This window comes from Danio rerio, chromosome 10, assembly GCF_052040795.2.
Source record: "Danio rerio strain M-AB ecotype USA chromosome 10, GRCz13ab, whole genome shotgun sequence".
Classification (NCBI taxonomy): Eukaryota; Metazoa; Chordata; class Actinopteri; order Cypriniformes; family Danionidae; genus Danio; species Danio rerio.
In genome coordinates this window covers 29,797,119-30,085,476 of record NC_141030.1, presented here as the reverse complement: position 1 = coordinate 30,085,476, position 288,358 = coordinate 29,797,119, and the positions used below count along the sequence as shown (strand labels likewise).

Below are 288,358 nucleotides of genomic sequence, written 5' to 3'. Positions count from 1 at the left end.
TAGTTGAAACTGCAGTAATTTGTCATTCATAACCACGCAAATACAAAAAATTAAATAAATAAAGTAATACCCATGGCTTCTAACAATATATTGAGATCTTTCAAATTACTTGAACTTACTTTTTAAAGTAACAGCATTGTATTATTAATAACAGCAACATATTAATAATAATAGCATTAATAAAAACAGTGTATTTAATTTGTACATAAAGGTGGGCTATTTTCAACTTTCACCTTAGATAACCAACAGTGTTTATATGTAAATCTTGTGTGGTTTTGAGTGCACACATGAATATAACACTCCTCAGATGTATTTAAATAACATACTTTTCAACTCATACGAGTTCAACCTGCATAATTTTAGCCCCGATTTTGACTGCCGACAATTGCCTAAAATCACAGGCAAGTCTGTTCTTGTTTACGTGAGTAACGATCAGAGTGAACTATCAGAGAGGTGATCTGAGTGAATTACAGATGACTGAGTCACCAACACCCGTGAGATAATTGGCATGCTAAATATCTGGACAATTCAAATCATGCCACGTGAATGTGTTCTGATTGAAAATAGCCTTGGGGATTACTTACAGCCAGTGAGAGATCAGCATCCAGTAGTATAGGTATCTGCAGGCCAGCGGGAGGTTGGGGGAGATGTTAAGGATTTCTTTTCAGTCTATTTGGAGGAAAATCCAGTGGAAATTTGTCAGGAACACCATGTCTGTTTGACGTGTCAGCTGAGCAATACCACAGCCGGGTCGAAAAAGAAAAAAAGCTTAGGAGAATTGCTAATTTCCTTCAATGCCAGGTGAGCAAAATTTGTACATTTTCTACTCCACTGAAGTCTTCTTTCTCATTAGGAATATTTTATTGAATAAAATATATATTACTCTACTAGTCACTTCTCGTGTGTGTTTGGTTGTAAGAGACGTAGTTTGTGGACTGAGAAAACTGTTGTCTGTTATACAGTATAAACAAAGCAGCGACAAAACGCTAGCCCAGATAGATATGCTGTGTGAAAACATCTGTGACATGACTACTTTGAAAATCGTGCAGTGTGAACTAGGCATTAAGTGCATCTTTACCAATGAATCAATATTAGATAAAAATATATGTCACATTGTACAGTTTATTAGGACAGAATTGCAATGGCTACATTGAGAGCTGTAGCACCACAATATGATTTTTCTTCAAAAACAGATTGTGGAGATATTTTAATTGTCCATGATCAAACATCTTTGTATCCTACACTCCTAATCTCACAGTTGTTCTTCTGTTTTATTTTTAGTGAATAAAACTGATTTGAGAAAATAACATTTTTCATAGGCTTTCTGAAAATTGTAAGCTTAATAATCTTTTGTTAAATTAAGTAAGTTTGATGATCTCAATTAACTGGATATGCTATCACTATCAACCATTAAAATGGAGCCTAGAAAAAAGTGGCGCAATAATTGTTTGTCATTTCAACTTTGACGCGACTAACTAATGTCAATAGTGATGTGTCTTTTAATTGTTAAAGCTATTTGGTTGTTTTCATTGCTTTCTACATTTGCAAAGCAGATGACTGAAAATATAAACTGTGAATTTCCTTAATATTTCAGACAAAGAATATTGCTTAATGCTCTACTGGAGAAAAAAAACTCAGCTTCACACTGAATAGCCTGAAGTCAAATTAACATGAAATATTCATTTCTGGCTGAACTATCTCCTTTACTCCAGAAAGTGCTGACCCGGGATTTGGCTTTGATTTAAGGTTAAGTGTTTCACCTCTCAGGTTGAGAGATAGCAGCCAAGCTCTTGCCTCTTGATCGAATTACAATCATGGTTTCAAGGTCAGAAGTTAAAGGTCAGAAAGTGAACACAGGAATGCAAACCTATGCCAAAACAACCTGATTACCTTCCGCAAGTTCTTTTTTTTTCTTCCAAAAAACTTTTTTCAGTTAGCATGACATGCTCAGGTCAGAAGATGCAATTCGTAAAGCACTCACCGCTGCAAACACATCTTTTAACATGGCTGATCCTAATAAGTACCATTCTTTCAGCACAACGCCGTCCAATTAGCCAAAGTGCGATGTGAAGGAAAGCCAAACAGTTTTGGCTGGGCTCACGTCTCCTTTCTTGTTACACATAACAAGGAACGACAGAAGGAACTCCAGCCTGGCCTGAAATGAATCTGTGTTTTTTTATTGTTGCTTGTTTATGGACGGAGTTCATGTGCAGATGTCTAAGATTTGAGTAGGGGATTGAGATTGCCGTCTCATTACTTTTAAAGGGATAGTTCACCACAAAATAAAAATTCTGTAAATCATTTACTCATGCTTCATTTGTCAAAAATCACAAAGGAGATATTTAGAAAAATGCTTTTTACTGCATCCCAATTCACATGCTATACATCCTAGTATTCGAAAATCAAATTAGTGTCTTAAATTGTAGTATGTTTAAATGAGTATTCCAAAGGTACCCAGATAGGCTATTACACTGCAAAAAAAAAAAGCTTTCCTTGGAGTTTTTATAGACCATTTCAATGTGGCGATGTCATTGGCAGATTATTTGACTTTTTTTTTTTTAGAAAAAACACACTTAATATCTAAAAATTTTTAAAACGAGAAGTGTTTTCTAGACAAGCAGAAAATATAGTTTTGTATTTTGAAATATTAGATCAAAATTTATGTTTTTTCTGTAAAATAAGTCAAATAATCTGCCAATGTGGTATACAAATTAATGTTGTTTTTGCTTTGAAATACATTTATTTACCTTGTTTTAAAGAAAAAACTCACTTAATTTTTACATTATTTCTGAAAACAAGAAAAAAATGGTTTGTCCTCAATGTTTTTTAATTTGGTGAATTTTTATTTATTTATTTTTTTTGGACATTTGAACTAGTAACAAGCAGAAACTCTGAGTAAGAAAAGCAGTTTATGCAGTGTATTTTTTTGCCCACAATACATTCCGCATTGGACGTGAATTTCACTATAACCACAAACACAAATGGAAGTGTTAACAATCTATAAACATGGCGGACATGCGAGACCAATTGTTAATTGGAGTGGCTTTGGTAAAAATGGTTTGACTGAATGTTAATTAATATCTAACAAAAGTAAAAGTAGTTTCCGCGTTTTCCACATTATTTATCCAATATGCAAGAACAATGTTAACTTTTATTAAGATGTGTTTGGTCATTAACTTCTGAACGCATAATTAGCCCTATAAACATTTCTGGAGATCCCAAATTATGTAGCTAGAGGAACGTATCGCTGCTTTTCATCTTTAAAATGAACACTACAGGGCGGTATGACGCCATTTCTTTTTCGTATTTATCAGATGACCGCTTACTTTTGTGTGGACGGCTTTTTTGCTGTTACCAATTTGTCCAATTTGTTGCAGAAAGCAGGTAAGGCAAAAACAAAAGGCAAAAAATAAAATAAACAAGTAAATAACATGATAAGAATGTGGTAAAATCTGAAACGTGATAAAAAATCTGGCTTTTTTTCTGGATTGCTTTTCAAAATACTGTGGCTTGGGTTTTAAGAAGTGGGTGGGCGCTGGTCAATTGGTGGTTTTTAAAACACTATCGGTTGGGTTTAGGGAGGAGGGTGTGTGTGTGTGTGGGGGGGGGGGGGTCAGTCAGTCAATTGGTCAGTTGGTTGTCAGTGAGTCAACAGTGACCTCTGGTGTATTTGCGAAAACAAAAACTGCAAAAAAATAAAAAAACATAACTCCTGGCACATATTTTGCTCTTTTTAGAAATATTGCCTGGGTTGTGAAGGACATAGTATAAGTAGGCAGATTGGGATGCAGTAATGACTTTTTCAATATCATTTTTTTTTTTACTATGGAAGTCGATGGGTTCCAGCAACCGTTTCAAAATATCTTTTGTGTTCAGCAGAGAAAGAAACTCATAAAGGTTTAAAACCATCTGAGGGAAAGTGAATCGTGAGGTAATATTCATTTTTAGGTGAACTTTCCCTTTAAGCGCTCTTGTTTTAATCTCCGAATGGCATCATTATCATCCCACAGAGCAGGTTTTGCTTTTTGAGTGGAGACTCGTGAATGTTGGCCGTGTTTTACACAGAACAGCGCCGGGCTCAGCTGTCATAACTTTGTGACTAATGTAAACTGGAATGCCGCAGCTGAGCCATAAGAGCGGAGAAAAAAACAAAAAAAAACAGAACAAAGTGGAAATTAAACAAACAGATGTAGAGAGAGACGGAGAGCATGTGAACATCGGGCATTTCAGACCCTGAAAATGAATGGAGACGCTTATGGACCACATGAAATGATTTAATTGAATTAATGTGGACTGTCATAAAAGGGTTCCTTGGTGTCTGTGGTGCTGCTCTGAATGCCTTTCAGCCTTTTAGCGTTAAAAATGTCTTCCTGCCGGGTTTAGCATCGTATGCTGTGGGACTGTTAGCGAGAGCGATTGCGCTGTCTTTGATAACTTTAGGGTTTGTATACCGTAAATGCTGAGTTTAAGAATATGACGTATTATGCTGGAGCGCTTGATTGTGATTGGTCGTGTTTTGTGGGTCCATTTGTTTTGTGTAATGACTGCTAAAGTGTTATAAGTGACTATTTCACAGATTTCCTGCAGAGCTGTGATGTTAAAGAGCATTCTATGGTCACTGCTAAATGATTTTGACATCTGTCTGATTAAAGGTGGAAAAAGAGAACAAAGGAAATAATATTATAAGCATAATTTTAATAATATAAGTACTGTATTAATTTATGAACAGATTGTGATATACTAATTTCTATTATATATATAATAATTTATAAAAATATATATATATTTTTTATACATGTCTTGCTTACTAATGTTTACAATTTGGATCATGAAATATTTTAGTGTTATTGATGTCACATTTTATTATATATATATATATATATATATATATATATATATATATATATATATATATATATATATATATTTTTTTTTTCATTTAATTTGTAATTTAATATGTTTTAGTTGAGTACATTTTATCGTGTAACTTTATTTAAAATATAGACTTATTTGTATGTGTTTTATTTTAGATTGTATTTACAACACCCAGTAATAAAAAATATATAAGTAATGCTTATATAACTTATCATTTTTAAACTTTTTATTATATATTTTAGTTTTTGCACATTATTACACTTTATTATACATTTTTATTTAGCTTTTTACCTTCTTTTCTTATGTCTTAGCTGGAAACAGCTAGTATACTAATTTCTCAATCCTCAACGCAGTGTGAGTTCGACCCCATCACCATCCTGATTGTCTTTTTGGCTTCACACCTTGAGACTTGCCTTGACTGCTGACAGCTCCACAACTCCATCGAGTGAGTCTGCGGCCTAGGAGGAAAATTAAAACACATTTGATTGATGAAACCTCTTTGTTCCTGGAAAGAGCTCCTCTCGGACACAAACACACAGACTCATTCTCAAGCCTCAACAGCTCTTTCTCTCTGCTTTTACAGCCTGTGTGAAGGCACTTCATCAGCAGAAACCTGAAGAGCTGTGCTGAGCTCACGTCATTGATTTAGCACTTCTCAAACACACTTTTGAGGTAACATGAGGATGGCGTTTGTTGTTTTTTTGGGGGGTTGTTTGCGTTGGTGTTTTGGCCTGAGGTGTTTGCTCGGAAAGTTATTTGAGGGCACATTTAACATCAGGCAAACAAAGAAACCACAAATTGTCAAATGCTGAGAATGGTTATGAATGCTACGCTATGGAAAAGATGGTTATATTTTCCATCTATGGGTTTATTGACCACATTATAGGCTGATGTCATCCATTCAATCACTGGTTTTCAAAGATCTGCTTTCAGATGCCGCCACATCCACCCTTTAACCCCCACAATCCCGCATGAAGAAAGCCAGATGTGTCTGCAATGCTGGACTTGTGCTGTTACCTGAAGCTAGAGCAGAGGATATGATTCCACAGGCCATGATCGCAGTTTTGGTGAAAATATTAGCAAACATTAGAATTGGATGCACTGATAATAAGCCACTGTTAATAAATGGTATTGGTATTGATTAATGGCAGATTTTTTTATTAACTCTATGAAGGAATATAATGTTGAACATATTGCTAGTCTGTAAGGGCTTTTTTTTTAAATGCCACATTTTTAAATCAGTGTTTATAGACAAGATGCAGCGCATATACAACAGTATATATACAGTTCTGTCTCGTTCTCAAAACTGTTGGCTGACTGCCATGAGATATTCTGCAATATCAGCACTTGTACAGCCTTTTCTCCCTTGTGTATTACTCCGCCGACATAGAGGGACGGCAGATCAATAAACTTACTACAGTTTGACAAATATTGCAGCTGTTGGGCAATATAATGTACTTTTGAGGCTTTTTTAGGCAAGAATATAGTTTAGATTACAACTATGCAGTTCAGAGATTCGGTCCCAATTAGCATGTCATTGAGCAAAGCAAAGATGGTTGATGTTCTGCAACAAGATGGCGACAGAGACCGCATAAGCTCTTAAAGTAGGGAAAAACTCAGCAAAAAAATGTCAAATTACAGCAAATCAAATCATTATAATAATGGCAAGTGACACCTTGATCTCTCTCTTTTGTATGTTGTAGTGCTGTATTTATACCATTGTAATCTAGTAGTGTTTGCTTTGGCTTTTTCAGGGTTAATTATTGTGAACTCCCAATTGCAACAGAAAATATACTGGGAAATCTCAGCCGTATAACCTTAAAATGTGAGCAAAAGAACCTGTTTTGTTATCACTTTAGACATTACGCTAGAGAATCATTCAAATACTAGCTCTAAAGTGAAGTAGCAACCATTTCTGCTGTTCTGACTGTCAGCTGCAGGTGTGTATGAACGGTAAAAGAAAGTAGTTCCTCATACAAAAGAATTTGTGAGACTCTGTTTGATTTTATTTTTTATATACACGATTATGCCGTCAAACTTTTGTATGAACGCAATATCACACTAGTAGCATTGCGATATGGCTGTATATTATCAATGATAGGACACTGCTACTCGTGATATTGCTCATGTATACACTTAGTATATATTTTATTTTAGGTTTTTATTAAATGTCACATTTGCACAGAAACAGCTAGTATTACAAACATCTCAATACATTTCTGTTATGTCAACAAATTTGTGTATTACTTGGGAGAAACAGCATATCCAGCAACACACCAGTGATATATAACTGCTTATGACACAGTACTTTTGTTAATTCGATTTTATATACACCTAAAACTACGAAGTACATGTTTACATACAGTGTAACTGTGCTAATTTGATACTTTTTGTTAAATTCATTTGTAGTTTTTTTTTTCTTGGTCACTACCTGACTTACCATACTGCATCCTAACCCCCCTCACCCTGCTCTTCACTTCTCCAAGCAGTGCAGGTTTGGTTTTTCATTTTTTTCCCCACCCATGTGAAGGTTATTTCCCCCTTGTTCAATGTCAACACCATCACACGAAGCGGAGGCCTGGACATGAGATCAGCAGAGGGTAAACACACTCGAAACGCAGACTCTCTAGACGCCACCAAGAGCTAAACAAACAGACCGCACTCTTCAACACAGCATCCCAGCAGGCCCTGCGTCCACCAGTGAACGTCTTCATTCATGCGCACGTATTAATCATCACGCGTGAATGTTTACGTGCAGAAAGTCATTAAACACAACTTCATCTCTTTATCGCAGCACCTATCTTGATGCTGACATTATGCTTGGATAAGCAAGTATGTAAACTGTTTGGAAAAGTACTCTGATGGTTTAAGCTCATAGATTTTCTTGTCTCTTGGGAAATTTGGTGCCGGTTTGCCGGTTTATCTGTCCACTATCAGTGCAGTCAGGCTTCGGGCAGCACATAAAGCTGCTGACGGCGGCTCTGCATGGTGGAAACCGTCACCTCAGGTAGAGTTTCAGTCAAACACTTTAATAATTAATGGCGAGTCTTGAGCCAATATGTTCGGGAGATCATAGATTTTGTGTCTTGAGAGTGTAAAGAAATTGCTGTAATGGGCTTTTGCTTTGTGATTCGGTTGGAAGATCCTCATGATGTAATGCAGGTCTGGTTGTGTTGTGTTGTCTCCGAAGAGCTGAGCTTGTTATTGTAATGCTATTGGGCTTCGGTACATCACTTGGACTGGAGCAAAAGCAGGTCAGTTGAATTTCTGAAACTGGCAGGACACATGTGTTATGACAGCAACAAGCAAAACATAGCCATACTTCTGCTGATCTCTCCAGTGTGTTGATCAGTCTCACATAACCAGTCAAGAACATGTATAGGTTGTATTTTACTTTAGGTTGCACAGTATGAAAAATATGTGTAAATTATATGAAATTTCATTTGCTTTAAATAATTTGACTCAAAATCAGTGTGGGATAATTACTTTAAAAAAGTCATAGATTACAATTTTCCAGTTGTAATCAGAAATTCGTAATTTGATTACATTACTAATTAATGTAAAAAGTAATCAGATTACTAATTAGTTTACTTTGAAGTTACTTTTAAAACATATCAAATATACCTATAAAGATACAACCTAAACTGCAGCTCTATCAGTAATTTAATATTCACTAAAAAATATTACAATGGGTTGATCACAGCAGCTTATGACATATTCAAAAGACCTAAAGAGTTCGCCCAAAAATTTAAATTCTCTCATCATTCACTTGTTTCAAAACAGTTTGTCTTTTTTTACACAAAAGAAGACATTTAGAAGAAAACCGGATACCTGTCTTAGGTAATTAGTCTACCTAAATGTGTATATTTCAAACTGGAAGTGCCTGGAAAACTCAAGCACGCACAATATGCGCTCCCAGTATATGCATGTGCACAAAAGATGCGATATGTGAACGTCCCCATAAGCAGCTATGCTTCTCTTCACATTCAGAGTACCTTCACTCCTGATCCTGCTCAAAAATCCAGTTTAGCTTGAGTTGGCTGAGTTGGGCCGCTGTGTTTTTGGGCGCCGATGTCCTCCTTGGTGACGAGTATTGTCATAGAATGCTTTCTGTTCTAGTGCTGAACAAGTTGCCTCGTCAAGTTAAAAGCAGTTGAAAGTTTTTAGACTGCATTTCATGACAAAATTTTTGTTTTTACGCTCAATGAAATCAAAGTAATGTCTGTATTTCACCTTGAAGAAGCAACCACTCTTGACAGCAGCTATTTCAGCTTGTGTTCTCCAGCAATTTAAAAGCGCATGCTTATTAACTGACGTTGTAGCAGAAAACGTGATATAAAAGAAGCATTTTTTTTCTTTCAAAAACTATATTTGTAACGTAAGTAATGCAATTACATTGACTTTAGTAACTGTAATCAAATTACACAAATTTAAAATGTAATTCGTTACATTACTGCGTTCCTCAAACATGTCATTGGAGTACAGTAACACATTACAACAAATTACAACAAATATTTTCCTCCTCCGACTGCATTAACCTATCATACCTGCATTCTGGAGGTGTCTGAACTCATATGCTGCTCATTAGCAGTGGATTTGCTCTCTGGCCGAGGGTGTAGGGGTCAAGTGTGCAGAACTGCTGCTTTCGTTCTGCTCGTCCACCTCTGATCAGCCCAATAGTGCTGACCCTCGGCTAATGTGATGGATTGCACTGTTAAACGATCCTCCTTTGTAATGGCATTCTGGAGCTCGGTCCTTCACCCTGAGAGACGCACTTAAAGGGGGCATACTATGCCCCTTATCATAAGATGCCAAATAAATCACTGATGTCCCCAGAATGTGCCTGTGAAGTTTCAGCTCACAATACCACACAGATCATTTGTTAGAGCTTGTCAAATTTACCCTTATTTGGGCCTGAGCAAAAACACAGTTTTTTGTGCGTGTCCTTTTAAATCCAAATGAGCTACACTGTTAAGGACTTTGTAAATTATACAGTAATTAACTGTATGATGGAGTGTATTTTACTGTAGGGCAGGTATGCAGTATGTTACTGTATTTTAAAAAGGCATTGTGAAAAATATACATACAATACTGTAAATGGATATACAGCAAGATAAATGGTGTTGTAAATGAGAAATACCACATTAGTAGCAGTGCGATGTTGTTCATGCATGTAGGCATTGGGGGGCGGCTTAGTGTCCCACCAGTGACAATATACAGCCATATCGCACTGCTACGAGTGTGATATTGCGTTTATACAACAGTTTACGACATAATCATGTATATAAAAAAGAAAATCAAACATGGAGAGTCTTTTGGATGAGGAACTACATTCTTCTGCCATTCATACACATCTGCAGCTGACGATCAGAACAGCAGAAACCATTGCTAATTCAACAACATCACTTTAGAGCTAGTATTTGAATGAATCTCTAGCGTAATGTCTAAATTGATGACAAAACAGGTTCTTTTAGTCACATTTTAAGATTATAAGGCTGAACGGCATGAAATGCCACCAGTCTACAAAGATTTCCAAGTATTTCTGTTGCAATTGGGAGATCAAAATGATTAACCTCGAAAAAGCCAAAGCAAATCAAATACTAGCAGATAACTATGTAATAAATACAGCACTATGAAATACAAAAGAGAGAGATCGATTTAAATTGTTTCTTAAATGTTTTATAATGATTTAATCTGCTGTTGTTTGATATACGAAAATAACACGCAGAATTTTTTTCCCCTAACGACTTATTATGCTGTCTCTGTCACCATCTTGTGGCACAACCGTCTTTACTTTGCTTAGTATGACAGGCTTATGGTCGTCAATCTCTGAATTGTAAATATTTAAAATAAGCACTATTCTTATGAATAAATTGCATAGTTGTGATCTAAACAACCACATTCTCACCTAAAAAGCCTCAAAAGTACATTATGGTGTTCAACAGCTGCAATTTTTGTCAAACTGTAGTGAATCTATTGGTCTGCTGTCACTGTGTGGGCTGTTATTGCAGAATATCCCACGGCTATCAGCCAATCAAATTCAAGAACCAGAGAGAACTGTTGTATAAATGTAAATATGGTATTTTTGTTGTAATTGATTTACAGTAAGTTACAGGCAAACTGCTGCAAGTAAGTTTCTGTAGAGTTTACAGGAAACTGTTAACAGTGTACTGCTTTCCAGACGAAGGTGGTGACTTTAAAAGCTATTCTGAGAGAAACACCCAAACAAGAAAATCTCATGGAGCCAAAATATCAGATATGGTCAAAAGTGGATTAAAGTCTTACATGTTCAAATTGAGAGTCATGAAACCAGAATGTTTTGGTTGGTGGAGACATGAATGTAGTTGTTTGTAATCTCATTGACTAGCATGTTTCTGCTCTGTTCAGTTCAATTCTATTATTGCATTAGCACAATACAGTCAAGGGTAACATTATTTTAGCCACATTATCAACCGCACAGCATGTTAACGGGTACATTCTAAAAATAAATTTTGGTAAAATTCTCAAAATATTAAGTATCATACGTATTTTGGATATAAGTGTGAAATATTTATATTGACCCATTCTTCAGAAACAGCATTGATCTTACCCTCAGTTTAAGCAGTCTGGCATAAAATGTATTTTCTGCACTTTACCGCCATTCCTACACACGTTTTCTTCAAACATGAAATTCAACCACGTTGTCCTCAATGCTATGATGTCTGCGGAGACTTTTTTGTTTGATTGTGATGTACATTTATAATGTTTTTTCCTCCGAAAGCATTGTACATCTAGAGCTGCTAAAGCGAGTAAACATAAACATTGGTGCTGTGGATGGAAATGTGCAGATTAAGTACAAGATCCTCTTCCTACATCACCACAGGAGTGAAAATCTGAGTGGCGTGTTTTTTTTCCACATGCCAACAGAGAAAGGCTTACCAATACTCTCCATTATCACATTTTCTGGGTTGGTCGATGATAAAGATGGAAAAAAGTCTGATTTTCCTGAAATGTCCCCTTTAAACATCAGCAGGCTTTCTGACACCGCAGGTAGAGGAATGCTGCATGCATATCAGTTTTGCTTTTACTACAATTTCGCATGGCCCCCAGTGATGAATTGTGTCGGATTGTTTTTCCCCATTGCTCTTACGTCGGTTGATGATCCAGCACATTTCAGCCCCTGCAGCGTGAAGAGAGAAATGAGTTGTTGAGGTGCTGTAAAGGGAACCCTAAGGTCACATTGAAAATTGTACTAGTACTGGAAGATCAGGCCGTAACTTTCCTCTGACCTGAAACACTCATTCTGGAAGCCATTACCTACAATCACCTCAGTTTCAAAGGCTTTTTTTTGGGTCTCCTGTCTGCCATTTAGTGCTAACAGATGCAGCACTGAAATTATCGCCTTCGGATCATCTCTGCTGAGTGATTTGAATCAAGCACACAAACTTGACTGGTAAGAAACAATGAGGCTGGTTAAGGAAATTAGGCAGCAAGAAACAATAGCCCTTTTCCTGTTTTTGAAAGTCAAAAACAAACATGTTTAGATTTCAAATGACGTGATGGTAATGATGTGAAAACTGTTAAACAACTTTTTTTTTATTAATGAAAAGCAGTGTTATAATAATTAGAATGATTGGTACTGGACCTATGAATTATTAGAAAATATAATATAATATAATATAATATAATATAATATAATATAATATAATATAATATAATATCATATCATATCATATCATATCATATAATATAATAGACTCACTGGCCACTTTATTAGGTACACCTTACTAGTACTAGTTTGGACCCTCTTTTGCTTTTTAAAACTGCCCTAATCTTCCTTGGCTTAGATTCAACAAGGTACTGAAAATATTCCTCACAGATTTTTGAGATGGCATCATGCAGTTGCTGCACATCCATGATGGGAATCTCCCGTACCACCACTTTCCAAAGATGCTCTATTGGATTGACATCTGGTGACTGCGGAGGCCATTTGAGTACAGTGAACTCATTTTCATGTTCAAGAAACCAATCTGAGAGGATTTTCTCTTTATGACATGGCACGTTATCTTGCTGGAAGTAGCTATCAGAAGATGGGTACACTGTTTTCAGAAAATAATGGACATGGTCAGCAACAATACTCAGGTAGGCTGTGGCGTTGACACGATGCCCAATTGGTAATAATAGGCCCAAAGTATGCCAAGAAAATATCCCCCATACCATTACGCAACCACCACCAGCCTGAACCATTGAAACAAGGCAGGATGCTTTCATGTTGTTGACGCAAATTCTGACTCTTACCATCCAAATGTCTCATCAGACCAGGCAACCATTTTCCAATCTTCTTGTCCAATTTTGGTGATTCTGTGCGAATTGTAGCTTCAGTTTTCTGTTCTTAGCTGAAAGGAGTGGCACCTGGTGTGGTCTTCTGCTGCTGTAGCCTATCTGCCTCAAGGTTGGACATGTTGTGTGTTCAGGGATGCTCCTCTACATACCTTGGTTGTAAAGAGTGGTTATTCGAGTTACTGTTGACTTTCTATCAACTCAAACCAGTCTGGCCATTCTCATCTGATCTCTGTCATCAACAAGGCATTTGTGCTCACTAAACGTTCATTCACTGGATATTTTCTCTGTTTCAGACTATTCTCCATAAACCCTAGAAATGGTTGTGCATGAAAATCCCAGTAGATCAGCAGTTTCTGAAATACTCAGACCAGCCCATCTGGCAACAACAACCATACCATGTTCAAAGTCACTAAAATCACCTTTCTACCCCATTGTGATGCTCGGGTTTGAACTGCAACAGATCGTGTTGACCATGTTTACATGCCTAAATGCATTGAGTTGCTGCCATGTGGATGGCTGATTAGAAATTTGCATTAATGAGTAGTTGTACAGGTGTAACTAATAAAGTGGCCAGTGAGTGTATAATATAAAAGTCTGAGGCTCAGATATTTGTTCTACATGCAAGTGCTACATGTTGCATTAATTACAGACATATTTAACATTTCATGACACGTGGCAGATTGTTACTCCACAATACATTGAGAAAGATCGAGGAAAATAAAGTTTTGATAGATTGTGATTTTTTTTTGTAGGTAGTAATTATAACTTTTTCTGTTGCACTTCAAACGGCCAGCGAAGGAAACAGTCAGCATTCGTTGTTTATTTTTGGTCTTGTGTCTGTTGTTTGATGTTCAGAGACAGTTCCTGTCATTCAAAGCGATGCGGTTTCATTGCCAGCCTCCTCACATGGATGTAGTCAAAGCAAGTTACTGAATTCATTACTGTCAATCATAGCCAACACTGACACATAAGCATGTCCTCAAAATCATATTCTCACCCTATCAAAGAATCAAAATAACACCAGTTTTTAAATCCTCATTAGATACCACTTATTGTTTTATGATTTTCTGGTGTTTAGTAATCTTCTCTGACTCATTCATGTCTGTCCTAGTAGTTTATCCCATCAAAGAGACGCCCATTCATAGTAGTAAGAGTACTTGGCAGACGCTCATGGAAGAAACCATAATATGCCAAACCCAGAGGAGAATGCTGTGGCGTATAAAACACCCCTTCACCCACACAAAACACTGCAGTTACAAAGATTACATGTTGCTTTTATGCTAGTCTGAGGGAGCAGATAATTGCATAAAATAATTGTTTTAATGATGATTCACGTTTGCTCTGTGAATCTATTTATGAGTGAGATTATATGTAAAAAGTGTTAAGATGAGTTTAATATAGTCTTAAAAGATATATTGGCTATATTTGTTCTTTTACTGTTTACTATTTCAAGTATAGAAGAGCTATTGTTAGCATTTATGCTAACAGTTACTCAAACAAATCTTCAGTCAGAAAACAACAATTAAAACCCTCTGTTAGCATATGTTTTTGGCAAATAAAGCTGATATTTTAATATAAAACACACCTTTATTACTACATTTATTATATTCATTATGAGTACGAGTATACAAGGTATGAGAAAACATGTCTGGATGCATGATTTTTCTGTTTGCTATTTTTTCAGTGTGGCAACAAACATTGCAGGGCACTCAGGTATTGTTAAATATAGTCTCAAAAAGTGCATTATTGTTTACTTCATGAGCATGGAAATGCCATAGTCTATGTTGTTTGTTAGCATGCTAACATTTACTCAAATCTTCTTTAGGAAAACATTTAGCCTTGGTTAGCATCTGTTTTCAGGCAAAAAAAGCTTCAACCCAATAATCTCAAACATATTTAGCCATGGTATGTGATTATTTTTATTGCACCAAACTATGAAATGCTAATACTCTTGTAATACCTAGTTATGAGGAAAACTGACGTCTGGACACATTGTTTCTTCTCTTTTATGACACATATTTTTTGTATTGCAGCAAACGTTGACAGTTTTCTAATCAGGTAACATGTTTTTGCAACACATGAGCTCAGTGTTTCCGCATTCGTTAAATGGATATTTGTTGGTAGCCAAACCTAATGTCAGCTATTGACCTTATTCTAAAATGCGGAAGTGCGCCTGTTTTCGCGATTGTCTTAGAACTTCCGATTCAGTCGCCTTTGGGAGAAATGACTAGGAATAATAAACGGCAGAAAATGGCCAAACTACTTGCTCTACAAACAAATGTTTGCATGACTACACAGACCAAGTAGCATAATATAATAAGAAAATATTAAATTGCAACATCAAGCAGCGTAACGAGCAGTTGTTAACGTCAAAAAATGAATAGAAGTGAATGTGACCGGAAGTCGCGAGACAAAAAGATTCAAATGGCAGCGCCCGCTCGTCAGCTGAGAATAAGGTGAATATTAGCTACAGTATTACAACAATGATTTGGCCATCTGCGCTGTTTGCTCTCACAGAACAGCAGTTGTTCTTCACTGCCAGAGGAAAATATAAAAAAATACCAAAGCCATTTGCACTAAGATACGGTGTAACCTCCCGGTTATTAAAAATAGATTTTGGAGAAGATATGAAAGTAAAGTTAATGTCTTCCCAGGATGGTTAGAGCTCAGAAGAACCTTAAAGAAAAGAAAACAGCCTCAGTGCTGCAAATGAAGCCAGTATCGCATTAGCAAAGCTTCCGTTCTCTCTCCACCAACAATAGACGCCTTTTCCTGGTTTATTACAGAATTTCCTCCAAGGTAGCAGGCTTCACAAGTATTAAAGAAAGGAAAAATTGACAGACCACAGGTTTTGGTGAATTACTGGTACCGTACAGTATGTGTGTTGAAGAAAAATGTATATTTTTAATTTGGTTAACAGTAGCATTATTTATGTTTATCATAGTTTGACTGCAAATAAACCAATACATGATTATTGTTGTTAAACCATAAGATCAACTAGTTTTTGTCGAATTTCAGTTTTGTTTATTTTGTTTATTTGTATTAATAGGGCAAGAAAAGTCATCAGAATAAGCCAACATCTCTGGTTGTTTTCAGGGTAATGTCTGATTCTGCTTTATGTTGACCTGGAAGGAGGCATGTGTGTTTATTCATTTTGTCGGTGAGACAGGAAGCAAGAGGTGGTAGAAGAGGTAGATATACTTCTCTGAGACGGAAACTGGAGACTGCAGTCTGGCTGTCCAGCATTCCTCCAGGACTCTCACAATCACACTCCTCAGGTCCTGGTAAAACACGAGAGAGTGATAAGTGAAACTCAGACACACATGAGTAATGACTCACAATCAGCAACTGGGTGGATAAACTGGCATTGATCTACTTGACAGACTTTGCTGCCCTCAAAATGATCACTTATGCCAATCGCTTAACTATTCTGTATAGTTGGTTAAAAGTAGCATCAAACTCATTCCCTATTACTTAAAATGAACTTAAAAATTAAACTACTCAGAAATCATAAGATATGACCACATAATGATGAACGATGCATTACGATGAACATAATAAACTAGCACACATGACATAAACGTTGTCTCAAAATCACATTGTTTGTAGTTTGCATGGACATGATAATGGTATAATATATATTCAAAAACTTTGAAACTCAAACATACTCTAAATTATGATTTATAAAATGCTAATTACAAAGAATCATTAAATAATGCATTGAATTAAACGTGATTTTTGTAGTAGAAAAACAGTTTTTAAATATTTTGATGTAAAACATACAAATTATTCAGTAATTGTAGTAATTAGTAAAGTGGAAATAAATGAATAGATAATTCAATGTCAGAGGGCTATACAGATTTCTAGAGCAAACTTACATTTGTTTGCTTTTTACACCATTTAACTCCGCATTCTCTGTCTTCAGTAATGAATGGAAAAGACCTTGTAAATGTGAGCTTGATGAATGTCACATGTTGCCACCAAATGAACCCAGTGCCCTCTCATTTGGGTAATGATATCTGATAAATATTAAAAACGTAATTAGCTATCCTGCAAGGTTGTTAGATTCCAATTTGTTGGAGTGACGTTTGTAGGGTAGAATTTTTTGGTCTTTTGCAAAACTTGGACGATGGGTTTGTTTATTGTTCCATGAGAGAATGATGAATAACTGAAGTCTGTGATTTCTGTCTGGATAAGGAGAGGTCGAAGAGTTTGCTTGGCCAAGGCTTTACTTGAGCTTATACAAACTCACGGTGTTGATCTGTTTATACTTTGACTGTTCGTCTACAACACAAAGGTCACATAGTTGATGACAAACTGGACCTGGCAAGAATATTGTGCTTCAATATGAAAGAAATAATCTTAGAATGCTTTGTGAAAAAATGTTTTGCAAAACACTAAAAACTGCCATAATTTTGAGAATAAAAGTCATTACTAAAAGTTCATCTATGAGGAAAATTACAACTTTTGTAAGCTGTTTGGACAGGACTGTGTGTATGTATAGTTTGTCCACTGTCATACTGGAGTGGTAGAAACACAACAAGTCTCTTTTTTTTAAATTTCCTGACATTAAAATAGGATCCAAATCCCAATGATTTTGAGGCCCACCACAACGTGACATTAGAGTGCGGTTTTCCCCGCCCACAGTATTGATTGACAGGCGCCATATTTGTATAATAACATGTATACACACATCCAAAGAACTTTTTTTTTTTTGCAAATAAACTGACATTAAAATATCTGTTCCAACTCACTGTGATAAAAAAAGTTTTATAAGTTTAAAACATTTTTTAAAACAGAGCATGTTTGTAATAAAAAGAGCAAAATCGCTGTGTAATTCTTAACCACTATAATCACCACGGCCGCATGATGTCAGTAAATGCTAATATGTGTTTGTGTGTACTGCAAACAACATTTGTGTGAGACTCATCATTTCAGAAAGGCTAAAATAAATAATAATAAATTCCACTGTAAATACATAAAATAAACTTACATGGTATTTTTGACTAATGAGCTGCATTTTAGCATCGTCTGTGTCTGTCTCTGTCACTGACTGTTGTTCCTCTGATGTAGAAGTAGACGCATGTGTAAACAGTGGGCGGAGAGAAGCTCATTAGGATTTAACACAATACAGCTACAATAAATAGCCTCTAGAATCTAGCCTCTAGAATCTTCTTATTTTAGTGTTTGAGTACACTCAAACACTAAAATAAGAAGAGGCTATATTAAATTATAAGATGGGTATTTTAAGCTGAAAATTTACAGACACTTATTTTACATCTTGTAAAGGGGGTAAATTAAAAGGTGGTGCCATTTTAATGAAAATCTTGCTGTTTTCATATGCATATATTCAAATATGATGTGCTAAGTCACATCCAGACAGTTTTCATGTTATTTTTAGTACACTTAAAAATTAATGTTTTAAATATTGTTTCTTTTTAAAACTTTAAAATAGTAAAGTGAACAATGTTTTTTAATAAGTGATTTTTAAATTAATTTGAATATACAGTACAAAAATGCAAATTAACTGTATGAACTAGAGCAAAGTTTGAAGACAAAGTCAGTTCATTTTTAATCACTTAAATTTTAAAAATACTTTTGTATACAATTGTCCTACTAGTTAGCTTTAGCAACACAGCTAACAAAACACAACAAAGTAGTTGGCCATAAAAATGTTTCATCACTTTTTGCGAATACATTTCTTGTGATTTTTTTTTGTGAAAATAGTTACTTCACAAAGTTTATGCACAATCACTGTTCTATGAATATTATCATAACATTTAATATTAAAATCCATTCGATGTTCCAACAGGATATTTACTGTAGTGACAAAGCCACTGTAATGTTGTCACTTGCCAGTATAAATCATAAAAACATTCAACATTATTTGACAGTTTCACTGTTTTAGATCACAGATACTGTTTATTTCAATATGTGAGGAATGGCTAGCGCTTTTACGTGTGTCTTCGTGCATAAGTTTAGCAAGAAACGATGGCTGAGGTATTTGCTAACCTCATGCACACAGAGGCCATTGTGCACTCTGGATTTGGTGGCTAACCCAATCTGACGGCCCGGTTTAGAATAGGCCTGCAGGGAACTGAGTGTTTAAGGCAGAAATTTACAAGGCGGTGTTGTTTCTTCATCCCGCGTAAGTCCGTCTCTCAGGAGGGAGATGTAGAATCCACACCATTCAGTCTCTATAAACGTCAGTCTCCTCAATCTCACATCTACTGCGGTGAATGTAAAAGTGTGAAGTTCACGGACGATGGCAGCTATTTCCTCAACATTGTTTTATTTGACTGCAGTGATGGGAGAACCGGCTGAAGGTGTCATTCAGATGTATAATATTGTCGAGATGGATAATTTTAGGCATTTGATACTGAATTCAGCGACTTGACTAGTGGAATGTGCTCAAATTTGTTGTCTTATATAGGATGGTGTCTACGTTACTATTTATATAACTGGCAGTCAGATTGAATACAGCTACACCAGTTTTAGTTATAGAATACCAAATGGAAAGAAACTTCAGTAACACTTTGAATCACTAGAGTCCTCATGATATATTATTATCATAACACTTTTGTCTTGATACAATATTGTTGAAATTTTAAATGTATTTCGCCATATTTTGCGAAATATTCAATTTTATCCAACTTTATGTCTCCGAAGAAAAACTTTGACAACATCTTTTTTTAAACTACATTATCTTTTTATCTGTTTTACTTAAATAAATGTAAATAAATGGGATTAAGAAGACAAACTGACCAACACTTGGTAATAAAAACCTGTCTTAAAATGTTGCCACCATCTTTATTTTAATAACTCACTGCATTCTGATCCGGTTCACTAAAAGATAAAAACATATCAATAGCATCAACTATAGTGGACTGTAAAGAAATTCATTTTAATATTCAACCAAATAGTTAAATAAAAAATTGACAATATTTTAATAAGGACATTCATGTATCAATTTATTCATTCATTCTTTTATTCATTCATTCATTTTCATCTGCTTTTCCGGGACCGGATTGTGGGGGCAGCGGTCTCAGGAGGGAACCCCAGAATTCCCTCTTCCCAGACACTTCCTCTGGGGGGCTCCCGAGGTGTTCCCAGGCCTCCTTCCCATGAGACATGCCTGGAACACCTCCTTAGGTAGGCGTCTAGGAGGGATTCTAAACATATGCCTGAGCCATCTCTGCTGACTTCTCTCGATGTGGAGGAGCAGCGGCTCTACTCCAAGCTCCTCCCGGGTGACTGAGCTCCTCACCCTGTCTATAAGGGTGTGCCCTGCCACTCTGCGAAGAAATCTCATTTCATCTACTTGTATCCGAAATCTTGTCCTTTCGATCATGACCCAAAACTCAAGACCATAGGTGAGAGTAGAAAAATTATGATGAGTAAATTGAGAGTTTTCCTTTTTTTCTCAGCTCCTTCTTTACCACAACAGACCGGAACACGGACCACATTACTGCTGCCGCTGCACTGATTCACCTGTCAGTCTTATGTTCCTTCATTCCCTCAATCATGAACAAAACCCCAAGATACTTGAACTTACGAGAACCAAACTTCAACCATTCCACAATGCACCAGTCCCTTACGACTCCCCCTGCAGGTGGTAGGCCTGCAGGAGGATGGCCACCAGGCACTTGCATACAAGCCCTAACCCCAGGCCTGGATCCAGGGTGATACCCAGTCTGCGCTGCTTTTGCGGTTATAAGGGGTTTTTTGAACCACACTTAGTCTGACCTATCACCTAAGACCTTTCTGCCTTGGGAGACCCTACCAGGGGCATTAGCCCCTGATAACATTCCTCTTAGGATCACTCAGGCACTCAAACCCCCCCACTACGATCAGGTGGTGATTCATAGAGTATCGATTTATCCTTGTGGAAAACATTGCCACTGCCCCTAACTAATATGCATTAAGTAATGCTTACTTAATGCACAGATAATAATGAATGTCTATCTAATTAAGAAACAAACCATTTAAGAAGAACAATTTATATTATTCATAAAGTAATCAATAAGTTGTTATTAGTTAAATGAGTCCAATTCCACTGCTAACTGTTTGCAAATCCATCAATCAGATAGTTAATTCAAACATTCCAAATGATAATAAAATTTCAGTGGCATCCACCTGTTTTTAGCGCACCAACAGACTATAGAGACTACAGAGTATTCTCTCAAACAGCTCAAGCGAGAACAACAGCACGTCTCATCACGAGTTCTCTCGCTCACACACTTTTCCTCTGGCTTTTATCTCACAGCAGTGCTGAGCTGAGCTGAACATGACCCCACAATGGACTGCCTGCTAAGCTTGATTATAGGATCCCTGTCTCTTATCTGGAGACTCTGTAGCAAAAAGAGAGATGGCAAGAGGCAGAGAGGGAATATAAAAAAGTGAGTTGCAGGAACGTCCTTGTAGGGGTCGGCAAAGTTTTGAAGAGACTGGATTCTCCATTACAGCACATCAAGGTTTCATCCTGAATCAGAAATGATTTGTTCATTCTCTTTGATATTTACAGTATTTTATTGGGAAAAAGCACACAAGAGATTTGCAGTGTTTTCTCTGACTGAATAAAGCGTGTTCTGCAACTATAAATATATAATTACAATGTACAGGATGACATGTAAAATTATAATTATAACAGAATATTGTTACAACCGTGGTTGTCTTGTCTCATCTGTGTCTCTGCTTTGCCTAGAAAACATCTGCTTGGCCACTTCCACCTAATTTCTTGCTTCTGTTTGGCCTACAGTATTTTAAAAGCCGTGACAGAACTTTCTTGGCAGCCATCTTGTTTTAGTCACTAGCTTTGTGTTCTAGTGGCTTGTTTGACATTTTTAGCCTGTTGACATAGATTTTTATTTTTTTGGATTGTCCCTTAAATGTGATTGTTTGTTCTGTAAATAGTTTGTAAAATTGTTGAAATAGTAAGGAGTTTGACACCATTTTATTTGTATTCGTGCTGGTAAGTTAGGTTCAAAATTAAATAATTTTTGTTCATTATTTTGGCCATGTCAGCTCCTGAGTTTAAACCCCAATAAATATTTGATTTCGTGTTTGCTTTGTCTTGTCTTTCATGTTCATGAAATTGGGGGCTTTTCCTGGATAACAACATAAAAATATATAGTTTTGTCATTGAATGCTGCTAGATAATAGAGGCATGCATAATAAAAAGTGCTGGTGATATATATGTATATGTGTGTGTATATATATATATATATATATATATATATATATATATATATATATATATATATATATATATATATATATATATATATATATATATATATATATATATATATATATATATATATATATATATTGTGGTAAATTTTACCGTTACGGCCATTGAAGGTAGAAATACTCAGAACTGTTTTGTGTTTTGTAATTTTTATACATTAATTTTAAAAAATTCTAAATGAAATATACATACATTTAGGAAACGACTATAGATCACTCAAAAAATATTTTTGCTGGTTGTTTAAACTTATTTAAAAAAATTAAATAAACACAAATCTTAAACTGACTTAATTGTTTTATTTTCAATACACTTAAATTTGCACACATAATTAACTTAATTGATTTGTGTTAGGACAACATGAAGGAACTGTGTGGAATCCAACATGATTTACTGTGTTGTATGGGTTTAATTTTCACAAATTTATTCATTGCAAAATTCAAAAATGATCAAAATTACTGCCTGCGTTTTTGTGTTAAGTAATTTAAGAGAATTAACAAAAAAATTCACAGATTCTTAATTACATTTCAGTACAAATGTCCCCAACGTTTTCAAAATTGGGCTTGTGCGTAAGCCAACATAGGCTCATTCTGAAAATGTAGCCCCCTATAAGTTTTCTGGAGATCGCAAATTAGGTAGCCAGAGCTATAGTATGGCTGCAATTTATCTTTAAAATAAATGCTACAAGGTGGTATGGTGCTGTTTTTTTTTCGAGTTTACCAGCTGACCGTTTACCTCCGTATGGACGGATTTTCTGCTGTTATCAGTTTTTTTAGGTAGCTCGACACGTTTGTCGGCGGACAGGGTTTGAGTCACTGATGAATGGTTGCAGAAAGCAGGTAGGACAAAAACAAAAGCTTAAAAAATAAACAAGCAAATAACAGGGTGAAAATGTGGTAAAATCTGAAAATATTATATATCACTGGTTGGGTTTAGAGAAGGCGGTGGGCGGGTCAATCGATGCTTTTTAAAACACTATTGGTTGAGTTTTGGAAAGGGGGGGTGGGGGTTATCGGTTGGTTGGTAAGTCAGTCAGTTAGTCGACAGCGGCCTCTGGATTTACATTAGAACAGCAGGTGCGAATGGCACTCAAGAGAGAAATTCAGATCTGAAAAATCATACACAGCGGCCTCTGGCAGATTTGCAAAAATTGCAAAAAAAATGCAGTTCCTGGGACATATTTTGCTCAATCCAGAAATGTATTTAGGGGTACGCAGTCAGACTGAACCTGGGTGGGTGTAAGCAGGATTATGAATGAAATTATCCAAGTGGATTTCATGGCCGTGAGGTAAATATCCAGGCACACTGACCAACACACACGGACACTCCCATGGGGTCATCCTATGCTGGAAATACGTGCACCTCGGGAGTTGACAAAGGGTCAGACGGAACACTAAATTCCGGCAGTTTTCCTGGGACAGGAAGAGAGGTTCACAGAAATTATGGAGCAGAGACTCTTGGAAGGAAGCGTCTATTTGAACCATGTCGCTTTTAAGCAAAATATTAAGGAGATTTGGAGCTGTTCCCATTCACAGTAGCTTTGTTTTCACAGACGGAAAGAGTCATAACAAGCGGTTTTTGAACAATACCAGCAGACCCATTTCTTATCACTCTGTTATTTTTGTGCTTCGGAGTGTTTAGCCTGTGAGTGCAGATGCTGCTGGGCTTAGAGACAAATAATGCCAAGAGTTTAATTTGTTTTGCAGATAGATTAAAAGACATTAAACAAATGCAATATGTATGTCACTGGATATGAGCAATCGGTAATAAATAAATGAATCACTGCGATAACACAGCAGAGTGAGTTCATTTTTAAGAAAGTCTAGCAAATTGATGTTGCTACAAAAATAATAAAATTAGAGATTTCTATTCCTGTCCAGACTGCCCTTACAAAACTCAAGCATGATATTTAAAGATACAGCTGATCTGTGCAGAGCCCACCCTGATATCTAAATCCACTTTAGGGGGGCTTTGATCAGCTAATCACCTTCATTCTCGTCATGTTTGGCCGCACGTATCATGTGATGATGAGAGCTTTGCACCCTGACTAGAAGTCTTTTAATTTGTTGGCAGTTCAGAGACACGGCAATTCAAAAATAATCTCACCCCCCTCCATTTGTATTGGCACACAAAACTCTCTAACTTTTCCAAAACATTTTTCTTAACATCTTTGCATGGGAATGTGTGTGAGAGAGAGTCAATCCGTGCGCATCTCCTGCCTCACATCATCTCCTCTGTGTATGTCAGTGATGGATCTATAGTATCGAGTTCTGTTAAACCGGCTGTCTGGAACGCAGCAGGTGTGAGAAACCAACATCCACCCAGTGTGAGCACCGTCCTGGGATGTGACTGCGGAGTGGGGTCCGTGTTTTGTCTAGGGTTCGATGTGAAGGCTGGCTCTGTTTGCAGTGTTGTAACAGATGTGCTTTGTTGTAATGGGACTCATAAAGCAACAGTTTTGGGAACGAATTAATTCTGAGATGCAGATATTTTGGACAAAAGCATGTGATGACAGACTTTAGCGTGACGAGGTTTTAATTTCTTGAGCAAAGGACAGAAATAATTGTTGATGGTCCTTTTAATTTTTTTTCTACACAGCAGTAGTGTAGTGTACATGGTGGTCCCTGCAAAAGCTCCTTTACCCCCATCACCAGTATGTGATTTCTGGCATGAGGAAACCGGAATTTGATTTCCACCAAGGGGAAACAACTTTTTTTTCCTTGAAGCACCCCCCACAAATGCAATTTCCATAAAGGGAACCCTACAATGGAAAGGGATCTATAGTAAAGGGAAACTGGTATGTGATTTCCACCCCCTACATTTCAAATAAATGGGTAAAGAGAAGTTTGAAATATGTTTGTAGCAGTGTATTCTCCACTACTAGGTCCACTACTGGGCAGTGTGAGTTAGTACAGTACAGTTAGGTGCATTTATTTTCATTTCCACTGCCAAAAGTATCAAAATAGCAAATCATTTCATGACACTTTTTAGACACCTTTTCATAGAGAGTACCAACACAACAGTAGAGTACAAAAAAGGTGTAGCTAGACTCTCCACTGAACGCTGGTATGGCACTGGTATAAAGAATGTGGGCCAAACATGGCCCGGGTTGCCAGAGGTGGCACCATCTTTAAGGCGGCACATAAGATTTGGGCCAGATGTAAAATAGAGTATTTGGCCCAGATGTTAAAAACTGATATGTGGACCATGTAAATTTGGCCTGTCTTGACCCACATTTAAAATACATTACAATAATTTTTGAGCGAAGGAAATAAATTGTAATTAGGTCGCTTCGAGAAAAAGCACGCCCCTAGTGTGCCTAAAGTGCAATGATTTATGGATTTAACAATTTGATTGCAATTATGACACACCAACCTATCTGGCCCAGTTTAGGCCCAGTTATGAGTTATCTTGGCTGTGACTTGACCCAGGTATGCTCCATGTTTAGCCCTTGTCTGGATCCAGACTTGGTCCAGTCATGTACCGTAATTCACTGCAGCTTGTGGGCCAAGCAAAACCTGATTGTGTGGGCCAGAGCTGGGCCAGAGAAATTTTGCTATGTGGGAATGACACCGTACAGCAATGCTTGAAAAGCTCAAACATAGCTTGTCATCATCTTGTGACAAACAGCCACGTGCCATGAAGCAAGAACAGGATTTGCCCGTTCATTCTATATATATATATATATATATATATATATATATATATATATATATATATATATATATATATATATATATATATATATATATATATTTATTTATTATTTTTTTTTACAAGATTGTTCACGTTGCATCTGAATGTGTGGAAAGAGTGAGTACGTCCTCTCTCTATTTTTTTCGTGCGCTGGCCACATGTCTACATTTTAAACAATGAATTTGAGTGTGCAAAACATGTCAACGGGCCTGCACAGCTTTCTTCTTCAATTGAGAATGACAGATCTCTACTTTCTGTCATACTCCGTGCCTACCAACTAAAGGCCGATTACACCGAACAAGCTTTTTGCGTTGAGAGGCGCATCTTACGAATTTTGAATTGTCTTTTGAATTATGAATAATCTTTTGAATTATTTACTAACAGCCGCGGTTATTTTGCACGCAACTTATGCACCCTACGCGCCTTGCATTTTAACTGCCTGCTGCACCTCGCATTTAAAAAAAGTAAACTCTGAGCGTCTTTTTCATTCTCCAATCAAATCAAAGCATAGGCGGGGTTTCCGTTGAGACAACAGCAGTGTTTTTGTTGTCAAGACGAGTACAGAGGCTTTTAAAGATGGAGGGGAGACTAGTGGTCGCTGTGTCAAGTTATTCAGAGCTGTATGACTTTAGAAATCTTTAATATCACAAAATTATTAAATATTACAATTATAACAACAGAAACAGCAACATTTTAGCACAATACACAGCTGATTCAGTCCTTGCCGAGTGACGTAAAAAGCACACCGCACTTCTTTTTTCCTTGTCAACAAAAGCAAAGAGCTTAGAATGACCAAGAGGCGACACTCAATAGAACGTTCCATTGCAACAGCAGCGCCCAGCAACAGCTCCGGATTCTGCCATTTTGGAGTGAAAGTGATCGGCCATCCATTGGATCTCATTACTGTCATGATGGCAAGCAGCTGCTTTGTTTTTTATTCATTTATTTAAAAAGTGCATTAAAGCTGAGATACAACCTGAAAGACGACAATACAACACTTACTATCACAATCATCAGCACTTTTAATAGTTTATTTATCAGACATATAATATGCTGTTGTTCTATTGGAGTTTTCATTCCAAAATGGCTGCAACGCCCTCTAGTGGCTGTTATCCAAATTACACTAGTGTGTTGCCTCTTGGCCATTTTAAGTTCTTTGACAAAAGTCAGTGATCGGGCCCTAAGGGTTCTATTGGCAGTGGAAATGTACGCCTGGTGAAGGTGAGCCCAACTGAACAGTAACTGTACTGAACTGCTCAGTGGAATCCAAGGTAAATATTAAAATTATTGAAGAGTATTTTTAAATTTGTTGTTTTTTTGTAATCATATTTTTTCTATAATATAATTGCTGTACATTTATATAATATAATTGTTTTATTTTATTTAATTTCCTTTAATAGTTTTGTTAGTGTTTACTAGTCTACTGTTATTTCTGCAAACAACCACCGGTCAATTTTTACACCTCAGAATGAGTGGTTATGTTTTTGTTTTTGCTAATTATCATTTTATTTCAATTTGTTTTTCAGTAAATGTTGTTAGTTTTAGTTTTTAATATGAAATTTTTACAATTGTATTTCAGTTACCGTTTTTAGACCAATAGTCTTGGTTTTCATTTACTAAAATTTCCTTGGTGAAAACAAGCCATTAATTCAACATTCTGACCTCATCTTGAACATCTGACCTTAACAGACTGAAAAGAAGAAATGAACCAGAGATGATGACCATGTCAAAGAAGGTGGAGCCCTTAAGCCATTGTTGTTGCCAATTAAAACTAGTTTAGCTGAAGAGAGCTTCTACATAAAGTTAACTTTGGCAAGCTTTGTTAAACACCAGAAGCTAACCCCAAATGAGCTTCATTTTTGTCTGATTTCATTTAAAATTACATCACAGGGTCACACCAGTTCGTTCTTGGATTTTGCTTGAAGTATATTTCAAGTCCTTAACCCTGACTAGAGCAGAGATGCATAGACAGCTACACATACTTCAGAACTGAAACAATTGGACTTCTATGGCCGGTTATTCATGCCTGTCATACCACAAATATGGCAGTTAAATGGCAAGAGGGAATTTAAAGTCTATGAGAGATTTAATATTTGGGGATTGTGGGTGTGATGTACTGAGAGGATATCTTTTGAGTTCATTAAAAATATAAGAAAACAGACAGTGTGAGAGCCTCAAAGACATCTGCTGTAATTGAGGTCATGATGATGTCATGCTCCTCATCTCTTTTATGAGACGCTGACTTTATGGTCGCTGTTGAGTTGGAGGATTTAAGAGCTCTTCTCTTTTCTCCTGTGAAACCTCCATGTTCCTCCTTTGGTAAATATAATGAAAATTTTTTTAAAATTTGAGACAATAATTATAATTATTATGTATAGTAAACTGTAAAACAAACAAACATTGATTAAGGGCTAACTTATTCATTAAAATGAAATAAATTTCTATAAAAACAAATTAATATTAGCACAGTCAATCACACGTTAATCACTTTGAGTTTGAGTTTACTTGTTGAGTTTTCTGTTTATTTTGGTTATATATATAAATGCATTATGGGACCTTTACCTCTTCTCTTTCAGCTTTTGATGTTCAAAACTCAACTATACAATTTAACAATGTAACTTTTATTGACATTTTAGTAGTTTGAAACAATATAGGCCTATTATATAAGAAGTAAAATGGCCATACTGTAGTAAAATACTAGTAATAACTCTGTAAAATAACAGTAAATTTGGGTTTTTGTACTGTAATTTACAACAATAACAGTAAATTTTGGTTTTTGTACTGTAATTTACAACACCAAGACAGACAATAATGTACAGTATTTAGTATAATATACTTATTTCAAACAATATTATACATATTTCCAATTATTACAAATATACATTACATTTTTTTTTTTAATTTTCAACATCAAAAGTTGTTAAGGAAAGATCTAGGTCCCATAATGCAATTCAAAGGCATAAATAAATAAAATACATTAATCACAAAATACTGAAATCTGCTAACTTGTGGGTATTTTTTACAGTTTAAGTGGAAAAATCTTCACTACCGGTTAAAAGTTTGGGGTCAGTAGAGTTTTTAAATGTTTTAAAATAAGCTTATTCTGCTCACCAAAGCTGCATTTGTTTCATAAAATTGTGAAATATGTACTATAATATAACTGTTCAAAATTAGTTTATTATTTAATTTAATAATTTATCCCAGGGATTTTAAAGATGAATTTTCAGCTTCAATACTCCAGTCTTTAAAGTCACATGATCCTTCAGAAATCACTCTAATATATATTATTATTGTTATTTATTAACTATTTATTAAATAATAATTATTTAACAATTCAACATTTTTTACATTTAATAAATGCCGCCTTTATAAACAGAATTTTTTTTTTTCAAATTCTTAAATAAAATTATTAATAAAAATAAATAAACTGACCCCCAACTTTTGACCGGTAGTGTATATTAACCATAATGATTAAAACATAAAACATCAGTAATGTACAGAAACGCATTGATCTATTTCTGGTTGTTTTAGCATTGTCTGTAAACCTTTATGTTTGGTAATAGGAGTCAGTTGAGGTGGTGTCTTGTGGTTTTGTCCTCTGGGAACACTTTCAATTAGACTGCTGTCAAACACTGGCCAGATAAAAGCCAACTCTCAAGTCCTGACTTCTAATCCCAATTTACAAACCGCTTGTGCTATAGACCACCTTGTAAAACAAAAACAAGACACAGAAGATTTTGTACTTCTTGGCTTTGTGGCTGTTCATTAAGACAACGACATGGTTTGTTTGAGCTCGGGTCAACCATGGCTCATTATTATATGTATATATTATTATGGTGTAATGTATTGACTGTGTATTTAAAAATGACACTTCCTTTGTTTTCATACTCCTGCTTGTGTATGCGCTAGTGACATTTCTCTTTAAACCAATATCGTTTAGCTGTGCTTCTAGCTCCGCCTTTTGGTACCTTTTTGTCGTGCTAGGCACCCTTTGCAAAAAGTGGTACGTTACGGTTCACTTTTTGGTCCCTTTTGACAGTGGAAATGGCCATAAAAGCGTACCGAACCGTACTGTACCACTCAGTGGAAATGGGACAAAAGTGGACGGAACATACAACAGTTAGGTTTTTCCCCAGAAAACGTGAGAATTGTGTTGATTCAACTCATTTTAAAGAAGTAGTTTGAACAAGGAGCAAAAGTCTTTTTTTCACAATTTTCTTGGCGTTAAACACTCTTCCTAACCCACCAGTTGGATAAGTTCGCTTTAAGGTTGAATGATCCTGTGAAGACAAGATTTTGATTTAACATTCCCTGCACCCGAACACACGTACAAACTCTCGGCTCGGCTCTCTACGTCCCAGCTGGAGCCTCAAGACCTTCGACCCATGTGCTATCTTGCGCTCCGCCGCCGTGTTTTTCTTGGCTATTCCCAGAGCATTTGGTAGCCAAAAGTGAAGAAAATAGAGTGCGAGTGGGACAAAGCTGGTGTGCGCTGTCTGGAGGATGTTGTTTTATGTGTGTGTGGGATGCTGCGTCTGTGTCTGCGAGCGTTTTGTAGGTTTTGTTGTGAATGCACATGGGTGCGCAGGAAGTGCTGTACCAGTCTGATAATTGATGACCTGTTTTTGACTTTACTATCTGCTGAGCATGTGTGGTGTAAAGCGTGGTGCTTTGCTTTGATGGAGTTTGAGGCATCCAGGCGGCAGGCGCTCGCTGACAGCTTTATTTGGGTTTGTGTGCCCCTGCTAAGCCCCTCGGAAGTCTTTTCACAACAACAGCAGGCACCCCTGAGGTAACAGGTGCTTCACAAGTATGGATTCTTCTAAAAGTGGCGCATGTGTGAGGACTGATTGGTGAGCACGTGTGTATGTGTGTCTGAGGGGGGTGGGAGGTCTAAATGCTCAGATCTAATTATATTTTGTTACCGGAGAGATAATGAGTTCAATTACTCTATAGAATCGACTGAGTGAAGAGAGAGATTTTAGTGCTCAAAGGATGTTTGTTTGAGGCTCAAGGGATTTCACTTGGTTTTCTGTATTGGAGGTTTCTCCTAAAAATAGATGAATCAATAGCTGACGGTACAGTTAAGAGTCCAGTGATGTTAAATTGTGTATAGATTTAGGAATGCACTTAAAATTGATGTTTATTTATTATTTTTTATTTACATTTTTTAGATCCGTATACAGTCAAAATGATTAGCTCTTCTGTGAAATTTGTATTATTATTATTTTTTTAATTCCTTGTGGTATTTAATGAAGAGAAGACCTATTTAAGCATAATAGCTGTAAAAACTCATTTATAATAACTTACTTATTTTGTCTTTGCCATATTGACGGTTGACATGTAAACATTTTTTTTAGTTATGTTGAATCTTGTAAAATAGGGCTGGGTAATTTTTCCAAAGAAATTATCACAATATCATGTTTTATATCATTCACTATCGATAATTATTGAATATTTTTTTAACAATACATTTAGAAATATTGGTATTTTGTTTATTTAACCACTTAATTTAAATTTACCAACATTACTAAGCAAAAGCAAATAGTTTTAATAGTCAGAAACAAAACTATTAAACAAAATATCTGATCTCTTTATAATAAAATAAACATAAGTGTTATAGAGACTCTTAAATTTGATAATGTTACAAAGTGTGTGCAATGGTAAAGCGTAAATAGTGAACAATCAAAGCAAGCTTTAATGTGTCAATAATAACGATACAGTAAACCTCAAACTCTGTCAACAACACAAATTATGATAATCAAATCTGAGCTTTGAAGTAAAGGAACCAGCCATCATTATTCAAATACATATTGCAACATTACAAATTGTGAAGTTGGATGACTATATTACCCCCTCTGCTAAAAAATCTTTCAGATGGGATCTTCCCAGATGGCTGGGATGCTATACCCTGCTATATGGCACTCATTTTTACATGTATTGTTATTCTGACCTGAAGTGACAAACGCGTGCACGTGGACACCTTGACCATTTCAAATGGACTCTGCGCACGTGCTCCCCTGACCATTTTTTCAGAGGATGACTAATAGACAAATCATTGCTGCAGCTCCAATGTAAGTTTATAGAGTAAAGTAAAAATGTTGCTGTGTTTGGGTCGCTCCCATATGTGCGTCGTACAAGATACGCGCCTCAATTGGAAATTACTGGCAGTGGGTAGCGCTGTCACCTCAAAGCAAGAAGGTCACTGGTTCCAGCCTAGGCTGGGTCAGTTGGCATTTCTGTGTGGGGTTTACATGATCTCTCTGTTTTTGTGTGGGTTTCCTCCGGGTGCTCTAGTTTCCTGCACAAACATGCGCTATAGGTGAATTGTGTAAGCTAAATTGTCCTTAGTGTGAGTGTGTGTGTATGGGTGTTTCCAAGTGCTGGGTTACAGCTGGAAAGGCATCCACTGCGTAAAATATATGCTGGATAAGTTGGTGGTTCATTCTGCTGTGGCGACCCCTGATGAATAAAGAGACTAAGCTGAAAATGAATGAATGAATGAATGTTGTTTTGGCCAAAGCATCTATTATATATTAATATATAATATTATATATTAATATATAATAGATAATATTATATATTAGATAGATAATAATTATAATATTTATATATATATATATATATATATATATATATATATATATATATATATATATATATATATATATATATATATATATATATATATATATATATATATATATATATATATATATATATGTTTATATATATATAGTTCTGAATATTGGTCTCTTTAGAAAATAAATAAACATAGTGAAAATACTCGAGAGAATTTTTTTTTGGATCCATCAATTGTTCTCCATTTAATTATTTTTCAGTGTCTGAGAAACAACTGAAATTTTAAAGTGATCAGATTAGTTGTTTTTCTGTCATCTAGCTAAACGTGACCTGCTTGGAATGCGGTTTGAATAAACTGTGAGTAGATTTCTCTCTCTCCGTACCATCTCTAATTCCATAACTCCTCTTAGGTACAAGATAGTCCAAATAAATAACATCCAGTTCCACCATCAGCGCAATACATTCACACAGAGCTTCAGTAATGTAAAACATGTCTGATTGTTTGACATTGCTTCAAAAAATCTTCCATCTCTTCATCCGTCTCTTATTTTTTCCTCCATTAATTCACATCTTCCAGTTAACGTTCCCCCTGGTTTTGACTGTTGATTCATATTCACTCAGCTCCTTTGGGATTTTAACCATTTAAGGCAAGGCACTGCAGGTGAATAGGGTAAAAACAACATATTTACCCTGTTGGTTGATTACATTATAAATTGCACACATATTTTTATTTTTTTTTTGCATTACATGTTTTCTACAAATATGCAAATTAGTCTTTTTTTAAACATGCACTAATTTGCAAGAATTTCTAGCACAAATTTTTGAACATTACATAAGTCAGGTTCCATTTTTCTTTTTCTTTCTTTGATGATTTTCTTTCTTTCTATGTAAAAAGGATGCTGACAAGGAAGTGCTGATCTAAATGCAGGGTTTATTCAAGAATTGGTCAGGCAGGCAACAATCAATAGGAGTAAACAGATGAATACAGGCAATCCAGAGTTGTGGTCATTAAACAGGTGAATGGTCAGTACAGGCAGCAAGCAACGTAAACAAACAAAACAAAGCAGGGGTCAAAACACGGCAAAGCAATACAATAGAAATGCGACGTAATGTCACAGTACAGTTAAACAAGACCCAACACTGAAGTCTGTGTGTGCTGTTCATTAAGTCCATTTAATCAGTTCATGAGCAGCACCCAGCCGTGTGTGTGTAATCAACCGAATGTGGAACAGATGCTTGTGAGCGGTGCATGACTGGATATGTAGTTCTTTTTAAGTGGCAGATTTGTAGTTTTTCTGCACAGGCTAGATTGCTGGTGACTGAGACTTTTTTTGACATGATATTGGATCCTGATTCTTGGTCTCCTGGCCTTTTTAATTACTTAATATTTCTGATTATTGAATTATAATATGGTAATTTTCCCATTTGTTTGTATAATAAAAATGTATATAATCAGGCAAATTATGTCATCATATCCCTTGTAAAATAAACATAGACGTATAAATACTGTAGAATTAGAATCTAAATAAATACTTAATAAATACTTAGGAAAGTATACTTTAAAGGATTAATAAAATACATAATATAATAATAATAATAATATTAATGTTAATAATAATATTATTATTATTATTAATAATAATAATAATAATTAATACATAAATAAATTATTATTAATAACATTAGTATTGTTGTTGTTGTTGTTGTTGTTGTTGTTGTTGTTGTTGTTGTTGTTGTTGTTGTTGTTGTTGTTATTATTATTATTATTATTATTATTATTATTAAAAAGCTCCAGAAACAGTAATGAATTAAACGTATGTCTTATGTCACAAAAGAACTACTGTAGTGTCTCTTTGAGATGTTAGCTTTACTTTAGTCTAAAGATACACTTTATGAAAAGCTAACAAGCATAAAATCACACAACTGACAGGTGCATCAAAAAAAAAAGTCGTAAATCTGCACTGTACTATTGTGTTTAATGATCAATATGCTTGGTTGAGTCCGTGATAAACAAACAAAGCTTGTATTTCTACACTCACAAAGGTCTAAATCGGTCAATGTGGTGTAAATCAGGTTAAACAAACTACACTGCGCCCCTACAGAAACTAAATCGAGTTATTGTTCGAATGAGAGCAATAAGTCACCTTAACCTCAGATTTTGGCGACTTACACAGTTGTCGGCTATCAATTGACCGGCATTTATTTTGATTTCTGTGGCCGTAAAAGTGTGTGTGAGTCACCTTTTCACAGTCACACTGGCCTAATTCAATATGGCTTCCATTAGACAGATTGGGGAGGTTGTGCTCAAGTGTTTTTCAAGGCCTGAACACTGAACAGGACACTCAGGGGAGGTGCTTCACTCTCCCTTCCCCCATTTTGGCCTTCCAATCACCCTTGTTCCTTTTTCTCCCCCTTCGCTCTTAGGTTTTCTTTTTTTTTTTCTGCATTTTTTCCAAATTTGCATCATGTAAGTGAATTTTGAGCTGCAATTGTGCCTTTTTGACCTTTTTGTCTTGACCTTGTTTTCCTTCTGTGTTAGTTCACCTGCTTCACTATACAGCTAACTTGAATGTCAATGGAAGTACTGATTTATGTGTTGGTGTTCAGTTGTGTACAGTGGTTGAATTATTAAAAAAAAGTTCAAGGTGGATGGTATGGAGGAAGGGGGATTGGATGGCGTCTTGTAGCTTCACACACAATGATAACAAAATAGGTCTAAATACATTTTTAATTTGGGAAAATGCTTTTTTAAAACAACCAAAAACTATTAACAATCTTAAGCATGTCATTTTTAAGACAGTCCTGAAAATAAAAGGGGCAATTATATAATTAACAATGTAAGTCTTTGACTGCCAGGAACTGTTTGATTGACTAAATACAAATTACCCTTTTATGTACAACACTTTGTTTATCTTATTTGGCCCAACTAAATGAGCTTTTTATATATGTAAGCTAAAATAATATCAGGAAGAATATCTTACAATCAGATTAAATCAACAAAATTCTTCTTAACACAACAAAGATGACAAAGAAAAAAACAAAGTTAACATTTAAATAAATTTACTGTTTGTTTATAAATTGACTGTTTAGGAAGGTGTAGGAGGTGGCTTGAATGCAATGAAATTAGTAATACAGATTTCACGAGACTTGAAACTAAAACCGCCAGTAGGTGGAGTCAAGTCTCCATCTTTGACACTGAATGATTCATTTAATTGAGTTGTTGGAGAAGGTGATTCATTCACAAATGTCTTTCTGAATGGACGACTATTTCATTGTCTCATATCAAAGCTCAAGCTTCATTCATAAACAAAACATGGTATGGAGATGTAAAGCGGCTGAGCTGTTTGGAAGCATTTACGAGAAAACAGAGCAACATTTGGATGACAGTGATTCTAAAAATGCACCACATCATTTGCGTTCTGATTTTAGGGTTAATAATAATGGTTTATTTTAGAAACAGTGAACCTAGAATCTGCTGTAACTTAGATACTAACGGCAAAACTTTGGTCTTTAAAGTAAATGTTAGCAAACATTGTTTTAACTGCGTGTAGCATGTTTTTAACTGTGTGTTTACGGTGAATATAGAACAGCATAAGTTACACTCGCGAGTCACGTCAAGCCGCCTAATCTGTTCTGAAATGCAGTTATGCACGGCAGGTACAGCAAACAAATATATAATAAAAACAACTAGGTATCATACCTTCTGTTCTTTTCTTTGTAAGTAATGGAAATGGTTGCGTCTGAACTTCTCTCGTAGACATTTTTAAAGTTGTGCGAAATGACTCGATGAACTGTATTGCGCTTGGTGCCTTATTACAATACTGAGCTCTGATTGGTCAATCGTTGTGGTTTATAAGTAATAAATTACCATAAATAGTGAATTTTAATATTTAATTTGCATGATAAGATAACATTACGCACACTGTTGTTAATCTAAAGTTTTACAAAGTGGATGCTTTTTGTCATTTTTGTCCATAAGGGAGATGCCAACCCCTCTGCACCGTATTATATCGTATTATATTATATTATATTATATTATATTATATTATATTATATTATATTATATTATATTATATTTTATTATATTATATTATATTATATTATATTATATTATATTATATTATATTATATTATATTATATTATATTATATTATATTGATGGCATTTTATATATATTACAATATTAAAACATGTAAAAAATATTTATTGGTACATATATATCAATAAATTATATCATTATATACTTTGTTTTTTATTGCTCATTTTAAAAAAATAATGAAATGTATTTTATTCTGAACTATACTGAAGATAATACAAACACAAAAATACAAAATATAAATTTTTTTTATCTTACATAGTATGTACATAGCAGTGACATTTTTTATTACATTTTTTATTTTTTATTTTTATACTCTTATCTGAATTATTTTTCATCATTAAAGTGGTCTGTGCAATAGGTCTCAAAGTTTTAAGCCCACATCAAAGGGCATTTCACAAAACCAGAGCTTTAGATGTGAAATTGGGCTGCGTTTCATACTGACGCCTATTAAAGTAATTTCTGTCACAGTGAAAGAGCAGAGAAACAGCCTGCAATGCCTGAAAACCTCAAACACACACACACACACACACACACACACTTGCAGTTCAACAAGCAGGCCTTGAACTGACCTCGCAGGTTACAGGAGGTGGAAACTTAAACTTGTGTCGTTTCAGTAGAAAACCAAGAGGAATTTCAGGAATGATGCCGGTTTGTGTCTCCAAAGCTGGTCGGTAGGCATTTGTCTTTTCTGTGGTGATACTGTGGAAACAAGGTCAAGGGATGTGGTTTGAAATGATTTCCATCTTTCATGGGCCTCCGTCACGGCCTGCTGATAAGAGCTGAGTCATTAGCTACACAAGATAAAAAAAAAAAAACGACCTGCTCGACTCTGTTTCTGTGCTCGAGTAACTGATTTCAGGCCTCTGGTGGTTTTTGTTTTTGGTGCTGATAGGACTTTGATTTGACTTTCATTAGTCTTTTTGTATCATCGATTCATTCATTCATTCATTCATTTTTCTTCGGCTTAGTCTCTTTTTTAGTGGTTGCCACAGCGGAATGAACCGCCAACTATTCTGGCATATGTTTTATGCAGCAGATGCCCTTCCAGCCGCAACCCAATACTGGGAAATACACATACGCACTCTTTCACTCATACACTCATACACTACAGCCAATTTAGCTTACCCAATTCACCTCTACCGCATGTTTTTGGACTGTGGGGGAAACCTAAGCGAACGCGGAGAGAACATGCAAACTCCACACAGAAACAGAAACTGACCAAGCTAAGACTGAAGATTTAGAATGAAAGTTACTTGTAAAAAAAATTCTATATTAAAAAAAATACTAATTAGCAAATTAAAAAAAAAGTTAAATGTACTGTCTCTTTAAAATCCTTTTGGTACATTTCCTTATTTTTAATTTATCTACCTAATTTATTTCTTTATTTTTTAAGATTAAATCAAAATGACAAAATGACATACTGAGACAGAGTAAAAACATTTAATTCAATAAAAAGTTCCATTATATTCAAGATAAGTACAGAAAAAAAATCTGAGTATATTATGTACTTTCCAATTTTTCTTCACAGAAAACATGTGATCAAGTTCCATGCTCAGATGCTTAGGCGTTTGTGATTGCCATTGTGTTCCCGTAATCCTCTGTAATGAATGTTGCCTGATCCCTTTCTGCTTTTATCCTTCAGTTTTCTCTTCTAATGCTTGAAAGAACCTCATGACTCCTCCAACATTCAACTGCTGAACTCACATGACACCGAAAGCACTTTGTTTCTCCCCAAACTTTAAAAGCGCGTCTGTGTTTGCCAGCTTTCCTCAGTTTAATGAGGTCACACCGAGTCTCAGACCCTCTGACTAAAGCCAGTGACATCATGCCTCAGGATATCCCTCTTCCTAATTCAATTTATTTGCATCTATGAAAAGAGATGCTGCAAGGCTTTTATTTAAGGATAACAGGTGGTCTGTCATTGTCTGGCAATGTGGCATGTGTCGCAGGCCAAACCAACAGCTCATTTTAGATCCAGTGAAAGGACTGCGCTTGCAGCTTAGCGGTCAGGGGTTAGGGGTCAACATGGTGCTTTATAAAGAACCAGATGACTTTTTGCTGACCTTTGACTTTGAGCCTTTACAGCGCCATGAGCAGAGGCTCTCTCCACAGGCTCAACAGGTGGAGTTATAGTTAAAGGTTAAAAAATAAAATTTTTAATCAACAACAATGTTTACATGAAGAACCTGTAACGTCTGTCAAAAAATTACAGGTTTCCTCAAATGGTTTGAGTTGCCTAAACCTATTGGGTTTTACAGTACTCAGTTGGTTTGAGTTCTCTTCATTTATTTTTACTGTGATCAAATTCCTTTGTTTACTCAAATGGATTAAGTTCACAGTACTCATTAGGATCAGTTTTTGAACTTAAATGGTTTGTTGCAACTGGTTTCCTCAAATGGTTTGAGTTACCTTAACTTTTTGGGTTTTACAGTGTAGTATACCTAGATAGAGCTGATTAGCTGCTTTAGGTGTGTTTATTTGGGGTTGGAACTAAAATGTGCAGGACACCGGCTGTCCAGGAACAAGTTTAGACACCCCTGTTCTATGGGAACCAAAAAAGTTCTCCTGTGCCATCACTGATTTTATGACTCTTTGGTTTTGCTTTTATTTTTAAGAGTGTAAACCGTAAAAAGACCAGTTAAAAGAACAAAAACAACTACACCAACTTAGTTAAGATGACATATTATATTAAATCTGCAAAATAATACTTTGAAAACCTTAAATGAAGGCTTATTCTCAAACATAGAGAATGGTTAATGTTGACCGGATTAATAAACACAAATCCAGCCAATGTTATTATATTTTAAGTTGAAGTGACTTTTGGGCTAACTAAATATTAAAAATTCAAGTATGAGAATTTAAAATTGAGAAAGTGAACAATATATGATTAAAAACATCCATTCACATGTTTTATTTTTTCACGGTAACAAAAATATATGTAATGTTGGCTTTATAAAGCAGGATATGCCAGCTGGTCAAATTAGCGATAAATTCATTCATTCATTCATTTTGGAATAAGCCACCAACTTATCCAGCATATGTTTAATGCAGTGCATGCCCTTCCAGCTGCAACCCGTCACTGGAAAACACCCATACACACTCATTCACACACATACACTACAGACAATTTAGCCTACCCAATTCACCTATAGCACATTTCTTTGGACTGTGGGGGAAACCGGGAGGAAACACACGCAAACATGGGAAGAATGTGCAAACTCCACACAGAAATGCTAACTGACCCAGCTGGGACTTGAACTAGCGACCTTCTTGCTGTGAGATGACTGTCTAACCACTGAGCCAACGTGTCACCCGATTCTCTTTCTTACAATTGATAATTATGATATTTTTTACAGTGTACTTTTATTTTCCTGAATATTCTGTGTTGTTTATCATTACATTAATTAAGTAAAACATATCATAGACTTTGACTTGTTTTAAAAGAGAACATAGTGTTATTTCCCCTCCATATGCACCAGACACTTTCTTATACACACTCTATGGTCCTGGAAAAAAATATTGTGCTACCCAACATTCCATGTTTGAGTACGTATGTAAGAGTAACTATGTCTGAACAACCGTTTGTCAGCCATGAGTGAAATCTGTGACAGGAAATGAAGGACGTTGCTCTAATCAATACCAAATGTGAGCGTCAACATACTAAGTGGTTTTATGCTTCATGGAGACTTGTATATAATTTGTACATTTACAGACGAGTGTGCCTTTCATCACAAAAACTGCGATTTATCCTGTGGCAGACTTATTGTTTATAACTATGACAAATTGTGCTGTTATTGTTTGGGTGTCTGGAAACACAAGGTGACCGAAGTGTTGTTTGTTTTCCCGGGAAAACGGGGTCATTCAGATTTGAAACAACACAAGGGTGGAAACATTTTATGTGAACCATCTCTTTAAGAAGAATCTAATACCAATTAATGAATATCTGCACTTGCTTTCTACAGCCCTGCAAAATAAAGGCCAAAAAAAGCCTTACAGATGCTGCAAGAAACATCAGCATCCACATAAAGATTTTCATTCTCCTCTTGGGGTTGGGAATGATTTACCTGAGGCCTGCATACCTTAATAACTCAATAAGCTTAAAGACTCCTGGTGCTCTGTGCATTTAAGTTAAAGTGATACCGTATGGAGCGCAGGGCTGCGTTTTTTGGTGGAGAGTCCCGTTTGTCTACTCATGTTTATGGGGCTTTGACAGATCATGCTTATCCACTGAACTCCCTCAAACCAGCTTTAGCTCCGCCTCTTCTAGATCCTAAAAGAGCTGTTGTGAGGCGTATGACTGAGCTGCTGCTGTCATTGTGGCGACTGCATTGAAAGCCATTCATATTAGGGTCAGTTTATGTTTCTCTAATGTTGTTTGGGTTTTTGGGCGGCTGCGTAATCAAGACCACGCCATCCGAGAAGACGCGGCGAGAGGGGAAGTTGGGATAACGGTGCCATTCAGGCGTGCTTCTCTTATGTTTTTTCCCCTCATTCCCTCTTCCTTAGGCCTGAGATCAGTTATCCTAAAAGTGTTGAGATTGTGAGGTTTGCATTATTGGAGGTCAGGAGTTTGAAGTAGTGTGGATGGAGGAGGTTCGTTTCTGGCCTGCGCTTTGTCAGGATCACTGAGGTAATATCAATAAATCAGTGCACTTGTACTCGTAATGGGAGCAGGAAATGACTTAAACTACCGTGTGGTTCAAGTGTAAGTGATGTTTTCATTACACTACAGTACATTTATAACATGTTCCTGCTGTAGATTAACATCCTTATGATTATCAAGACCTTATATTGACCAGACAAGACACTGATTGGACACTGATCAAATGAGACTGATTGGTTGATGAGAATGTTGTTGCTGGAAGCACAAAAATCATACCAACCTAGTTTTCAATTAGGTACAATCTGTTGATACTGATAGGTTAAAAAATGTGCTATAAAAATGTTTGATGCACAAATTGTTTAGGACAGTTTTGACCACAGTTAGAAGAAAATGAAGTAAAATGAAGAATTTGGAGTGGCCTAGTCAAAGTCCTGACCTAAATCCAATTGAGATGCTGTGGCATGACCTTTAAATGGCAGTTCATGCTTCAAAACCCTTTCAATGTGGCTGAATTATAACAAGTCTGCAAAGTGCAGTGAACCAAAACTAATAATAATAGACTCATCGCAAGTTATCGAAAACGCTGGATGGCCCAACCAGTTATTAGGTTTAGGGGCAAACACCTTTTCACACAGGGCTATGTATTTTTGGATTTTGATTTGCCTTAATAATAAAAACTTAAATTTACAAAACTGCATGATGTGTGTATTTGTGTTATATTTGAATAATATTTAAATTTTTTGATGATCTGAAACTTTACAGTGTGACAAAAATGCAAAACAAAAAAGAAATCAGTAAGGGGCTAACACTTTTTCACACCACTGTGTCACAGCGATATTGATATCCTCTGATATCCTATGGTCATCTCTTTTGAATAAGTGATAATGACATTCTGGTTTTTATTATCAGTGTGCATTTGTAGATGAGTGTGAGTTTTGACTCCAGCCAGATCTGATGACAAACCCTGGCCAGATCTGGCCGAGCTCAAGGTCTCGAGGCTCTTGCCTTTCTCACATTCATTAGAGGCCTAGCAGGGATGCTAATCAGCCTACATTTAACATGATTGGTCCCCAGACGCTATCAGAGCAATCACACCAATCCACTTTACAATGCCTCAAATAATAAGGTAGATGTGCTCGGGTGCATTTGAGGATACTTGTTGGCAATTTATACATTAGAAAAGTGAAGACAAAACTAAAATGTCTGAAATGTGGAAATAGGCAGAATTTGAGATATTGTAAGGTTGTGTTCGCACTTGGAGTTTGGTTCTCTTGTTTTTTGCTTGGTCTAGACCAAAAAGAAAAGATACAGTTACTACAAAACAAACAAAAATAAATATAAAAATAATTTTATGACATTTTTTTGCACCAGAACATACTAAACACCCAAAGAGTGTTGTGTTATGAGCTAAACAAGCTTGTTTTCTGTGTATATGAAGCTTTTTTGCATTTGATATGTAAAAGAGTTAAAACAAAAGCAATAACTGCTTTGTCATACAAATGAAAATCCACAACAAAGCAAAGTGTCCATGATGCCTGTTTAAAACTAAAGGAAAAGACGATGAAATTAGGTGCATTTCTATCAAGTTCTTAGAGCGCTGACTGTAATAACAACAGTAAACAAGGCCAGCAATTATTAAAATTGGGTGTAAAGGCGGATTTATACTTCTGCATTGAGTGATCAGCGTGAGCCATGGCACCTGCCTTGCGTGCAGTTATGCATTTAGACTTCTGCATGCTGTTTGTGTTGCTCTGCAATAACACTTGCGAAATGAGAGCTGGCAGTAGGTTTTTATGTTCCTCTGTGTCGAGTTTCTTTGCTTTTGTTTTTTTTTTGAACACTACCTTAATGTACAAGTAGCTAAAACTCACTTATCCTGAGGCGGGAGCCAGCAGCTGCACAACAACATTAATTATAAGGTAAACACAAAACAAAAGTTTCCATTTGGAGCTGTTTCACGGGACTCGAAACTTGTAAACACTCGCTCATACGGGTTCGTGTAGCTCCCGGTCACACTGGTCACAGCTGCCAAGCCAACCAATAACAGAGCTTGCGATATGCGTTGTTGCGATGTGTAGTTAAATTTTTTTGAGAGATGCGGGTCAACGTTAGCGTTAGCCATGGCGAGGGCTAAGCAACAGGACCCTACTAATGTGCTTGACGCAGAAGTATAAATCAGCCTTAATGTTTACTAGATCATTTCCAATCTTCCATTATTCACATTAACCATTTTTTTTTACAAAACCACAACAATGGAGTACAACAACTTTTTTTTTCAAATTAAGCCATTTTTATTTAAAATTTGGCATTTCCATTCCTCATTTCTCATGCAATGCTTCAAAAAGAGCATCAACACCGAGTGATGGAATCCCAGCTCATAATAAGAAAATAACCGAGTATTCTTGAGCATTCCCATTTTTATGGTCACATCATGTGAAATCACATCCTGTTTTTAGTTTGTTTAGATGTCTTTGATCCATTTTTTGTTCATATTTTGGTCAGCTGTGCTAGAGTAAATTTGAAAGTGGACTGAGACCAACTATTTCAGTGGTCTTGGTTCACTTGTTTGGTGCTAGCTGGGGTTGGGATGGCAGAGTTTACACTTATTCAAATAAACTACATTAACAAAGCAATCACACCATAGTTATCACACTATAATCAAATCAAACCTGCCAAGTATGAAAACACCCTAATATACCATGTGATGTCCCACATCGTCCCTTAAACAGAGCATGTGAATGTTTCCAAACCTCACTTGCCAAAGTAAAGAATGAATTATGGATACCATGTTTGTGCTTCTCTCTTTTGTGTACATATTTCTGCCATGAAATACAAATTGGAAGCAACCAACAAGCATTGCGTACACTTCAAAAGCATACAAAAATCTGGAAAGAAGACCCAGGCCAGATCCCGCAAATCTTGTAAAGGGAAAATAAGACTCTTGTGGCATCTTGCAAAAGCTGTTGGGAGGAAAAACATCCACACTTTATTCATTTACTCATTGTAAAACCACTAAAATACAGCCTTCTCCATTCTCTGTAGTGATGCATAGCTCAGAGCCTCGCAGCAAGATGGTCTTGACCATAAATTTGCTTAGGTGCAGCGTGTTGCACAAACAGCTCTGAGTGGAGTTAGTGGTGCGGTTTGAAGTTGAGGAAGAGAAGCGCTGTCATCTGTTGTCTGTTCAGAGAATGTTTCTGACTGTCTTCACTTTATCACTGTCCTGATACCGGCAAATAACTGGAAAATTACCAGAATGACTTTTAGTATTGTGAACATCTTCTATGAAAACAGATGTAGAAACACTTTCACATGTCAAGATGTACGTAATATGTGTGTGTGTGATAGCGCTCAACGGCTGCTTCTAGTTCACACGCGTCAAGCAACTGAATCAGAGCTTGAAGGTAAAACAAACAGCTGTTTATCTTAAGCATTTTATCTATTTTTTTTACACAGTTGGGATTCAGAAGGAACATAGAAACGGTATCTGGCTAACATCTAGTTGCTAAATGTTTTTTTTTAAGGTTTTTATTTTCATAAACAGCACAGGTGTGAATGCGTCTGATTGTTCTCATTGGGTGAAGTACACGTCTCACGTCAGCGCATTCTAAGCGTGAACGCGCTGTTTCCGTCAATTTTACTTCTGCGTTCACACAGTGCAGCATTCCGACAAATTACCAGTAATGTTACAGCTTCTCTTTCCAGAACATTGCCAGAATGAAATTACTTTTATTTTCAAAAAGGGCCCGTTTACACATGAATCCTTTCAGGAAAATTGCGGGTAATTTTCCAGAGAGGTCTGTATGTGTGAAAATTCTGTGATTGACAGCTGTTTGCGTTGCTTCTCTGTAATCTACAGCTCTGTGTTGCTGCTCCATCTGAAAGTATGTGAAAATATCACATTTATTAACATGTCTACTTTAAGCTCAAAAACATAGGTTTGGTGCCTAAAATAAATAAATCTTTGAGATGATTCCACAGTCCTGCGATTATTAGCTTTGTTGAATCAATAAAAGCATTTTAATCCTCTGTTTAATGTACTAGGTTTGTGGCATATTGCGCCATCTGGCCTTCGTCGGAGATTTACTACTGATCATAATGCTGTGTTTCCCTGACAAGATCTGCATGACAATCACAGCTTTTGCTACAATTTTGATTTAATTTCACAATTTTGATTTAATTTCAGTTAATTGAATTAATTATTCTATGTTTTAAGCAGAGATGCCTTTAGTCATCTGTGAAATGAGCTACTACTGCAGATATTTTGTGTTACAACAACCAAATTGTGAAGTCTTAATATAGGTATATTTTGTTCATTTTTTTATTTATATAGCATATTGTATAGTACTTTCGATGAGCTCAAATGAACAATGCGTGTGTTTCTCAAAACAGAACAAATGCACTGTTACAAAACTGTCAAAACAACACAATCATTACAGTACATTTAATGTATTGCTCGTGGAATGTAAACATTTTTAATGTAATTCATTATAATACCTTCACTTTAGCCTTGAAGGAGTCACATTGTGTCATTAACATTATAAGAAAGTATCGATCTCTGCTAATCAATAAACAGTCCATGTGCTTTGCTGACAGCTAATTAGCAGTAAAGCATTTATGAACAGTACAGTCTGCTGATTCATACCTGGGTTTACAATAGAGCTCATATGTCATATGGATTTACAATAGAGCTCATTGGCATATGAGTGCCAGGCCAAGCTTCCTCTTTGAACTGCTGTTTGCCACAGTGTGGGCAGTTCTGGTTCTGTCTGGATGTCATAACACCATATGTGAGTTAAAGATTCCCGATAATTAATAGGACTGCTGTGGTTAGTCTGGTTTTGCATTCTCTCTGTGTTGGTTAATGATATATTGAATAGGAAGAGCTGTTTTTATTTATGAGTTGTATTGATCTTTAAGGATTCGTGATGCATTATTCATTGTAGTATTTAATCCATACAGTAAAATTCAGTGAGGTTCAATGATATTTTGTATGGACAAAGTGAGTTGAAGCATTCTTAATGCAATCTTATTGAGTGGCCTGGTATTGTATGGCTAAAAGCTCCCAGTTTAGTTTAATTTTGCTTGGTTTGGTTTTTAGTTTAGTTTAGTTTTAGTTTAGTTTTAGTTTAGTTTTAGTTTGGGTTTAGTTTGGGTTTAGTTTAGTTTGGGTTTAGTTTGGGTTTAATATATATATATTAACATTACTTTGATTAAGCTTGAACTTAAGACTTAGCCTGGGAGTTAGCCTGCACCAGACCAGGCTAGTTTCCCAGCATAAGTTGCCAGGGTAACTAAGTTTGAACTTTTGTAAATTTGATTTATAAAACTGAATCTGCCATTAATAAGCCTGGCTTTTTTCTGTAAGCTTGGTTTATGGAACAGTCCCCAAGATCGTGTTGATGATGTTCTGCAATTCTTTTGTTAGTTTGTTCTGTCTTTAGTCATATTCCTACAATTAGTTTTCTCTATTTACTTCTTATTTTTAATTCCTTTATTATGTGTTTATTTTGCACTGTGGAACTTCTGTCACAGAAATAAATTAATTGTATGTGTAAACATACCTGGCAATGACATTAAAGCTCTTTCTGTTTCTGATTAGTTCATCCAAATGCACCCATTAATGAATAAGACTGTGATAAGTTGTGCTGATTTTACATCTCTCTGTAGTGATTAATGATATGCTGAATACAAAGAGTTGTTTTGACTTAGGTGTTGTATTCATTTTGAGTTTCTGTTATTTATTATTCAGTTTTCTGTAATTTATTTATTTTCATTTAAATGCTTCCTTTTATCAAAACTATGTTTGGTATTTCAGATCTATGTGCGGCTCTATATGATATATTGAATAGGAAGAGTTTTTATTTATAAGCTGCATTGATCTTCCATGATCTTTAATCCATTATTCATGCTGCCAGAAGAACTAGCTATTGAACATATTTACATTCCCAAACCATTTCATTTCAGCAGAGTACTGATAATCCCTTGAAACAAGGAAAAACTTGTTAGAGGTTTAGTTTTGTAAATATATTTAAATATTAACGACATAGTACTGATCTGTGTCTGAAGTGTAAGTTCTCAAAAGTAGTCCATTAAAAAACTCTATTAGAGAAGCTACTTTAAAGATATTCAACTTACTGTAGATATAAGTTTTTGGCTTCTTACTCTTTTTTTCAATATTTTATTATTATTTTTATTTTATCTTTACGTAATTTTTTTGTTTTTTTGTCCAAATAATAAAAGAGGTAAATGTTATTTTGGAGTCTATTCTTACTGAATTGACAACACTTGAACCATTCTTTCAAAACATGCAAATTTGTTTTATTTATCTAAACACAATATGTCCCCTAATAAGTCACTACATTCTCAGTCTGGCCTATTAATCCAGATCTAAGCATACAGCTCTTGATATACAGGTATTAAATGTAAATGGTGACATTACATTATATAATGTATGAGAACACTTATGTGCTATGATTTCATCTTGAATCAAATGTACTTCCATTCAGAGCCTCTTTAAAACAGATCTGCAGAAAGGTCACTGTAAAGAAAAGGACAGCCAGAGCTCAACTCTCAATTAATCACATCCAGAGCACTGCTGCTTATCATGATACAATCCTGAGACACTATAGTAGCAGATTCCCTCAGTTTCTGACCCCTGCCGTTCAAGGTGAAATAAAAACAGCATATTTCAATTGCAAGATTTTGGGGGTTTTTATTAAAAATGAGGGTTTTTTTTGCAGTATGTTCTAAAGATAACATCCAAAATAAAGTGTTTTATGTCACACTTTAACAATTTATGTCTGAAGACTTCAATTAAAACATATTTTCAATGGGAGTTTTCATAAAATCATTTTTTTTCCTCATGCACGAAGCCAAAAATCTTCACTTTAGCAGGTCTTACATAGACAAAATATTGCCTGTAATAAGCTAATAGACTAAATTCAATTTCATAAGACTTTTCAACCTCACATGCCAATTAATCAACGAATGCTTCATTTGCATGTTTAAACATTGATTGTAAAAAAAAAACATAATACAAAAAAAGCAATTCTTAACATAATCAACTGTGGAAGTTCAGTGATTTGTATTAGTTGTTTTTATACCCTACAATATTTGCCATAAAAGATTCCCAGATTCCCATCAAATAATTTAAGAACCACCAGGTGATCTTGAATTGCTGATATCAGGGTTGTGTGCATTATCCAGAAACTCTGTAAATTTGGTGAGTCTCATAAAAATAACACAAATTGGACAAGCAGCGACCTGTAATACATCTCTTGTCTTATCTGAGGGTGTTTATAAGTGCCTGTGTTTGGGGCGATGGGTTCATGTTCGCTTTTGAGACTGATGTCCTGCCTTCAGTGTTTGAAAAAGGAAAAAATATCTCATGTTAAAAACCCAGATAAATTAGAGCTTGACATTGGATGCAAGCAAGAGATAAACTCAGAGATTGTTAATTTAGACCACATGTTAGGGACTGCAAGTAATGTAATAACAAACCGTTTATTGCACTTGTAAAAACGCAGTGACCTCAGGCAGTTTTGTGTTGTTTGCGGTGTAGAATTTACACACGTAGACATTTGTCAGCTTGAAAGAACTCAAATAATGGAATTTAGGAAGGTTATATGCGTTCATCATGCAATACAGTGTAATGCAAGCACTTTTAGATAGTATTATATTTACAAATATTTATAAACATGTTTTTTCATAGTCCATTAACTTTTTAAAAAGTCACTGTTGCTAATGGTTTTCCTAAGTTAAGGTTTTTTGTGTTTTTTTTTGTGTTTTATATTTTTTTGTTTAATTTCTGTTTTATATGATTAAGGTTGACTCATTAAATACATTTTCAATGCATTTTTTTCTGAATGTAGGTCACCTTTCATATCACAATCTGTGTTTTTATCTATAATTGCAGCTAATACAAGATCCCAATCAAGTGAAGCAAGAAGCAACAAAAACTTTTTAATTGCAAATGGTGTGGAAGCATTTGAAATGTCTTTTAGATGTTGTTGCACAGCTCGTTGAATGAAGCTCAAATGTACCATCATGCATTTACATTGTAAAACTTTCTGTTTAACAAATCATTCACTTACTCGATTTGTTCAAAATCACTGAATCATTCAGCAACAAAACACTGCTATGTTGCTCTGGGATCCTGTGATGTTTTCCTTGCAAAAAGGACAATTTAAAATTAACCAGGTTATTTTTTTTTTTTTTTTTTTTGATAGTAAGATTGTACTAATCATGTTTTTTGGCACATTGACCTACATTTGTATAAGCACAGTTTTGCTAAAACTACCATGGTAAAAATATAGTAGATATGCAAAACCATAGGTAATTTGTGGTTACCGTTAGGCCTGGATTGGCTAATCAGGAGGTTTGGGAGGATTCCCAGTGGGCAGGTCTGTTTTTTGGCCGCGAGGGCTGGTGTCCCTAGCTGCTAGCTCTCTCAGCAGTCGCACCTTTTTTATTTATGTATTTATTTGACCATAGCCTCACTTTTTTATTCATTATTATACTCCAACCATAGTTTTATTTTATCATGATATTTGTAGTGAAACTGGGTTATCCAAATAGAAGTCAATGTGGCAAAAAAAAAACAAGGATACTACAATTTTACTATCAACAAGATCGACCAACAAAATAGACAAGAAACAGTATTCAATTAACTAAGACTGTAAACATTGGCAATGTTATGTCTAAAAAGTTGTTTAATAATAAGCAGTCATTTGATGTCAGAATTGCAGTCATATGTTAATATTCACAAAAAAATGTATGTTTTTTTTCTAGGATGTCATGTTTCTAAAACTCAATTATTGCTTAAAAAATGTGAAATATCCAGCCTGATCTCACAAAGAAATAAGAAATGTAAATATTTAAAGTTTTGTCAGTTTAGTGGCTAATTCGTACAAAGTTCAGTCATATGAAAATGTACTATTTTGAAAAGGAGGCATGGCCCCACCCCTAAACCCAACTGTCTTTGGGGGATTAAGCAAATCATAGTAATTTATTTGGGTTAGCCACTAATTCAAAAAGAATTGCTCTGAGATAGCGTTGAAATGTCCCACTAAATGAAGTTTTATAAACTAATTTCGTGAGGAGCATGTGATACGATTGATCGCGGCTGGCATCACATTAACAATCGTTGCTTGCCCTCTTAGATATCATTGCTAGATCAATCAGATGATTTCTAGTCTCCAATAAATAAGCCCATTTATCCTACCTTCCTTATCTTTGTTTCTGAAGAACCCCTCATCCACCCAGTCTCCCTTTTTCCTCCTTTACCAGGGGAAGCTCTCGAGACCTACCTGATCTTGAACCCCCTGTCATGCTACATGACCATATGGGAGCCCTGGGCTCAATTATCTCCGAGCTCAGGGTTTTCTCCCGGGCCAGCTTGCCAAATCTACAAATTTATATCAAGCAAAAGTGTGAACTCTTGAAATGCACACAAATTCTGCTGTACATGTTTTGCAACACTGTACAATATTTTTCCACAACCAGGATATAATTTTTCCTCTGTAGATCGTCAGTGATTTAGATCAGCAATGAAAGAAGATATTGCGCATTTGGTTGCTGTGATAAATTCAAGATAAATGTAACTAATATGAAGCTGCTTTTTTATTACTCGAGTGGTTTTAATGGAAAACGTCTACCACACGCTCAAACCTTCAATTACAGTGTTGCTTCTGTGATCAGAGTTCATCTGGTTAGTTATGGCAGAGTTCTGCCTCTCGAGACGCAGCAATGAATTACAGCTTATGGTGTTAAAGTCCTATTTTCCTGGAGCGTTTGTCCCATGAGCGGCCTGGATCGGGAATGGATGAGTCTCTACGGCAGACAGAATTATTGCAATGCTTTCGCACACAAGTCTCTAATTTAACTGTATAGTTCTGTAATAGCAGAAAGACTGAGTGCCGTTTGAAAGCTGTGGCTGAATGTGTCTGGGCAGTATTGATCTGCTGAGGACAGATAGTGATTTGTTTCTTGTGACGTCGAGAAACCCTTGGTGAGCGTGGTTTCATTTATTGATGAATAAGGGATGAAGTGATGCAGAAGGGAATTGTGCCTCTCTTCAGGACTGTCAGATTGATCGATGCCAGAGTTTAGGATGGATTTTTGCATGTGCGCAGAAATTCTATACAGCTTTACTTTAAATTGGCATTGATGAGTGTGCAGAAAATCTTGGCGGCACACTTTCAGTCCACAGACTCTAACCTTTTTCTTTTTCTTTTTTTTTTCGGAACTATCTCTGATTATGTCCTTTTCATTAAATGATAACTTCTTAAAGTATAAGTAAGTGTATGGCATTACACCTCTCGGAGAGATTAAGAATGGTAATGAATGTGTGTATTGCAGTGTTGATGTGTTGGTTTTGTGTGCTGTTGAAGATGTAACACTAAAGAACTCTGACGGTACTTTGTAGGTCAATCGGCTGTTAGCATTACACTGGTTCCCTCGATAAAATCCTTTTCCTATAGGCTTTTTGATTATTGCAAGATAATCTTCACAAAATAATATAACATTCATGACTTTTAAATCCTAAATACAGGCACTAAAAACTAACTTTAGGATATAAACTAACTAAACCGAGGTCTTTTGCATTCTTCATCACCACAACTGTGCGCCTGATACAGTAGTTTTAGAAGCATGATCCATAAAAAGGATTTAACTGTAGATGATTATTAATCGATGCTATATTATACATACACTGTAAAATTATCCAGTGTTTGCAGTATTTCATAAAACATTAAAATTACAGTAATACTACTTTCAATAGTGTTACATTTACTGTAAAATGTACCTGCAAAAGAGTGTGGAGTTTTTTACGGTCAATACTATATTTAGATGCACAGTAACTGATTATTTCCCAGAATTAATTGAAATATCTACAGTAACATACTGTAAGCCATGTGCACAGTATGAAAGTGTTTAGAATACAATTTGTATACTGTTAAAACAACAATATATACAGTTACATACTGTACACAGCTTATAGTAAGAAACGGTAGAGAAATGCAGTATAATATTGTGAAAACAACAGAAATCTTTTAAAGTGTATACATATATTTATTACATTTATTTCATTTATTTTTATTTCATTCATTTCTGAAATACTACGCCATCTTGTGACTGAATAATGCACAGATTAGTGAATGTTTCATTCAGCTCCGGTCACCGGTTTTTGTTTCTGGCAGCTTTGCACACACTTAAAGAATAAAAAACAAAGTTTCTACGTAGACCAATGTTTTGTGTCTAATTTAATTCTAAAGTACATCTAGGATGGTTGTTTTTGCAGAGAATTGTGTCACCCTGCTGATAAACCTGACAGCCTTTATTCTGCATTAATAGCCTACTTGATGTACTTTATATAACTGCAAGAAGAACGAGTTTCTGATCAGGGTGATGATGTTTAATTATCTCCATTGTCTCCAACAATGCCTACAGTCACACTTAGCAACTTGTTAGCAGTCATTTTTTTCAAAAAAACGAACATGTAATTGGAATGGAATGTAACATGGAATGTAATTGCAGTGTTTTAAGCTGTAGAATAAGTATCTTGATTTAGAGTCTGCCGTAGACCTTGATTAAGCGACTTAACAGACAATGGAAACATAAGTGCTAAAATGCTAGCTCTTTTTGTTTGTTTTGTTTGTTTTTCGTACAAATTGTTTTCATAGTTCACTCCACTATACACAGATTGTGCTGAGATGGATGAGGGTCTCTGAAAAATGCCCTGCAGATTGCGAACACAAACAATCCTAAATAATTTAAATGTTGAAGAGCAAAGCTCATTGGCTGCTGAGGTGACAGCAACCAATCACTTGCACCTTATAGTTGATGACAGTTGAATATTGATTAGGTTTATCAGCCTGCACACACATAGGATTTCATGAGAGAACTTTGTATTTACTATTTTCTGTGCAATGTACAAATGAATGCATCATTTTAATTAATGAAATAAATAAAAGTTTGTACATAAGGGCAACATGCTTACATTAAACCTGCAAAATTGTATCCAGATTTTGTTGAACAATCAGATGTGCTTCTTTCTTCCATTCCCCTGTCAGTATCAGCTCTGTCCCAGCAGAAGAGACTCTTACAGCACCCAGAGGACCCAGTCTCTCCTCAGGCCCCTTAATGCGTTTCTCACCTGCACCATTTAATGGAGAAGATTTCCTTTACAAACACACACACATTTTCAGCTGAACCCTCTGGAGCAACATGGCTCATTACCCTTAAACACCTGATCAAATCATCCAACTATCATTACAACTTAAGCACAGACTCTATTGATGTCTTTAATGTGCTATTAATGATGCTCTCTTATGATGCATTTACACGTTTAGAGTCTTTTTTTCTCTTGTTATTGCTGGCATGCACACTACTCTAGAGTTTTTTTTTTTTTTTTTTTTTTTTTTAGAAATGCTTAGTTATATTTATTGTTTAAGTTTTAAATCTCCAGGGTTACGTTTTAGTGAATATGAACCCAAAACAGTATGATTTGAAGTATCATTTGCATGTCTTTCCTTGATTCATCAAGCCTTGGTCATACCACTATTCCACTGAGTTTTGTTTTATTCTTTTGATAAAGGCTCATGTTCAAAGAAACCAAGATGGCAGAAAGCAAACATTTTCAATGTTTTATTATTATTTTGAATATACACAAAGACAAGTAAACCCTTACAGTTTCGAATAAAATCTATCTGTATGACCAAACGTCTTTTAAGATTAAAATAGCAAAATCTGTGATCATGCCTGCACACAATATATAATAGCATTGCTTGCATTGTAGCCTGTAGTCAAACTAGGGCTAGGGAAATATTTAGTTTTTCCACGATATAAATTACGAAATCAATATAATTTCACCAGATTAATAAATAGCTCTATTTGGAAAGATTTCATTCATTTAGATACATTAGGACGATCAAGTCCTCTTCTATGCAGTTTGCATAAATCATAATAAATTATAAGCAGGGGTTTAGCAACCAGCACTTTTAGAGACAGCACATTCAGAAACGGGTGACTAATAATTATATGAATGTAAACTTTTGGATCTCATTCAGCTCCCCCATCCCCCCTTCTTTTTTAAAATGTCCACTACATCCCCTGATTACAAGCATATATAAATATTACAGAGCAAAGATAAAAGTTTAATAAACAGTGCTTTATAGTTTACTGGCTCGTCAAACCGTATTTAGGTACAGAAAGTGATAAATAGTACATAAAAAAAATCTGGTCATCATTTTAAACATTTTTCAAAAAGTGTTTATCTTTTAATTTTTAATAAATCTAATCCTGCAATGTAACTATTGTGGATACATTGTAATCAATAATGATACTCAAAGGATATATTGTGGAGCCCTAAGTCAAACAAACCTACAGACATACAAATACACTACTAGGAACACAATTTTGTTTGTTTTGTATAAGAAACGTTTGTTTAGTTTTAATAAGATTTTGGCTAAATGTTTATACGTGTAGTATACATACTAGACATACATTTTTATTTATAAAAAATTATGTTTTAGTCATTATAATTTATGTTGGTTTATTAAGTGTATACTGTATATAAGCAATATCATACAAGTATCTGTGCGGAATGGCTATATATCAGCAGTGGTGGGACGTGTGCGTTGGTGCCTTAGTGTCCCACCAGTGACAATATACAGCTAAATCGCACTGCTACGAGTGCAATATTGTGTTTATACAACAGTTCGACGGCATAATCGTGTATATAAAAAAAGAAAATCAAACATTATTTGTATGAGGAACTACTTTCTAAGCCAAAGCAAACACTTGCAGATTACTATGGTATAAATGCAGCACTACAAAATACAAAAGAAAGAGATCAACTTAATGTCACTTACCTGTTTTATAATGATATGTATCGCTGTAGTTTGAAATTTATGCTTGAGTTTTCTTATTAAGGACTTCTTGTGGTGGTACGTCAATCATCAAATTCTTTACTCTGCTGATGGTCGCCAATGTGCTGAATCTCTGAAATTATGAATATTTAAAATAGACACGATCCTTATAAATTAACTTCATAGATGCAACCTAAACAACTACATACTCACCTAAAAAAAACTTAAAAGTCCATTATGTTGTCATACAGCTTCGAAATTTGTCCAACTGTAGTAGGCTTATTCCTCTGCTTGTCATGTGGGTGGAGTAACACATAAAGGTGAAGAGGCAGTACAAGTGCTGCTATTGCAGAATATCGCACTGCTATCGGCCAATCAGATTTGAGAACCTGTCAGAACTGTTGTATAAACATATTTACATATACATTATACATACGTATACATAGAAGGAAACACAACACTTGCTCTCAATGTGATTTAATAGTAGACACATGTTGTTTATAAGGAATTCTAATATACAGTTGAAGTCAAAATTATTAGCATTCCTGAATTATTAGCGCCCCTGTATATTTTTTTCCCCAATTTCTGTTTAATGGAGGGAAGATTGTTTCAGCACATTTCTAAGCATAATAGTTTTAAAAACCTATTTCTAAAAACTGATTTATCTAAGCCATGATGACAGTAAATAATATTTTACTTGATATTTTTCAAGACACTTCTATACAACTTAAAGTGACATTTAAAGGCTTAACTAGGTTATTAAGGTGAACTAGGCAGGTTAGGGTAATTAACAAAGTTATTTTATAACGATGGTTTGTTCTGTAGACTATGGGAAAAAAATTAGCTTAAAGGAGCTAATAATTTTGTCCCAAAAATAGTTTTTAAAAAATTCAAAACTGCTTTTATTCTAGCCGAAATAAAACAAATAAGACTTTTTCTAAAAGAAAAAATATTATCAGACATACTGTGAAAATTTCCTTGCTCTGTCAAACATCATTTGGGAAATAATTAAAAAAGAAAAAAAAATCAAAAGGGGGCTAATAATTCTGATTTCAACTGTATATAGTGTTTTATTTTATAACAAAACAATTCAATAATTTAGTTGGAGGTCTTTTCCAAAAAATAGTCTCAGTATGAATGAGGATCTTTTTTGTTTTGTTTTAATAAGCCATTTTAAAATGAAATCGCACCAGTGTAAACATAGCTCTGTCAGAGTAAGGTCTGGCTATCATGGTGTCCCAGAACGAATCATTATCGTGGATGCTTTATCCCACCCACTTTACCCAAATATCCCAAGACCAACACGGGGCTTTGATTTGTCTGAGGGATAATGTTTCCGCAGACACAATCCCAATAGGAAACAGCGCTGATAATGCTAAAGACAGATGGATAAGAGCTGACCACTGAACAGGATTTTTGCTGAATTCTGGCTCCATCACCGTCATGCCGTAACACATATTCACCTGCTGGCCCGTTACTGCACACATGGGCCGTTCATACCACAGGAAGTCTTTCCAAACACCACAGGAAGTGCTCTTGAACGCTGCATAAAGTGCATGTGGGACTGCATTGTGAAATGGACTGCATTCTCTGGGCAGGTGTTGTGATTTGCGATAATTGTACCTCAACATGGAGTTTTCTTATATCCGATTTTAAAGATAAGTGACTTGCTTTTCCATGCCAGTGTTAGGCTGAGATGCAATTGTAAAAATTACTGTAAAGCATCCAGATGTTTTACTTGTAGTCCACTTCTAAGTTTTTGTCAGTGGTCATTGCTTTTATTATAATTCTCCATTTTATTAATCTGTTTATTCCCAAATGAATATTTACAGGCATTGGCATTGCAAGGAAGGGCTTAAACCCCTTGATAGCTTTTACAATAAAACAAAAGCTATTGTTATATCTAAATTAAATGTACTAAAATGTATTTTTTATGGATGTAAAAATAAGATCTGCTCATTATAGTAAAATAATCTAAGGTTTATGTGGATTTATTTAAATATAATCATTTAATAAACCTTTAATAAATTAATAATTAATTTATTTGGCTATACATATTTATATTGTAGCTATTGTGTCCTGTGTACTATTGTATTGTATTATTTGTTATGAGCTATGTAAAAGACAATATTTGTTTTGTTGAATCAATGTGTTTGATTAGATGTTTGAGCCTAAATGATTACAGTTATCAACTTGAACTGAAAAATTATTTGTTATAAATGTTTTTAATTTACATTTTATGTCAAATAAACTTATTAAAACCAACAATTCAATTTCAACTGTTAAAACTATCAAGTAATATTTATTTTTGTAATTTAATTTTTTCTAATATGAAAATATTTAATTACATTATCAAATTTAATTATTAAAACAAACAATGCATTTTTAATTGTTAAACCTATCAAGGGACTTTATTCTGTAGTTTAATTTAAGTGTACATTTTGAATATTTAATTTTATAGTGTATATTTATTAAAACCATAAAATAATTATTTGTGTTCTGAAAATTAAATTGTATTATTAAAATCATATAAAATAGTTATATATATTCTGAACATATTACATTATATGTTGTATATTAATTAAAATCATATAAAATAATTTTATATTATTATTATTATTATAATATAGTTATTTTGTTATACATTTATTTATTACTATATCATTTTTTATTATATATATATATATATATATATATATATATATATATATATATATATATATATATATATATATATATATATGTATGTGTATGTGTATATATATAAAAATATATATATGTGTGTGTGTGTGTGTGTGTGTGTGTCTATATATATATATATATATATATATATATATATATATATATATATATATATATATATATATATATTTGTTTTTTATGTGTGATTTAACAGCCATTGACCAGACAAGGACAGTCATCTTGCAGGTTTTACACTTCCTGTTTTTGCAAAATATTATTACTGGAATGAATATGGGAAAAAATACATATCAGGATCCATAAAGAGGAGTTGCTTGACCTTGTCATTTTGGCCAGACTTCACATCCCCTATCTCAGACAACTTTTTTTTTTTTTTAACAATCCTCATAAATGGCATGAAACAACATTATGAAACGTCTTCCAGAGCAGACCCCGCATTAAATATTTGCAGGCTGTTGAGAGTCAAAGTTCACTTCCCCTTAATGTTTTGCAAGAAGCCCTTTGTTGTGTTATAGGCTCTGGGCTCTGCAGGTCTTTCTGGTCTTGATGAATGGGACGGCTTGTAGACCACCAGCATCATTGTATTTATAGAGAGCGTCATGGTGGGATAGGGTCAGAGTTGAGGGGTCGTGACTGGACCTTTCCGGTAGCAGGAGCCCCGATGAGTGCAAGCACGAGATGTATTTTTTTGTATGATTTTGACCATGTCAGGACTGTAATGTGAATCAGCTGTACATCTGCACTTGTGCAGCCGTGACAGTAAGAAGATTATCTGTGCTAAAAAAAAAAAATATATATATATATATATATGATTGTGTTTTCTTTTAACTATTCGCTGTTGGCTGATTTACTAGCATCAGAAAAAAACAATTATAAACCATAATTCTTCATTTCATGACTTTCAGGAATGCTCGATTCTGACTGGTCATTTGCTGAATATTCTGAGGTCAAATATTTTGTGGTATGACTGTTGTAATTGTCTGTTTTACCAGGCAAGCACATTTCATGTCTCTTGTACCCAGTGTTACTCTCTAATTAATTAAATTACTCAAATTAAATTACACTACTCAAATTACTTTTTTCCTACTTTGTGTGAAAAGTAAATGTATAACTCAATAAGTAATTTACTTATTGATTTGGCTTAATGCTACTTAAATTCCATATAAATCTATTGAATCCATAGAAATTAAACTCGTAATTATTTATATTTAAATTTAAGTCAAACGGGACATTTTTGTTCTAATTTTTTTATAATCAAACAATTTAAAACAATTTAAACATTATATGGGTCAAAATTAGAAACGATTAAAAAAATTTGCAACACCATATTTTACACATACCATATATTGACAAAATTCTTACTTCATTGTTTCTTAAAGGTGCAGTACTGTATTTAAGTTTGACTCCCAGTGGTTGAACTAGTTATTGAATTCCTGGATCAAAACAAACACAAGTGCAGGTTGCCAGATTGAGGACCAACCAGGCTGATTTAAATCGTGTTCTAAATAAAAGCAACGATACACGATAGAAGGAATATTTTCCATATTAAAATGAGTTATTGTACTATTGTACTACACTTCGAATTGATAGAAATAGAAACAGCTTCTATTTCTCACAGGTGAGCAACAGAAAACTGACAATGATCACCTCACGTACACCTCATGTGCTTTATTCAGTGTTAAATGCTAACATTGTGAGTTTGAATGCCATTTGCAATATTTATATTATTTGCTAATCAGTAACCCCATGTGGAACTCTGATTCTGCGTCTCATTTTGGACTCTACTGTCCACCGGAGGTTGCATTTTGGTCACGGGTGCATGCTTTGAGAGCCTTTCTGAATGAACAAATGGATGAAATATGTGGTTTCCCTCCAAGGCAATCCGGAGTGCTGAAATATAATTGGCTAAAGTGGCATTGGGTGGGTTAAAAGAACCCAAACAAAGACAGCGTTCCAGCACAGAAAGCACATTTTCAAAGCAGAATATCTGACTTTAGTATTGTTTTTCAAATAAAAATGAATGTTCACTTGGCATGTTTCTTAAATATCTGCAAACATATTATGGTATTTTTTAGAAGAGTCAAAAATTACATAGAGCACCTTAAGCATTATCATTCTTTAGTTATCATGTTAAATCAGGTTATTATGCAAAATATCTAAAAATATATAACTAAATAACTATGCAGATACTCTGAATATATATATATATATATATATATATATATATATATATATATATATATATATATATATATATATATATATATATATATATATATACAATATTAGTGAGAAATTAGTTCATGAAATATAAGGTATATATATATATATATATATATATATATATATATATATATATATATATATATATATATATATATATATATATATACCTTATATTTCATGAACTAATTTCTCACTAATATTGCATTTACATTGATAAATGTTACATTTACTTGAAAAATAGAATTATTCTGCAAAATATATTTGATATTTGATAATAAAATTACAACTCTTAAATTGATTTATACAAAACTATTAAATTATTTACAGTATTTAAAGCAAGTAAATTATAAGTAACTGTAATTTTTCTAAAAAGAAAAAGTAAACTCTTAATTAATAAAATTTTTTAATCAGAAATCTAATTTATTTAACTTTGTAACTAATTACTTCCAACACTGCTGGTATAATGTGTAGTTTCTTGATCAACATAATGAAATAATGTCCCCTCTAATCGTTATTGGATTTTGTTATTTATTTATTTAAAAAGTAGCTGTGTAATAAGGTGGATTATGCACAGTCAGATTGTTATTATCGTAAAACAAACACATTTAGGGTGATACGAGAGTCCGGATTCTCTCTGTCTGGGTTTATATTATGATAATGACTGACTAGCTGTATATTATCTTTTACTTAAGGATTATATATGAACTGTTTGAGTAGGTTTTAGGAGGACAATGTACATTGAGAAAGATTTGTTATGACGTGTTCTGTTGGTATGAAATTGACCATAGCTTGTTCCAAAATTAATCAGGCCTTGTCAAGTTTGTCTTTCTTACTAGTGGACGAACTTGGGTTATATGTAGCTACTTGTTTTAAAGCTTGATCATTCTTAAAAATCCAGTTCTGACTGGCCTTATTTCATGATTTGTTAATGAATATGAAGTTCAAAAGAACAGCATTTAGTTCAAATTAAAATCTTTTCTATATAGAGGAGATTTATGTTAACATTTTTACAGTCAATAAATAAATTAATACTTACAAGGCACATTTTTTCCCGCTATTAATTCTGTAACTGCAAGATATAAACTCAGAATAGCCAAAAAAAAAAAAAAAAACTCATAACTTAGAGGTTAAACTGAAAATTGTGATAAAGTTGTAAGAACTTATAATTGCAAGAAGTCAACCAATTTCAAGAATCAAATTATGAGATAAAACTTGTAAGAACTTACAAAATTCCCACAAACAAAGGTCTGGGAAGTAAAAACACATTCTGTCATTTGCATATAAACACAATTCTCTTCTCTCTTTTCACCCTTTAAGTTCATCATATCTCTAAGTTGCTGTAAAAAAATATCAATGCGAGAAAGAGAAGGCATGATGCCCAGACAAACAAAGGCTTTTATGATTTGTGGAAGCATAGAGGGACCAGATCCAAGACATTTTCCCTTTTCTAGCCTTCAGCAACTGCTGTAACAGTCTCTGAAATCTCCTGAGTAAACCCTGAATTCTCTCGATAACATTTATCCCTCACAAATCCATGTTTTTTTGTACCATATTGCTGCAAATGGCACATATTTCATCAATCTGCCATCACATTAGGGAAAGACACCACAGCTGAATAATGTAGAATATAAATACATGTAATTAATTAACTAGTTAACTCACCATACGATCCTTGTTTACTGATTGTTGACGGATTACATGAAGAGTTGCAAACTTTAATAAAAAAATGTTCTAAAATGTCATTATGTATGAGCATTAACCTCTGTTTAAACCTTTAAAATATAGAAGAGTAGATGTTTGATGTATGCAAGTGCTGCTGAAGTTGGAATATATGGTTCAATGTATGAGAGAAAAATGATTTAAACTCAAATTAAAACTGCATTTAAAATCTACAGACAGACATTGATAAAGTGCCTTATAAGATGGACTTTTAAATTCCTGGCCTTTGATAGCTGTTGAGCTTTTACATATCTCCGTTTTAAACGCTTGATGCTTTCACAGATTCTTAAAGGGGTTTTAATTGTATTTTATGTCCTGTTTGTGTTTTATTGTTCTGTACAGTGGTTTGGTCCACTTTGGGTGGACCACTATTTACTCTTTAAAGGTTTTGTTGAATATTAGAGAAAAGAACAATCATCAACAATAACAAATATAAAAAAGATACAATTAAAATATAAAAATAGTATAGAACTACATAGAAAGTGAGTAATGTGTATTTATATAGTGCATTTATCATGTATGGTCATACACCCAAAATGCTTCACAATCATGAGGGGGTCACTTGGATGATACGACAGCAGCCACAAGACAACGGTGCCAATGCGCTCACCACACACCAGCTATTGGTGGAGTTGACGAGAAGTGCCATGGCATTTTTAATGACCATGGAGAGTCTGGACCTCATTTTAACGTCTCATCCAAAAGATGGCGGTCATTGACAGTATAGTGTCCTCTTCACTTTACTAGGGCATTAGGACTCACAGGCCGCAGTTTGAGTGCCCCTTGCTGGCCTCCCTAACACCACTTCCAACAGCAACCTAGCTTTCCCACATGGTCTCCCATAGGTACTGACCTGGCTCAGCCCTGCTTAGCTTCAGTGAGTAACCGGTCTTGGGCTGCAGAGTGATATAGCTATGGCATCAGTTAGGAAAGGATAGAGACTAGTAAATATAAAAAAATAAAATAAGTGAGCAATATTTAGTATTGTTTCACAATTCAGACTTATTTGCAAGCCAGGCATCTTAAAAGTAGAGAAATATAAATTTACATGGTAAAGATAAATATTAGATTAATTCCAAGTGGTCTGAGAAACCCTTTAGGTAGTTTTAAAGTGCTGGTTGGTTGGTTGGTTCACACTTAAATGTGTATTTTGGATGTTGTCTTTTTATTAGTCTGAATAAATGCTACATATAAAAATTGAGAAGTGCATGAAAAATAGTTTTCCTCTGCATCTTCTCATCTTAATGTCACCATAAATTGGGCAGATTTTACACCTGAAACGGTCATAAGATCTTACCTTTACCTCTAGAAGTGAAAATCCAAGATCTTCAACTTCTCACCTCCACCTCATTACTCTGTGCAGTCTCCATCTCTCATCAAGAGCATCCGTCTTTCCACGGATGTTTCACCCAGGCGTTCAAGGGCAGAGAATGCGAATGGTAGAAAAGGGAGACACTTTTCACCCGTTTCTCTTGTTTTATCAATCCGCTGTGAGAGATTGATGATACAGGTGCGGCTGAGAATAGTCCGGCTGCCAGTAAATCCATGTTCATTCAGCTGGAGAACAGAGAGAGAGAGAAAAAAAAGCAAAGAAATTGCGGATTTATGTCTAGATTTTTAATGTAACTAAAGCAAATCAGAATGCAATTGATTCATTATTTTAAAAAAATCTCTGATTGTGATTTTGAGGGTTAATGAAATCAGTCAACTGTAATTCTGTGTTTGTGTTTTTCAGGTAAAGGCGGATGATGCAGATGGAGGGTCATTCGGGACCATCACATACTCCATTGGATCGGGGTCTGTGAGTGCTCCGCTCAGCCAGTTCTCCATCAATAAGGAGAGTGGACAGATCTGCACCAGCACGGCTCTGGATCGGGATGAAGGAGCAGACAGTTTCCACTTCACCGTCACTGCGACCGATGGGGTGAGTAAATGAGTTTGGGTGTCTGGGTTCACTGCAAGTTAAAACGTTAGTTCATTCAAAACTTCTGTTATTAATGGTTAATGTCTTTAATCCCCTGAGTCCTTCATTCGTCTTCAGAACACAAATTAACATAAATTCTAGAGCTGCCTCATTTCCCATTGAAGGCAATGGTCCCCACTTTTTCAAAGTCTAGAAAAGTACAAAAAATATGTCCAAACAGGTGTCTTCAGTGGTTCGATTGCAATATTATGAAGCTACTTTGTGCATACATAAAACAAAAATAGAGTATAGGCTGAGTTCATGAGAAGAGAAAAATAAATGTACATGGTAAATGTTAAAATTAGAACAACTCTGGATGGTCTAATGCTATTTCACACTAGCAGCGGCGTTGTAGCTGCCTGTCTATCTGGATGGCAATTGAAACTATTAGTAAACATTCCCACCTTGAGGTTGCTTAGGGGTCCCACTTCATATTAAGTGTCGCTTTTACCTGTGATTGTGAACTTACATGGTAAATCCTCAGAATCGGTCTACTCAATATAAAGTGTAAAATGGTCACAAAATGTACTACATTACATTACATACTTACACATCTCGTTACCATGTATGTAATGTAATGTAGTATGTTTTGTGACCATTTTACACTTTATATTGAGTAGACCGATTCTGAGGATTTACCATGTAAGTACACTGGTATCACAAGGTGAAGCCTTCTATTGCAGTGTTAGTGCTGCCATTCTTATTCTAATACAATGTTCAGAAGTACATGGTATGCAAACAGGTGTGGAAGTGGGAAAACACATGCAAGTTCATATTGTTGTAACACAATGCACTTATGTAATTCTTGTTACAGATGTGTACTTTCTCAGTGTTGTTACCAATGTCCTGTTACACATTTGACTTTACACATACTATTGAGTGGGTTGTTACCTGTGTGTACATACATTGTAGTTACATACTACTTACACATCTAGTTACCATGTGAATTCACAGGTACTGTATAAGCGATACTTAATATAAAGTGAGATCAGATGGGACACTAAACATAAATTGAATCAGTACAAAAAAAATACAAAGATAGTCAACAAAAAAGTGTGTTCTCTGTCATTTTGACTATTTGATTGATTGGTTGATTGATGGATTAATTGATTGATTAGTTCATTCATTGAGTAATTGACAGGTAAAAGTGTATTACAGTGCATAAAACTGAAAAAAAAAAAAACTTTTACATCTAAAAATTGAGAAGTACATGACAAAACAGTATTTTTCTCTGTAGTTTAGTGTTCTCTGTTTTTACTTTGTCATCATAAATTAACGGATTTTACACCAGTATGTCATACATTACTATACAATCTTAACATTACAACAAGAAGTGAATATTCAAGATTACTTGCTCTGTTTAAAACAAAGTACAGGCGCATATGAGTTATACCTCAGTGGCACGACCGGGCACCACACTCTCCTAAACACATGCCCTATATGTCTGTACACACTGTATGCTGATAAATTGATTAACTATGATCTCAGAGGTTTGGAACAAGATGAGGGTGAGTTATTAATTACATCATATTCATTTTTTGGATGAACTAACTACTGTATTTAAATGTCATTAAAAGTGTTGGTGGCTTAATGTTGGTCATCAAGGGGAGAATAAAAGCAAAAAATTGAGGTTAATTTAAATCACTTATACTGAAAGTTAACTGGGCCAATTTTTAAGCAATTTAATAAACAGAGAGCTTATAATTTTCAGAAAAGGCTAGCATTAATCTTTCTGTTTCATTAAAATTTTGGTGTTATGTTGCCATCTCATCAAAACTTCAAAATTGGGAATCACTTTACACAAAAGATCATAACACTTCTCACTAATTAATTAATTAGAATGATATTGAATATAGAATGGTATTATTGTTAGTGTACGGTCATATGGAAAAATACTGGTCTTTAATACATTTGTAATAGGATTTACCTACATTTACTTTATTTTCCAGTTAATGCAATATAAGGGAAAAGTGAAAACCTTTTAAAACACAATGTAGAAGCACAAAGTTGAATTAAAGAAAAATATTATTTCTGTTGTATACATACTGCACCACCCATTGTAATCAGTTTTTCCTCAAACAGTTGCCAGTTACAACAATCATGAGTCCTCTAAATGAAAAGGCAATAAAGCAGCAGTGTCCCATGGGGAGACTGCTGCACATACTGTATACACACACTCGCACTGTTTCCCTTTATAAGCTGCTAGCGCTGCCTGCTTCGTTTCCTATTTCAATTATTAATGCAACCATAAAATGTGATGAGTGAACCAACCGATTTCAATGCACACTACAACATAATATACAGAAACAATTATATCCCACTGTGAAGTACTATATTTTTCAGCATAATTACACACAGAAATCATCAAGATTGATTGGTCGGTGTCCGCAGTCCTGCTGTCATTCATGTCAGTAATGATGATCATGATAACAATATGCTGTGATATTTTCCCTCAGGGTGGCCTCTCATCCTCTGCCAGTGTGCTGGTGTCACTGGAAGACATTAATGACAACAGGCCTTCGTTCTACCCGCTGAACTATGCGGTCAGCTTGAGCACCCAGAGCTCACCCGGGACATCTGTTATCAGAGTAACAGCCCACGACCCTGATGCCGGAGCTAACGGGAGAGTAACGTACCACACCGTGTCTGGTGGAGGATCCAGTTTCTTCACCCTCAACAAGGACACAGGTATGGCAATGAATTGTTTGTATTTTAATATTTATCTATCATAATATTGTATTTTAAAGTGACGCTGACAACAGGGGTGAGGATCCAAACGCAGGTTTATTGAGAATGGTCAGGCAAGCAACAGTCTACACAGGGACAAACAGATGTATGCAGGCAAATCCAGAGTCGTAGTCAAATACATAGGCGAAAGTCAGTATAGGTAGGAAGCAGAAAACAAACAAACAAACAAACAAGGCAAGGGTCAAAAACATTCACAAAACTGTTCAACAAGACTCAGCAACATTGTGTGTGTTTGTGCTGTTTTTATAGTTCTTTTAATCAGTCTTTGAGCAGCATCAGCTGTGTGAGTCCAATCAATAGAGACTTGGAGCAGATGTGTGTGTGTGTTGCATGACAGGACTTGTAGTTCATATGAGACAGGATTATAGTCCATGTTATTGTGAATGTTCTCCAGCGATCTATGACGGTTAGATCACTGGTCATCATGACAAATATATTATTACCATCTTACCATTTTTAAGGGGACCCACAGTGCATCCCAATCATATAGAAACAACAAAAGACAACAAAACAAAACAAAACATAAATTATTCTAACATTCATGAAACAACACTCAAACTCAAACAATAAATAAAAATGCACCACGACAGCGTCTGATTACAAACGTGAGATAAAACTAAATATACCGATCAGTGAATCAAAGCACAACATAATCAATAATAGCATCTTCAAGAATAATGTACAATCCAAAGTAAAATATGATAATAAAATTTGCTTAAACATCTTAAGTGATGTAACAGATCGAATATCAGCAGGTAAATTGTTACAGTCTACTGGACCTTTAAACATGAAACTAATTTTCTTTTTTTTTTGACACAAGTAACAAATAAAAATATATCCGAGCAGAATGCCTAACTTGATAAGGTAAGGGAAAATATTGTTATAAATAAAAAGGATATTTAAAGTTTGAATATAAATTGAAGCCAGTGCAAGGATGAAGACAGAAATTGTCAGGGTTGGCAAGGAGGACCCAAACGCAGAATAGGCAGGAGAACACAAGGTTTATTTACAGGAGGTAAACAAGGCAACACAGAAGGACAATCCACACAATAGTGAAGGTTGGTGGTAGGAGAAAAGGCTGGTGAGGGGAGGAGACTTAGGACTTCAAGATGATACAGAGGGGAGTGTCTTATGGGGGGTGAAACAGGCTGGTCGGGAAAAAGTAAATTTCTAACTTCAGGCTAGGCAGTCAATAGGTTGCTTGCCGCACCTCCGGTTTGGGACATGGGTGGCAAACAGATGGAACATCAAATTAAGGGGATCCACAACCAGCGAAGACTCAGGAGGCAAGCGACACAACAGGACTAGACAGCTGGGGAGACAAGAAAATTAAAAAGATAAACGAGCAAAAAACAAACTAGAACAAAAATAAGAAATATTTAGGAGGGCGAAAAATAGAGCCAGAGAAATAAAATGAAACAAATAAGGAACTAAATAAAAATACTAAAAATTAAAACAAAAGGCCAAAAAAAAAAAAGAAAAGCTATAGCTGGAGATAAAACAGAAAGCAAAACACAACAACCAGAACTAAAAAATAAACTAACAAAAAAAAAGTAGGGCCAGACTGGGATGGAGGATTACAAAAATGGCAAAATGAAAACTGGAAATTAGTCTTGAACTACAAACAGAATGAAAAATGAAAATGACAGCAACCTTGCTGAAAGAAAATAAATAAATAAACAGAATCAAAAGGATAAATTAATTCGAGATAAAGATCAAAAAGACTAGTACTAGACTAAGGCTAGACAAAAGAAACAAAACTGGACTATATAAATATTTCTAGCAAGCACTAAACACGATTGACGAACCGGCAAGGGCAAGTGGAAAATGAACTCATTATAAAGGGAGTAGAGAGCACGAGGAAAAGGTGAACATAATTAGACAAACAAGGACTAAACAAGGGGGTGAGGCATAGGAAAACAAGGAGGCGGGACAAGGGGAGCACATGGCCAGCATAACAAAAGAGACAACCATGTGCTTATACACAAAACAAACAAAGAGACATTAAACACAGAGAGGAGTGACTGGGCTGTAAGGCCTGGATCCTGACAGAAATAAACAGATATAGCACATTGCCATTTTATTTATCAAAAGACAGTTTAATAAGACAATGTTTCTACCCACAAGGTCAATATGGACCAAAATCTCTGAGGAATATTTCCAGTACCTTGTTAAATCTTATTGCACAACGGATTAAGGCAGTTCTGAATGCAAAAGGGGGTCCAACCCTGTACTAGTAAGGTGTACCTAATAAAGTGGCCGGTGAGTGTATTTAGTATGTATAAATCTAATAACTTTTAAAAATTTATTTAAAAAAAGTGCCACCGATCTTCAGGACTAATCAAGGTCTCTATGTCTCTGTTTCTTAGACCCATCCAATTTCTTACATTTAATATTCATATAGTCATAATTCGCCTTTTATTCCATTCTCACAATGTTTTTTCTTTCCTGGTAGGTGTTATCTCTCTGTCCCGCTCTCTGCACGGAAAGGCCAACTCCGTCATCCCCATGGTGATCTCAGCACGGGATGGAGGAGGCCTCACAGCACCTGTCAATGCCAGGGTGAACATCAGTGTTGTTGGCGGCTCAGTGGCGCCCCCGGTGTTTGAACAGGCCCAGTACTTCTTCACCGTCTCTGAAGACGTGCTGCGGGGCACAGAGGTTGGCGTAGTGAGAGCCAGCAGCAGGAATGGTGAGTTTCAGCTTTTTCCATGTGTACTCTTCTTGGAGTTACCATCATTGTCTAAAAAGGCAGTAAATAAAGTAGCCCATGTGCTGCTCTCTCTGAACCATGAATCGGTGTCTGTGAGACGGTGGAGGTGCTGAAAAAGCCTGATAGGGAATATTTTCACTCTCGCTGAGCCAGTTGTGCAAACAGAGCAGCAGCTGTGGTGTGAAGCTCATTAAACAGTCACATCCATCACAGATTCCTCTCTACCTCATGGTGCTGGAAATGATTATTTGTGGATATTTATATTTTCTCTGATAGTGCAGGGTATTTTGTTGGAATTTTAGTGTTAAAAACAATGGGGAATTCTATAGGATGTACCTGTGTATTAATTGTTTTCATGTTATGGCTGTTAACTGATAAAAGAATTGGTTTAATTGGTTCAATTGGTTTCAATTTTAATTTCAAATGGTTTTGTCAAAATTGTTTAAGAACAAGATAACTAACTTAAGGTGATTTAGGCATAATATTAATCGATTATAATGTACATTTGGAAAAGTGGAAGCTTGTTAAATAAATTCATTATTCATTCAATTTCTTTTGGGCTTAGTCCCTTTATTAAACTGGGGTCGCCACAGCGGAATGAACCTCTAACTTATCCAGTATATGTTTTATGCAGTGGATGCCCTTCTAGCTGCAACCTATATCTGGGAAACATCCATACACACTCATACACTACGGAAAATTTAGCCTACCCAATTCACCTGTACCGCATGTCTTTGGACTGTGGAGGAAACTGGAGCACACGGAGGAAACCCATGCAAACAAGGGAGAACATGCAAACTCAAAAATCATGCAAAACAAAAATCTTTTCCATTTGGGACATTTGAAAAATTCCTTTGTGTTTCCCCCTTTATAAGTCTAAAATTTAATTAATAATGTTCATAAAGTCTTAAATTTCACATGGTGAAACTTGGAGAAACCCTGATATTATATAATATACACATGTACATATACACAATTTTCTAATATAACTGACTGTATTAGATTAATTCTAACAAAAACAGACTGTTGACATGTTTCAGCACATTGCTGGCAAGCCTTTAAGATTATTTATCACAGTGCCAACATGTTTTATGAAGTTGCAGCCATGTATCACATTGCTAGCATGAACTTTTTCAATAGTATCTGAATGCAGCCTTTATGACGCAAGCTGAGATTGCATCACTCAGCGATGCAATGTCAGACAAAATGCACTCAATGGAGTGAGTGACATCACTGTGACTGGTAGGGTTAGGGGTGGGGTTAGTTGAGCGCATTAAAAAGCATTGGATGCAGCTCAGATTGCTCTGCACCAGGTCTGCATCCAGACCCCTCTCAACTTTTTAGGTATATATAATGTTTAATATATCATTAGAATTACTGAACATTGTTGCTAAAATGTGTTTAAAACATTTCTAACAAGAAATAGCATGTTGCTAATATATTTCTAAAATGTTCATAACTTGCCTGCTGTTAATTAAGCTGGCATGTTTACCATATTGTTTGCTTAAATGAGTAAATACATGTTTTTGTAAGACTTTACAATAAGGTTCATTAGTTAATGCATTTACTAACATGAACTAATCATGAACAACACATGTACAGCATTTATTAATCATAATTGAAAATTTACTAATGCATTATTAACATCCAAGTCCATGCTTGTTAACATTAGTTAATGCACCATGAGTTAACATGAACTAACTATGAACTACTGTATTTTCATTAACTAACGTTAACTAACATGAACAAAAACAGTAGTAAATGTATTGTTCATTGTTTGTTCATCTTAGTAAATGCATTAATAAACATTAATTAATGAACCTTATTGTAAAGTGTAACCCATGTTTTAATAGTATGATAAATAGCATGTTTAAATACTTTGCTAGCAGGAATTAGCATGCTGCTAGTGTTTTTTCTCGCATGTTGCTGGAATATTTCAAGCTTGTAAGCAGTCTGCTTTTTGTCGTAGTTTGAAAGTAGTTTTAAATTTCAAATAAAGTGTTTGAATGTTGAATTATAAAAAGCATGATTGACGACTTTCTTTCTATAGGTCTCAGTCCTTGTGAAAAGTTTACAAAGTCATTTTAGATTTAAATCATATGTTAAAACCCTTCTTGCTTATCTTATGCCATTTCTCTCTCTTACCCTCTCTCGCTTCAGGAGTCTCTAAGGATGTCACCTACACTATCTCTGCTGGGGATCCAGATGGATACTTCATGGTAGATCCAGAAACTGGAGCGCTAAGGACGAGCCTTCCTCTGGACCACGAGTCACGACCCTTTTTTGACTTGGAAATTCAAGCACGCAGCGGATCACCTCCAGCTTTTGGAGACACCCGTGTTCGGGTCACCATTGCAGATGTGAACGATAATGCCCCCATATTTTTCCCGTCATCCTCTGAATCTCTGCTCTTGCCAGAAGCCACAAAAATGGGCACTATTGTGTACCGTGTACAGGCTGAAGATCGGGACTCGGGTCCTAATGGGCAACTAAGCTTCGACTTGATTTCCTCCGGAGGACAGCGCACGTTTGGTGTGGAGCGTAGCAGTGGTGAAGTCCGGTTAATTGGGAGTTTGTCGTACGATAGCGTACCTCGCTATGACCTCCAAGTTATTGCCAAAGACAGTGGTGCTCCTCAACTTAGTGCCACGTTCAGTCTAGTAGTCCACATCCAGGCGGAGAACAATCAGGGACCTGTGTTTGACACAATAACCTACCGTGTGGAGCTGAAGGAGAACACACCACTAAACACCAACTTCTTACAGGTCCGGGCACTCAATAGAGATCCCAATGGAAATGGAGGATCGTCCACACCGACTTCCACATTGGCGTACCGGCTCCGGCCTGATGGGGATGCAGTGGGTTTCGGGATTGCCCCAGACAGTGGTTGGCTGTTTGTTAAAAGTGCTTTGGATAGAGAAGTCAAGGATATCTACCTGCTGACTGTACTTGCTACTTCTGGAAGCGGGCAGATGGGGAGGACCGGTAGTGCTACAATTAGAGTTTCAGTGACGGATGAGAATGATAACGCTCCTCGCTTTTCTCAGGAGAGGGTCTTCTTGGCGGTGAGAGAGAACTTGCCTGCTGGGACTGGTTTTGGAAGGGTGTCTGCTACTGATCGCGATGCTGGTCTCAACAGTCGCCTTACGTACAGATTACTTCATACTGACCGATACTTCCAAATCAATTCCCAAACAGGTGAGCTTGAACAAAGTTCAAATACTGAATGTTTTGTGAATTCAGAACATTGAGTTTGAGAATTCTGCTATAAAACACTTAGCCATAGATAAGACGTTTGAATGGAGGCTTTGAAAACTTTTGACAGCAGAAATGATTTCTGTAAAGGAAGCTATGTAATTTCATGGATGAAGACCTGTTTATTCTGCTATTTGTGAGAGAAAATGCGAAAACTATTTAAATTCTTTTTTTATTTCACTGTTAAAAGTGGGGTAAATATAAAAAGTTTTTTTTTGTCCCTGCTAACTTTAAGCCTAACCCATGCAACGGAACCTTTATGTGTCTAGTATGTTAAGCAAAATGCTAGCATGAATTAACATGTTGCAATGTGTTAACCATATGCTATCTTGCAACATTGTTAGCATTTAAATAAGACATTTATAAGTTTGTGAAACTTATAAAAATTGTGATTTCATTATAGTAAGAATGTAGCAGCCATTTTTATTTTTTGCTGTATTACCATTTGAATAAATAGTTTTGTTACAAATCCCATGGTAAAATCATGGTAAGTGTGGCAATACCATGGTTATTTTTTGGTTTAACTATGGAACTTTGGTTCTCTCATCATTTATTGTTCCTCATGTGGTTTTAAACCTTGAATTTCTATAAGTTTCTTTCTTCTGTTGAACACAACAAAGAAGATATTTTGAAGAATGCTGGTTGCTGGCACTCATTAACTTCTATAATAGGAAAAAAACTATGAAAGTCAATGGGTTCCAGCAACAATAATTTTTAAAAATGTGTTCAACAGAAGAAAGAATATCAAACAGGTCTTGAACAGGTGAAGAGTCAGTAAATGGTGGCAGAATTTTCATTTTTGGGTGAACTATCCTTTAGAAAAGTAGTGTGGTGTAGATTAGAATTTTGATTTAAAATCCTAAAAGTTTTCAGGTTTGATTCATTCATATATCATTTTGTATCCGTTAGTAATTAGTAAGTAGGTTTTGTTAAGTTTAGTTAAATTTAACAGCAGCAGCACTCAACAGCAAATGCATATCTAGACTTAGTGTCTCATTTTTGTGTGTAGGTGAAATCAGCACCAGAGCAGCTCTGGACCGCGAGCACCAGTCCAGTTATCAGCTAATGGTAGTGGTTCAGGACGGCGGTACCCCTCCACGCAGTGCCACCGGGACAGCTCACATCACAGTGCTAGATGAGAACGACAATGCACCAGCCTTCAGCCACACGCAACCTGGCAGGGAGATCCTCATTCAGGCAAGAACCAGACTGGCACAGGCCTCATTCAAAGCCCTAAATCAGTGTGTCATAACATAGGTGCTGGTGTTTATTAAAGCACAGTTTACACATCATAAAAACGTCATTACCTCCGTACATAATATCTTTCAAAAATTGTTTATGTGACCTTGGAAATGTTCCCACTCTTGAAGTTGTTTGCATGGAGTGTAAGCAGCCAGACGGTGCTGTTTAAAACCTGCTTGATGTCTTCCAGGTTCAGGAGGGTCTTCCTGCTGGCTCTTTATTAGGAACTCTTCATGCCAAAGACCCAGATGAAGGAGAGAATGGCACTATTTTCTACTCTTTATCAGGTAAGGAAGAGTCTAGAAGTGTTGGGCGGTATTATTGCCAGAGGATGTTATTATAAAATGGTAAATCTGTATCATGTAAATTGTTATCTTTAGAGCCTCATGTGCTTTTCTGTGGGGATACTTATACTACCATATTTGTCTATATTTATGCTTTGATTTGCCCTTGGTTTTTAAGGCTCCAGAGCGGAACGTTTCTCCTTGAACCCAAACACTGGCGAGCTGCGCTCATCTTCTCCCCTGAGGAGAGCTGAGAAAGCGGAGTATAGTTTCACCATCACGGCCTCAGACCGTGGAGCTCCTTCTCAGAGCTCTTCTGCTGTCTTACTTATACAGGTGAGACCGTTCAGGCATATTGTGATCCCTCGATATTGCTGTTTGAAGTATATGAGGATGTCTTTTTATACTATTAACTCAAAACGAAAATGGAGAAAGTCCAAATCAAGGCTAATCGTTCAGGGTTTACCATATATTTTTAGCATTGTGCAGCTATTATAATACAAGTATTTTTAATGTTCTTAGTTTTGTTTTAGTTTAATTAATAACAATACAAAAATATATTTTTGCCTTTATAAGGTAATCTGTAATCTGTTTTATGTTGTTTTATTTACACTAAAGATTTTTTTATATAATTTATTAATTTTTTTTCTTTTTTAAATACAAAAACAATACAAATGAAATCTACCGGTAGACAGTAAACATAGCAACCCCAATGATGAATCAGAAAAAAAAATTACAGTGAATTAATAACAAACAAATGGGGGTATTTACCAATGAATTTACCATTCATTTAGACATTGGTCCGGCTTAACCTCCTTTTGAAAAACATTTGAAGAAAAATCTAATATATATTTCCTGAATATACTAAAGGATTTTGAAAAAAAAATAACAAAAATAAAATAAAAAATTTAATTACATTTAATTTATGTGCTAATATTGGAATTAATTTTTCATCTTTCTATTTTGTTTAATTCTATTTCATGTACTAATATAGAATCTTTTTCAGTTCATATTTCATAATTCATCATTTAAAAGTAATTTTTATATGCGTGAGTCAGGTCTTTTGGATTTTTAATATGTTTCTATATATACAATTTTACTTATTTTATTTGAAATATATTTATAATATATACAGTTGATGTCAGAATTTTTAGCCCCCCTTTGAATTTTTTTTTTCTTTTTTAAATATTTCACAAATTATGTTTAACAGAGCAGGGAAATTTTCACACGATGTCTGATAATATGTTTATAATATGTAAAAAATCTTGTTTGTTTTATTTTCACTTTTTATTTTGGGCTTTTAATTTTTTAAAACTCTGATTAATGTCAAAGTTTTTTGCCCCTTTGAGCTATATATTTTTTCTATAGTCTTGAAAACAAACCATCATTATACAATAACTTGCCTAATTACCTTAACCTGCCTAGTTAACATAATTAACCTAGTTAAGCCTTTAAATGTCACCTTAAGCTGTTTAAATATGTCTTGAAAAATATCTAGTAAAATATTATTTACTGTCATCATGGCAAAGATAAAATAAATCAGTTATTAGAAATGAGTTAATAAAAGGATTGTTTAGAAATGTGTTGAACAAATCTGCTCTCCTTTAAGTAGAAGTTGGGGGAAAAAATAAACAGGGCGGCTAATAATTTAAGGGGGCTAATAATTCTGACTTCAACTGAATATATATATATATATATATATATATATATATATATATATATATATATATATATATATATATATATATATATATATATATTATGTTTGTCTGCCTGTAAAAAAATTCCCACAAAGTGCAGTTTAATCTCTCCAAACTGCTTATTGTATTTTTAGCTGGTTTTGTGAGGATTGCTTATTCGTCCAAGTCACACATCGACCCTCAATTATGATTATTTTTTTTCCTCTTAATCTGCTGAAATCTTGGATAAAAGGCCTTTGACTGTGCCAAACTGTCAACAGTCCCTTGAGCTGTGATGTCTTTACTGGAGCAGGGAAATGAGCAGTGACCCAGAGGCCTGGCTTCTGTCTATGCACACACAAACACCTCAAAACTCCAAGCATTACTTCCTGCTTCAGAGGAACCCACCGAAACACAAAACCCTGCTTTAATCCCAACGCTCGGCATGAAACCGCACAAATTAGACATGGCGAACTGTATCTTGACAACAGGACCTTAAAGAATCCGGATTCCAAAGAGTCTGTTCACAACGAATAGTAAACTATTTTGAGTGCTTTTACAGATGTGATTTTTTTAAAATGGGTAATTGTAGAGTGTGTGGTTGCATGCATGTATGAAGAAGATAAGGGTGAGGGAGAAATATAATAAAAAATAATAAATAATAATAGAAAAAACTAAATAGTATAGATATGCTTGTCTTAAATATTGGTATGTTTAAATAAGTATTCCAAAGTTACTAGTATTCCTGGTAATAATACAAAATGCAGCTGTTTGTACACTCTCGATTGGCTAATATTGACAGTGGCTACATTTACATGGACATCAGTAATCAAATTATATGCCTTAATCTGAATTAGACAGTAATATGATTAAGGTGTTTACATGAGTTGCTTTTTGAATTTTCCTTTCATGATCCCGTTTTACATGTTAAATCGTATAATTCGATTAACGATTAACGTCATTGCACCACCGCGATATCCACATTTCCTATGAAAATTTTTTATGGCATTTCGGCACTTTCACTTTCATTCTGGAACATTCATGCATGCCCTAGTTACAAACGAGATATTGGATGCAACTATGAACTGCTGGAAGAGTGTTGTTTTAATGGAATTTGATACTGTACGCGGAATGTGAGGGAAAAAAAACCTCTGCATTATGTGTCTGTGGTTCTTCATTGAGTATGTTTACATGGACACCAATAATCAGATTTTAATGCGATTAATGCAACACTCTGATTAAGAGTCTATCATGTAAACAGCGATTTTTGATGAATTTAATTCGATTTAGTTCGAATATGACCTTAATCAGATTAAATTAATCAGGTTATTGGTGTCCATATAAACGTACTCAATGACACATTGCTGGTAGGTCAAGAATTTGATAAGAGATGCATAATTAATCAAATGTGATTTTCATGCACATTTTGTCAGTAAAGCCGGTTCTGTAATCAGCTGTAAATCTCCAGCACCTGCTTTCAAATGGAGCAGCTTTTTACTACACAGAGCCACAGTTCACTGACAAGCCATTGAAATTTCGCAGAAGATTTAATTAATGCATTTCAGAAATCAAAGATAATCATTCTGGGATTTTACAGCTCTTTGCATTACTTCTCAATGATCTACAGCTCTGTATTGCTGTTACATCTGAAAGTACGTGAAAAAAAACACATTGAATAACATGGGTTAGCTCCAAACTCAATTTGTAACTTTAGTTTCTGCACTATAGCACCCTCTGCTCTTTGTAGGTGATTTACTACGAATTACAGAGCCTTGCTTCCCTCGCAAAAGGTGCATGACAATTGCAGCTTTTGCTAAATTGTGACTTTTATGTCATTTTTTCTACTTATTGTGCAGGCCTAGATTTATTAAAACTACAAATGTGGGAAAAATAGATAAAGTAACATCTTCAGAAGCATAATAAGTAGTAGGTGCTACTTCACCTCCAATACTTAAAAGAAATGGGGAGAATGGGACAAGATGATTGACAGGGACTGTAACTAGGCAACAGAATGGTCTGTTAATGACAAAGTACATGGTACCAAATCTTGCCTACTTGTCTGTTACATGCTCAAAAGTACTGACTTTTTCTTCTTAAAAACTGCATACTTCAAGGCGTATTATAAGTAGGCGAATTGGGACGCAGAAGGAATCAAGTGTTCCCAGATGGCTCTGATGAGGCCCAGCTGTGGTACCTTGTGATCAAACAGAAAGCTGCAAATCTCAGCTCCCTAACATGCTAGCACTAATGCTGATACGCTCGCACTGGACAACCCTGCACCATAGCAATCTCAAGATAATATTTTACATACCGTCAGTAATACCAGCTTCGTTTGAAAGTCCAGTGTACTTTGCACCAAAGAGAGAGTACAGAAATGGATCAGCGTCGATCCTTCTGTTGCTTTCCTTCTTGTGATCCGCTTGAGCTTGTATTGTTTTGTCTTTTTTTATGGGGTATTAATATGAAAGGCTTCACCTGTCAACCATTTTCCAGCTCTACTGTACTTCAAGGACATGGGAAATGAGATCACAGGCATGTAATGTGGCAGCCTGGACCATTTAATCTTATTCTTTCTGTGTTGTTTGTTATATTGACGTCTAGAACAATGAGAACACACCCATGCACTGGGAATTAGAACAAGTTACTGTGTATTTGGCAAATGATGAAAAATAACCTTCCATTTATCCTCTATATATACAGTTAAAGTTTGCAGAATCTGCTAAATGTAATTGTTTTACCAAAAAAGATGAGGTCAATATTTGGGAAGCTCCAAACTGTTGTTCAGATGAGTCTACAGGTATGTGATTAAGCGTTTCTGGAATGTTATGTATTTGGCAACAGTTCTTTTAACCCTAATTGATTCAATGTGTAGCTTTCATTTCTTTAATAAAAAAGTCATGTTGCATAGTCATATTCCAGGAAGACAATTTCAAGATGCACCGGGGTAAAAACAGTTTCACAAAATGAATGTCCCAAAGTCTTTAGATTTACAGAGCCCCTATTTTGCATTAAAAAAGGTCATATTTTGGTTGAAGGGGTCTCCAACAACATGCTGATATGCGTGCATGGTCAAAAAACACATTCATTGTCTTTTAATATGCATTTATTTTTACCTAATTATCCCAGCGACTCCCATATGAATTGTTTAGCGATTTATTTGTTCCCAAACCCCTCTTTAACATAAAGTAAATCTGTGGTTATTGGTCCGATGACCCAGTCTGTTGCGAATGGTCGACTGCGTTCAGCATAGAGACAGAGACAAATGGCCACCACTGTCACACCTGTTGCAGTGCCCTAGTTTGGACACTTGAGGGCACAAGTTTGTTTTGTAGTTTTACTTCATTTCCCATAATCCTTTGTATTACTGATTGTTATGTTACAGCTGTTTCGTGTTTGTTAATTTAGTCCTGTCTTTATAAACCCTCTTGTTCTCTGTTTTAGTGGCCTTAGGATTATGTCACGAATGGGGGAGAATCACACAAAATGCAAAAATCCAAGTGCAGCAATTTATTAACAAAAAGACAAAGGTATCCAAAAAGACAGATTTCCAAGAGACAAAGGTTTCCAAATCTTGCACAGAACTATAAGCAAGATGCAAAAACTAGATGACCAGACGAAGGAACTGGTGAAAATCCAAAAACGGGTAAATACAAGGACAGGGTAGGAGTGCTAACAAGTGCTAACCAAAACGAACACAAAACAGGAATCCAAGAATTATCAAAATACAAAAACTAGATGACCAGACAAACATACCAGACGTAAGGAGCTAACAAAATCCTAAGGCAACTAAAACAGAGAACAAGAGGGTTTATAAAGACAGAACTAAATTAACAAACACGAAACAGCTGTAACATAACACAATCAGTAATACAAAGAATTATGGGAAATGAAGTGAAACTACAAAACAAACTAGTGCCCTCAAGTGTCCAAACTTGGGCACTGCAACAGGTGTGACAACCATGGCTACAGTATGAAGAAGCACAAAGTATGTGAGAGCCCAATGCAGGAATGCAATAAAGCAGTGCAGTTAAACACCAGCATATTACTCTACTCTTAACCCTAACCCCAAGTAGTAACAATGACACAAATTCAGTATTAATCCACACAGTGGCAAAAGTTGTGTAGAAATAGCTAATGGTGACCATAGCAAAGGCAAACAGCTGAGGATCGCCAGTTCAGAAATGCATTTAAATCGGTAAAGGAAGAAGCACGCGTCACATTTTTGTGTGCACATTTTACCGGAACTGGAACTACATATTTGGTGATATCGACATTGATGCGATCAAACAAAAGATCCGAACCCAACTCAATTCATTTATTTAACTCCTAGTCGACTATTTTGCTAAAGAATCAATAGTTTTAAACACAGTTCACTTTTAGATTTAAACCTCACCTGGATGTTTTCATTCACTTAGTGCTGTGTTACACAATGCATGGAAGGTCATTTTCAAAAACCTATAAAAGGGGCTCTTTAATTATGTCGTAAATTTGTCAGAATTGTTACTACAACCTTGTGCAACTGCATTCATGTTTGGCCCAGATCTTGCATTTAAGCAGCCAGTGTATGAACTGAGCATAAAATATAGCTAACATTTAATTCCTTCTCAATGTGCTTTGTTTTAATCTGTAGGTCATTGGCTCCACAAGAATTTCTCCAAAGCCCAACACCCTATCCATGACCCTTAACTCAGTGGAGGGAGCCAAACCAGGCTCTGTTATCGGCTCGGTTAGAGCACATGACCAACGTGAAGTGACCTTAAACGGTCAGGTGACCTACTTAGTAGTCGGCGGCACAGACCACGAAGGAACCTTTATGGTTGACCGTCTGACAGGAGATGTTTACTTGGCTAGAGAGCTGGACTATGAAAAAGGGTCACGGTACACCCTACAGATCGAGGTGGATGATTTCTCCAAGGCCTATCCGAACACTCACATGATTCAGTTGGAAATCAACGTACAGGATAGTAATGATCACGCACCACAGTTTCCAGAAGACCCAGTCACTATTGTTATTCCTGAAAACACACAAGCTGGATCTTCTGTTTACACCTTCCAAGCGACTGATAAAGATGGCAGTGGGCCGAACAGCGAGATTCGTTATTCTGTCCAACAGCGGTGGCCTGATAACCCAGATCTCTTCAATCTTGATCCAGTAACAGGAGTGTTGAAGCTAGGCCGTGAACTAGACCACGAGGAGACATCCAGTCTGTTCCTGGTGGTCCAAGCCATGGATTCCGCATTGGATGCCAATCAGAGGCTTTGGGGCTCGGTGACGGCACGAGTGTTTGTGACAGATGAAAATGACAATGCTCCGATATTCAGCTCTCCGACTGCTGTTAGCGTGATGGAGGATCAACCGGTAGGCTTTGTGCTGCTGTATGTCATGGCCTGGGACGCAGACCAGGGTGAAAACGGACGGGTGTCCTACAGAATCCAGTCAGGAAACACAGCGGGACGGTTTGTTCTCAGCTCGAACAGTGGTAAGAATCATTACTTCGCTCTATTTAAAAAAACATCTCCTTCTCACACTACGCTGCTTTATGAACCGTTCGCTCAAAGCCTGAAGTAATTTAGCAGAACGGATCATTTTCTTGAAGGGTTTATTCGTGGGAGCCCAGTATTATTTTGGCCCGTCGACCGCACCTCTTTGATTTGGCCTTGGAAATATTCATGTATTAGACTGAAATTCCTCCCATCATCCAAGAATACGACCATTTACAGCTCACGCGAAATTAGATTAAATAGACAAAGTCGTCTAATCGACTCAGCAGCTGTGGACGATTTTCCTTCCATTATTGTCAAATGGTTTATGATGGTTAGCGTTTCTGGTGCTAAATCAGGCATATTCTATGCACTATAATATATATTAGAGCACAGGACAGTCACATTTGATATTAGCCAGATGCTCAGGAGAGACTCTTCACACTCTTTAACATCTAGGTGTACGTTAAGCACAAAAGCAGAGCTACCGTTTAGAAAAACAGGAATCAGCTCAAACATCTCAATGATGTGTTTAAAGCTAGAGTGTGTTTGGTGGACTGTAAATAAAAAAAGAGGCCGCACACAGACTTCTCACAAACACACAATAATGTTTCTCTGTCAGCGAGAAGTATGGACCGCAGCGGTGTGTTTATCCGGAGTGACCCTCGCTCGGGGTCTTGCTGATGACAGCATTGCAGGGAGGTATAGCTGGAAAGGTTCAAAAATGGATCCGTGACAACTAATTTCTTCCCTGGTTTTCATACCAGCAAGTCAGCAAAAAGCTGCATTCTCAAGTTGCGTATAGAGAGTGGAGGAGGTAAACTGAAGAGAAAAACAGAGGACAGATGTATCAAAAATGAAATGTACCTATGGATATTGTGTTTGACTTCGGATGTTTGAGCAATTTTCTGTTAACATCTTTTATAATAAATAATATTGATCACAACAGCTTATTATAGTTCATTTATTTAATTTTATCTTATATTAATTAACTTTACATTTATTTTATTTTATTTCTTTATTTTATTTTATTATTTTTTAATTTAATAAAATTTTATTTTACTTTTTATGTATTTATTCTTTTATATTTTGAAAATTTATTTTATTTTATATTTTATTTTACTTTTTATTTTATTTTATTATTATTTTATTTTATTATTTTTAACATTTATATTATTTTATATTGAATTTTACTTTATTTTATTTTATTTTATATTTTATTTTATATTTTATTTTACTTTATTTTTCTTTTTATTTTATTTTTTATATATTTTTATTATTATTTTACTTTTTATTTTATTTTATTTTACTTTGTGTTAAATTTTACTTTTTACTTTAAATAACTTTTTATTTTATTTTACTTTTTATTTATTTATTTATTATATTTTACTCTTTATTTTACTTTACCTTTTATTTTATTTTACTTTTTATTTCACTGTTATTTCATATTTTATTTTACTTTATTTTCCTTTTTCCTTTTTGTTTTCCTTTTTTTATTTCATTTTTATTATTTTATTTTACTCTTTATTTTATTTTACTTTTTACTTTATTTATTTTCTTCCATTTTTCATTGTTTTGTTTTAGATTTGTTTTTTATTTTAAAATTGTTTTTTATTTTAGATTTGTTTTTTATTTTACTTTATTTAATTTTATTTTGCACTGACCAGAAGGTACAAATTGCCAAATCCTAAATTAACATGCCAAACTTCTCTGAGCAACACCATGATTTTTTTGCACATGCAGTGTGGTAATACAAGAATATGAGTCAGTATTATTCTGTGTACTTTACCACAATATTTCAGTCTGCAACTTTAATTTTCCTTAAGAATAATTCTTGGTTGTGATGGGCTACATTAAGTCATTAATTTGATCTTTTAAACAGAGTTTGCCATGTGCAAGATGAAATATTACAAATATGCATAGTAAAAATACAGAGAACTCTCTAACCTCGGCCGCAGGGCAAATGATTACCGTAGCAGATCTACAGATGTTTTTGTCTTCTTCTCTTCTCCAGGTTCTCTCTCCATCCTCAAACCTCTGGATCGCGAGGAGCAGGAGAGCTACAATCTCACTATTGTTGCAGAGGATCATGGGATACCCCAGCATTCCACCACTCAGGTGCTGTCCATCCAGGTGATTGACGTAAATGATGAAGCTCCATGGTTTGAACGAAATGAGTTTGAAGCCCAAATCAGGGAAAACCAGCCTGCAGGAACAAGCATAATTCAGGTCACCGCTTCAGATCGAGATCATGGTGAGTGTCAATCTATGTCTTTCTAAACGTAGATTTCAGAAACCCTTGCTATTAGTGACATCGGTGGCCATTATGTAAACTGCAGACAAAAATGTTTTGAGTGTCTTCGCATCTATGCACATGTATTATGCCCAGGAGTTAGATTTTTTTTTCATATGATGATATATTACCCAGAGATTAGTTGAGGCTGGAAGGGCATCCGCTGCGTAAAAACTTGCTGGATAAGTTGGCGGTTCATTCCGCTGTGGCAACCCTGGATTAATAAAGGGATTAAGCCGACAAGAAAATGAATGAATAATATAATATAATATAATATAATATAATATAATATAATATAATATAAACATTTTGGGTATAATTTACCAAAACTTATGGAGTAGATTTTATCTAAAACTAATAAATTGAAATTGTGGTTTGACGTAAACAAATTGTCATTAAATATAAGTAAAACAACATTATTGTTATTTGGAAAATTAAAAAGTAGTCATAAGATAGATTTAAAAATTTAAAATGAAGTTATAGAAAGAGTATATACAATTAAGTTTCTTGGTGTTGTATTGGATCATAAAATTAGTTGGAATCCGCAAAAAAAAAAAAAAAAAAGTGATATCAAAATTAGTTAAAACTGTAGAAATTACAGTAAAATAAAGCAAGATTTATATTGGACAATAAACCAATGTATGTATTATATAACAAACTTATGTTGCCATTTATGAGTTATTGTGGTGAAATTTGGGAAAAACATATACAGGCGAAGTCAGAATTATAAGCCACCCACTAAATTTTTCTTCTTTTTTTTTTTTTAATATTTCCCAGATGATGTTTAAAAGCAAGGATATTTTCACAGTATGTCTGGTAATATTTTTTCTTCTGCAGAAAGTTGTATTTGTTTTATTTTGGCAAGAATAAAAGCAGTTTTTAATTTTTAAGTTTAAGTTCAATATTTTTAGTCCCTTTAATCAATAATTCTGACTTATACTGTTTAAATAAATGAAATAGCAAATTCGACATTATCTTGAATATTGAGATATAAACTTGAGCATATGACAAATTAATAAAATATGAAAAAATGTTGAATCTTTTAGATAGAGAAAAACGATCAATTTGTTTTATATAAAATTGGTCATCAATTAAAGAGATTTTAAAATCTTTTTTTACAGTGGCTGTATTTACACGGACATCAGTAATCAAATAACTTGCCTTAATCTGAATAAGAAAATAATATGATTAAGGTGTTTACATGAGTTGATTTTTGAATGTTCATGTCATGATCCTGTTTTACATGTTATAGCACATCATTTGATTAACGTCATCATGCCACGCTTTATCCACGTTTCCTCTGGAAATTTCTTTCCAGAAATTTCATCCTGTTTGTCATGAGGGACATGCATAAAATGTTCCTGAATGAAACTGAGAGTGCCAAACTGCAGTTAAACATCATTGCATCACCAAACTATCCACATTTCCTCCAGAGTTTATTTTTAATTTGTTGACAAATTAATAATTTGTCAATAGCTTTTCATTTTGTAATAAATATTTTGTGATAAATAAAATGTTTTAAATTGTAGTAAATTTTTATTTGTCAGCAAGAAATGCAGCCATGAACTGTTGGAAAAGTGTTGTTTTAATGGAATTTGATAATGCATGCCTTATGGAAAAAAACCTCTCCATTATGCAGTGTGTGTGTCTGTGGTCTTACTGACTTGGTAGGTGCTGAAAATAGTGTCAAACAGCCATATGTGTACGGAAAATTCTGTCGCAAAATGCAGCAAAAATCCTACACGATGGTAAATAGTTTGATTGCGGTGTTTACATGTCTGTACTTCAGTAATGCCACTAAAACCTGCATACTCCACATGTCTTAATCTGATTTCTGTTTAGTTCGATTATGATCTTAATAGAATTAAATGAATCAAAAACCAATGTTTGCATGATAGACTCCTAATCAGAGTATTGTCTTAATCGCAATAAAATCAGATCATTGGTGTCCATGTAAATATACTCATTGATAACGTTTATTCATCGCATTGGAAATGGCAGCTGAAGTCGAGTGCATTGCATTGTGGGACTGTCACAGGTGTTTTGTTGTATGTACAATTTGGGAAACGTATTATATCATGCAGAAAATCATCAGATTGAGCAAAGTAAATCATCTGCAGAAAAAAAAAGTAGTAGTAAAAGCATTGTCCAACCATACTATTCCAAACACTGTGCACTAAATCAACCAAGGCCTCTTTCCTTCCATTCTGAGTTAGAAGGCCAACAGGAAGTGAACAAGCTGATTTGAATTAACAGAAGTACAGTGTCGTAAAATATTCAGGTTCAGTCCTTTTCATCTTGGTTTTAACAGTGGTTTCATTAGTAGCTGGTTTTGCTGATTCAGCCTCGGAGTCGTGGTCTGCACAAGTGTTAAGTGTGGACCAAAGACATACGGATGCCAGATTGCGTGCAAAGTCAGCGAGCTTTGGCACGAGCACCTGCTTACTCAATTAAAGCTTCCTGAAGAATGTCTTTACAGTCTCTCTTTCATACTCTCTCGCTGAGCCCAAGGGCCTGAGAACGAGTCCCACATACCATCTACAGGAAGCGTTAAAAAATAAAAAAACACTGCCCTCACCCTAACACAACACAACTGCAGCTTTAAACAGATGGAGGAAGTTTTCAGACACAGGTCGTCAATTTCGAAAAGCTTGGAATAGCTTTATTCGTTTCATTAGTAAACACATTTAAAAGTTCTGTATGTCTGAATTATTAAGTGTTGTTTCTTTGTACTTCAAGGTGGAAAGGCATTTTTTTTTTTTCACTGAATTCAGTTGGTGGTGATCTGGTTTTTTATTTTTAACAATTATTTGTTTTCATTTTTTTTTGCAGGAACTAATGGCTTGGTCACATACGGTGGTGTGACTGAGGATGGATTCACTATTAACGCAGAGACGGGTGTGATATCAGCCACTTTGGTTCTAGATAGGGAACTTCAGGACCACTACACTATAACAGGTACCGTAGCACTTCCAGGATCTGCTCATAATAAGACTAAACCATTTAGCATGATTTAAGATGTTTAAATTTTAGCATTAGGTACTTTTATATTTGTCACGATTACCAGCAATCCAGCCTGTGCAGATCACACAGTATTGCATAGAACTACAAATCCGCCATTAAATGGACTACAAGATCCAGTCATGCAGACAAACACAGCTGAAGCTACTCATGAACTGATTACTAGAATTATTTATGCAGCACACACTGCTTATTGTATAGTATTGTGAACATTATGACACGTTTTCTTTGCCTTTAACTTGTTTTTGACCCTCGCTTTTTTTTGTTTGTTTGTTTACTTCTGTCTGCTGCCTCCCTTTTGACCATCTGCCTGTGTATTCAACTACGACTGCATTTGCCTACATACATCTGTTTGCTCCTGATCGTGATCGTTGCGTGCCTGACCATCTATGTATAATAAGCTTCAAAGAATTTATCAAAAAAACGATACATCTCTCTGTGAAGCAGTGTACCGGAGCTTGATTCGTTTTGCCATCATCACATGATCAGTGAAGTCCAAAGCTTAATTTTCCCCTATACCCACGTGACTGCTTTGATTTTTGATTCAATGGTTTAAACACCCTCATGGTGTTTAAATTACATTACATTTTTACTGTTTTAAAAAAAGCACTGCACCAGTCAAACACACCAGTAATTAAACTAAAATACAATAGTTATTTATAGTAAAAAGGTATTAAACCATACTAAAATGTGTTAGTGTGTTTTTTTACAACAATTTTTAATGAAAACTACTGCATATCATAGTATAGCGTTTAAAGGATGGCAACTGACGAGTGCAGCACAAAAGCATCACTCTCATAGCCTCCTCCTTAGAGCATTTGCCTCCTATGCAGGAATCGCCGGTTTGATCCCCGCTTGGAACAAGTGGGTGGGTGGATTAAGCAGTAGTTGGAATACGATGAATGTAAATACTTTTGAATACCTTGGATTTTACTGTAGTCATCAGCGAAAATCAGAATGTTGTGCAGTTTATGAACTAAATAAAATCCTGCTAGATTTGTAATCACGCTGCTTTGTTTACTGCAATAACCAAGGCACCATCATTATTTCTGCAGTTCTATAGGCGCCAACCTGCTGACTTAGTTTAGATTAGTTTTTTACATTAATGTTTAGTATATATACTGTACTGTAAGTTACAATCTCATTAGTGTTTCTGGTTGAAATCTAAAGTAGTTTTAAGGTCTCAAATAGTATGGAAAGAATCTTAAAAAATGGTCTTAAAAGGTATTGAATTTCACTTTCTGATTCCTGTATATACTCTGTATAGGCTTAAACGGATATTTAAATTTCTATATACTTTATCATATAAACATATACATCTAAATATAAATAAACATTTTCATAAACATAAGAATGCATGTGTGTATTTATATATAAACACAATGTATTTTTGCTCAGCCCTAGTTTTTTTTTGTCTAAAATGTATATATTATTTAAATCAATCTGTACTGAAGTCACACAAAGCATAAGTAGCAATAGTTTTAGTAATGGTTTGGTTTAAAATTATATTATTGCCAAAACATTTTATGAATTAAATTTTAGATATAGTTTTTAAAAGTTAAAAGTAAACTTAATAATCCTCCTCTTATTTTGTGTTTGTTACAGTGTATGCAAAAGATGGAGGAATCCCCCCTAACTTTGCTAAGGCTAAAGTGCACATCACAGTGCTGGATGAGAATGACAATGCTCCTGCTTTCGGACTGCAGCAGTACGGTCTAGAAGTGCCTGAAAACCTACAGCCTGTGGAGCTGTTCACCCTCAAAGCCACAGACCGGGACATTGGAGAGAGTGGGCGACTGGAATATAAGATCAAAGGTAACACCTCAGATTTTGGGTTTGTTTTAAATTTAGTGATAATAAATTAAAATGTTTTTTTTTTAAAAATGTAAAACTGGCTTTAATTCTGGTTGATATAAAACCAATAAAACTTTCTCCAGAAAAAAACTAAATTATCAGATATACTGTAAAAAAAAGTTTTTGGTTCTGTTAAACATCAATTGGGAAATATTAAAAAAAGAAAAACATTCACAGGAGGGCTAATAAATTTAACTTCAACTGTATGTGGAGTGCCTGTATCTGTGCATATTTCAAATGAAGCATACTTTGAAAGACTTTGTGCCTATGTTAACATACTTATCAAAAATTAAAGTAAACTTGATCTTGAGTCTGCAAGTTAAAACATATTTTATCCATGATTTAAGGTGCTGTTTTTGTTCAGATTCAGATCTTAAGAAAAGTAGATGCATTCGATCTGGTTGTTTACAAATCCTGTCTTCATGTGCTTGCTATTCTAGCCGGCGACCCAGATGGAGACTTTCGGCTTGACGGTTCCTCTGGAGCTTTGTCTACCTCAAGACCACTAGACCGAGAGCGGAAGAGCAGTTATTCCTTGCAAGTGGTGGTCCAAGATCATGGCAGCCCCTCTCTGAGCAGCACAGCCTCTGTGGAGATCTCAGTCCTCGATGTCAACGACAACAGCCCCAAGTTCAGCAGCAGCAGCTACACTGTAGATGTCTCAGAAGACGCTGCTGTAGGTTTAGTGGTGCTGGATGCGACAGCCACAGATGTTGACGAGGGCCAAAACGGTCAGATTTTATACTTTCTCAGCCAAGAAGCCAAAGGTGCGTTCACTGTCGATCCTAACACAGGACGCATCACTACCGCTGCACTTCTGGACAGAGAGAAAAGGGCTTCTTACTTCTTTCAAGTGTATGCGGTTGATCTATCTCCTGCTGCACCACGCAACTCCACAGCCCAGGTAACCGTTACCATCCTGGACGTCAATGACAATGCACCGTTCTTCATCCAGGACCCTCTCATTATCAACGTGTCCAGTGGAAGTGTGTTCACCCATCAAGTGGTGGCCACAATGAGAGCAGAAGATAAGGATTTTGGTGCCAATGGTTCAGTGTTCTACCGATTTGCCATGCCAGTCCGAGGATTTGCGATTAACTCACTGACTGGGGCGATCCAGACTACGGAGAACCTCCAGACTCTGACACAAACCCAGCGCACCCTCATTGTGGAGGCTATGGACCAGGGCAGCCCTCCTCAGTCTTCTCTAGGGGTGGTGATCATATATGTGAAGGAGCAAGATTACAAGGGCATTCGATTCTCACGCACCGCTAGAGATGTTAGCTTACAGGAGAACGCAGATAAAGGTAAGTTGGCATCCTAAAGTAAAAGATTATAGAAAAAATTTAGCATTATTAGCCTAGATTTTTATTGTTACAAAAAGCCAGAATAGGCAACATGGTGGCTCAGAGGTTAGCAATGTTCTCACAGCAAGAAGGTCACTGGTTTGAGTCCCAGTTGGGGCAGTTGGTATTTCTGCAGTGCTTAATTTGTGAATTGCAAGGTCCAGGAACAGATCGGGGTAACAGATCAGGCATGATAAAGGGGTGTGTAAGGCAGAGGAGTGTCACAGACGAAAGTGAAGAGCGGGGGGTTGTCTCGGACAACTGCGGGTTGGGGAGTCGCAGAAGAAAGTAAAAGTGGATGGGGGAGGAGGGTGATTTAGGAGGGGGATCGGTAAAATGAGGTGCCGGATCAGATTTCAGAGGTTCCAGATCTGGCATGTTCCGGCACAAATTAAGCTCTGCATTTCTGTTTGGAGTTTAAATGTTCTCCCTGTGTTCACTTGGGTTTCCTCCCGGTGCTCCGGTTTCCCCCATTTGCTAAGTGAATTGGGTAAACAAAATTTCCCATAGTGTATGAGCGAGTGTGTGTGAATTAGGGATGGGAAGATTAACCGATATGTATCGATACGCGGTCATGCGCGTGCACGATGCGAGTGCATCGGTTGAGCAGCAGAGGATGAATGAAATTTTGGAAGCAAATCGAGATGCATCGGTTTTTGCGAGATGCATCGGTTTTTCCGAGGTACAGCTTATATTTTTAATATAGAATGTATTTTTTATTTATTAGCAAGTGTTGTCAACCTGTTTTTGGCGCATAATTTAATCGACCTACATAAAGTAAGCCTTAGCAACGGATTTGCGGATGTGTACACTTACACTACAACTCAGTGTATCAGGTACACAATGTGAAAACGAAAGTGACCGGTTATGAAAATGAAGTGACGTGTCGCAGACCTCTATTCTGCCGCCCTATGCGCGGATATAACTGAGGACGCGCGGGTGTCGCGGACCTCTATTCTGCCGCCCTATGCGCGGATATAACTGAGGACGCGCGGGTGTCGCGGACCTCTATTCTTCCGCCCTATGCGCGGATATAACTGAGGACGCGCGGGTGTCGCGGACCTCTATTCTTCCGCCCCATGCGCGGATATAACTGAGGACGCGCGGGTGTCGCGGACCTCTATTCTTCCGCCCTATGCGCGGATATAACTGAGGACGCGCGGGTGTCGCGGACCTCTATTCTTCCGCCCTATGCGCAGTGGCGCCCCCAGAAAATTTTCTTAGGGGTGGCCAGAAGAGGCCACACCAAATCTAGGGGTGGCAAACAAAAAAAATTATGAATTCAGTGTAATGTTATATTTTTGTTTTGGGTAAATGTAATAATGTAGTTTTTATTCATTTAATTAATTCTTCTTGAAATGTTGCTATTTATACCTTGAAGTAATTCAGGAAGTACATGTGCAAACCAAATAAAAATCTATGTTAACTTTTTTACATGCTTTTATTGTACATCATACGGTATATGCCATGTCTAAAATTAATGATTTATGAGTTTATTATTCCCAGAGATGGGTTGCTGCTGGAAGGGCATCCATTGTGTAAAAATGTGCTAGATAAGTTGGCGGTTCATTCCACTGTGGCGACCCTGGATTAATAAAGGGACTAAGCCGAAAAGAAAATGAATGAAAGAATAATGAGTTTATTAATAACCCAAACAAATGAACAAACTGAAACAAAAAGGCATTACTATACACACTCACTATACCTAATAATATCATTTATCCATATTGCTTTTTGAGTCATTTTATTAATGCAGCTTCTTCTATTGATATACTGTACCTTAAGGTAAATATTAAATTGCCATTGCTGTATATTGAAGGTGTGTGCGTGCTGTCAACAACGATCAGGGAGGGTAGTGGTGGTTCTAGTTTAAATGACACCCTGGGCGAACCACCCTATACACCCCCACCTCTCTTGAATTGTTAGATTTGTTATTCAATAAATATAACAATTTATTTATATTTATTTTAAATAAATACAATTAATATTATTATACAATTATTATTCTGAATAAATAACAGAAATCAATCCTAAATATTACTGGAAAACAACAACTGGAGTGATATGCCAAGATCACTTAAGAAAACTTTTGCATGAAAATTAATTATGACAATTCTAAAGAATACAAAAAAATGTATTATAGAATTATCTGTGGTCTTAGACCAGATCATGGCTGAAAAATCATGTTATGAAGTCTTACCTCCCTGACTCATTATCCCTCCTTTCTGCTTTAAAGGCATGCTTAGTGAAAGTAACATCATCATCATATTATATAAACTTTAGTCGACTTTCTCCTCTGCACAAAAGGCTGTTACTCCGTTTCACGGCGTATGAGGGGCGCGTATTTTGTCGGCGTGCATGCAAACAACCAACCGGGATTCACACAGGAGTGCGTGAGGCGCGCGGGAATGGTTTTCTGCGCGCATGCGTTAGTTTGCTTTCACCAGCATTCAGCATTGAACCAGCACTAAGGGGGAGAGACAATGAATCAGCTAAGTCAGTAACACCAACAATAATTGAGTGGCTGCATTTTATTTATTTAAACATTGGGGATAAGTAATTATAATTTATAAGTACATTTAAATCAATAATGTCAACAGCAAAGTTATATTGGGGTGGCCAAAGGGGTGGCCACAGGGGTGGCCAGAGTTTACTGAGGGGTGGCCGTGGCCACCCCTGGCCACCCCTTGGGGGCGCCCCTGCCTATGCGCGGATATAACTGAGGACGCGCAGGTGTCGCGGACCTCTATTCTTCCGCCCTATGCGCGGATATGACTGAGGACGCGCGGGTGTCGCGGACCTCTATTCTGCCACCCTATGCGCGGATATACCTGGGTGTTGCGGACGCCGCCCTCTCTATACTGCCGCACTAGGCGGGTTTAAACACCTCCTCCTGTTAATTTTTATTTAATTATAATAATAATAATATTATTAATAATGATAATGATAAAAATAATGGGTGTCACGGTGGCACAGTGGGTAGTTTGACCACCTCACAGCAAGAAGATTGCTGGTTTGCTATATTTTTATTAGCCTGTTGTTTACAGTGATAGTGATGTTTCAAAGCAGCATAACACTGCTAGTTCACGACCTTAAGTTTTGAATAATCAGTGGCAAAATATATCTTTGTAAAACTTGTTTTCATAGTTGAAAAGTTAAATCACAATTCTTGTTGTGCAATGCTCAACCTTTATGTTGAAAGAGTGCAAATATATATATTTTAATATATATTGCACTTACACATTCTGTTTATCTTGAAAATACTTAAATAATATGTGCTATATGTTCTAAAATGGCCCTCTACTGTAAACTGACACTCTGGCTCTGAGAGAAAAGCCAGTTTGTAAAAAAAGTCTTGGTTTTGCTTGGTTAATAAATAATCAAACTCATTCAATGGCACAGCATCCTCTTTTACATAACCACATAAACTTGATTTAATTAGTTAGTGCTGAATTATCGCATTGTATCGTGATATGGGTGTGAATCGTATCGTGTTGCATCGCAATATGTTACAAATGTATCGCTAACATATCGGATCGTATTCTTTGTATCGAGATGCGTATCGGATCGGCATTATAGCTTAGATGCCCAACCCTAGTGTGAATGTAAGAGTGTATGGATGTTTCCCAGTACTAGGTTTTGGCTAGAAGGGCATCCACTACGTAAAACATAAAGTTGGCGGTTCATTCCACTGTGGCGATCCCTGATAAATAAGGGACTAAACTGAAGGAAAATCAATGAATGAATGATTGAAAAGCTAGAATGATTTATTTGCCACCAATTTAATGGAAAAAAAAGGAATAAAAAAAATTAAGATTGATTGATATTTCTAGGCCCCGTTTACACTGCCAGTTAAATGCAACCCAATTCCAATTTTTTGCTCATAAGTGATACAGATCAGATCTGTTCTATGACCGTGTAAACATGAAAAAAAACGCATACATTCGGATATTCAGATAATCGTTTCAGGCCTCCTTCATATGGGGAAATAAATCAGATATAAATGGGAAATGTGACAATGCTACTATTATGTAAACAGGCAGATCGGATTTATTGAGGCATTCCGTTTTGCACGTTATTAAACCTGCCACAATGTGGTACTTCTCCCCGTTTTAATGAAGGAAAAGCATGTGTGGAGACGCAGACACGGTAAACAACAACATCAGAGGAAACACAGAGGAGGAAAGTGGTCAGTCGCCACAATTTGCTTCCACCAGACCTGAGATCTTTCTCGTACCCACAAATTCCTCTGAATGGTGGAGGACACCATATATACACCATAGGTCCAAGCTGCGATGATGGCCCTCTCCTTCCTCCTTCCCCTCAAAATAATTGAACTTTGCATATTTCGCAGATCTAAAAGTAAGACAATTTCTTCCATCGTGGCTAGTGTGGCACAGATGATAGAACCCACCTTTACGTATGCCATACAATTATAGAATGAATCGGATATGGGTCACAATTAAAAGAATGTGTAAATGAACAGGCAAGAAAAATCAGATATAGGAAACAAATCGGAATTGGGCATCAACACCTGACAGTGTAAACGGGGCCCTAGTGATATTGTGCAATACTTTTTGCAGGTTATTCTAAAATTAAAGAAAATTCTTCAGATTTTTTTGGTAGAATTTTTTTATTTATTTTATTTTTTTTTTGCTGACATTGTATCACACAGCCATGAATACTTAAGACGGGGGACTGTGGAATAATTATTTTAGGCTACTATTTTAAGTAGATGTTTTAATAAATACATTAAATTAGTTCTGGTTAACAATGAACTACTAAGGATACTAATTGTATGATACTAATGATGCTATGATACTACTTTGATACTAATCATAGCTCAAATAGCAAAATATAGATCTGCCTAAAGAATTTTCTCTGGGACACATAAATATGCTTGTTTTAAACGATCCTGTCAGATGGATAACATTCAGCGTCTTCAAGTTTTTCTATTTATAATATTTTATTACAAGCAAATAAATCTTTCTCTATTTTATTGTGATCCACTATGAAGGTTTTTAGTCAATTTTTTCTCATTTTATTGTGAATTATTGTCAATGACGAAAAAGGCGTTTGATTCTGATGGATTAGGATGTTAAAATTGCTTGATTTGAATATAAATGTATTCCCAATCAATTACTATTTAAAATATTATATTTCACTCAGAAAACCCTCCAAACAAATCACACTAAAAGGCACAGCAAATTCCACTTTGTGTTGGCCTTCACTGCAAACAAGTATCCACTTTCATGAAATAACATGGATAAATCCTTTTTCTTACAGAAAATACAGTAAATTGAAAAAGTATACAAAGCCTTGTTTTCAGTCTTTTATTTTAAATCCTACACTGAAAGCTATTCTTTGTGGTGTCTTCATTTCAAAGTATTGGCATGAGGTGGCTTTGCAATGAACTGTATGATGAAAACTGCAGCCTTTTATTTCAGCACTCACAGACACATTGGGTTTTATAAAGCACTGAAAGCCAATCCATCAGTTTAAGTAAGTGTGGCAGAGAAGTATCGAACATTTTTGTGTTTTGTTTTGTTTTCCTACAGGAACTGTGGTCGCTCAAGCTCAGGCTCAGCACCCGGACGGCACCCGCGACGGCATCAATTACAGCATCTTTAGTGGCAACAAGTACCATTCTTTCAGCATCAGCTCCAATACAGGTCAGTTGGGAAATTCGTGAAATGTGAAAATAGTTTGACAAAATGACATCAGAAAACTGAAAACCAAGAATTGTTGGTTCTTTCAAAGGTGAGATCTGGGTACAGAGCTCTAATGGCCTGGACTTTGAGGACACGCCAAGACTTCGACTAGTGGTGAAGGCTGAAACTACATCCTCAAGCTCCTTCATGGCTGTCAACCTTATCCTTCAGGATGTCAATGATAATCACCCCCGATTCCAGCTGCAGAACTATGTGACTTATATGCATGAAGCACAGGGCTATGACTTCCCCATCATTCAGGCAAGGGGTCTCATTTTTTGGTACTTTAACCTATTAAGGCCCAAGGTGTTTTTACATGCATTTTTTTATTTCTCTTTGCTATCTGGGCTTATTGGAACCTAATTAGAATAAAAACTTAAGTATTATCTTTGATATGATGTATTTTTAGAGAAAAGGGATGTCCATATATGTGGACTCTTGGTCCGAATTTTTTATAAAACACTTTTTCCTGACTGTTTTGTAATGCATTAATAACACATACATATTTTTTGAACATGTTTTGACTATCAGAGAGTAAAAACAACATTTTTCTGCCCATTTTGGACAGTTAAAAATAGGGGTTGGAACATTTCATATGCTTCAAAATGAACAATGCACAATGAAACTGTATATCTGTAACAAAGTATAAAACATTCAAGTATTAAAGTATTTTAAATAGCTACTTAAAAGCTAAAATGTGTTGTCCACATACAGTATGTGGCCACTAAGCCCTAAGAAGCTAAAGGGGTTGTTCACCTAAAAACAACACTTGGTTGTTGAAAGTTTTTTTTTTTTTTTTTTTTTAATTCCACAGAAGAAACTCAAATCAGGTGAACTTTTCCTTTAAGAAGGTCAAATTTATTTTGAAAACATCCAAAATCAAACAATAAGTGCTCAGGGGTAGCTTAAATAATGTGTCTGTGGTCTTTGTGTAAGGGATTCATCAGAATAAACAGCAAAAATCAGTCCAAGGCACTCCAAAAATGTGAAAAAATTATATTTAAAAGCCTATATTGACATGGCTATTTCTTAAAACTGCGTCTACGTATTTCGGCAAACAACTCCCTTCATCAGGGCAACAGTGAGGAATAGCCATGTCAATAAAGGGACTGATTTTTGCTGTTAATTGAAAACATATTTAAATGTTCGTTTTGGACCCTGCCTGTGCTTAAATTTGCCTTTTCACATGCATTAGGTTGTGGCAGAGGATGTTGACCAGGGTCAGAATGGACAGGTGACTTACACCATCGAGTCTTCAAATCAAAGTGGCCTTTTCAAAATTGATCCTCAGACGGGCAGCATCACAACCACAGCCATTATGGACAGGGAAATCTGGACACAGGCAAAGTGAGTGTATATCATGTTCGGCCAGTGAAGTCATTTCTCTGTAGTTCTTTAATTTCCTTCAGTTCTGTGAAATGTAACTGTCCACTCCAGCATTGTTTAGTTTGTGTGTGATGTTTTCAAGCCCTCGTAGTTCTACCTCATGTGTTTTGATTCTACAATGTTCCCTGACTTGTATAAAGCTGTGTGCTTTTAATTTACTACATTTTAGGTCTGTTAGTGCTTTTGGGTTGTTGTGTGAATGCTTTTTTTTTTTGGAAAATAGAACAGATTCTTTTGTTCGTTCACTTAATCCTGAAAAGCATTTGAACAGAGACTTGAAATATGTTAGGAAAAAATGATCTAACTCCTCATTTATTTCCCCAGGCTGGTGATAAAAGCTACTGATCGTGGTAGCCCTAAGCTAGTAGGCACTGCCACCATCACAGTGATTATCGTCGACCTCAATGACAACAGTCCCACCATTCCAGTGCCAAGGGAAGTTAGAGTGCCAGAAAGTAAGTGAACTAACTTTGAAATACACAATATCAATCACTTTTATTGCTGTACATGTATCTGAGTGTTGTGTTCCTACTTTTCTTCTTCCAGACTCTCTTATCGGCACTGAGATCACCCTGGTTACTGGAAATGATGTGGATTCTGGCCCAGTGTTGTCTTACTCTTTGCAGCTGGACGCTTCAACACAAGGAAAATTCGATATTGATCGTTACAACGGTCGTGTGTCTCTGACAGCTCCTTTGGACTATGAGGAAAGGACATGGTACAAGTTGACTATTCGAGCTTCAGATTCCAAGCACCAGAGTGAAGCCAATTTGACCGTGGTGGTGGAGGATGTAAATGATAACGTACCTACTTTTACACAAGATCTATATCAGGTGATAATTCTTTCTACCTTTTAAAATGTTGTAAAACAAGTGATGAAATGTAATTGTATTGGGACTGACAAAGGTTTGTCAGATGGTTTCCCGTCTTCAGTATTATTGTAAAAAGTAGTCTGTTTGAGCAAAAAGGATTTGATTTTCATGGATTTTAATGGTTAAATAACTTAATTCAATCATAGGTTTATCCTAGATTAAATATATGTGCACTCATTTACGCCATTAAAGGGTGTGCTGCCATTTACACTTGTGTTTATTCATTTAGCAGATGCTTTTATTCAAAATGACATCACTGTGGATACAGGAAAAAGCATGCCAAGTAACGGCTTTGTTGTTGCATTTGGTTTCTAGGTAACACTTCCAGAACATTCTCCACCAGGCAGTCCTGTTATCACAGTAACAGCAACAGATCGAGATTCGGGAGAAAATGGAAAGGTCTCTTATCGAGTGTTGTCTTCAACGCGGGATGGGTTTTACGTTGACCCTAAAAATGGTATAAGCCCAACCATTATACTAAACATCCTGATTGTTTTGGAAGTGGCTTTTTACACAGTTTTAAAGGAATGTAAATACTACTTATATGAAGTGTAAATAGTGGTAGATAAATATGCACCAATTAAAAAGAAAAAAATTGCATGTTAATAATAATAAGAGCACTTGGTTGTAAATGCTATTTACTGTGGTGTATGTGGTGGGTGGATTTTATAAAAACAGCCTCTTCCCACAAGGTCATCTGCAGTATTTGTGCATTGTTTAAATTGCCACTGCCTATAGTTTTGTTTATATTTAATAAACTCTCAGTAAAACTACTTGTCATGTCTTCACAGGTACACTTTTCATCAGGCAGAAAGCAAAATTTGACCCAGAGGAGCCCTCTGTCAGTATAGTCATCGAAGCTCGTGATGGAGGGTCTCCACCTCTGTCATCATCTGCCACAGTTCAAGTTCAACTGATGGACGTCAATGACAACGCCCCCATATTCCACCAGTTGGAGTACAAAGCCACAGTGTCTGAGGACCAGCTACCTGGAGCCACCATCCTAACCTTAGAAGCAGTAGATGGAGACCTGTCTCAGGAAAACTCTGGTTTTGATTTTGCAATTGCCAGTGGGAATGTTGGAAATGCTTTCCAGATTGAGAGTAGTGTTCGTTTCATTGAAGGTCATGGCTTCCAGACTGTAGGAACCCTGATCTTGGCTGAGCGACTGGATTTTGAAGCATTGTCACGCTATAACCTCACCGTTTCAGTTTCGGATCGTGGTGTTCCCCAACGGAGCTCCAGTGTACCAGCCATCATCACAGTCACTGATGTGAATGACAACCCTCCTGTTTTTGGCAGAGCTGAATACATAGTGGCTTTGAGTGAAGGGGCAGCTGCTGGTGCAGAAATCTTACGTGTGACTGCAACGGATCCTGATTCAGCTCCCTACGCAGAGGTCCAGTACAGCATCAGCTCTGGAGATGATATGAAGCTGTTCTCTGTGGATCAGTGGACTGGTGCTATGAAGCTCCAAAGGCCTTTAGACAGAGAGAGCCAAAATTCCCATGTAGTAATAGTACAAGCATCAGATGGCCATGGTCGATTTGCTTTGGCACCTATTAGTGTTGAGGTAAAGGACATCAATGATAACAGACCTTACTTTCCCATTGCTACATTAACAGCCAGCATTCGTGAAAACCAGCCTCTTAACTCTGCTGTAACCGTGTTACATGCCATTGATTATGACACAGGAGTTTATGGGCAACTGAAGTATTATTTGATGGACCACTCCAGCCCTGGGAAAGACCTCTTTTTTGTAGATCAGAACTCAGGAGAAGTTCGTACCAAGCAGATATTTGATTTTGAGAAGGTGAACTCGTTCAACTTCATTGCTTTGGCTGTGGATGCAGGCAACAACTCAGCTACTGTCACAGTGCAGGTATTCATTACAGGAGAAGATGAGTATGACCCAGTTTTTACCACTTCAGATTTGTCTTTTGAAGTTCCTGAGGGAGCCAAGAAAGGTCAGAGCATTGGGCTAGTACAGGCCAAAGATGAGGATGGTGGGGTGGATGGGATTGTACTCTACTCCTTCCCCAATTCCTCTCCATACTTTGATGTTAATAAGACCACTGGCGTTATCTACCTGAAAATGGACAACTCTGGCAGTTCAAGTGGTGGTAGTCGTTCAAAGAGGGAAACCCGCCTAATGACTATGGATGTTTCTGCCCACAGCCCCCTTGACACCTCAAGAGTAGCTTCTGCTCAGGTCATCATCGATGTCACGAACACATCCTTTGGTCTTGCAACAGACTTTAACATTCTCCTTGTGAGCATAATTGCTGCCTCTCTTGGTGTAATAGTCTTGTTAGTCATAATAGCTGTTGCTCTCTATTTAGTAAGATCAAAGCGCAAGAAGAAAGGACAAGATGCTGGAAACAGTACTGCATCTTCAGGCACAGCTCTGCAGAAGTTGGATGAGTCTAAACCCTCAGGGAGTGACAGGATCTATCATCAGGCCCTTCCTGGATATGCAGGGGATGAGGAAGGAACAGGTGCAGGCTCTTACACTCGAGGAGGATCCCTAGATCCTTCTCACTCCAGTGGACGGGGATCTGCCGAAGCAGCAGAGGATGATGAAATTCGTATGATCAATGAGTACCCAAGAGTGGCAAGCATCACATCCTCCATGCAAGAGCACATTTCTGCCAGGGGCCCTGATTCAGGAATCCAGCAAGATGCAGACCAGCTCTCTGATATTTCTTGTGAACCAGGTCCACTTGATGCAAGCCAGTGGTTCAAAAGTAAGAAACTGGGGAGCATTAGTGGAAGCCTCAGTGGTACCCTGCTTTCTGGTCAGCTCCCAGTCTACAGAGATGAAGGCGGCGGCTATCTTGGAGTAGGTCGTGGGTTGAATATTTCCCATCCGAAAGATTATGCTTTCCCTGAGGATGGCAAACCCCCGGTTGACGGTTCTCTCACGGCGATAGTAGCAAGTGATGAGGAATTGCGAGGTAGCTACAACTGGGACTATCTTCTCAACTGGTGCCCTCAGTTCCAACCCTTAGCCAGTGTCTTTACGGAGATTGCCAGGCTAAAAGACGAAAGTTTACCTCCTAACAACCCACGGAGACCTTTCCAACCCAAAATCAAGACGGATCCCAAGCCTAGGATTGACCCTCCACCTCTCATTACCTCAGTGGCTCATCCGGGGGCCAAATCTGTTCCACCCAAACCTGCCATAACACGGACGTTCCACACCTTAGCATCCCTAAGGCGCTCACCTATAAGCCATGAAGGCTCCATCTCCTCAGCAGCCATGTCTCCCAGTTTCTCCCCTTCTTTGTCCCCACTTGCTGCACGGTCCCCAGCTGTTTCTCCATTCGGTGTCACTCAAGGTCCCTCAGCCTCCATCATCAGCACCACAGAACACACTCTGGAGCACACTGATGAGGCTGAGATGAGGATTTAATGCTGCATTTAACTCCATTCCGTGGAGGCCTTATTTTGTCTTTTGATAAGACGTATTAGTCACTCTCAGCAATGTTTAACGCTTAAAAATGCAGCATGAAGAATCAGTCTCAGCCATGACGGTGACGCAGGTGTCTGTTAACGGAAAGGGTGCAAACATTGTGCGGCCACGTTACCCTTCTTCAGAGCCACCGCAGTGTTGATGTGAAGAGTTGTTTGCGCATTGCTTTGTTTTGTCTCACTGGCTGGCCAGGGAGTCAAGATGCTGACTGCTCTTTTTGTTTGTTTCTTTTTATACTGATGACTCAAACAGCTTTGAAACTCCAGTGTTATGTTAAGTTCATCCAAAATAGCTGCTATTGTCATACCTTGTAGACCGCAATGAGAACTCTGTAGAAACTCAAACTTATGTCATTACGTATGTTTGTTTATGACTGAGAGACGTTTTATTTTTTACCCCCCTTTTTTGTTTTTACAGTGCTACTTTGTTTCATTTGCATTTTTTATGAAAGACTTGCCATTGGTTTGAGTGAAGTTCTTACATTTTAGTGGCATTCTTCATATGTATATTTATATATGTACGCTAGCCATAAGTGTATTATCATTGTATAGTGTCTAGGATCACCATACTGTGCGGTTGTGAAATTTGTGACACTTGTAATGTGAATGATTGGAAGATTGTTGTATTTTGTTATTTATAAAGAGAAAGGCTGAAAGCATTGAAACTCCCCATGTTACATAGTGTTGTATTATAGGTCTTTTGAAGTTGTATTGTTCCTTGCCCTTTAAACTAGATGGTTAGCATCTTAGCTAATTTATTGTTTATTGAAAAAAATGACAGGGCCACACTCTTTCGGCCCATCTGGAGACCTTTTTGGATATTGGTGAAACCTCAAAGACTCTTCTGTATGTAAATTAATTTCTTCCAAAACAGCAGCTCTCTCACACTGTTTCTATGCTGCTTTTTTCTGACAATAAAATGTTTTGTATTGTCTATGTAACTTACGATTGGTTCATTTTAAATTAAGAAAGAAAAAAAAATCCTCATTATCCGGAATGGTGTTTATTTGCCTTTCAGGGTGAATCACAGAAATTGTACCCTCTTTTGTAAAATCTGGTGGACAATTTCTGCTTTAAGAGGAAGTGCCCTGCTTTTTTATCTCGCAATCTTATGTGTAAAAAGCTAATTAAGCATTTGAATGAATTTCCGGAGATGTTTTGCTACCTCCGGTGCGTGCCTGATACCGCCACTGCCTCAGGTTTAACAGGCCCCTGCTAGCACCCACAACAAATGCAAAGGAAAAGAAGAGCCTGGCATATTTTGAAGTCTGTTTAACCCAATTCTTTTCAGAAGCTGACATTTATTTGTCTCACAGTCTGGAAAACAACCTGAAATTCCGACAGCAGAAGAGCGTCAATCATCTGTGCATATTTAAATCAAATAATAAATTTCTTTTGTCAAACCTGAGTCTCCATTCTTTCTCCAAGTTTAAAATCAAGACCTTAACAGGGATTTGAAAAGCAACTAAAGCATAGCAAAAAGCCGATCATCTGGTTTTAAGAAAAAAGAAAAGAAGGGAGTCAAAATTTGTCCTTCATTAAAAAGCAATTTGAAAGGATACAGTATGTTCCAAAAGCCTAGACTAGAGCCGGGCCTCAGGCAGTAGATACAGCTAGAGACATGGAGCACCCATTCCTGAATCAATTACAGCCATGAAGAAACATTTCCTTGAATTAAAATGCTCATACTAAACATGCATATCCATAATTACGCATTACATAAATTAGCCGGAACAAATATCTATGACTGATTATATTTACTGTTGTAGTACAACTATACATGTATCCATGCAACCAAATCGTTACATCAACCCACTAGCTTTCCAGATGCAGAGGATGACAAAACGCAGACTTTTCCGACACTGTCAGAAAACATATGGCCTGTAAATTGGGCAGTACTCTTGAAATATACAATATCTTATTTACATAAAGGTTGCATATTAGTACCTTTTGAATGTATTGGGCCCAGTAACAAGCTATTGCACAATAAGGGTAGATTTTTTTTCTAACAGTGTATTAGAAATGGAAGCGATCTCACTTATTGAGTTTTCTCCTCTCCTGTTGTGAAGCTGGTGTTGGCTGAAGTTCAGCTCTTCTCCAACTCTGTGCAATGCATGTCTAACTGATTTACACCATCAGATATCATAAAGTAACAACAGTCTCACTCGCTTGCTAGGTCAGTGTCTTGTAAACACTGCGATGAGTTGTATGAGCAGTTCAAACATATTTTCTTTATCGCTAATATTATTTTCAAAATAAGATTTAACCTTAAAGTCTGATAAGCATTATGATCTGTGGGATCGTTGTCTGTTATGAATCACAAAGTTTGTACATTTGTTAAACTGGACGTGGCTATAAAATAGTTTCCAATTTTTGTTTAACGCTTATTGTTTGCTTTTAAGTGCAATTCAATATGCAGTACATATGTGGTTTAGTATAATCTGAATTTTCTATTTAAGTGATTTGTAAATGTTAGAGAAAGTAAAAATGTAATTAAACAGGTATTTGACTGTAGTTTTGAAATAAGGATTGCTATGGGGCAGTATGACGCTAGCAATTTTTGTTTCATTTCACACTAATGACATTAACAAATTAAGAATTATTTTCATGCAGTTCAATGAACAACACTAAATAAATACCACAAAAGTCCTTAGCTACACTGTAAAACCCAACAGTCAACTTTATCAAATTAATTGAGTTGAGTTAACTAAATTTACTGAAAGTTAATTCTATTAATTTGAAAAGAGTTTTGAAATCAGTGTTGAAGGTAATGAGTTAATGAAATGCCTCATTACTTGAACTTAAATGGAGTAAGTTCACAGTACTCATATAGATGAGTTTTTAACTCAGATGGTTTGTAGCATTTGGTTTCCTCAAACGGTTTGAGTTGCCTTATTGGGTTTTACAGTACTCTAACTTGGTTTGAGTTCTCTTCATTTATTGGGTTTTACTGTGCTCAAATTGCTTCGTTAACTCAAATGGATTAAGTTCACAGTACTCAATAGGATTTGTTTTTGAACCTAAATGCTTTGTTGCAATCGGTTTCCTCAAATGGTTTGAGTTAACTTGTTGGGTTGTACGATGTACGTGTATGATTTGTAATCTAATATGTTTGGGTCAATTTTTTATCTTCATACATTTGTGGCATGGTCGGTTTGCTTGCTAGATCACTTTGCATGGTGTTGTAATTGTTATGCAGAGTGCACAGGCTCGAGTCCAGCACAAAAATATATAATCAAAGTAAACCCCCATGGTTGCGGAGCAGTTTTCCTTAGAAACACTATTGGTTAGCTTTAGATAAGGGTTTAGTTCAGTGGTTCACTTGGTGATCTGTAGGTTAAGCCTTCTCATGGACATGTACAAAAAGGAAGCATATCTGAAACGTAAAGCAAAATGTAATTAACATATCGCACTGGTGGATTTTTCTACTGAAATATGCAACACAGCATACACTGAACAGCATATTTTATACTCTGAGAAATCCTGGGTTGTTGTAACCTAATGTTAGATTTCTCCAACTTTGACCCAACATTTGGTTACAACAACCCAGCATTTCTTAGTGTAAATCACCTTTTTCTGTGCATGTTTCGTTGCACATTTCAGATGTGATTTTGTTTTTTCAATTAAATTTAAATTGCACTTTTAATCCAATGCTTTGGTTTGCCCATATTTGACCTATATTGTTGGGTTAGAACATTGTTTTTAGAGTGTGTGTTTTACAAAAAAGTAGGCTGAGGCATGTAGTTCCAATGAGCCTTAGCTGAAAAGACTGAAACTAGGACAAGTCCATGAGGATAGAGGGTAAAGTGGACATGTAAATTGCACTGCAGTGTTAAGAATAGGGAAGTCTTATCATTTCAGGAAGTATAGGACTCACATTAAGTTAAAGTGCCTCTATGCTGTTTTAATGGTTTGGAGTCTCCAATAGGTTTTCAAGTACAGTATATGTCCATCAGGGTAGCACTAACAAATCACCATCTTTTATTTCCAATCCTGCTTTAGATTTTTGCAAAGCATTTTTTGTGGCCTCCTGGATTTTTATTTTATTACTATTTTTTGACTGATGAAAGATCATCCACTCAAATCTCAAAGCCAACATTCATATAGATAAAAAGAGAGAATTTGAGATAATTATTGCATAAAAAACAAATACACAATAGGAAATAGCACAGAAAATGAAGTATTTACGATAAATCATGAAGCTATCTGCAGCTAAAATGTCAAGCTTTTTCCAATGAAGGTTATGTAGCTAAGAACGATCATTAATGATTGGCAGGTCAGAAAGATATACACACAACAAGTGAATAGTTATACTTTCAAAAAGCAAGTTAACTCATTGTCTTAAAATCGACAAGTTGACTTTACTTAAAAAAGTGATTAAGCCTTTGAGTAAACATCATTAATTTGGAACTGTTAAAGGTCCCATAAAATTTAAATAAAGTTTTTTTAGATGTTAGCATTGTTAGTATTGTTAGTTTTTAGGATATGTAGAAGCTAGTATGCACCAAGAAAATTTGCGTTTAGGAGATAATAAAACGGATTTAAGCATGTACTGTAAAGCTTGTAGTTTTTCACTTCCACATACAGTATATGGATCCACGGTTTTATTTACATCACCACATAGTTCAGTTTCTCATCAAATCGTGGCCAATCAAATGCTCTCTACTAAGGTATCCACTGGGTCCTAAGAAGTCTTAAAACCTAAAACCTAAATTTTCTGCCTTGAAAAGTCTTAAATCTGAAGTATTGTGCTGTAGGTCTTAAACTTTTTAACAGGTCTTAATTTTCCTTTGTTTATGTATAGCTTCCCAATCTGGCCATTAACACTTAATACAATCACCAACAATCCCAATCTAAATAAAACTTTTTTATTATTCAAAAATAGCATTTTAACTCTATTTACCATGCTTTAATAACTTTCCTTACAGTAACATTTGTTTACAAGTAATAACTGCTGAGGATATTGACCTTACCTATACTTTTTATTATTTTATTATTGTTATTGTGTTATTAAATGTATTAAATTATAATCATTTTTTGATAGGGAAATCGAAAATCTTTTCCAACTGGGATATTCGAAAAAACGAAAAAAAAATCCTTATCATTTAGCCTTGTATTTCTAAAATTTCCTTCATAATGGTCGTAAAAAGGTCTTATATATTTTTTTTTTTACTTTAACTTAGTGAGATCTGCAGAAACCCTGTCCCTAGCATCTGACATGCCCAGTCCTCTTTAAGATGCTTCAACCACACTCACTGAGAGAGATTAAAAAAATGCTATTTGCTAGAGCTACACTGTCTTCGTGGGACCTTTAAGTTGACATGACTTAATTTTATAATTAGTTACAGTTTATTTACCTAATACTTATAAGGCAACAGGTTTCACTTAAAAAAAAATCTACTAATCACTTTAAAACAATGGGTTTACTCATTTTTTAAAGTCAACTAATTGCATTTTACAGTCCATATTGTGACTGCATCCAAAAGTGGACCTCTGGTTTTAATATAAAACTGCAAGTTTTTTTTTTTAATAGCAACATTAGATCAATTAAAAAGCACTTTGAGGGCAGTTTATTCAGTTTTAAGATTGATTATTTCTTAAACGCTTCAATAGAAAAACCTTGGATGTCTCCATAGCATAGTTCAAGTTGAAAATACACATCAAAGAAAGATCCCACAGTTCTGCACTTGGCTATTAAAACAAGTCTGCTATTCCCATCAGGTCAGTAGTAAATTGTAATGAGCCTCGCATTCCTTGTGGCGAAAAAGAAAAAAAATCAGATGTATCTTTCATTGATTAGGATTGCTCTGCGAAGTTGAAATTACTCAAGTAAAATAGAAAACCTAACGAAGAATGTCTCTATGAATTTGAGCTACGTTAAACATATATTCTGTATGACATGACTGTCGTTTTTGGCTCTTAGATGTTATCATCTTGGGATGTCATAAATTTTCTTGAAAAGCGCCTATAAAGAGAATCTGTTAATTAAGAGCAGATCTGACTCCAGAAAAGGGAAGGTTTCTGCATTTTCTTAAATACAACCTCTGTCTTCAATTTTATTAGCGCTGACTCAAAGTCACCCTAAAAACAGCCAGATTCAGTGCTTCAATTGAGTCTGGGAGACTTTGTTTTGCTACTTTTGAACTTTATTTTACACTAAATGCTCTTATAACATGTTTTCTGTGTATTTTATCCATTCCTGTCTTTACAATTGAGGTACTTGCTGTCAGTTTGCATTACGTTTGATTGTATCATATTTCATATTTGCTTTCTTGATTAGCTCCGCCATCTTAATTACCAACCTGGAAACTCACCAACACAAGTATTATATATTATTGAATTAGTGGTAATATATGTATATAGTGCCCATATAAAAGATCATATCAGAAACCGCTTGTATAACACCACAAATGTTGCTTTACTTCAGAAATTCATACTCTGTTCAACTGTTTTCTTTGTGCATGTGTAAAATGAGGTTATAATAACACGGCTGTAAGGAGTACTTCCTCAATCAGGAGGAGATGTTTTTGTCTTTCAGTGCTAGTGATCAATGGTGCTAACTGAGGAGAGTTGGTACTGATCTGCCCTCTCTCAGGGTCCGTGCATGAACCGGAGCTGGACAAAACTATACCAGACATGGCTGATAGATCGCATCAACAGCTCCTGATTTATGACAGTCCTGGCTTAAGAGAGAATGAAAGAGATGGAGCGAGAGAAGGAAATAGCTGCAGAAGTAAAATACAGTTCGACTTTAGCTTGGATTGTGGTCAAAATGCCCATGTTCTCTTAGATGCTTAAACTAATATGGTTTTAAAAATATAAGTGGAAAAATATAAAGTGTTTTATTGGTGCAGACAAGAGAAGCGAGGAAGTGGAACATCTCATTAAAGAAGGCATTTTATTGAGCAAAATTATTTGTAGTGCAGCATTGTAGTCATCAATATTTTCCACTGTTTTCCCAGAAAAAAAATAATACTAGATTTTTTAATGTTAATGTTTGCTAAAGGTTGTATAGATGACATGAGTAAATAAAAAATATCTGACTTGAGATATAATAGTTGGACTCCTAAAAATCCAAACCCAAATGTGTGTTGAACATGAACAAACCTAATTTAAATAACAATATTATAAATGTTATTCAATGGTTAAGTTTGTCCAATTTTGAGCTAAATTGTCAAACAAGCCAACTATTTTATAGACAAAGCTACTATTTAAATGTATATTTATCTACCGTTGAAATGTATGGGTCTCATTTTCACCAAAGCTGCATTTACTGTATCAGTAAATACAGTAACTTTAAGAATAATTGGCAATTAGTTTTTGTAAATTTGTAAAATGTCAATGGTATATTTTTTTGTGTGTTGCTCATCCACCAAGGACAGTTGGATTTAGGGGTACGGCTCATTTTTTAAATTGTATGTTTCCGTATGAATTAAATAGGCCTCGAATATTTGCACGAATAAGCCTCTCTTCTCGAAATACAATGCATAATTACATAATTAAAAGATTCAGAAAAATAGACATTTCATATCATAACAATTTAGAAGAGCTGTTTTCTAATTCAATATATTTGAAAATGTAATTTATTATTTTATTTGAATTGGCTGATTTGGCATCGAAAAAGCAGTTGTGCTGCTTAATATTTTTGTAAAAATCACGATTCTGATTTTTTAGTACTCTGATAAGAATTTCAAAAGAGGATCAGCTGTTTGAAATCAAAGCTTGTTTTGTATTTCACATTTTCAGTCCCGTTAGGTGTCTGCTAGCCTTTAATGGAATCTTGAGCCATTGCTGTGTCCCAATTCGCATAATATCCATCCTAAATAGTATTCAAAAATATAATTAGTATGTTTCAAACCATAGTATGTTAAAACAGTATGCCAAAGGTTCCCGGATGGTTTACTACTTCTGGTAAAACTCGAAGTGTAGAAGTGTCCGTGTTGGACGTGAATTTGTTTATAACTACAAGCTCAAGTAAAAATAGTAAACAAAGTACAAACATGACTGATGCGTGAGATTTACCATCAAGTCGAGAGGCTTCGGTAAAGTTGTTTGAATGACAGCAAGTCTTATATTTCATCTGCAACAACAATGTGAACTTATATCAAGACATACTTTGACGTTAACTTCTGAACGCATAATCACCCAAAGACCTGAGGAGATTTCTCTGCATGAAAGACCCACGAAATCTGGCTACTGCTTCTCCAATAAGTTGATTAAATATGAAAGAAATGTGGATGATGTGTTGAGATGATTGACAGGGGACATAACTAAGCAACATAATTATCTGTTAACGAGGAAATAGTATGCCTCAAATATTGCATATTCTTCTGTTACACACTCAAAAGTAAATACTTTTCCTTTACAAAAAAAAAAGTAAATACTTTTAGTGCATATAAGCATGTGAATTGGGATGCAGCACGTGTTTTGCTTATCTTAGTGCACAGGTGTCAAACTCAGTTCCTGGAGGGCTGGAGCTCTGCATTTAGTTCCAACCCTAATTAAACACACCTGATCAAACTAGTTGAGTGCTTTAGGCTTGTTTGATACCTACAGATAGGTGTGTTGAAGCAGTGCTGGAACTAAACTCTGAAGGGTTGCAGCCTTCAAGGAATTGAGTTTGACACACCTGTCTTAGTGTGTGTTTTATCCTCTCTTTATTATTATAACTTTCCATTTTTGTTGGTTAAAATCAAGGAAGATCAGTGAGACTGAATTGTTGAGTAAGTTAGAGGTTGGAGTCACAGTGTTCAGTTTAACAGACTCTGTTTTTCCACTCTTCTGTTGAGTCACTGCAGCTCTGTATTAACCTTGAGTCACAGGCCTGAGGCTTCGGTACATAATTACATCTCATCCTGAGGGTTTGCACATCTCCTGGGGTGTCTGGAGGAGAAACACCCAAGACAAGTATGGCAAACACACACAGACACACACACGCTCACACAATGCTGTGGTTTGGCTTTGGAGTCACTCTTGGCAAATTATTCAAATAAATGTAATTATGTAAAACTAGCGCCATTCAGATTCTGTTGCTGGTTTGCTAAATTAACTCGAATGTTGTTTTGGATGCAGAGATGTTGAGTTACAAATGAAGATGATAAATGAACGTGCTGAAACCAGGATGTTGTCAACGTCTTTGTGTTGTAATTGTGGCTGTTCGTAAACAATCCCCTAAAAGCTCTGACAGATTTTTTCCATTCAACTGAATAAATTGCCGTTTTTAGAGGCAAAGGCAATGATGGATTATTTCTGAAGATCTAATGAGCTAAACAGTGTGACAGTAAAATCATCCCACCTGGTTTTGATTTGCCCACCCTTACTGACTGATCTAACATTCAAAAGGAGCTTTTTTTTTTACCCTTACAAGAACTCTGACTTAAAGTGTAACTCTAAAGTTTATTCAGATATCAGTGATGTGAGAATAAGATGAATTACAGATGAATACAGGATCTGTATCAGTGAATATCAGAGTTCTTGTCTGAGTTTACACGGACAGCTGGAAACCGGCTCCGTCCATAACCTCTATAAAGAGCTGCTCCTGTTATCAGAGCCTCCTGTTGTCCTCTCTTTTTCAGCAGTCTCCCCTGACAAGGTCGTGTTTACTTTAGTGGGCAGAAAATCTGTTAGGAATAATTTCCCCCTTCTATGACATTGACATTGCAGCTAAAAATGGAAACTCTTCTGACTTTTTCCTCATTACTTGGAAACAAGATGATGATAAATTTACAGCATGTTTGAAATGTGTATTTTGCTTCATCATCATGTTCAAATAAATTAACATTTGTGAACCAGGGATTGAAAAACACAATTCCTCAGAATGCTGTGCCTGTAATTTACTTTTTTTTTTTTTTTTTTGAAATGTTCACTTTAATGGATGGATGCTGGACAACAGAGTTGAGGATCCACATGCAGTTTATTAATAGGAGTAGTCAGGCAGGCAATGGTCCAACAGGAACAGACGGAAGCATACAGGTTATTCATAAGATTAGTCTGGGTCACAGGCAAAGAGATGGGTTCAGGCAGCAAACAACATAAAACAATTAACAAGGCGAAGGTCAAAAAAACAGGCAAGGCAAGACAATGGAATGCTTTGAAATGTTACCAGGTATAAACCATAGACAAGACTCAGCAATGTGTGTGACAAAATGAGCAGTCTATATAGTCTGAGTAGTCAGTCCTTGAGCAGCTCCCTGCTGTGTGTGTGTAATTAACGGAGAACCGGAACAGGTGTGTGTGAGGTGCAAGACAGGACTTGTAGTTCATATAGTGATAGGATTGTAGTCCGGGTGAAAGGGAATGTTTACCAGTGATCTGCAAGCCTGGATCACTGGTGATCGTAACATTCATGTGAAGGGGTGTCCCAATTCTCTTCAGCTTGAAGGCATAGGGCTATAGGGAAGGGTTAGATAAGCCTTTAAACTGAGATTTTCCAGGACCACACTCCAAACCAAAGGGTATGAAAATTTCCAAGAATACACCCTCTACAACAAGTCAGGAGATTAGTATTAGCATATACTAGTATTTAGCACAAATTTGTATATATATTTTTGCATTATTAAGAGTTTTTTCAACAAACAAGAATATGATTTAATACAATCATGATGGCATTCGTGTTTAATGGTCATGCTTTGAAAAAAAAAACATTTAAAAAAAACGGTGAAATTTCGCTATCTATAATCCATAATAATATCCTGTATAGCAGACCCACAACATACTTTCACTCGATGACACTCAATTACCCTGTCAGAATAGTGTGGTGGCTGGGAATTCCCTTTTTACAATGTTTGGTAAAATGTTAATGTTGTTACTTGTGTTTAGAGATAAACATCACCACGATGTAAATGCACATGTCACAATGGAGAGACACTGACAAAGGAAGTGTGGATCCAAATGCAGGCTTATTAAAGGGAATGGTCAGGCAAGCAATGAAGCAAACAGAAGCAAACAAATGTATACAGGAAATCTAGAGTCATGGTCGATAATACAGGCAGATTGTCACAAGGCAGGCAGTAGGCAACATATACAAAAAAAATTAACATGGCTAGGGTCAAAAACCCGGAGGACAAGGCAAGGAAAATACATTATAATGTTAACTAGACAGATAAACAAGACTCAGCACTGATGTGTGTTTGTGTGTGCGCGCTGTATAAGTAGTCCATGTAATCAGTCTTTGACATTCCTCCGGCTGTGTGTATGTAATCAGTCATGATTAGGAACCAGTTGTGAGTGTGTGTGGTGCATGACTGGATACTGTAGTCCATAATGGCAGATTTGTAGTCCGTTAGTGATCTGCAATTGCTAGATTGGTGATAATCATAACAGCACAGTACAGTTAAGAGCTTATTCCCACATTATGTCTGGATAACATAATATCGCTGCCATTTGGTGATTTCCTGAAGATAAAAACAAACAAATTACGCAGTTGGAATAACTACAGCAGTCGCCATCGTTCATCTCATTTGAAGTAAGTGTCCCATTTTGTTTATTAAGGCCCGTGCACACAGAGACGTTTTTTACCCAAGTTTTCCGTCAACGTTTAATGCCTCGTGACTAAATAAAGGGCGTCAATGTGATCGTCCAACGAGCAAACGCTAGGCGTAAAAGCATCATTTCTTTAAAAAAAATGCCTCTTGCTCGTTTTTTTGTTTTGATACGCCGAGTCAAAACCTTCTCCACCAATCAGGTTGGCACTTTTGTTAAAGTGCACGGAGCTGCTGAAGGCGCTCAAGCACAAAACTGTCAATGAAAGCACACATTGAAGAAGATGCTCAGAGGCGATATGAATGTGGAGCTGCTTATTGCTCTGGTGAACAATAATCACTTCTTCATTGCTAGAGCTGGAGCTGCTACTTGAACCATCCATAACAACAAGCATGTCAACTTTGTCTTCTGTCTTTTGTTCTTTTGTGTTACAAGCGGGTGTCAAATTTTTTAAGTAGTGTAGCGTCATCTAAGGTCAAGGATTGATTTTGCATACTCTTCTGCTCGACGCCAGTGAAAATGGATTGGGTTTTAATCCGAAAAAACGTTATGAAAAACGTTGATGATAAACGCAAAAACAACAACAACAAAAAAAGCGTCCCGGTGTGTGCAAGCCTTTAGTTTGGCCTTTATTTTATAAATCACATATGTTCGCAGTCAATCAATCACTCAATATATGCAAGTGGATTTGAAGCTTTTTGATTTCAATCCACCTCTTTAAGGATTGAGATAAAAACTAAATCTCACCATTTCTACTAATACATAATTTTAGCACTAAATGCATATTTGTTATGAAGACATATCCATAGTAAGGAAATTTTTATTTTTAAAGAAATTATTATTCAAGTAACAACCGTGTCAAAAATCCTTGTTCACTGCCAAAAATGTCTAAAAACAAGACTTGATTGTGGGAAACCTGTAGTGGGTTCCTGTTGTTTCAGCTTATTTTGAAGCTTGTTTTAAATAATATTAAGTCATACTTGGTTGAAAGTCACTGCTCTAAATAATTTGAACCCAGAGAGAGCAGCAGAGCTCCGAGTACGATGTTGTTTTTTAAGTGTGCTTCCGATGATGTATGTTGGCCCAGTGTGGGAGCTGTTGAAATGTTTAGGATCATTTGGAAACCATAGAAAATAAATAAATACATTTTTGAAATACAAGTATGTCACCCCTGTGTGAAGGTGTGCATCCTAATATTAAATAAGGAAATATATACTACTCTCCTGTATTTATGCTAGACATTAGTCATGTAGTGTTTGGTTTCACATGGCAAAAATTAATTGCTTAAGTGTTAGCTTGACATGTAAAGTGTAGTAGTTTGTTTCAGGGCTTTCCATCTAAAAAAATGGTTTTGTACACTGAAATTTTTTTTTTTTTTTTTTGCTGCTTGTTCAAAGAACTTATTTAAATTGAGCTGAAACAACACAATTGATGAGATTTTTTTTTGGGGGGGGGATAAATTAATTGTTTTATGTTCAATCCTCTTAAACCTGTAAAAACAATTTAACAAGATAACATAGTTGGTTTTTGTTTGTGACAAAGGAATTGTATAGAACCCAGAATTTTTACAGTGTAGGCTTGGCTGAAAACATTGACTTTGTGCTGTTGTTGTGTGTAAAGCACCTCAGGATGTTCCTTAAATATTATGTGTTGTACTTGACCACAGACAGGAGAGGAGCTCAGGTTTTACTCTGGCTCTTGGTTTTCTCCCTCAGCACAGTAGTTGAACTTTTGGCAAGACACTGAATGATATGTTTATGGAAATGCCACACTACTACAGGGGGGAAGTTTTGTGTCTGAGAAAATAGGCTGCTGGGTACAAGTAAAATTAGAGTGTTTTACATTCAAATTGATTCATTTAGCAGACGCTTTTATCCCAAGCAACTTACAAATGTTGATAAAAGAAGCACAGCAACAATGTATAGATGACATAACAAGTCTAAGTTATTTAGCTGTTATTATTATTAATTACATATATAGTAACATTATTATTATTATTATTATTATTAATAATAATAATATTAATAATATAATTATTATAATATTTGTAAGAAAGTGTCTGATGTGAGTGTGAATTTTTTCAAGCACACTTACTTGTTTGAAGCATGGTCAGAATTGCCTTTTTCCCTGGGAAAACAGAGTGTTTATAAGAAAGTGTCTGGTGCATATAGCATACCTGTCAAGCCTCCCGTTTTTCTTGTGATTCTCTTGTATTTTACAGTTCTATCCCACTATCATCCCGTAAAGGTATTTTCCCATATTTCTCCCGCATTTTTAATCTTTTTTTGTGAAGGGTGGCAATAAAATTAAAGACCCGATCCTCCCTTTATGCAGCCCACACCACCTGATACAGCGAATTCCTTGTTGATTTCACTGTCCCCAGCAGGTAATGTTTTTAGACGCAGGACACTTGCTTGAATTTTGATCCATTTTTATTCTTGCTTCCAAAACATGTTCCAAAACAAACAACTTACAATAAAATTCTCAATGTCCTCCAATTGAGCGTTTGAAAACTGTGTCTTTCCCCACTGGCATGCTTCTTGCTGATTAGGTTCAGCTGATATTGGCTTTCCTACAGTGCAGTGACTAGCATGCCCCATAGGTGGCAGCACAACAGCTGGCAAAAAGTAGGCCAAAAATAATACAAAATAAAATAAATTAAATACATTACTTTCTTTCTAATTCAGGGCTCCGACACCACCGAACCACGAGGGGACACTCCTTGTTTTTAAATGTCTGTCCTGAGCTTTCGTTTTAGTTAGGCATGAAAACACTTTAAATAAAAAATAAATTAAATAAAATGTAAAAAATACATTATAGGTGCGGTCACTCCACCTATGCAACTCTCAAACACAGTCATATAGCAGTGCGTGACTGTCAGCTGACGCACTCCATAGTTTCCCAAAACGGACTCTGTAGAGGTGATTTAAAGTGGAGCAAAAGTCTGGGTTATTGGGTGCGTGTTTGAACAGACATATACATAATCAATGTTAATAACATCTAAAGATGTCGAACTGGTGTTTTTTTTTTTTTCAAAAACAACTAATTTTGTCCTAAATGAGCATAAAAAGTTAGGAAAGCAATGGAATGCTTTCATCATAATGTTAGATGTGTGCATTTTAGAGTGACATCTCTGTTATTTAATGTAATCAAACGAAAAATCTAAGTAAATGAGAGATTCATTTGTTGCTATTTAATCAGACTATAGGATTTAGAATTTTATGGTGCGCATATCCCTTATTGTCACACCCCAATGTTGTCAGGTATGACATGGAGAGTAAAAAAGTGTGTTATCTAAATGTTGTGTGACATACCCACTCATTTGTCGAAGTACACTCGGAATTGCATAATAATTTCCCAGAAATGTTAGTTGTTTATAAAAATATGTCTGGTGCATATGGAAAGACCAAGGCTTCACTACCTGAGGGTATTTTACTTGAAAACAAGTAGACAGTGAGGTGGGAAAGATATAACAGCTTCTAAAGGTAAGTGTCAAGCATGTTAAGATAATTAAACAAGTAAACATTCAGATAATGTACATTTATTGCCTATGTGAGTAATTGTGGTAGCCTTCAAACAGCTCAGAAGTAATTAATGAAATTATAGATTTGCTTTAAAGTTCTGAGTCAGATTTAGTAAAACGTAATCATGATTAGTTTGATTGTGTGTGTGTCTGTGTTGCATATCAGAGTCTTAAATACCCCCGTAGTGCCATTTGGACATTGAGGCATACCTGTTTGGACACTGCCAGGTTTTTAACTGAATGCTCACATACATCCTGACAGCTTTGAGTGAATTCCAGTGCATTGCATTTTAAAGCTCCCCTCTAACCCCTCAAATCGAACAGCAGATAAATCCAGCTGAGTGTGTGTGTAAGGTTTTTTTTTTTTTTTTTTTTTTTTTTTGGAACTCTTAAAGCGTTAAAGTGTGCTTCAGCCTCCATATTAAACATATGGTTTAACTGTACCAAATCTTAGTCTGTCCATTCATTGTTTTATGGGACAGGGCAAAACATGTTGTTGCATCTGAACTACATTTCCAGTCCAATGTTGTAATGCACAATGTTGTTTTGTGCAGGATTCAGGCTGTGGCTTGTTGGCAAGTTTAGACCCTACCATCTGAATGTCATTGCACAAATTGTGACTTACCTAAACAGGCAAACTTTTTGCAGTGTTCTTTTGATAGCTTACTCGTGATGTCACTCCACAGGGGGAATGCCCCCATGGCAAGCAAAACAATAATATCACTCAATGGTCGCCAAGTCATGAGCTGAGGGATGTTTTGCCAAAATGCTGGATATACTAACCAGTGAGGAGACATGCATATACAGAAATTTGTGTATTTGAGCCAAACATCAGCATTATTGGCCCATCCCAATCCCACAGTATAACTGTCTATTTGTTTTTTTTGTTTTGTTTTTTTACAGTTTCTCTTATAATTTGTCATTAAGTGCAGTTATAGCATACATTAGAATGCAAGTTAAGGTATGAATAGCAGAATGCTAGAGGTTTTAGAAATTCAGAAGTGAAACTGCACCAGCAAATATTAACAGACACCAAGTATAAAAGATAACACTCACTTTATTTTTATGGTGTCACCAATGACAGAATTTCTCAGGAATTCTTCAAAAAATAGATATAATCATTGCTGAATTGAAGCTCTGACAGGGACCTGGAAGTTTTTAAATGACTGAAATATGGCAGTGGGTGCTGTATATGGATCACAAGTGCCTGAAATTTAACTGAAGGAAATTTGAATGGTTTTTGCTGCTCTCAAATGGAGATCCCTGCCATCCATGTAAACAGCCATAATGACATCAATATTGTTTATTTTGCCCACCAGATTTAGAATTAGAAATCTTTATTGTCCACCCATGTTTAATAAACAAACGTTGTGGTCATTTGTTCAATATAGTAATAGCAGACGGTATAAAAGATTTCTTTAAAAATATTTGTTTTTGCTGTGGGTACTCTGTATTGTCTACCAGAAGAAATCTTTTAAAATTTATATAAAGGATGAGTGGTGTTTCTAGCTCCAAGATTTTCTAACCAGCAAGAAAGATTATAGGAGATCATACTTTCAACCAGACTGGTATAAACCTTTCTCAGAATACACTTATACCATTAACTTCTTTAAAAGAAAGAGTCTCTGTGTTACCTTCTTATAGATGTAGTCTGCGTGTTCAAAATAATTTAAACTACTATCTAAAATAATCCCTAAGTACTTAAAACAGTTTACAATCTCAATGTGTTGACTCTCAATAATAATGGATGACATATAGGCTGCCCTTCCCTACTAATAATTAATTCCTTATCAAAGCATTTCGCATGGTGACACTTCTGTCATGTGACTGCAAACTATTATCACAGTGTAAATATTAACAGAAGTGGCACTGGTGCGATCTGCTTCTGTAGCTCATCTGCTTCAAGGTTTGATGTCTTGTGCAATCACAAATGTTCTTGGTTGGATGAGTGACCATTTCCATTCTTTTTGCTCAAACCAGTCTGGTCATTCTCCTCTGATCTCTGTGCTACTGTATGTGTCACTGTACTTGTGACAGGTTGTCATGCCCTTGCACTAAAACAATTATTGATTGACGGAGTACAGCAAGTGATGTAAATTTATATATATATATATACATATATGAACAAATAGATGTTTTATAATAAATTCAACTGTACGGCATTAAAAACAAGAATGGTCAGTTTTGATTTAATGGTTACTTTAGACATTTTATGCATCAACTATGCCTATATCAAAAGTCCTAGGTCATATTTTTTGACTTTATTTTTCTCCACAAACACTACAGTCTGTCTGAGCTCCAGAATCTAGGTCTGGAGATCTGAAGTCCCTCAAACAAGAGCAGCATATAGTTCAAATGGAAAGTATTCTAGTACCATCTGCTTCCACTTTAGAGTCCGATTCCACACCTAAATAAAGATCCCTCCTGAAATCTTTTATTGCTCCTTTTCTTCAGTTTTTCTTTTCTTCCTTTTTCCTCCTTTACCCCTGGCTATATTGCAGCAGGCAGATTGTGATGTGAGAGCTCACCTCTCTCTCTCCCACTGACATGAATAAAATCTGACCTACAGTATGTCAGATCTTATCACTCCTGTGAAAGCTGAAGGTTTTTTATTGGTGTGTGAATCCTTTGGATTGATTAGCTTTTCCCGCCACTCATTTGGTTCGGTTGACTCATTTGTGTTTCAGCATTAGAACTGACAGGTCCAAATTTAATAGCTTCTATTAATAAAATAATAAGTTCTTGAGGTAAAATGCCAGTCTTTGTCCTTTTCTGACATTTTATTGATAAAAGCAAGGGAGGTCTATAATACTGGAGGGAATCAATGCCATTTATCGGGCCGTAACACTGATTTACAGAGCGCTACAGAAATCTTTTCCTCTGTTTTTAATTCAATTACACTGCTTTAAAGTAGCTCTTTTAAGCAAATGTTTTAAGGACTTCAAAACAAAATTATTTTGTTACAATTCAAAGACCTGACATACCATTATACAGACTAAAGGCAAGGCAATCTCTTTCAACAAGTGCACATTTCATGAAGAATAGTGCCCTGTCAACAGATGAAGATGAGAATAGCTTTAGTAAAGATCTTATTTTATAGTGGCATAATTTCATGAAGGCATAATTTGCTCTGCCCACTCTGCTGGCCTCAGATTTCATATAGTGTTTCTGTGTGTTCTTATTTGCTTCCAGTCATTTATTCATTCATTTAAGTTTATTTAGTTTTTAGTTTTTTTTCCTATGATCATAAGATGTCCTGATTTGAATATTTGCATCATCTGGCCCAAGATATCTAGAAAATAGAAAAAGATGAAGAAAACACGATTAAAATCCATGGCCAAACGAACCTATATGTTACTTTCTTGTTTTTCATCTGTGATTAAGATAATTGAGAATAGCTGTAGTAGATTATTGTCATTGAGTAGCTTCAGTTTCAATTACTGTAAATCTATGAAATCAAATGAAACTGATTAAACAGATACACTTGGACACAAAACTCTTGTTTTGATCTTTGATTATTGAATTGCATGCAAGGCAGGTTTTTACATCGATATTCTTCAAACAGATATTTTAAGTATTACACATTAATGTCAGCCCATCCTTTCAGAATTGCTGGTTCTGTAAGTATTTTATAAAATGCAATAAGCTATAAGCAATGAAACAAACCAACCAGCTATGAGAATAATCACAACATTACTTTCATTTGAAACCAAGTATATTTAAATTGGACAGAAAGACAAAGATATGAAACTGTACTTGATGGTTTTAGTGTAGTTGTTTGTATCTATGGTAACAATATTGTTTATTACAAAATATGCCTTTAACACAGTGCATCCGGAAAGTATTCACGATTGACTTTTTCCACATTTTTTTAGGTTACAGCCTTATTTTAAAATGGATAAAATTTATCAACCATCAGGCCTCATGTATCAACGCTGCATACGCACAAAAACTTTGCATATGCCAGGTTTCACGCTCAGAATCACTCACGTTTGGATTTACTAACGATGAAATGAACGTGGGAATGTGCGCAGCTCCACGCCAATTCATGGCTTCATGGCGTGTCTGTTTTATTTCCATTGGCGACTCCTAGAGGCAGTTGTGTTAAATTGCACTCTACAAAGTGTCTTCTCAGCTGTATGAGAAGGGTTCATCCGCATGTCTAGTATACAAGGTTTCCGTACCATACAGTTGACCATCCAAACATTAAAGCGCAATTTGCAGTAGTCGCCAGTTTTCCCAATCTAATCAGAGATATCTACTGCACACACATTGCTATAAAGGCACCATCTGAGGATGAATTTGCATACGTGAATCAGAAACAGTTCCATGCAATAAATTTGCAAATAAAATATGATGCACAGACTTATTAATGATTCCTACATGTCTTCCTCATGATGAGGAAGAGTATAGGCAAAATCTGATATGTAGCGCGGGGAAAAAAAGAGAAAGTTCATCAGACGCTGGATTCAAACCGAGTTCTTGCTTGAACGTGTGAAAACATATTGCCATGCATTTATTGACCTGCGCCACTCAGGCTATTAAAGACATTGCAAAATTTTACACCTTTACATCGTAATATTTCTTTTTTTAAATCCACTCAGTGCGATGTTCAGACCCAACTGTGTTAACTGCATCAGCTAAACTCTCCCCACTCTATTTTTTTCTTTTGTTATTAATTCCGGAGGGCAAACTTGCAAATAACACAGTTTTTCTCCGGTCTACCTCTGAAAGCAGCACCTCCAATTCACATTCTGTTCAAAGTTTCTCTTTTTGCTTGCTTTTGCCATTGCTTTTTCTTTGGTTTTGCCAAAGTAGAGTCATTAGCATATTCATACGGGGGAGGAGGCAGGGATGGGTTTTGCGCTCGTGCATGTTGCGCTCAGTTTCACATTCAATCGGATGTACAAAGAATATGCGTGGGATTCGGCGTACGCAGTGTTTCATACATCAGAATTTTTTTTCTGTGTACGCACCGTTACAGCTTTGTGAGTACGCAATGTTTTAGTATGATTTCCACGCAAGTCTTCATACATGAGGCCCCTGGTGATTCCAAACATCTTCCACTTACTGTGCTCATTGGAACTTTCAGAACAGCAGAAACTTTTCTGTAACCTTCCCCAGCCTTGTGCTTCAAGACAATCCTCTGTTGACGGTCTTCAGACAATTCCTTTGTCTTCATACTTGGTTTGTGCATTGACATGCACTGTCAACCCTGGGACCTTGAACACACAGGTGAATGCCTTTTCAAATCAGGTCTAATCAACTGAATTTACCACAGGTGAACTCCAATTAAGTTGCTGAAATATCTTAAGAATGATCAGAGGAAACAGAACATACCTGAGCTCAATTTAGAGCTTTACTGCAAAGGCTGTGAATACTTATGTACATTTGATTTTTCAAGTTTTTTATTTTTAATAAATTTGCAACTATTTAAAAAAAATGCATTGTTGCATTGTCATTATGGGGTATTGTGTGTAGAATTTTGAGGAAATAAATTAATTTAATTCATTTTGCAATAAGGCTGTAACATAAAAAAACAGTTGTGGAAAAAGTGAAGCGCTATAAATACTTTCCGGATGCACTGCATAAATACGCACACACATACATTTGTGTTACCTAGATTGCAGACATACATTATTTATGATTATAATGGCATGTTTTTAATCTGTTATTCTACTACAGGAACCCTTGCCCTGGCCCACCTCTTCTTCCCAAGACAACCCCATTAATGATGCTATTGGGACACAGAGATGAAGTGGGCTGATCATGAATAAAGGATGAGCTGAGACCTTCTCATTTTTCTCAGGTGTTGCTTCACCTTCTTATGGCACTGCTGGCTTTTCTCTTTAGTAGAAGGTGATGTATATAACCATCAACATGTTTATTTGTCTGTTTGGACCCTTTCTGAGATTGATTTCCCCCAGGGGAGTGCTGGATTTGACCTATCTAGTGGTTCCAGATGAGCCTCTTGTGCACTATAACTGGCAGATCATGTTGCTGAATATCAGACCAGACATTATGCTTTTTGAAGTCACTAGGGACTTATCCAGAGCCCTGCCAACCTGATCAGCCCGCAAATATGATAAACTTTGACAGAAGGAAAAAATGACTTGCTGAATAGGGAGTTCAACACATTGCCTAAATCCACTCACTCATCTGAAGTCTGCAAGAGGTTTATAGGGCGGCGTGATGGGATTTAGAAGTAAGGCGGCACTGGGTCATGCTAAGAAAAAACTGAATTGGGTTTAAAGGTTAATGTTTGCTGGGAAAGGTAAAGGCAAAAAAAAATCTGGTTCTTACTTTTCAAGTCACGCAATCTGGGATAAAAAGACTTAGCCTAGATTATTTTAAACTGTGTAATTTCATCCAAGTGCAAGTCACGCACCTTGGCAGATTTATTCACTAATAGTCATCAACGCAAAAAAACATGAATCAGCTCCAGGGAAATAAAGTCCATCTGTATGGTCACAAGACTTCAGAGATGTAGTGTGAATCACTGACATGTTGCAGACTTTGATTTAAATTTTCTCATGCCACTGCGTGCCAAACAACCTCTTGTTTTTCAACTGACGCACAGGAAAGGGTTACTGACTTCCCAAAAGTGATGCGATTCTAGTCTGGCAGAGTATACGTACAGCAAAAAATAGCTTTGTACAAACACAACAATGACTTTTGTTCAAAACAAAGTAGAGAGTCAGTCATTATAACAGTGAAAGATTTCTGGACGAGTACTCCTGTGATGCGTTACAGTTAAATAAAGTCCTTGAGAAACAGACTTTAAAAACAGACACACACTCACACACACACACGCGCACACACACACACACACACACACACACACACACACACACACACACACACACAATAAAAAAAGTATGTAGAAAAAGTTGCATGTTGGCTTAAGAAAGCCTAGCCTGAAAATTAAAAAGGCTGTGTCCGAAACAGCATTTGAATTTAAGCGTACTCGGCTGTTAGAAAAGTATGTTCTATACTATATAAATGTAAGCAGTATGAATGGAATTCGGACATACTTCATCCGCCATTTTTTCATAGTCATGACCTACCTGCGTCAGTTGCGTCGCTTTACTCCCATTCATAAATTCCGGTTGTTGCTAGATGGTTGTGGTCGGAAGTAACCAAGAATTTTTTATATTATTTTATAAATTTCCCATTTATTGTATTTTATTAACGCCTACCCCCACCCCAACCCTAAACCCAACCGTCACAGTAACGTAAAAACAGTAGTTGTACTGAGTATTATTTATGCTATCTATTAAATTACCCAATAAATTGTATTTTTTAAAGCCTATCCCTACCCCAACCCTAAACTCAACCATCACTGTATCGTAAAAATATTAATTATAGTTATACAGTGTCATTAAAAATGCTACTATAATTTATGCACATATCGCACTTCTGGTCAGCCGCGTATCGTTTTGCATACTGATTTTCGAATTCTATGAATTTGGACATACTACTCGGCTGACATACTGATTTTAGTGTACTATGTAGTGTGGAAGTATGTGGTTTCGGATGCAGCCATAGTTCAAGACAGTTTAAAAAGCATGTTTTGGCATGCTGCTAGCATTTTTAAGCACATTGGTTGTACATTTAAACAATGTTGGCATGTTTTAGCAGGTTTTTAGCATGTATAGCATATTTTAGCACATAACAGCCATGAAAGTTGGTATGTTGTTAGCTTGTTCAGTACTATAATAATAACATTCATAAAAGCGCTTGTTAGCAGATTGCTATATCTTGGCACACTGCTAGCATGTACCACCTTGATTTCACTACCACTTGTTAATTTCTGACGAAAAACGTTAGCATGCTATTATGTTTACTACTACACTAAAGTTTTCACTTATGTTTGTGTTCCCTACCACAAGCTAACTTCTGACCACAAAAGTTAGCATGTTTTCACGACAATAGGGGATGAAAGAATAAAATTTTAGACAAAATCTTTTAGATTTTAAGCAATAGTTCCAACCAAAAAATTGATTTAAATGAATAATGTTATTTAAATATTCAAATTTAATTAATAATATTGTTACATACAGTATTCCACCACCCGATTCATCAGCTCATATAAACATTCATTGTTCTTCAGCTTATAAGTTAAGCATTTTTATTTCAATCATTACTTATTCATTTATTCATTAATTTTCTTTTCGGCCTAGTCCTTTATTAATCTGGGGTTGCAACTTGCCCTTCTTATTGCATCGCCTTCCAGCTGCAACCCATCACTGGGAAACATCCATACACACATATTCAAACACAGTACAGACAATTTACACAGGAAAAATGGGGAGAACATGCAAACTCCACACAGAAACACCAACTGACCCAGCCGAGGCTCAAACCAGCAACCTTCTTGCTTTGAGGCAAATGTGCAACCCACTGCGTCACTGTGCCAGCCCTCATTACTTATTATATTATTATTAATATATATATTTTTTGTTTGTTTCAGGTTAAGTTTTGTGTTTTTATTGTAATTGGACCATAAAAGTTCAAATCATTTTGCTCTATAGAGAAAAGTTATTAAAGGATGACAGTTTCCATTCCTGGGTGAGGAATTCCTTCAAGATGTTTAAATTACTTTGCTTTATTCTGATGTTTTTTAGTTTTATTTATAAAAGCATTAATAGTGACCGTGACGCTCAGTTTCTCCCACTCTCTCCTGTTAGCCTTTGTATATCTCATTTGTGAGGAGGTATTATTAGCTGGCAGGAGAGGAGAGAAAGTGATGGAATGCAATAAGAACATGGATGCAGGGTCTGGGAGACAAGTATAAACCAAACACACTCGCTACCCTTATAAGGGCATCACAATTGTGATTAGAGCTTTGCTGACACATTCGCTCAAGATATGAGCTGAGCTGCGTTTTCTCAGGATGGATTCCTCATGTGGACTGCAGCATAATGAGAGACCGTGTCTTGACGGTTTATGAAAACTGAACGCTAGAACGTTCTGGTGGTTTATTGTTTGGGATTGGGCACAGCTCACACATTACAGCTATTTTTGCATGTGCTTGACATGTGTGAGAAAACTCAAGGACAACACTGTCTCTCATAATCTTGACTTCAGGTCTGAATATGATTATAATATTATGTTCTATTAAAAAATGTTGTAAAAGGTTTTTTTTTTTTAATGGCAATGTGATGCACTTAAATTTCATGTCTAATGCTACTGTAATTCAAATAATACAGTAGACTTTTTTGTTCATTTACTGATTGCTAGATCTTCAAAACGAAATAAATTTGTTTCATTTTTCAGCCCTGATATAAGATAGAACAGACTAAAATCAAGCCTGATTTATAAGATAAATAATTTTATCAAAGTATCTTCATTAATTGTTTAGAACTTTAGTTTAGTTTTTAAAATGTATTTTAGATTAGGAAATCATCACTTAGCTAAAATTAACATTACATTTCACACCTTATGATGGTGTTTTATTTTACTACTTTGTTGTAAACTCTACAATATTTTCACTCAGATAGTGTTCATTTACTCAAAATGCATGAGTATGCCAATGCAAATCCTAATTATAATGACAGTCCACATCGTTACAGAAAATCATGAGCTCTTAACATCACCACATTACAAAACACCAAGTCAGCAAACAGCAAAACAAAATAAATTATTCATAATACAAAACACACTGGGAGTTGGCAACAATGTTCATTAAAGAACTTTTTGTTGAAATATTGTAGGTCTAACCAGTGTTATAAGTATAACTGAGATACTATTTTTTATGTTTCATTAAAGGTGCTGCATGTAAGTTTTTGACTCCTCTAAACCATAAAATACTTTAATATGTTTGCAGATATTTAAGAAACATGCTGACGTGAAGCTACAAGCGAAGATTCTTGTTTATTTAAAAAACAATGCTGAAGTCAGATATTCGAATTTGAAAATGTGTGTTACATATCAGAACGCTGTCTTAATTTCGGTTCTTTTAACCCCCCAATGCCAGTTTAGCCAATTATATTTCAGCACCCCGGGTTGCCTTTGTGGAAAACAGCATATTTTATTCATTCGTTCGTTCAAAAAGCCTCTTAAAGCATGCATCCATGACTGAAATGCGACCTTTGGTGTACAATAGCAGACTCCGAAATGAGACACAAATTCAGAGTTCCACATAAGGGTATTAATTAGCAAATAATATAAATATTACAAATGTAAGAATTAGTTGAGCAGGTTACATTGTAACCCTGTGTCCTAACAACACGGTATGTGATGAGATTTGCAGTGATAAGCAATTTGGCTGTTTGCACCAGGCGAAACACAACAGAAATTTAAAAACACCCATTCAGATGCACAGAATATGCACAAAATGGTAAGGTTTATAATCTATTTAATACCTATTAAACCTCTTTAACATTATACCATGTAGATGCTGAATCGCTGATGTGTGTTGGTTTTGAGTAACATTTCGAAAGTTCAATTTAAAATGGTTAAATTTATTTTAAAGACCAGAGGGGAACTACCTGCTGCTGCTTTCAGTGGTATGGCAATAAATGTCATGTAAAAGGGCATTCAAACTCAAATTAAAGTATTCTGTTGTTCAGCTGCAAGAAATAGAAGCCGTTTCTAATATTTGAACTTGAGGTATTGGTTAGAACAAAAACTCCTTTAAATATTGAAATTATTCCTTCTATCACGTGCCGTTGCTTTTATATGGAACATGATTTAAGGCTTTAGGCTTGATCGTCAGACTCCTCAATCTGGCAACCTGTGCTTATATTTGTTTTGATCCAGGAACACAATACCTAGTTCAACTACTGGGTGTCAAACTTACATACTGCACCTTAAATATAGCTCTGGATCTAATATCTGGGTCTGAGATTACATACAGTTGAAACCAGAAGTTTACATGCACTCTTAAAAAATGTCTGATGATAAATCATACTAAACGTTTACTATTTTAGGTCCGTTAGGATTACTTAAATTATTTACATTTGCTAAATGGCAGAATAATGAGAGATTTTTTTTTTTTTGAGAATTGTTTATTAATTTCTAGACAGTCAAAAGTTTATTTAATAAAAGTAAATTTTTTTAGCTTTACTTTTAAACTGTATAACTTTGGTCAAATGCTTTGGGTGTCCTTCCACAAGCTTCTCACAATAGTTTGAAGGAATTTTGGCCCATTGCTCCTGACAGAATTGGTGTAACTGAGTCAGATTTGTTGGCTGTCATGCTCGCACAAGCTTTTTTTACTTTGTCCACAAATTTTCTATAGGATTGAGATCAGGGCTTTGTGATGGACCCTTCAAAACATTCACTCTACTGTCCTAAAGCACAGCATGCTTAGGGTCATGGTCTGTTTGGAAGACCCATTTGTGGCCAAGTTTTAATTTTCTGGCTGATGTCTTGAGATGTTGCTTCAGTATTTCTACATAATGTTCAGTATTTCTACATAATGTTCTTTCTTCATGATGCCATCTATGCTGTGAAGTGGACCAGCCCTTTCCTGCAGCAAAACAGCCCCACAACATGATGCTGCCACCCCCATACTTCACAGCTTTCCCCTTTGTTCTCCAAATGTAACACTGGTCATTATGGCCAAACAATTCAATGTTAGTTCCATCAGACCACAGTACATGTCTCCAAAAAATATTGTTTTCCCAGTGAAATTTAGCAAATTGTAATCTGGCTTTTTTTGTTGATTCTGGCTTAATGATTTTCCCATTTTGTCACAAAAGGAAGCAGTGAGTTTGAGGTTTTCCCTAAATACTATTCTACAATTGTGCCTCCAAGTAACTCAAATGTTGTCAATAAGCCAATCAGAAACTTCCAAAACATTGACACCATCATCTAAGCTTTTTCAGAGGCATAATAATCTTATTGTATGTAAACTTGAATTTCAAAAAAGCGATAACAATTTCTAAAAAAAAACATTTCTAAAAAAACATTTCTCTCATTATTCTGCTATTAAGCATAACAGAAACAAATTTAATAATCCTAACTTACCTAAAAGAGAAAAAGTTTAGTCGCATTAACATCTGACATCTGACTAAAAATGGTTATGTGCCTTTTTATACAGTGTATGTAAACTTCTGGTTTCAACTGTATACTGTATAAAAGAGCATCTAATGTACCAGTGCTCAAAAAAGGCCAACAATTTGACAAATTATCAGTTTTGTCTTAGAACATATAATGAACTAAAAAGAATATTTCATATAAAGATCTCACAATATGCAAACAAGCTCAGAAGCATTTCCAAACCCTTGCAAATAAACAGAAGGCTTTTATAAATGATCTCTCTACAAACGTGTGGCCTATAAAACTAAACTTAGTGGCTGCCTTCACCAGAGCTGCTCTTTTTATCATTGTCCATAAAGCAAGAGCAGGTGGGTTTAGGCAATGGGCAGTCTGGAAGAGAAGGGCACGCTAAATCTAGATGATTTATGTACTCAGTGTTTAGCCGAATAGCTGTGGGCGCAAATAACCAAAGAAGTGAACCGTTATTCTCTTACAGGTGTTCACACATTAGAGACTGACCTCAAGCTGTGTCTCCCTTCAGAATTCCCAAACCACTGAGGCCCCTGTTACCTATAGGACCCCCTCATAGGTCAAAGGTCACTCCCCTTTAATTTATTTATCAGTACATCTTTCAGAAAGCAGTTCCGGATTAGGTGACATCGGAGAGTAGTGTGCTGGAAAAGTTATTTGTTTTTTTGTGCGTCTGCGTGTTTTATTTAGAGAGAAAGGTTTGTCGTTTTAAGAGGGGCTAAGGGAATGTTTGTTCTCCCTCTTAATGACTTTGTTGAGGAAGACTATTCATCTTTCTCTCCGCACATTACAGGACTAAACCCCAGGAGGTGACCGACAGGCAGAAATACACGGTTCACATGGAGTTGCACTGCAGACAAAGCTACAGTCAAACACAAAATCAGAAAGAATGCAAGCTTTCAGTTTAGGGATAATAAATATTAGCAGATTTAAGTAGTAACAAACTACAAGTACTCCAATAAATTACTGTAATTGTGTAGTTTTTTTCAGAAGTTGTACTTTACAAAATAGTTTTAAAAATGTACTTTTACTTTCACCTGAGTACATTTTTTGTGCTGTATTTGTAATTTTATTGCACTATTTTCCTTCAACCTGCAGTCACTACTTTTTTCTCTTGTCTATGGTGATTGGCTAAGTAGAATAATTAGTCCCACAATTCCAGTCCAATCAAATCACACATTTGAAATTGGCATCAGACTAACTTTAAGACACTGATGCTCTATAAACACAGCAAACATGTACAGCGACTGATGCATGAAGCATTAAGCAATATGGAAAAAAAATACAAAAAATTCCCAGGTAGCAAAGAATTCTGGCCCAGATATGGCATAAATCTGGCACAGCAGGCATTCATCCGGCACTGGCATACAGCATGTGGGTCAAACATGTCCCTGGTTTGGCAGAGATGGCACCGTCTTTAAGGTGGCAAAGAATTCTTGGGCTTGAAGTAAAATGTAGTATTTGCCCAGATGTTAATAACTGATGTGTGGACCATGTAAGTTTGGCCTATCTTGACCCACATTTAAACTACATATTTATCATTTTCAAATAAAGAAAAAAATTCTACCAATCAGGTCACTGAGAAAAAGCATGCCCATACCACATCTAAAGCACAACAATTCATGGGTTTATCAATTCCATTGCAGTAGTGACAACATATCTAGCCCGGTTCAGGCTTAGTTAACTTGGCAGAGACTTGCCCCTGATATGGTCCATATTTGGCCCTTGTCTGGAAGACAGACTTGGTCAAGTCATGTACTGTAATTTACTGCAGCATGTGGGCCAAGCAAAAGCTAATTGTGTGGGCCAGAGATATTTTGCTATGTGGGTTGTTACATGCAGTGACAGAGAGACTGTTTAGACTGCATGTCTATAACTGAAACTGAAATCACCAAATGACATTAAAAAATAACTAAGAGCACTACAGAATGTTACGTTTTCAAATACAGTACATGCACAAATTGCATGTAAACACATACACCATTCAAAACATATTCACAGTGTAATACTCACTACTCTTGAGTGCTCTTCAAAGGGCTACTTTTGACTCACTCTGTTCTGCCCCTTGTATCAAATGCCTTGCTTGACTCGGCAGAGAGTTAACATCTTCCAATGACAACAGACTGAAGGGGTAAGTTTGAACCTTTTACTGTTTAAATCATATAAAATCACTTTTATTGTCACATCATCAGCAGCATGTGTGCTATGATGAGTGAAAAGCTTAGGTGCTGGCTCCAGACAGTACAAAATACAGATAGTGCAAACACAATGACAGTGCAAATAAAATGACAGTGCAAAATACAGACAGTGCAAATACAATGAAAGTGCAAAATACAACAGCATTCATTCATTTTCTTGTCGGCTTAGTCCCTTAATAATCCAGAATGAACCGCCAACTTATCCAGCAAATTTTTTTTTACACAGCGGATGCCCTTCCAGCTGCAATCCATCTCTGGGAAATATACACACACATTCACACACACACTCATACACTACAGACAATTTAGCCTACCCAATTTACCTGTATCACGTCTTTGGACTGTGGGGGAAACCAGAGCACCCGGAGGAAACCCACGCAAAGGCAGGGAGAACATGCAAACTCCACACATAAACACCAACTGAGCTGAGGTTCGAACCAGCGACCTTCTTGCTGTGAGACGACAGCACTACCTACTGCGCCACTGCCACACCCACTACAACAGCATACTCCTCAAAAAAAAAAAAAAAATAGGAAAATTGACAGCGATATGTACAATGAATAGGTGTCCACATAGTTGTAGGCAGTATTGTTTCAAGTATGGATTGGTTGATTGTGGTTGTTGGTTGATTGTTTCAAGTATTGACTGTTAATTATGGAAAAACATAAAACTGTTAAACATACAAAATACACAATTGTAAGTATGCAAATTCAATAAAATGCACATACACAAGCACAATCGGGGCTCAGTGCAAAATAGATCCCTTGACCAAACCATATACTGTTGAAGTCAGAATTATTAGCCTCTTTGATTTTGATTCTTCTTTTTTTAAATATTTTCCAAATGATGTTTAACAGAGCAAGGAAATTTTCACAGTATGTCTGATAATATTTTCTCTTCTGGAGAAAGGCTTATAATATTTATTTCGGCTAGAATAAAAGCAGTTTCAAATTTTTTAAACACCATTTTAAGGACAAAATTATTAGCCTCATTAAGCTATATTTCTTATCTTGACTGTCTACAGAACAAACCATTGTTATACAATAACTTGCCTAATTACCCTAACCTGCCTAGTTAACCTAATTAACCTAGTTAAGCCTTTAAATGTCACTTTAAGCTGTATAGAAGTGTCTAGAGATAGAAATATCTAGTAAAATATTATTTACTGTCATCATGGCAAAGATAAAATAAATCAGTTATTAGAAATTAGTTATTAAAACTATTATAATTACAAATTTGTTGAAAAAATCTTCTCTCTATTAAACAGAAATTGGGGAAAAAATAAACAAATGGTCTAATAATTCAGGAGGGTTAATAATTCTTACTTCAACTGTACGTAGTACAATTGACCAAATAAAGAACAAAATTCCATCACATACTTTTGAGTATTATTTACAAAAGTTAGTTTTACTCTACTTGCACTACATTTTTGTACAAGTAATTGTGCTTTTACTTATGTTTTTTTCATACTTTTACCACCACTAGAGAATATTATGGCTACAGGAGTGAGCATTTTAGGCTTGATGAGTTAGGTGAATCACGTTCATTTAGCATGCTACAATGTATAGCATGTTAGCATTGATGCAAGACTGAACTGAAAGAGCCAATGTTTAGTCCTGCATACCAAACCATCATACTCGTGGCAGAAGATCTGGACTATTTTGTCGTTTCCATTAGCCAGGGACCACCCAGAGGTCTTCTGACTGTATAGGAACATGTCACTTGTTTGTTTTTGTTCAGTGTCATGTTAAAAGGTGTTAAAATGGAATGTCAGTGTCCTTACAATAACAATCAGGTATGTGAAACGTGTGAACAAAATGAAGGCAATGCTATTAACAACACAAATAATACTTTTTGTCCATTAAGTTAATACTATATGAGATGATTATTTGCTGTAGCACCTCTCAATTTCTATAACAGCACATAAAATTTATAGTTCATACATGAACTATCACACAAGCTCTGTGAAGAGGTCAAAAAACAAAAAATAAATATGACCATATCCTGTGTTGCCTTCCCACATAGCAAACGGACTTGGCCCAAATGTGGCCTCATTATGGCACTGCTGGCGTGTTGCCGGCACTGGCATGCATAATGTCAGCCGAATGTGGGCCATGCATGGCAACGATGGCACTGCATGCATGACGGCAAACTACATTTGGGCCAGTTGTGGATGGGAGGTGTGTGGAACAGATCAGTGTAGCGATTGTTCACATATACGGCTGGGTTATGGGTCAGTTTTTGGGGTTTCTGGTTAAATCGTGGTGTTAATATGGTTAAATTATTGCTTTACCAATATAATCTGTACTAATAATAAACCTGTTTTGGCCCAGTTTAGGGCTAGTTAAAGGTAAAAATTGGCTGAGATTCAGGCCAGTTATGGCCCATGTGTGGCCCTTGTCTTTAATCCAGATATGGGCCACTTCATGGCCATCATTCTTTGCGGTACTTGGGCTGAGGGAAAAGTTATTATGTGACCCGGAGCTGGACCAAAAAACATTTGCTATGTGGGTTACTAATGATATTACAATCCTCAATTTCTGGTTTGGCTTTATAGAAAACAGAAAAAAGATGCTTTAATATGTTGCGCATTTTATTAAACTGCACATAGCAGCATTATAACAAAACCTTAAAATGTTTTTAATATTAACCTTATTCCTCACGTATGAGTATACGGCAGCCATTGAAATCTGTTTGACTCGAGACTTCCGCTCTCATTCCCTTCCATTGATTTTTAGAGTTTAAAACAGCTTGTTTTGCTGCTTTATGTCACAAACTGATATTTTCTTAATACAATATTTCACTTTTTATGTATAGTTATGAACACATATGATTGTAGAGCAAGTAGTTTGATCGTTTTCTGACATGTATTATTATTCCTAGTCATTTCTCCCATAGGCAACTGAATTGGAAGTTCTAAAACAATCGCAAAAAAATGAGCACACTTCCGCGTTGTACAATAAGGTCAATAATAAAACAGAGCTGCTTATTCCACATGTGATCATAACCAGAAAAAAACAGAAGCAGTCCACTGTGGCGACACAGTTGAAGATGACAACTATCATTTTTTCGTACTCCGTTACAGGATAACCAAACTATAACTTTGTTTGTTGTGAATATGCCCTGCTCCGAGCTGGGATCAAACCGGCGACCTTCCACATGGGAGTCGGTTGCTTAAACAAGAGCCCCTTTCACACAGTGATACTGGTAAATATATGGAAAATTTCCGGAACGACTTTACCGGTAAATTCAAAAAAGCGCTGTTCACACAGACGAGGATGTTATGGAATTTTTCCGGAAAAGAGCATTCACACATCCATTCCAAAATACCGGTAAATTCTGACATTAACCAGAAATTACCTCTAAACGGCTGCGCTTGTATTTGTAAACATTTGACTACATCACAAACTCTGTGGATGGATCAGTATAGTAAACAACTTCGATGAAAACATATAGAGAAACACTTTCGCATGTCGAGATGTGCATGATATGTGTGTTTGCTGGCGCTCCGGGCTGTTTCATGGGCACACGCAAAGCTTGAAGGTAAACAACGGCTTATAATAAGCATCTTATTGATAATTAATTACACCTTTGGCATTAAGATGAACATATAATCGTTATCTGACTAATTTCTAGCAGCTAAATGTGCCTGGAAAAATATTCAAAGGCTTTTATTCTCATAAACCGCGCGGACGTGAATGCGTCTGACTGTTCTGATTGGCTAAAGCAGACGTCTCACGTCAGAACGTTCTAGACGTGCACGCGCTTTTTCTGGCAACCTTCCTTCTGCGTTCACACAGCGCAGCATTCCGGCAAATTACCGGTAATGTGACAACTTCTCTTTCCGAAAAATAGCCAGAACGAATTTACCGGTATTTTCAAAAAGGGCCTGTTCACACATACACACCTTTCCGGAAAATTGCCGGTAATTTTCCAGAAACGTCTGTATGTGTGAAAGGGGCTAGTAAAGCTAAAGACCATGGCCTTTAGCGTCTGTCGCTAGAACTCCATTTTTTAGAGGTCAGGGAGTGAGGTTGACCTGCACAGCACTTCACTAGCTGGCCTCCGCTACATATGCATCCTCTAGTGGTGTAAAAATTACATACTGTGTCTTTAAGATTTTTGTTCTCGCTCATAACCTTAGAAGAGAAAAAAGGACACCAGATAAGGATGAATCTTTCTAGTGCTCATGTGTGGAATGCACGTGTTCATGCACACTAGATGGAGTGTACTTTAAAAGACTGCACTCAACTGTTAGCATACACAAATGTACGCATAAAAAAGAAGTATACTTTGGGATTGATGCAAACAGTTAGGTTTCAGCTCTCAGTTTTTGATTGGATGTAAAATGGAGAAGCTGTGTCAAAATATATCCTGACATAAACATACTAATCTTGCTTTCACTCCTTTTCACGGTTGAGTGTCTTGAGACAATTTATTGATGGATCTCACAGGACACACCTGTATTCACAGCTGTAAAAGTGCTTTATTTCCTTCTCTCTCTCCCATTTTATATAAACAACTAACACCAACCATGTGAATTCTTTCTTAATTTACTGTGTGCTGAAGCAAATGAATTACCGATCTCTAATGATAAAGGCTAAGATAAATTAAGTCTTTTTGGGACTGGATTTTGGTCCTCAGATATTTTTAAAGGTGATTTAATGGCAAACATTTTGATTTCTTGGTCAGAGACAAGCAGAGAAAACAAGCTGAATTTCTGCAGCTGGCCCCATTGAGTTGCATGCGTGTGAACGCTTCGTCACAGAGTAATCTCCCACAAACACAGATGTACAATCACATGTGTAAATGCACTCTCCTGCTATGCTCACAGAGACAAACTTCAAACTGAGGAGGGCAAAGCCACACAGAGATTTTTACCTCATGGTGACTGGAACTCTGTGAGAGTTCAGTGCTTCTAAAATACAACAGCCCTGTTCCTCGTTTAGCGTTGCGGTTTAGATGCCTTGGCAGTGTATTTGTAGTCTTTTGGCAGCAGTTAGGCAACCATGTACTGTAAAATGGGTAAAAGTGAAATCTTCTCAAGCCATCAATGGCACATTTGACAGCAAAACGGGAATTGTGGGAACGCACTTTGCGCGATGGCTTTGTAGGTGCTGTAAACTAATTAACTGTAAATTCAATTGCATTTTAGGCACATTATTGCATCTATATTTGTTCTGTCTGGTTCTTGAATCTGATTGGCTGATAACCATGAGAAATTAAAGTCATATCAGCACTTGTATAACCTCTTCGTTTTACTCCACCCACACAAGTAGTAAGCAGAGGACTACAGTTTGACAAATATTGCAACTGTTAGACAACATAATAGACTTTTGAGGCTTTTTTAGGTGAGAATGTAGTTGTTTAGATTGCAACTATGCATTTTATTTATAAGAATAGTGCTTATTTTAAACATTCAGAATTTCAGCGATTGAGGGCTTTGGCAGCCAGCCTGCCATAGACTAGGCAGAGCAAAGACGGATGATATTCCGCCACAAGATGGCGGCAGAGACTGCATAATAAGTCCTTGGGGAGAAAAACAGCCTTTTTTAGCATACGTTTCAAATTTCAGCTGAACAAATCAGTTCAGAGCAGGTAAGTCGATCTCTCTTTTTTTTTGTATTTTATAGTGTTGTATTTATACCATAGTAATCTGCTAGCGTTTGCTTTGCTCTGGCTTTTTCGGTTTTAATTATTGTGATCTCCCAATTGCAATAGAGAAATAGTGGGAAATCTCTGTAGACTGATGGCATTTTATGCCGTTCAGCCTTATGATCTTAAAATAAGACCAAAAGGGCCTGTTTTGTCATTAAATTAGAGATTAGGCTAAATACAATTTACTAAAGTGACGTTTGTGCAGTCACAACGTTTCTGCTGTTTCGACGGCCAGCTGCAGATGTGTATGAACAGTGGAAAAAGTAGTTCCTCTTAAAAAGCGTTTTTGAGACTCTGCATTTTTGTTTTTCTTTTTTTATATAAACGATTATACCTTCAAACTATTGTTCAGATGCAATATCACATTCATAGCAGTGCGATATGCCCAAAGCTATATACATTAACGCCCGCCAAACCGGCAAATGTGAGTAGATTTCAGCTGTGGCAGGTTAGACAGACACTCTCACTAGGCACTTTGACTGGTTGAAAAAAATTTTAAATTGTAGTTTTCTTAAAAGCAGGGTTGGACAATAAGTAAGGCCAATATTTGTGCAAACGTGATCTTTGAATCGAGAAGCAGCATGACTGACAAAAATAATTGTGTTCGCGCAAGCAAAATAAAGCAGGTAAATACAGAATGAGAGAATGAATGTTTAAAAAGCATGCACACTCCTGTTTACTTACGCAAAGCAATCGTGCCTATAGAGGAAACGCAACTGGTGACATCGGTTCTGTTTGAAATAGACTGGTAAAAAAACAACGATCGCGCACCCATGTGCGCCTAATCATCCTTTCTTTATCACACATGGTATGTTTTTACCTACTGTCCTGCTAAAGGTCTGAGACCTATCAGACATCAAATATATGCTTATAAAATATATTTTCTCAACAACAAAACTGTGGCCAGTGAAAATGGCGAGTGGCTAGTAATGTTGGAAATCTATCCCCAGTGGCTGGTGATCAAAAAAGTTCATGTCAAGCCCTGGATATGACTAAATATCATCATTAAACTTAATATTATTATTCTGGTTTATCTTAATATAGTAGCATCACACACTTTCTGCATATTTGTTGGTCACACATCCATGATTTGAATCTAAGTGATTGAATAGTGTTTAATTTACTTAGGGGTCAATCAATACTTTTATGTTGTTTATTCCAAATTAATTCTGACCCAATCATTTAAATGTCACAGCAGAAAATGGGTCTCTCCAAACCAGGCAACTTGTTCCAGTCTTCTATTGTCTAATTTTGGTGATCTGGTGTGGTTTGTAGCCTCAGTCTGTTGTTCTTAGCTGATAAGAATGGCACCGGTGTGCTCTTCTTTTGCTGTTGTAGCTCATCTGCTTCAAGGTTTGATGTGTTGTACACTGAGAGATGCTTTGTCTTGGTTGTAATAGGGCTGCATGATAAATCAAAATGAAACATTCCAATTTAACAAAAGCTGTGATTGTCATGCACATCTTGTCAGGGAAGCATGGCTCTCATATCTATTCTGAAATCTCCTCGAAAATATAGAGGGTTGTTCTCACTCAAAAACTGCAAATATGCCACAAAGAAAAGGCCCAGGAAATCAACTGATTAAACCAATGTTATTAAATGTGCTGTTAAAAATGTGCTAAATAATTTTAGCCTAGCTTGTAAGTGAACTAAGACTGTTGAAAAAATCTGCATCAAAATTGCCTTCAGGTAATCGTTCAGACCTGTGGTGGGTTGTAATGAGTGTGCTACTATTGCCTTTCTGTCAGCTCGAACCACCTTCAGAACTCCTGCACAAAAGATATTTTCTGTTTTCTGGATTATTCTCAAACCTACATGCTTGTGTTTGAAAATCCCAGTAGATCAGCAGCTTCTGAAAAATTCAACAACATCCATACCACAGTCAAAGTCCGGTAATCATCCATAACAATGCATATTCCTTAAATGCTTCACATAATGTTATCAGCATATTTTGTCCAGATTTTTTATTTAACTTGAGCCAAAGGAGTTTCAAGAATGGCCGGCACTGACATACGAAGACAAACTGGTGCTGTGCATCTCGTGGGAGCTGGTTTGGATCAGTCAGCAGCCTCTGATGTACCATGTCTCTGTGCTCTCTGGAGGGTGATTTGGGGGCGAGAGCAGTGGGCTGAGAGCAAGGGGCTCCTGCAGCTGCTTCCAGTTGTGTTTTTTGTGCTAATACACATATTTGAACATACATATGTCTGAGTTCACACACACCGTTTTTCGAAATGGCATCTGGTTCCGCATGAAAGATATCGAGGTGGGATGTTGGGGTCATCCGTTGAGCCGGGAGTGCAGTTTGGTACTTAATCTCATAAACATGACTCTGGATTCTTCACAAGTGATGGAAGCATTCCAGAGCTGATCCCACAGGCTGCTGTAGCATGCAGGAATCAGTCATCTGTGCTTTGGTCTGGTCCCAAGTAACAACAACCATCCTGAGGGAAGTTCAAGTACACAACAAGGTGTGTTGTGTCTTCTTGTTCCCGTAGCTCAGCTGGCTGAGTGCGGCACTTGGCTTATGGCTTCATTAAATGGAGAGTCTGATGAATCGTTTGTGCATGTGACATTAGGGATTTTCAATCACACTCGAAAGTTTTTCACAATGTGAAAAAAATAGTTTAGCGATTTATAGTAAATACACTGTAAAAAAATATCCGTAATTAGCAGTTTTTTCTGAATTTTGTGATCCATGTTTTTACTTTATTTTTTCCATGTTTATTTATGATTTTGGAATTGCATTATAGGACCACCATTCTTTTTCAACAATATTTAACATTTTAAGTGTAAAGTGCTACATTGTCTGGGTTGGTGTTGAAAATTATGGTACCCAAAACATGGCAAACTGGCAGTACATTTTCTGCTATTTTACAGACTTATTTGTCTACATATTATTTCTTATACTTTATATTATTCCAAACTACTAAAATGTCAATAAACGTCACTTTGTTAAAAGGTGCAGTCGGTGATCTGCCAAAATGCTATGCGTTAGCATAATATCTTTGAAACACAGTCCCTACCCTGCCGTCCAACGCCCCGCTTCCTGAAATCACAAACACGCACCCTAAAGATGACAGCAGACAACCCACTAGATCTTATTATTCGCCAGTTAGAAAACTTTATCGTACTTTATAATACTACAATTCCCAATGAAAAGCAACTACTCTATGCTTATTGTCAATGGCCAGCTGCAGGAATTACACTCATTTGTTCAATTCAATTCAGCTTTATTTGTATAGCGCTTTTACAATGTAGATTGTGCCAAAGCAGCTTCACATAAATGGTCACAGTAACTGGAACAGTGTGGTTCAGTAACTGGAACAGTGTGGTTCAGGTTTTAGTGTTTAAGTTCAGTTCAGTTCAGTTTAGCTCAGTTCAGTGTGATTTAATCATTACTGAGAGTTCAAACACAGAAGAGCCAATTCATCGATGCGTAGCTCTACCAATCCTGAACCATGCGAGGCAGTGGCGACAGCGGAGAGGGAAAAAAAACTTCACCTGATGGGAGTGAAGAAAAAAAAACCTTGAGAGAACCAGACTCAGTTGGGCACGACCATTTTAATTTCTCCGCTGGCCAAAAGTCTTGTGCAGAACTTCATTCGCCGTGGTTTATGCTGGAAGATGGCCTCAATGAAGACTCGTCTGTCCCTGGAGCGTCGCTGGAATCAGACTCATGTTCTCCACTCCCCACGACCATCAGCGCAGCAGCAGCTCAGGATATGGCCTGGTCCTGGATATGGAATCCTTGGGATCATCACGTCGCTGGTCTTGGATCCAATCAGTGACTCCGCATAATCTGAGGACCTCGGGATGAGTATCCCCAGGTGAAAATAGAGAATAAAGAAAATAATTAGCGTAGCTGCTGTTCATAGTGTATATAAGCAAGATGCAGAAGCCAGTGTGGAACCCGCTAGGTGATGCATTGAGTGTATGCTTTACTAAACAGATAGGTCTTTAATCTAGTTTTGAACTGGGAGAGTGTGTCTGAGCCTCGGACGTTATCAGGAAGGCTATTCCAGAGTGTAGGAGCCATGAAAGAGAAGGCTCGACCTCCTTTACTTGATTTTGCTATTCTAGGTACTATCAGAAGCCCTGAATTTTGAGATCTTAAAGAGCGAGTTGGTTTGTAGCGAGACAGAAGGTTGGTTAGATAAACAGGAGCTAGATTATTTAGAGCTTTATAGGTGAGAAGTAATATTTTAAATTCAATACGAAACTTAACAGGCAGCCAGTGTAAGGAGGATAAAATTGGGGTTATATGATCATATTTTCTAGACCTGGTCAGAACTCTGGCTGCTGCATTTTGTACTAATTGAAGTTTGTTAATAGAGGATGCTGGGCAGCCAGCAAATAGAGCATTACAGTAATCCAGTCTCGAAGTCATAAAAGCATGGACTAGCTTTTCTGCATCTGAGATGGATAGCATATTTCGTAATTTAGCAATATTTCTCAGATGAAAGAAGGCAGTTTTTGTGACATGGGATATATGGTTTTCAAAAGTTAGATTGCTGTCTAATATGACACCCAGATCTTTTATAGTAGAGCTAAAGCTAACTTTGTATCCCTCTAATTGTAAATTGAGGGACATTATCGGTGCTATAAAACAGGGGTCACCAATCCTGGTCCTGGAGGGCCGGTGTCCCTGCAGGGTTTAGCTCCATCTTGCCTCAACACACCTGCCTGGATGTTTCAAGTTTACCTAGTAAGACCTTGATTAGCCTGTTCAGGTGTGTTTGATTAGGGTTGGAGCTAAAATCTGCTGGATACTGGCCCTTCAGGAACAAGTTTGGTGACCACTACTATAAAAGGTCTCCTGTGAAATTGAAAATTAGTCTTGTCAATCTTTCACCAGAGGATTTCAGTGGCAAAACAACACTTATAGCCCATTCATTACACAACACAATCTACATAAGCTTTGCGTGACTAAAATAGTTTTAAAACTGAACATTTCCTGTCTGAAAGAAATACTTCAGCCATGGTGTCATCCTTCCACGAGCATGCAAAATTGACTCCAATAGTGATTCAGGATTTTTAAAAGATTTGATTCAGCATTGTTTTTACCGCTGTAACTTGGATGAACATTTTTTAGTTTTATGCCTCACCCAGAATATAAAAATACATAAAAATACATTTAGATCATTTACTTTATTCATTACTTTTGGAATGTGAAGATACTTTCAAAAAGCACAACAAAAAAAAACTTTCTGAAGACAATCACCTACTGCAACTTTAAACTGTAGGGTTGATTTTTAAAACATCAAAAGTCAATAGAGTAGAGGTCAACGTCCCATAATGCAATTCACAACTGTAAATAAATAAAAACCGCTTGTGAATCACAAAATACAGACATTTTTACAGTGCACTAAAATGTTTTCGAACCATACTATACTAGTTAAGTGCTTACAAATCGCGTAGTTACAAATCACTGTTAATAAATGCTACAGCATACTGTAATATTACTACCATAAACTGATAAACTATCATAAATACTGCAGTATTTTTTAAATGTAAACTGGGGTGTATTGTAGTATATTATATGGTATATGCTATAGCTGTAGCAACAAACATATTTATCAAACATATTTAGATTTATCAAAACATATTTAAGATATGATTTATCAAAACATATTTAATATAAGGTTCAAAAGCACTATAATTTTCTCATGTGAAAATGCACTAATAATAAGTTACATATTCATATATGAACACGTTGAGACACAAAGACTTAAAAGAAAAAACAAATAATGATTGGCCTAACAGTTAGTAAAATCTGATGTCTGCAATAAATCCTGTTTTCGTGAGTGCTGTCCACCTCAAGACAGCAAACATCAAAATGAGAGCCAGGATCTCCTCGGTGACCTTACTTTACAACTGTTTTTCTGAGTTCATTGATTGGCAACTTAGTTAAAACCAGACTTTATTCAAAGCCAGAGGGTGAACAGCTCTGTGCTGAATAAATAGCTCGATCAGGATCTCATTAGAGACCTTATTACAGAAACTTTATGATGAAGAATGTAAAAAAAATAAAAAATGGGCAGCGTGATAAGTACAAATCATGCGGTGCTGACATGTCAATATGTGACAGCTGTACTGGCCGAATTTCATCCGTTATGACGTGCATTTGATTGTAAACTACCAGAGTCAAACTCACAAACATTTCACAAATCTCAAGACGAATGTAGCCATTTAAGGTGAATGAGGTTACAAAGGTGGTGGCTAGTTTTCTCTCTTATGACATTGAAAATACTCATGCAATCCCCTGAACTTGTTAAAGTAGCTTACGGCGCCACCATGTGGATCATGAAAGAGTCACTAAAAGGGCACCTATTTTACCCCTTTTACCCTTTTGGTGTCTCCAGAACGTGTCTGTAAAGTTTCAGCTTAAAATACTCATCAGATTATTTATTGTAGTCTCCAGAATTTACCCATTTTGCTGTAACTGTTTTTGTAGCCTGTGGCTTTAAATGAAAATGAGCTGCTTCTCCCTGCCCACCGTTCCCACGTGCATGTCTGCTTCTTATCATTCATTACGTCAGATAAACAGCAGTCAGTGATAGAGACAGACACGGACAAAGCTGAAATAGCTCACTAGTTAAAAAGTAAGTTTATTTCACGTATTTGTGATGGAGTTTATTTAAGATTTTCTAAAAACAATGAGTACTGCCGTTTGCAGTACCATATAACATGATTGCAGTACAATATATATATGTAGGGTAGTGTTTCTACTGTTACTAACAAAAGAAGATATTCTGAAGAATGTTGATTATCAAACAGATGACAATACGAATGACTTCCACAGTGGGAAAGAATATCATAGATATCTTCCCAAAATTCTTAAAGGGTTATTGTTGTATATTGTTCTAAACAAAAGAAAGAAACTAATATAGCCTAGTTTTGAGCAAGGCTAGGGTGAATAAAAAAAGTGACAACATTGTCATTGTAAGTTAAACCCTTACTTTTTATCAGAAAACTAATTTACTTACAGTTATTAGTAACTTTGTAGCTAATTACACCCAACACTGCTTGTATCATGGGGTATCAACATGATGAAATAATGTCAACTCTAATCGGTACTGGATTTCGTTGTTTATTTATTTGATAAGTAGCTGTGTAATAAGGCGGATTATGCACAGTCAGATTGTTATTATCGTAAAACAAACACATTCAGTGTGATACGAGGGTCCGGATTCCCCCTGTCTGGGTTTATATTACGATAATGGCTAGCTAGCTGTATATTATCTTTTACTCAAGGATTACATATGAACTGTTGGAGTAGGTTTTAGGAAGACAATGTGCATCGAGATAAAATTGTTATGACGTGTTCTGTTCATTATAGATGGTATAAAATTGACCAGCTTGTTCCAAAATTAATCAGGCTTTGTCAAGTTTGTCTTATTAGTGGACAAACTTGGGTTATGCTGTGTGTAGCTCCTTGTTTTAAAGCATGATCTAAAAAATCTAAATGTTTTAAATAATAATAAAAAAATTATAATAGTAATTTTGCATTGTTGACCATTAAAGTCCACATTAACCAGTAAATAAATGGTTGGAGGGGTGTGACTACGCATATTTTGCCCATTCTGTCAAGCCGACATTATTAGAGAAGGTCTGCCAATCCAGAGTGGAAGCAGATAGTTAGATTTTGATTAAAGATTACCCAAACTAACTTTTCAGTGGATTAAGTTGGGCAGAACAATTGTTCACCTTAAGCTATATAAACGCTAACAAAATATTCATTTTTATTTTCCGCTTAGTCCTTTTATTAATCTGGGGTCGCCACAGTGGAATGAACCACCAACTTATCCAGGTTTTACACAGTGGATACACTTCCAGCTGCAAACCATCACTGGGAAACATCCACACACACTCATTCACACACATACACTATGGACAATTTTAACCCACCCAATTCACCTACCTCATGTTTTTGGACTTCTGAGGGAAACCGGAGCACCCAGAGGAAACCCACACAGGGAGAATTTGCACACCAAAAACGCCAACTGACCCAGCCGAGGCTCGAACCAGCAACCTTCTTGCTGTGAAGTGAACGTGATACCCACCGCGCAGCCCCGCTAACAAAATAAAATATATTTTGGTTTCATGCAGTATTTGGGAAGTTCAAATCACTGAATAGTCTTTTTACAAGTCTGAGGCAGGCAAATAAAGCTAAATGGCTATCCTTTAGATTGCTTATAAATGTGTTGCTCAAACAAAAATGTGGTTTCAAATATTTCCCTTTGGAGTGTGTTTTCTGTGTGTCAAGACTGTGGGTAGTCAGTTTGTGTGTTGGGAAGGTTTACAACATCGCTGTACGTGCAAATGGCTTGTTAAATAAAAAACTATACGTGCAAGCTCCACATTACAGTGCTGTTACAGTGCGGTGATATGTAAACCAACAAAAACAGTAAAAGCTCAATTTTGGCAGCTGAGGGAAACTTCTGAAACACCTTTAAAGAATGGCAGCTCATTCTGTTAACAGCCTTCACCTGCCAAATTAAAGTAGCTGCATGTGAAACTACATTAGGAAATGCATTTACGGTACATGTCGACGAGAAGGCCAATAACTGCATATTGTATTAATGACCATAAGATATTCTTTTATGTTTTGGATGGTTGTATGTTTGATTCCATCATAGATGTTAATCTGAAATGCAGAGCACCCCTGCTGAGAAACTGAACAAGAAGACCCACCACGACGCTGCTAACCTCAGGTTTGGATATGGGTCTGTTTTACAGACATTCTCATGGTGCTTTAAGAGTGAGAAGTTGTGGAAACGAGTGTGTGTGAAAGAGAGAGCTTGTGGTTGAATTAAAAGAGAATAAGATGGAATAGTTTTGCACAATATAATTAAGAAGGCTGTTTAAACCTTTAATAGCATTTGATTTTTATTAAAAGGGCAGTTCAGTTGCATGCTGTTCCTAATTTATAGCAATGAAACTTACATTAGAGTGTCCAATTATGATCATTTAAAGTTTTGTTTTGCAGCTATGAACATTAAAAAAAAAACTGTACCTAAACTTTTTTTACCAATAAACTTAATATTTAAATATTGGCAAATATAATGTTAAAATATAAAGCATTCATTTAGACATCTGCACACTGTGTACATTTTTTTAGCATCCATTATGCTCGTAATTAAGATTCTGAAACATAATGAGTCACGATCAAAGACAGGTAGACCACATCTGATAACACATTTTGCCAACTGTGTAATGTGACTTGTGACACTACTTTAAAAAATGTAAATGAGTCAGTAAGTAAAAACTCTAAACAACATTGCTGTTGGACAAAGCACTTTAGGGTAGTCTGTTAGCCAATATAACCAAAAGGTGTCAGGTTAGTTTTGTGTAACACTTTTTATTTACTTGTTCATACTATTTATTTACTTTGTTTGTGTATTTTGGGGAACTAAGTACTGAAACTACATACTCATGCTTAACTTATAAGTAAGGCCAGACAGAATCTGCGTACATTTACTGCAGAGAATTTTGTACAAAATCTGTGGATTTATGTGGAATTATTTTGGGAGTATCGTAACTAAAGACTTAATATATGAAATAAAAAAATAATAGCTTTTTAAACTTTTATTTAATGTTTAAAGTGGAGATCCATTTAGATTCACCTTGGAAAACACATCAAGTTTCTCATATGATATATCTACTAAAAGACAGAAAACATGACAAACTGTATTCTAAAAAAAATCAAATTAACACTTTCATATTAGTCAATATTATTACTGAATTTAATTTAAAACTGAATAAATATAAATTTACACATTTACACAAGTAATAAATAGTGATTATAATGATTAGCAAATAGTGACTTAATGATTAGCAAAAATTCTGCAAAAATCTGCAAATTTTTGCGCACGCAGATTCCGTGTAGGCCTACTTATATGCTAAATTTACCATTTTATAACACATTGCACCTGCAGCAAGGATCAACCAAAATATATATACACATACTGAAAGCAAAATTTCGTAAATACTGACTTGATTATTACATTTTAAGTTATTTGATTGATTGATTGATTGATTGATTGATTGATTCATTCATTCATTCATTCATTCATTCATTCATTCATTCATTTAGCGCAACACCCATATTTTAACCAACTATCCTGGTGTAGGTGGTAAAAAAAAAAATCAGGGTTTTACTTCTAATGCTTTGCCTATACTGCCACCCTCTGACCAACATAGGCTACCTGTTTCCATATAAGTTTTTTTTTTTTTTTTGTACTGTTGGTCTTTTTAGAAAGCAAAACAAAATAGATAATTTATACATTAATGTAAAAATTAAGATGGACTGAATTCATATGATGTTAAACAATACTTGGTGCTGACAAGGATAAAACAGAAATATATGATTATTAAAAAAATTTAAAATAAATAGTTCTTAAATAAAAACTTACCTACCCGGTTTGTGTGTGTGTGTGTGTGTGTGTGTGTGTGTGTGTGTGTGCGTGTGTGTGTGTGTGTGTTTTAAAATTCAAAATTGAATTTTGTTTGCCCTTTATTATCTTAGCTTTTTTTCTATCTGTTTATTGATGTATTTTTGTGTGTATCTTTTAGCTTTATTTTTCGTATGCCGTAAAGGAGATTCATACAATAAAGTTTATTAATATTTTTATTAATGTTGTTATTATGTTAAGACATTGTGTTTGCAAAAGCTATCTATATTTCTATCTTTATATATTATTATTAAGCACAACAACAATAATAATAATAATCACAAACATAAATTCTGTGCGTTTATGCAGGTTGATCATCTTTATTTCAATAATGTTATTTTGCTATATATTAATAAAAATGCTGAAAGAAATGCATTATTATTATTGTTATTTTTATCATTAATATTATTATTAGTCGTTTTAATTTAGAATATTCTTCTCACACCTGTGATTTTTACATATACAGCTGAAATCAGAATTATTACCCACCTACTCCCTTTGAATTTTTTTTTTTTACCTTTTTAAATATTTCACAAATTATGTTTAAAAGAGCAAGGAAATTTTCACCATATGTTTGATAATATTTTTTCTTCTAGAAAAAGTCTTTTTTGTTTTATTTCGGGTAGGTAATTTTTTTTTTTTTTGTTTACATTTTAAGTTCAAAATTATTAGACCCTTAAGCTATTTTTTTCAATAGTCTACAGAATAAACCACCTAATTAACCTAGTTAAGTCTTTAAATGTTACTTTAAACTATATGGAAGTGTCTTGAAAATATCTAGTCAAATATTACTTACTGTTATCGTGACAAAAATAAAATAAATCAGTTATTAGAACTATTATGTTTAGAAATGTGTTGAACAGATCTTCTATCAGTTAAACAGAAATTGGGTGCAAAAATAAACAGGGGGGCTAGTTCAGGGGGGTTTGACAATTCTGACTTCAGCTGTAAATCCGACCTGCTGTAACAGGTGATTTCCCTTCCCATCATGGCTTCTCTCTGACGCTGGCTGCGTATTCCACGTCGGCAAAGGAACGTCGGCGCCTGTCGTCAGATCCGCAAGGCATTTCGGGCTGCTGGAGGCTGATTCGCCCAATAATACAAACAAGCCGCCGGACATAGTGGAATCGGTTGAACATGCGAATAAACGCTTGCTTGTGATTTAACGTAAACTCAGCCTTCATGAATGCACGCTGTTATTGTCTCTGCACTCTTTCGGAAGTGTCAGGGTTTGATTGCGCGTGAACCGGGATAAATATCCAGCACGCGTGACAAATAGCTCATCCTAGAGAAGGAAACGCACAGGTAAGATAATCATTTATATGTCTTTATCTTTATTCATGCAGCCCTTATGCCACTTAGCAGACACGGGTTAAGGTTTATGTAGTGCGCTGTGGTGAAGAATAAAACACGACGTCAACAGAAATAATAATAATGGGCGGCATTACTTACGGTCCTAATGTGTTGTATTTATCTTGTTTTCATTTATGTTTGTAATATAAAATGGAAGGCCACTAAGCGACATGAACTGCCTCTTGGACGCTGGATATTTGAGCCAGAAGGCTGTACCTGGCACATTATTACAGTGATGCCATATGTGATCATGCCGTTAGGGCGATAATGCATAAAAAGTATATATTTTTAAGTCGAAATAACGTGCTTTTTTATTTTATTTTATTGTAAAAATGTATTTAAAGTGTTATTTTCATCTCGAGTTTGTACAGCTGTCACAGTTTGCCTGTTCCACCTGTTCACCCAGGACAGGTTGTTTGGTTCGAGTTTTGACAGAACACAGATCAAGCATTCGTTTACCGACTGTTTAAACTACTAAATCCTTTTGTTCATGTACTTAAAAAAAAAAAAATAGTATTACAATTTTTTAACGATTTATTGTTTAACTCTTGAGTAAAGCACGGGCCAATAACGTTCGAGTGTTGGCAGCGAAGGGGTTGGATTTGCTCTTTCCCTATTTACTACTTTTTGCATCGCAACATGCCCGCTTCCATAGGCCCACTAACTTTATTTAGTAGATGACAAACAGTTTTGCATAGTGTAGCGTGACAAGATGTTCTGACGAGATTCTGTGGCATCTGAAGGACACGTTTTACTATCCCATATGGCCATTGACAACAAGAGAGGAAAGGCTGATGGCTTTATAAAGCTATGCAACTGCCTGTAGTTTACATGACAGATAGACATTGTGGGATGTAGCCTAGTATTTCCATATTTCATTCATACAACACATTCATACTATATAGAACATACTATTAACGGTTAAGAGGCAAGTTTCAAACCAAATGTAATTCGATTTAAATTGATTTAGGAGCACAGCAGCTGTCTAGACTATTATTGTTAACAAACCAGAGATACAATTGGTTTTTATATCCATTTGGCCACGAAATAGCCATAAGTTGCTGATGTGCCAATAAATAAATTAATAAATGCAATTAGTTTTTGAGAGAGAAATGCTTATGACAGTCTTACTAAAACCTTTTAGCATATTTGTAAGCATGCATATTTTAGTTTAGGTATTTTTTGAAAACAAAGTAGTTGAGTGAATGGTACAATGACTCTCTCATAAACTCACATCCCATGTCTTTGCACTTGCCCGGATTGGCTAATCTGGGGAACCGGGAGAATTCCCAGTGGACTGGTCCGTTTTTGGCCAGCGAGGTGTCCCTAGCTGCTTGCGCTCTAAGCAGTCGCACTTTTTCATTCATTTTTTTATTTAACCATAGACTCACTCTTTTTATTCATTATTTTGCAGCAGCTCCGCTCTTTTTATTTATTTTCTCGAACCCCCTTGAGCAAAATGCAGCCTGCAGGTTAATGATGACCCCAAACAGCAGCACCCTAGTGAATATAAGAATTCGAATATTTAATACTAATGAATATTACACCTGCTCAATGAAAATCAGATGATTCATTGAATTAATAAATCTGACATAACTTGATTAGAAATCTGAAAAGGGGAGAAAAAGATTAAGCCATCAATAAAAAGTAAGACTGTGGTGAAGAGTCTTGCCGGTGCAATACTTACTTTTCATTCCAAACGCGCCAGCATAACAGCGCCATTTTGTCCAGTGGTCAGCACGTTGCGTTATGACGCCGCAGACCCGAAGTCGAACCTCACGTCAGTAATTTTTTTTTTTTCTTTTTTGGTGTTAAGACATTTGGGTTACTTATATAGGTGTACATATTTTATTTTTTGTGACCACCATTCAAAGGATTGGATATCTATAAAGAGTTTTACACAGAATATATATTCAGGTATTGCAGGAAAGGACCTTGTGATGTTTTAAAGAATAATGTTGGAGATTTAGCTACACTTAATGTTCTCATATTTATGAAAAACATTTAAAGTTCTAAAGCAGCTGTTTCCTTGAAAAAGACATGACAATGTCATCAGAAACTGAATTGTAAATAACGTTATTTTAATGTAGTCAGTCTGAACTGAGGTGGGCCAGTCTAAGGCTTGAAACTCCAGAGCTGAAAAGAAGTCCCACTCCGGCCCTGATTGCAGGTGTGCTTAGATCTAATAAGAAATCAATAAGACACGCTTGAAACATAGTGTTGTAAATGTGCAATATATAAAGTTTTACACATATTTATATGATAATAAAATTACAGTTATAGTGCAAGTTTTAAGTTCACTTCTAGTGCAAAAGTGTCATGTGACAGCTTCATTGTAATAATGATGCAATACACTTTACCCTCGTATATTGGTACAAAATTAATTTAGCAAACATTGTTTTTGATATGGCACATTCTTGCGCTTAGGGCTGGGTGAAAATCTTGATTAATTGAATATTTTAACTCTATTATGATTAATGAGCGATTATTTCATTTATTTATTTTGTTTTTGCCCTCATAGCTCACTGGAACAATAAATATGTTCACATATAACAAGTCAGAGAAGGGTGCTTTACTTGATTTTAAAATAACTGAAGTAAACACACACTATGTACTATCTATATTTAATTATTGACTGACATAAAACACACATTGCCTAAAACGCGGCTTTCTGCATCGTGCCCGTGTCGTCACCGCTACCATGTAAGTGCATTTTTTGAGAGGTGCGTGGATGTGCAAAGGCTGCATCGAACTTTACACATACCATTGCCAGAAGTATAATATCAGAACAATAAGTATAAATGATAATAGAATAACTACAATTTAACCTTAACAGATAGGGGTCACATGACACGGACAAGATAGGGAAATAATTGAAAAAATTGACTTGGAAAAATTAGAACGATTATAGGATCTGAATGTCGATTACTTTTAGATTAATAGCCCAGACCTATTTGCGTGCTCACTTTTTGTCACTTACATGCACTCTCAAGTGGCCAAGATTACAATTGGGGTTACTGGTTAACAAAAGAAGAATTTAGTGAATTGTTGTGAACAAATCCTTTAAGTGAACCCATTCAAGCTATTTAAATCAATAGGCTGAATCTTTGCAATTAGTCTAACTTGGAAAATATCTTGTTACCCTGCTGTCCCTCTGAGACTTCATTTTAGGAAGGTGCTTAATGAAGCAGTATCACCAAGCTAAGCTAGCATAAGCTGTGTTTCTATTCGCTGTAGTGGTTGTCATAGATGCAGCCTTGGTTAGATGGCATGCTTCCTCCGCAAATTCAGTGGAAAATCACAGTAAAAAAGCCAAAGTCATTGATGCATGTTGTACTATGATCAAATTACTGGCCTATTTGTTTGTATTCTAAGATTTTATTGATCTTTTAGAGCCATTGTAAAATGCTCCATATGTTTGCAGTAGCCATGTTGCAGTTCTGTAAAATATCTCTCCTATGCAAGTGTGTATGACACTGAAACATTAACCAAACAGATCCCAAATGTGCTTCTGAAAATGTTGAATTATTTAATTGGATAGAGAGCTACAGGTTCATTCATTGCTGCCTGTAGATGGTAATCTTGAACAGCATGCTGCTATTGCTAGGTATTCAGAAGTAATGGAGAATGTCATTCACATCCTCAAGTAGCTGATAAAGGTTATAATGCGAGCCACAAATTGAAACATCATTGTGGCACAAAGACCTTGCCGCAGTTTTCGTTACGCTAAGGGTATGTTGCTCACACTAATGCCTTCAAATGGTGTCACAACATCCCATTGACCATCGTCCCATGCCATCGGTATAGTAAAGTAACACTTGCACTGGCTCACTGCCATCACCACCATCACCGAGTGCAAATTTATTAATGCCAGTTTTCCATTCCTGTGGTTTACAGATAAGACCTGAACCATTAGCTTTTATCCTGCCTAAATTTCACGCTCTAGCACTCAGGAGAATTAAATGGCTCTTATGTGAAGGCAGGCTATGATGCCTCCTGCACAGATCGACCCTCTGAGCGCCTGTCTAAAGCTGAAGCTTAGACGAACTTGTATGAGTCACATGATTGTTACATAGCTCCCTGCATTCCTATATTTTTCCTCTACGCATTGAGGAGGCTGTGGCTGGCAGCTTTATGAGAGCTAACAATGAAAGCCTGCTTTGAGAAGTTGCTCACTCATCATTGTGAAGAGCCTCCCACAGGTGTGAGAGGATTGGGTTCTGAATGAGACAAAAAAAAAAGCACATATCAATGGAAAATATCTAGGATCTCAGGACCTATTTACACCTGGTAATATATTTTAAAATTATTTTAGTGTCTGTCCCAAGTGAACATTTGTAACCACACGTTTAAATGGGGGCAATAAGTATGGTTTTGAGTTCACTTTTGACTGCTTCCAGAGGTATTTGAACAGTCATTCAGTTGAATTTCTTTTACAGCGTAGTAGATGGTCATGTGTTCAAAAGAACAGCCATTAAACCCATTTCAGAACTACTGGGTGTTTTGTTAAAATGCACTTTCCAAAGTAGATTTAAACTTTGTCTTAAATCGAAAGTTTGTTTTGAAGGTCAAAGAAATACGCACTTTAAAGCAGGATAAGCAATTAAGGCAGGATTATTAATCAAAATGAAATTACAAGCACTATTGAGAAAAGCTGTACTTGTCATGCACATCTTGTTAGAGAAGCAAGGCTGTGTCATCAGTAGTAAATGGCCAGAGGGCACTCTTGCTAGAAACTCCAAATATGCATGAAGAAAAAACCCAGGAAATTCTCATAGCATTGCATCGACAGAAGATTTAACTGCTTTGGGTGATTCAGTGTTACTAATAATCACTTCACTGTGGAATCATCTCACAGAAGGATTTATTGTAAACAATTGACTAATGTTGTAAGTAGGCCCATACGGAAGATCCGCAGATTTTTTGCCCATCATTAATTCGGTTTATTTACTTGGGTAAATGTGTGTAAATCTATATTTATTCAGTTTTTTTTTTTTATTAATTTCAGTAATATTATTGACTGATGTGAAAATGTTCATCTGATTTATGTACAATGCAGCGTGTACAGTATTATTTTTTGTCTTTTACTAGATTTATTATATGACAAACTTGCTTTATTTACCAAAAAAAGTGAATCTAATTAAATTTGCATTTTAAACATTAAATAAAAGTTAAAAATGTATTACCTCTTATTTTATATATTAAGGTTTTAGTTATGATACTTCCAAAATAATTCCACAGAAAGCTGCAGATTTTTACCAAAATTCTCAGCAGAAATAGCAAAAAACGTCCGCAGATTCCGTCTGGCCCTAGTTATGCGTAAGTTTTAAGTAAAAAAATGTTGTTATATTTAGTATTTTTACATGCAGCATTTGTCAGTTCACTGAGAAGCGACACAAACAGCTGTCATTATCCCAAAACGATTGTCTTGACATAATGTCTGTGCATGGATGGATTTGCTCTTTAGTGTTTCAACTCTCAGCAGTGAATATTAAACCACACTTAACTGAACTAAACTGAACTTTAACACTGAAAACTGAACTAACACTTTTTCAATTTACTATAATCTTCTATGTGAATTAGCTTTGACACAATCTATTGTAAAAGCGCTATACAAATAAAGATGAATTAAATAATAATCGTACTATAAATCAATACAAATTTTGAACAATTGGGGTAGCTTGTCTGTGTACTACGACTCCTTTGAAACGCATGTGCTAGAGGTTTACTAAAACCACTTTACTGAGAAAATGTGCATGAAAATGGCTTTGCTTAATCACCTACACTCAGAAATTAAGGTACGCGAGCTGCCAATGGGGTGGGACCTTTTTTAAAGGTATACATTTGTACTTAAAGGGTCCATATTGGTACCTCAAAAGTATATACTAGTACCTAAAAAAATTTGAGAGGAACACTTTTGTACATTTTAGGTACTATTATGTACCCTTGAGGTATTAATAAGGAACTTTTATATACAAATGTGTACCTTTTGAAAATGTACCACCCCAGTGACATCTTGCATACCTTTATTTCTGAGAGCATAAGGTGCACTCACACAATGCTATCCAAAAGGTAAAGGTGCAGTGCGAGTGCGGGCCGTCTGGGGAGAGGGGAGGTGGGTACATCTGCGCTTTGTGGCAGTTCAAGGCAACCATGCCTAGTGAGAGTACAGCCCTAGCCTTAAACACTGTGTTCTCTAACCAGTCCTGATTCTAACACAAAGCCATAATGCTAGGCATAGTAAGATGCCACTCTCTGTATCATTATCTGCCCATGTACATGCTCATGTCTAAATTTATGGTCTTACTTCCCAATATTAGACTGAAAGATTAGAAAAAGCCCATATAGAGTATACATCAGCCCATAGATACTTATTTTAAAGAATCAAGAAAGCAGTCAAAAGTTGAGTAAAACAAAACATACAAGTGAAAATGCTGGATCTAAAATGTTTTCCTCATCTACTTGTAATCCAGTCAACCAAAACACTTTTTAATACCAAGCGTAAACGGGGCCTCAGAGGCGTTTCTTAGTTTAGAGTGAAAGATCTAGTCCTTGAACTTCTTTGCAGTTCCTTTCATAGTAATGACTGGGTTGGGCTCAGCCAGATCTGATAAGAGCTTTTGAAGAGAACATTCCTGAGGAAGCTCTTTTCCATCTACACTTTCCGGCAAACGTATGCATACAGAAGCCATATTATAATTAAATACAGGACATGTCTACAGTGTCATGTCATCATTTATTCAACCACCTGTTTTCTTTTTTCCACAAAATCTTGTCTCAATCTTTCGAGTTAACCTGTAACAATCAAGCCATTGTTATCTGAACAACATTGTTAATTAGGAGCTATTTAAATTTATGTATCTGAAGGCTTTTGTAATACACTTAAGAGCTTTTTTTGTTTTATTTACTTTTCTTTATTTCTCATCTGGCTCTGTTTCAGTAACACTCAAGTATGGCGGACAGTATGATGAGTAAAGCCGCCACAATGGAGATTCCTATTAGCAGTAATGGGGACTCTCGAAATCTGGCAGAAGATGACAGTTTGGAGCAGGTGAGCAATACATGGTGATTCAGTAAAACTGGAACAGTTTTTTTTTAAAACAGTGATTTTTGTCAAAAGTAGCCCAGTTTTCCTGAACTCTCCAAAAAAGTTTGAGTTTTATTACATTTTTAGAGCTTGAACCATGTCAAAAGCATCAGAATGTGGATGTCTGTGGTTTGTTCCCATGCGTTTAGGTTTTCATAGCTTAAGAGGATAATATCTAGCTGTCCATCCAGTTTGTTTAGCTTGCTTGTCTAAGTTTCACAATATCAGTCTGAGAAAAAGTCTCAAGGTAGCAGGTGATGCAAACATTTAGTTTATAATTGTTCTGCTCTTTTGTTTTTTGAAAATTTTAATCCTTTAGCATTCTTGTAATTAATAGCTCGTTGTACTATGGACATAAAACTGGAACACTAAGGGGTTAAGCAACCCTTTAAAAAATAATGTTCTGTCAGACTTGTTAATAAGTAATAGAATTTATTTAATAAAAATGCCTTGTGTGGAGACTTAAGTTTGATGAGTAGTAGTAGGCTTATGCAGAACAAAGTGTTCAAATCTCCCTATTCTTGAAGCCATTGTAAATAAAAGGTGGTAATGTTTTCACAAGACACACCTCTTTAGGCCAAATAAACTGTGGCACCGGATCCGGGAGTAGACGTGTTAGGCAAACACAAGCAAGATATTTACTAGGAAGTTTAATTATTCCTATAAGGAACTCAAGGTTCTTTGTTTTAATTTGCTGTTAGCAGTGTTTTTTGTATGTGTGTCAGTCTCATGTCCATTTTATAACCTCATCATAGAAACACTGTGACTGATCATGTTCACAGTTGCATTAATGGCTCAGCTAAAGGCAGATGGCACTGTGTCTTTAAATAGATTTGGGAGAATTGAGCCAGAATGTGAAAAGAGATTTTTTTTAACAGTTCTTGTCATTAAGCAGAGAAAGCAAGTGTGGCTCATTTTTCCTAAATCATCCTTTCGTTCCCTGATATCTGGAGTGACAGTGATATTTAGCAACCTAATTTATGACATAAAGAGGATTTATTCATCGCTTAATGAGGGCTGAAATTACACACATTACTTTGTCTCTTTTTTTCTTTTTCATTGTCAACCCTTGAAGCCTGTCATCATTGTATTGTGACGGTTGGTTAATGGCTTTAAATGTGGATTTTGTTGTGTTTGATAGATTATTTCATCATCACTGTTTCAAAGTTTGTTTCTGTTTTTTACATCGTGCTTCATTTTTGGTTTCTTTTCTTTCTTTTGTCTTTTTGTTGTCATGTTCTTCCCCCGATGTCTGTGCAGGCTGCAAAGATTCAGTGGAGCTTAAGAGAGAAGGTAGGGAGTCCCGCAGGCCTCAGGGTGAGAAGGAACACTGGGAAGGGTTGCCGAGTGTGTGTGTGCTTGCACGTGTATGTCTTTCCAGCAGAAATTGGCTTTAGTTCTCCCTATAACCTTGTCACAATGGACTGGATGTTTTTCAAATCACATGCATTATTTTTTGGCCTCAGTCACTCTTTATCAATCAGTGTTTGAGGTCAGATACAAATCTAAGTGATACAAATTTAGTTTATTTGTTTTGAAAAACATCCTGTTTTGTCTCTCTGTGGTATTAACCAATGACTAGCAACCTTTTAGTACCTATTAACTTTTTATGTTTGATGGATTTTGTTTGAACTCTCATAATATGTTGTTTTGTTATGCACTACCTGACAAATGTCTTGTCGCCTAGCCAAGTTTTAGGAACAACAAATAATATGTTGACTTCTAGTTGATTATTTGTTGTGAGAAGTGGCTTATATGAAAGGCAAGGGCCTCTAGATTACGCTTATTTTACCCAAATAAAATATGATCATGCCTTGATTTTTAATCATTTAATTAGGACACTAAGGTCTGACTTTGCTTAGACAACAGTCTTGTCACTTAATAGAAATAATATACAGGATAGAATATAAAGTCAAGGTGTAGTGGAAAAAGAATTAATATTGTGTATGACTCCCATGAGCTTGGACGACTGCATCCATACATCTCTTCAATGACTTAGAAAATGTATTAATAAAGTCATGTGGAATGGCAAAAAAAAGCATTCTTGCAGGACTCCCAAAGTTAATCAAGATTCTTTGAATTTACTGAATGTAACCCAAACCATGGCTTTTCCTTCACCAAACTTATCAGATTTTTGTGAGAATCTTGGGTCCATGCGGGTTCCAATAGGTCTTCTGCAGTATTTGTGATGATTGGGATGCAGTTCAACAGATGATTAATTGGAAAAATCTACCTTTTACCATTTTTCTAAATGATCAACTAGAAATCAAGTTATTGTTTGTAACTTACAACTGGGATAAACGACAGGACTTTTGTCAGGTAGTGTGTATAAAAGGTGATTATGGTCAGCACAGAACAGGTTGTCATTCTAAACCTCACTTTTTTCCCCTGGGTAGAGAAATCCTGCGTTGAAGCATGTTTAGTGCCACTTTGTGCGTTATGAAATGATGGAATGTTAAAATGTTGCATTTACAAACTTAAGACCCATATGTGTACCTTAAAATTACATCCTTTAGGTAGTCATGGAAACAACTCATTGTATAAAAATTGGAGTGATATTTACTTTTTTTAACCTTTAAATTGTTTTTATATTTATTCTAACCTTTATAGTTTGAAAAGTTCATTCACCTTAAAAAAACCTGTTAGCAGTAGGCACAGCAGTATATAAGTGGTTGCACAACACTTGAGTCTTAATGTAAACTTGCTGTATTCGCCCTTGCTGTTTTCATTGTAATTATTCCCCCATCGATGACACTGGCTTTGCAAATATGCAACAAAAAGATGTTAATCCAGGAGTTAATGATGTACAGTTTAAAAATAATATGTTTAATTCTTAACCCTGCATCAACTGTAAGCAAATTGAAACCAAAAAAGATAACCCAGGATTTCATTTATCTATTTTTTCGAGTGACCTATGGTCAATTATTTATGTTTCATATCCTAGTAATAACAGCAGATATGTTTCACAATTTGTTTTGGAAAATAAATTAAACTGAACTGTATTCCTTATAGGATAGTTAGTAGGATAGCCACTAAATCAGATTTTAAGGGTCTGAGTTTTTTTTTTTCTTGGTGACTAATCTAGCAAGTACCTCACATTAGATAGTCAGTGTTGCATTTTGTACCAAGCCCTTTGCTCAATAATGCTTGCAATGTAAAGCAATTTAAATAGCTTTGTAGACTGTCAAATATTGTACTTTACGATTTAATTTGCCTTTGTTTCTAAACATTTTTATTCAACTTTTTTTATTAGCATATAAGGTTTTTGTTGTTTATTTTTAAGGTGGCCCTTTTTCTTGGTTTATGGTGCCCGATAATATTTAGCACACTGATGCTGGTTCCTAAATGCTTTTATAGTCACTAATGTGACTTGGTTAAGATAGCAAACTGCTGCTTCCATGTGCTGCTTACTTCTCTGTAAGCTTTGGCTTTTGGTTTCTTTACATTTTTCAGAGGGATTGTTTTAACAGGTTGTTAAAAAATTGTTGTCATACAAACATAATTCTTATTAATTCTGGGTGAAATGTGATTCTAACCCTATTAATTTACAACTTGTTTGTGCGTGTGTAGAACTTTCAGAATTGGCTTACTTCATGAAAAATAATGCTGGTTGTAATGGTGCATTTTTAAGATCTCGTCCTCTTTCTGATTCTGTCTCTCCAGGACTTGCAGCAGGTAATGGTGTCTGGGCCCAACTTAAATGAGACCAGCATCGTATCAGGTGGTTACGGCGGTACAACAGAAGGCATCATTCCAACCAGCTCCATCAAAGGTATTGCAGGCAGTCGTTCTTTAGCTTTTCACAAGAACAACGCAGTCTCATCGAGCAAAACTGTTTATTTTTAATATGTTAGGCTAAAGAAATTAGTCTAATCAAGCTGGTGACTTTTTAATCTTTTGGTGGTGTTTGGAAGGACTATTTTCTACTATCTGACACATGCGTTCTGTAGAGGTTTGGTTTAAAATGTGCAATTTGATTTGCATAATTTCCTCTTTGGCTTTTTCCCTCCTATCTCTCCTGTGGTGCAATCCAGACGAGAGCCAGGGCCTCTGGAGGCATTGGCCATTGTGTGTATAGGTAGTGTGTGAGTCATGCTTAATGGCTTTAAAGTTTGACATTAACCAGAGTGAATAGGTCACAGATTCTTGGAGATGAATGAACTTCAGTTTAGAGTTTGTTTGTTTGTTTGTTTGTTTGTTTGTTTGTTTGAAATAAATGTCCTCTTTAATGAAAAAAGGTAAACTTTTATGAAGTCACCCTGACTAAGTCTAATTTTTAATTCAGTCCAGCTAATAGCCATAAGTTGCTGATGTGGCAATAAATATGTAATAAATAAATAATTCAGTCCAGCTTTTTTCTAGACATGTTATGTAGCAAACTGATTGTAAGTAATCTTGAGCCCTTGATATTAGTGTAAATCTATTCTTTTCTGATTCAGTGAGGACTTTCTGTGTCTTGTACTCTTTCTTAGGCCCTGCAGTCCGTATTAATACTGATTTTCTGGGCAACAGACGCATTCCAAATGAAGGGCAAGGTCATTTGTATCAACTTCTCATGATGCCTTTTTTCATACTTTTTTCCCCAAATACATTTTTCTCAGGGCTTGGGATGCTGTTCTGCAGGAATAAATTAAATCTCTTCTGTTTTTCTGGCTTTCAATTTCTCTCTTAGCAGATTGGAACGGGCTGCATTTCTCTTTCAAGATTTTCTTTCTTTCCAGGGTTAAGGTTGCCTTGCAGAAGTTTGTAATGAGGCATCTTTTAAAAATTACTTTCGGAAATCAGTTTGAAAGTTTAATCTGGCTTTATTATTGCTGAGGAAATGATTAGGAATAAATCTGCTGCAGAATGGCTGGGTGTAAAAAAAAAAGTGTAATTAAGATGTTTTCAGGACAGAACAGTCTGATACTCAAGTCCGTTTTTGTGTAAATGAACACATGCTACTAAAAATAAATGAACCGACATATTGGGGTTTAAAAAAACTGTTGTGTTATTTTTAAATGAAGTGTGAAGTGAATTATCTCCATCTGTTTGTCATAAGGCAGCAGGTTTAACAAAATAGCAGTCGTGTGCTTTCCTGTTTTCATTTCATCTCATTACAATATCACCTTTTCTCTTTGATCCTCTCTTTTTTTCCCTTTCCCCTCCTTCCGTTCTCCTGCTGTTCCTTCACATTCACACACATATGCACTGGCATTATTCCCATACACTTCACACTCACATGCGATAATCCATTTCATTTTAAAAAATTATTCCTCCAATTATTTTTTTAAACTTGCCATATCCACTCCCTGCTCCCCATTACCCAACAACCCCTGCTATCCCTGGCCATGACCCCTCCAGACCTCCGAATGAAGTCCAGGGGTGTTAGCATTGCCCCAAGCCAGATTGCAGCCTGCCGAATAGCCAGCCAATCAGATGACATCCTCTGTATCCCAGGTATCCTCAAAGGGCGCTGGCCCCTTCAAGCGCTCTTTGGCAACACATCCCCCCAATTCAGTAAAACACATTCATATGTTCTCTCATCTCATCTGTTTTACATCTCTTTGATGCAATAATGGCCATAACATTGGTGTAAACTGTTATAGATGTTTGTACAGTGTGTGCACATTCATAAAGACTTACTGTAATCATTTTATGTTTATCAGGGTCCAATATGGATTATGTCGGTAGCAATTCCTCAATGGCAGCAGAAGAAGCCACAAGAGGCGTTGCTGTGGAGAAATTTGACATAATGAAGAAATGGGGTCTGAACACATACAAGGTTTGTCAATTAACTGTTGATGTTTCTTATTAGATGTCATGTGCTGTTATTACATAGCTGCCTTGAGTGCTCGATTCTGATTGGCTAGTTTTCACATTCCAAGATATGTTATTCCAAGATGACAACCGCTAAATAACACAGGCTCATCCTGGAAATTTAAATCACCTTGTCTGTCAGTGAGCACGAATTCAAATCCATATACTTGCATCCTCATTTATATATATTTGTCTGTTATGCTGCTGTTATTGACTGCATAGCGCAGTCTTTTGAATGAATAATACTTGGGTTATTACGATTTTCTCAGTTTAGTTTCTGTCAACTTTGTTTTTGACTGTTTGGCACCATTTTGTGACTGAATAATGCGCAAGTTAGTGTACAGTCCATCAGCTGTTTTCGTTTCTGTCAGCTTTGTGTTTAATTTACGACTTAACAAACTATTTTGGCTCAGAACAATGTAAGTAGGATAAAGTACATCCAGAATGGTTGTTTTTTGCAAAATAAAGACCTTCAGTCTTCTACAAAAGCCACTTCATGTATGGCTGCTGATAAACCTATCAGCCTTTATTAAAGACTATAGAATACATAAGACATATCACTCTGTCGTTTTGAATGGGGGTGTAAAAAAAATAAAAAATAAAGCCTGCCTTCAAGTACAGGAGCCAATCATAGATCGTTATATGGCAAATAAGGCCCATCTTTTAGTACAGGAGCCAATCATCGATCGCTATAGACTAGGGATGCACGATATATCGGCGCCCATATCGTTATCGGCCGATAAACGCTATTTTTATGATTATCGTTATCGATCCGATGTCATAATTAGGCCGATATATTTAAGCCGATAAATTACGGAATTGTACAGACCTGCATGCCGCGCTTGCGTGGGCGGAACATGTTCAGACTTGTCCAGTGCACTATGGAGCTCTCCTCACACTGTTTATTCCTTTAAAGTCTGTCCTTTCTTCAAGTGGTATTGCTGTGCGTTAATAACTCAGTAAGTAACCATGTTCCTTATCATTGTAGATATGCTTGATTGAGAGTCATTGTGTATTTTGCTTTAAATCGCCTCAGGAAAAATATTACATGTGTAAACCTTTCCTGCTATGTCTCTTTGTTGTGTTAAGAGGTATCAGAGGAGATTCACTTATTACTCCAGGGCCGTTGCAGCTGGTGAATGAAAGAGGACACGTGTAACTTGGTCAAAAATATTAATTACTTTCCGTGTGGTACAACAAATAAGTCACCAAAGAGGAAACATCACAGAAAATGGTCTCATTGCTTAAAAACCGCTCCTCGTTTCTCTCTCCCTCTGTCTCACACACACCCCAAACCCAGCCCCGTTGAAGGACCCGCACATTTTACAACACCTATAAACATAACTGTTGTTTGTAATCTGATTATTTGTTATTATCAACGCGTTGCTGGTCATGTGTTGTTGATGTAAGATGTATTCAGTTTGATCGGAATATTCATATTGATTATAACGAGGGCGAGCTGTCACCGCACACACACTGGAGCATGGGGGAGAGGCGAGAGGTGAATCCAGTCAAAGGGGCTCTTAACTAGCCGCTCATCCTGTCTTTATATTCTGCTCTGTGTTTGTCATAAAGTCAGCTCAATGCAGGTTTTGTATCAAAATCTGACTCTGATGGCAACTCTGCCTCTACAGTTGAGTAAAACTCTCAGCGGTTTATCATAAACTTTACATCGATCATTTTCCCGCGATTGACGGCAAGGATGAGCGCAGAAGCGTCTGATTGACAAGCAGCAGTATTTAGCTGTTGGCTTGTACCGTGGCTCCAAACTGTCAAAACACCTCTGATAAAGGCTTTTTCAGACATGACATATTTGTACATGTGTACATCCCTGTAACATGTTTTATTCATGACCATTTGAGCTGGTTTCAGTCCTTAGCGCTTTCATTTTCATCTTAAATATATTTATCTTGCTTGTTAATTAAATACCATTTTGTTATTAAACTATTATTTTTATGCAACAATAAACTTGCATTTTAATTTGCTATGAAGAAAAGGAAATAATTTTTTTGCATGCTGATTTATGTGAAATGGTGAATTATAGGTCTATAATCACCTTGCAATTTTGAAGTTATAGCTTTTTTTGCTTTGTGTATAGGCTATTCAGTTCATAAGAGCAGTTCAATTTTTTTGAAGTTTGCTGTATAAACATATAACAATTTAAAATATTTATGATTATCGGCCTATACATATCGGCTATCGGCCTCCAAGTCTGAAGAATTATCGGTTGTCGGTATCGGCCAAAAAATCCATACCGGTGCATCCCTACTATAGACTGACAATACTCTGGGACAGGGGCTTAGACCAGATGTTAGTTTCTGCTAATTTTATGTGATTTGAAAGTTTAGAAATGAAACTAAAGACACAGTTATTTAATTTTATTGGTGATTTCTAATATGAAATTCAATCATAGGCTTGGAGTTTTGGAGAATTTGAAATTTCCTTATTTAAGCAGAGCGTCCGAGCACACTGCCCTAAAGCCGTTTCAAAGATGGACCAGGGACTCTGGTCCCCTGGGCTATGCGCTGGTTGGGAAAATTCCAAATTGAAACAAGACAAACCATTACAATTTGCTTAGGATTGGCTATCAAAGACATTGCAACCTGCAAAACCTGGGTTTAAAAAAAAAAAAATATGCAGATTCAAAGATGGCCACCGAGTGAAATGACTTGTTTTAAAGGGACTTTGGCTTTATTCTGTGATAACAACCACCTGAATTTTCTTTATCCTTAGTTTAGCAACACTTATTTTGAAGCCGTTTGTATTTGTGATCTTTCTCTTTCTCTCTCAGTGCACCAAACAAATGATCTCTGAGAGGTTTGGCCGAGGATCACGTACTGTGGATTTGGAGCTGGAGGCTCAGATTGAGGTTTTGCGGGAAACCAAACGGAAGTACGAGAATGTGCTGCGTTTAGCACGAGCGCTAACCAACCACTTTTACAGCATGGTGCAGACGCAACACGCCCTTGGAGACACTTTTGCCGACCTCAGTCAGAAGTCCCCAGAACTTCGGGTGAGCCAGTGTGACCATCTTAAAGTTTATGACATTTGTTGTTACTGCCATGGAAAATTATGGGACTGGTGTAAATACATTTACTTATTTTAAGCTGTTGCTGAATGTATCATTCAAACTGTCAGTATTAAAAATATATTGTGCTAAAAAAAGACTGCTAAAATCCCTGCTAAAAGACACGTTTCCCATTTATACAAAAGATTAGTAACTAATACTGTACAAAATACAGATCGTGTTAAAGGAAAATGGGAACTAAAACTTAATACTATAATAGTGAATGAGGTCTGGATTGAGTTATGTGAAGGATGTCATAAAGAAACTAATAGTCAATTTTGGAAAGATTTTAATTGGAAAGTAAAAAATAAGGTACTTTAAATTCCTTTTGTAAATTCTACATATGTAAAAGGACCATCTGTTGCTTTGTGTTGGAGGAAATGTCGTAAAATTGGAGACCCACATTTTTTGGGACTGTCCTAAGATTCAAGAATTTTGAAAAAATGTAAAAAAATAAAATAAAAAGATAAGATATTAGATATAGAAATACCCTTTGATCCAGTTGTGTGCTTACTGGGAGCACTGTCCAAAGAAATGTTTAATGAAGAAACAAGATTTGAACTAAGAATATTATTACTGGTTGCAAAAAATAATAATAATTATAACAGTGCACTGGATAGAAGAAGGTTCTCCAAATGTGTCTCAGTGGATTCAGACACTTAAACAGGCCTATCCGATGGAAGAAAATGACTGCATGTCTACAAAGGAAGACTGATCTTTTTCTGAAGAGGTGGAAAAGTATTACAACATATTTAGATATGTACATTTAGAGGTTTCTTAACCTATAATCAATGTAATTTGAGGTAACTACAATGTAACACAATGTAACTTGATGTACAAATGTCTCCCCTGAAAAGTAATTATAATGGCAGTACCTTTTATTCATTTATTTATTTATTGTTGTATTATTTTTATTTTATTTATTTATTTAGTTTATGTATTCCCTCATCTGTAAGGGTTTAAATTGTTGGGCAAGGGGTTGTTCTGGAAAAAATATATATTGAGAAAACATAAATCATTTTTTTTTTTTTAATTAACAAAAATAAATATTTTTTTGTACTTGTAGTTTAGTACTTCAGCTTAAACTTATTTTTGTATTCCTGCCACTTGCCATTGCAGCATTGTTAATTTTATTATTTTCACTCAGTATTATATTTTATTTCAGTTTTAGTTGTTTTTAGCAAAACAATTTAATGCTCTTAGGTCATTGTCACTCTGAGTAAAAAAATAAAATATAAATATATATATATATATATTGATAATGTATAATATTGAGGTTTGTGCTATTGTTCATGTACAGGATGAGTTTGGATACAATGCAGAAACGCAAAAGTTGTTGTGCAAGAATGGAGAGACTCTGCTTGGTGCCATCAATTTTTTTGTGTCCAGCATCAACACACTTGTGAACAAAACGATGGAAGACACACTGATGACTATCAAGATGTATGAGAATGCCAGGTAAAAGCTGCTCCTGCTCTATCCTCTAGTATTGTAGCTTTCATTTGTTTTGAAATGCTCTATTGTGTTTTATTTATTTATGTATTTTTAACCTCTGATGCTACTGGATGTTATGGTTATTATGTGTTGCAGTTGTTTGGTTTATCATTGAATATTGGCATTAATACCTACCGATAGGAACTCTAACTCAGTCTTTAGATTAAAAATAAAAGGGCGGTAGGATATCCACTTTCACAGTTATCTATTTTGTATGGTTCAAGCTGAGACCTTTGGAAACATTTGATGCTGTTGTGCTGTTACTTGATGTACCTAGTTCTGCTTTGCTGTCTACATTTAAGGTATTTCCACACCTGGCTCGTTTGGAAAATTTGTTTTTGGAGCCCTGCTTATTTTCTCTTGTAGATTGATTTGTTTGGGTATATACAAACATGGTAATTGCACTTCAGGCCAATAAAAATCAAAGATCATAAGAACAAGGTAGTTAAACTAAATACTCCTTATAATTGGTAAAGCTGTAAAATTAATGTCATGCATTGTTTCTGCACTTAGTGTTTATGATGAGTGAATTTGTGCTTGTGCTGAATTTAATTCAGTGAGCACAAATAACACAACATACCCCAGCATTTTAGTGGTGACTAATCTAAATGTCTCGCTTGTGTTCGCAAGCTCAGCAGAAATGTTTGTTAAGCTCAGAAAATGCACAAAATAATGCAAAAAAAAAAAAGCAAACAAACTTCTAAACAAACAGATTCATGATTATGAAATATGAGTGTTGCATGAAACACAGCAGTGTTTGTTTTGCTAAGGTCTTTGTATGCAAGTTACTTAACCTTAAATTATACATTTAAATGATTAATTGAAAATTTGTTTAAAAATCCAAAATAAAAATAATAATAATCCAGAGGCTTGATTCAAGCTTAAAATGCTGAAGTATATAACAACAGCTAGAACAGAAACTACAATAAGCAGTAAAACAATTGTTCATTCATCCTGAAGGATTATTGATACATTTTGTTAAAAAAAGACTCGGACTGATAATAATTAGCTTTTTGAAACAAACACGTTTTGCATTATTTTTGTAGTCTTATCATGTAAAACTATATCTCATTTTAAAAAGGCTAACTGTAAATGTAATTCATTACATGGCCAGTGCTTGAGCATAAGGCTCTGTCATTGGGGCTTTAGGCCATGGTAAAAGTAAATACATGTTGTTTATACATGTTTTACAGTGTGTATATTCAATTTTGTTTGCTTAACAAACATTTTAGAGCATCAAAAGTTATCATGTGAAAGGTTTTGGTGGCTATATCTCAGGAAGAAAAGGCATTTGTTTTCTAACGTTGCTTTGTTCTGTAGGCTGGAGTTCGACGCGTACAGGGCAGATCTGGAGGAGTTGAACATGGGCCCACGGGACGCTGTTACTATGGCTCGTATCGAGGCTGCTCAGCAGCAGTACCAGATCCACAAGGACAAATATGAACGTCTCCGCAGTGATGTCACCATCAAAATCAAGTTCCTAGAAGAAAATAAGGTGCCAGACCACCTGCATAACTTCCTCTGCAAGTCCTGTTGCTTTTTGTTTTCTGACACGGTGTGTTTGTCTCTCTTCTACAGGTCAAAGTGATGCACAAGCAACTTCTGCTGTTCCATAATGCCATCTCTGCCTACTTTGCTGGAAACCAGCAGCAGCTGGAACAGACCCTCAAGCAGTTCAACATTAAACTCAAACCACCAGGGGCCGACAAACCCTCTTGGCTGGAGGAACAGTGAAAGTGCTCCATTACCCCTGGTTTCCTGTTGTATTTCTTTAGCCCCGCAGAGCAACACAGTAGGACCCTGAGAGACCAGCGATCTGAGATGCTAGAAGAGACAAGGCTCCAACAGAGAGCCCCTTTCACACTAACTCTCTTTACACTTCTCTTCCTTTATTCTTCTTCTCATCCTATTCCTGCTCTGAGACTGTTTTCAAGTGTCTGAATTGTGACCAGTCCTTAAAGCTCCAATCAAATGTCAAGGGTATCCAGTGCAAGCTTCATCCTTATAAATGTCATTAAACCGACTGAAAAAATCCTTCTGATATATCAGTCAGAACAGCAGACAATTGTCAATATTCTCTCTGTCAGTGACCACATTTCAACGAACGGTTTCCTTTTTTTATTCTTTCTGTTTAAACTATTTGATTTCCTTTTATTTTATTTTGCTACTGCACCATCCCCTCATCTGTCTTGTAGCTGATTAAGGATGCATATCATTCCTTTCACAGAGTTCCAGTGGTTCAGACTAAATGTCATTTTATTTTGTTAAAATCCAGAAACAGATTTGTCTGATATCTGTATTGCATCCTTTGTACATTTACTTAGCCACATGAATACCATAGAGTCAATGCTTGTTCAGTTGAGTCTTGTTTATATATATATATATATATATATATATATATATATATATATATATATATATATATATATATATATATATACTCTAAAATATTACATTTAATATCTTAAAATGAGCCCCATTTTAAGTAATATTAAACTTAAATAAATAATTCTTTGAACTTTTCTGGACAAACTTTCACCCAATGTGGGTGTGTAGTTTCTTGCACATTTTAACAAAATTCCAAATTAAAGGATGAATCTAAAAATCACAGTCTTCAGTCAATATCGTTGTTTTGCAATGAAGAAGTCGGATTTTTTTTAAAGCAATTTTTGATTTGTTCTGACAATTATAGTTTACTGTAGTATTATGTACCGATGCATAATGCTGTAGAAAGTTTGAAGGTTTATTATAATCATTTTGAGTTCATAATCAGAAGTTAATCAAGGAAGTATATGTATGAGTTTAGTTTTTTTTTTTTTTTTTTTTTTTTAACATGGGCCAATGGTTGTGACCCATATTATCTGCCTCTTTCTCTATGTGCACTAAAATTTATGTACTGACTTGTATTCTGTCAGGATTAGAAAAAACAAACAAAAATAATAATATTCTGCCATTCTGAATTCAAATGCTGTCTTGCCTGTTGGTTCTGATGCATCCTGTTTAATCCCTTGTACCTGCCTAGGAAAAAAATCCAAAATGAAGGTTTTATGTGCCCTACAACACCATCGTAGCATTTTACACGTCATAATATTATTAATGTATCTTTCCATTAACCCAAAACATTATTTTACATAAAAAATGGTACAAATGTATTTTGTAATTGCACATATTACAATTTCATAATAACATTAGTTTAATGCATTTTAATATGGCATAATCAGATAAATCTTGCATATAGCATTTCACCTAAAATAGTTGTTTTTCCCTTAGAAATTGTTTTTTTAACACTATTTGACCTTTCTTTCCCTTTGAAATTGGTGCCCCCCACTCCACTCCAGCAATCTTAAAATACACTTTGTTGCTTCTTCTCTAAACAGACTGATGTTATAAGATCTAAAGTGCAGGCTGTCCTATTACTTTGTCACTATTTTTTTTTAAATGTTATGTAAAACTGAAATAATGTGTATGATCTAATGTTCAGCACTTGTGAACATTGCACTAAATCTTTTTAAGCTTGAGATGAAGCAATACTGAAGATGTTTTTAGAGTGTATTTTCATGTATGCCTGTATTGGATGTTCCCTGTGTGTTTTTGCATGGCAGGTCTGATGTCATCCGATGTACATTTCCATGCAGTGAGATTCAATCCTCTTCAGTGTTTCAGTTAAACACTGTGGGTAGTAGTGCGAGAAAATACTGTTTCTAGGAAGAAAGAGAATGATTTCTTGAGAATGTTAAAGGATGCTTGAAATTGTTTGAATGTCACCTGCTGAACATCATGTTTTTTCCATTTAAAAAAAAGGTGTTTCATAACTCCATAACCACAGAAGAGAGACCATAATGGGCTTTGTTTTTGATGTTTTTTTTTTATAATCTTGACATTTGTTGGGCAGTAGATTTGTAAGTCAGTGTTTCTTTTTTTTTGTCAGAGAAAAGTATCTTACACCCTAGAAAGACTGAATTGATCCATGAAGTGATTCTGTTCCAAAGCAACAGGATTTTAAATTTAGACCTCCTCAACACTAAACCTGATATACATTTGTCCCAGTACATTTCTGTTTCTTTTAGATAAAACAAATACATCCATTACATTTGTTTGTTGTTGTTATTGTGCATTATAATCATTATTATTATAATTATTTTGATTTATGTTAACCAGTGTTTGACTTTGCTTACTCCAACAGTAGGCCTGGTTTTAGAATGCAAAATGAAAGGGTTATAAATATTACCGTATTTATGTACAATCAATATTTTAGGCTGCTTTCTGATATTGTAGTGTATGAATGACTGTATATATGTAAAGATAAGTCCGATTTTGAAACTGGAATCCCAGGAAGTTAGCCTTTGACCAACAACAAATGAACAAGAACCCACCAGATAAAATTTGAAAAGTTTGCAAACGTTGTCTTTGTGTCAATTTGTGCTTGTCCTGTTTTGCCTGGTCTGTTTGAAGCTGATTGTCTTCTGTCTTAAATGTTGTACTCTTTCATCAATAGAACTGAAGTCGAGTGAGTCAGAGCATGCAACATTAATATTGACCACTAGGGGGTAATGTTAAATGTGTTGCTACAGAGATCTCTAAAAATAATACATTTATTTCAATAATTAATCTTTAAATAACTGGATAATTAGAAAGTAATAATGAAATTCATTATTAAAAGGATAGCTCACCCCAAAAATGAAAATTCTATCATTTTCTCACCCTCCACTTGTTCAAGGCCTGTTTGAATGTTTCTTCTGTTGAACACAAAATAATATTAAATTCAATGGCTAAGAGTTTTCAAAAGAAAGTATTCAAAGTTACTTAATTTATTTAACAGGAAATAATAAACTCATAAAGGTCTGGAACTACTCGAGTGTGAAGTAACTTAAATGGTCGTTTTCAAGCTACTTTTGACTATCCCGTTAACCGTCGATAACCAAATGTGTATCTATTACTACAATAAAACATATCTATATTAACCACAAAGACAATAGAGGATCTAATAAACTAATAACGACCTAATAACGTTTTTGAATGTATACATAGCGTTTTATAAATAAAAATGACCCGACGTCTTACCTTTAACGTTAAATGTAAGCAGGGCTTTCTTTGTCAGTTAAGACCGTTACAATTCAAACTGTGGTCGCGAGATCTGATACTAAAAAAAATGTACATAGGCTAATGACCCAGCGTGTAGTTTCCATCTTTAACTATTCTTTATGTTTTTTGCTTCCGAAAGTATTTTAAGTAACAGCAAAGGTGTGAGTTGCTCAGGTAAGGGCAGGATGCGGCTCGTGAGCGCGCGTGAGGGGGTGTGGCTGCTCCCATCCTTTAAAGTGCTCGTGCTGGAAGTTGATGGCGTTTGACATGTGGATTATCTGTTGACTTTCTCCGGCATGGACGTCGGTTCATTGAGCGTTCACCAGCAGTCAACCTGATATTATTTGTCCACCGGTACGTATATTGGAAAACAAATTACTTTTGCCACTTTCTGTGGCTTTGACATAGTGTTTAAATATTTAGTTGTCTTTTAATTACTTGTTTGTGTTATGCATTACTGATGACAATGTATTTTCACCATTATTTTGATCCATCTGGGCTCTGAACTGTTGATCCTTGTTAACCTTTTTGTTTTTTAAAAAGTCGAATAATGTAGAGATCTAAATGTATTTGTTGCTCTGCATGTTCTGTAAATGTGCATTTTGAATTGCTGTAACGTTAGATTAAGTAGTACACAGTGTAATTATGTAAACATAATATATGTATGTCTTATATATATAAATATTTTAAATTAATGTCAACCAGCTATACTAATTATGTATATATTAATAAATTACCAAATGTGTAGGTGTAGTTACCACTGCTTAATTTATAATGCCTGTTTTGTTGGTTTTAAAAAGAACTAGTGGTCCCTGTTTACCTCTACTTGTAATTTATTGCCTTCTATTTAAATTTAAGTTACACTTGAAGAAATATCCCAAAAGCACAATAGAAACCAATAAATACTGAGCCTTAAAAGTTGAGAGCTTGTAAAACAGTTGTAGTAGAAAACATTCAAATTCAAGTAATTTTATATTAATTTTTTCTAAAGGGGTGTTAAAAGTATAGCTTTAAATGTTGGAAATGTAGCTTCCATTGCAGGTTTAAGCATTACACAGTCAGTAAAATAAAAAAATAAGGAGATCAAAGTATGTGTGATATGCAAAGTAGTCTCTATGCTTGATCGTTTTAATGAAATGGTTTGTTTATCTGCCTGTTGAAGTTCCTAGGCAAATTGGTATTGTAAAGAATTATCTTGGTTGGCTCGCATAGCTACCTTTTTCAAATAAGCAACTTGCTATACCTGTTCGTTTTAACATTGGGTATATTTGTTTGTGAAAAGTTCAGATGCAAAAATTTCTAAAAGCCATTTAAAATGTCCTTTAAAAATGAGCAGTTTTCTCAACCTCCTATTTTTATTTTTATTTATTTCACTTTACAGATGATGTAAAAACCCTATTCATTGACACAAAAGTAAATTTACTAAACCAACCCAAAAGAGCCTGACAAAATGCTCAATTGTAGAAGAAAAGTTTAGGTGGCATTTAGAGGTTTTTGCATCTGAACTCTTCATGCATAGATGTAAAAAGTTCACACTCAACTGGCGTGGTTACTCTGGCATAGTTTGACAGAAATATACAAAGAACGCAAAATATTAATTTCTGTTTTGACTGAAGATGTTTTATAATAATTTTCAGATGTTAAAAACATCATATGCACAAACTATGCACCTAAAACAAGCATTTAACCCAATGTTGCTTTGCGTTGTTTGTTTCGTTCTATTGAAAAATATAAGTCATATACTGTAGCAAACTAATTTTTGTCCCAGCCAAATTAACTAAGAAAACCAAACCACGGTTGTGGACACACTGTTACAATACACAGTTTGCCTTTACTAGGTAAATGTTACTGATGGTAAAAAAATTTGGATGGCTTGGATTCCTTCTTTTTATGCTTGTATATCTGTATTTCTATCAGATCCCTCCAGTGAACTGGAATTAAGTCCACTATATATCCACATTGTGTCCTCCAATGGATGGCGCATCAGTTGTAACCACAGCATCTCTACCTCCTGATCTTCACGATCCCTCCAGGTGCTTTCAAAATGAAACCTCACCATTCAGACGTCCTGTCCAGCTTCCTCCCCTGGGCCCTCCACCTCCCCCTCCACCACCACCACCACCACCACCACTATTTCTACCTCCACCTCCACCACCCCCACCTCCTTCACTCATGGGGGACCCCTTCACCCGGACTGTCCAGCGGCGCTCCAGAATGCGTAACTTCAACTGGGACGCCATCCCTAGGCATAGTGTATTAGGCAAGCGCAATGTCTGGACAGCCCACCGCAACCTTGAGAACTTTGAGCTGGACACTAAGCGTATGGAGGAGCTTTTCAGCCACAATGAGCACCACGGTTTGATCCGCAAGGGTGGGACGGTCCGAAAAAGTGTGTGGGGCCTTTCGCAAATTGCTGCAGAATCTGAAAACGTAAGTGCCATTGCTTTGTTGTAAAGCTAAAGAATTTGCCATGCCATGTATATCTACAGCTGTATTTTCCAGGCCCTTTGGTTGGGACTGTACTGAAAGATTGAAAGGCAGCTCAGATGTCATCTCTTATTTATTAAGTTTGTAAGTGCAGGATAAATTAAACATGGCATCTAGTACTCGCTAGTGGCCTATATCAACTCAATCTATTACTCTGTTGGGTATCTCACCTTTCAAATGTTCAATCTATTGATCTGGAGAGGTGATTTCCAGCTCTGATAAAGCTCAAGTATTGGATATACTGTCTTCTGAGAACGAGTGAAAGGAAAGAGCAACTTTATCACATTTCCATTTAACCCTCTTTTTCCTGAGGCCATATTAATAGCTCAAAGCACAACAAGGTGTCAACTATAAAAACTGATTAAATTATAATTTTATTCTGGGTGTTTTCGTCCTTTTTGGATGCAACAAACAGCCTAATGTTAATCCTTGTGTGTGGGACCATCCAAAGAATTTGACATGAAAATTAGGAATGCTCCGATCAGGATTTTTGCAGCTGATACCAAGTACATTCTAATTCTTCAAGCTTTATAATACATAAAGCACATGTAAGTGGAGAGCTCTCCCTACCAAAAAGAATAAATTAAGGATGCTGTATATAATGCCTTAAACGCATCTCTTTTAACCATTTAGGTGTGAACATGTCATGGTCAGAAGCAGCTTTACAGAAAATAATAAACACAGATAAAAAAGCTGGTAAGAAAAATGACAAAATGCAATTTAGAAACACTGCAAATGTCTAGCATTGGCTTTACTGATCTATTAATTTAGCATAAGAAATTTAATGCTTAGACCATCACTGTGCCTCTCGCGATCTGTTCTCTTGCTTATTCACTCTCGTCACCATGATTTACGGGTATTTTAAATTTTGGGGATCATGGAGCTACCATGAATATGGGGAGACTTGTGAAGCTTCTGGGAGAGGTCATAAGATTGGATGAGACACTAGATGGGTCACTGGATAACAAACACCTGCAATCGTTTCAAGAGATCGGCCAGATTGGCGAGTAGCGATTGAGTAATTTAATGTGATTATCGGTCCGATCTTCGGCCAATCGATCGGAGCATCCCTGTTGAAAATCTTTCTTTTTTTAGGTGAACTATTGGATATTTTAGTGAACAAGTTAATAAATAGGGGAAATAATTATTTAAAAAAATTAAGCTTTAATTTCAGTTGTAAATCAACATGCTGAAGTAAGTCTCAGCAACTTCTGTAATTTATATTCTTTTTTTTTCTTTTTTGTATTTTGCATCCATGTTGTGTTCAAAAAAAAAAAAAAATTCTTCTTATTTGTTTTGAAAAAAATATATTCATCACCCTTTGTACAACCTAAATTGAGAGATTTATATTAGCAAGGGTTTCAGAAATTGTTTTTAATCCTTAATAAACACTTTCTTATTATTCTTTCAAAAGGACTTTTATACCATACAGAAAGGTCTTTTTGGGTTCAGTCTTACTATAATTCATTTTTTAGTATATGCAGCATCAGGTTCTCTGGAATTCTAAAAACAATAGAGAATGGGAATTTACATGACGGCGAGTTGCGTTCCGCCATGTATTCGGACATGCTCAGGAGTGCACAATGTAAACCAATGCAAATCACCACAGAGTCACCGTTTTATAGTAATACTTGTTAAAAATACATTGCAAAGACAGAATATAATTAACTAACATGTAGATCTCTTTATAAATGTCCTTTTTTGTCTGAGATGCTGAAAATAGTCATTCCATACAATGTCCAGTCGAACTAGAAAGCCGAGCACTGATGCAGAGGAAGAAGGTCAAATAAATAAACCAGCTTATCTGTGAATGACAGGGTGTCAATGAGCTGCTGCAAGAAAACATTTCCATGTATAATTTTCTCCATTGATTGCAGTGTGAGCGCATCCATTTATTGCCATTTATTGTAAATATAATACAGTACACCTATAGAGATCAGGTTCCTATGTTTCAAATTCCCAGAATGCATTGCACTGTAGTGATACACTCCCAATCTCTATATTTAATTCTTTTTTTTGTTCAATTTTCCTTGTAACATTGAGAAGTAATCATCAGTAACCAATGCACTCTCCATAATTTCAGTCCAAGAAGACACCTTATCTTTTATATTTTACAGTTATCACATAGAAAAATGTGATCTGATGATGTTTGTGCTAGTATGGACTGTTGATACATGTCTATTTAAAGAAGCATGTGATAAAGTTAAGCTATGAAATGGTGAACTATTATGGAAAATGTAGACATTTGTTTGACATTGTTAAGTTGCTCTTAACGAATATAAAGGACTTGCCCTTTTCCTAGCTTAGAAGTTGATATATGTTTGTTTTGTTTTTGTTTTGTAGGTATCAATTCTCAACTCTAAAAAAAGTATGAATATTGGTATTCTACTCAAACAATTTAAAAGGTAATGTATGAAATGTTCATGATTTTCTTTATTTCTAATAAAATATTTCTAAAAACATTGCAAACTTTTATTCCTGAACAGATCCTGTGCTATAGTTTTTGAGACACTTTCACAGTTGTGTTCATTTATGTAGTGCTGTCAGTAAAATATATGGAATTAGAGTTGGTTTAAGTAGTTTATTGTTCTGTTTCAAAAACTCCCAGCAATAGCACTCAAATTTGCCATTGAAAAGCATGTCATCTGTGTTTTGATGCACTTTACAGGACACCAAAGGACATTGTGGAGGCTGTTAGGAACGGAAACATGTGCTTTGCTTCTGGTAAACTGAGAGAGCTTAATAAGCTGTTGCCTGATGATGTGGAGGTAAACAAGCCTTTATTTGTTTTATTTTGGCTAGAATAAAAGCAGTTTTTAATTTTTAAGAACCATTTAAAGGTCAAAATTATTAGCCACTTTAAGCAATTTTTTTGCCCGGTAGTCTACAGAACAAGCCGTCGTTATACAATAACTTCCCTAATTATACTAACCTGCCTAGGTAAACTAATTAGCCTAGTTAAGCCTTTAAAAGCTGTATAGAAGTGTCTTGAAAAATATCTAGTCAAATATTATTTATTATTTACTGTCCTCATGGCAAAGATCAAATAAATCAGTTATTAGAAATTATTTGTTAAAACAATTATGTTTAAAAATGTGTTGAAAAAATGTTCTCTCCGTTAAGCAGAAAATGGGGGAAAAATAAACAGGGGGGCTAATAATTCTGACTTCAACTGTATATCTACACACTCTAGACAAAGAAGCTGATGTCATTCAATGGGGATTTGTCAGCACTAAATGACGCTGACCGTTTCATGGTGATGCTGGTTCAAGTGCCAGGGTGAGTTTTTTTGACATGGTTCAAAATATAGGTGTGCATATATATATATATATATATATATATATATATATATATATATATATATATATATATATATATATAGATGCCACATTTAGTTTAATTTCCTAAGATTACCACAACACTGCTCAACCTTTTATTGTTAAAACTGCCAAGATTTACAGTAAATTCCCAAAGAACTTGAAGTTTTATTAACCTATGGTCATATTTTAATGTGTTGTGTGAGACCTTCATCTCTCTGTATTGTTTTAGTAAAATCATCTGCTGATTTCACAATCAACTTGCACTTGAATGTTTTTGGATTAAGTTTGATCATTCCGGTGTGATGTGTATAGTAGCACATGGAAACAGCAGCCAATGTGCCATATACAGTATATATTTTCTACAGACTGTATAATTCTATGATTCAAAATAGTTAAAAATTGATGCTGTTCTTGGGAAATATGTAGTGTTACATGTTGTTCCAGTGTGTTAAAACTGGAAATGGTTTTGGTTTAAAAATGGCTATTAATTCTTTAACTGTTGTTTGTTTTTTAGGTATAAAGTAAGATTAAAGAGCTTACTTCTCAGAGAAGAGTTTTTCCCCTTTATAGAGGAGATCAAGCACTCCATTGCTGTCATGACAACCGCTGCTAATGGTACCTTTTTTACTTGTATTGAACAATAAAAAGTATATAAGATTATAAAACTTATTAACAATACACACACACACACACACACACACACACAGGAATGCAAAATTCCAAATGACCACCACCTGTAAACATTCTTCAGTTTTCACAAAAAAATTTATTGTAAATTTTAGTGATAATGTAAATTTTTAAACTGTACAAATTTGTCAATTTTCTATTTAAATCAGGAATTAAAAATAAAATGACATCTGAAACATTCTTCATTTTGCAAGGCAGTTTGTAATCATTGTAAAATATCTATTAGATTCACAACACATTATTTATTCTATTTTGAACAGTTTTGAACAGTTATTTTGAACAGAAGAAATTAAGTAAACTTATTTAAGTGTATTAAACATAAAACAACGAAGTTCTCTCCAAAAAATATATAAAAATAGTTTCATCTTATTTCAAAGGGCACCTATTCTACCTCTTTTACAAGATGTAATATAAGATTTTTGTAATGAGTCACACACAAAACCAGTACAAGTGCACACACACATATGCACGTTTACTGACACCATGTGGCCATGGTTATTATAGCGGGTTTTACTGTCTTTATTACAAACATCCTCTGTTTTAAAAATGTTTTAACATTAATTATTGAGGTGCAGCTGATCACAGAGAGTTGTAACATATATTTTAATCCCAGTTTATTTGCAAAAAATGTTCTGTGGACATGTGTATACATGTTATTACGGAGACACCAATTACGGACATGGCACCTGTCAATCAATTCGGTGGAGAGGAAAAAGCGTACTTTAACATCACGTTGCGGAGGGCCTCAAAATCACTGGGATTTGGAACCTATTTTGACATCAGTAAATAAAAAAAAGAGACTTTTTGTGTTCATATCACTCCAATACAATACAATATATCTACACACATTTCTGTCCAAGCAGCTTGCAAAAGTTGATTTTCATCTTAGGTGCCTTTTAATGAAAGTAGTTTGAACAAACATACATTTTTAGAGTGTACTCAATTGATTTAAAAACAAAACAAAATGTTTATATTTGTGAACATGCTGATTTAGTGTTCATGAAACATTTTTTTTTATATTCTATATATTTATATTGATTCTATTCTTTATATGTATATCTTTATTTGTATTATTTCTATGAACACAAAGTTTAATTTGTCTTCCTTTTATATTTACTTTGATTAATGTCTTTACTGTGACTCAATTATTTTTTTTTTTCATAATTTTGCTAAATAAGTGTTTAAAAAAATCTAAATCTTACTAATACCAGAGTTGCTGGCATGTGATGACCTACATTCAATCATTAGACTGGTGCTGAAGGCTGGAAACTACATGAATGCGGTGAGTGTCACATGGTCTGTTATTAAATAAATACACTTTTCCCGAGTGTTTAATACAGCTGGAACAGAAAAACAACTCTCTCATTTTAGGGTGGATATGCAGGTAGCGCTATCGGTTTCAGGATGGCATCATTGCTCAAACTGGTGGACACTAAAGCAAATAAACCTGGCATGAACCTTATGCACTACGTTACCATGGTAAATTACGTGAATGCTCTTTTTGGACTTTATTAATTACCAGATGTTGATTAGATTCTTTTTGGCTATTTGTTTTCAGCAAGCCCAACAAATCGATGAAGCTTTGTTGCACTTTACTGATCAGCTTCAACACATTGGAATTGCTGCCAGGTTATTACATATTTTTTGTAATATGTAGAAGTTTTTTTTTTCTGGAGTAAAAATGACTTTGTTCATTTTTTCTATTCAGGATTCAAAAGCAGGAAGTGGAAATGGACTTTCAAAGGGAGTTGGAGAAAATTAAAGAAGCAAAAATGGACGCTAGCAAACAGCCGGATCTACTACATCAGATGGAAGCATTTCTACGTGTAAGATATATTTTGGGTTTGCAGTGTAAAATCAGGTGTTTGATTTGCTTTGTGGAAAAAAATAAATATTATTCCAAGTATACGGATAATTCCTGCTACGTCTGCTGTTGTACAGATGGCAGACACTCGGCTTATGGATGTGGAGGCTTCTCTTCAGGAACTGGAAGCCATCAGCACCTCAGTGGCTGAGTATTTCTGTGAAGATGCGGCCACATTCAAGCTGGAGGAGTGTTGCTCTATCTTTCATTCCTTCTGTGAGAGGTTTGAGAGAGCTGCACAGGTAAAATATCATGTTTTCCTAAGAGAGCATGTTTCGTTGCACAGTTCAACTACTTGGATTACATACCTGCTGTTCACCCAAATGTATTTTTGATTGAAATTAATCAAAATGTATCACACAACGCTTTATTATATTATTTTTGCACCCAAATTGTTTTGTTTTCTTAGCCCTTAGACATTAAGTATTGTCTTTGTAAAAATTAAAACAATTATTTGTGGGCAAAAATGTTCAGTGTGATGAGTGTGATATAATTTGTGATGCCTATTTAATGGAGTAACCCATATTTCAGTTTTTTTTTTTTTCCGTTTGACAATTTTAAATAACTTTAAGCCTAACAGCCACTATTTGTAACTGCATCGAACATTTATTTTTAAATTACATTTAATTCATAGATTTTATTATTTTTTTTGTAATTTGTTGTGCTGTTTCATAAGATAAAGCAACAGTTGAGCCCTACATGGATAAGAGATTATGCAAAGTACAACATGTAACTGTAGCCTAAAATGTTACAAAGATTTAATAATTGTTAAATGTTAATTGATTTTTAATTGTTACAAACTAATTTAGAATAGTTTTGTTCCTGCATAAATACCCAGATATGTAGGAGTAAACAAAGTTGTGTAATTTTATGCATCAGCTGCTTGTGTACATACACTTACAAATCAAATGGAGTGTGCTTTCAAAGGCTGTGTATATGACTGCGCTTAAGTGTTAAGGTCATTGCACAATGAACATTTTCAAATGCTTTTTTTTTTTAAAGACAATCTGTCTTTATATCACGCACTTTGCTTTTTGCAAAACGCTCAACGCTCCGAGTGACAGCATTTTTTAGATTTATGGATTCTGGCTCTGAATTGTCAAAATGCGCTTTCTACATACTGTAGATGCAAAAATGGAAAAAATTTAGCTGATAAGAATTAACTTTTTTTGATCAATGAAAGTTTTGGAGGCTGTGTGCAAATGTTAAAGGCTGTTTCTCAATATGCATTCTTCAGCGATCTTGTGTCCTTGTGTTCAGTTCCAATACTCAAGACCACAAGAACGGAGGACGCGTAAAACTTCCCAGATGTGTTCTTGATATTTTGGAAACATAGATTCAGACTTGAGCACCAAACTCGCTCTAGAAGTCCCAGAAGTCATTGCGACTGGAGGTGGGAAGCGTAGCATTTTATATAGGTTTATTAATAAAGTTCAGAGATATAACTTATTTTTCCCAAAATGAGACTTTGAATATAAGTATTACTATAAAAATCTTTATAAAGGAATAAACACATTAAGGGTGTGTATTTGCTGAAATTCGTATCAAAATCAGTTTTATTTGTATTGTGCAACGTATATTTGTAAAGTCTTTATGCATAGTATATTTTTTGAAAAGGGGAAAAACAATAAATCGTTGTATGAATGCTGTAATGTTTAAATAATTTTCCATTAAAAATGTTTGAAGGTCATGTGACCATCAGAAAGGACGCAGCATCTTATTTCTCACAGGACCCGTTCTCTGTTCTTGCGTTTAACCGAGTTTGTTCTACCGAGGTGACCTGGCAAGAAAGGTCTTCACAAGAACGCAAGTCCATTCTCTGCGTTCTTGGAATTGAGAAACAGCCAATGACACAACCTAAGGTCGTATATAGTTTATAATTTGTGAAAATGTTTGAATATTATATAATTTAAATATAAAAAATATTAAGTGTTCTTTGTTCTTTATTGGGCTCCATGAATGAAAGAAAAAAAAGGTAACATATATTGTTTAAGCAATCCCCCATACCATCTTCTATGTCCTGCAGGAAAACCGTGATCGAGAGGCAGCTGAAACTCGCAAGCGGCAACAAAGAGAGAGAGAAATACTGACCAAAACTGCCAAGCGTCGATCCACTGGCTCATGCTCCACTCAGGATGGGAACAATGACAACTCCACTCTAGAATCTGTCCTGACCAGCTTTCTCAAGCAACGTCCTTCCCGCAGGAGGCCTGGTGGACCCACATCAGTCGCAAACAGCCTCGTCAAGAACATTCGTCCTCAGGTTGAGAAGCGTGAGGACAATGAGAACCTGGACAGCCCTATCGATAGCAATGAGGAGAAATTTGAGATTCCAAGAGTGGAGGAACCAGAGAACATCTGCCAGGAGGAGCTTCCACCTTGTGTCATTAATGATGTTCAACGGGCACGTGCCGCATCCAAAAGAGGACAGTGCATTGATGACGAACCGATTCCTGAAAGCAGTGATCGTAAACAAGATGAAGGAAGCAACACCTCGATCAAACAAAAACTTGAAGATGGAGTAGTGGATAAAAAAGAAGTAGAGGAGGTTGAAGATTTGAATAAAGAGGAAGACAAAGAGAAAATTGAGGAAGCAGATAAAATGCCCGATCTCTCTGGCAAAGTCTTCCGCATTCAGGATTGCGGCTTAAATGAATTGTCTACACCTGATCGTTCCAGAATTGTCTGCACCTCCACACCTCGACAGAGGGATATCAAAGAGGTGGATCTGGCCTTGCAGACTGGACTAGGAGGTCTTGGCTCCCCATGGACCATCCTCAGCCCTCGTGTCTCTCCCCGGGACACTCCGCACCGCAGACACTCCTTCTCCATCTCTAGGGTGGACATTCTTGATGATGGAGTTTGGGCGTTACCTGACACACCTGTACGGGACAAGCCTTCGTTCTCCCATAAATCTGCTGCTTCATCCTCATTACCAGACTGTCCTTCAAAGCGAACTCCTGCACAAGGGATGTTTCCGAGGTCTGCTTCTCTCACTGATGAAAAAGAGAGAGCACCGAACTTTAAACTGGGACAAATCTTTCAGAGACGCATTGGAACGGAAGTTCCTCCAGATAAGAGACAGGAAGGCTCAGGACTTGTGTCTTTCTTTCGACGCTTTGGGGAGAGAAACCGGGCAGGGACTGTTGGTTAGGTTTAAACTTTTTAAAGATTTTACGCTGCCGTGAAGGATATTAGGAATGTGGGCAAATGGGAACTTGTCTTACAATACTCTAGATGCCTTTTGTGTTCTTATGCAAAAATACATGCTGAAGTTGTCATGGCAATGTTTTATTGGTTTTTAGTTCAGCATTGTTATTTCTAACAGGCTGATTTTATTGGTTCGCAACATTGAATTTTAGCAACTAAAATGCATTTTATTTTTGTCATTGTCTTGATGTCTGTCTTTTATTTTTATGTAATAAAGTGTGGATACCACCTTTGAACTTATTGGTTTGTGAGTTTTTTTGTTTGTTTTTTTTCCCCAAAGTCTTCTGCTGGACACTTCATGTGTTATAGCCGCTTGTCAAGTGTGACGTCTTGCGTATTGGCTTTCGGGTCCAAGCGCTCTATCAAACTGAATAGGGAGATTTTGAAAACTTCCAAAGGGGTCGCATGATAAATAATTTCAGTCAATTTTAAAATAATTTCAGGTACTTTAAAAGTTATTTACAATAAAATCTAACTTATTTCTATCTATCTCTAGCTTTCTATATCTGGCTAGCTAGCTACCTATCTATCATAGATATTTATATTATATGTCACCTACGCTATTGTTGTCTAATGGAAGGAATGCGTCAATAGAGCTGCCATTTTAGTACAGGGTAGGGCTCCTTTGAAATGATTGTGGAACCAAGGCACAGAAATACACACATATACAGTTGAAGTCAGAATTATTAGCACCCCTAAATTTTTAGACCGCTTGTTTATTTTTTCCCCAATTTCTGTTTAACAGAGAGAAGATTTTTTTCAGCACATTTCTAAACATAATAATATTAATAACTCATTTCTAATAACTGATTTATTTTATCTTTACCATGATGACTGTAAATAATATTTTACTAGATTTTTTTCAAGACACTTCTATACAGCTCAAAGTGACATTTAAAGGCTTAATTAGGTTAATTAAGTTAACTAGGCAGGTTAGGGGAATTAGGCAAGTTATTGTATAACAGTGGTTTGTTCTGTAGATTATCGAGAAAAAATATAGCTTAAAGGGGCTAATAATTTTGTCCCTAAAATGGTTCATAAAAAATTAAAAACTGCTTTTATTCTTGTCGAAATAAAACAAATAAGACTTTCTCCAGAAGAAAAAATATTATCAGACATACTGTGAATATTTCCTTGCTCTGTTAAACATAATTTGGAAAATATTTCAAAAAGAAGAAAAAAAATCGAAGGGGGCTAATAATTCTGACTTCAACTGTACATAATATCTATGATTGGGAATTTTCCTGATTATGAAATATATGAAAATTATAATTTTACGTCACTTTTCTACATCAATGGATAAGTGATCAAACGGGTATTGCTGACGACGAGCTTGTGTTTGTGTGCATGAAAATGTATTATACTCCCTCCCTGTTAAATTTGATCTAATGCGTGTCCTGAAACACACCTCCTCTCCTGCTTTTACTTCTCATTCTAAAGGAGCGAGCATTTTATTTGTGAATAAATCCCCGTTATGAACGACTCGTTCACTTAGCCGACAGTAATATAAATTTATAGTACCACAGCATCTTGTTGCCAAATTTCATTTACATTGTTTGCTGGTTTTATTCAACAAAACTAGCGTAAGCCGAATATTTAGTGCGAGTTGGTGTTACTTTGCCATATGGTCAATGCAAGAGACTGTATTATCATCAATATTTGTTTAGCACAAAAGTTTGTAACATACAAAAATGTAAAAAAAATAATAATAATAAAAAAAAAGAAATCTTTCCTATGAAATGTTTTGTCTTTGTGCTTTGTTTTACAACTGTACACAGCGCTAAAGTCCAGCATCTTAACATTGGTCTTAGTCGTGACTAGTGTGGTTAAATGACATTTGTCCTGGGAGCAATGTACAAATGTGGTGGCGGTGTTGATACATGCTCAGGGTCCATATGTGAATATCTATCTAGCTAGCTAGCTAGCTATAAATAATCATGATGTAAAAAAAAGTTTTTTAAAGACATTGGTTTTTCAAATAAATTTTATATTAAAAGTAATAGTATTTTCTTGAATTTAAAGTTCTAGCATTATAGCTGTACCATTCAAAATTAAGACAAGTAGGCCACTACTTCAGTATTAAGTTGCCAATGAAAGAAAAACCAGTAGGCTAAGTAGTTTCACTGTAGCATGAAAAACTGTTTGGCTATCCTGAAGATTATATGGCAGTCCTGGACAGATGGTATTGATGTCACTATTCAGTCCTGATTCTAGTTATTGTAAAGTACTATGTGTTCTGCACGTCTGCTGCAGTTTGAATGTAATACATTCTCTCCCTTCCCTGCTCGTTCATCAAGATAAAAATGGAAATGAGGGGAATGTGCCATGTTGTCTGGGTGATGGTGTATGTTTACAGTGTGATCTCACTTGGCTGGTGTCTCAGTGAAATAATACCCCCTGGAAAAAGCTGCAGAGTACAGACTCTTCTTTCATACGGTCTGTGCTCTTTCATAATAAAGGCTGATTTTTGTTCTAAAATATCTAGACTAAAAAATGTAACATTCACTTGTTTAAATATACTTTTAAACCCTTTTTTATGTGCAGTAATGTAATCCTGTTGCATTTAGACTACAAAATAACGATGTTTTTGTGCAGTCTATATTTTTAATGCAAATTTTTTCCTCTGTCTCTAACTCTAAGTCTCTCTCTCTCTCTCTCTCTCTCTCTCTCTCTCTCTCTGTGTGTGTGTGTGTGTGTGTGTGTGTGTGTGTGTGTGTGCGTGAGAGAGAGAGAGAAAGAGAGAGAGGAGAAGGAAAACGAGGAGGAAACTTGAGCTTTACAAAAGGAAAGGACATGAGCACTTTTGGGGACTTCAAATTCTCTGAAAAAATACATTTGCAGACTGGATACTACAAACCGGTGATGCTTTATGTCATCTGTAGTAAGTACTTTATTTATTTACCAATTATTCAGTTTACTATTGAAAAAAGAAGAGAAAATTGCACTTCATGTTGCAATTGGAAAATGTTAATGTAAAATATATTACATTACATATATTACATAATATATTTAACCAAGTGCTACATTTTTACAATGCATTCGTTTAGTTATTTAAGCAAATTAAGATGTTAATTCGACAGGCTTAATTGTTTGTTAGCAAATGTTCCTGAAGTGCTTTATGTGTTAAAGCTATATTACACCTAAAATATATTGACATTGTGATGTACACAAACATGATTTTTACGCAGTAATATTATTTAAAAGATTCTTTAAAAGTGAGCAAATAGTCTGTAAAACGAGTTATAAGTTTAACATTAACTTCCTTAGGTTGTTAAATTATTACAATGTAGGCTAAGTTCCATTTTGTTTAAGTTTTTAATCAAATGTTTTCTTTGAGGGCTCTCTTGGGCTTTTCCCGAAATTGACCAAGAGATGTCGCTATATTTTCAGTAAACGTTTTAAGGGCTAGTTCACACAAAATTATTTCATCGTTTACTCGTCCTTTATTTGTTACAGGCCTGACTTTCTTTCTTCTGAAAATATATTTTGAAGAAAGCTGAACACTTGTAACCCTTAACTTCAATTTATTTTTTCTACAATGAAAGTTAATGGTCACAGATTTTTGGCTATTTTTCAAATAATCTTATTTTGTGTTTAACAGATTAATAAAAATCATTAAGGTTTGGAACCACTTGAGGGAGAGTAAATAGTGTTTAATTTTAATCTTTATAAATACTTTAATTTGGCATTATATATTATGCAGTTAATATTTACTGTTACAAAATGTTTAATGTATCAAAACCATGGTAAAAGAGATAGTGTGTCCAAAAATGACTCTTCACTTTTCATGAACCTGTTTAAGTTTCTTCTTTTATTGATCACAAAATAAAATATCTAGAAAAATTTTCTAGTAAGCAGTAGCCATTGACTTTGACAGTATTTGTTTTTCCTACTATGGGTGTCAATGGTTGCTGGTTTCCAACATTCTTTAAAATATCTTCTTTTGTGATCAATGGACAAATGAAACTCAAGCTTTAGAGTGAGTAAATAGTGAGTACATTTTTTAATTTTTGGCTGAACCGTCCCTTTAATTTAAGGCTACCACAACAACAACAAATTATTTTCCAAACCGATGGTTACATTTCTTAATCTTTGGTTCTTTTAAACATTTCTTGATTATTGGTTCTTTTTTGTACTTGGGTTATGCCTACATTGTTAGCAATGTCATGATCTTCGTCTTCGAAATTAATAATTAACTCCCATTATTATTTTTTACTCATTTATAGATCACACCGAGTTTGAATGATGTCTTGCTTTAATTCCTCTTGATCACCGAAAGCAACAGGATGTTGTGGTAAGTTCTTCAACCTCATTATGATGTATTATGTTTGAAAAGTGCATATGTTGCATTTAGGAATCTGTAACTGTGATGATGTTGGCGTTTTGCTTTTTCAATGACTCAGCTCAAATGGTCAAACAGACATGGATGGGAGGAAGCTGAGTAAGTTTGATAGTTGATAACAGCACAATGCTGGCCATTCATAGTCATTTCCGGGTCCATGTTTGCCAGAAAACTGTGAAAATGATGTGACCCTGTGAAGCCTTTCACTTATATTACAACAGTCATGCGTAACTCAGGATATCACCTGTATTTGGCCTTCGACTAAGTTAAAAACAGAAACTGATTCACAATGGTAATCAAATATATCCTATTCAACATCATTCTGCTTTAGACGTCAGATTAAATTGGTTTGTATAATTAGAAATTTCTGTAAAAATCAGGAAAACAATTATTTTTATCTTACAAGTTTACAAATACAGGTGGTAAGTGAAGTACAACTGGAATGTTGTTAGTGAACTTTGTTACAGACCTGATTAAGAAAGAATGAGCTATAAAATGGTGTAAATCCCTGTGGTTCAGTCTCAGTACAGTGCACTCATTAGTAGGGGAAAAAAAACGAGAGCAGCTTGGAGTTAAATCTCTTTCACTCTTATAGTTAGTATTAAAGTTCTTTCGTACTAGGCAGTTATTAAATAACAAATTGTTTATATTCCCTGTTTGCATATTAGAGGATATTGGATATAATAAAAGACCCTGATAAATGCTGATGCATGCTATATCATGAGATGTGTTTTGTTGCCTTATTCAAGACAATATTTAAAGGCTTGCAAGCCTTGCATATTTGAGACAATAGGCATCTTTAGTACTTTTGTTGTTATAATATTAACATCAAAATGGGATGTCAAGTTAATAATGGACTTTATATATTTGTAGTTTAGTGCTTTATTTTAGTATTTGTAATAATAATAATTTTAAAACTAGTTTGGAGGTTTTCTAATGGTTCCTTGGTTGAGAACCACTGCTTTACATGAGGTATTACCCTAGAAGTAATATATTTGTCGTGAACTAATATTACAAATAGTAATATTTGTTTGTTGGGTGTTTCTTTAGCTTTAGTGAAATAAAAATAAAAAATTCTGTCAAATAAAATGCTATGAAACACAATTGATCACTTTTGATATATGTTAAATTAAAAAATATATATATAAAGGTCAAACATGGTGCATCTAAATTGTAAAGTATAATACAAATATATATATATATATATATATATATATATATATATATATATATATATATATATATATATATATATATATATATATATAACGTGCTCTAAAACCTGACTTCTTTAATTGTAATTTTTATTTTTATACATTCTCACAATGAATTAGAAGCTACAGACAAAAATGTAATTATACAAAAAAAAAAAGTCAAATTTAGGTCAAGAATCATTTGATGACATATTAAAAGATCACGTTGTAGCACCAACATAGATATTAAGTGTCATTTTAAATCTTTTTGCTTTGCCTCTATCCTTTAAATCACTTGGTTTTACTCATTTATCAGTTTTTGATCATTTAATATATGATAAAATTTTAAATGATCACATTGTGAGAACGTCACGGTGGTGAAGTGGGTAGTACAATCACCTCACAGCAAGAAGGTCGCTGGTTCGAGTGGGTTCGACTGGGTCAGTTAGCATTTCTGTATGGAGTTTGCATGTTCTCTTCGTGTTCGCATGGGTTTCCTCCGGGTGATCTGATTTCCCCCACAAGTCCAAAAACATGTGGTATAGGTGAATTGCGTAAGCTAAATAGTCCATAGTGTATGTGTGAGAAGAATGAGTGTGTATGGATGTTTCCCAGTGTTGGGTAGCAGCTGGGAGGGCATTTGCTGCGTAAAACATATGCTGGATAAGTTGTTGGTTCATTCCGCTGTGGCGCCCCAGAATAATAAAGGGACTTAGTTGAAAAGAAAATGAATGAATGAATTTTTTTACATGTTTTAATAAGCTCATATCAGAATAAATACTGTATATTGGTTAATATTTGCATAAAAAAACATTGTTTTAACCCTTTTTTTTTTTTTTCACAAAACACATTTAAAACATTAAAATAGATACTTTTATTGTATGTGATATGCTTTTGTAAAATTTATTTGATGCAGGGACCAAAATGAGACCAAAATTCAGATTTGATTTATATGCATCCAAATGCCTAAAAACTCCAAACAAAATAAAGATAAAAGTGTGTTTTGTGCATTATTTTCTATGAATAATGTCTCAATACAACTTAATACAACACATAATGTGTGCATCTATGTGTATCCATCTATTTATATCCAAAAGCAGTCTGTGGTGTTGTCTTCAGAGAGCCTATTTACAAAACCAAAGCATGGGAATCTGCAGCATCACATGTGATGGCATCAGCACCCTCAGGCTTTCTGAAGAGGTCTGCCTTCATTCTACTAATAGAGCACGCAAACGCACACACTCGTACGCACTGTGCTGAGTGCTGGCTTTGTGTTGCAGTCACATGCAATTTACAATATGGGTCCTGCAGGTCTGTGCTCTTCCTGTGTGCCTGCTGAGGAGGAGGGGGGACGGGGCAGCCTGCCATCTGGGCTCTGCTCTGCAAAGGATGCAGTCTCCATGGTAACTTAGCTCTCTCTCTCATCCAATCGAAACAAGGGATGAGATCAGGCCCTGCCCACTCGTCTTAGCATACATGCAGCGGTTGCTTTTATTATGTAAGCCACACCCATTTCTGTTTGTCTCCACCCATTCTTTGCCATAGGTTGGTACTTAAAGGTATAGTTCACTCAATAAAAATGAAAATTCATTTATTCTTCCTAATGTGGTTGTAACTTTTACGAGTTTCTTTCTTCTGTCGGACACAAAAGAAGCTGGTTAAAAATTGACTTGAGATCAATGGGTGCAGTAACCAGCATTTTTCAAAATATCTTCTTTTGTGTGAAACTTGAATATGATATGAACGAATGAGTCAATGAAGGCAGAATTTTTTTCGGAATTTTTTGTTTAACTTTAAGACACTGCAGGTTAAAAGGGTAAAAAAAAAATGCATCACCATCCTACTTCCGTTGATTGATTACATTAAGAATTGCTAATATATTTTTAATGGGAAGGTTAAATATGCAGACGAGGTATCCTTTTATTAAATATGCATTAATTTGCATGCATTTAAGCAAAAAAGGTTTGTTTCCTTCATTCATTCATTCATTCATTCATTTTCTTTTCCGGCTTAGTCCCTTTATTAATCAGGGGTTGCCACAGCGGAATGAACCGCTAACTTATCCAGCATATGTTTTACGCAGCGGATGCCCTTTAAGCTGCAACCCATCACTGGGAAACACCCATACACTCTTGCACACACTCACATACACTACGGTCAATTTAGATTATTCAATTCACCTGTACCGCAAATCTTTGGACTTGTGGGGGAAACCTCGCACTAACGCGGGAAGAACGTGCAAAATCCACACATAAATGCTAACTGACCCAGCCAAGGCTCGAACCAGCAACCTTCTTGCTGTGAGGCGATTGTGCTACCCACTGCACCACTTCAAAAAATAAATCCTTTTTTCTTCACAACTTTTTGTTGAATAAATGTTTGTATAATCAGGCAAATTATGCATCCTCTGTAGAAGCCTTCAGAATACATGCAGATATGAATAAAACTGTGAAGTTTGAACCTATTTAAGACCTGCTGAAGTGATTTATAGCTCAGTACAGAAGAAAAAAATGCATTTAAGACAGCATCCTTTAAAAGTACCAAACTATTTTTTTGTAACAAAATTTTGTCGACAGGGCGACACGGTGGCGCAGTTGGTAGCGAAGTCTCCTCACAGCAAAAAGGTCGCTGGTTCAAGCCCTGGCTTTGTCAGTTGGCATTTCTGTGTGCAGTATGCATGTTCTTCCTATGTTTGCATGAGCTTCCACGGGTGCTCCAGTTTCCGCCACAGTTCAAAGACGTGCTGTAGGTGAATTGGGTAAGCTTAATTGTCCATAGTATATGTGTGTATGTCCTGGTCCTCCAGGTTGGGGGTTGGGCGTTGGGCTAACAACCCACCTTATAAAAACTAGATGTTACGAAACACCAATATTGTGTGGCTAAATATCAACTTTGATATAAATGGTCCTGGTAGTAAGTAAATTTTGTCGATACAAATTGCTAAAGTGCTACAAAAGGAACACCTAAAAGAGCATTTTGGATGTTAACTTTACATTAGACTGAAAAACAAAAACCCTTCATATAAAAAGCCAAAAAGCAATGTTTTTGCCTGCAGTAGGGCTGCATGATATTGTAAAAAAAATAACCCTGACATTGCAATAATTTGTTTTTCTGCTCTGTACATCGTGACATTAATATCATTTTCTAAGATGATTTAAATAACTTTATTTAAAAAAAAAAAACTTCATAATTTTACATTGTGATAATTTTGTAGAGAGTGTGCTCAAAGATGTAAATGGACAGTGATTTCTGCATATTCCATCAGTATTGGATTGTAATGCAATCAAACCATGTAATCAGTTGCAAAATAACACTATATTGTCTTCATTGCAATAAAAAAAATACAATTAATCTTGTCAAAGGGCACCTGTTTTACCCCTCTCTGTAGAAACCTTCAGAATACATTCAGATATGAATAAAACTGTGAAGTTTGATATTTAAGACCTGTTGAAGTGAAGATTTATGGCTCAATGTGGGAGAAAAAAAATCTAATTTTAAAAGAACAGCCTTAAAAAATTGTTATTGTAACTAAATTGTTGGCACAAATTGCTAAAGTGCTACAAAAGAAACACCTAAAAGAGCATTTTGGATGTTAACTTTACATTAGACAAGTAAAAAACAAAAACACTTTTTTTTTTGCCTGTTTAGTAGGGCTGCACAGCATTGCAATAATGTTTTTCTGCGATTATATATTACAATATTATGTAATTTCATAGGATTTAAATAACTATTAGGGAAGACTTTATAATTTGTGATAATTTTGTGAGAGTGTATTTATTCTAAAGTATAATAAACACATCACAAGCATAAATGAATATAACAAAATAAACATACAAATGAAAAAGTGTATATGGTTTTCTGGATATTCAACCAGTATTGAGTTAGTGTAAAATGACGATATAATATATTCAAATGTAATCAAATGTAAAATTACACTGTATTGTCTTCATTGTAATAAAAAATACAAATATAAAATTGGGTTAATGTCACTCAAATGTGACAATGGAAACACTATACAAACTAACAGTTCTGTCCAAACAGCTTACAAAAGTTTTTCATAATAGATGTTTTATAATAGGTGTCCTTTTAAAGCTCAAAATTGTGTAATTTATTGTGCCCAAATTGTTTATATTAGCTTGAAAGTTTACCTTCACATGCCTTAAAAAATATATGTATTAGGGTTAAACTTTGCTATTTTTAATTATTTTTGCTAATAAATTATTTTCAGGTTTATTATTAAAAAAATGGATAAGGGGCTAATAATAAATGCTTTTAAAAAATGTAAAACTGCTTTTATTCTAGCCAAAATAAAACAAATAAAACTTTTCCAGAAAAAAAATATAGGAAATACAGTGAAAATTCCTTCCTCTGTTAAACATCATTTAGGAAATATTTGAAAAACAATAAAAAACTCACAGGAGGGCTAATAACTTTGACTTTAACTGCAAATGGAAATAAGTTCAAAGGGCAGCTCAAGATGTCAGTCGACAGAAGGGGTATTTTTAGCTCATCTTGCTAGACTGATGTGATTTAAGTGACCCCTGCTGCCTGATCTGGAATTTCTGCAGTTATTCTATTCCATTCTGCTCTGCTGGGTCTTATTATGCTGTTGCGAATATCTACATTGGTGGCTGTTCTCGCTTTTTTCGTAGTCGTTTGTCTTCATTAGCTCCCGTGCAGTTAGTCAGTCATTATCTCGTCCCCTTCATTTTTCTCCTATCATGTTCTTTCCTGCAATCTCTTCTTTTCCTCTAATTTCTCCTGATTGTGAATATAAATAAGCCTCCCCCTTACTGCGCACTGAGAAATCCAACAAAAGGGCTTTTCAGAGTGATGTTCGAGTGCCTGCAGAATACACACCGTATAACTCCATCACACAGGAGAGTCAATGATTTATTTTTGCACGTTTGAACTCTTGGATATTCTTTGGGAAAGTAACAAACATTTGAAATTGTGTTTTTGCATGCGTGTACAGTTTTTTTTATTGACGTGGTTCTGTACAAAGCTCAAATACTATGATTAATCAATATTTATTTTCCAGTAAAAATATCTAAACATCCATAAAACATATCCTTATATGTTTGTGCCAAAGTGTATTTCTGAGTGTTTTAATTCTCTAATGTACACTGTTTAACTGGACAAAAAGCACTGAATTGAATTCCATTGTTTCCAACTCTATCTTTAAAATATGGAAATTTATTTTACCACAGAATACTCTCTGTTCATATAGTCCAAGGGGTTATTTATACACCACCGGTCAAACTTTTGGGGTCAGTTTTTTTTTTTCTGTTCATAAAGGTGGCATTTATTTAAAAAAATATATATATGTAAAAAAAAATTTAAATAATTATTTAAATTTGGAATAACTGCTGATTTCCTATTGTATTTACTTTCAAATTAAATTATTGTTTTTATTACTATTACCAATAATAATAATAATAATAATAATTATTATTATTATTATTGTTATTATTATTATTATTATTATAATGGGGCGAAGCAGTAGAGCAGAAGGTAGTGCTGTCGCCTCACAGCAAGAAGGTCGTTGGTTTGAGCCTCGGCTCAGTTGGCGTTTCTGTGTGAAGTTTGCATGTTCTCCCTGCGTTTGCGTGGGTTTCCTCCGGGTGCTCCGGTTTCCATCACAGTCCAAAAACATGCGCTACAGGTGAATTGGGTAGGCTAAATTGTCCGTAGTGTGTGAATGTGTTTGTGGATGTTTCCCAGAAATGGGTTGCGGCTGGAAAGGCATCCGCTGCGTAAAAACTTGCTGGAAAAGTTGGTGGTTCATTCCGCTGTGGCGACCCCGGATTAATAAAGGGACTAAGCCGACAAGAAAATGAATGAATGAATGAATGAATAATAATAATTAGTTTTAGAGTGATTTCTAAAGGATCATGTTACTATGAAGACTGGAGTAATGAAGCTGAAAATTATCTTTAAAAACACTGGAATAAAGTATTAAATAAATTTTTTAACTTTTATTTTATTGTGCAATAACATTTCACAGTTCACTGTATTTTTGATGAGATAAATGCTGCTTCAATGAGCAGGATAAGCTTATTGTAGAACATTTAAAAACCCTACTGACCCCAAAGGTTTGATTAGTAGTATGTGTATAAATATGTATATATATAAACTTAAGATGGTAATAATATTGACCCTAAATTTATTTTAAATAAATTTATTTAAAATAAACAACTTTTTATTAGTTAAACTAGTAGAAATAAGACAGAAAAATATAATGCTGTGAAAATACTCTTTCTCTGTTAAACATCACAAAAAAAATAAAATTTAATTGTATCTTCAACTTTGTTACTCTGAAGTACAGGAATATTATGTCAAACATTTTAGTTACTTAAAGAATTAAAACACACTTTACTTGCAATCAATATGCTTTTCAAAATTATTAATATCCATTTCAAAATCATGTTTCGACACATTTGTAAATGAAAACAACAAATAACAGCAGTGTCTGTAATCCAGCTGCAACCCTTTCAGAGAAAGTGAGAGAGATTCCTCTGTATCTATAGGATGTATTTTCTCTCTCCCATTTTCCTTTAGCCTTGCGTCTTTATTGGCTGAGCTCATCCCCACCTCTCTTCCTCTCAGCCAATTGCCTTCCACTATCCTCCCTTCCCCTCCTCCTTCATCCTCACACACACACACAATATACAATGCTCACACCCTTCTGCTGCTTCTGCTTCTTTCCTGTCTGCTTCTCTTTCTCCTGCTTTCTGGACTTTATCCTCACCGTTTCTTCTTCTTCTCCTTTGCGATGAGGGTCTTTAAAGTGGGATAGGTCCGGATGCATCGCTGAGACCTGTCCGTGTTTTTCCTCTTTCCATTTTTTTCATCCCTGTATCTCACGTGAGTACAGCCTCTTTCTGTCTTCCCTCCATCCATCTCATACGTGTTGAGTTTTACCACGCAGGACTGTGGTGATGAATAATTGACCGCAGTGTCTGGCCTCTCCCTTTCCATTAGCTGGCCATCTCTGACACACGCGCACACACATGCACAAACAGACATGAGCACAAACACCCCGCCAGCCTTTCTGCGCTTACGTAAAATAATAACAGTGCGTGTGCATGTGTGTGTATGTGTTTGCTGTTTAGTATGACATGTGTGTTCGCCAGGGATTGTTGACTCCTAATGTCTTCTGCTTTACTTTGCTCTGAAAACATGTACATTCTAATATGTAGATTGGTTATGAGTGTGTCTTTTCACTCTAAATAATGCTGCTGGGTTTTGTTTATGTACCAACCAACATAAAATGTTGTTTATTCATTTGTATTTCCCCATATATTACCCAAATGTGGCTTAAAACGATCTTGATTTTTTATGGAGCGTTTGAAGATGTGAGATACATCTTAATGATCTAACATGAATAAAACCACTTAGTTTTTTTTTTTTTTTGCTTAAATGTACAGTGACCTAGTACAGTGGCATTATGTTAAAGGTATACAGCTTTTGTAATCATCCACACAGGCAGCCAAGCATAATTGAATCATGGCAATACAAGAGTGTAAGCAGTGGAAGGACATTGTGACGCTCATTATAGTGCTTTTTTTTAGTAGACATTAGTTCAAAACGACTGTTGATGTGTTAAATAGATTTGCTGATTATGTTAATTAGCTTTGATGTTTGCCAAGCGGGAAATTATATTGATCACAGGTTGATCTCTATTTATAGATCAATTTAATTAACATTCTTAGATATGATTCATTTGTCTATTTGTTCAGCTTTCAGTAGTATCAGTACACTATCATAGACGTTTATCTTAAATTACTTATAGATTACTTATAATTGAAGAGTTCAGATGCAAAAAAAAACTCTTGAGTGCCTTCTGAAATATTCTAAAATTAGCATTTTCTCTGCTTGCTATGTTTATGTTCAGTTATTTGACTTTAAAAACAATGGAAGGAGCTCATTAATCGGCATCAATGTGAAATTACTGAACCAACACGAAGGAGCCAGAGGGAAAAAAAACTCTCATTTTAAAAGAACATTTCAGATGGCATTAAGAGGCATTTACGACTGAGCTCTTCAATTACAACACTCAAAAAAATTGTTTTGCTTGTTTAAAATACTTAATTAAAATGAGCTGAAACAACAATTCTTGAGATTTCATTAGGACAACTTAATTTTTTATGTTCAATCCATATAAATTTGTTACAGGTGTTAAGTTAACTTAATCGATTTGTGTTGGGTCAACATGAAAGAATTGTGTGAAACCCTACATTTTTACAGTGCACTGTAAAACCTAATAAGTTAAGGTAACTCAAACCATTTGAGGAGACCGATTGCAAAAAAAAAAAAACATTTAAGTTCAAATGCTAATCCTAATGAGTACTGTGAACTTAATTCATTTGAGTAAACAAAGCAATCTGAGCACAGTAAAACCCAGTAAATAAAGAAAATTCAAACCATCTGAGTACTGTAAAACCCAATAAGTTAAGGCAACTCAAACCATTTAAGGAAACCGATTGCTACAAACCATTTGAGTTAAACTAATCTATATGAGTACTGTGAACTTACTACATTTAAGTAATGAGGTATTTAATTGACACATTATCTTCAACACTGAGTTCAAAACTCCTTTCAAATGAGTAGAATGAACTTTCTGTCAATTTTGAGTTAACTACTGTAAACTCATTTCATTTAATAAAGTTGACGGTTGGCTAAAATGTTTTTTTTTTAAGCTTTTTATTTTTAATTTGGCAATTTTGGAACTTAACTGCATTTCTAGTTAATCTTGTTAGTTGCCAGAAGAAGCTTATTTTGTTATCTAAAAATATTTAATTTTATCTTATAGATCCTATTTTTAATAGTTTTAGGTTTAGTTAAATAGGGCAGATTCTAACATCTTTTACAATTAGACTGATACAATTATACACAGCAGGACAAGTGATGAGACTGCAGTAGGAGTGATGCCATAGTCATATAATTTAGAGAATTTAATTAATTTAGGAATTTTGTTTCAGTAGGAAACCACAGTCTCCATTTGCTATTTTTCACTATTTCACCCCCTCGAGTACTTGCTGTCTAAAAGATATAGCTGAGATACAGAGACGTCATTATAGGTCATTTCTTACACATTAACAAACAGTCAGTGATGCAAATAATAAATATTTTATCTCTCATTTTGCTTAAAATTTCTCATACTTTAATATTTACTGTGGCGCAGTGGTTTGCACTGTCAGTTAGAAGGTCACTGTCGAGTCCCGGCTGGTACCGTTTGCATTTCTTTATGGAGTTTGCATGTACTCCCCATGTTCATGTAGGTTTTCTTCGGGTGCTCTGTTTTCCCCCACAGTCCAAAGACATGCGCTATAGGTAAACTATATCATAGTGTATGAGTGCATGTGTGAATGTGAGTGTATTGATATTTCCTTGTACTGGGATGCAGCTGGAAGGGCATCCACTGCATAAATCATATGCCGAAATAGTTGGCGGTTCATTCCGTTGTGATGACCCCTGATAAATAAGGGACTAAGCCAAAGGAAAATTAATGGATGAATGATATTTGCAAATTTTTTATAACAGGAATTTCCACACTGATTTAGCTGTTGATGTGTTTTAGGAGAAAAAAGATGATCCATATGTTCTAATCCTCTCACTATCAATTTTATGGGTGAGAAAGTGCTTTAAGAAGCAAGTAAATTCTACTTCGCATTCATTATGTTTGTGTGTTGAAGTTACAAAGAGGAACTTACAAGAATAGTGACGTAATGACTCCAGAAAATGACCACTGAAATTTGTACTCGAAGTCTCCTTCAAAGTGAAGTATGGCTTGGAAATCCAAATGTAAACGTAAGTGCGAGGTGATATATAAGGCAAGGCTTTTTCTCATGTCACAAAACCATATAAAAACCTTTCCCAGTATGATTTTGCTGTAGATTTGACAGCAGAAATTCCTCTTGATTGATACAAGGAGGTCAGATGGGGATTGTCATGTTCACAAATGGCGTTTGACGTCCTTCGGTTGGAGATTATGATGGATGGAGGGGCAGCGAGATGGAGCTCAGCTGACAGATGTCTCTTCTTTAGTTTAGTGACGTGAATTGCCATCTATGGCCATTGTTCATGTACTGTATGCCTGTGTGTATGTATTTATGTGCTATTTAGACTGTAGAATCACATTCAAGACCTTGCCAGTGACACATAGCCCATTTTTTAGGGCCGTCTGTTTGATCATTTGCACCAAGCAATTTTGTGACATCTAATAGACATACAAACAGTCCAAAAATAGACTAGTCGTCAAATAGACAGATTAGACAGACTTCACTCAGGTAGTCTTTCCTTCTTGAGGCTATTTCAGTACTATTGCCATTTGATTTTTAATGACAACCCAAATTTAGCCTTGTTTTAGGCAAGACATCTATGTTTTGAAGTCTATTAGATGTCTGTTAAACACATAACTGCTTGCTGGGTTACTCCATTCTCCTTCAGGGTGTTCTCGTGTGATTTTGTTAGTGTGTGTGAATGGGAGAACAGTCTCTTTGTGTTGTGTTTTGTCTGCTGGGTGTGATTCATTTGTGAAGTCATTAATTCGGTCAACAGAACCAGTTTAGCTCATTCCGGGTGGTTTTGTAGAGACCCATGTTGTCATACCAGTTCGGATACGAACAGGTTAGTGACATTTATCATCACAATACAAACGCTAACAAGTTTCTATTTTAAAGCCGATTCTTGTGCTTCAGAAAAATGTGCATCTTTGTTCCTATTCAAAAGGACGACTTTTGTGCTTAAAGCCCAACATAATCAGTGTCAGTTAATGCTGGCAGTTATTATTTTAGCTTACTTTGACGCATAGCTTTAGATGTCTGTTTGTATTTATAGCACATTTCAGCATAATATGAAGGATGAGTAACAAAGATTATGAATGTATGATCAAACTGACTTTAAACCGTAATCTATAGCACAGTTTTCTCCGAATTTCCACAGTTATGCCATAGAAAGATCATTATTGATTTTCCAAAGAACCTTTGAATAGTTCTTAAAAGAAACATTTTGAAGTGAGGTGTAAAGAACGTATTAATAATAAATAATAATAAACCTTTTGTGGAATGAAAATGTTTTTTAAATGTTAATAGTTTTAAACGAACAATCAATGTCTATTACAAGTCTTTGTTCCTACTTTATATTAAGTGGTTTTAACTACTATGTACTTGCATTTAAATTAATTAATGCACTTGTTACATAATTATTACTTGATTTAAAAAATGCTTAATGTAAGGTGTAATGGATGGGTCAACAGTACAATTATGAGTGCAATTACATGCAGGTACATAAAGTACCTGCATGTTATTACATTTGTAATTATTTTCTGTAATTACACTCGTAATTACAGAAAATTACAGAAAACACTGTTGACCCATCCATTACACCTTAACCCATCCTTAAACCTACCTATACCAACAATCCTGTCCCTAACCTTACCAATACTGTTGGTACAATATAAACACAAGTACATTGCATTTATTTTTAATGTAAGTACATAATGGTTTAAGCCACGTATTATATATATATATATATATATATATATATATATATATATATATATATATATATATATATATATATATATATATATATATATATATATATATGTATGTATGTATGTGTGTGTGTGTGTGTGTGTGCGTACATATGTATATATGTACTGTGAAAATGTCCTTGCTCTGTTAAATGTCATTTGGGAAATATTCAAAAAAGAAAAAAAATCTAAGGGGGGGTAATAATTCTGACTTCAACTGTATATTCTTAGGAGTGTATATATAAGTTTATTATGCAGACATTCGTATGTGCCTTACACTAGTGGTGTGATTGACAAAAGAGAGGGTGAAAAGAGATCACTGTCTGAACTTGCTATATTGATAAAACATGGCTGAAAAAAAACACTGATTACTTTTATCCAAATCAACCTACAACAGTCATAATTAAACAAAACAATTAAACAAAAAAATAAATAAAACAAAATCAAACAAGCTTAGCATTGTGACAAGCTCTAGTATTTGAATTAGAGGAAGGCTGTCTCATTTTTAGCACCAACTTAAGCAAATTTGTCTCGCATTTGTTTTGCAAAATGTAGCGGTGTCAGAACAATGACCTTGAAAATGGCAATTTTTCATTTTCTATCAATCTTAGTACATGATGTAACTACAGAATATTTAAGATTTAAATAGGAAGATTATTGAAACTCTTATGGTAATTTTTGAGGAAGATGCTAATGGTCTAATCTGATTTAATGATTTGTGCTAAGCTAAGCTAAGCTAAAAGTGCTCCAGCTAGACCCTGAGATTGGCTGGATGGATTAAAAAATGGTCAAGCTCAAATATTTATTTTTGGTGATTTGTAAAATGTCTCTATTTAAAAGAAATGAAGTGTTTTAACTGTAGTGCAAATCGCATCAAGTTTGCCTACAAATTTTTCACAAAAAAATAGTGTAAATATTGAATATTGGTCTCTTTTAAAACAGACAACTAAATAAATATTGGATAACTGGCAAAACCACTTAGTAAATTTCCCTGACTTTTATCAGTAAAATACATTTTTACATCGCCTGACATCCAAATTTTTGAAAAATTGATTTTGAAAGGGATCTTTTTCCTTTTGAAGACAAAATCAGCAAGCGAAAAGAGAGTCTCAGTGGCATGGATGTGTTTGCCGTGTGTGTGTTTGCCATGTGTGTGTGTGTGTGTGTGTGTGTGTGTGTGTGTGTGTGTGTGTGTGTGTGTGTGTGTGTTTGATGATGATCAAGCGTACTGTAATGTGATAAAAGAAGGATGACAACTTGCACATCCTCTTTAAAACAGTCGTTCTCAAGTCATCTTCTTCACAGGCTTTAGGAGTTTAATCTGAATCTGAATTATTCTCTGGAGGTATGAGTGTTGTGTTATTTCTGTAGGTTTTGAGGGTTTCTAAAGGGGAATTAGCCCTCTTAGTTTGTTTGGAGACACTATTGACTATTGTTGCATTATTATGTGAGCATTTCTGAGAGCAAAGGAGAAATGTAGACAAGAATGAGTTAATGAAGGTTCAGGATAGCCTGAAAAACATGCTTCTGCACACAAAAACATGCTTCTGCTTCATAGACCTTCATGATGACACTCTGATGGTGAACTATAGATGATGATTATTTCTGGTAATATAGAATTCTGTTAATTCAAGTCAGTTAACTCTACCTGCTTTATAATCACATGCTAAAAGTTTTAACTTAAAGTAACCAAGTCTCTTTCCCCATTTTTTCTTTCTATTTGTTGCCTAGGGCACATATTACCGATGAGCATGTATTGCCAGTCTCACACCACTAGTCAGTATTACAATTTTGTCTTTTTGAGTGAGTGTATACATTATAGAAATCCATTAGTTGACTTTACTTTAAGAAGTGAATAAGCCCATTGCTTTTAAAGCGATTGAATGATTTTACTTTAAAAAAATGAGTAACTTGGAACTATTTAGTTGACTTAATTTGGTAACAATTTTGTTTTTCACAATTCAATGTTATTAACTATTTAACTGTTATAAAGTACGATATTATTCTACATCGCTAATCCTTGCCAATAATTAAAGCCACTATTGCAACTAGATAATTACTCGTTTATTGAGCTAATAGCCTTAGTTAAAGTATGGTAATAACAGAAATTGTACATTAAAATGAAGTGCTAATCTTTATAATTATGCACATATTCCATTTACTGAATATTTTTAACAGGTTAACTCACTTTTTACAATACAAACTTTCATTTCTGGGACAAAAAAAAAATAGAATTGCTTAATGAAAATGATAATCTGAGTTGAAAAGCCAAAATTGTGAAATATAGAGCTCTATTTTAATGATCTAGGTGCACAGCAGGTCGCACACCAGAAGCGCAGCTCGGCGCCGCGACACAGCGCGCACATGACAGTATAAAGTATCACACACCAGACGCGCACATTCGCATGATATTTAACATGAAACTAATTAGATGGCGCTCTGTGGCGCGGCTGAAATATGAACTGCGTCATAGTTGGGCGCCACCGACAGCTGCCGAATTGCGGTGCTGGTGTGTGTACCCTGATAGAAACCTGTGTTTAGAATTCTAAAATGCATGGCGTTGCGTGGCGTTGCGCGTCGCATCGCGTCGCCGAGTGGTGCTTCTGATGTGCGACCTGCTTAAAGCACAGGGTGCAAAAGCATTAAGGGCATGTCCGAATCCACTTTTGCTATTTTAAGGATGGAAAAATACAGTTTGCTCAGTGGTGTATGGTCTAACAGGGTTGTGCTTATTCTCTTAATCGCTTAGGGGGGTGTTTTGAGCAAGACATGCATTAAACTAATCAGAGTCTCATCTCCCATTCCTATCAAGAGTCAGTTGTGTTGCGCCATGACGCATTCGCTATTTACATGACAGACTTTGTATAAGTGGAAAAACTGAATGCTTCACTAACGAGAAAACAGTTAACCAGACCATCTGCAGCGTGAGGATAAGGAACAAACTTCCTCCATTCGGCCTCTTTACTTTCCCTTTACTTTACTTTTACTCATTACTTTACTCCTTTACTTTTGTGGATAAGGAAACAGAGTAGTGCACACTTCACTGAAGACATCTGTTAGCCTACATATTTAATTTTGTTTCTTAAACGCAAAGATTTGTTTTCAAACTATTTCTAAATTCAGTTCTAATTGCCAGAAAATTAATAAATGAACAATAATAAAGTGTGCTCAAAAAATTCTATCTCTATTCTTATGCTTAAATCTAAGCTTTTTTTAATCAAAGCAAATATAAATATGCATATAATAAATAATAATAATAACATTACACAAATGCAATTTGTCATGAATAAATTGAAAAAAAAACTACCTCGAGGTAAAGAAGGCATGAAGGCAGTAGTTTCTATACTTCTACATGTGTGTATTGCTGTACATCCTGTGTGTATTAAGCAATGTGCAAGTGTTTGGATCTGCACAGGTGCATAACGCGCTCTGTGCTGGACCAGCTTTTAGGTGGCCAATGGCACAGTCTATTTTAGTTCCTCAAAACAACAATGTGCCTTAACATGCCTCCTTTAAAGACCAACACACAAATAGACTTGCTATTTAAACAAAGAGCTGCAAAACAAAAAAATTACTGTTGCGCTGGTCTGAAAATAGCAACAAATCATGCCAAACACATCTTGCGCCGGGTGATTGATAGGGCCCATAAGCTCAGAAAACTGCAAAAAAATAAAAAATAAATAAACAGCAAGAAGTAAACTTTGAATTGAATTATTAATAACTATAACCTGCGACAAACTCAGACTTTGTAGCTAGAAAATATAGTTTGTTACAATGTGGTTATTGTGTAAATACATGTATTTACTGTGTACTTAAGCATGATTAAATACATGCATGTAACTACATCTGTAATTAAATTTTGTAATTACATTTGTAAATACACTGTAAATACACTGTAAATACACTGTAAATACACTGTTGACCATCCCTTACACCTTAACCTACCCTTAAACCTACCCATGCCACCAAACCTGTCCATAACCCAACCTCTATCCTTACTCAAAAGCACCACAAGTGTTCTCAAATACATTATAAACACAGTAAGTACATTGTATTTATTTTTTTGATGTAAGTACATAGTAGTTAGGGACACTTAATATAAAGTGGGACAAAAAGTTGTAATTTTGTTTAATTCTGTGCCACAAAGCCATTGATATAACAGGTATGTTAAAAGTACCACAGCCACGCTCTTCAAGAAAACATTACACAAAAATAAAGACCACACTATAAAAACACAAAGAAAAATCAGATTCCCTTTGCATAACACAATATCCTAATTTAACATATCTTCTATAGCCTTCAGAGGTGTTTTAATATTCTGTGTTTGCTCTGGTTATTTGCGATGGATGCGTCATCATGGCCCTTCAAAACCGCATCCCTTTCTGAACTCTCCGGGGTCTGGTCCTCTATTCACTATTCAGAAAACACTCGTTCAGCCCTGAACCGCAGAATGAGGACACTCTCCTGCATTATTTATACACCTAAACTGTAAACACATCATAAAACTCTGAAGCACCAGAGGCAGAAGCACATGTGCAGTAGCTTTTGTTAAAACACTACACTTTACATACAGCAAGTACTTGATTAAACTAAAAAGTTTTGACCTGTTTGTTGGTATTGTTTGTTTGCTTCAGGCATTAAGTGTTCTTAAGCATCTCCTTTGAAAGCACACACATAAACAGTAGTTATTTGAAGGATCAGATTATTTCTGGACCATCTCATGCAACCAGCTATGCATGCATTCCCTACAGGAATATTTCTACAGTCCAGAGAGTGCGGGGGGGGAGAGAGAGAGAGAGAGAGAGAGAGAGAGAGAGAGATTGGGATATGATTGGATGACCTATTCATGATCTACTGTCAGGACCAGGCCAAGAGCCCATCTCACACTGGGAGAACGTCATCATATATACAGTCTTGTCTTAAGATACAGAATCATTCATTTAAAGAATACATGTAAGGCTGAATTGGAATTTCACTTTTTAAATTAATTGTCAGTATTTGCTATAAAACTATTATCTATAAAACTATCGCTATAATAAAACATTGTCGTTTAATCATTACTTTGTTTGCTGTTATAATATTACAATTTTAAAATTATAATAAAAATAAAAACGAAGATTATATAGAATAACATCGTAATATTGTAATAATATGTAATAATAATGACAACTGAAATTTTACTTTCTATAATAATTTTCTGCATTTTTTAATAATTTGCTATAAAACTATTACTATTATATGTTATATAACTAATATAAAACTATTTACTGTATGTAATATAACATCGTCATTTAATCATTATTTCAATTTCTCTTATAATATTACAATTTTAAAATTATAATAACAATTAAAATAATTTTATATAGAATAACATTGAATTATCATAATAATAATACATGTTATGACTGAACTAAATTTTCCCTTTCTGGATTAATTTTCTGTATTTTTTGATAAATTGTGCAACTATTGGTATGATACAATATTGTCAATTAATTATTATATTGATTGCTCTAATATTAGCATGTCAAAATTCTGACAAAATAAATATATATTATGTGGAAAACATTAAAATATTGTAATAGTACATGTGATGACTGAACTAAAATTTCATTTTTTTAGATTTACATTTTCAGTATTTTTCTTTATTTCTACAATATTTGGTATAATATAACATTGTCATTTAATTATTTCAATTGCTTTCATAATATTGCAATGTTAGAATTATTATAAAATTTAAGTAAATATATTGTTGGATATATATTGCTATATTGATGGAACTGAAATGTCCCATTTTATTTTCTGTATTTTTCTATAGTTTGCTATAGACTATAGGTGTATTACAACATTGTCATTTGATCATTATTTTGATTGCTGTTATAATATTACAATTTTAAAATTATAATAAAAATCAAAATAAATGTTATATTGAATAACATTGTAATATTGTATATCTTTCTGGATTAATTTACAGTATTTTTCTATAATTATCACAGGCTCATTTATTGGTGTGGAAAGTATGCATGTGCATTTATTTTAGTGAGCTAAAAATGACATTCTGGAATTGTATATAATACTAAACTAAAACTATGCTTTAAAATGTCCATGCCTAGACACTTTTTTAACCTTATTGTTATTAATATTGTTATAATCATTATTATTATGCTACTCAATAAGTAAGAATAGAATAGAATAGAATAGAATAGAATAGAATAGAATAGAATAGAATAGAATAGAATAGAATAGAATAGAATAGAATATATATCAGGTCAGTTGGTATAAATAAAGGTAAAATGTCATAAAGGTATACATGTAAATGCTCTTGAAAAATGATTACTTTAAGCGGTCCCACTTTATATTAAGTGTCTTTAACTACTATGTACTTACATAAAAAAAATAAATACAATGTACTAACTGTGTTTATAATGTATTTGAGAACACTTGTGGTGCTTTTGAGTTGGGATTGAGGTTGGGTCATGGACAGGTTTAGTGGCATGGGTAGGTTTAAGGGTGGGTTAAGGTGTAAGGGATGGTCGACAGTGTATTTACAAATGTAATTACAAAGTTAATTACAGATGTAATTACATACATGTATTTAATCAAGAATAAGTACACAGTAAATACATGTATTTACACAATAAATGCAGTGTAACAAACTATTAGTTCCTATGTAAGTACATATTAAGGCCACTTAATATAAAGTGGGACCCTTTAAGCTAGTACTTTTTTATTATTATAATATTGAATATTTTATTATTATAATGTTAATCAGAATAATCACTTATAGAATGGGATTGTTGTTATTATTAGTAGTAGTAGTATTAATTTTATTATTATGTTACTCACAATAAGTACAAATGGAATAGAATAAAATAGAATATATCATGTCAGTTGTCTGATTTATCATTGTTAAAAAAAGGAAAAATGTTCTTGAAAAATTATTACTTTAAAGTATTACTTTTTTATTGTAATAATAAATATTTTTTATTGTTATGTGAATCTGGATAATCTCTTAAAGAATGGGGTTAATTGCTCTATTCATCTTTTCTTTGTCCCTAAACCAAATTAAATGACTTTATAAAATGATTATTTCTATTTTTATTTCTCCAAACCTATTTTTAGGACTCTGCAACATCTGCAACAAAGTTCATGCACAGAAAAACTGGGTGAAAATGTGTTGACTCTGATTTATAATCTGTATTGTATAGCCTGAGCTATAAAACAGCAACCACTAAACAAGAAGAAAAATCCTCAAGGGCGATAAAGCTGTAAAACTCCTCAAGACAAAAATAAACGCAAAAATCAAAGTAATGACAAATATAAGATGGTGACGGGGTAGAAAGCGGGATCTTCTCTGTCTGTCCTGCGCCCTGCGGTGTCCTGCTAGCCTTCTGTTGAGTCATGTGTCCTGCGGCAGGAGTAAATCTCCCTCTCCTCTCCGCAATCGCTCTGACATACTGGATTACATAACTGAGCACAGCCCGAGGCCTCCATCTGAGCAAAGCAGACCAGACGCAGCATCTAATTACACTTTATGTAAAGATTAATTAATGCAGTCATCAGAAAGCCTTCCTTACCCTTCACTGTTTGTGTTATGTGCTTCATATGTTATCATAATATATAAAGATCTTTAATACTGTTCAATTGCAATGGAAGAAAATAAATAGTGTTTGTCTAAAATGTTAAAGCTAATTGAGTTAAGCTTACAAGTAATTTTAAATGGCATTAGATTAAACTTTAAAAAGTTCATACAATTGAAGTCAGACTCATTAGCCCTCCTGAGTTATTAACCCCCCTGTATATTCTGTTCCAAAATTTCCACAAGGAAGGAAGATTTTTTTCAACACATTTCTAAAGAATAGTTTTAATAACTCATTTCTAATAACTGATTTATTTTATCTTTGACAAGATGACAGTAAATAATATTTGACTAGATATTTTTCAAGACACTTCCATACAAGTGACATTTAAAGGCTTAACTAGTTTAGGTTAACTAGGCAAGTTAGGGTAATTAAGTACGTCATTGCATAACAATGGTTTGTTCTGTAGACTATCAAAAATTATATATATTGCTTAAGGGGTCTAATAAAATTGATCTTAAAATGGTTAAAAAAAATATTCTAGCTCAAATAAAACAAATAAGACTTTCTCAAAAAATAAATACTGTGAAATTTTTTTTTGCTCTGTTAAACATCATTTAGGAAATATTTGGAAAAAAAAAATCACAGGAGGGCTGATAATCTTGACTTCAACTGTATGTTTGAATGATTAAAGTGAAACAACAAATTTTATTAATTAAATTTACATTATGTTTATTTCTATAGTGTTTTTACAATGTAGATTGTGTCAAAGCAGATTAACATAGAAGTTGTAGTAAATTGAAACTGTTAGTCCAGTTTTCAGAGTTGAAGTTTAGTTTAGTTCAGTTCAGTTCAGTTCAGTTCAGTTTAGTTTAGGTTAGTTCAGTTTAGTTTAGTTCAGTGTAGTTTAAATTTCACGGCTGAAATTCCAAACACTGAAAAGCAAATGCATCGATGCACAGCTGCACAAGTCCTAAACCAAGCAAGCCAGTGGCGACTAGGCATAGGACGATAACCGGTTGTAGAGTTTACCACAATTTTGAAAAGTCAAACCCCTTTTAACCATTAAACCCCTTTAAACCGTTAAAATGTTCTGAAATACTATTTCTAGGGTAATTATATATTTTTTATTTAACTATTTTATTGAGTTTTTTATAGGGCAATAGTATCTCCAGCAGAAAATGACTCCCAGCTACTGGTCAGCCGTTGATTCAGGAAACATCTGAAAAACAAATCTCTTAGAAACCAACATCCAATCATGCCTTATACCTAGAAAATGGCTTACTTTATATCTAAAGAAAAGAAAGATATCCAAAGATCCCTAAAGTTTTAAGGAAAATTGTGTTTTTGAAACTAATGAAGTCAAGGATTTATTTTAGTTATTTAGCCTGACATGTTTACTGTCTCAAAATATTTAAAATGTTAAAATAAAATATATTTCAAATGGGAAAAAAGTTTTTGTTTTTGAGACGGGGAACAAACTTATTTTGATGAGGAACAAACTTTACCAGTTGACAAACTTCATGTGTAGAGCTGCAGTCTACACTCTCAGAAAAAAAGGTACAAAATTGTACCTTTTAGGGTACAAATGGCCCGTCACTGGGGTGGTACCCTTAAGGGTACAAATTTGTACCTCTATTTAAAGGTACAAAATTGTACCTTCTACATTTGTACCCTTTAAGGGACAATTTTGTACCCCCACCGAAGGTACAAAAATGTACCTTTTTATATTATATAGCATTTTCAGGGTACTGACCCAGGCATTTTGATCCATTGGTGACTGCATGCACAAATAAATAAATAAAACATTTCAGTTCGCAGATGTCCATTTTTATTTATTAATGTAGAAATATTTCATTACAACTTACAACTGAATGTGTCAAGAAATAAAATTACACAGCAAGTATAAAGCAGACATGTAAAACAGTAAAAAGAACAATTTAGATAACAAATAAAAATTGTTCACTCACTGTACAGTATATAATCTACCCTTAATACAAAGACCACAAGAATACTGTTTAAGATTTATAAAAACATTACACAGGCTACATTAAGTACTGCACTTTATAAAGTCCAAAGTATTTGTCTTTAGTCAGAATACTCAGTCATAATAAATAATTTGTCATCAAAATTTTCTCTGTATTTCAGAATGAAGGCAAACTTTCTCTATAAATTGCTTCAACAGTGCAGAAAACCAAAAACATCAGTAGCCTCTTTCTCAACATCAGTAGATTACTCCTCATCATCCTCAAGTGGAGTTGTAATTTGTTGTAACACAATATGTGTTTATGCTTTTGATAAACATGACATGTAAGGCACTTATAATTGGAAAATGTTCTTTGATAGTCATTAGGACCACAAGTTATTTAAAAATTTGCTTTATGCATGAATGAGAGCAGTGTGCTGGATTAACTTGATGATTGCGATTATCCCAAGAGCATGTAGAGAAACAAAAAACAAGGTTGATCACTTTGGTAACTGGAGTAGATCGAGGGTTGTCACCGTCTACCGTTCATTCAAAACATTCCACTGCAGAAACATCAAGGTGATCTTCTAATAAGATGGATATGTCAAAAATGTATATTCGTCCACATCATCAGCCCGGCCAATCGCAATCCCATCAACTCTCAAGACTGCCGTGACTCATCTTGTTAACACAGTTGTCCAGTCGGTGACCTCCTCCTGTACTTGAACTGTTGGATGTGGTGAAGATGATTCACTGTAAATGACAAAGCAATAATTACTTTAATATCAGTCACTCTATCACTGATGAAGAGAAAATCAACATGCATAGAAAGTGAAATAATTAATATTCACTGATAAAAAAAAAAAAAAAAAAAGTATCACAGATTAAAAGACTAATATAAATTTCATTCATTCATTCAATTTCTTTTCGGCTCAGTCCCTTTATTAATCTGGGGTCGCCACAGTGGAATGAACCACCAACTTATCCAGCATATGTTTTATGCAGCAGATGCCCTTCTAGCTGCAACCCAGTATTATGAAACATCCAGACACACTTATTCACACACACATTTATACACTACAGACAAATAAGCTTACCAAATTCAGCTATAGCGTATGTCTTTGGACTTGTGGGGAAACCGGAGCACTTGGAGGAAACCCTCACGAACACTGGAAGAATATACAAACTCCTCACACAAATGCCAACTGACCCAGCCGAGGCTCGAACCAGCGACCTTCTTGCTGTAAGGTGACAGCACTACCCACTGCGTCATACTAATATAAAGAATATCAAGCATTATAAAATGCATTTATTACAGCATATACTAAACAGAAAACAACATGCGCACCTGAGCACAACGAAATGTTGAAGTGTCTCGCTTAACAAGGCTGGCAACATGAGAAGTGTTGCTGTAAAATCAATTCCTGGAACATACAGTAAGATGTGGCATACAAACAAATATGAAGGAATTCATCTAAAGCTAGAATTTAATAATATTAATGAAGTGGAGAAAGTTTAGAAAGAGTACCTTAGAGTCAGGTCCTTAGAATTCTTCAGTTGATCTCTCATCTTTCGATGAATACCTAGAAAATAATTTTAAACACGTGGGTGTACATTTATTGTTGTTTGTAAGTAAAAACCTACAAATTGAAAATAGTATGCAAGCCATTAAACCATGGTATAGATAATGAGACAGACATACTTACATCTTGTAACTGAGCCATGCTTTCATATGACATGCCTTCATTGCTCTGATGCTGTTAGGCTGCATTCTGTTGTTCAATCTTGTCCTGAAAGACAATTGGAAACTTCATAAACTTCTGGAAAGCAATAAGATAAAGCAATAACTATTTATTTATTTTGAGATATTAATAAAATAGGTAAAATAGCTCAAGGTAAGTTACCAGTTTCAGAACAAATAAGACAAATTATTACATTAAAGAACAAAGTATAACTTAAAACGTCGATTTATACAACGTGGTATGTTAATAATTATTCTACATTAACATAAGTATAACGTTAAACGATAGTATAGCACCAACAATTCTGGACATGAGAGTTTGTGGACACTCCTCAACATTAATATAACTTAGACACTGAAACGAAGATATGTACAAGCATACACACGCCACGTTTGTAACTAGCCACGTTTACATAATCAGTCGCTTTGCCGGTGACAAAATTGTGATTTTTCTTCACAAAATGGCGGTGTATATAACCGTCTAAAATTACATTTCCTCGGTCAACCGTGGCTAGAAAATGGCCTCAAAATATAAAACATTATCGATAATTACAAATTCCAGTATTAATAACAAAAGGTTTTATATCAAGGTATATGAAGACTTTAGTCGCGCCAGCTCCGGGCCACACCGCACATTACTCACGGCCCGATTCCGGTGCACGGTTACGGTGTTACACCAAATTCTGCGACCGTCGTATTCTGTGACTCTAGTAGGCGCTGTTCTCACTGTTTAACTTAAACTCGCTCCCACAGGCGGACTGGACACGCAAAAAGCGTACATACTCTCACGTGAACGCGCTCGGCGCCCGTACACATTATATGAGCGCGTCAATATATTTCATCGTTCTCTGTTTACTATTATTTTTCTTGCCTTTAATATATAGATGTTAAGTTTACATATATTTAACAGCCTATCAAAGAAAGCATTTTACTATAATATGACCAATACAGCGGTAGATTCTATCTATCTATCTATCTATCTATCTATCTATCTATCTATCTATCTATCTATCTATCTATCTATCTATCTATCTATCTATCTATCTATCTATCTATCTGTGTAATTAGTCTAGTTTGTTTTAGCCTTTTTTCCCCTGTAAGCAGTTATGTAGATTACTGTTGATCCCTTTTAAATGTTTCCCTAAATATGTTTATAGAATTTCTTAATTGGCTTTTAAATTAAAAAGAAAAGTATTAAAGTAAATGTGGAATGTGTGTGTAAAATACTGGTTAATAGAACGCACACAAATTAAAATAAGTAAAGTGCATACTTTAATTTAAAATGAAATGTTTTTTATGTGTATATTTTCAAAAAGGTTAAATCTAAGATAACATTTAACTTAACAATTACTTGAAAACTATTAACATAAAGACAGGGTATGGGATTAACATTCTGCCCAGTTGTAGGGGCTTCATGGGGTCAGGCTCAAACACATGTGATACCTCCGGTCACACGTGTCACTGAATCTGTAATTAAGGAATAAGTGTTTTGAGATTGCCATCTTATTTTAAAAGAAGGTTACCCAGGAACAAGGTAATTGTTTCCCCTTTCTTTTTCCACTTCTATATTATTTTCCCCACAATAGCATGGATTTTTGCGTATCCAGTCCGCCTGTGGGAGCGAGTTTAAGTTAAACAGTGAGAACAGCGCCTACTAGAGTCACAGAATACGACGGTCGCAGAATTTGGTGTAACACCGGCAGCGTCGGCTCGCTTCTGCCGCCGCATCTGGCCCGAATAACGTTAACGATACAGCAGACGGACTCGGGCAGGCGAGAATCTAACGTTAGCCGCAGCTGGACCGAGTGTATTTTGCTATCTGTGTTGCGATTATATTCCGCCGTGGCAACACTTATTAATAAAGCAGTTACGTAAGATATTAGGCGCGAATACGTAACGTAACGTTAGGCGATAAAGGGAGCTTTTACACCGAGAAAACTAACAGCATATAATACTCACCTTCTATAACGTTATGTCCCTCGGTGACTTCGATATCATATTGTATTAACTTCTTTAATAAGCTGCAGACATCTTAGCAAACTCCATCCTGCAGGCCAACGTACACCAGCCAGCCCGGAGCACTTAAAGCGGGGGAAAGCCGAGACCGAGAGTCAGACAAAATCAACAGAACACGGCTTCACATGTAAAAATGAGACTGAAAATATATCTTTAATACATTCTTACCTGAAAAGTGTGGACACCAAAATAGACTTTTCTTTGAAAAGCGTGCGAAGTTCTGTGTAAACAGCCAGCATACTCGACCGACCGCCCGCCTCAGTAACAAACACTATTATAACGTCTCAACAAGCCAAATTCTTAAAGAGACAGCAACATCACCACCTGTATGAAGATGCTATTCTACATCCCATATACTATAGAGGGTCTTAAACAGTAAGCAAAGACCAGTATTTACGTTTTTAATGATTAAAATTACATTCAATTATAAATTAAATTATTAACGATTTTGAGAATTTTTTTAATTTAAATACATGAAAAAATTGTAATTATTAAAATATTTAATTCAATCAATTTATTTATTTATTATATTTATAAATTATGTATTTTAGTATTAATGTTTAGTATTAATGCATTTAAATTAGTGTTATATAGTGTCTTGATCTTATCATGAGCTGAGGGTGCAATTTTGTTCCTATAGGGAAACAAAATATATAATTGTACCTTTAAAGGTTACAAATTGGTCCTTTACGGTACAATTTTGTATCCAAATGTGCTATAAAAGGTACAAAAATGTACCTTTCAAACCTAAATCTGGACATTTGTACCTTTATAGCCCATTTGAGTACAAAATTGTACCCTTAGGACCAATATGGGACCTTTAAAGGTACAATTATATATTTTGTTCCCTCTAGGAACAAAATTGTACCTTCACTGTACCTTTTTTTCTGAGAGTGTAGGCGTCGAAGGCTGACCTGTTAAGTTTCTACTGTAGTTAGGTTAACTTAAACCTGTTGTCTTGACTTGTTGAGAATATAATTGAACTACTGGCGTCAGTCAGAAGTGATGATATTTGAGATCGCTGGTTCGAGCCTCGGCCGTGTCAGTTGGCATTTCTGTGTGGAATTTGCATGTTCTCCCCGGGTGCTCTGGTTTCCCCCACAGTCCAAAGACATGCGGTACAGGTGAATTGAGTAGGCTAAATTGTCCGTAGTGTATGAGTGTGTATGGATGTTTCCCAGAGATGGGTTGCAGCTGGAAGGGCATCCTCTACAAAAAAACAAACTGAAATGAAATGTTAAACGTTGTAAATATATCATATTTATTTTATGTCACTTAACGGATAGAGATGCAGAAGACATTGGTGAGAAAATCAAGTCAAAAACTAGTGTAACTATTCTGTTACAAATGAGATTGTTTTTACTGTAATAAGTTCAATATAAAATGAAAAAAAAATGATCCTGTATTAACTAATATAAAGCAATGTTTTCTACTTATTTATAAATATTTTTAAATAAATTAGGAAATTACCCATGGCAACTATATTTACCTTTGGCCAATCAAGTTGGCATATGGCACTTCAAATTTAGGCACCCCTGTTATATAATAACATTTTAATATTGTAATATATCTACTGCTATGAAATCATGTGTTTTATTTTCAGCTAATTAACTGAAGCTACATACTGTATATAGAACTGAAATTGTGTTTGCATACTGAAGTATATTCAATTTTAATTCAGAAATATTAAATATATAAAAATGTGTTACAGCTGTCAAATAAATATTTATCTTTTTCATTTAGCTGAACAACAACTGACACTAAAACATAAAGTAAAATATGTATGTGTATATGTGACAAAAAATGACTAAACAAAAACATTCATAAAAATAATAAACTAATTTAACAGACCAATTCCAAACGAATACAATTATGCATTAAACTTTGCCACGTGTAGTGATTTTTGCTGTATTATTAAATACATTTGACCAGAGTAGAAGTAATACCACCAATAATACCAAACTTAACCCTCCATATTCATCCCAATCCTACAATCTGCAGTCCCTCCACCCAGATGTAATGACATCATCTCTTATATAACCATCATACTCAGTGATTGTTTTAAGACTTAATATGTCGGTCATTTCGCAAGCATGCAAAAGCAGGGCAATGTCCGGAGCTAAACCAAGATTAACATTGATTCAGACGTTTTTGCTATAACATTAAAATCTCTCACAAACCTGAAAGCACTTTGTGTGACTTATTTGCATTTAAACAGCTTTTTCCTATAGAAGCAGGTGCACAGTTAACTGAAAACTACTCAAAGACCTTTTCAACCAAACTTATTTAACATGAGCATTACTGTTAAGTCCATCATACGCTCTCAAACACTCTCAATACAACTAAAAAAGCAGGCATTTCAACCTAAATCCTCTCCTTTTCCCAACCCGCCCAAGTCTGTCAGGCATTGTTTCTCTCTTAGGCAATCCATGCCTTTAGGAAGATAACACTGGACTGCCAATCACAGCAGAGCGTGTGGGAAGAGTTAAACCTGTGCATTCATCCTCAACCAATAGCGCGGCCCAGTGGACGTGGTTTGTGTCTATCTCCGCCTCTTTATTATGACATCACGACTGTGTCTCAGAGCGCAGAGGCGAGTGGACGGTGTACGCTGTGTGTTGTTCATTTGGGGAGGGGGGCTGGAGACTGAGGGAACGGGTTCTGCTGTGCTCTTCAGACACCAGGCCCTGCTGAAAACTACACGAAACAACAATGGAGCCTGCCTGAGACAGTCCACTTGTATGTGTAAGTGTTTTGAGTGTCGCTGTGCGTGCACATGAATGGCTGTGCGGTCTGTGTGTTTGTGCGTGTTCAGTGGCAGTGAATGAGAGGAATGCTTTTGTTTCTGTCTCTTCAACAACACATCTGGTCAGAGTTGGTTTGAGGTCCAGGGACGTTTCATGCTTTGTTTAGTGTCATGTTCATGCGTTTAGTGCTTGATTGTTTTGGGGTTTCATGTGTGAGAGTGGGAGGAGGAATGTGTGCTTTGAGGGAAAGATGCCATTTGTGACCCTGGACCACAAAATCAGTCTTTAATTGCACAGCAAAAGTGTTGGGAATAGCCAAAAATATATTCAAAAAATATAGATTTTCTGTTATTTTCGATATATATATATATATATATATATATATATATATATATATATATATATATATATATATATATATATATTTTCGATATATATATATATATATATATATATATATATATATATATATATATATATATATATATATATATATATCAGAATTATTAGCCCCTCTGAATTATTAGCACCCCTGTTTATTTTTTCCCCAATTTCTGTTTTATGGGGGGAAGATTGTTTCAGCACATTTCTAAGCATAATAGTTTTAAAAACCTATTTCTAATAACTAATTTATTTTATCTTTGCCATGATGACAGTAAATAATATTTGACTTGATATTTTTTCAAGACACTTCTATACAGCTTAAAGAGACATTTAAAGGCTTAACTAGGTTAATAAGGTTAACTAGGCAGGTTATGGTAATTAGGCAGGTTATTGTATAACGATGGTTTGTTCTGTACACTATCGAAAAAAAATAGCTTAAAGGGGCTAATAATTTTGTCCCAAAAATGTTTTTTAAGAAATTTAACACTGCTTTTATTCTACCCGAAATAAAACAAATAAGACTTTTTCCTACAAGACAAAATCTTATCAGACATACTGTGAAAATTTCCTTGCTCTGTTAAACATCATTTGTGAAATATTTAAAAAAGAAGAAAAAATTAAAATGGGGGCTAATAATTTTGACTTCAACTGTATACATATCATATAAATACACAATTTTTGATCAGTAATTTACATAAGCACTTTATTTTGAAAGCTTTAAAGTCTATTTTCTCAATATTTAGATTTTTTTTCAAGCCTCAGATTTAACATTTTCAAATATATGAGTCAACTATTGTCATATTCTAACAAATCATACACCAAAATCTTTTATTTAGCTTTCAGGTAGTGTTTAAAACTAAATGGTTTTGGGCTGGTTTTGTGTTCCATGGTCGCACTTTTGTATGTTAGTATCCCTTTGTAATGTTTATGGATGTCAGAAGCAGTTACAGTGTGTGCATAACTATTATGCAGGTCGATATTCTTTTCATATATTGCCAATTCCACTACATCATTATTATTGAATACAAAATGAATAGTAGTTATGCATTAATAAATGATGTATAAATCAGAACTGCAGCCTACTTGAGTCTCCAGAAGTACACAGTGTCAGATTCTCAGAGACTTTGCTAAGGTGAAGAATCCTGATATAAGACCCCCTTGAGAAAAATCACAGACTGATTTTGAAAAGTTTCATGCACAGAGAGGTTGAGATCTTCTTAAGGTACTGAGGGTATAGTGAATAAATCATGGTGTGAATTAATACTAAGCAGGATGGACCAAAGAACTCTTAAATCTTATTTGCTGCCAGAAAGATAAATTCTTTAAACTGTGGTAGAAGAGTAAGTAGCCTTGGTCCCTTCATCCAACTCCAAGTCCAAAAAAAATTTATATATATATATATATATATATATATTAGGATGACAGGCTATATACAGGGCTTGGTTAGTAACATTGGTGCACTCACACTAATCCAAACCATGCCCTGGCATGTTTCCTGGTTCGTTTGATATGTGTGAGTGCTCAAAATCGGGCCCAGGCGTGGTTCAGTTGGCTGGCTCTGGCCCGGTTTGGAAGAGGTGTGCTAGAACACAGTTTGTTTGGGCTTTGGCATGGTACGCTTGCAGTGTGAGTGCAAAGTGCGAAAGAGCCCGAAACTGAAGATGCGACGTCACTATTAAGAGACTGCTTCTTATGGGTTTATTAATCATTGTTACTGTTCAATAAATGCAAACTGTCATAGTTTATTAAAGATACAAACCCCTTCGCTGCACGTCAGCTGCACTTTCAGCCAACCTCCTAATACGTGCAGCACGAGGACTTTTATGATAAATAATGAGCGTCAAAAGTTGTGAATCTGTTTGCCAAAATATTTGACTGTGTCAATGCATCCCAAAGGACTAAAGCAACATAGCTAAAGCAATGTCCACTGTGCTTATCGAGAGTGCTTCTCTTCCCGTTAAACTGAACAGTTTCATCATCGATGACGTAAGCTTGCTCCGGCTCGGAAGGCAAAATGCAGTGTGAGTGCAGGCCATCAGGGGAGAGGACAGGGGGAACAATCGCGCTTTGGCATAGTTCAAGGGAAACTACTGAAGAGGTCCTAAATGTGTTAATTCATGATTCAAAGCTAATTTTAAAATCTTTCAAATTAAATTTAATTTCTCATATTCTAAACCTGATTTTGTTGTTGTTGCCCTGCTACAGTATGAGTATTACTTGACTAGTGGCAATCCCTCCTTTTTGCTTATTAATTTTTTAGTAAATACGAAAGGATGAAATATTGGATTTATCCCTCTTTTTTAATATTTCGTTGTGATTAACTTTTTAATTTTGGCCTATTTTACTTATAAAAGGAACGCTGTTTATAGTAATAATGCACATTTAATATAAGGAGTTTTTCACTTATAGTTCTTGTTAAAAATGCATCGCATAATAATAATTAATTATATACAAAATAAATGATAGTCATTGAGATTTGCACTGTATGTTAGCAACGGAGTGTGTGAAAGGTGTATACACATGTGCCATGGACACAGTGACGTGTGGGAGTGGATTGTGGGATCATTTTGTAAGAGGCTGCGTGACACAATTGCTGATTGTTGTTGCCTTCTCTTTTTTTAAACAATGACACGCAGTGTTTGGTTTCTCAATTGTGGCTGTATGTGGGTCAGGGTTTCTGACCAGGGGTCTGACCCTGCGGAGCCTGTTTTAGTGGAAAAGGTGGATTTATGTCAGTCTTCAGCCTTCAGTGTACTGGCTGCTCTATGTATGTGTGTTATGATGCAACAACACTCACTGAACACTTATTGAAAAATGTATTATGCAGTTTATTTGCATGCAACTAATTTAAAGGCACAACATGTTGCTTTTAAATGATAGATTGCTTTTAATTATACTATCATACAATCAAAATGATCATTGCAATTGGATCATTGGTCTGTCTACATTGCAGGGAAAAAATAAAAGAATGGTTAAAAAAATAAAGGACAAGTAATTAAAAATAATTAAATGAATAAAATGAAAATAATTTAAAATGAATAAAACAGTTTATTCGTTAACCCTTTGTTTATTTGTTTCATTAAAAAGTAATACTTTAAGTATAATCTATGAATGCTACTGTAATTAATAAAAATAAGATAAAATGTATTAAAATATAATAACCAACCAGTAAAAATGTAAAAATAAATAAGCCACTCAAACTGATTGAAATTAATAAATATTAGAATACAATATAAACAAATTTCATTAAAATTATTAATATGTATTTGAGTTAAATACAATATATAAATGAATACAGTACTATAACAGATAGCACGATGTAGTAATGAAACCTAATAGAAACAAACAAAATGATAATAATAATATAAGATCAAATTTGGGGTCCCCGAATCTAAAAAATGCAAACAGGATCTGTAATAGGTCTGTCCTAAAATTGGAGTATCAGTAAATTTTGGTTAGTCTGAAAATACCATACGATGTGACCTTTTAAAACAAGACAAGTAGTGTGACTTCCTAAAAAATATTTTTTTAACAATTAATTAATACTTTGTAATATATGTCAATTATTATATACAATAAACTAACTGTAAATACTATTTAAGAATGCTTTTCAAAATTAAATGTACACTTTACACAAATGCAAACTAGACTTTTTTTTTTTTTTACATTTTGTTTTCTATGCACTCTGACAGAAAATGCCCTGCTCTTATATTCAGATGTGTTTATTTTAGATGTTTTAGTTAGTTTATTTTCAGATGTGTATCGTATATAAATATGCTTTGAAAACGTTTCAGTCACATGATCATTCAGTGTACATGTCGGTGTGTATGTGATTCCTGTTCAGGCTCTTCTTTCTGTGTTGTGGCACAAGAATCCCAGCCATCCGCTGCTGGACGTAACCCTTATTAAGCCGACCCAAGTGAGACATGTGGCTAAATATAGCCCACAAACATCAACACATCAAATCAGAGGGTGAAGGGGCTTTAGGGAAGGAGGATTACTGAGATCGGGTGAAGGGAACGGGTATCAGTTCTCTTGTTACCACCATCACTCATACATTCAGAACAAAACACTCACTGTCAAAACAAGGCAGAGAGCAGAAGTGACAGACTGAAAGAGTGATAATGAAACACTGGTCAGCAAACTGATCAGACAGAGTTATTCCTGAGTTATTGGCCTTTTCATGCATGTTTTTAAATAAGAGATATTTCTCTCCCTTTTAATAAATATTTTTTAAATTAATAAATTGTAGATAATCTTGATATAGTCAATATAGAAAATAAATAAATAAATAAATATATATATATATATATATATATATATATATATATATATATATATATATATATATATATATATATATATATATATATATATATATATATATATATATGAAGAGTTCAGATGCAAAAACCTCTAAATTCTCAAAAATTTTCCTCTAAAATTAGCATTTTTATCAGGATCTGATAGGATTTGTGTAGGTTCAATAATATCACTTTTATGGCAAAAAATACATTCATTTACTGGTCTTTAAAGTGAAATGACTTAACATAAACAAAGAAGGCTGAGAGAAATGTTCATTTTTTGACGGAAATTTGAGACTGCACTTAGAGGTCTTGCATCTGAACTCTTAATCTGAACTATATATATATTGGGCTAATGATTCTCACGTCAGCTGTGTACTGTATAGACGTTTTACAAAAATATTGCAAAAACATCTGTATTTCTATACTTTTTTGCAATAATTGCAATTAATTGCTATGCATTTCAAATAAAAACTAATTTAAGAATGATTAAAAACAATATTGTATTGTATTATTAGGTGTGATCTTATCCATAGCCTTAGTGATAAACAGAAATCTTAATATTATACTAATAAAACATTACTAATAATATTTTTTAATACTTAAAATGAATTAACAATTATTTTATTATACAGTAACAAGTGTTTATAATCATTTTATTTAAGCATAAAAAGGGTATGTAGACAATAATCTGTGTACTACCATTTACAAACATTAATATAATTATTTATAAGGATATATATATATATATATATATATATATATATATATATATATATATATATATATATATATATATATATATATATATATATATATACATACATTTTTAATTTTTTTAATTATTATTATAAATAGTGTAAAAAACAATAAATATTTTCTGCATGCTAAATAATGTTTTATATTTAACAGGTGTGTATAACACAATCAAAAATAATGTGTATGTTGGCTAAGCAGTACACTTTATTTCACTAAATAATTAAAATAACATTAATTATTAATTGACCTTTTTAAAATGATAGCTGTGGGGTTAAATGTGTCAGAGAATTGCATTGTAATATTAATGCATTGCAATTGTAATATTACAAAATATTTATTTGTTTCACTGTATTCACCGTTTTTTGCTATATCTGCAAAAAATGCCCAGCACAATACCATTTATTTTTTTATGGTTGGTGATTTTGATGTTTAGCATGCTGCAGGTGCATCGTATATCTGTGGCCCAGTGTTAGACGCTGTCTTTAACATCCTGCCATATTACTTTTACCTCAGTTTTGTATCTCTTTGCCCGGAGCACAGCTAAAGTAAAAAGCGTCCCAGCATGCTCCTACATTGCAGGCGCATGTAATGGCCTCAGCAGTAGCTCAAGCTCTTGTATCAGCACTTATCTGCCCGCCCGCCCGCCGTTGTTGCGTCTCATCTGGAAAAGTGGCATGAAAATTGCCAGCATCTATTTGCCTCCACAACTCCATAATCCAATTTTCTGTGCTCTTCTCTTCTGATGAAACACTGTGTTCCGTGCCCTGCTGAATAATGATTATTTTCTTGCGTGAAAGTTGGTTTGGTTGCAGCTCAGCAGGTCTTCTGTTCACATTTTTCATTGGGATAGTTTTCACAGAAATGAATATAATGAAATTTACATTATTTGAAATATTTTTAGTCAAATCTAAGAAACTTCTGTTGAAACTCGTAGGTTTAACGGGGCTTAAAAGCAAAGTACAAACTGCAGATGAATTAAGTTCAGGTTTCTGTGTTCAAGCTTAGTTTGTACGCAAAACAATAATTTATGGGAGTGAAGAACACTTAATTAATCCGTAATTACACAGATTCTACACCGTGAACAGAATCAAGCTGAACAACTAGATGTTAATGATATACTTAAATATAATTAATTGGCTCTCTTTAGTTTTTTTGTGTGTGTGTGAAGCAAGAAATCACAGTGAACTTGAGTATTTAGCCTTATTAGTTGCTCAAAGAGGCACGTGCGCACATAGGGCTGAACCTGTGCAGTGCACATGCCCTTTTTTGTCTTGGATAAAAATGTGCCCTTCCAAAATGTTCAGAAGTGGCCCCGCTCCACAACAATCCTCCCAAACCACCAACCACCCCCCACCCCCCACCCCACCCCTTATTCCTTTGACAAAGATCGACATTTGAAAATTAACATAACTTTTTGTTTATTTCATTTATTGCTAAGACACAAAAAAAAGCCAACTGAAATTAAATGATTTAATTAAATGTTGTAAATGAATCAGACTTTTAAATTGTAAATACTGCCACTTGACACATAGAGGACAATGCATAAGATATCTGCGAGCAAATCAAGGTATAAAGGCAGGAGCAGCTGGACTAATATTTTTTACATGGAACTCTATTGTGTCATAAATGGGACTATGTTTTTACAGTAAAAAGTTCATCATTAAATGTTACAAATGATACTGCATTAGTTAATATGATATAAAGCAATGTTTTCTAGATATTTTTAAATATTACAGAATTAATTAGGAAATTACTAATGGCAAATTTAATATATACAGGTTTGGTATATTTTTTTGTCCCACAACCCTCAATCAAGTTAGCTTTTTGGCCCTTTATAGGAAAATGTTTGGGCACCCCTGATGTAGGCGTTCATTTTCTGCGGGTGATACTCTTGCCCCAAAAAACTAAATAAAATAGTTGTGAAAAACAAAACAAAAACAAAAAACCTAGTATATACTTTAGGAACGGTATAACCTTAACTTTTCCAAACCACGGTAAACCTTGAAACAGGTTACCGTCCCATGCCTACACCTGACTGATAATTCAATAGGATTCACAATAATAATCTCAAGATTCAGTCACGATTTTTTAAAATAAAAATGATCTGAAACAAATTTAAGGTGTAGAGTTCTTTCATTTCTTTCTTAAATGTTTCACATTTCTTCATAATATAATATATTTTCTGCCATAACTAAATTGCTATTTTATACACAAAATCCCCAAAAATTATAATAATATTACAAACTAAAGAAGACTCATCAATATAAACTAACAAAAACTGTGACTGTGCTGGAATTTTACATATTTTTGAAAATGTCAGCATATTTATGTTTTCTGGCGTAAGCTGAGGTCTTTGCACATTTAACCTGTCCCTTGCTGAAGAAAAAAACTCTTTCACAGGGGGCTGAGTTGGCTGGTGTGGTGTGGAGTGTGTACAGAAGTGGTCAATAGGCTCTCTGCACCAGGGGACTGACCACTGGCATAAAAATACTGATTATAAAATTACTCATTATATAGTAGCATATAGAGACAGGAGTTGAACATGATTATGAAGGTGAATATTTCATATTACTTGTATAATTAATAGTAAAAGTATCAGTTTGAATAAGAAATAATCTTGAAGGTGTTAAAATATTTAATAATAATAAGAAAATTATTAAAATATACATTAACTAATTTAAAAAGGAGAGGGTAAAAATTATTTAATACCTGCTTCTACAGCAGAACTTTTTCTTTCAGTCTGAAAAACATCTTCACATTTCGCTATGAAAACACTGATGCACAGTTTGATCTCTGTAGAACTTGGAGCAATCCTCCGGTCCAGCTTTGTCTTATTAATAGTTTTTTTGTGTATAGATGTCTGTGACATTAGTTTTCACTGTGCTGATTGTTTATTTGCATCCTATTTGTTGTTCTGTTAGCGTAAGTAAATTTATTTTTTGCAGTAATCTCACAGTTTGAATTTTGTCTGGTTCAATTCACCACTGTCATTTTACTCTTCCAACCCAAATCTTACTTGCCGCTGATGTGTTTTTTTTTATCAAATAAATATTTTTGTTAACTCATCATTTTGTTCTTTTTAGGTTAAGGTTTGTTCTGGCCCTCGGCCCCGACTTTGGATGTCTGTCACAATGGCAAAGTTTGAGACCGGCCGCACAAGCCCAGTGGTCCGTCAGATAGACAAGCAGTTCCTGGTGTGCAGTATCTGTCTGGACCACTACCACAATCCCAAAGTCCTGCCCTGCCTGCACACCTTCTGCGAAAGGTCTGTATCTGTTGCCACTTTGATTGATAATTAAAGAGGGAAGGAGGAATTATAGGAAGAAGATTCAGTAATAAGTCTCAGTTGAACTCATATACTTAGTGGCATTAAGCCTATTAAAATGAGTAATAAGGATCTTGTAATAGCGCCCTCAGTAATTGAAGCATGAATCGGCAGTTATCCTTTTTATAAGATGGCATATGAACTTTGAATACTTGCTTCTGACAGAATTTGGCACGGATGGGTACTCTGCACCTAGAACAGTTTTGACATGAGATGTGCGCAGTTTGACAATGAGACTCTCTCTGTTTGTTTTGGGCTTTGTATGTCAGTGGATGCTTTCCACTGTGATTGTCCGTGTTGTGACTGAAATTTCAGCAGCATTTGCCCTTCTTTCACTTTTGCTGTGTCTAACAGGAGGATCTAATTTATGAAATGAGACCTACTACTATAAGGATGTTTGGATTTGGTCTAAAAACAAAAAAGAAATTAAAACATTTTAAAAAATCTTAAACTGAAAGGCTGCATTTATTTTCTTAAAATATTTGAATACATTTTAAAATGCAGTTTATTTCTGTGATTCAAAACTGAAATTTCTGCATCTTTACTCCAGTCTTTAGTGTCACATGATCAACAAACTATTATTATTATTGTCATTAATAATTAATTAATTAATTAAAATAAAGTTTTTTAGATGTTAGTATCAGTATTGTTAGTATATTGTTAGTATTTAAGATATCTAAAAGCTAGTGTGCTCCAAAACAGTGATAAATATCGCATTTAGAAGTTATGAAACGCATATAAACATGTGAAGGTTGTAGTTTGTCACTTCCATTTATGCCGAGTTCAGACTGCATGATTTTTGCCCCGATTTTGACTCGCTGACAGATTTTGAGAAATCACAGATGAATGCCTGAAATCACAGGTAAAAATCGGTGCTTGTTCACGTGAGTAACAATCGCACAGTGTGAACTACCAAAGACGTGATCTTAGAGAATTGCAGATGAGTCGCTGACACCCATGAGGTATTTGGCATACTAAATATCTGGAGCTGTCGGGGATTCAACTTATGCTGTGTGAATTGTGTTCTGATTTAAAATGACATTGGCGATCACCTACAGCCAATGAGAGAGCAGCATCCACTAGTATGGGTAGCTGCAGGAGGCTGGGGGAGAAGTTAAAAGGGATTCTTCTTGGAAATGGAGGAAAAACTAGTGTAAATTTGTCAGGAGCGCCCGTGTCTGTTTGATGTGTCATCTGAGAAATACCACATCCAGGTTAAAAATGAAAAAATGTTAAGGTGAAATTGCTAATTCCCTTCAAAACCAGGTGAGCAAAATAAGTACATTTTCTACCCCATTAAAGGCTTCTTTCTCACTATGTAGTTACAAAATCACTATGTAATAACAAAAAGTACTATGTGACCTGCTGTTGTTTCCATGCCTCTTCTCGCTTGTGTTTGGTTGTGAGAGACATAGTTCTCGGACCGAGACAAAGTTGTTGGCGATTCTTCCTAATGTAAAGTCATGGAGTGTGAAACCCCCTGTCGCTGATCAATCCTACACTGTAAATACAGCAACGACGAAGCGCTAGCCCAGATAGTCATGCAGTGCGAAAACACATGTGACACGACTACTTTGAAAGTCTTGCAGTCTGAACTCGGCTTTAAATGGATCAATGGTTTTATTTATATCACCTCATAAATCTCAACTCATGACCAATATAATGCTCTCTGTATCTGTCATGCCCGCCCCCTTTGCATTGGCTTTTCATTTGAAAATCTGAAAATTTCATTTGCGCTTCAGCTCAACCACTCTCACTGGCAGAGCAGTAATAAAAAAAAAAAAAAACACTATTGGCTGTTAAAAAGGGGAGGAGCTACACTATGTACACTATTTAATCACTATGTATTTTAGTTGAGATTGTCAAACTACAAAAAATAAAAAATAAAAAAACACTTTAAAAAATATATTTTTAAAGCACTTAACGGGACTGTGGCGAGGGGGCGTGGCCGAGAGCCGTGGGAACGGGGTGAGGCCACCGCGTAAGTGGATACACCTGCGGTGCGCACCTACCTCGGATCCCACGGAAGGAGCTCTGGACCATAAAAGTAGGACCGATGGCAGAGGAAGCCGAGAGAGGACCGGGCCCGGACATATTTTACTTTTGCTTTCAGTTTGACGGCAGTCTCCGTGAGGAGCTGCCGTCCGTTTGTTTTGTCACTGTTATTAATAAATATTTTAAAGTTCCGTCGGTTCTCCGCCTTTCATCTTCCCGGCGGCCCAAAGGGCCGTAAACTTTATTACAGTGGTGCCGAAGCCCGGGAGAAGGAGGGACGCGTTGTCCAGATGCCCTCGCCGAGAGGGGGCTTGTGTTCGGGAGTTTACCCGAGTGGGGGAGAAACTCGTTCGTCTGCCCAGAGTGCCGGGGCGGCCTGAGGCTGGCGAGGAAAGGATCTGCCTGCTGCCGTCTCCCAGCATGGGGAGGAGCAGGGGACGCGGGGCTCACCACCGGAAGGGAAAGTGCTGAAGGGAGCCATCCCACAGAACCCGGGGGAGTCGCCGCGATCCGCCATGATGCCAGAGCCTGCATCCATCCACCGAAGCCGGAGCGGAGAAGGAGACCAGAAATGCCGCCAGCCAGCCAGCCAGGAGAACCGCCGCCGGACGCCAGAAGACGGACGGGTGGATAGATTCCTCCACAGGGCTCCCAGCACGTCGTCGCATCTTGTCGGTTCTCCGCCTCCTTCTTCCCGGCGGCCCAAAGGGCCGTAAACTTTATTACAGGGACCTTTAAATAATTTCGATTTAAATTTTTTTTTTTTTAGAAATTCAGAAAACAGGCATTATTTGAAATACTAATATTTTGTAAAGTTGTTCATTCTTTTTGCTGTCACTTTTGTTGAGTTTAATGCATTCTTGGCTTATTTCTTTAAAAAAAAAAAAAGCTTACTGTACTCAAACATTTGAATGGTTGGGATGTAATAATGATTAGAGATATAGTTTTTTTTAAAGAGTATTTAAACATTTTGCGATATGTTATTTTTAAAAATGTTAAATAACATTGCTGTATAGCAGCTTAACCGGATACTTGACCCAAAAATAGAAATTCGGTCACCATTTACTCCTATTTTAAAATCTATATGACTTTCTTTCCCATGTGAAACACAAAAGGAGTTATTTATAGCTCAATACTCGAGTTGTTCCTATCTAAAAAAAAAAGAAAGGCCTTTTCCGGAGCATAGTGACTTAAATTTCATTCGTTTCCTCACACAAAGCTATCAAATGACGCTTAAGTCTTAAAATATAGTGCATGAGTCACTGAGCACTTGTATTAAGGTTTATGGTGCTTTTATTTACACGTCTTGTAGTTTGACAGTCCTTGATGCTGTTCAATTTAATTAAAAACTGAACTGCTTGTTGTCTACAATATTTTTGTATTTGCTGTTTTAATAATGTGAGCTTATATTATCAAGTCCAAAAACATTGGCTTTGTGTTGAAGCTTATTTTAATGCAGTTAAAGTGTGTATAATTCAGTTTAGGGCAAAAAAACCTCTGTATGTGTTTTGTATGTTTGAATGTTTAATAAGATATGATATACAGTTGAAGTCCGAATTATTAGCCCTCCTGAATTATTTGCCCCGCTGCATATTTTCTCCCTAATTTCTGTTTAACGGAGAGAAAACATTTCTAAACATAATAGTTTTAATAATTAATTTCTAATAACTGATTTTCTTTTATCTTTCCCATGATGACAGTACATCATATTTTATTAGGTATTTTTGGAGACACTAGTATTCAGCATAAAGTGCAATTTAAAGGCTTAACTAGGTTAATTAGGCAAGTTAGGATAATTGGGCAAGTCATTGTATAACAGCTGTTTGTTCTGGATTTTTTTTGCTAATAATAGGGGGTAGAGCTGCATGATATTGGAAAAAATTTACAATCCGGTATTTTATTTTTCTACGATATATATTGCGAATCTTGCTAAATAATATTAAGTATTATTTCAGCAGATGGTTTAAATGGTTCTATTTAGAAAGAATTTGTAATTTTAGAGTAATTAGGATGATTTTGTTGGCCAGTACATCTGCATAAAATATAATAAACAAACATTGATAAATACAGTAGCAAAGATACAAATAAAATAAACCGTGCTTTATAGTTTTCTGGGAGTCTGAAAGTATTTAGTTACATAAACCGATGTAGTTAGCAAATGTAAAATAGCACTGTATAGTCTCTATTAACCTTTTTTTACATTACATTCTTGTGCCCAAAACCTTAAAACTGCAATGGAATGCTTAAACTATCACAAACCTTACAAATACATGCATTTGAGATACATTTGTGGGCTTACTGCAAAGTGTAACAATACATCACATGTTTTTTCAATTGTGGCTCCTGGTGAACTATAATCCTGACTCCACATTGCAGATCCTCACATTGGGATATCAATGCTGCAACTATATATTGTGCAACCCTAATTGGGGGCTAATAATACTGACCTTAAAAAGCTTTGTAAAAAAATTTAAACTGCTTTTATTTTAGCTGAAATAAAACAAATAAGACTTTCTGTAGAAGAAAAACATATTGTTGGAAATACTGTAAAGAATTCCTTACTCTGTTTAGCATCAGTTGGGCAATATAAAAAAGAAAATACAGGAGGGTTTATCATTTTGACCTTAACTGTATATGTACAGTCTCTTAATTATGTCTTTAATGAAGTCTTTCTGCTTTCACAGGTGCCTACAGAACTACATTCCCCCTCAGTCCCTGACACTGTCCTGCCCCGTGTGCAGACAGACCTCTATTTTGCCTGAAAAAGGTGTAGCAGCACTCCAGAACAACTTCTTTATCACAAACCTTATGGAGGTGCTGCAGAGAGACTCTGAATGCTCTCGTCCCGAGGCCTGCAGCGTGCTGGAGTCTGTCAGCGCAGCCGCCGCTGGGAAACCACTCTCCTGCCCCAATCATGAGGGCAAGGTAAGCCTCTTAAGAGCTGATGATGAAACCAAATTTGGCAATACTCTGAAGCATGATGGAAAAAAGCAAGGTATTGTTTGTAAAATTGCAGATAGATAAAACTGAAGCCCCCTTGAAATCAAAGATATCGGCCTAATTTAGAAATCGGATCAATAACGATAATCTTAAATATAGCATTTATCCGCCGATAACGATATGGCCGCTGATATATTGTGCATCCCTAATTTATTCACATTTAACTAGGCAGGTCAATCTAAATCAGCAGTTCTCAAAGTCTCAATTCAAAGGTCTAAATCTAAATTCTCACCAATGTCAAAGATTATAACAAAACATTTAAAAATCAAAGAAACATTTTTATGCTTTTTTTCTGTTTAAAAATACATTAATAACTTAGTGCAAAAGTGGCAAAATGACACTTAATTTAAGTGTCAGCAATTATTATGAAGAAAAAAACAACTATAACCACAGTTAGGAGACTGGCAGAGCTATGACATAAATTAAACGCTATTGGCTGTTTCATAAAGGGGGTGAGGCCGCTCCTTATGTCCCACTCTGTTTTCTTGTTGAAGGCCCTTCAGGACACTCAGTAGAGCTACAAGTGAACTGGAATTCCTCATCCACCTGTCATCTCTCTAGATTTCAGCCAATTTTCCATTTGGCAGAGGCTGTTGTGTCTCTTTCTGCTTATTGCTCTGTCCTTTAAACACACCCCTGAAAGCTGCCAGCTTCTTTCTTTTATGTGCCTTCAAAGTCATAATACATGTGTGTGTTTAGGCTGTTCAGGCCAGTTAGCGAGCATTAGGGCCCTTTGATAATGCATTAGGATGCTGAGTGATTGGTTTGCCCCTGCAGGTGATGGAGTTTTACTGCGAGTCGTGTGAGACTGCCATGTGTCTGGAATGCACAGAAGGGGAGCACCGGGAGCATGTGACTGTTCCACTGCGGGACGTCCTAGAGCAGCACAAAGCAGTGCTGAAGAACCAGCTGGATGCCATCCGCAACAGGTACAAATGTTCATGTGAATCCGACGACTGTATAATTTAGTTCTTCATAATAGCCATGGTGACAGCACATTACAAAAAAATTTTCATCACAATAATTGTTATATAATCGTACCTAAGAAGTATGAAATTGTGCTTATGTGATGTCAAGAGTGCATAGATACTGCTGCTGACAAAAAGTGATATTTAAACATTTTTCACAGTATTACCTATTAAGTGAAAAAATTTTGTAAGGAGCACACACGGCTAATTCTAGGCTGACAAGGCTAATTCATGATAGACAATCATTTTATTATTCAATCAGCATAAGACCAAATGATAAATAGTCAAGCATGTCCTACCTCGGTTTTCTCTCCACTTTCAGCAACCCTCCACCACCCCAACTCCTCACATTAAGGATGTTTTCACACCTGACTTATTTAGTTCAGTTGAATCACACTAGAGTTTATTTCCCTCCTGTTACAGTTTGTTTGGGCAGGCGTGATTGTAGCAATTGCACTCGTGTGCGCACCAAAAGCGGACCAAAAAAGCGTAATGAGACCTCCTTGAAGAGTTGGTCTCGGTACACTTTCAAACGAACCCTTGAGCGGTTTGTTTATGGTGAGAACATGTTCTGAAATAAAACAGACTTAACCGCAAAAAGCACTGCGCCTTTTTAGACCAATCCAGCTTCTGTAGTTCGATGCGCTGTCCCATCTTATGGGGTGTGGAGAAAAAATATTTGTTGATAGCGCTTTACCAACAATTTTAAGCAGAAAGAGAGAAAGGGGAAACACATTACCTGGTGGATCGTTGAGAATATTTCCGGAAGATGACCTTATTGCAGTTTAGCTAAATTAATTCACGCCTCCTCCTGAAGTGACTTGTGATGCGCCTTCACCACTTGCAATGCATTAAAACATTGTTTTCCAGCCGCAGCCACGCTTCATTCTCGAAATGTATAGTTTATCTTATGTGATGTATACAAATTATAGTATACTATGACCAGGGATACAATCAGCCAGTGCAGTCGTCCTTATATAGTGAAAAGTGACATCTTGAGTCTGCTGCATGTTTACTTGAGGGAGTTTATTGGCATTTTTCCGCATGTCAATTTTGACCAATCGAAAAGCAGTTTAGAAAATACATTCAGTAACATCTGGCCAATGAGTGATGTGGATTTTGTCAGATGACTGCATTTTGGTTCTTTTCAACTGTTTCGGACCAAAACAATCAGTGTAGTGTGAAAAGGACCCAAAAAAAAAAAAGGCAGAGAAATGCTACAATGTATCATTTGTTGCCCCTGGTCCGGACCAAATAAACCAAATCACAGATGTGAAAGCACCCTTAAACCGATTCCTACATAAATCAGAGTGGGGGGAGCCATCTGGAAAAACAGGATTTAGGGTGTCTTTCCCAGCTTAATGCCCTCTGCTCGGACACACATCAAATATGCCAAGTGTGAACTTGTGAAATTATTCTTCTTGGGGAAGTCTTACTTCCTTTAGTTAAAAAAAAAATAATTAACTGCTAAGGTGAATTTTATTGGCCCCCTTCATAACTGTTTTTTTGATTAGCTACAGAACAAACCACTGTTGTCTTGCCAAATTAACATAACTTGCCTGTTTGCACTTTAAGCTGAATACTAGTATCTTATAAAATAAATAGTAAAATATTATGTACTGTCATCATGGCAAACACAAAAAGAAATAGTTACTGAAAAATATGGTTTACAAATGTTGAAAAAAATTTTTGGTTTCTGTTTAAAATCTCTTGGGAACTGTTTGAAGAAAAAAAGTCACTAGGGAGCTCAAACTGCTGCCTTTAACTGTAGCTTCAGTCACTGGTTTCTATTTTTTCAGACTTCCTCAGCTAACAGCCGCCATCGAGATGGTGAATGAAATCTCTAAACAGCTGACAGAGAGGAAGAATGAAGCCGTCAATGAGATCAACATGACATTTGAGGAGCTGGAGAGGGCTTTACACCAACGAAAGGCTGCACTCATCACAGACCTGGAGAACATCTGTAGCACCAAGCAGAAGGTCAGAAAAAAGCAGTTGACAGCCTGTGCTCCTTCTATGTCTCAATTGTGAAATTCTCACCCACTATTTTTGCACCTTTTTGTGTAATTAATGTAATGCAATGACATGCACCATTTGTGAAGCTGCTTAGGGACAGTCATTTTTAAAAAGTGCTGTACAAGTAAGCTTGAATTGAATAGAACAGATTACAGATTTATTTGATCTCTCACCGTATTAATCCCAATTACAAACTGCCCAATTTAAAATTAGATTCTGATTTCTGCTTCTTTTTTAGTGTCTGTAGCAAGCATTTGGAGATAAATCAGACAATTAGAAAGAGCTAGTGAATGGCAAAATAAAGAAAGGCAACTGATTTGTTTGTGGAGAGATTGTGGTCTTCTTTTTAAAATGTATCTCCAGAATCACTTTCAAAGGCCACTGACTGATCCACTGACATCCTGAAGTACATTTTGAATCATTCAATAATGAGATGAAATCACAGGATTGGATGGACCCAATTCTTTCCTATTTTTTCCCCTTTTTACAAATACCCCTTTTTCCTACACATTACTGCTTCATCTTTCATTAAAGGTTGCACTTTTAGTTCGGACAACTTTTATTTAAAAGAAATGGAACAAATTTTGAGAATTTAAATATTGAGATGGGCCAAAATAAATCCCTATGCATGTATTTTGTTCCTTTTTTATTTGTATTTCTTTAAGGACTGTAATATTTAACATATCTGTAATGTTGCTGAGGATAGACTTGCTGTTTGGTTTTGGAGTTGTTCATTGTCTGCTGAAAAAGTTATATTTTAAAGGGGTAGTTCACCCAAAAATGAGCATTAACTCTCTGTTTACTCATCATTAAGCAGTTCCAAACACTTATCTATTTTTTCTTCTGTTAAACACAAAATAATATATTTAAAAAAAGAAGAAAAAAGAAAAGAAAAATGATAATCATCCTCTCCCATAGTTGGAAAACAACACTATGGACATGATTTCTACCATTCTTCAAAATATCTTCTTTTGTGTTCAACAGAAAGTCAAACAGGTTTGAAATAAGTAAAGGGTGAGTAAATGATGACAGAATGTTCGGTTTTGGGCAAACTGGAATCCCTTTCATTCTCATAAACTGCATTTTAACAGTAGATGAACTGTAAGGAGAATAATGACACTTTATTGTACTCAATTTTTTAAAATACTTGGTCACACTTTATTTTGATGGTCTGTTTGTTGAATTTATGGTACATTGCATCTACATGCAAACTATATCTCATTAGGATAAAAGTAGACTGTTAGGTTGGGGTTAGGGTTAGTGTAAGTTGACATGTACTTGCAAAGTTTCTTATAATCAGTTAAATGTCTGTTAAAGGGGCAGTATCAACAGATATTAAGCAGACAGTCTACTAAAACTCAAATGGACCATAAAAATAAAGTGTTACCAAACACTTCACTGATTTATTGGATGTAGAGCTTTATAGGGAGTAACTAAATCTAGATGGACAGGACAACAAAATCATCTTCTCTGCTTACTTTCCACTATATATTCCACCATATATTTTAGATTAGATTCAACTTTGTTATTATTACACATGTACAAGTGATGGAGGATATAGGTATAAGTCATATATGCACTAGTTATCGCATACAGACCCTGATCATGCGTCAATAGTGTCGCCACATTTGTACATTGCTTCCAGGACAAATGTCATTCAACAGCACTAGTCAAGACTAAAGCCAATGTGAAGATGCTGGACTTTAGGGCTGTGTACGAATGTAGTAACGAGCAAACAAAGTAAACAAAGCACAAAGGTTGAAGAATTCATAGGTAAGATTTCTTTCTTTTTTTTTTTTTTTTTTACCTTTTGTATGTTACAAACCTTTGTGCTCAACAAGTAACATTATTGATGGTAATACAGTCTCTTGCATTGACCATAAGGCAAAGAAGCACCGACTTGCTCTAAATACTTGGCTTATGCTAGTGTTGTTGAATAAAATAAAGCAAACAATGTAAATGAAATATGACAACAAGACGCTGCGGTGCCAGAAAATTGATCGATGGTTCACACGAGTCCATAGAGATTCACTCACAAACGAATCGCTTCCTCCATTAGAATTGGAAGTGAAAGCAGAGAGGGGGTGTGTTTCAGAACACTGATCAGATAAAATGTAACAGGGAGGGAGTATAATACGTTTCCATGCACACAAACACATGCTCCTTGTCGGCAATGCACGTGTGGTCACTTGTCTATCCTGAAAACTCCTGATCATAGATATATGTATATATGTGTATATATCTCTGGCTCCGGATGGCCACGCCACCACTGCACCTTAGTTCGCATTCATTTCAAAGGAGCGCTACCCTGTACTAAAATGGTGGCTCTATTGACGCATTCCTTCCAACCAGTAGACAACCATAGCGTAGGTGACATCTAATGTAAATATCTGTGGGTATAAGTTATAAGTGCAATTATAGAAGACTATAATATTTACAGATGGATGTACTATGAACATAACATACAAGTCATATTAACAAGAATCATTGGTTTACAAATAGATGAACATACTGTACAGGTTGCCATTAATGATCAGGGATATGCAAATCAGTATGAACATAATATACATGTTGTTATTTGCTATAAACAGGAATTACAAATAGACATGTAGATATGTATATCATACATTTACGAATGTATAAGTGCTGTGGATATGTGCACTTACAAACTCTTTGAACTATACATGAAGATGATTTTGTTGAAAATTAGACTTAAAAAAACGGTCTAAAAATGTGATTAATTTTTCAAGATAACTAATATGAAAGAAAAAGAAAAGGAAATTATCTTCTACCCTGTCTTCCGCAGGTTCTTCAGGCGCAGTTATCGTCACTCATGCAGGGAAAAGAGCACATCCAGAGCAGCTGCAGTTTCACCGAACAGGCATTGAGCCACGGCAGCGCTACTGAAGTCCTGCTGGTCCAGAAGCAGATGAGCGAGCGTGTGAGCGCTCTAGCCTGCCATGACTTTCCAGAACGGCCACATGAAAATGCCCACCTGGACTGCCAGATCGAGACTGAGGGCCTGCGACGCTCCATCCAGAACCTGGGCGTCCTGCTGACAACGGGGGCTGTGGGACATACGAGCGTGGCCACTGGAGAGGGACTCAGACACGCTCTGGTCGGCCAGCATGTGACTGTGACCGTCACTACTAAAGATAAAGACAGCGAGCTCGTCAGGACGGGTAATGCGGCTCTCCGAGCAGATATCATGGGGCAGGATGGAGCGCAAGTGACTGAGGCGGAGGTGGTGGATAATAAGAACGGGACGTACGAGGTTGGTTATACACTGAAGGGTGAAGGCGAGTACTTGTTCTCTCTGATACTGTATGGACAGCCGGTGAGGGGCAGCCCATTCAAATTAAGGGCCATAAAGCCATCGGATGTGCCTCAGTCTCCGGATGACGTGAAGAGGAGGGTTAAATCTCCAAGTGGGACAGGTGGACACATCAGACAGAAGGCTGTCAGGAGACCCTCCAGCATGTACAGCACCACCAAAAAGAAGGAAAACCCCATTGAGGATGAGTTGATTTACAGAGTGGGTAAGAAACATGCTTTACAAAACTTCAGAAAATGCATATTGTAATTAGGGTAAGAATTTAGAAAAAGCTTTCATTTGTTTGACTGTATTGGTATTAGCTAATATGACAATGAAAAAATCTTTCTACAGCATTTATATATTTTAGTTGATGCTAGTTTTTATGGAATGCATTACATTAAAAATATGTTATTAGTTAGTGTGCTGTGAACTATCCTGAACAATAAACGTCATTTTGCTGGCATTGAGTTAGGAATAAGTAACAGCATGCCATTGAATTATTAGAGAATAGTGCAAAGATAATTATAAGACAATATATTAGTGCTGTCAAATGATTAATTGCATACAAAATAAAAGTTGTGCGTACTGTGTATAATTATGTTTATATAATTATATGCATTACTGTATTGTTCAAAATGTATAAAATATGTTGTATAAAATATATATATTATACATATAAACATTATAATACATTATATTATACATTATATATATATATATATATATATATATATATATATATATATATATATATATATATATATATATATATATATAAAACATTTTTAAGCATAAAAGTTACATAATTAATCAGCATTTTAATTAATAATCAATTATGAAACTAATAACTTTAATAATATTAAATTATTTCTAAATATAGATATTATATATTTATTTTTTTATTTAATATTATGAAAGTTATTCGTGCCAATCTTCAAATTAAAGAAGTCTTTTTGTATAATATGGAGTAAAAATAAGTGAAGCTTATTTATATACTAATTTCAAGAGAAGCGCACATGCTTATGATTGACTGCAGCTGGTCTCGCATTGATTCCTAAATCACTATAAATAACCAGAGTATCTTACCTTAGCCATCTTCGTCTTGAAGAATCCCACCTTCCACCCCTACTCCTCCCCTTTCACTGGGCACGGAGGCCCAGTGGTTAGCACAGTTGCTTCACAGCAACAATCTCACTGGTTCAAGCCCCGTGCTCGAGGATCTCATGAGGTCGGGGCTCTTTCCCGAGACTGCATGCCAAACATGCTTTATAATTGATCATCAGCTAAGTGTGAACTCTTAAAAGTAATGAAAAGTCTCCAATATTATTCACAATCATGACTTTATCTTCAGCCATTTTCATAAAAATAATCATTATTATCGGTAGTTAGTCATAATATAGCTGTAAAACAGCTCTTTATTTAACAATGTTCTTGTTGTAAATGCTAAATTTGCTTAATACAGCAATAACAGTACATTATGTATAATTGCATGGATCTAACCTTAAACCAAATCTTTAACTGTAAACTTAACCTTATATTACATGTTCTTGGTTATTATTACTCAGTACTTCAAAGTATAATTACCCTATAACAAGGACACATTAAAAATAAAGTTCAACTGACAGGAGTAATTTTTATTTTTATTGTTTTTTTTCTATTTTGATCTGTTGTTAAATGCTGTGTTGATGTTTAATGTTCTGTTTTATGACCCATTAGGCACTCGGGGCAGAGAGAAGGGTGAGTTCACCAATCTACAGGGCATCTCTGCTTCCATCAGTGGCAGAGTCATTGTAGCAGACAGCAACAACCAGTGCATTCAGGTTAGTCAATGAGTGGAGCTAAATCACTATCAGAAAGAGTTTTTGTGGAAAGGGCTTTATTTAAGGAAAGAATACTACAAAGAGTATTACAAAGATGTACCGATCAACAACCTGGAAATTGCAATTGGCTTGTTTTTGCTCAAATTGTGGTTTGTTTTTTATTTAATTTGGATGATCTCTGTTACAGACTAGCATACAAAGGGTATTGCTATGATGTGAAAAGATTATCTCCATTATATGGTGCATATTAAATACCAGTGCAGATGCTTTGTTTACAACAATAATCAATGAAACAGCTATTGATACACCAGTCATGATTTTCTCTGGCCAATTACGATTTTTTTTGTTGCAAATTGGCCAATTTCAATGGCCAATTTTCCCAAATATTTACTTGAATGCAGAAATGAGTCTGTGTGTGGGCAAAATGTTAATTTGCTTTATCGCACTTTAAAGCTGTTGCAGTGAATTTTGTGTACAAATACTGAGAGAAATCTGCCGGACTAAATAAAAAAAATTGTCTGGTTGCACATTTAGCACAAAAGATGTCTGGTTCCAGATTCTTGACATGCAATCAGTGCATCGCTAGAAATGTCATTATTATAGCTGTTTCTATAAACGCCACCTACAGGCAGAGAGTGAACTAGCATTTTTATTCAGGCTGTCTGTGGTTTTTGTTGCAAGTGTTTTATATAGCATACTTTCACCAAGCTAAAGCCAAATGCTTATGTTTTTACTTTATATTTTCAATGTATGCAATTTAATTAATGTTATGTAAAAATGTAATTTTTTATTTAATTAAAAAAAACATCAACTGGAAGAATCAGGATCTAAGCTGTTTTAGTAGATAATACGTATAATCTACTTAGCAACAGTACCGAAAGATCTTCAATGCAAGGTTTGATCATTTATTTGTTGTAATGAAGGTTTTTACCAATGATGGGCAGTTTAAAGCTCGTTTCGGGGTGCGTGGTCGTTCTCCAGGACAACTGCAGAGGCCCACCGGTGTGGCAGTCGACACCAACGGAGACGTTATAGTGGCTGATTATGATAACAGATGGATCAGTATCTTCTCCCCTGATGGGAAGTTCAAGGTGATCTTGATTTACAGTACACAATTTTTCTTTTTTTAAGAATGCATTGGCTCAAATCACATGAAAGACTTTTACATTTTTAAATAGTCACAAAAATATCTCTAAAAAGACTTTCACAATTTTTCAAAAAAATTAAATAGTATTTTGTTTTTAAATGAAACAAAACTATTTATTAGTATGTATTAGAGTGATTTCTGACAGTTTATGAATTTGATTATGAGTTTATTTATTATGTATATTTTATTATGTTTTTCTGTTAGTATTAACTACAGTTAGTCTTTTTTATTAAATATAATTTTGATAAGCTTTTAATTAGTTTACAATAAACTTATTTTATAAACACACACACACACACACACAAAAGCACACACACACACCTTTTTGTGTATGTATGTATATATATATATATATATATATATATATATATAATTTTTTATTTATTTATTTTTTTTTTACTTGTTACCATAATTGCCTAGTCAGGAATTATTTTATTATCAAGATGAATGACAGATCAGGGCTGTGTCCATATACCCGCATACTTCCATACTATATAGTACGCTAAAATGAATATGCGAGCCGAGTAGAATTCGAAAATCAGTATGCGAGAAGTACCCGGATGACCTACTTCCGGTGAGATATTGAAGCTTGCATCCCATGCACGCTGCGCTATCCTATGATGCCCCACAGGAGAATTCATGAAAGTGAGTAAAGCGATACAACTGACATGGGTGGCTCACATAATCATAACAACATGGATGTAGTACACCCGAATTCCATTCATACTGCTCACATTCATACTGTATAGAACATACTTTTCTAACGGCTGAGTATTACGCTTAAACTCAAATGCAGTGCCTACTGAGTTGTAGGCAATTTCGGATGCAGCCAGTCCCTTTAAAGGCGCTCCCTTTAAAGTCCCTTTAAGGCAAGTCATTTCACTCGGCGGCCATCTTTGAAACACTTCTCGGGCAGTATGCTCGGGCATTCTGTCTGAATGGGGAAACATCAAATTCTCCAACACTGCTTGCCAAGCTTACGATTGAATTTCATATAAGGAATCACCAATAAAATTAAACATCACCTGTGTCTTTATTTTAACTTCTAAACATCCAAATCACACAATCTGCAGAAACTCATGTCTGGTTCGAGCCCCTCGTCCATCGTCAGTCTATAGCTATCATTGACTGGCACCTTACTAGAAGGCAGGCTTGATTCGCCATATAGCGATTAATGATTGGCTCCTTTACTAGTAGGCGGTGCTTTACTCACCCTATTGTCGTTACAATTTTTTCCATTTGAAAAGATACGAGTGACATGTCTTGTGTATTCTATAGTCTTTGAGGAAAATGATTTGCTTATGTTTATTAATTCTCCGAAGAGCTTCATTCAAATCTGCATTTGATCGAGAGAGAGATTAAGTTTTCACTCTTTTTCAGTTAGTTACAAACAATTAAATGGTGGCCAGTGGTGTAATGCGTCGACACATGTTATTAAAATGTTTATATTATTATTTTTATTTTATTACTGGTTTTAGTTATTTTAGCTTTGAATTAAACTACATGAAAACCAGCAACTAGCTGAAATAAATTAAGTTTAAGCTCTCCCTTTCTCTTTTATCTCTCTTTCAAGTATTTTAGACGTGTAATTTTTCATCATCTGTGTTCATGCAGAATAAGATTGGTGCTGGTCGTCTGATGGGTCCCAAAGGAGTGGCTGTAGACAGAAACGGTCATATCATCGCAGTGGACAATAAAGCCTGCTGTGTGTTCATCTTTCAGTCCAATGGCAAACTAGTGACCAAGTTTGGAGCGAGGGGGACTTCAGACAGACAGTTTGCAGGTACAGTGAAGAAAGCCGGTCTCAATGAACAACACTGTGATGTGGTTGTGTTCTTTATGTGGTATCCCAGCACTCAAGGTTTGCAGGAGTGTTTTAGCGCCCCCTGTTGTTTGCTGTGACACTTGTCTTCTAACTTCTCTTCCTAATCCCTCATTTATCCAGCTCAGAAACTCAGACATGTTGAAATTCATCCCTAAACGTTAAGAAACAAGAGCCTAAGGGTGATTGACTACAAAAGCAACAACTAAGAATCATTCTGGGGAAACAAACGGCACAAAAGACTGCTATGTTTTAGACCGAAATGGCCAGATTTACCCAGGCTTCAGTTCCAGTGTCTGAAAGGATGCACCTGTCTATATTTCCTTTGCCTTAGTTTGTTCCTTTGTTTCACTTTAGCAAACGCCATATTTTGAGTTGCATTATCTGAATCAGCATTGTCCATGATGAGGCCAATGCATGCGTACATGTTTTAAATATTATATTATATTATATTATATTATATTATATTATATTATATTATATTATATTATATTATATATTATAATTATATTATATATTATAATTATATTATAATTTTTTAATTAAATAAATTTTTTATTACATTTAATTAAAAAAAAATAGAAATTAAATTAAATTATTTTAATGGAATTATTGTAGTTTTTATTTTTCAATGTTTAGGGTTATGTTTAGGCTACTTTTAAAGTATATATTAAAAACATTTCATTTTAATTCATAATATTTATTTCATTTAATTAAAACGTTTAGTTTACCCAAAATGTAAATTAAACATAAACTATTATTGTTGTGAACTCTCTTAAATGTTTATTTTAAGTAATATTTGTTTCTTTTTGTTGTTGTTGTTGGTGTTTTAGTTGTAGTCAACTATAAATAAGCCTGAAAATGAGAAACACACAGTTTAAATATGCCTTTTGTAGTTCATGAAACACTTCCTCTCTGCTGCTTGTTTTGCTATTATTAAATACATTTGGGGGCATATAACAGAAATTGTCTTAATATATGTAATGACTAAAATAGATTTTCTGCAAATTTGTATTACAGAAGCAAACCTTAACTCACAGGTGTCAAACTCCAGTTCCTGGAAGGCCGCAGCTCTGCAGAGTTTAGCTTTAATTCTAATGAAACACCTAAAACCTACAGGTAAGTGTGTAAAAGCATTGTTGGGTCTAAATTCTGCAGTGATGCGGCCCTCCAGGAACTAAGCTTGACACCTTGATATGAGATTCTTAACCTTTTTTTTTTTTTTTTTTTTTACAAAATCTTTAATTGTGTTTTCGTATTCGACAATCCACTCTCAGGTCTGTTGCCAACATTGTGCAAGTTATTAATAAGTTAGTCTAAACAAAATGGATAAACAAAACTGATTAAAAAAAGTAATTTGCATCATAACCAGTATTGCTTCGTGAAGCTGTAATGCTGGTTACAGTTCTTGTGCTAACTCTAATACTATATCATGTCACGCGGTAGTCTGTGGACTAACTGCTTATTAGTGTTTTGTCATGGAAAGTAACTCATCTTCAGTTCCTTTCTATATGATTAAACATCTTCATTCTACATTTTTTATCATCAATAAATATAATACTATTGTTGGACAGCGCAATTATAAGTGTAATGGAGGCCAGCTAGCGAAGTGCTATGCAGCTAAACCTCACTCCTCTGACCTTTATAGATGCTCTAACGACAGACGCTAGAGGCCATGGTCTTCAGCCTCCTTGTTAGAGCAACCCACTCCCATACAAACAATCGCCAGTTTGATCCCAGCTCAGAACAAGATGGGTGCAGTAGAACCGATGAGTTACACATTGGGGCTCGTGCAGGATGGAAGTGAAGTTTAGGGTGTGAGTGTAACGGAGGCTAGCTAGCGAAGTGCTATGCAGCTAAACCTCACTTTTCTGACCTCTATAGGTGCTCTAGTGACAGACGCTAGAGGCCATGGTCTTTAGCTTCCTTGTTAGAGCAACTGACTCCTGTACAAAGAATCACCGGTTCAATCCCAGCTTAGAATAAAATGGGTGCAGTAGAATCGATGGGTTACACATAGGGGCTTGTCTGGGATAGAAGTGAAGTTTAGGGGGGTGAATGTAACGGAGGCCAGCAAGCGAAGTGCTATGCAGGTAAACCTCACTCCTCTGACCTCTAAAGGTGCTCTAGCGATAGATGCTTGGGGCCTCCTTGTTAGAGCAACCAACTCCTGTACAAAGAATCTCTGCTTCAGTCCCAGCTCATACTGGGTTGGGTGCAGTAGGAAGGGGCAGATTTATCCAATAAACGAAGTAAGCAGCCGCTTAGGGCCCCAGGAAATTTGGAGGCCACCGATAAATACCTAGAAGCATAAATTATATACACTGTTTTTTTATCAAATTTTGTATGGTGAGCGTCTAACTAATTAAAACGTGTTTAAATTGAATTAAATTTAACGTAACTATAATGTCTGCACAAATTTGTCTTACACTCCTAATCGTGGAGCAGTCAAGTCGGGTAAAGATTCAGTTTTAAAAACAATTTGTTTTCAATTTATTCTTTTTTTTTTTTTAGTTGAGAATACATTTTAAGAAAACACATAATTTAAAATGTGAAGATTTCATTAAGATAAAACATGGAAAAGAAGATTCACTGATATAAGAAAAAAACTTTAATTAAATATATATATTTTTTATTAATTATAATTAATAAAACTAAAAAGGGTGCATTTTAGGACTGTTTGGCCCCATGGCTGGAAATTCTAAGGGCCCTCAAATCACTACATCTGCCTCTTGCAGTAGGACCGGTGGGTTACATAAGCATTTTTATTTTTATGTCAGCTTTATTTATAGAGCACATTTAAGTTCAACTTCAATTGGCCAAAGTGCTGTACACAGATAAAAAGAGAAAAGATTGGAAAAGAAGGAAATATCATTAACTTTTTCATGAGCTTTCAAATAAGATTGAAGTTAGAACAGCAGTCGGGTCAAAGTTAAAGTCTGTGTAAACTGGAATTTGCTTAGACTGATGTGCTTCTTACTAAAGCAGAATATTGAATAGGGGCGGAGCTTTCTTTTTGTGCATCATTCCATTTTAGCAACTAACGGTAAGAGAGGCGTTCCTAAGAATATTGTGGCAAACCTTCAAACTGATGTCAACAGAGAATGACTACTACTATAAACACAGAAGCAAGTGGTTGGATTTTAATCTAAGATTACCAAAACAAAAAAAAAAAATGTATGGATTACCTTGCACCTTAGTTGTTCAATGTGCGCTAGCAAAATATCCATTGTAAGTCTCAGACATTTTTAAGACAATGTTTTTGTCAGGTTAAGATGTTTCTGTAATACCACCTTCTCGTCTGTAGTTAAAATCACATAATGTGCTAGAATATGCTGTTCTGTAATAGATTTTGTCTAACTGAAGGATGACCTTGGTTACCAAACAGATTTTAAAGTCGGTATATTTCTGTAATACTCCCCCTGTTCATTGTCCTTCTTCTAGTTAAACATATGCATGTGGTTTGTGGGCCTGCTTTAGGATGCTTATCTTTCATTGTTCCTCTCAACTGCTTTATATTCGTTCCAGCACATAAAGTCGATTCGCATTCTCACACCGCTTGATGTATGCCTTTTTTCTTCAGTTGTGAATCCCTTTTGCTCTGTCATTAATTTGTCTCTTGCTTACCCTTGTGTTTTTCCCATTCCTTTTTAGAAAAAAGTGGTTCAAAGTGTGCACTGGAGCAAAAGTTTAGTAAATCTGGCCCTGGGTTCAGTAAGTATTGAGTGAATCCTCATCCCAGAATGTGCTGATTTGCCTTTTTCAAATGACTGTTTGAGTTTAGATCATGTTTTTGTGATTTATGTTCTTAATCGGATGTTGGGGGAAAATCTGATAGTTTAGTCCAGTGATAAGGATGAAGGCTTGACCAGATCTGTCCGCTTCACTCTCTTTCTGTTTCATCATCAAGTGTGAATCGCTCTGTCTCTGCTTTCTGTCATTCAGGCCCACACTTTGTTGCTGTCAACAACAAGAATGAAATTGTGGTGACAGACTTTCATAATCACTCCGTCAAGGTGAGTGGATCTTCTTCTTCAGGTTGTGCTTTTGCCGTTTTTACTCAATGAACAATTAAATAGGACAAAACAAACCCTTGAATAAGGAGGGGAGCTGAAGTATATCTAGAGATCAGTATATCATAGAGACAATTTTTAAATGAAATCTAGAATATTATTTACTGTGATTTAAAGAAAATGATTATTAAAATGTCATTCTATGTGTAGTTGCATATATATATAAATGTATTATAATAAAAAATATTATTGATTAATCTGCACTACTTTATGCAATATTTTATGCAAAAAAAGTATGATTACTCATCTAATATTGTTTTAAAATGTAATTTTGTTTTGTTTTCATTTAAGTTTTATTTTAGTTTTAGTTTTTTTGTTTGACTGAAATTTTATTATTTCAATAATAATAATAATGATAATAATAATAATAATAATAATAATAATAATAATTATTATTATTATTATTATTCATTTATTTTATTTATAAGCACAAAACAGAACAAAAACATTTATACAATCTATGATACTTATATTATATAAATGGTAAATTAATTAAGTAAAATAATAAAAATAAATAATAATAATAATAATTAAAATACTAATTATTTTACTTGGTCAAAATCAAAACATTGAAATTGGGGTGGAAATTGTCCATGAATCATAAGTGTTCAACTTTTAACTCTTAAAAAGATAAGCAAGGAAGAGGGCCCAGATTTTCTTTTATTTTTAGAAGCATCTGCCCAAAATGAATTCAATCATGTTTAAGAGCAGCAACAATTTCAGTTTCAGGCATTTATGAAAATAGGTGGCAAAGTGGACTTCCAATCCATCAAGATCATGGTTTTAGCCACTACCATACCAAAAATAATAGACATTTGTTGATTATATGACCATGCTAACACTGGGTCTGTTATTATTATTATTATTATTATTATTAAACAATGAAAAAAATCTAGTAATTGTAATATTTATGAAGTCATATTGATTTTCAGAAAGTCTTTAAAATATAAAAAGTCTGTGGTATAAATATAATTAATTTGAGGTGAATAAATATTAAAGATTTAGCACTCAATAATGTTTTATATCACATTGCTCACAGTATATCAACTGTTTTGAATGTAAGTGACATCTAGTGGTGTGGATGGATTTTCATGAAAAAGCAAGAAAATAAAATGCATATTATTAGCAATCAGCAACGGTGAATTTATTCCACAAGTAAAAGTAACCAACAATGGGCAGCGTTTTTCTAATAATGTGATTTAAAACTGAACTCTAAAGAAATGTAAGATTGATCAATTGTTTTAAATTAATATTTATTCAATTGTTCTGCTTCTTGCATATAAAACTCTATAAACTGGAACAATTACACACTGACTCTATATATGCTAGTGACATTGTTTTTTCAAATTTATGTAATGATTAAATCTTGTGTTTCCCAGGTTTACAGTGCAGATGGGGAGTTTTTGTTTAAGTTTGGGTCTCACGGAGAGGGAAATGGACAGTTTAATGCCCCCACAGGGGTCGCAGTGGATGTGAATGGTAACATTATTGTAGCAGACTGGGGCAACAGCAGAATACAGGTACTCTTTCCTCTTCTTCTTCTCCATCTTCTAGAAGTTAGATATTTCAGAAATATTTTTAAACAATACACTGTAGGTGAATGGGGAAAAATTAAATGTCAAATAAAAATACAAAAAGGAACCAATAATAATCAGTGTATTTCTGTAATTGATTGATTAAATGAAGAAATTTAGATTCAAAATGAATTAGAAATGTCTTTAATAAGTCATTCTTACATATGTGACCTTGGACCACAAAATCAGTCATGTCAGTTTTTGGAAATTGAGATTTAGATATTATCTGAAAGTTAATGTATACCTTTAAAACATTACTATTCAAAAGTATTTAAATTGGATTCTGAGGGTTCAAAAATATTAGAATATTGAACAAATATAATACATTGAGAAAACTGCATTAAACAATGTCCAAATTAAGTATATTAATAATCAAAACATTAGTTTTATGTCTTTACGGTAGGGAATTTACAAAATGTCTTTATGTAACATGATCTTTACTTTATACTCGAATGATTTTTGGCATAAAAGCAAAAAGTGTATTTTGTAATAATCTTTTTTTGGCAAGATAAGACAATATAAGATAAGGTTTTGTGGTCCAGGGTTACATTTTAGATTCAAAGGGTTTTACAAAAAAAGATTTTGGGAGTATTTTTTGTCACCAAAAAAATAGAAAATAAAAAAAATATATTCTTTGTAGAATTAAGTAAAGTATTTATTAAGGTAAATTATTTATGACATGTGGAAATATTTATGGTTCATCGCTGGAGAAAAATATATGATATAAACCTATGAACAAATATGAACTGTAATTATATTCTGCAGAAACAAATTGATCAAAGTGTGTTTCAGATATTTACTTTTCATTAGACTAAAAATAATCCTGAAGAATAAAAATATTTTGCTTAAAGACAACACGCTTTTGAAAAAGTATTTGTGTTTTCCTTCAGGTGTTTGACAGCGCAGGCTCATTCCTGTCCTACATCAACACCAGCGCTGACCCTCTGTACGGCCCGCAGGGTCTCGCTTTGACCTCCGATGGACACGTTGTTGTGGCTGATTCTGGAAACCACTGTTTCAAAGTCTACCGGTATCTGCAGTAAAACCACAAAAAACTCTTCATCCATCACCGTTTGCATAGATTTTATATCAGCATGATCCTCCAGAGAGGACAAATCGAGCAAACAAAAAGCACTTTTTTTTCTTTAATCGTCTACTGATCTTCATGATCCAAAATCAAGAACTGCTTCTGTACTAAACCAGGAATGTTTATTGTAAATAACAGAAACCATATCAATAAGCACAGATTCTTATTAGAAACCATGTAAGTTGTGTATAAATAAATTATAATATATCTATATCTATATATATATATATATATATATAAAGCATTTTGTGAATTGCCATCCAAAACACATACAGAAATGTTAATTATTTTTAAAATTCCTCGCCTGCCTTATAATTTTATACCATTTTTGCCACGGGATTGATAAATTAAAAAAGTCATTTCTTAAAATTTTGACTTTATTTATTACAGTTTTAAGTCTGTGTCTCACAATTCTGAGTGAAAGTGAAAACTAGGACCTTACTTTGCAAAAAGGTGTGAATTTAGGGTTACTAGTTTGAAACTAGTTTGACTAGGGTACTAGTTTTATTTTTGAGGAAATATTTTGTCAAATATTCTGAGAAAAAGTCTAATAATTGCATTATATAAAGTGTATGACATGGCACGCTAATTTCTTTTTTTGTGGTATAAGCTAACACAATAAATTAACATACATTTAAAAAAAAGAATTTGAAAAGATGATCAGTTTGCTTCATTTATTGCAACTCAATTTTTCTATTTTTACTTTCTTTCTGAGATTGTGAAATATTGTGAGAAGGTCAGAATTTTGAGTTTAAAAATCCCAACTTTTTATTCCGTGGCAAAAACGGGCATCCATATCAACCTTGCCATGACTGCAACACTTGTGTATTTTAATAATAACAACATTCTGCATTTGTAAATATACAAAATAGTGTACATATGAAGATATTGGGTGTATGTAACGTAAATGACACAGGCTTCTTGTATTGTCCGATGACAGCGTCTAGCGATCAGATCATTCAGAGCTGATCATCTCTCACACAAAAATATCAAAGCAGTAAACAAAAGGACATATTTTTTCCATTCCAAATTATTTATTTTTCTAAAGCACAAAGGCTACTTTACGTGTCGAAGAATCTAACGTGTTGATGAAATGTAATCAAACCCAAGTATTTCAAATATATTGCCTCTGATTTTTAACGTTCTAGAAAGAAGATCAGCTATATCTCCTCTTTGTAAATAACACATTGTGTTTACAGCGTAGCAACCAATTGTTGTCTTTAGTCAGTATTATAGTTTATGGTTCGTTTGTCTATTTATTTCATGTTTTGTACACGTTTTCCTGAATAATTCATCATCACCAGCGAATGATTTCAGAGTCCACTTCCTTTCGTTTTGTGGAAATTTCCGTTGTCTTTTTTTTATGTGACGTCATGCTACTGGATGTGATCCTCTACAAGGTTATTGAACGGTGGCTCAGAGCTGAAACAGTAAACGTATTTATTAATATTTGTGCGGAGAACATTTTTGCATGTTAATGATTTCGGCAGTATGAATATGGTTTTCTGCAACAGCGAGATAAACTGTAACGATTTGCTATTTCCAGACCGGGAATTAAAAAGATGTAATAAACAAATTAAATATTGTCCTTTTTTTCCACTCATGAATTGGTAAATAAAACAACACACAGCAATGAAGTTCTAGTATAACAAGAAAATTGACTAAATGACTAAATATTTTAATTATCTTTTTTAAAATCAAGTTTATCCAGACTAGTTTTAAAAATATTATTATAATAATAAAACAATTATATAAGGGCCCATTGTGAGTGACACAGGTGTCACAGACAGTGGTGCAGGTCTGAAAAGATCTTTTTTATGCATTATCCATCACTTTCAAGTCCTTTTGTGACATTTAATGAGCACCCAGGTTCATTCTTATGTCGTCAAGTGCTTTTTTTGTTGCCTTGGAAACATTTACAAAATGGTGGTCCATCTGGATTGCTCGTTGCTGAGACAGGAAAAAAAAAACGTTTGTGTTTGTTACTAAAGGTAAGTTTTTGTAGCGATCACAGTTTTAGGTTTGAAGTATGTTGCTGCAAAAAATAAACTATGGAAGCCTGTTTCGTTCATGAAATAAAATATTAATTTGCAAGCCAACTTACTTTCTCGTAAGTCATATTTTGACTTTACGTCTCATAATAATGACAAAGTGTCTTATAATAATGGCTTATGTTCTTGTATTAATGACTTTCTCATGATAATGAGATATTTTCCTGTAAAAATGACTTAACATCTCATAAAAATGAGAAACTTTGACTTATTAATATGAGAAAGTCATAATTTAGAGAAAATGAGATATTTCATAATAACTTTCTCATATTGAGATATTTCATAAAAATGACATTTTCTCTTAATAATGACTTACAGTCTCATAATAATTACTTTCTCATAATAAAGAGATGTTATCTCATATAGTAATGACTTGCCTTCTCATCAGCTTTCTCATAATAATGAAATATTATCTTATAGTAATGACTTATAATAATGAGATGTTTTCTTTAATTATGACTTTCCCATAACAATGACTCTTATTATAACGTGTTTCCCAAAATGAGATATTATATCGTATTAATGACTCCTTATGACTTTCTCATATCTTATAATAATGACTTATAACAATGTTTTCTCATAATTATGAGATATTATTTCATAATGACTTCCTCATTGTGACTTAGTTTCTCATGATAATGGCTTACCTTTTCATTATGACTTTCTCATGAGATCTCATAATAATGACTCTCGTTATGATAAATTTCTCATATAAATGAGATGCTATCTCATAATGACCTGCTTTTTTCATTATAACTTTCTTATGATTATGAGATATTTTTTCATAATGAATTACTGTCTCAAAATTATTACTGACTTTCTCATTATTATAGCTTTCTTATGTTATCTCCTAGTAATGGCTCATTATGATTTTCTCATAATAAGATAATGTGTTATAGTAATGACTTATAATTATGCGAAAACATCATTATTTTGAGACATTTTCTCATAATGACTTACTGTCTGATCAATGTGAATTACTTTCTCATAATAATGACTGTCATTATTATAACTTATTTTCTCATATTGAGATATTATTTTGGGCGAAACAGTGGCGCAGTAGTGCTGTCGCCTCACAGCAAGAAGGTCGCTGGTTCGCTGTGTGGAGTTTGCATGTTCTCCCTGCATTTGCGTGGGTTTCCTCTCGGTGCTCCGGTTTTCTCCACAGTCCAAAGACATGCGGTACAGGTGAACTGTTTTGGCTAAATTGTCCGTAGTGTATGAGTGTGTGTGAATGTGTGTGTAGATGTTTCCCAGAGATGAGTTGCGGCTGGAAGGGCATCGCGGCTTAAAAACTTGCTGGATAAGTTGCCGGTTCATTCCGCTGTGGCGACCCCGGAATAATAAAGGGACTAAGCCGGAAAAAAAATGAATGAATGCGATATTATTTCTTAATAATTACTTTTTTAATAATGAGAAAATTTCTTATCATAATCAGTTACTTTCTCATAATAAAATATATATATATATTTCTCATAATAATGATTTACTTTACTAAAATAGTAAGATATTTGCACATGAAAACATTCTCATCATAATGACTTCACGTATCCCCCTTTTGCACATGCGCCACCTTTGCAGGTATACTGGGGTTGAGGTAGTTTTAGAATCAGCTTTCAAGCTTTTTCTGAGCACTTTTCATAATGTGTCCAGGCGATTGTCATGTAACATGTTTTGAAGTTACAGTGTTATAAAATTAACAATAGGTTGAATAAAAAAACAGATGCAGCTATGGTTGCCTCAACTACCCTGTAGGTTTATTATAAGTCAATATTATGAGAAAGTCATTAGATTGAGAAAATAAATAATTATTATGAGAAAGTAAGTCATTAAACGACAAAGTTTCTCATTATTATGAGAAAATAACTCATTACAAAGTCATTATTATGACTTGCAATTTATTATTAATTTATTTTATGGCAGAATCGGGCTTCCATATTGTTTTGGTATTGTGGAAAAGCAAATAAACAGAAAGGGGAAGGTGCGAGGGGTTATTACGACCAAATGTCTTATTTTAAATGTCTTATTTTACATGCCCCATTACAGATCTGTTACAAGGGTTGTATTTCAAAAACAACTGCAGAAACATGTTCTAAACTTTCCATGTGGTCTTTTATTTGCCTCATAATTTTCCTCTAAATAGAAACTGGTCTGGATCTTTGGGGTTAAAAATAGAACTGCCAAGCTTCTATGTAATGAAGTACTGAAATGATGTAAACAATCTTTATAATATTTTATTTTTTAAAATGCCTAATATCATAGAGAAGAAAAAACAACTGACAGGTATTACAGTGGTTAACAAGTCACACAAAAGTCAAATGATCTGGTGGTGCCATCCAGAGGTGACGCTAAATGTAGCACTTCATTTACATCAGCGATTGAAACACAAACGTCAAAGTTGAACTCATTTCTCATGAAAAACCAGACAGCGATTAAAATACTAGAAGTGTTTAAATGAAACTTAGATCATAAAGTATGTTCACGTTAACGACAGCATATGTACAAAACATCTGAAGATCCAGAAATGGTTTCTTGTGTTTTCTTGATCCTTTGTAAACTCAAAAATATATTTTCAACAAACGACTCGGATGGTTCTAGAAATAAACCAGTTCTGTAAATATCAACACAAACAGCAAACCAAAGAGTGTTCAATAACGAGATGCTGAAATATGCTCATGATTTCAGTACTAATGGAAACAATCCATACATTCCCAGCATCATCATCATCATCAGTCCGCGAGACAGACTTTACTGCTATACATTTGAATAGAATGCATTACTGACTGTTGACTTGTGTTGATGAATGGCACACCGCCTCAAGTTGGACTTGAGTATAAAAGCATTATAATCTCTATATAATTCAATGAACAGAAGGACGCGCATCACCACACATCTGACCTATTTCGTTGAGGAAAACTCACATACTCCCAAGTTGCATAGCACCTATTGCAGTCTGAGCATATGTTTTTTTTTTAAAAACTGAGGATTTATGAAACATCCTCATTTTCATAACGTTGTGGGGTAATTTTGTATGACAAAAGTAGGAATAGTTCATCCAGAATTGAACATTTGCTGCTAATTTTCTCACTCAAGATTTCATCGATTTTAACATAGAAACGTCTACACGGAATGGTCACGCTCCAGGCTGCCGTAAACGCATTCAATAAATGCAGTAATGTTGTTGTAATGTAAATTTGCTTAATAAAACATCAATGTTTACTCAAGATTCATTGATAAATTAAATTTTTTCCTGCGTTTTTTGGTTTGGTAATTTGATTCTCAAACAGTTTGTAGCTGTTAACTTTAATTGTATGAATCAGCAAAGGCCACATTTTCAGCTAATACATTTCTTTAATGTTCTACTGAAGAAAAAGTCACCTACATCTTGAAAAGGTGAGAAAATTCACATTTCTTGGCTTAATTACACCTTTAAAGACAAAACTGTGCCATAAATTGTTTCCACTAAAATAAAGAAAGAAAAATAATGGTGAATATGCCACATTATGGAATACACAGCAATTTAAAAAATGGAAATGTTTGATATCAAGCATTAATACATTTTTGGCCTGATGTAATTTCTTATTTTCACCTCTACACTGACGTACAAAAGACAACACTGAGGTCTAAGACAAACGACAATACGGAGCAGCTAAAGTCGACATTTGCTTAAAAACCTGCAATGCCTCTCTACCTGAAGTTCAGTAGGGCTACATCATAATTCAAGAGCAAAAGAAACCATTCACTCCATCAGATTATGGTGTATCGAAACTCTACGCGACTAATAAATCCAGATCAACTGAATCCAAAGATACAGCAGAGCTCCAAAACAAACTCTCTCCCTACTTTCATTAGGGAAAATGCTCTGAAATGTTTACGTCAATGTAACAACCGGAGCATTTGTTTTTGTTGTTTTTCATTTTTGTGAAATGCACAAACACTTTTTTTTTCAGTAGAAATGACATATTTGTAGTCGGCTGCCTGGGTCGTTTTTTCCTGGGCTGAAGAAGGGTGATACGGGCTCGTCAAAGTATGTGACGAAGTTATAAATGCGTTTCATGGTGACTGCGTCAAAGAAAGTAACATGGCCTCTGTCGTAATCCAAGAAGACGCCGACTCGAGGAGAGTTCCAGTAATCCGCTACAGGCACGCGCGAGTCCTCCTCGTTGGCGTACAGTCTGTCTTGGAGACACAGGCTCCAGTAGCCAGCAGAGGGCGAAAGGTTTACGAAGCCTTTGCGGTTGCTGTACTCTGTGGTGACGCCCAAATACCAGACTCCCTTGTCCCGCACATCCACCTCCCAGTAATGCTGACCGTTGGCGTACTGGGCGGTCGCGAGCACTCCGAAAAAACGAGTGAATCGCTGGGGCATGTCAGGTTCTTGGGAACGAACACGGCCCTCCTCAACCTTGGTGTCAAAGTCACTGATGGCCAACGAGGGGTGAGCAGTGTCCAAATCTAGAGTCAGATTCTGGGGCACTGGAAAACATGCAAAATCTGGTTAGTCTTTATTTTCTAGATAAACTTAAAACAAATGGGTGCTACTATAATATAAATAACCTGACCAGGTGACGTATATCTTGATAAGTAAAAGCCACACATTCTTCAACATGAAGTTCCTTTTCGTTTGAGGGCAAACAGAAGTTTGAAAAGGCTCACTCATAGTTATATAAGCACCTGCTCTATCCATGAGAAGCACCCCCTTGGTAAGTCACACCTTTTACATGGTTTTCTATATGTCGAATGAGTTGTTGTGCTCAAACACATTGAAAAGACGTGGCACGAAAAGGTGTTCATTGTGAGACCACCTCAGAGTCTTCAAAATCTCTCCGCAAGCGATTGCAAAGGTACGGATAAATCTGCACCAGCTCTGCTACTGGACTACAGGAGTGTTTTTCTCCTGTCTGATCCTCGTGAAATGAGAAAAAAATAGGGGGGGTTCACAGGTCAAAGGCGGTGGAGTTCTAAAACAGACACACTGCTCTAGATTGTGTAACTGACAAAGACCAATGGTAACTCAAAAGTGTTTAGGACACCAAGACTAACTCCCGCTAAAGTTTGCTTTGGTGAGCTGTTTCCACTGCCAAAAATAACAATGTTTCAGACAGATTCTGTTAAAATTACATACATTGCATAATTTCTGTTTGTTCTCCTATTTTGTTTGCAGGTGTAGTTACATTTTCAAATATTCCATTTCATTAAAATGGAGACAAGATCTATTTTAGGGGTGTGTGAAATTTATCTACAACAGGGTTTCTCGACCACCAGCTCTGGACATTTTCCATGTCATTTTTTTTCAAGTGTCCCAAAACACACCCTATTGAGATCATCTGCAAATACTGAATAACCTGTAATGCAAGTCACAAACAAAGAAGACATCCAAAACATGCAGTGTTGGTGGTCCTCCAGGAACTAGGTTGAGAAACACTGGTCTACACTATGGGCACAGATGTTATCGAATGCCAAAAAACAACAATCATCTTGTGATGAATCCTATTAGAATGCATAGCAAAGTATGAAGGACGGCTCACTCAAGTCACATCCTGTTGACTAACACCAACAAAAATCTGAAGATTCACTAAACAATGGTAAACGTGACGTTCTGCTTAACTCATGAACAGCACTCACTTGTGTGTAACACATGCATCATCTTCTTCCACATGATGAGCTGAAAGGGGCCTGTGAACTCAGAGAAATCTGGAGGAGAGTTTGACGACTGCACGCTGAGGTTGACGTGACATGGACTGCGAGGGGGAAAACAATCATGTGAGAAACACGGCGTATATAGAGTAAGATAAATAAAGATAAAGAATGAGCTGTATCAGAATGAAACATTTACTCACCTCAAGTAAGAATTACTGATAGTCTGGAGGAAAGAAACAGTTAAACATTAATATTAAAGTCAGAAAGCAACAGAAATAAAAAAGCTACAATTAGAAGAAACAAAGCAGCAACTAACTAGATATGAAGACACAACTTTATGATACATAAAGTTGAAAAATTGTCATAATTATGGCACATTCACACAGTAACTTTAAAAGTTGTACTGTGATAATACTAAAATGAACATAAAAAGTGATTAAATATATATTTAAATGAGGAAATAAATAGACTGAATGATGGGCTCAAACATCTGCAGATTTTTCAGATGGTGTAATCCGTTTCAGATCCCAGTCATGTCTGTTCACCCACTAACTTAATTCCATGTAGGGTTGTCATGATACTGAAATTTTGGCACCAGTCTGTACTTAAATAAAAAATAAAAAAAAGTCAATTTTCCCACTAACATTTGAGCTCAACAGAAATGACAGAGATTGACCATGAAGGTCATACGTTTACTGCTCTTCACTAAAAGCTAACACCGGCACACAGACATTGGAGAGTTTCAAAGCTGCAAAGATCAGTCGAACAATCAGCCCATCGTTTGTATGTCAGCTCATTGACAGAACAGCTGATTGATGAGACTTTAAAACACCCCAGAGACTGCTCTCAGTGAAATCACGGCCAATCACAGTCATTTTTGCTGAGCAAGTGAACATAATAGCCAATCAGCTGTGTTTAAGTATGCGCTCATATATTAGTAGGAAATGGACATTTTTAAATGTTTAGTACTGAAACTCCAGTATTGTGACAACACTAAATCCATGCAAGTGTAGAGAGGGTCTTGGAATGACTAAATCTTTATCACCTCAAAGTTAGCGCTGTCGCTCAGCTGGTTCTGAATTTCAGTGATGGCTTTGTCCACTTTTGCTGCTTCGCTCTCCACACGCTTCAGATTGGCATCGATCACCCCGATGGTGGCCACCACTTCAGCCTCCAGCCTTTCCAACAGATCGTCCTTCTCATCCAGCAAAAACTGCACCAGGGCTCCGACGTCGTCCTCAATCTTCTCCTTCAGGGCTTGCTTTTTAAGCTGTTGAGATGTAAATGTTTGCGATTTAGCCTCAGGGATCATAAATTCAGCCGGTTACGCAACCAGCAATTCTGAGTCGTTTGTATGTATGCAAAGTCAGCGTGAGAACAATCAGGCCTTCATACCTTGACATCAGTTTTGGCCTGTTCGTCTGTGCTCTTTACTCGAGTACACATTGACTTCTGCCAGTTCAGCTTGATGAGTCTTAGCTTGAGTTCACTCTGCGTGTTAAAATGAGAGAGGAAATTATGCAGAGTGTAATAGAAGAAATCATACTGACACATGTAGACCTCATTACTGTAGCAAGGCCAACAATTCAAGCAAACAGTCAAGAGTTCCCATAATGCAACAAGAGACTAGACTATTAGGAACTATAGAATTGCAGAGTTTATAACCAAGTCGCAGGGTTGCTTAACATTTATTCCATGATTCAGTGTAATGACTTTTTCATTCTGTGCAAGAATATTTCTTCATTCTGATACTCAAATATTTGAGCATGTTTGGCCTTGGGCTGTGAACAAGGAGTAACACTCTAATCCAAAGGAACAGATAATTCACATGTGAGAAATGTGCCACACTTTACTCATGTGGAAGCTTCAATTAAGTTTTTTTTTTCTGTTTTAAATATTTAAAATTCAAATAATTAAAATATACAATACAAAAGTACTTATGGTTCCTATAGTAAGCTAAAATTATAATTTAAACAAGGGCTGCACAACATATTTCAGCATCGATATTCCAATGTGTGCATCTGCAATAGTCACATTGAAAAGACAAGCAACGTTGAGTTGACTTTGCAGTGTAATTTCTACATTTACATATACAAAAACCATAATGCATGCACTGTTTATTTTACTTTTATCTTTGCTTTGTTGCGTTTACCTGTGCTTGTAGTTTGTTTATAGCATGTTTTGCATGATTCGCACCCCTACAGAATCATCCCAGTCAATTTAAATTAATACATTCCCTAAAACTTTAGGGACCAATTCTCATTACGAACTAGTTGTTTACTAGCATTTAGCTATTGAGATATTGGCTGCTTATTAGGACTTATAAAGCATGTCAAGTATGATTATTCTACATGCCTAATCCTACCCAGTACTTAAACTACTTTAATAACTATTAATAAGGAGCAGATTAGGAGTTTAAGCAAAAGTAATGGTTTGCTAAGAGCGAGAACTGAACCTTAAAATAAAGTGTGACCAAAAATTATTTTCAAGTATATCGCAATATATATTGCAGAAAAACAAAATATTGCAATGTCAGATAATTCCAATATCATGCAGCCCTAAAAAACCTAAACTATATTAGAAATAAACAAATAAATGTGAGCTGTAATATAAAAATGGTTGATTTTGGCATTTATTTTAACTTGAAATTGAATAAAAGCTACAGACGTATTTAAAAAAAAAAAAAAAAACTAAATATTTAACCCTAATTTAGTTCATCAAAACATTATTGGAATTATAGAACTATAGTTTATCAAATTGAAATACTAACCATTATACTATACACATTAAGAAAATAGCTGACAGATTGGCAAAATGACCTCCCACTGAGAAAAGTGCACAAATTTTAAAGCTGTAATTTTCACACTCTATTCAACACTGAACGAATGATTCTGACGATTTTGTCTCAAAAAGAACAAACAAAGCAATCAAACGTTGCCTACATGATACCAAGGCTGGAAAAAAAACTGTTTAAATATCTGATGAGAACAGCACTGCTGTGACAGACAGTTACTCCTTGTACAAGAACCCAAGGTTAACCATGAACGTCAAGGGCTTTTAGTGCCAAATCAAGCATTTACAACAGAAAGGAGTGAAGCACTTCAAAGGAAAGAGCACCAAAAAAAAAGAGAAAAATAGACACTACAGACAAGTGCAAGACATAATCACCCAACCAACAAGATAAGAGTCCCAAAACTAACCTTCATGTCTTCAACAACCTCGGGTACAGGAGCAACATCATGGTGCCTGGTAGAAAACAATAAAATAATGTGCGAGTTCATTATTTGTGTGTCCAATCTGATGTTTACAAATACTTAATATTGTTTGGTTTCTTTCATTCTATCTATCTATCTATCTATCTATCTATCTATCTATCTATCATTACACTTGTTCACTGCAAATTTAGAATCATTTTAGCAACATATAATGCAAGACAATCAGTCATGTGTAATGCTTGAAAGAATAAATTTCACAATTTTAGATCATTAAATTATCGTTATTATTGAATATAAAGTACTGAATATTAAATAAATATACGCAGTGAAACTTGTGAACTTCAATACAGCAAATATCCAAATCCATTAGTTCATTGCACGTATTATAAAATGATTTCTTTTATTTTGAGAATAGGCACTTAAGTCTATAGTTAAACATTTCTGTGCTTGCCACCGACATAAACACCATTATATAACCCAACAGGGCCTAGAGCAGTGTTTCTCAACCACACTCCTAGTGGACCACCAGCTCTGCACATTTTCTATGTCTCCTTAACTAAACTCGCCTGATTCAGATCATCAGCAGAGACTGAAAGACTTGTATTAGCTGTGAAAGACAAAGGAGACATCAAAACATGCAGTGTTGGTGTTCCTCAAGGAACATGGTTGAGAAACACTGGCCTAGAGTTGACCCAAGATTTGAGTGGAATTGACTCAATTATGAAGACTATTACTTTACTAGCCCAAATATTAATGAAGGCCTGTTATTGCTATAAAAAAAACACATGAAAGCACATCTAACCCACATATAAATTGAGCGCTTTTAGTTTAGTGTTTGTTATGGTTTGTTTTGCTATTTACATTTGACAATCATGCACATACCTTTTACATGTTCATGTGCCATGAATTATGTGCTTTTTAGCAGGTTATTATTGGCAGAGTTTGAGAATAAACCGTATCAACAGTGAGGAGTCGATTCTCAGAATAGAGGCCTTCGATTCCAGGATCAGGAATCGATTCCAATAACAGACCTACTCAATAGGCTGCTTTACTGATTTTGATCACGGCCACTGTACACACACACAGGTCTCTGAGCCTCACCTGTGCGCTCTGGATTCCCGACACACCACGCAAATAGGCTTTCTGTCGGTGTGGCAGTACAGTTTCAACTCCTCGTGGTGTCGCTCACATTTACCGTCCATCTTCACGGGTTTGGCGGGTGCAGAGGGCCTACATGTCTTCAGATAGTCGAAGTCGCTCAGTTTATCCACCAAGTTCTTCACCAGGTAATTCTTGGTGAAACTCATCTTCGCGAAAACCTGCAAAGAGTACAAACATGCTTAAACGACAGCGAGAAGCTGCTGGTGCTGTGCTGACAAACGGCAAGCACGGAGATTTGTATCTCACGGATAAACGCCGCAAACCACTAACAACATAAACATTTACACTAACAGTTAGTCGGTTTTGGTCATTCTGCAGGAATTAAACGAGAATGTGTCTAGCGTTAAATAAAACTGTAACCAAGCAGCCCGGAATCGAGCAGCGTTTATCAAAACAAACCACGCACCATCCTGCACTCCGGACACTGGTAACCCACATCATCGCCTCCATTTTCCTCCCAGTGCATCAAAATGCACATGCGGCAGAAATTGTGGCCGCATTTTAAAATGACAGGGTCGTCGAAGTAATCGAGGCAAATGGAGCAGACCAGTTCCTTCTGAAGCTCTCCTCGCGAATCTCCGGCGGTGGCCATGTTTCCCTAAACCGTGTTACTGCTTTACAGCGCCACAAGCGACTCTAGACGGAGGAGAGAGAGAGACAGAGCCCATTCTGGACTCACTTCCAGGTTCAGTCACGTGGGAGACAGGGACGAACCTGATTGGTTACACCGCGTACAGCGACTCGGTTTTCGAATCGGTTCCTTCGAACAGTGCAGTTTAAAGAGACTGTTCTACAAATATTTTATTTTTTAAGGTTTTTAATCTTTTAGATGTTATGGACCATAAGATAGGATCAGTGGTGTAAAGTAACAAATGACAAATACTCTAAATACTGCAACTGAGTAGTTTTTCTCAGGAATTGTAAGTAGTTTTAAAAAATGTCTATTTTTACCTTCCCTTGAGTACATTTTTAGTTAATTTTACTCTACTACTTTCCTTCAACCTGCCGTCACTACTTTATTTTTTCCTGTCTGTGGGGATTGGAAAAATCAGTCCTGTGATTCAGTCAAATCGCACAGAAGCTAACTCGCATCTTAATGAACTACCTCAAGACATGGACGATTTATAATTGTAGCAAACTGTTTGAAAGTGTTAAAAATGTCCAAAAGAAGATGTGCAAAAACTTTACCCGCATTGACCTAGAGAATTTCTAGATAACATATCACTGATGAAATATGATGGATGACGTCAGATTGACATTGTACCCCAACCTCGTGGGGGCATTTTGTTTGGAAATGAAATTCGGTTAGCGTCAGGTCGATGTCAACGTCCAACCTTAAATCAATGTCTAATAATGCTATAGCTTGATGTTGTGTTGGTGTTACCACAATGATGTCTATCAGATTTTGTTTGTCATACCTGACAAATAAATGTCAGTATTTCACAACGTTGGATTTTGGTCACTTTCTAACACAACCTAAAATCAACCAAATATCAACATCATTTGATGCCGTTATTGGACATCCGAATAACATTGTCCTTAGATATTAGCTACATTGAATTTTGGTCACTTGATGTCACAACCTAAATCTAACCTAATATTAACGTCTTATGATGTTGTGTGCCTGCTGAGCAATAACTTAGTCCAATTCAGAATGTTTACACACATCCACGAATTACATGTAAATGCATCAGCTTTTTACAGCGTTATACTCACTTCGCTACTCTTGAATACTTTTAAAAGGTGTACTTTTTACTCATACTTAATATTCACAACAGATACTACTTGCACTACATTTTTGGCTAAGTGATGGTACTTTTACTTAAATATGATTTTTCAGTGCTCTTTCAACCACTGGATATGATCAGCTTCTTGCAAGGGACCGGTACCCATATGTTTCTTTTATAAAAACGATTCCTTGGCTATTGGATTGAACCACACAACATACTTTTCCATTATATATTTTTAGCTTTAGAAGAAAGCCTACTGTTTTGAACTACTACACTGCATGTCTGATTTTCACTAAAAATACCTAGAACATTCCCAGACAAAGAAATGGAGAATTGGAGAATTACAGGACTGCTTTGATTGCACAGACTGGACTGTGTTCAGAGAGGCCTCCACAAATGGTCAAGGCACAGATATTAATGAATATGCTGATGCTGTATCCAGTTATATTTTTAAGTGTATGGAGGATGTCTGTGTCACTAAGAACATTAAAGTCAGAGCAAATGAAAAACCCTGGATGACTGCAGAGGTGCGGGCTTTGCTAAAAACAAGAAACTCTGCTTTTAAGTGTGGGGATGCAGCTGTTCTTAGGTCTGCTCGGGCCAATCTGAATAGGGCAATCAGAGTGGCAAAAAGAGCCCATGGAAATAAGATTAAAGAATACTTCCAGGACCACAAAGATACTAGAAGTTTATGGCAGGGTATTCAGTCTGTTACAGACTATAAAAGCATCTCACTGTCCTGTGAAAATAACATTGACTTTCTTAATGATCTTAACAACTACTTTGGAAGGTTTGATGCTGTTAATAATACACCAGCAGTGAAGGCCACATTGCAGCATGACGAGCAGGTGCTAAGCTTTGATATCACTGATGTCCGCAAGACCCTAAAGAAAGTAAACGCTGGTAAGGCGGCAGGGCCTGACAAAATACCAGGCAGAGTACTCAAGGGGTGTGCAGAACAACTTGCGCCTGTACTGACGGACATATTTAATATCTCTATGCATCAAGCTGTTGTGCCATCATGTTACAAAACATCTGCTATTATTCCAGTGCCAAAAAAACCTTCAGTCACTTCTTTAAATGACTATCGGCCGATAGCTTTAACTTCACTGATAATGAAATGCTTTGAGAAACTGGTAAAAAGTCATATCACCTCCATCCTGCCTACTTCACTTGATCCACTTCAGTTTGCCTATCGGCCAAACAGGTCTACTGATGATGCTATTTCCACTGCACTGCATCTGAGTCTTGAACACTTGGAGAGTAGAAACACATCGGTACGGATGCTGTTTGTTGATTTTAGCTCTGCTTTTAATACTATTATTCCTCAGCACCTGGTCAACAAATTAGCATCTCTAGGTCTGAATACACCTCTTCGGAACTGGATTCTTGACTTTCTGACTAATAGGCCACAGTTTGTGCGAGTGGAGGGTATTTCGTCATCTACCACTCTGCTCAATACAGGCTCCCCTCAGGGGTGCGTCTTGAGTCCACTGCTATACACTCTGATGACCCATGATTGTTGTGCAAAACTTAGCACTAATCACATTATTAAATATGCTGATGACACCACAATAGTGGGTCTCATCCAGGATAATGATGAGAGGAACTACAGGGAGGAAGTAAAGCTCTTCACAAAGTGGTGCTGCGATAACAATTTAGTTCTGAATGTTGATAAAACTAAGGAGTTGGTGATCGACTTCAGAAAGAAACGCCCCACTTATTCCCCTGTATATATTAATAACACTGCTGTGGAGACTGTTCAGCAGATAAAATTCCTGGGGGTCCATGTTACAAATAACCTGACTTGGTCTCTCCATACCACTTGTCTTGCGAAGAAAGCGCACCAGCGACTGCACTTTCTGAGAAGGTTGAAAAAAGCACATCTCAGCCAATCAATCCTCACAACTTTTTACAGAGGAGCTGTTGAGAGTGTTCTTACAAATGGCATCTCCCTTTGGTATGAGAATAGCAGTGTGTCTGATAAGAACACCATTAAGAGGATCATAAAGTCAGCTGAAAGGTCTGTTGGAGTCAAAATGACATCTATCGAGGAACTTTACCAACGCCGTTGTCTGTCTAGGGCAAATAACATTTTAGGGGATCCAACCCACCCTGGTCATAGCCTGCTCTCACTCATGCCATCAGGCAGGCGTTACAGAAGTCTGAGGAGCAAATCAGTGCGGTTTCGAGATAGTTTTTATCCTGTCATTATAAGACTTTTAAATAATACCATTTCTTAAGCATTGTTGAAAGCTAGTGTTAAATAATAAATTTGTTAAACTAGCATAAATTGTTAATATTACAACAAATGGTGAAATAGGTATTTGAGTATTAGGTTATTCTCTTCAGAGATTTTTAAAAATGGATTATATCTTATATAATTATATTTTTTAGATTTTATGGAATTCTAAAAGCTTATTTATCATGTAAGGATTTTATAGTGTTTTTATAGTGATGTTTTTTATGTTCTTGTTGGGTCTGTTGCAACGTAATTTCGTTCTGCATTACAATTCTATTGTGATGATTTGAATGACAATAAATAAAGGAAACTGGAAAACTGAAACTGAATTAAAGCTATTCAAAGGTTTAAACTACCCAGCAAACAGAATGTTCCTTAACATTTTCATTTGGTTTTTGGGAACCGAATAATAAGGTTTTGCGAGTGTTTTTTGTAAAAAAAAATTTTTTTGGTAACCAAAAACATTCTGGGAAAGTTTTCCTAATCTATGGAGAACATTTTATTTATGTAAAAGAATACTTTGCTGGCAAACCAACAATATATTCTAGGAACTAAAAGTTGTTGGCTAAGTAATCGCTTAGCAAATTGATTGACTGTTTTAATGAAAACAATGATTCAATGAAAATTTTTAATTGAAAGTCCAAAGCTGGGAGCATTTTTTTACTGAATTTCCATCATTTATGGGTACAAAGAGATCAACTCTGGTTTATGTAACAGTGCTCTTTGGAGTTTGATACAAGCTCCAAGATACTGATTCAAAACAAACCATTCTTATAGGGGTGTCAACACTTCAATTTTTCAGGGTTTTTAAAGCCTGCACTTCTATAGACCAAAAAGAGCCCAAACAATTCAAGTTGGTTCAACTGTTCTCAAATAACATGCAAAAAAAAAAAAAAAAAGCTTGGTAAAGATCGGTCATGTGTTCTTCTTCTTGTTAAGTTATTGTCAGATGCTTGTTCATTATAACATTCATGACATATCAACCTGCAAAGTTCTGCCACAGAGCCACCTAATGGCCAGGGTGTGTAAAAATAGCTATTTTTGCTTACAAATTATTAGCAGCTTGGCCAAAATCATTTTAGGTTCTGAGCAGGACAACATATTGAACAAAATCTAATTTTAATGTCAGGCATTATTGACATCGTCCATGGAGAATTTTACTGTAAAATGCTTTAAAATGCATTAGCGCATTGTTATAAAATTTTGTAATTTCTACGAGACGGTTGGTCCGATTTACACTGAATTTGATTTAGATCACCTCCTAACCAATGTCAACAAAAAACATGGAATTTAATTCGAAACAAAACTGTATGTTTACTTTATCTGTGAAACAAATGTAGTAAAAGCACCACCTACTGGTCAAAAGCAATTTAGTTTTTCCCCATGTTGCTCAAAATCATCTCCAATTATTTTATTCACAAATGTATTCAGGTGATTTGATGCTTGTCACATCTGCAGATCTAATTGCTGCTTGTAGCTATATTTCAATTTCCCCATCATCAGCCAATTAATTAATTCAAAATGTCTGAGCCAAAACAAGATTCCTTGATAGTCTTGACGCCCCCCACCCCTCCCTCCCAGTTAAAATAAAACAGTGCATTTTTCAAGTCTCGTGACTTTTATTTTGTGCTTCAAGGCCCAAGTACATAAAAATGCATTTAGCATTGTAAATATTAAGCAGTGAACCATGTACAAAACACAATATCTTACCATAAATACCAGTTCAAACATAAAGAATATGTCGTTGTGCCAAAAATGTTGTTCTTTGTGAATATGGAAACAATCCACTGATTTTATTGCATAGCACATTTCTTTTTAAATATTATCAGCCTGATGAGGAATATACTTGTCAGGAGGTAAACTGGAAATGCGTGGATATGTTTTCAGATGCATACACAAACACTCTGATGAGTCTAACGATAACATTGACGTCTATAGGAGAATGAACCTGTTTTAGGGAAATAAAAAAAATGTGGGGATCTGAAGGATTTCCAGTGTCACAGTTTGTCCCTTATTATACAACAACACTCAATGAAATAAAACGGCAACATTTAATACATGCGTCTTCTCATGAATTCTAACATTTCAATTGTAACAAATGTTAAGGAAAACAGCAGCAACAAGATAATTGCAATAACTGATGCAAACTTTGTGACTAAGACGATTTGATGTGAAATGCATATCGAGCATTTCTCCATTGAGAGCTTGGCACTTGCTGTTAAAACCAGCATATCAGTAAAATACACTGAGCAGTTCAATAATGAGAGCCATTGTCTCTCCCAAGACATCATATCTCCCCAAATACAGTAGACGACCATAGATAATAAAACATTTATGGTATAGTACATACCATAGGACATGTATATAACACTTGAGATAAATAAAGGTGAAACACACAATGGTATTGTCTGTGCTGAGAGCCGTTCATTTGAATGTACGATTTCACCCATGACTAGTGACTCTCAGGATTTTTCCTTTTAAAAACATGAAAACTTTGTAAACACTTCTTTGTTTCCAGTATAAAGGTAAATCCAGTGTTTAAAGCTTCTTATAAAACAAGTAATCGCTAAAGGTTTAGTTTTACAGCTATTGTACTATTAAGAAGCCAATTAACAAAAAAAAAATTAAATAAAAATTAAGAAACCAAACCCCTAAGTTTGTTATTTGAATAAGTGTGTCATTGTTATTATATTGGCGGGTTCATTCTGATGTGGTGACCGCAGATTAAAAAAGGGACAAAGCAGAAAAGAAAATTAATGAATGAATTATTATAATATTTGATAAAAACTAAATAAATTTGTGTTTGTTTACATGTCTAGTTCTTAACAGATGTGTGTGTGTGGGGGGGTTTGTGTTGTGTACACTTGCTTCTGTTCTTTTTTTGTAATAAATTTGATCATTTTTGTCTCTTAATCAATTCAAAAAGCTGTAAATTTAATATGGTTTAATAGTTGATCATTCCCTTTTTGGGCAAAAGGCAATATAGATTAACAGGTCGCGCAACATACATCCTGCCCGTAGTTATTTGAAGTGTTCAGAAACATTAGGTAAGTGGGTGAGCGCCACTTTTTGTATTTTTGTTTATTATTTTAGAGAGTGTACTTACGAATACGCTGAAGATTTCGGTTTCTTTTTTACATTTTGATTTTCTTCAGTAAGTTTAGAGGGGATCTTGTGTTCTAGTTGATGTGGCTGTAGATTTTGTTTATTTCTTTGCTTTTCGTTCCCCCCCTGTAAATGTTGGTTTGGTTATATTTGTGTGATTGTTTCTATTTTCAAAGGCACTGTTTAAAGCTCAAACATGCTCTTTTGTTGGCTTTATCATAGTCCCTTACAGAGGAATAAATGAATTGAACATTAAGATTGTTTATTTCCATCCATTTTCTTTTGTCATAATATAATTTTCCAAATGTTACGTTTTCTCTCCCTATACACCTTATTAAATCGTAACAAACAATAATAATAACATGAATGATTATTATTGACATTTTTGTTGTTATTTTAAAATATTTTAAATTAATTATTAAATTATTTGGGTAGCACAATTGCCTCACAGCAAGAAAGTCGCTGATTTGAGCCTCGGTTGGGTCAGTAACATTTCTGTGTGGAGTTGTGTGGTATGTTCTCCCCATTCTAGCATGGGTTTCCTCTGTATATACGGCATATAGAGTACTGGGGTAAAGTTCTCAAATAACATCCTAAAATCAGATTTTTTAATGTGTTTTTTGAAGGTACATAAAGGCTATCCAGTGCGTTTTGAATTGCAGAACTCCTCTATTAAAAAAAAAACAAGTTCTGAAAGAGATCAAGCCTGAGAGAGGTAATAAAAAGTAACACAAACTTAACTCAAAAATAAGGTAGCGGATAACTTACTATAAAAAGTAATGAAGTAACTGAGTAACTTAATATTGTAATGGATTACTTTCAAAAGTAACTTTCCCCAACACTGTTAATAGCTAATATAAATTATGCTTTTTTGTATTTTTTAGGTTCAGCTCTCTTTTTTTTTTACTGAAATATTAAACTATTGGAAATAAAACCCAACTAAATAAAACGAATTACAACTCTGAAACAATAATAATAATTATTTTTTTTGTAACAAGTTGTGTAATTTTAAAATGAATGGAACTAAAATGTATTGACTTTAGATCCTGCCTCAGTATATGCATCCAATCCCAAAAAATGGAAGAATACATTTCTATCTGGTTTAGCTGAACCCCAGAGACTTCTGAACATTGGACAAACCTCAACAGCCCACATCTGGACAAGCAAACCTCAAAATCAGCACGTAAAACGAATATGGAGAGACTGGACGGTGACTTCTTTGGGTTGGTGATGAACTGGTGAAAAGTTGTGAGTTCTCCGTAAGCTAAAACCTGTCAGAGGCACTTGTTTATAACAAAAACAAAAAATACCCAACAAACGGATCCAATGTGTGACCAAGGAAAACGCCGCAGTCTCCACGAGCTCCATCAGTCCCTCAGACCTCTGAACTGTCCCCATTATCAAGACTGCTCCGCACAATGACCGGCTGCAGGCTGGGTGATACTCTTGGGGCCTTTTTAGCTGGCGTCCGCCTTGAGCGAACCACCAATGCTAATGCTACGAACACAAGAACGGTGAGCAGCAAACCCACGAGAGCTCCTGCCACCGTCACCGCTTCTTCTTCTGCCTGTCGTCCACTGAGTCCTCGTGGAGAAAGTCCATCCGCAAACAGCTCTTCTTCAGATCCAGTGCGGCGGCTGCGGTCCAGAGCGATGTGCATGATGTTGGTTCCTCGGTTGTTTTCGGGGCCGATCTGCTCAGCCAGTGTGGGAACGTCTCTGTTGGAGCGTCTGGAGCGTCTTCTTGACTCTTTGAGGTCTCCTGATGTTATCAAGTGCTGTTCGACACTTCGTTTGCCGATGCCACGTTTGGCGTTGTCTTTTGAACGCACAGTGTAGATGGTGTGAATGAACCACTCTCTCCCTACTGCCACCTACAGACAGGGAAAAAAGAGAAATTGAGCACAATTATTTATGTAAATTAATGTTACATTTTCACAAATTCAGATTAATGATGAACTAATTGTTTATTGTTAACCTTAGGTAATTGTTAAGCTTAATATTTCTAAACAGTTGTATAGTGGCACATTTGTAACCAACGTGAAAGGATGTGCAAATGACACTTAAAAAGTATTCGCAATCAAATTTTGTTTCTGTAAATAAAAGGCCTGTAGGATTGTAAATTGCTTGATAATTTAATAGAACCATTAAATGATTAAATGTAATGACTAATATACAATGTGTTATTATTAGCACTGTCTCAGACACACACACTCAGAGGCCATTCACTCAGAACGCTTCCATTGTGTTTCTGTGTAATCATGCATTTGCGTCTCGCATCTTTTGAAGCATCTCTGCATTTTTAGGATGTCATGTCACAAATATAAATATATTATGTCAACATCAATGTCAGTTCCAAAGCAGTGGACCAATCAGAAACACCTTCAGATGTGGGAAAATGCTTGACAATTGTCTGTTTACAGTGGCAAGTTGGTATGACACCTATTTTATTTGATGTTAAAATAGTGAAGAAGGTGTCTTTAAAAAAAGTTTCCATTTGGTGTATTTTCAATTAGAAAATTATAGTATATAGTAAAGCATGATGAGGACTGGACCTGGAAGAGGGGTGTAGAATGGAGTCTGAAGCCATCAGATCCAGGTTGTTTGACCAGAGAGAGGGCCGATGGGTCATCTACAGCCAGCAGAGCATTGAAGTCCACGTTCCCAAAACTTCTGGCCTGAGTTTCTGGCTGAGCTTTGTCCTAGAAGCAAGAATAAACCATTAGACAATATATATATATATATATATATATATATATATATATATATATATATATATATATATATATATATATATATATATATATATATATATATATATATATAAATGTATGTGTGTGTGTGTGTGTGTGTGTGTGTGTGTGTGTGTGTATGTATATATATGTACAGTTGAAGTCAGAATTATTAGCCCCCCTGTTAATTTTTTCCCCAATCTCTGTTTAGTGCAGAAAATATTTTTTTCAACACATTTCTAAACATAAAAAGTTTTAATAACTCATTTCTAAAACCTAATTTATTTTATCTTTGCCATGACGACAGTAAATAATATTTTACAAGATGTTTTTTAAGACACTTCTATACAGCTTAAAGTGACATTTAAATGCTTAACTATATTAATTAGGTTAACTAGGCAGGTTAAGATAATTAGGCAAGATATTGTATAATGATGGTTTGATGGTTTGCTTAAAGGGGCTAATAATTTTGTCCTTAAAATGTTTTTTATTATTTATATAAATTAAAAACTGCTTTTATTCTAGCCAAAATACAACAAATAAAACTTTCTCCAGAATAAAATAATAAAATATTATTTTAATAAAAAAATATTATCAGACATACTGTGAAAATTTCCTTACCCTGTTAAACATCATTTGGGAAAAAATAAATAAATAAATAAATAAATAAATAAAAATCAAAGGGGGGCTAATAATTCTGACTGCAACTGTATGTACAGTATATATATATATATATATATATATATATATATATATATATATATATATATATATATATATATATATATATATATATATTTACAGTGGTACAGAGAAAAAAACATCAACAGTAGCCAATAAATAACTTATTTAAACTTAAACCTAATAAAAAAGCTAATAGTTGAAGAAAAAAAAAATAGGGCTCTTTTCATTCAATACAGCCGTCACCAATTTCTTGTTTTTATTAGAAGTTGCACTATTTAGACTTGAACAGACCTGTTCTCTCTTCAGTGCTTATCATGACGAGATTTACAGTATTCTCAGCCAGTGACGTCACGTTCTAAACATTCGATCTGCATTCTCGTGAAGTTCAACAGTTCTCTCAGTTTTCTCCGTGTTGCTATTTGTACTCGACCAAGGTGAGTTCAATACCGATGGTACGAGTGGAGCCACGCCAATTTAATGAAGTGCGCTTCATGAAGCTTCACTCGGGCCCATCTGTGGTGTAGTTCTTCATAGTTTGCATAGGTAAACGCAACATTGCGAAGAATATTACGTGTTTGTTGCTCGAAATGTTTCAACATCAAACAACATTCCAGGTTTGGCAGAGTGATAACGCTACGCAGGACTTTGAGGACCCTCAGGGAAACACGGGACGCCGGTAGTGGGATCTGACGCCAGGGTATGGTAAGGTGGGAGCAGCAAGGCCCATTTTAAACTATCGTTTTAAATTATAGTTTACTATATTACTCAGCAGGGCTGTTGAGCAAAGAAGGCTTACTTTAGCTGGTCAAGCCAGCTGCGCTTCAGAACAACAAGGCAAAGCTAACCGCGGTTTATATTTATGAGTGAGCGTATTTTAATGGACTCACGGTTATCATCTCTGTAAGTTTATCTTTTAGATTGTTGTTTTTGCAGGTCAAACAGAATAAAGTATACTCTTTCTAAACACCTGTATTGTGTTTTTATTTGTCTTACAATCTACTTTAGTCATACAAAAATATCGACAGCTTATAATGTTTTGCATAATATAATGAATATAATAGAATAACAACAAATACATGTATACAAATTTTTATGTCATCACAACGTCCTAATTACATTTTTAATTATAAATCAAGCAGTTTTACATTCAAAAGTCACATTATAAATAATAATTATGTACAGTTCGTAAGTTTGAACTACAATAACACTTGTAAATACATAAAAAGTAAAAAAAAGTATTAATAATATTGTAATAATAGTTTAATATTTTTAACCTAATCTCTGATCAGTTCTAAAATTCTGCACACATTTAAATGTGACATTTGTAAAATAAAAAGGAAAAATCTTCTTCAAAATGATCTTGTTGTCCTTAGTATGAATGAAACAAACAATATAAGTCTTGAAATTGTATAAAAAGATGCTTATTATGCAGACATTTGATATTGAAGGATATTAGTTGATAGATGCTAAATGTATTTGGTAGGTTATACTTTCAATTCAACACTGGAAGTGTTAAAAGCCATTTTAATAAATGCTTTGTCAGAGCGTTTGTTGCAAAAACATGGTTTTGACCAGCAGGTGTCCCTAGCATGTGGCGCTTCGGAACAGTACATATTTTGAAAAAAAATTCACTCAAAAGTTTTGAAAAGCTTTCTTTCTCCTATCACTAATTACAACAGATATTAATATTCTAATTTTTTTTTAACAACTGAGCATTTAAATCCAGCAGAGGCACTTGTCAATGAATGTAGATAATACATTGATAATGGAGGGCTGTGTTGATAAATCACTGTGTACGCAATAGGCTCCAGTGTAATTTCAGATTTTGTGATTATAATGTGTATAAGGATTGCATCAGTAAACATCACAAAGAAATCCCTGTACTGAAATGGCTTGTTTTCCCTCACACTCCTCACAATTACTCATATTTTGATTTATATTTATTTTTAATGATAGTTTTTAGTTTAATAATATGTTTTCAGCTTCATTTCAGTTCATGGAATTATTGAATAACTAAGTTTAGTTGTATTTATCAGTAGCAACATTACTATCGTACTTACAATAATTTTGAATCGGTAGAGCAGAGACGGAGAGTCAGCAAGGCATCCAAACTCAGACTTGCTGGGGTTGTATTTAGGAACATATCCATCAGCTCCAGTGCACAGATACACCTTCTCAATGTTACAGTAGAAAGAGTCGCCCAAATTCTGTACCGGGTCCACCATCACACGTCCATAGATCACGTCACCTTGAGGAGAACAAGCTCAGTGTTGGAAACTGAGACAGCAAACATCTCTCACTGCAATTACATGACTATGACTTACTTGACTATGACAGATCTCACAACTCGTGTGGAAACATAGCTGAAACAAACTTACATTTTTGGAAATGTTGTTTGTGCAAGAGTGTTAATATGTGATTTCTAAGGTGTAATTTTGTTGGTTAAGGCAAGACACTGCAGGTAAATAGGGTAAACGAATCTGCAATAGTTATTCAATTCAATTCAAGTTTATTTTGTATTGCACTTTTCACAATAATTGTTTCAAAGCAGGAGTTGTATAACGGGCGGATATTATATATAAACATGGTACACCTGCAGATATACATTTCATATGGACCTATCAAAAAAGATGATGCCTGTGTGTACATGTTCAATGAAATGTATTAATGTATTGATTACATTAAGAACAGGAAAAAAATGTATTATTGGCACCCCTGAATTATTAGACTGCTTGTTTATTTTTTCCCAAATTTCTATTTAGCGGAGAGAAGATTTTCTCAACTCATTTAGAAACATAATAGTTTTAATAACAAGATTTATCTTTGCCATGATGACAGTAAATAATATTTGACTGGATATTTTTCAAGACACTTCTATACAGCTTAAAGTGACATTTAAAGACTTAACTAGGTTAATTAGGTTAACTTGGCAGGTTAGGGAAATTAGGCAAGTTATTGTATAACAGTGGTTTGTTTTGTAGATTATCGAGACAAAATATAGCTTAAAGGGGCTAATAATTTTGTCCCTAAAATGGTGTTTAAAAAACTTAAAAACTGCTTTTTTCCTAGCCGAAATAAAACAAATAAGACTTCTTCCAGAAGACAAAATATTATCAGACATACTGTGAAAATTTCCTTGCTCTATTAAACATAATTTGGAAAATATTTGAAAAAGAAGAAAAAACTTTAAGGGGGCTAATAATTCTGACTTCAACTGTTTATATATTTGAAGTTTTCTATTATGTAATGTTATGTTAAAATATGAAATTGAAACATAAATTTATTAAATCTGTGCTAATTTCAGCACAAAAAACAATCCAAACATTGAATGAAGTTAGGTTCAAAATTTTAATTGATTTTACAGAGAGAAATTTGGGTTTCTTTATTAATTAACTTTTACATTTAATTTTTTTTACATTTTTATGTAGAATAAATAGTTGTATATAACCAATGAGATTATTTATTATTAGTTGACAAACCAATTAATTAATTGGACCACTGAACATTTAAATAACAGAACATTTTTCTAGGTAAAAATGTAGATATAAATAAAACTGTAAAGTCTGTTTCATGTAAGACTGCTAAAATGGAGAAATAGGGCTTGCTGCAGAGGGAAAAACATGTATTTTACAGACACAACTTCATAAACTGCAACAAAAGAAACCCTTAAAAGTGTACTTTGGATTTTTCTTTAAAAAAAAACTTTTATGAAAAGCTTTAAAGCCCAAAATAGGTGTACAGTATGTGGTACATTAGACGTACCTTCAGAGAAAGCGGCGTCACTCTCCTGACCAAAGCCCATTGATCCATCTGACAGCCACAGCACTTTCTTAGACAGCAGGAACATCTGTGTGTTCAGACTGAACTCCACAGCCACAGGGTCACTCACCTGCAAACAGACAGCAATGATAATTCTGAAGAATTTCAGGTGTAAGCTCATGCAAATAACCAGTTTTATATTCATTCCATCATTTTCTTGTCGGCTTAGTCCCTTTATTAATCCGGGGTCGCCACAGCGGAAAGAACCGCCAACTTATCCAGCACGTTTTTACGCAGCGGATGCCCTTCCAGCTGCAACGCATCTCTGGGAAACATCCACACACACTCATTCACACACACACTCATACACTACGCACAATTAAGCCTACCCAATTCACCTGTAACACATGTCTTTGGACTGTGGGGGAAACCGGAGCACCCGGAGGAAACCCACGCGAACGCAGGGAGAACATGCAAACTCCACACAAAAACGCCAACTGAGCCGAGGCTCGAACCAGTGACCCAGCAACTTTCTTGCGGTGAGGTGACAGCACTACCTACTGCGCCACTGCGTCGTCACCAGTTTTATATATTTTATATAAATATGACAAATCTAAATGGTTCCTCTTTAGAGGTAAATATGCTGTTGCAGATCTGAAAGGTGAGTTTTTTGTTTATTTTAAAGTCTGTGTGAAACCTAAATTTAAAATGTTAATTTTGTACACTCACATTATTATTCTAAAAGGGTCATGAAACCTCCCTCTTTCGGTTCAAGTTCACTTTAGAATTAAAAAAAAAATGCTTCGAGATGGGCGTGGAGCGCTGCGAGCAGAGGGAGGAGTGGGCATGGTCAGCAGAGCAGGGGAGAAAGAGGCGAGCAAACAACTGTCAATGGGCTCACAAAATGAGAGACAAACCGTGAGGAGACGGATGATTTTACAGTTTACAAAGCTAACATGCAAAGAAATAAACAGTAAGTAATTGAATGCCCTGCTACATACCGTATGTTATTTATACTTTCATATCCACAATTTGTTATATCATTATAAAGATAATCATCTTTATATTAAATGAGGAGGACTTCTCTACTCCTCCATCCCTAGGTCTGAATGCAGACACAGTGCAGCAGGTCTCTTGTCCTATCTTTTCCAAACATTAACCCTGATAGTATCCTGGAGGATTTTAAACATGTATTAACACAGCAGCATGGCTATAGGCGACTGAATGGTAACAAACTCAACTGATAAAAGACAAAGTCTGCCATTCTCCAATTCTCGTACAGCTCTCCTGACAAAAATGCTTGTTACAAACTAACAGCTTTGCTGTATCAGCCTTAACAGAATCGTAGAGAAAAACATACAACAAACCCATTGGACCATGGAAACAATCACAAACGGCCCTTGTTGTGCATGGACGTGGTCTCACCCAGTCATTGCGTCTCACAGCTTGGCAGGTCTGCCTTGCCTTCGTAAAGCACGTGCTCTCATATATAATTAAGAAGCATGGTCTTTTCATAGGATAAGAAAACTCAGCTATGAATAATAATGAGAAACCGCCGCATCATCACTCCACTAGCAGATTCGCGCTACATCACCGATTTTGATCCTGCCTCAAACATTATTTTAAACCAGGAAGATGAAATTACCTGACGAAAGCTCAAAATTATCCAGTTTTCCCAATATTTAAAGTTAGAAGGTGCTAACATTGTCTTAACTGATCCTCAACACACACAAATCTGTTAAAATCTCAAAGAACGTACTCCAGGGTGTATTGAACCTTTCGGGTGAATATTTAATCTGAGCAAGTTAATCCCCAAAAAAATAAAATGGCTTGTTTTGGTAATCTTCAATGAAAGTCTGACCATTTGCTTCCACATTTGGAATGATGGTCTGTCTGTTGATGTCAACCTAAGGGCTTCCATAGCAATTGCTTATTAATACCTTCTCTTACTGTTTGCTATGAGGGAATGATGAGCAAAAGAAAGCCCCGCCCAACTGCTCAATATTCTGTTTCAATTGAAAGTACAGTACATCCTCAAAAAATAAATCTCAGCAACTTCCATTTCCATAAATAATTGTTCTGAGAGTAACTCTTGCTAACATGCCATTAAAATAATGGTTAATTAAAAAATATACAAACAATAAGAAACCATATAATCAGAACATTAAAATAAACCAAAAAAAAAAAAAAAAAAACTCTCAGATCTCCAAACAGACACTTTTTGGGATCCCGACACATTTCAATTGTTGTCTGCGCTATTTGGAGTGCATTTCCATATTTGCATCTGTTTTCAAATTGACAAAATTGTTTACTCAATTTGCTAGTGTTATGTCTGTTTGCATATGTTATCTTAACTTGCAGCGCGTTTGAGCACTTTCAGCCGCTGCAGTTTGTAAAAATATTAAGTTGTAACTGTCGTGTCTAACCGCTCGAGAACATGAAAATACTACACAGCTTTTGAATGCATTATGAGGCTAAAGTTAACATTGATTTGAGGATTTATTTAGCTTCTGCTTCAGTGAGAGAATAATTCATCAGTTTACCTGCTGGAAGCGGATATCGAGATCAAACGTGATGGCTTCTCTAGGGTTGCAGACTGGAGGAACTGTGAACTCCACATTCAGAGCAGCTGTACAGGGGATCAAGCTCACTGTGTACGTGCCAGAATAATCACGAACCTGTAGGACACATACACACATAAGTTTAACATTACTTTTTAACTTACAGCAGAGTCAAACTTGATGATCAAAACAAACGCAAAAACTGTACTTAAAATAAAAAAAAATTTGGAAAAAAGAGGTCAACTCACAGCGAAGTCTGAGATAAACATCCACTGCTGGACGGGTTGGCTGTAGGTCGGCTCCGTCCTGACTAGAGTGAGGTTGAAGGTCAAGCCTGGGTGATCTGCACTCATCACTGTAGACACTGTGGACGCTGGGTAAACAGGTGAGCGACAGAGAGTTAAGCAAATAAAAGACAGAAATAGAGTTGAAGACAGAATTATTAGGTCTCCTGTGAAATTGTAACTCTTTTTCAAATAAAAAAATATATATAGATCAAAGTGCTATGTTTAAAGGTGCCGTATACTGCATTGGTAGTTAAATTAGTCTCTGATATCTACATAGTAGATGTATGGCTTCAGAAAGTTCAAAAATCTCCTGAAACGGTTTTATAATATCATTCATTACTCCATAAAATACCAACAGCATCAGAAGGTCCACGATTGACCATACATGGTTTGTGTCATAAATATTAATGAGCTCCACTCATTAGTGTCGCTCTTACACACACACACACACCCACACACCCACACACACACACACACACACACACACACACACACACACACACACACACACACACACTCACACACTCACACACACACACACACACACACACACACACACACACACACACACACACACACACACACAAACACACCGAGCAGGATGTATGCTGAACACAGACAAATATAAACCCAATCAGAGTCCAGATCTGTTGTGGATAAAGGCTAACTTATAATTAAACTTGACAAAAGAGAGTGATAAAGATGTATAGCGTTGTATTTTTAAGCTATAAATGCTGTAGAATTATCAACCTACGTCACACATGACGTCACACAGGACGTCACACAGGTCCCGATTGCAAAAAGAAATCGGCTGGAATAGCAAACATATCGTGTTGTGCGGTAGGATGCTAAATTGCTTTTAATTCCAACCGCAGACGTCTTTGGCTAAACGAGAGTTGAATTAAGTGACGACCTAATTAAAAATGCTGGATTGTGGTGTGGTTTACTGTCAGAATGCAGTTGTTTTGCTTGTTGATGATTACCCAGGCCTATTATAGTCCCGTCTTTTCCCCTTGTCTTTGGCTAGGCAGAACCTCGGTTTTTAGCACTACATCGTTTTGAATCGAGTAATCGGAACATTAATACTTGACCACACAGAACAAAACTGTTGGTATTCAATGAATCATAGGCCTTTAACTTCTCTCTAGTTGAAACACTTGGAGCTTCAATGAGATTGTATATATGGGGTTGGATGCTTGGCCATTCATTGGGACGGTGCTATCACAAATGCATTTCGCGTCCTGAGGCCAGTTTGAACTTGCCTCATGCTGTCGTGACCCAGTAATGCACAGTAAACCAATTGGCGCTCATGTTTTCAAAATAAAAGTTCCAAATACATAGTAAGTGAAATGTACACTTAAAAATAACTAAGGGAGAAAATCATTGTTGTCTCAGTAGAAATCGTTGTTGCTTATCAAACGCAGCATGAGGCGTGCATCTCAGAGCTTTTTTCATGATCTCAGAGCTTAGTGACATGGCTACTGGTCAGGTCTGGATAAACAACCCAAATTAGGCATACATGCAAATGCAGAGGGCATGGCCTGTGAGTCTCTTCACAGTTTGTTTTCAATTCAATTAAATTTACCTTTATTTGTATGGTGCTTTCACAATGTAGATTGTGTCAAAGCAGCTTCACATAAAAAAAATCATAGTAAATTGAAACTGTGTAGTTCAGTTCAGTTTAGTTCAGTTCAGTGTGGTTTAGTAATCACTACTGAGAGTACAAACACTGAAGAGCAAATCCATTGATGCGTAGCTCTAAAAGATCATGAACCATGCAAGTCAGTGGCGACAGCGGCAAGGAAAAAAAACCTTCACCAATTGGCGAAAGTGAAGAAAAAAAACCTAGAGAGACACCAGACTCGGTTGGGCACGACCATATCCATTTCTCCGCTGGCCAAACTTTTGTCTTCCGATTGGTCCGTTGTCATACACGCATAGAATTTACATGAAAATTCTCATTTGTAAGTCGCTTTGGATAAAAGCGTCTGCTAAATGACTAAATGTAAATGTAAATGAAAATAAGGAAAAAGAGGTGTCTGAAGCTCACAGTATGCCTATTTCCATATAATTGATCTTTTATTATTCTACTATACCTTGGTATACCCAGATTTTCATTATAGGGTACCTTTAATGGAATTAATATTATAATATTAATATTTTCAACACATAACACTTTTTATAACTAATTTCAAACAGCAATTTTTATGTCTTTACCTACATTTTCTTTAAATTATTTTTTATTCAAGCCAAACTTTAGGGAATAAGACTTTCTCCAGAATATATATTAGGAAATACAGCTGAAAATATCCTTGTTAAAAAAACAAATTACATTACACAGGAGGGCTAATTTAAATATATATTTTCCATATTCTATTAAAGAGAGACATGATCTTTCAATTTACCTGTAGTTTTCAGACTCCTCAAATTTGCTGTTGGAAACAAGACAGTATATTTTAGAGCATAACAATAGTTTAGTAATAGACTATAATCAAAGAGACAGTTCACTCAAAAATTAAAATCTCCTGTTAATTTAATCCGTATTTTTCTTTGTCATTCTTTTTGTCTTCAGCAGAACATTAAAGAAGATATTTGTCTGAAATTGTGGTCCTTGGTGATAATAAAAAATTGTGGTCCTTGGTGATTTATAAAATGCAAGTATATAGGCACTGATGCTTTGATTAAACCATGTACAGCCAAAGCAAAACATATTAATATAAAAGCAATAATACTGTAAATAAAGCTTCTTGGACAAACCAATTGTTTCACTTCATGAGTCGTCAATGTATCATCAGCAGCCAATGGTATTAATTTAGCGTTGCCTTTTTTGTCTCTTAAAGTGCAGTAGCCAATGACCTACATGTTATGAATTGCCAAGGATCATGTTTTCAGTTAAAAATCTTTATTGTTCAACTGAGTCACCTACATCTTCAATGGCTTGAGCAAATTAACAGCAAAGTTTCACTTTAGGGTTCTCATGACATAAAATATAAAATGACAGTCCACAAAATTAATAAGATGTAATTTCAGGAAGACATTTAGAGGGAAATGCCAGAACTTACCAGGATGCCCCACTACAAATAAACCCCTAAAGCGGGCCTCTGTGCGGAAGTTGACCACGAGTCTCCCCTGCTCGTTAATCCTCATGCTGGTGGGATATAAAGCTCCTGTAGAGAAAACATTGGTTAATTTTATTATCATAATTAGAAATATAGTACGACTTGATACTTGATTCTGCTACTGGCCAGTACACCTTGTACTATTTCTTTATTCCCCCACATGTGACATCTGTAGAATAATGAAAAATTATGACTTTTGGTAGAGATGTGCTCACATTTTCATGATGGACCAATATTACAAGATAAACAAGAGCTAAGCCTCCCTCACTATATAATAATAATAATAATAATAATAATAAACAATAATATCAATTATTTTGATTATATTTAAAGGAAAATGTTGAGCTTTCTGTTGCCAGAACATAGTACTGATTTCATACATTGATCTCAAGACAGCCAATAAATAAATAAATAAATGATATAGTACTCAAATTACTATTTTATTTATAATATTTACTATTATTTTATTTATTTATTTATTTTTTATTAGAAAGTATGACTTTGAGTGTCTGGAAAAGTGTTCTTAGTGTATTCATTACAGGAATGCATTAGCTAACTTGAATAAACAAAATAAATAAAATAGCTTTAAACCATTTATTATTATTTATTGAAGTTTATTAATGTCAGTAAAGTACATAATTGGTCATGTTTGTTTAATTTATTTGATTGCACTATTGTTATCATTATTAGTACTATTATTAATTGAGTTATTTTATTGTAGCAGTTGTAACTTTATATTATATTATATTATATTATATTATATTATATTATATTATATTATATTATATTATATTATATTATTATAGTATATATCTAAACACTACAGGTTAAGCTACTTTTGCTCACCAAGGCTACATTTGTTTGTTCAAAATACAATAAAAAGTAATATTGTAAAATGTCACTATAATTCAAAAATAAAAAGTTCACATTTTTAAAAACGTAATATATTTTTTGCATTATCATTACAACAGTTGCAATGCATCACATGGTCCTTCATATGTAGTTGTGCGGCTTAGTATTTTATTCTTAACAGCAACACATTTTTTGGATTTTTAAAATTACTATCAAGTTCAAAATAACATCACATATTTCAAACTGAAATCTTTTATGACACTATAAAGGTCTTCTCTGTCTCTTTAATACACAGGTGTCAAATCCTAGATCCACACAGTTCAGCTTTAACCCTAATTTTACACACCTGAACAGACTAATTGAGTCCTTTAGGTTTGTTTTAAAACTCCAGGTAAGTGTGCTGAAACAGGGTTGAAACTAAACTGCAGAGCTGCGACCTCCAGGAACTGAGTTTGACATCCCTGCTTTAATACGCCATTGTTAGTAAATTGTAATTGCAATTAAACACTAAAAAACAATTATTGGCCGCCAACCAATTGAATAACAGCGCATAAAAATGTCCAGAATCTAAATGCTAAGACTTGAGATAATGCAAACTAAACTTGTTTCTGAAACTCATGACTTGCCTTGTAGATCAGCCTGTGTTTGGCTGCCGACTCCGTCCTTCCACAAGATGGCAGTGTCATAAACAAAGGTGAGCCGGAGCTCGGAGTGCAGGTCGAAATGCTGCCAGCCTCCAGCACCCACAGGGGAATGAAACACGTATGAGACGTGAAGAGGAACACGCAGGGTCACGTATGACTGCACCAGGTTCAGCACCTGCCACAACACATTCACAACACACAGACTGAGGAAAAACACTTTTAACAAGCCCACTTCTCCACTAGAGGCTGCTATCAGTCATATTGTCAAGTTTGATCACAATCTAAAAGAATCATTTCCTATTTGAATGTGTTTAGGTTTATTACTGTGATTGATGGTTTAGTTTACCATCATCCTTCAGAATCCATTCTAATATGATTTGCTACTCATCAAAACTTATTATTATTATTATTATTATTATTATTATTATTATTAAATTATTATTATTTTTATTATTATTCATTCATTCATTTTCTTTTTGGCTTAGTCCCTTGATTAATCAGAGTTGCCACAGCGGAATGAACCGCCAACTCTTTATCCAGCATATGTTTTAAAAAGCGGATGCCCTTCCAGCCACAACCCATCGCTGTGAAACATCCATACGCACTCATTCACACACATACAATAAAGACAATTTTGCTTACCCAATTCACCTATAGTGCATGTGTTTGGACTGTGGGGGAAACCAGAGCACCTGGAGGAAACCCACATGGAGAACATGCAAACTCTATACAGAAATGCCAACAGACCCAGCCGAGGCTCAAACCAGTGACCTTCTTGCTATGAGGTGATCGTGCTACCCACTGAGCCACCGTGATGCCCTATTATTATTATTATTATTATTATTATTATTAAGCTGCTTTTACACAATCTACATTGTAAAAGCACTATAGAAATAAAGATGAATTTAATTATTATCAGCATGGTTATCGCTTTATTATCACCAATTCACCATTTTCACGCAACTGGTGGGGACTGGGTGTACTGCAGCCCAAGCGGTAAACTGCTGCAGTCATTGTAAGACTGATTAACTAATTCAGATCTTTTGTACATTTAGGCTGCATTTTCAAGTGACATAATTCTGATTTGTTTCTGTCATGTGGCACAGATCAGATATGGCTCATGTACGGGTAAGCAGGAACAAAAATCACATGGATTTCGATTTTCTCAAATCAGATTCAGGCTTTGTTCATACGTGGGAATTTATCCGATATGAAGCAGATCGTTGTTCTCGTGCTTGCAGTGTAATCAGGTAGATTGAATTTTCACATGCATCATTAAAAACCATAGTGATTAGGGTTATATTGTCATGTAGCATAAGTATTTAAGCATGTTAACGAGAGAGAGAGAGAGAGAGAGAGAGAGAGAGAGAGAGAGAGAAGTGAAACTTCTGCCAAGTAACAATGTAGGCTAGACTAAAACTGTTGCATACATCACATGCATAAATGACACCATGGATATGACTTTAAGATTCCTACTGGTTTAAAAAATACTAGATTAAAAGAAGATGGCCAAATGAGATCTTTTCTGTCATTCCTAGAGTAAAACAACTTGTCAAAAAGAATTTTGCGAACCCTGTGAACAGATTCAATACAGAAATGGAGAAAAGATGTCAGTCAGCGCCCGCTATTTTTTTCTTGCTCATTGTGCCTTTTGCCATGTGCCGTGTAAATACAGACAATCGGACTCAAGTCACTTTTAAAAGATGATGTAAGTGGGTCATCAAAAAAATCAGATACAGCCACAAAATCGGAATTGACCATCAAGATCTGAAGTATAAATGCAGCCATAGATAAATATTGATACTTGGCGCCAGAGTATCGATGATGTATTGTGGCCGGAAATATCACAATATATCAGCATATTGATATTTTGTCCCACCCCTATATATATATATGTATTTTTTTGTTGTCAGTGCACTTTTATTATGTGTTTTCTAATTCCTGTTGTTACTAACACTCGCAAAACACAGGAGGTGCGCTGCAGGCGTAATCCTCACAACCTTCGTTCAATACATGTATCTACTATTTCACAACTCTCTCTCTCCGTGGGCCTCTGGAATTGTCAATCAGCTGTTAACAAGGCTGATTTTATTACCTCCATAGCTACATATTCTGACTATAATCTCATGGCTCTAACTGAGACCTGGTTGAGGCCGGAGGACACTGCTACACATGCTACTCTTTCTGCTAATTTCTCTTTTTCCCACACTCCTCGTCAGACAGGGAGAGGGGGTGGGACTGGACTACTAATTTCCAAAGAATGGAAATTTACTCTGATACCGTCCCTGCCAACAATCAGCTCCTTTGAATTCCATGCAGTCACCATTATCCACCCCTTCTACATAAATGTGGTTGTCATCTACCGCCCACCAGGTAAATTAGGTCACTTCCTAGATGAACTGGATGTTCTTCTCTCATCTTTTTCTAATTTTGCCACTCCCTTATTGGTGCTAGGTGACTTCAACATTTACATTGACAAACCGCAAGCTGCAGACTTTCAGACTCTGCTTGCCTCTTTTGACCTAAAAAGAGCACCTACTTCTGCTACCCACAAATCAGGTAATCAGCTAGACCTTATTTACACACGACACTGCTTCACTGATCAAACAATAGTAACTCCACTACAAATATCTGATCATTTCCTTCTGTCTCTCAACATCCACATTACTCCTGAGCCGCCACACACTCCAACACTGGTTACCTTTCGCAGAAACCTACGATCTCTCTCACCCAATAGACTATCCACCATTGTTTCAGACTCTCTTCCTCCATCTCGCAAACTCACTGCACTTGATTCGAACAGTGCCACTAATACACTCTGCTCCACACTAGCATCATGTCTAGACCGATTATGTCCTCTTGCATCCAGGCCAGCCCGTGCCAGTCCTCCTGCACCCTGGCTCTCGGATGCTCTCCGTGAGCATCGCTCAAAACTTCGGGCTGCAGAGAGAATTTGGCGGAAAACTAAAAATCCTGCACATCTCTTAACATACCAAACTCTTCTGTCCTCTTTCTCAGCTGAGGTTACTTCTGCAAAGCAGACGTATTACCGTCTGAAAATCAACAATGCCACTAATCCTCGCCTACTTTTTAAAACATTTTCCTCCCTCCTCTATCCTCCTCCTCCACCCGCATCCTCCACACTTACTACTGATGACTTTGCTACATTCTTCTGCACCAAAACTGCAAAAATCAGTGCTCAATTTGCTGCACCTACAACAAACACGCAAGATACAACACCAACACCACACACACTCACCTCTTTTTCTCAGCTCTCTGAGTCTGAGGTGTCCAAACTTGTGCTATCTAGCCATGCAACCACCTGTCCACTCGATCCCATTCCCTCTCATCTCTTGCAAGCCATCTCTCCTGCAGTCATACCAACACTGACTCACATAATTAACACATCTCTTGACTCTGGTTTATTCCCCACTACATTTAAGCAGGCTAGGGTAACCCCACTGCTAAAGAAACCCAACCTGGACCATACGCTACTTGAAAACTACAGACCAGTATCCCTGCTTCCATTCATGGCTAAGATTCTGGAGAAAGTAGTGTTCAATCAAGTCCTGGACTTTCTTACTCAAAACAATCTCATGGACAACAAGCAATCCGGCTTTAAGAAAGGCCACTCAACTGAGACTGCCCTGCTCTCGGTCGTGGAGGATCTCAGACTGGCTAACGCTCACGCTCAATCTGCCCAGTTGGTGGAATGAACTCCCTAACTGCATCAGAACAGCAGAGTCACTCGCTATTTTCAAGAAACGACTAAAAACTCAACTATTTAGTCTCCACTTCACTTCCTAAGCTGCAATTGCCTCTTTGAATATCACACTAATTGTACAAAAAAAAAAAAAAAAAAAAAAAAAAACTACTAACACTTCCCTTCTTAGACTTTACAGACCTGAAACTTGCCTTTAGTACTTATTCATTGTTGCTCTTAGTTGTGTAAATTGCTTCCTTGTCCTCATTTGTAAGTCGCTTTGGATAAAAGCGTCTGCTAAATGACTAAATGTCTAAATGTAAATATATATATATATATATATATATATATATATATATATATATATATATATATATATATATATATATATATATATATATATATATATATAATTTAATTAGCTGAATTTCAGATTTGTGATTATTTGATTTATTTGTTTTCTATTGTTTGATCGTTTTCATGGCCTGTAGATCTAGTAGTGTTCTGAATAAAACCTAATACTAAAACAAAAATGAAAACTAAAATAAAACTAAAAGTTAATCATCAATAAGCAAGGATGTATTTGTCAGAGATGAAGATTAGCTGTCCTGAAGCACTGAACTGAAACATTTGCAAATTTACATAGTCAATAAAAAAAAAACAGGCTACAAAAATGTGCTCATCAGTAATGAGGCCGGTCTGAACACCTGCTGGACTGGGTTTAATCAAGACAAAAAAATCCCCAAGAAACATTGTCAAATTCCCATCCTGAGGGGCAGAAGAGCCTGGCATTTCATATTCAGCATCCTCAGCGTGATCTGACTGCGTCCTTTAGAGCAATCCGTTTGAATTCACGTCTCGTTTTAGGGAGTTATTGCAGATTTGAAGGCTTGTTTTTTTGTAACGCCACAGATCATTCCGACATTTAGATGCGAGATTAGAAAAGGGGAGGCATTTAAGCAAGACCACAGATTCTGAAATGAAATGAATAAATACAAAAGCTCAGCGGGTTACGGTGAAGTCAATCTCTTGTGCTGAGAACAATGAAGAGTGTGGCAGAAATAAAACCTGCGGAGAGCTACGGCTGTGCATAATAATAGATGAAAACAAAAACGGAAACTGTATGGAGACGTTCATTCGTGGAGAGATGTTCATCGAGTTTGATGAAACTTGAATGTTTTGCTTAAACATGGTAATCCGGCACAGTTATTATCATAATTATCTACACACAATTAACCCAGTAAGATGTCTTTTATCTGTGGCATATTTTGCTCCTAAACTTTGAATTTTTTTAACATTGTATTTTGTTACTATATGAAATTATGATAAACTTTGGATTCAATCGTTATTTTTCTTCAGCTTAGTCTCTTTATTTATCAGGGGTCGCCACAGTGGACTGAACCGCCAACTATTCCAGCTTATGAACCAGCGACCTTCTTGCTGTGAGGCAACAGTGCTTCTAAAACTTTGGATTTCCAGTCGTATCCTTTATATTTGTATAAAAATTGAAAATTTTATAATATAAATATTTTAATAATCTTATCTAAATATAAAATATAAATTATTTAAATATTAATAAACACAAAAAAAAAATTATCATTCATTTTCTTTTAGGCTTAGACCCTTTATTAATCCGGGTTTGCCACAGCGGAATGAATCGCCAACTTATCCAGCATATGTTTTACGAAGCGGATGCCCTTCCAGCTGCAACCCATCTCTGGGAAACATCCATACACATTCATTCACACTCATACACAATTTAGACTACTCAATTCACCTGTACCACATGTCTTTGGACAGTGGGGGAAAACGGAGAACCTGGAGGAAACCCACGCGAACGTGAGGAGAACATGCAAACTCTACTCAGAAACACCAACTGACCCAGCAGAGGCTTGAACCAGCAACCTTCTTGCTGTGAGGCGACAGCACTACCTACTGTACCACCGCATTACCCAACATAAAAAATATAAGGAATAATTATATTTAAATGAGTTCCTTATATATTATAACTTTCAGCATTACTTAAAAATCAAGATCTAATGTATCACATGAATCTTTTTTGATTGATTGTCTTTTTGCACCATTCTGTGCAATACTTTTTATCAAATAACTTTTTTATAGTGTCAAATGTGGCATTTTGTTTGGGAAACTGCACTGTTATTCAAATGAGAACTGACGTAAGAATCACAGTTATTCTGGTATATATTCATCAGGTTTATTACTGCATACAATAATTCTCTAAATTTTGGGATTTTAAAATATTTTGCAATGTTTTTTAAACAAAGGCTCTGTTTAATGTCACAATGCTGAATAAATATTTATTTAGTGATTATTATTTAATGTGCTACAATTATTGTTACAAGTAATACATATTATTATTATTATTAAATATTATATTGTAAATATATTACTACCAGGGCTTGACATTAACTTTTTTTCACCAGTGACTAAGGCTAGTAGTTTTTTCACATTACATGTCACTCACCATTTTCACCAGCCACAAGTTTGGTGTTAGGAAAATATATTTTATATGCATAAAATTAGACTTTGGCAAAAATCACTTGATCTGGATTTAGTGTTATTTCCACACCCTCCCCATTCAATTCACTTTTTGTGTGTTGTGTATGAGCTTGCTCAATGAGCATGAGCAAATGGGTTGTGCTTTTATAGTGTCGCATTGCAATTAGTTTTTACTTTACATGATTTTTCAGGGCTCAACACCAAGGATTTACAAAATATTTCTCTGGCCACAAAAAAAAAAAAAAAAAAAAAAAAAACATTCTTAGCCCAAAATAACTGTAAGCAAAAGAAAGCAGGTGAAAAACATACAATGTGTGATAATGAAAGGATAATCATGTGAAAGGTTAAAACTAAAGCTACCTGCTGCATGCAAAAAAAAAAAAAAACTTTATAAAATCTGAAGCTCTTGAAAGCAACATGACTGTGGATGCATAATCGCTGCTTTTTTCCAGTCTATTTAAAAGAGAACTGATCGAACCAGTTATTTTTCCAGGCACGAATGTTTGATGTAATCAATTAATTTTCTTCTTCTTATTATTATTTTTATGGTAACACTTTACAATAACTTTGTTGGAGACCCTTACAACCAAAATATGACCCTATTTCATGTATAATATGGGCTCTTTAATAAAAACAAACTTTGATAAGCAAGATTTGCTCACCTGTCAGGTGTTGAATGTGTATTTAGATAAAACTCAGTTGTTTGACCACAATTTGTTATTATTGTTCATTTATTCGTTAGCTGGAAATTAGAACTGAATTTAGAACTAATTTTTAAACAAACCTTAACAAACGAAATTAATTATGTAGGCTAATGGATGTCTGTGCGTACAACACGTTTCCTTTTCCACTAAAAAGAGTGAAAGTGAAAGTAAAGAACGAAGAGGCTCTTCTCTCATTCTCGCGCTGCAGATGCTCTGTTTTCTTGCTAGTGAAGCCATGGTAATAGCAAATGCGCCAAGGCGCAACACAACTAACTCCTAAAGGAAATGGGAGATGAGACTCTGATTGGTTTATTCTTAAAACACATCTATAACCCATTAAAAGAGTAAGCTCAACCCTGTTAGATCATGTGCCAATGCACAGAGCGGATTTTTCCATCCTTAAAATAGCAAACGTGAAACGCCCTTAATGGTTTTGCGCCCTGCACTTTGGACTTTGCGCCTAAATCGTTAAAATAGAGCCCTATAGCTGTGCATAGAGCCCATTAGCTAATGATAGCTAATGCATTTACAACATAAACAAACAATCAACAATACATTTATTACAGTATTTGTTCATGATAGTAATGAAAATAGTCATTCAGTGTTAGTTCATGTTAACTCACGGTGCAGTAACTAAAGTTAACAAGCATGAATTTGGATGTTAATAATGCATTAGTAAATGTTGAATTATGATTAATAAATGCTGTACAAGTATTGCTCATAATTATTTCATGTTGGTGAATACATTAACTAACGAAACTTTACCGTAAAGTGTGACCATTATAATTATCATTTTGCTATGGGCTATAGATCTGCTAAATCTCTTACCAAAGCTAAAATGAAACAAGAGACAGATAATGATGGTCTCAAACCTCAGTATTCTTTTATATGTGAT

At 35.4% G+C, this 288,358-nt stretch overlaps 6 protein-coding genes and 3 long non-coding RNA genes across 35 annotated transcripts in view; 5 read left to right on the top strand and 4 right to left on the bottom strand.

Annotated features, from left to right (window-relative positions):
- dchs1b (dachsous cadherin-related 1b) overlaps positions 1 to 102,665 on the top strand; it is a 162,817-nt gene extending 60,152 nt beyond the window's left edge. Inside the window, exons 3-21 of one of the 2 annotated variants that reach the window (XM_087270700.1) lie at positions 63,676 to 63,864; positions 66,360 to 66,591; positions 69,107 to 69,343; positions 71,525 to 72,562; positions 73,629 to 73,816; positions 74,052 to 74,148; positions 74,324 to 74,481; positions 80,455 to 81,304; positions 83,320 to 83,559; positions 86,431 to 86,556; positions 88,225 to 88,434; positions 88,914 to 89,780; positions 95,378 to 95,491; positions 95,580 to 95,791; positions 96,726 to 96,877; positions 97,241 to 97,371; positions 97,463 to 97,749; positions 98,104 to 98,245; positions 98,580 to 102,665. In XM_087270700.1, the coding sequence (XP_087126826.1) occupies positions 63,676 to 63,864; positions 66,360 to 66,591; positions 69,107 to 69,343; positions 71,525 to 72,562; positions 73,629 to 73,816; positions 74,052 to 74,148; positions 74,324 to 74,481; positions 80,455 to 81,304; positions 83,320 to 83,559; positions 86,431 to 86,556; positions 88,225 to 88,434; positions 88,914 to 89,780; positions 95,378 to 95,491; positions 95,580 to 95,791; positions 96,726 to 96,877; positions 97,241 to 97,371; positions 97,463 to 97,749; positions 98,104 to 98,245; positions 98,580 to 101,203 (8,094 nt within the window). In that variant the 3' untranslated portion in view covers positions 101,204 to 102,665. Of the gene's footprint in view, positions 1 to 63,675; positions 63,865 to 66,359; positions 66,592 to 69,106; positions 69,344 to 71,524; positions 72,563 to 73,628; positions 73,817 to 74,051; positions 74,149 to 74,323; positions 74,482 to 80,454; positions 81,305 to 83,319; positions 83,560 to 86,430; positions 86,557 to 88,224; positions 88,435 to 88,913; positions 90,347 to 93,417; positions 94,368 to 95,377; positions 95,492 to 95,579; positions 95,792 to 96,725; positions 96,878 to 97,240; positions 97,372 to 97,462; positions 97,750 to 98,103; positions 98,246 to 98,579 lie in introns of those variants that run through there. The other variant, XR_015501166.1, reaches the window with a different exon arrangement.
- A 16,796-nt stretch (positions 102,666 to 119,461) lies between these two features.
- LOC141376383 (uncharacterized) lies at positions 119,462 to 170,747 on the bottom strand. 4 transcript variants are annotated; one of them, XR_015501171.1, is made up of 4 exons: positions 170,456 to 170,747; positions 170,065 to 170,130; positions 160,660 to 160,748; positions 119,462 to 119,558 (listed from the first exon to the last, which is right to left on the bottom strand). It is a non-coding gene; the product is annotated as an uncharacterized LOC141376383 (long non-coding RNA). The 4 variants fall into 4 exon arrangements; XR_015501172.1 differs by lacking the exon at positions 119,462 to 119,558 and adding an exon at positions 139,356 to 144,215; XR_015501170.1 differs by lacking the exon at positions 119,462 to 119,558 and adding an exon at positions 141,336 to 141,448.
- LOC147842095 (uncharacterized) lies at positions 135,444 to 141,327 on the top strand. Its single transcript, XR_015501175.1, has 2 exons — positions 135,444 to 139,446; positions 140,686 to 141,327. It is a non-coding gene; the product is annotated as an uncharacterized LOC147842095 (long non-coding RNA).
- Positions 147,670 to 169,482, top strand: arfip2b (ARF interacting protein 2b). 11 transcript variants are annotated; one of them, XM_087269469.1, is made up of 10 exons: positions 147,670 to 147,899; positions 154,888 to 154,998; positions 156,295 to 156,327; positions 158,698 to 158,806; positions 160,378 to 160,473; positions 160,683 to 160,798; positions 163,625 to 163,846; positions 165,201 to 165,358; positions 166,715 to 166,889; positions 166,973 to 167,999. In XM_087269469.1, the coding sequence occupies exons 2-10, from the start codon at positions 154,900 to 154,902 to the stop codon at positions 167,126 to 167,128; spliced, it is 1,164 nt and encodes a 387-aa protein (XP_087125595.1). In that variant the 5' UTR covers positions 147,670 to 147,899; positions 154,888 to 154,899; the 3' UTR covers positions 167,129 to 167,999.
- On the top strand, positions 170,738 to 182,284 carry fhdc3 (FH2 domain containing 3). Its single transcript, NM_001077716.3, is given in 12 exon segments — positions 170,738 to 170,830; positions 172,394 to 172,906; positions 175,307 to 175,368; positions 175,632 to 175,731; positions 176,157 to 176,242; positions 176,798 to 176,898; positions 178,182 to 178,252; positions 178,342 to 178,449; positions 178,529 to 178,599; positions 178,679 to 178,796; positions 178,912 to 179,076; positions 180,861 to 182,284. Coding segments are annotated over 11 exon segments (2,469 nt in total). The 5' UTR covers positions 170,738 to 170,830; positions 172,394 to 172,447; the 3' UTR covers positions 181,989 to 182,284.
- Positions 182,285 to 184,460: 2,176 nt separating this feature from the next.
- trim3b (tripartite motif containing 3b) lies at positions 184,461 to 248,341 on the top strand. 12 transcript variants are annotated; one of them, XM_087269518.1, is made up of 15 exons: positions 184,461 to 184,480; positions 184,785 to 184,925; positions 186,271 to 186,338; positions 223,696 to 223,877; positions 228,617 to 228,857; positions 229,710 to 229,861; positions 231,700 to 231,880; positions 234,723 to 235,455; positions 236,949 to 237,052; positions 237,976 to 238,143; positions 239,814 to 239,982; positions 243,676 to 243,735; positions 243,967 to 244,037; positions 245,474 to 245,614; positions 246,559 to 248,341. In XM_087269518.1, the coding sequence occupies exons 4-15, from the start codon at positions 223,732 to 223,734 to the stop codon at positions 246,709 to 246,711; spliced, it is 2,319 nt and encodes a 772-aa protein (XP_087125644.1). In that variant the 5' UTR covers positions 184,461 to 184,480; positions 184,785 to 184,925; positions 186,271 to 186,338; positions 223,696 to 223,731; the 3' UTR covers positions 246,712 to 248,341.
- LOC147842094 (uncharacterized) lies at positions 208,504 to 212,695 on the bottom strand. Its single transcript, XR_015501167.1, has 7 exons — positions 212,587 to 212,695; positions 212,362 to 212,483; positions 210,368 to 210,451; positions 210,190 to 210,244; positions 210,010 to 210,085; positions 209,759 to 209,935; positions 208,504 to 209,414 (listed from the first exon to the last, which is right to left on the bottom strand). It is a non-coding gene; the product is annotated as an uncharacterized LOC147842094 (long non-coding RNA).
- Positions 248,342 to 252,137: 3,796 nt separating the features above from the next.
- trim47 (tripartite motif containing 47) lies at positions 252,138 to 259,457 on the bottom strand. The gene is given in 8 exon segments (NM_200284.1): positions 252,138 to 253,282; positions 254,432 to 254,547; positions 254,647 to 254,669; positions 255,492 to 255,716; positions 255,842 to 255,937; positions 257,647 to 257,692; positions 258,763 to 258,980; positions 259,229 to 259,457. Coding segments are annotated over 8 exon segments (1,440 nt in total). The 5' UTR covers positions 259,415 to 259,457; the 3' UTR covers positions 252,138 to 252,752.
- Positions 259,458 to 266,839: 7,382 nt separating this feature from the next.
- The window catches only part of frem2a (FRAS1 related extracellular matrix 2a), a 142,512-nt gene continuing 120,993 nt past the window's right edge, over positions 266,840 to 288,358 (bottom strand). The window contains exons 17-25 of one of the 2 annotated variants that reach the window (XM_087269524.1): positions 280,519 to 280,711; positions 278,984 to 279,088; positions 278,327 to 278,353; positions 275,883 to 276,007; positions 275,617 to 275,751; positions 273,077 to 273,203; positions 271,375 to 271,562; positions 268,454 to 268,600; positions 266,840 to 267,772 (exon numbers count right to left, since the gene is read on the bottom strand). In XM_087269524.1, the coding sequence (XP_087125650.1) occupies positions 267,275 to 267,772; positions 268,454 to 268,600; positions 271,375 to 271,562; positions 273,077 to 273,203; positions 275,617 to 275,751; positions 275,883 to 276,007; positions 278,327 to 278,353; positions 278,984 to 279,088; positions 280,519 to 280,711 (1,545 nt within the window). In that variant the 3' untranslated portion in view covers positions 266,840 to 267,274. 2 annotated transcript variants of the gene reach the window in all.

Coding starts and splice junctions, on each gene's coding strand:
- arfip2b (XM_087269468.1), top strand. CDS start 154,900: ATGGCGGACAGTATGATGAGTAAAGCCGCCACAATGGAGATTCCTATT. Junction 154,999..156,294: donor AAGATGACAGTTTGGAGCAG/GTGAGCAATACA, acceptor ATGTCTGTGCAG/GCTGCAAAGATTCAGTGGAG. Junction 166,890..166,972: donor AGTTCCTAGAAGAAAATAAG/GTGCCAGACCAC, acceptor TCTCTTCTACAG/GTCAAAGTGATGCACAAGCA.
- trim3b (XM_087269518.1), top strand. CDS start 223,732: ATGTCTGTCACAATGGCAAAGTTTGAGACCGGCCGCACAAGCCCAGTG. Junction 237,053..237,975: donor GCAACAACCAGTGCATTCAG/GTTAGTCAATGA, acceptor GTTGTAATGAAG/GTTTTTACCAATGATGGGCA. Junction 244,038..245,473: donor TTCATAATCACTCCGTCAAG/GTGAGTGGATCT, acceptor TGTGTTTCCCAG/GTTTACAGTGCAGATGGGGA.